This window comes from Wyeomyia smithii, chromosome 3, assembly GCF_029784165.1.
Source record: "Wyeomyia smithii strain HCP4-BCI-WySm-NY-G18 chromosome 3, ASM2978416v1, whole genome shotgun sequence".
NCBI lineage: Eukaryota > Metazoa > Arthropoda > Insecta > Diptera > Culicidae > Wyeomyia > Wyeomyia smithii.
This window is the reverse complement of record NC_073696.1, coordinates 98660661-98949018: the sequence shown is the minus strand read 5'-3', so window position 1 is coordinate 98949018 and position 288358 is coordinate 98660661. Positions and strand designations below refer to the sequence as shown.

At 38.6% G+C, this 288358-nt stretch overlaps 5 protein-coding genes across 8 annotated transcripts in view; 2 read left to right on the top strand and 3 right to left on the bottom strand.

The window, feature by feature from the left end:
- LOC129733203 (mucin-2) overlaps positions 1-117242 on the top strand; it is a 506006-nt gene extending 388764 nt beyond the window's left edge. Inside the window, exons 2-14 of one of the 2 annotated variants that reach the window (XM_055694856.1) lie at positions 74383-74927; positions 74995-75200; positions 75359-77668; positions 78026-78195; positions 88598-88806; positions 88867-88913; positions 89133-89330; positions 90229-93891; positions 102299-102394; positions 102463-102882; positions 102961-103253; positions 103317-103660; positions 115169-117242. In XM_055694856.1, the coding sequence (XP_055550831.1) occupies positions 74383-74927; positions 74995-75200; positions 75359-77668; positions 78026-78195; positions 88598-88806; positions 88867-88913; positions 89133-89330; positions 90229-93891; positions 102299-102394; positions 102463-102882; positions 102961-103253; positions 103317-103660; positions 115169-115339 (8672 nt within the window). In that variant the 3' untranslated portion in view covers positions 115340-117242. The remainder of the gene's footprint in view (positions 1-74382; positions 74928-74994; positions 75201-75358; positions 77669-78025; positions 78196-88597; positions 88807-88866; positions 88914-89132; positions 89331-90228; positions 93892-102298; positions 102395-102462; positions 102883-102960; positions 103254-103316; positions 103661-115168) is intronic. The other variant, XM_055694857.1, reaches the window with a different exon arrangement.
- Positions 117193-126411, bottom strand: LOC129733204 (ionotropic receptor 21a). The gene is made up of 4 exons (XM_055694858.1): positions 125064-126411; positions 124606-125009; positions 124207-124540; positions 117193-118640 (listed from the first exon to the last, which is right to left on the bottom strand). Exons 1-4 carry the CDS (start codon positions 126122-126124, stop codon positions 117656-117658), a joined length of 2784 nt encoding a protein of 927 aa, XP_055550833.1. The 5' UTR covers positions 126125-126411; the 3' UTR covers positions 117193-117655.
- A 9933-nt stretch (positions 126412-136344) lies between these two features.
- LOC129726917 (histone demethylase UTY) lies at positions 136345-274701 on the bottom strand. 2 transcript variants are annotated; one of them, XM_055684173.1, is made up of 13 exons: positions 274475-274701; positions 274143-274209; positions 273686-274073; positions 273517-273625; positions 152159-152334; positions 149285-149639; positions 148622-149225; positions 143758-144265; positions 142684-143513; positions 141913-142475; positions 141639-141848; positions 141323-141449; positions 136345-141075 (listed from the first exon to the last, which is right to left on the bottom strand). In XM_055684173.1, exons 1-13 carry the CDS (start codon positions 274534-274536, stop codon positions 140647-140649), a joined length of 4428 nt encoding a protein of 1475 aa, XP_055540148.1. In that variant the 5' UTR covers positions 274537-274701; the 3' UTR covers positions 136345-140646. The 2 variants fall into 2 exon arrangements, with proteins under 2 accessions (XP_055540148.1, XP_055540149.1); XM_055684174.1 differs by lacking the exons at positions 273517-273625; positions 273686-274073; positions 274143-274209; positions 274475-274701 and adding an exon at positions 218114-219340.
- Positions 274702-274869: 168 nt separating this feature from the next.
- On the top strand, positions 274870-276033 carry LOC129729786 (uncharacterized). 2 transcript variants are annotated; one of them, XM_055688608.1, is made up of 2 exons: positions 274870-275155; positions 275213-276033. In XM_055688608.1, the coding sequence occupies exons 1-2, from the start codon at positions 275005-275007 to the stop codon at positions 275803-275805; spliced, it is 744 nt and encodes a 247-aa protein (XP_055544583.1). In that variant the 5' UTR covers positions 274870-275004; the 3' UTR covers positions 275806-276033. The 2 variants fall into 2 exon arrangements, with proteins under 2 accessions (XP_055544583.1, XP_055544582.1); XM_055688607.1 differs by having other exon boundaries at positions 275210-276033.
- Positions 276034-276199: 166 nt separating this feature from the next.
- Positions 276200-277573, bottom strand: LOC129728049 (transcription factor A, mitochondrial). Its single transcript, XM_055686417.1, has 2 exons — positions 277389-277573; positions 276200-277333 (listed from the first exon to the last, which is right to left on the bottom strand). The coding sequence occupies exons 1-2, from the start codon at positions 277445-277447 to the stop codon at positions 276628-276630; spliced, it is 765 nt and encodes a 254-aa protein (XP_055542392.1). The 5' UTR covers positions 277448-277573; the 3' UTR covers positions 276200-276627.
- Positions 277574-288358: the final 10785 nt, after the last annotated feature.

Genomic DNA, 288358 nt, shown 5'->3' with positions numbered 1-288358 from the left:
ATAAACATCTCGTATATTTGATGCACTTGGCTTGTATACTCTCAATGTGCTCTTTGAAAATAAGTTTTTTATCATAAATTAGTCCCAAGTACTTAACCTTGTCGGACCAACTTAAGATAACTCCATTCATCTTGACAACGTGATTATTGTTTGGTTTGAGGAAAGAAGTTCTAGGCTTATGCGGATAAATTATCATTTGAGTTTTAGAAGCATTGGGAGAGATTTTCCACTTTTGCAAGTAGGAAGAAAAAATATCTAAACTTTTCTGCAATCGACTGCATATGACACGAAGGCTTTTTCCTTTTACGGAAATGCTTGTGTCATCGCAGAACAATGACTTTGTGCATCCTGGAGGAAAATCAGGAAGATCTGAAGTGAATATGTTATACAGGACTGGGCCCAAGACTGAACCTTGAGGCACACCTGCTCTGACAGGAAATCTATCAGATTTTGAATTCTGATAGACAACCTGCAGAGTTCGATCAGTAAGATAATTTTTTAAAATTTTGATTAGGAAAATTTGAAAATTGAAAGTTTGCAATTTCGCAACCAAACCTTTATGCCAAACACTGTCGAATGCTTTTTCTATGTCTAAAAGAGCAGCTCCAGTGGAATAACCTTCAGATTTGTTAGCTCGTATCATATTAGTAACTCTGAGCAATTGATGAGTTGTGGAATGCCCATGGCGAAATCCAAACTGTTCATTTGCAAAAATTGAATTTTCGTTGATGTGTGACATCATTCGGTTAAGAAACAGTTTACTTATTGAAGAAAGCAAACTGATTGGTCGGTAACTTGAAACTTCAGCTGGATTCTTATCCGGCTTTAAAATTGGAGTAATTTTTGCATTTGTCCATAATTTGGGAAAATATGCAATTTTGAAGCAGCAATTGAAAATTTTCACTAAAAATTCCATTGTGCTCTCAGGGAGATGTTTGATAAGTATATTAAAGATTCCATCGTCACCAGGTGCTTTCATATTTTTTAAATTTTTAATAATTGATTTAATCTCATTCAAGTTAGTTTCAATTATTTCTGCAGGTAAAAAATTCTGGGAAGAAATTAAATCAAATTGACGTGTGACTTCATTTTCAATTGGACTCACAAAATTCAAATTTGAGTTATGAACACTCTCAAACTGCTGAGCAAGTCTTTGAGCCTTTTGTTCATTGGATACAAGAAAACGTTCACCATCTTTTAAAACTGGAATAGGCTCTGAAGGTTTCTTAAGAATCTTCGATAGCTTCCAAAAGGGTTTTGAATATGGTTTCAATTTTTCAACTTTAGTCTCAAAATTTTGATTTCTCAGAAGAGTAAATCTATGTTTTATCTCTTTCTGTAAATCTTTATAAATAGATTTAAAAACAAGGTCACGAGAACGTTGATATTGACGTCTGCGGACATTTTTCAAACGAATTAGAAGTTGAAGATTTTCGTCAATTGTTGGTGAATCAAATTTCACTTGAGCCTTTGGAACAGAATAATTTCTGGCATCAACAATTGCACATTTTAATGCTTCCAAAGCGGAATCAATATTCACTTCGTTTTGCAAATCAAGCTCATTATTGAAATATCTCTCAATATGAGTTTTGTATCTTTCCCAATTAGCCTTGTAATAATTAAAAAAATTTCAACTTCTTTTCTGCTTCAACTCATCGTTCAAAAAACACATTACTTCTCTTACGGTAAAGCCTCTGAGTGGAACGCGTTGGGAAAGTCGAATTGATGCTGTCACTCCCTTGAGGTTTAATATAGGAGAAATTTATTATGCCCTATATGAAGCAATCGAGGATCTGAAGCAAGATGCGTTTGCAAGAATTACTGCAAAAAGCCTAGCAAAAAAAATTAAAAAAATCAAATTCTTATGCAGTTTAGTAGCTTGGCATTCAATTTTGTTCAAAATCAATTTAGTGAGTAAGTACCTTCAAAAAATAAATAGCAGTCTCGAAAACACTATAGACTTGATAGGCAGCGTTTAAAACTTTTTGAAAAATATGAGAAATGAAGGTTTGAATAGGGTCATTACTGATGCTAAAGAACGTGCCGACATTTTAGAAGAAAATCCGGAGTTTCAAACAGAAACACGAATTCGGCCGAGAATGATAAAGAAACAGTTTGCATACGAACAGTCAGATGAACCAATTACATCGAAAAAAACTCTTTTTCAAAGTGAATTTCTTCTATTCTGTATTGGATGTAGCTATTGCATCGTTCGATGATCGATTCCAGTTAATGAAAAATAGTACAGATCAGTTAGAGAAAAGTTGTCTACATTTACAGAAAATCCTCACACACAAGAAAGAGTGTGACATCGATGGTCATGAAATGCACCAAGAACTTGTTATTTTATCACCTATGTTGCCAGCTGAGACGACTCCAATGAATGCGTTAAACTACATCACAAAAAATCAACTGATTGATACTTTTTCAAATGTTTTTGTATCTTTGAAAATTTTACTCACTTTACCGATTAGTGTAACAAGTGGTGTTCTTTGAGCTTCTGGAAAAGACATACAATGAAAGCTCAGGAGACACATCCACAGTTCGATGAACACTACAGCGCGAGAAGTGTTGGGTCAACTGCGGCAGCTGCGTCCAATGAGTGGTTTGACGCTGAGTGCCAGCGAGTGACGGAGGAGAAGCACCGCGTCAGGGGTCCCAACATGTGACGGCTGTGACTCGTCAGAGCGTGGGTAGATATCGAGATGCTAGAGCCGCTGAAAAGAGACTCCATCGCCGGAAGAAACGACAGCATTGGGAGCGTCTTCTTTCCGAGGCGGAAGGTTGCTTCTCCAGGCACGATGCGAGGAGCTACAAGAAGGTCAACGGAATTAGGAATCGAAACGTGTCAGCTCCTGTCATGTGCAACGATAGGGAGGGGAACCTGATAACCGATAAAACAGAGGTGGCCAGGCGTTGGAAGGAACACTTCAGTGTGCTGTTGAACGGTGAGGGAAACAGTGGAGTCGAAAGGAGCAGGATGACTATTGAGGATGATGTTCAAGCTGTGGATCCACCATCCATGGACGAGGTGAAGAAAGCAGTGAAAGAGCTGAGAAACTGCAAGGCAGCTGGGAAGGCCGGCATTCCCACCGAACTCTTCAAAGTCGGGAGCGAACAGCTGTATCGTGCCATCCATCGGATCATGCTGAGAGTGTGGTCTGATGAAGAATTGCCCTCGGACTGGTTGGAGGGTCTCATATGCCCGATCTACAAAAAAGGTCATCGCCTGGACTGTAGCAATTAACGGGGCATAACTCTTCTCAATACCGTGTACAAAATTCTCTCCCGCATCCTGTTCCACAGACTGAGGCCGTTGCAGGAGACCTTTGTTGGCGAGTACCAATGCGGTTTTCGAGGGGGACGCTCCACGACGGACCAAATGTTTACCTTGCGACAAATCTTCGATAAATTTCGAGAATACAACTTGCAGACGCACCATCTGTTCATAGACTTCAGGGCAGCGTACGATTCAGTCAAGAGAAATGAGTTATGGCAGATTATGATTGAACATGGCTTCCCAACAAAGCTGATTAAGCTGATTCGTGCCACCCTTGAAGGTTCTACATCAAGCGTCAGGATAGCCGGTGAGGTATCGGACTAGTTCGTGACGTTAGATGGTTTGAAGCAGGGTGACGGGCTGTCGAACTTATTGTTCAACATCGCATTGGAAGGTGCTATATGGAGAGCTGGTGTGCAGAGAAGCGGCACCATCATTACGAAGTCGCACATGCTTCTCAGTTTTGCGGACGATATCGACATCATTGGTATCAACCGTAGAGCTGTGGAAGAGGCCTTCGGACCTCTCAGGAGGGAAGCTGCGAGATTAGGGCTCGTCATAAACTCTGCCAAAACGAAATACATGGTGGCTGACAGAGTGCGTGGTAGTCCGTCGGAGGTTGGTGCTGCGGTGGTACTAGATGGGGAAACATTTGAAGTAGTCGACGAATTTATTTACCTGGGAACATTAGTGACATGTGACAACGAGGTTAGCCGTGAGATAAAGAGGCGGATAGCAGCCGCAAACAGGGCCTTTTACGGATTACGTAACCAGCTAAGGTCCCGCAGTCTGCAAATCCGTACTAAACTTGCACGCTATTAAACACTGATTCTTCCGGGCTCTCTACGGCCATGAATCATGGACGCTGAGAGAGGCTGATCGGCGAGCTCTTGGTGTTTTTGAGCGTAGGATTTTGCGTTCAATCCTTGGCGGCAAACTAGAAAATGGTGTTTGGCGCAGACGCATGAACCATGAAGTGTACCAGGTGTACAAATCGGCGGATATAGTCGAGCGGATAAAACACGGCAGGCTTCAGTGGGCTGGGCATGTAGCGAGAATGCTGGATGAGCGTCAAGCGAAGGCTATATTTAGCAGGAATCCCGATAGAGGTCGTCGACTTCGAGGTAGACCCCGCACTCGTTGGATGTGTGCTGTCGACGAGGATGCACGCGAAATAGGTGTTAGGGGCGATTGGAGGATAGCAGCCCAAGACCGAGTGACATGGCGACGTATTCTGGATTCGGCACTGGTTTGATAATCGGTCTGTCGCCTTAAAAGTAAAGTAAAGTAAAGTAAGTAAGTAACAAGTGGCGAGAGAAGTTTCTCAAAATTAAAACTTATAAAGGTGAGGTATCGGACTAGCTCGTGACGTTAGATAGTTTGAAGCAGGGTGACGGGCTGTCGAACTTATTGTTCAACATCGCATTGGAAGGTGCTATATGGAGAGCTGGTGTGCAGAGAAGCGGCACCATCATTACGAAGTCGCACATGCTTCTCAGTTTTGCGGACGATATCGACATCATTGGTATCAACCGTAGAGCTGTGGAAGAGGCCTTCGGACCTTTTTTTATTCTCGCTTATTTTCCGTCGGTCTAGTTCCGCCACTGTTGTGGCCAATCACCGACGCCCAGGGAGGCGACTCCACACCCAGGACCCTAACTCACGACCCGTTTATTAACGGACCGGCGCCAACGGCTTTACTTCCTCATGCGATGGAAGGCGTGATCCCAGAGATTTTTCGCCTCAGAAAATTTCCCGGTGTCTGCTAGGATTGAATCTAGACCAGTTTGGGTTGGTTGTGAGTGGATCACGCCACCTCACAACCATCGACACCTATGTCGGCGGTGGGATTCGAACCCAGGCGTCGAGCGTGGTTGGCGGAGACGTTACCAACCACGCTAGGCCCCCGCTGGGCCTTCGGACCTCTCAGGAGGGAAGCTGCGAGATTAGGGCTCGTCATAAACTCTGCCAAAACGAAATACATGGTGGCTGACAGAGTGCGTGGTAGTCCGTCGGAGGTTGGTGCTGCGGTGGTGCTAGATGGGGAAACATTTGAAGTAGTCGACGAATTTATTTACCTGGGAACATTAGTGACATGTGACAACGAGGTTAGCCGTGAGATAAAGAGGCGGATAGCAGCCGCAAACAGGGCCTTTTACGGATTACGTAACCAGCTAAGGTCCCGCAGTCTGCAAATCCGTACTAAACTTGCACGCTATTAAACACTGATTCTTCCGGGCTCTCTACGGCCATGAATCATGGACGCTGAGAGAGGCTGATCGGCGAGCTCTTGGTGTTTTTGAGCGTAGGATTTTGCGTTCAATCCTTGGCGGCAAACTAGAAAATGGTGTTTGGCGCAGACGCATGAACCATGAAGTGTACCAGGTGTACAAATCGGCGGATATAGTCGAGCGGATAAAACACGGCAGGCTTCAGTGGGCTGGGCATGTAGCGAGAATGCTGGATGAGCGTCAAGCGAAGGCTATATTTAGCAGGAATCCCGATAGAGGTCGTCGACTTCGAGGTAGACCCCGCACTCGTTGGATGTGTGCTGTCGACGAGGATGCACGCGAAATAGGTGTTAGGGGCGATTGGAGGATAGCAGCCCAAGACCGAGTGACATGGCGACGTATTCTGGATTCGGCACTGGTTTGATAATCGGTCTGTCGCCTTAAAAGTAAAGTAAAGTAAAGTAAGTAAGTAACAAGTGGCGAGAGAAGTTTCTCAAAATTAAAACTTATAAAGACGTAACTACGATCGACCATGTCGCAAGAACGTTTGTGTGGCTTGGCGATACTATCGATAAAAAGACAGGTGCTTCAAGAAATTGATATGTCGGAAACGATAAAAAAATTGCAACATTGAAAGCATGAAAAGTTAATTTTTGAATTGTTAACACAACACATGCTGTCTAATAAAATTTTCGAGTCTATAGAAAATGCGTTTCATATAAAATAAAAACTTGAGGGGGGCGGCAAAATCAGTCTTCGCCTGCAGCTCAAATCAGCCTTCGTCCGCCCCTGTGGATCACTGGAAACTAGATCGACCAGCAGCAAGCAGAGCTGCGGCAAGTCGCAGAGCAGCTGGCGGCGATTTCAAATATATACTCGATTCTTTATTTGCATGTCCTGTGTAAAATTAAACCGTGTTATTTTAAGAAACCCTGTGAAATAAAACCGTGTTATTTCAGGAGAGCGTGCAAAAAAGGCACATAAAATAACCGTATAACAAGAGACCGTGTAAAAAACGATCGGTTGTAATATGTCTTTAAGGGTCTTGTTGCAATACCTACTTATTCGAAGGTAGCCTTCCATAGCAAAGGAAACCAGTTGACCAATGATAACACAGTGCAACAAAAATTGACTTTTTTATGCACATAATTTTTTGTGTATTTTGATGCAAAACCAAATTTCCCCAACTATGAACATATATCAACTTAAAGGGTAGCTAAGGCGCTATTTTGAATTTATGAAAAATTGGAAATTGTCGATGTTTTTTCGACGCCATTTTGTTTTAAAGCCAAATATCAAAATTCTAAGAGTTTATCCACGTAATAGCATCTCCATAACCCATATTTTTAAAAAAACAGATATAGGATCGGACAATAATTGAGCTCAAAACGGTGATTCTACGAAAACGGTTTTGGCATGGTTTTAGTATATTTTACAAAGCAAAATAATATCAAGTATGTCTGAGCATTAATGGTAATGCGCTAATATCTAACATGTCTGAGTTTTCACATACATTAAGTTAATCTAACGTGTGGCCCACTAAAAGAAGTTGTCCATCCAAGGCAGTTCTACTCTTACTCTCAGTAGTTATGCATCAAAGCTGGCATGCAGGAATTTAGTCTTCATTGTCTACCCGATCACTGTAGCAAGAGGATGGTTCACTGGAAACTAGATCGACCAGCAGCAAGCAGAGCCGCGGCAAGTCGCAGCGCAGCTAGCGGCGATTTCAAATACAGTAGGTTTCCGTTTTTGGCATGTTCCGTTTTTGGCATGCTCCGTTTTTGGCATGCTCCGTTTTTGGCACTCTCCGATTTTAGCAACAAAAGGGTTCCGTTTTAGGCAATTTTTTATAGTTCATAGTATACAATAATAATAATAAACTGATTCAACTGAATCTTAAAACAATGCTTTCTAACGAGCTCAACTACCAACACTATTGATATGCCGTAGACATATGCTTAGTTGCGTCAGGGGCTGTTCTGTAAACGATTTTGTAACGATGGAATTTCCCCGCTAGGTCTACTTGTCTACTTGTCTTCTTTTTTCTGTTTGTTTACACGCAAAGCATATGTTTTCCATAATGTATTTCAAATGAAACAAACGGAGCAGTTCCACAAAAAAAGTCCCAGTTTTAATATACAGGGTGCTAGGTAGCTCACTTAAAATCCTTTAAGGGGTGATAGAGGACCCTATTCGACGAAAAAAATCCTTCTACGCATATGGTCAAAATTCAACTACAGCAGAGTTATTCACTTTTTCCAGTTTTCGGTTATGTTTGCCTCCAACGAGATCTAGCACAAGAAGTATGATAGCTAGCTCAATTATGTTGGCGTCTTTGGGAAACTTAGAAAATTTCGTAATCAGTAGTGTCTTAAAAACTTCAAATTAGAGAAAAAAGAAGCACTTAGAAATGAACAAATGTGAAATCGGATGTTTTTTGAGAGCTGAAATGCAATTTTCTCTCTAAAATGAGTGATAAACATGGATTTTGTTGTTAACCAAATTAAACATTAAAGTTTACTCTACAAGTTGTTTCTTGACACCAAGCACCTAACTCTTTTAGTTTAGCTGCTATTTCACTTCAAAAGCAATAAGTTGCGCCTTCATGCAACGACGCATCTAAGTAAACACAGTGAAGCAGAGAATTGTGATTCTTACAACACTGAATGATGGATGGTTCACTGAAAACTAGATCGACCAGCAGCAAGCAGAGCTGCGGCAAGTCGCAGCGCAGCTAGCGGCGATTTCAAATATATACTCGATTCTTTGTTTGCACGTCCTGTGTAAAATTAAACCGTGTTATTTCAAGGAACCGTGTTGAATAAATCGTGCAAAAAGGCTCGTAAAAGTCCGAACAACAAGAGACCGTGCAAAAAACTAATCGGTTGTAATATGTTTTTATGGTTTTTGCTGCAACACCCACTCATTCGAAGGTAGTTTTCCTGGAAACCTCTGGGACGGTGATTTTTTTACAAATATTTAGTTCGTGACAAGGGGGAGGGGGGGGGGAGTTAATTTTTTCCAAGAGCTTGTGCCTTATAAGCGCTTGTGTCTTATAACAGCTTTAGTTTAGCTTTAGTGTGAAGTGTGAACTTGGCTGCTCCAGTCCACTTTTTCGCATTTCGCCGCCTGGTTGTGACGTTAGTCCTGCTCGTAGGTATTTTACACAATCACACGGGTTTTTATCATACAGGAGGCAATTTTATTTATCGTCACATCACTGTTTCGTTCAATCGAATTCGCAAGTTGAAATGTCTATTCGTGACAAAGGAAGCGGGCAGGACAAAGTTCCGTGCTAGGCCTTAATTATCGAATGGGCCGAATTCATCCTCCTTTATAGTAGGAATTATGCGCGTTGGTGCTGGAGTACCGTACTGCAGGAATTTTAGAATTGTCTAGAAACGATACTAGAGCTTGAACTTGAATGACCATCACCGGTAGCCCCTTCGTAAGTGACCAAAGTCGATCGAAATTGTGCAACGAATTTATTTATTTTTGCTCGGAATCAGCTATTCGATGTGCATCTTCAAAGGCCCTTGCATGCTGATCAGTACCGACGGTCCAGACGGCTACTAGAGGCCGTATATATTCCTGCACACTGCACAAGCCTCACGGGAACGCATAAAACTATATCCATTTAGAACTAGGAATAATAAAATCATCTGTATCTTGGTAACGGATTGACGTACAAATAAGGTTAATACATCAAAACAAAGGTAATTCACTGTACTTTGAGGGAAAAAATCAAACACCATCAAACACTGCCCACCCCGGAGTCAACTTCTACAGTTTTTGGCCAGGAAGCTATTCAAATTCCATTTTGACGTAAATTTCATCGTCGATGAACAGGCATCTTTGGTACCTACTTCGTCAAAGCCTGCTGGTACAATTTCCGAGCTCGAGTTTAGGTGACGAAACTCTGTTGCTTGCTGGCTCGATAAGAACGATCAACGAATTCTGCAAAAGGTACTGCGAGCAGCAGTGTATTTTTATGCGATTTCAGTATCTGATAGTGCAGGGTTTGCTCTGACGGTTCTCATCACCTTCCGGTTCAGCGGTTATATGCTCCAATACGAGGGACTCGATCCACGCGCTTTTGCTCCATGAAACGATTGAGCACATTTTTTCAACGTTTTTACGATTTTTATTGGGGACTGAATTTTTTCTCTCCATCTGGAATAACTTTTGACTCACTGCACGATTTATACCACGGGAGATGGGCGCCTAGGTAAACAAACTGCTGTGTGCTGTAAAAGATCACTTGTAGCGGTTGCTTTCCATGCCGCTGCAACACAATAAGTGATTCCGGATTCTAACTTTACAGAACTTTTTTTTGTGTTAGTATTCTATATACATGCTGAACTGTAATGTATTTAAAACCCAAACTCCTTCATATGTATCGTTCACAACATTTATAACTACATAATTCACACCATTAATCTAATTCTTATACTCAGAAACTACGAACTAACCTAGAAATCGCAAAACAAAAACCGACGCGATTAAGAGCTTGGTTTTTCCTTACACCGTGGTCCGAGCCTGTAGTGCTAGAATATTGGGAGTATGATCATATGATGAAATTTTTGGAATAGGTTTAAATTAATGTATCCAGCCAACTGTTCATTCCTTTGCATGTTACAATGAATTTTTTGATGCTATTGAAATGTTTGTTTTATTTTTAATTCTAAAAAACACATGCCTGTGATTAAGGACAACAACCACTTATTTTAGTTTCGTTCTGTAAAAGTACATGAATCGAATAGGGCATTAATCCGATAAAAGTAACGAATGAGTGTGAGATAGCCAGATTTGAACAAACATTTTGTGCTTGTATTTTTTTTTACTTTATTTTTGTTTCTGGTCGGAGGTCCGGTTCTCAAATATTGCGAGGTTAGTTTTTAAATAGTTTATGTGACACGGCACATAAATATTGCGAGGTTACACATGAACAGAATATAAGTTATCTTGATTTGTGACAATCAGCACTTGGCAATATAACTGATAGATTAATCAGTGCGTCTTGAACTGTCCTACAGATCAGACGTTTTTTTCGGTTGCTTGTGAACTGGTCTTTGACTGCCTATAGCTTCAAAGTTTGTGTTTTGTCAGTGTGTCTTTTAAAGACTACCTGAAAGTTATTTCCCATCAGTCTTTCTCAAGACTACCTACTTTTGAATTTAACATTTGTTTTAACTTTTTTCATATCACCTGAAATGGCTGGACGGAAAAAGAAACCTCGCATCGCTGCGGGGAGGAAAAGAAAGGCATCTCTTTCTGACACTTCGAGTGTCTGTAGTGACAATCCTTTTGATATTTTGCCTGAGCAAGAAGCTGGTGAAATGGAAGTTATTAATAATGAAACTATACGAAATGTCAATTCTTTAAAAAAGGAAAAAGTTCCACCTATTGTGGTAACTATTTCTTCTGAATTCAATATTTTCAAAAAGGAGCTTTCAACGTTTGTTTCTGACGTTAAAGTTACCTATCAAATTGGTCGTAGAGGCGAATGCCGCTTATTAGCCGACTCTATAAAGGGTCGTAATCGTCTTATTCAGTATTTAACTGAAAAGATGTATAAATTTTTTACATATGACACGAAGAGCGCCAAGCCGTTCAAGGTCGTATTGAAAGGTCTCACCAACGATCAAACCGTTGATGAGATCAAACTTACTCTAACAGAATTACTTGGCATAGCCCCTACCCAAGTAATTCTAATGAAACAAAAATCACGAGGCGATAACAGTCAGAGAACTGGAATTTCCCTTGTTAATTATTTAATTCATTTCAACCGCAATGAGGTTAACAACTTAATTTTTTTTGAAAAAGCACATGCTTTGTATAATGTGCGTGTAAAGTGGGAAAATTATAGGAAGTATGGCGGAGGTGAAAAGCATATCACCCAATGCCGTACTTGCCAACGTTATGGCCATGGTTCCAAATTCTGTAACATGGACCAAAAATGTCTTAATTGTGGAGACTCTTCTCACAAAAAGGACACATGTCATGTGAAAGAGAGTAAAAATTTTCGCTGTGCGAATTATAACGGCAACCATATGTCAAATTTTTATCAATGCCCAATCCGTTTAGCAATTGTAAAGGCAAGGCAAGGTAAACAAAATTCAATTTCTCAATTAAAACCAACTTCAAAACAAAATTCTCCAAGCGTACCAGTGACGCATAGTTTACCTGCTCCTTTGCATACCCGTTTAACTTATGCACAGGTTACAGGTAGTTCGAACATTATACCGCCTAGTGTTGGTAGTTCTAAAATGACCGTTAATATGGGTATGCAAAACACGCTGGAAAATAATTGTACATCTATTACTCCAGCTAATATTGCTGCCGAAAATATTTTTTCTAATGTCAACTGCCTGGGGCCTATTACGGCAGGTAAACTTTCTTTTCTGCAACAGGCAATGTTCGATCTCATGAAAGCCATGTTGCAAGCAAAATCAATGTTTGAAGCCATTCAAATAGGTACAAATTTTACAATTAAAATTGTTTCCAATTTAAAATTTAGCAATGATTTTAAATAAACCGGTCAAAATTTTAAATTGGAATGCTCGCTCATTGAAAGCCAATGAGAATGAGCTTTTTAATTTTTTAACAGTTAATAATGTGCATATTGCAATTATTACTGAAACATTTTTGAAACCTAACATGAAATTAAAATATGATCCCAATTACGTGGTTCATAGATATGATAGGATTCAGGGTTCCGGCAGTGGAGTTGCAATTGTTATTCATCGCCGAATCAAACATCGTGCTCTTCCCCATCTTGAGACGAAAGTTATTGAAACTTTGGGAATTGAAGTTCAAACTGAACTTGGGATTTTATTTATTGCCGCAGCATATTTACCATTTCAATGCACACGCGAGCACAAAAATTATTTTAAAGGTGATTTACAAAAACTAACCAGAAATCGTTCGAAATTTTTTATAATCGGCGATTTTAACGCTAAACATCGTTCATGGAATAATTCTCAAAGTAATTCCAATGGCAAAATTTTATTCAATGATTGTTCTTCAGGAATTTTGTGAATTTTGTGAGTCCAATTGAAAATGAAGTCACTCGTCAATTTGATTTAATTTCTTCCCAAAATTTTTTACCTGCAGAAATAAATGAAACTAACTTGAATGAGATTAAATCAATTATTAAAAATTTCAAAAATATGAAAGCACCTGGTGACGATGGAATCTTTAATATACTAATCAAACATCTCCCTGAGAGCACAATGGAATTTTTAGTGAAAATTTTCAATTGCTGCTTCAAAATTGCATATTTTCCCAAATTATGGAAAAATGCAAAAATTACTCCCATTTTAAAACCGGATAAGAATCCAGCTGAAGTTTCAAGTTACCGACCAATCAGTTTGCTTTCTTCAATAAGTAAACTGTTTGAGAGAATTATTCATAACCGAATGATGTCACACATCAACGAAAATTCAATTTTTGCAGTTTGGATTTCGCCATGGGCATTCCACAACTCATCAATTGCTCAGAGTTACTAATATGATTCGAGCTAACAAATCTGAAGGTTATTCCACTGGAGCTGCTCTTTTAGACATAGAAAAAGCATTCGACAGTGTTTGGCATAAAGGTTTGATTGCGAAATTGCAAACTTTTAATTTTCCAATTTTCCTAATCAAAATTTTGAAAAATTATCTTACTGATCGAACTCTGCAGGTTGTCTATCAGAATTCAAAATCTGATAGATTTCCTGTCAGAGCAGGTGTACCTCAAGGTTCAGTCTTGGGTCCAGTCCTGTACAACATATTCACTTCAGATCTTCCTGATTTTCCTCCAGGATGCACAAAGTCATTGTTCTGCGATGACACAAGCATTTCCGCAAAAGGAAAAAGTCTTCGTGTCATATGCAGTCGATTGCAGAAAAGTTTAGATATTTTTTCTTCCTACTTGCAAAAGAGGAAAATCTCTCCCAATGCTTCTAAAACTCAAATGATAATTTTTCCGCATAAGCCTAGGGCTTCTTACCTCAAGCCAAACAATAATCACGGTGTCAAGATGAATGGGGTTATTTTAAGTTGGTCTGACAAGGTTAAGTACTTGGGACTAATTTATGATAAAAAACTCATTTTCAAAGAGCACATTGAGAGTATACAAGCCAAGTGCATCAAATATACGAGATGTTTATATCCTCTCATTAACAGAAATTCTAAACTTTGTTTAAAGAACAAACTTTTGATTTACAAACAAATTTTTAGACCAGCAATGCTTTATGCTGTACCGATCTGGTCAAGTTGCTGTTCAACAAGGAAGAAAACGCTCCAAAGGATTCAGAATAAAATTCTGAAAATGATTTTGAAGCGTTCTCCTTGGTTTGGTACACTCGAATTACATAGACTCACTGGTGTTGAACCATTAGAAGCTATGTCAAATAAAATTATTAACAATTTTCGACAAAAATCGTTGCAATCCTCAATTGCTACGATAAGCTCTCTTTATAGCCAATAAGTTAGCAATTAAGCTAGTTGTAAGTTTACTTCCCCTTTTCTGACAAGTAGGTTTAAATCCCTACGAATGATAAGTCCTAATTGCGAAAGCAAACAAATCCTAACAATTAAAATTACAAATTTCTAACAGTGTTGAGAAGTCACCATTTGTGATTGGACTCACATACTCATTATTTACTAATATTTATCATAAATACTTAAGCTACTAACAAATCCCCCCCTTAAAAAAAAACCGATAGATTAATGTTCGCTTTGGTTTATAATAGCCGCATTCCCTGAGACTGCATGTGCCGATTTGAGCAAAAATCATGCACGTTAGCCCTTCGAAGTATCTTTACTTCTATATACGAGATACTAATTAACAAAATAAAAAATGACAGGAAATTAACAAATAAACAGATAAAGCTATGAAATTCTACTTAATAGTGTTTCGAATTAAACCAGAGAAATATTTCTGCTAATCGATCGGAACCTACACGGCAACGGTCGAAATGACATAAGATAACATACTTTCTCAATCGAACGCTCAACTCGCCCCGCGGTAATTAAAGCTCACCTGAACCCCATCTCGTTAGTCACGGAACAGAAATCTGACAGCGCCAGGCTCCAGCCAGCAGCATTATCGCTGAGATATTACTTCATTTCATCAATTATTAACTGGCCGTGGTCGCGTCAGCCCCGTGACCGTGTTGCCTCCCACCAGCGATAAGTATGACGTCAAATAATTCGCTTTTCTCCACGGCTGTCCGCGCAAAACCACGCGTTATGTCACACGCTCGCTGGCGGCCGGCTAGCCGAACCGGGACTAAAGCCAGCTGAATGGACATTCCTGACTGCACCGCAAGCCACCATTGTTCAGTCCTACTGCGTACGAGTTAATCTGATTTACTTCCACACTGCCTGCTCATGTGGGTCTGTGGCCGTACTCTGCATTCACAGTGCGTTGTTATCGCGATCGCCTCATTTGCATCTGGCAGGTCATCAAGAAAAAAAAAACGAAAAACTGATGCAATATGCCTACCTAGCGGAACAACGTCGCACTCAGTGTGTCACCAGCGACAATTCGATATTGAAGCGTTGTTTGTTTTCTTTCCACCCCCTCCCGGATAGAGTCATGTAGGCCTAGGCCTAGGTACGCACGGTGAACGCATGGTTTATGAATTGTGACTTTCCTTTTTTTTTTCTCTTTGTGGTCTTCATTAGGGCCCATTTGTTATTCGGGCCCGCACGTGATTATTTAATGCTTCCGAACAAAGCAGATTTAACCAACTCGAATTGTTTGTAATGTCACTTTAAGTGAGCATTCCAACTTTGATGGTCGTCAAAATTCCGAAGCGATTTAACCGGTGGCTCGGAGCGGTATGTTGAAAGTGAAGTTGATTAGTGTTATGAAAGCGTTTGGTTTTGTGATTTTTTGAGAGCACAAGCTTGATAATACATTATAACTCATTAGTACTGCTGACACGTTAAACGTTTGCAGAGCAACGGGTAGCGCTTGAGGTCACCACTCGAGCTCAGTTATCAGCGTTCTCCGATTGTATGGTATTTTGTTGCCCGTTTAAGGCTAGAGTGCCAATAGAATGTCCGACAGTCGACTAATTTCTCCTCAGTAATTCGCAAGCAAATTGTAGCCTAAGCACTGTAACACAAATTTGTCTCGTTAACACTCTAGGCTGTAGTGAATGGTGGCTGCGGGTATGTGACACCGGGTCACGCGTGGCACTTGTCTCGTTAATGGTCTGTAATTAGCTCCTATGTCAAGATTTATGTGGTCATTTGTGAAAAGCGCGGTCCTATAGCGTACCTTCCACTTGGAACGCTGTGCTTGGTTTTATACGGTATATATCACCAATCAGAGTTTTTTCTTACAATCTGAAGACATTCGCAGATTTGATAAATGAAATATACTGTGTTATTTTTCTCACCAACTTACAACATAAAAGGTATATGGAGCATTTCTTGGAGAAGACAGCGAAAAACGGTGATTACAATAGTCTGGATTATTAATAAACCCTCTATTACCAAACTATTTGTTAAACAGTCTACGGAAACAGGATTGTAACTTGGGATGATGCGCCAGTTGCAAAAAAAAATAAAATAAGCCTTTGAAGAGTTGAATAGCTACAATGTGCAGCTAAGAAAAACAGTCTCCAGTCGAACTTTTTAATGCTCAACTAAGACCATTGCTTGTATTTAGCGCCGTTTTTTCAGAGGACCTGAGTCATCTGACGAGTTTAGAAAAGTCAACTTGCAGACACATCATCAATTCATGAACTACAACGCGTCGTATGATTTAGTTATGTACAGCGAATAGATTAAAATTAACTAGCTAATAATAAATTACAAAATAAAACAATTTAAGAATCGATCAGATTAATATTATTAATTTTGTGTAGGGAGGTAATTTTATTAGTTCTTTTTTAGTTCAATTTTTCAATTTAAATGTCAAGCCTAACTAAAATCAAGCGTCGACAAATATATCGACGTTTGAAGCAGTAACACACTCGCGCAAATCAAACCATCCGATAAAAACTAATCATGCATGTCGTTCTTAAACCAAAAATGCATTCCATCGCTCCAATTTTTTAGTTTTCTGATGCTGTCGATTGTTAAAGCACTAAAGTCATAACATCTCAAGCGTGCACACTTCTTGTCCAATACCTTCTTAGATTTGACTCAAACTAGGAGGAATGGTTCATCTAGTTTAATGGAAACATATAAACCTAAAAGAAACGAGATGTCAAAAAAAGTTCTACGAATGGCAAAAATGCACATTTTGGTACACGCTCCCAAAATCCGGAACATTTCCGGTGGCCATTGGTCACGTCAAGTTTCTCAAGTAATACTAGAAAACCAGGATTGTTTTCAAGTGAAATGAAACCGGTTTCATCAAAATTGATTCATTTGTCGTGAAGTTCTGGCTTTTTAAAAATTGACAAAATTTTGCCTGTCTCAATCATTTTGTCTACCCCCTGTATATAAATATAAAATGATGAATCTTCTTCAAAAAATCTGTAAAAACATATCAAAAATAAGAAACTTAAGTTTTTTTTTATATTTGATTATGAATGCTATACTATGACCTTTTGAGTGCAGGAGGTAATTGGAGAGCGAGAATAGGAGCAAACAAAACAGACGAATTGTTTTCTTGCTACCATTAGCGATACCGCTCACCGTGCAACGGACGTGCTGTGTAAATAAACTGTTGTTCACTGTTTTAAAAGTTACAAAAACGTGACGAGATGATTTTGACACAAACAATTGATTTTAGAGCCATAGTGTCTCCAGGAAAGTTGTTCCATTAATTATTTTTCATTGTATAGAAGTTGCAATTTTGTGATTATTTTACCTAAAAGTGAAAAACTAATTTTATTTTTCCTATTCCTGCATATCAAGATCAAGATTTATTCGGCAAAGTTGTGGCACATTTTATAATAAATAACATTGCCAAAGACGGTATACCGTGGAATGTGGTGAAATTGATCAGTGAGGTGAAATTGATCACCTGAAAATTCGTGATAAAAAATACTAATCGAAAGATATTGCTCTTACAACACTAGGCAATGTTAACGTGTCCTTAAACGCAACTTTTGCATGATTCACATACTTGTCAAAGTTAACCCTTGCATGCCCGGTGCAGTTTTTCAAATTTTCGAAAAATTCTCCTAACTCAGTCAAAACTCAATTAAATTTGATCAAACAAGTTTCCAAATAAAAAAAAGTATTGAATTTACTTAAAGTAATCTTAGTTGAGGGTTAATTACGTTTAATTTGGAGAAGTGGGTTAAGTTTGATAAAAGCTCAAAAAATGTAATTTTCAACAATGATCATTCCATACCATTGATGAAATACTGATTAATTTGTAGGGAACCACAAAGATTTTAATTTCAAAGCTAGTTTTTGAGCTTTTGCAACAAACCGAATTGAAGTCGGTCTAACAACGATCAAATAAGACCAAATTTAGCAACAAGCAACTAGTTAACCAAAATAAACAAATTGTAACCTGAAATATTGTTATTTTCGTTTCCAAACTAGCTGTAAATGATATTTTTCAGTACAGAAATCATCATTTATCTTTAGCATATCAAAAAAAAAAGCCCACATTGCTAAAAGAATGTAGAATTTCAACGGTGATCAATTTCACCCCAATTAACCTCATAGTACCTTATAGAATTATCGAATTTATTTCATGAAGAAGACGATAGAAATTTCACCAATAGCCATAAAGGTTTACTGGAGCACACACCAGTACTTGTTTTGAAATTATACTATTTCGGGAAAAACGTACATGGAGCTAGTTAATTGGAAATTGTCATAAAAATTGATCAATTTCACCCCGTTCAATGGTACTTCTATCCACCTATATGAATGAAATGACGTTTTCTATATAGTGTCTCGTAGAATAAATTTTCAAAATATCTCTTTTACAATGTTAACACAGAATTACACCAAAGAAAGTGTTTCTATCTCTTTGAAAAAAAACCCACAAATATCTGCAGACAAAACCATTTCTATGAAAAAGTATAAATCAAAAATCAGTCAATCCAGATATGGGTGTGTTTGTGTGTGTGTGTGTGTGTGTGTGTGTGTGTGTGTGTGTGTGTGTGTTTGTGCGTGTATGTGTACATGTATGGATGTGTGAGTTTAAATATGCTAATGTAAAAATTTTCATAAATTATGGTACGACTGATCGTTTCTTACAGTATATATTTGGTCAGGAAATGCGCGAGCAATGTTTGAACAGAGAAGGGTCCTCCCTTTTTTTTTTTTTTTTTAAAGGTGGCGGGGAAATCTGCAAACAGACACCTGAGAAGAGAACTCAGGGTGTGGGGATGAGACTAGGGGAGAGATGCTGGGGTAGTTGCACTCGCCCAGACACCTACTGATCCCTGTCCCGACCCACTAAAACCCCTCCAGTCTCCAGCCCTGGTCTTCCCGGAACGACGGTTAAGTATTACGTCGGGGAGTGGCTTTTGTGCGTGATGCACCCTCTTTACTCTTATAACCTCCTAGCTAACTACCTGGAGACTGGTAATTAGCTACCACTGGCGTGTTGGTGGTTGACCCGCCACACACGTTGCAGCTCCAGAACAATCTGAGAGGCGGCCGCACAGACCGCGTTCCAGATGTCCGGGTCGTCGCACATCCTCCGGACTAGATTGTCCGGAGTAGTGCCAGGCCCGCTCACAGCCATCATGTTGCTCCTCGCTCTTGCGAAACGGGGGCATACGAAGAAGACATGCTCAGCAGTCTCCTCCTCCTCCACGCACTCGGGACACATGGGGGACACCGCGTGTCCGAACCTGTGCAGATATTGCCTGAAACAACCATGGCCTGACAGGATTTGTGTCAGGTGGAAGTTCACTTCACCATGTCGTCTCCCGACCCAGCCGGATATCTACGGTATGAGTCGGTGCGTCCATCTGCCCTTTGTGGAGTTGGACCATTCCCGCTGCCAGCGGAGCATCGAGAATGACCTTCTGGTACCTCGTATGCCCCTTGTGTCACGTTGGTCGAAACACTCTCTGTCCTCCTTGATGGCGATGCTGATAGGCATCATGCCAGACAAGACACAGATTGCATCGTATGACACCGTACGCTACGCACTCGCAACTCTCAGGCACATGAGCCTGTAGGTACTTTCCAGTTTACCACGGTAACTGTTAGTACCTAGCGCTCTGGACCACACTGGCCCACCATACCTAAGTATGGACGAAACCACGCTGGCAAGAAGTCTTCGCTTGCTGCCATAAACCGCTGAACTATTGGACATCATACGAGATAGTGCTGCAATAGCCGATGAGGCCCTCTTACAGGCATAGTCGACGTGACTCCCGAACGTGAGCTTGTCGTTCACCATAACCCCCAAGAGCCTCAGGGATCGCTTCGAGGTGATGGTGCAGTCTCCGACTCTGACCACCGCCTGTTGCTCCGATTTACGGTTGTTCACAACCGTGACCTCCGTCTTATGATGCGCGAGATCCAGTTTCCTGGAGCGCATCCAGTCCTCGACCTTGCGTATACAGTGCGCGGCCGTCAACTCGACCTCCTCGATAGACTCGCCGTAAACCTCCAGCGTTATGTCGTCTGCAAAGCCGACGATCACAACCCCTACAGGGAACTTGAGTTTCAACACTCCGTCATACATGACATTCCACAACACCGGGCCCAGGATAGAACCTTGCGGAACTCCTGCGGTAATTGGGACGCACTTCTGACCCTCCTCCGTGTCGTAAACAAGTACTCGATTCTGGAAATAATTTTCCAGAATCTTGTACAGCGACACCGGTACATGGATGCTCCTGAGCGCGAGCGCTATGGAGTCCCAACTGGCACTATTGAACGCATTCTTCACGTCGAGCGTGACGATTGCGCAGTAGCGTATTCCCCTTCTCTTGCGCTGGATTGCTACCTCCGCCGTCTTGATGACGGAAGAGATTGCGTCCAGCGTGGACCTGCCCTTCCGGAAGCCGAACTGGTTACTTGCCAGACCGTGTACACCCTCCGTGTACCTCACCAGTCTGTTGAGGATGATCCTCTCAAGCACCTTGCCCGCGGTGTCCAGCAGGCAGATAGGCCTATATGCCGATGGGTCCCCTGGCGGTTTCCCAGCCTTCGGCAATAAGACCAGTCTCTGCCGCTTCCACCTGTCCGGAAAGAGACAGTCATCCAGGCACCTCTGCATGACTGCCCTGAACAGCCCGGGGGCCGTTTTTATCGCCAGCCTGATCGCCAGGTTAGGGATACCATCCGGTCCCGGTGCCTTGCTCACCTTTAGGGATTTGGCGATCACGATGAGTTCCTCATTCGTAACCCTTGCCTCCTCCCCTGCCTCGACACGGCTGTCGTCGCTCACGGATTGGCTGCTCGGCAGGTTGGCCGACCATCTCTGGTCTATGTCTGAGATACTGGAACGTCGGACGTGAGACTCGACTGCCGGAGGCCAAGGACTTGGCTCGTGGCGTGGAAAGAGTCCCTCGATGATACGCTCCAGCATCGCTGGTGATCGCTCTGCAGGCGCCAGCGCGCCTTTAGTCTTGGCCATTACGATCCTGTAGGCGTCACCCCACGGATTTATATTGGCACTCACACATAGCCTATCGAAGCAGGCCCTCTTGCTGGCCTTTATCGCACTCTTTAGCATCGATCTTGCCGAACTGAATGCTGCGCGGCGCTCTGTCCTCTCTTCTTCGTTTCGCGCACGCTGCATTAGTGTAGCCATCGTCTACCCTCCAGTTCTTGATCAGTCCTGGGCTGGAGAACGTCACGTCGATGATCGACTCCGCACCATTTCTGCTAAATGTACTTTTGTTCCCAACGTTGGCCAGATCTAGGTTGAGCTTTGCAAAAGCCCCCAACAGGATCTGGCCCCTCTGGTTCGTGAAGCGACTTACCCACCCAACAGCCCAAGCGTTGAAGTCGCCCGCCACCACCAACGGCGTTAGGCCCGTTAGCTCCATGGATAGGAGGTCGACCATCTGGGTGAACCTTTCGGTAGACCAACGTGGCGGAGCATAGCAACTGCAGTAGAACACTCCGTTTACCTTAGCAACTACGTACCCTTCTTCTGAGGTTGAGACAACCTCCTGAACCTGGACTTATCCGCAACCCAATTACCGTTTCCGGAAGGGATGCGGTAGGGATCCGATATGACGGCGATGTCCGACAACGACTCAGTGGCTGCTTGGTGTAGCAGCTGCTGAGCCGCGAAGCAATGGTTCAGGTTCAGTTGCGTCACCCTTACGCCCGTGGTTTCGCAGCCGGCTTACCGGCTGGGCACCTGGGGCCTCCCATAAAGTGTTTGGCGTCCCGTTTCCCGGAACATACCATGCACTTGGGAGACTCCACACAGTCCTTTGCTTTATGGCCTGCACCTCCACATCGCCTGCACAGCTGGCTCCTATCGGGCCCCTTGCAGGTCCAGGACTTATGTCCGCCCTCAAAGCACCGGAAGCAAATGTCTGGTTGCTGTAGTATGCCCAGAGGACATACAGACCAGCCGACCTTCAACTTGCCCTCTTTCAGGGCCAGGTTAGCGTCCGCCGACGGTAGTCGGAAGGTAGCTATCTGGGTCCCCGCCGGACCTTTGCGGAGGCGGATTGACTCCTTAGCCACCTCCACCCCGCACTTCGCTTTTAGGGCTTGTGCAATGACGCACCCCTCAGTGATTTCGTCCAGGTTTTTAAGCTGGAGAGTCACTTCTGAGGTGAGTGCCCGCACTTGCACCTCCTTCCCTAGGACCTTTTCAGCTACCGTTTTGTAGGTAGCCCCCTTGTTCTTGGCGTCCTTCCGGAGCTCAAGTATCATCTCGCCAGTGCGAGATCGGCGGATACTCCGCACATCCGCCCCCAGATCCTTGAGCTGGGTTTCCCCCCTCATCTTCTTCAAGACTTCTGAGTACTTCGACCCATCCGTCTTGAGTGTGAGGGCATCACCCCTACTCCGCGCCTTTTTGACCTTTTTTGGTCCTCTGGCCGCTCCGCCATCATGTCGCGTCGCACCTTCTCGACGCTTCCTACCCTCTACGGTAGTCCAAGGGTTGCCCGTAGCCTCCACCTGTGCCTTTTCCGCGGTGGACCTTGAACCGGTTGGCGTGTGTTCCCGTGGGAGTAGCACGACCAATCGTTTCTTGGTGTTCCCGGGGGCCGTTTCCCCCGGGGACTGCCTCGTTCGCTTAGAGACCTGCCCCGTGGAGCAGACCGACGCGAACGAGGGGGCGTCTGTCTGCACCTCTTTAGATGCAGTCGCCCTCCCGGTCCTGGCCGCTTTCTCGGCCGCCTTCACCCGAGCTACGAGTTCTTCGTGCTCCTTTCTGGCCTCATCAATGGTGCTCCGAAGCAGGAGGAGGCTCTGCTTCAGGTCGCCAGCGATGTTTCGCCTGTTCGCCAAGAACTCGATTATGGCATCGAGTTGTTCAGACAGCGCCGCCACTCTTGGCCGCGTGTCCATACACCTTTCGACGGCCTTGACTAGCAAGGGACCGTCTACCGAGATGTCTGGTGTGGACACCGACGGATTCGCCGTTTTTCCACCTCCAGACTTCGCCGCATCCGTCTCCGCCTTCTTCTGCGGAGACCGCTGGATGCCACCTCGTGCGAAGGGATTTGGTAACCCCTCCGCACCCGTCTCTTTTGTTTTTGAGAAGGGTCCTCCCTTAACCTGAATCGAGTGTATTTCCTAACCTATTGCAATAAATACATTAACATATCAGCCTGTCGTAATTCTACGTTTACTTGCGGGCGTGTCTCATACACTTTTCCTTTTTAATTTTATTTTTACTTTTTTTTCTAATCTTATCTGTATGATATATCAATAGACATACTATTAATTCTATTTTTAAAAAATTTTATTAAGGAATCTAAAAAAAATCAATTTTGAGCGGCAGTGTTGCAAGATATGTTATTTTTGTATTTGAAGAATTTACTCGCGTTTTTTCGGCTAATGAGTATATTCTGATTTCTGGAGAAAATTCACGAATAAAAAAAAAAACCTTCTTTGCCATCTTGGGGTTCAGGTTTAATTTTAAATTGAATTCCAAATTAAAAAAGCTGTTTTTATTGACTCCCAAGCAATTGATAACACTTGTGATCGAAATTGATATATTTTCTGTAAACGTTGCTAATTTTTTTTCATTCGGAAAGTCCATAATAAACAGAGTTTCAGACGTATTAGCTAGAGCGTCTTACCCGGGACGTCCCGGGATGGATTTCCCGGGAAATAGTTATTCAAATCCCGGGAAGTATTTTCTTCAATAAGAAATATTGAAAAATCGATTTAAAATTACAGACTCTGTACACTTTGGTGCAATGGTGAATGAAATTGTATAGCCATGTGCTCAAGAATTACTTTTATTCCCCTCTAATATATTTTGATTCGTGTAAGAAATGCGATTTGCGCATTAGAAGACATTTAACGCACATTTATTTCATCATCATGCAACGATTCGAAAAATACTATTCTTCCAACGCACAAAGACTAGATTGGAGAAAGTAGAATATGAAAGAACTTTTACAAGTGATCGTAGTTTATAGTAAATGCGATTGAGGAAAAGAATATTCCATACCAACGCACACTCATTATTCATCAATTAATCATCACGCCACGATGCAAGGAGTAGGATAAATGCTTGTGCCAACGAAAAGAAACCATTGTTTAACACACATTAGACAAAATTGGGGAAAGTAAAAAATGAAAGGATTTGCACAAGTGATCGTAGTTCATAGGATTGAAGAATGGAATATGCCATACCAACGCACTCTCATTATTCATCATTTCATCATCACGCCACAACGCAAGGAGTAGGAGAAATGGTAGCACCAATGAAAAGAATCCATTCTTATACAACACATAGACTAGATTGGGGAAAGTATAATATGAAAGGATTTGCACAAGCGATCGTAGTTTATAATTTTTATTGCAGCTTCTTCAACTTCTAATTAGAGATTCCGCACTTGAATGAAAACAGTTAATAGTTTGTCACCGCCGTAAAAAACAAGTCGTGAAAAATCGTATTGAAAAAGGTTTGTCTGTCATCCAGCAGCAGTTTCAAATCTATTATTACAGTTAACTATTCATTATTGCAGAAATGGCAGGAGTCTGGCAATATTTCAAGAAGCTGCCCGGCGATAACGAAGCGCAATGCTTGAAATGTCCGCAGCAACTCTCGTGCAAGGGTTCATCTACCAGTGGCCTTTTACGACACTTGCAGAACAAACACAAAATCACCATAAAACGACTATCCTCTGAAGAAGCGGTAACTACACACCCAAATCCTCGTAAAGTGTCGAAGCTAAGTAGTCCTCCTGCAGGATCTTCGTTGATGCAGTTTGTGAAACAAAAATTACCAGCCAAACTAATGAACTTTATTAGATTTTTCGAGAATTGATCATCTTTTTATATTGTTTTAGGAATTCGATTCCTTTTCTTATTTTATGTGACAAAAATAAATTCTAAATTAAATAAATTGCAGTTATTTTACGTTTCTTTCAAAATTTCTTTTACATCCCGGGATTCCGGGATTTCCCGGGAAATCATATTAATATTCCCCGAATCCCGGGAAGCTAAGAACAGTCGGGAAATGGACGCTCTAGTATTAGCAAAATAGGAACAAAAATTTTAAACATGTCCAAAAAAATTTGACTTTATTTTTATAAAATGCTATGACTGGAGTTTTGCTCATAATATCTCTGAATAATTTGTGTTTTTTGTGTGGATTTTTTTTTTCAGAGATACGAAAAAATATTAAATTTGGAATCAGAATATACTTATATGTCGGAAAACGCAATTGATTTTTTTAATACAAAAATAACATATCTAACAACACTGCCGCTCAAAATTGATATTCGTTTTAAAATTCCTTGACTAATTTACTTGAAAATGAAATAATAGAATGTGCATTGATATATATTCGGAGATATAAAAAAATTTAGAGAAAAAAACAGCTTAAAGCCAGAAAATATTGACGTTTTTTAAATGTCATAACTAGAGCTTCACTCCTAATTTCTCTGTTATCAAATTATCAAATTTGAAATCATAATAGGGGAACTGCTCCATTATTCATCTCAGCCCACATATTCATCTCATACAACATGAAATACAATTGAAAACAGGAAAAAACACATATTTCCTAAATAAACCAATCTGCTAATCCATGGAATGGATTCTTCTTAGTTCACTTCAAATTTCTCATAAAGTAGAATCTTCAAAAACTCACTTGAAAGCTCTAAATTTGATATTACCATAAGCACTCGAAAACTCATTTAATTAAATCACCTACCTCAAAAAACATCCGAAACATCCGCGCATTGTTCTATAGGGCTACAACGGGACTCGTTTAGCAGCCAACCAAAGTTTTTTTATCACTAGCGGACTATTTATTTTAATCACTAAACAAAATCACTCACTAAGTCACTACACTAAGAATACTTTAATCTTTGAAATGTTCATCTTGAATTTCCAAAAACAAGCTAGTATTAGCAGAAATATATGAGATGAACTTCTACAATTCCTAAATTTCAACTGTATGTATTTTCATCTGTTTTTACAACGTTGAAGAAAATTGAAAGTTGCCAAATCAGTTTCTATTAATACGAAAAAATTATACTAAAAATGTTGAATTATTCCGACATAATTGACATAAATCGACAACACTGCAGTGGTTACCTAGGTTACCAATTTTGCACGTAAACAACTACAGCGGATATCTTGGTAACCTACGTTCATTCATGATAAAGTGATTCATCCATGCTTAACAGTGTGATGAATATGGGGGCGTCGTGAGATGAATAATTGAGCAGGGATTTAAGTTTTGAGATGGATATGAAAGCGTTGTGAAAAATGGTTTGTTTTACAAAATTCAGGATAAATCTAGCTAAGTTTACTAAATATATAATGCTGAACGATTCCATACGAGCACGTAAGCATATTTAGTTTATTTGTTCAATGATTTCGTGAAAATTTGGTATTTAACCCGTGCATTCTTCGTGAATATCGGCTTAATGAGATGAATAATGGAGCATTCCCCCTATATTCGGAGTGATTTGCCATTAGGGTGCAACTGGCATAAGATAAACATTGGGGTATATCAGTTTGGAAATTTGCAGCTACATTTTCAAATCGTAATTTCAGAGGAAGTGACTAACATTAACATTAATACCAAAAATCAACGTAAAATAAACCTGTCTTGTAGTTTCCTAACAATACTACATTAAATTTGTGCATTCATGGTTAAAATCTTCGCTTCTCGTCTAACCCTTATGAAATGAGCTTCAAGGCATTCTGACCACGAGATTCGCCCACTTTATTTCGCCATAAAGCGTTGTGACAACGAGATGTGCCCATTTTTATTTCGCCTTGTTTTTATTTTTCCTTCAGTTGCGCCTCTTTAAACGCGCCTGTATTTTGAAAACAATGTTGATTTGCCCTTTACTGTCGCCTGTTTACGAAATATTTTGCAAATAAGCCCGTTGCTTTAAAACAATGAAAAGGGCCTAGTTCCGAAGTATCTTTTGTTTTGGGTAAACTGTTCTGTCACCCTTCACTAAAAACTTGATTTAAATAATTTTATCGATTATTACAAAAGAAAGGATTCTTGCCATGAATTTTGTCAGTCTTCTCGAAACCAATGGTGTAATGAAACGATTTGTTTACATTTGCGCGCTAATCGCGGATCACTTCGGATATTCGTTGTACGATAAATGCTTCTAAATTTGTTAAATACAAAAGAATATATCTGGTAACACTGACTAATTTTCTTCAAAAACAAAGTGTCATTTTTTTTCTAGACATTATGTATTTGTAGCCCTAATTAAATAGACATAAGGGGTTTTGGTGACGTAATAACTTGAAAAAGGAGTGTGTCTCACGGAGCGAGAAGGGTCCAGTCGGCACTTAGGTTAAGATTTTACATAGTAAGCTTATATGAACAATTCCCCAAACTTTGAATAAATTACGTAACGCTTTTAGGGGGAAGGGGGGTATCTCTGAGCGTTACGATTTGTTATATAGGGGAGAGGGTGAGGTAAGATCGGCGTTACGTAACAAAAAATCTCTGGAGAGACTTTCCAAAAACGAGCATTTATATTAGACAAATTCTTCCACAGCGTTATGTAAGTTTTGTGGGGGGGTCGGCGTTGGCGTTACTTTTTGTTACGTATGGGGGATGAGGGTCCAAAAATTGTTTTTTTTGCGTTACGTAATTTATGAATGTCGACTTGACGCGTTTGTACTATTTTGGCATACTTCAGATTGAATTACCCTTTGCAATATTTGGTGATTAAAAGCAAAGCCTTGGTGCTACAATCCGATTCGGAACTCGACCTTCTGTTTATTATACACAGACTTCGCAGCCAACTGTTAAGTGTACAGAATAATTGCGGGGCTAACGCTACGATCCTACTGACACTAACAGTCTCTCCCGGCCGAGACTCGAACCTACGACCAGCATCGTATCTCGAGACCAACTGGGAGAGTTATTTGGTGGTTATTTTCTTTAAAAATGCAAAAATAAATTAAAAATATAAAAATTGAACTAAAAAAAAACTATTGAGTTTGATAAATTTCTCATAGAAGGTAATAATACTTGCAAAAAAATTCTACGCCCTAGCGAGCGGCCTTCCGGCAGTCAACCGGAATATTCGCCAAAACATTTGTGTAGCGTTTTTGAGTTCTCTCTTAATTTTATTTATCAATTTCTCATCAGTTTTCGCGACAAAATTGTTGAAGTAGATCTTACGTTTCAAGTTTGCCCAAATATTCTCGATGAGACGCAGCTGGGGAACATTGGGTGGGTTCGTCGACTTTAGTACCATATCGATATTCAGCCGCTCCGGCCAGTACACCGCGTTTTCACTTTTTTGGTATTTCTTGATGAACGATGCAACTTCCGGCAGGCACTTCGTAGCATAAATTTTCCCATTCACGGTCAGTCCGGAGTGAAAGAAGAGCGGCTTTAATATCCCCTTTCCGTTGATTGTCAGCCACAGCAGCACCTTCTTGGGGAAATTGGTGTGTGAAATGAAGTTTAACTCGGAGCTCACTTTCTTCGTAGGAGGAGAAAAATACGAAGTACCCTGCCAGTCGTTGCCATCCTGAATAAAATAAGTCTTGTCGTCCATCACCACCGCCACGTCGAGAATCGCCGGGATAATCGAGTTGATCATCTCATTCAGCCGCTGTCGCTGCGTCATTTCCTGCAGCTCCGAGATCTGTGGACGGAACTGCCGTTTCCTGACATGTATGTCCATGTTCGCCAGGAACTTTCTCACTGTTTGTCCGGTTGCACCGACCTCCCGGCCAAGCGCATGCAGCGATGTAGCTACTTTTTACTTGGTCTTCCTCTTAAGCATCCTTTCGAGCTTCTTGTCGCACAGGGTCTTCGGCCGGCCGGAATCGAGCTTTCTTTCGATGCTCTGATTGTTGTCCAATAGTGCCAAGATGTTTTTTTTTTCTTCACAGGATTTATTTGACACGGCACAAATACAATTAATGTTTAACGGCGCCAATTATAACTAGTGTCTTACTTTCTTAAGTAACTTAAAAACTAAAAGCAAATTTTTTATCCTCGCTGCCGACTACGAGCTGAAATTAAATCTAACTTAAAGCTTAAATGTTTTTCATTAAAAGCACTGGTTGTTGTTTAGTGTTTTTCGATTACATAGATAAGCATGCTCCGCTGGGTCAAGATATTATGGACTGGTTTATTGAAATACATCCTTCGGGCCCTGAGAGTATCTTCCGGGGACTAGTTGCTGGTTCCGAATCCGGGATCTAAACGTGTTCTTGTCGTTTGATTGAATGTAGGTAGGAATGGAATGGGACTAGACTGGGGCATGGATTGATTTTAGGAAAACGTATATAAGGGACATGTAGGGTAGGTCAAGGCTCGCCAAGACATCACGAACAGAAACAGGAACAGGAACATCGATCGGAGAGCCTCAATAGAACTGAGACTGTCCGTAAAGATGAAATAATGGTCCGTGGGCAATAGTGCCAAGATGTTGTAGATGTCGGAACGGGCATATCCGGCGTCCACAAGTGCCGTACGATGTCCGTTTTTGACGCGCCGGGGTAACGTTCTTTGAACGCGCACAATTCTGAACGGAGTAGCTCTACCTTTTCCGCCTTCACGGTTAGAGTTCGACTGATAGAGCTGTCAAATTTTTTCCTGCTGATCCATGGATTACTATGATTGATGCTGTATGAATAGTTTCGTTAGTGCGCGTGAAGGCAAACTTATTAAAAGTCGGTAATTTTTGTTTATTATTTTAATGCAAACGTTAAACAATTGTATATTTTCGAAGAAAAAACGCTGATTCACTGCACTGAAAATTGAAAACAATTAAGACACTTTGAACACTATCTATTAGAAAAAGTCAAGGAAAAAATACTAAAGCAAAATTTTGATTCAAATAATTATTAAGTGCATCGGAGAATGCTGTACATATATTTTGAACGACGGTGTTAAGATGAAACGTGTTCAATGTCACAATATATTGACGAGAATGAAAATAGACTTGCCAATAACAAAATCAAGCTAACAGCTTTTAACAATCAAATTTAAAAAAAAATCGGTTTAAATTCTTTTTTGACTTCTCTTAATAAAATAATAAAATTAGTAGTTGGTTTGAATGATCAAAATTAAAACATTGAAATTCAACTCCTCATAAAAGCAATCTAAAGCATACCAGAAACTGATAAAATACACTCAGTTATTTTTTGTTCAGGCTCGTTTGCTTGATGTGCATTATTTCGTTATGTGCATATCCACAAATAAACGGGCAACCATTTTAATCAACCATTGTTGATCTGGCTGAAACTCTGCCTAATAATTATTAATGGAAATATTTTTAAAGTTTGTTGACGAATTATATTTCCTTTATTTTTCCCCTAGTTTACATAACTACTATCATTATTTAACGAATAGCATGTAGGTTACGGGAGGATACCAGATGTTCAGAGTTGTCGGCAAAATGCAGATTTTTAGAGCCCGTGTGCGGATTTTTATTGGTTTGCGGATATTTGCAATTTTTTCATCATTTTTTCGAACTAATTTTTATTTTTAACAACGGCTTTTACCTGTTAACATTCAAGTTCATTAAGGCAGACAATGTGTGCAGCAGGGGAAGCGAAACATAAGCGAACTGGAAATATGATACAGGTTTGAAAAAATATACCGCATCCCGACGAGACATTTTTCATCACTCCTGTAGATTTTCGTCAGAGTCTTCTTACATTTGCGCAAACTTTCATAAAATGTGTGCAGAATTTTTACAGACTATTGTCTACGCGAGGGAATGTGTTTTAAAATCACAGAAAACATTTTTTTTTCTAATTTCAAGTAGAATTTTTCAGTTTTTTTAGCAGTTGCTAATATTTTTTAAAAACATCTGGCATTTCTGGTTACGAGAAAAAAACAGATATTTTAAAAAGTGAGTTTTTTGAGAGAACTATTAAAATTTTAATTGCATTTTTGTGTTTTCTAATTTTTTTGTTTTACAATGTATATTTTGTATAGTTTTGGACACATTCACTATCTACAATAATCAATGCTTGGGTTATCTTCTGCAACTTTTATAAAAAAGTATAAATAAGCAGTTCAAAGTATTTAATTTTATATACCAGTACAATATGAAAAAGTGAGAATGAAAATATGAATATAACTTTTGGTCTGATTGGCTATTGAACGCTAAAAAAGCCAATTTTAATGATCACTTCAAACAAACTTTTATTTACCTTAAACGCCGGCCAATAATAACAACCAAATTTGGACCAACCGATCCGGGTGTCCACCGCAAAATATCGTACACCATTACGGAAGCTGCCACATCTAGCGCCTAGCGTGCAAACTTTTTTTGCTCTCTCTCCTTCTGGGTAACACAATCGGTTAATAACCATAGCAAAATGACCAGCTTAGCCCCGACGTTTAGGAAACGAGGACCAATGTCGACCCGGTAGTAGTCGCGTGACGCTGAGCAGCCATACATAATCGGTTCACCATGGCCGAATGAAAGTTAAACTAGCGATGAAACCGAAGCCTTTTGTGTCACTCTGTTATGTCCGGATCGTTTGTGCGCCAGGCTGAGTGATTGTTACCTATCGTTTTGATCGTCGTATGGACTGTAGAGGTATGCAGTTAGTTAGCGCGTGCCCAATTGGCCCAGTGACAATAAGCGTCCAAGCAGGAAGAAAAGAAAACCGAAACCGCATGGACTTCGGTCAGCAAGTCAGGTCGGTTGACGAGGAACCAAACCTAGCAATCAGTAGGCGCATTTCGATTTTTGGTGTGCAATCATGCGGTAACTGTTAGCGGGCACTATGTTAGTACGCTAGTGACACGGCGCGACGGTGTTAACCAAACTGAGGCGGTGTGATCAATTGTTGAAAAATTGGAAACTGCTTTTGCTGTGGATGCGTGAAAGAAAGCCAAAATGGACTTTTAATGAGCGTTTAATATCCTTTATGCAATCGTTCGGGCTCATTAGGGCTTCCAGTTTTGGGGGCAGCACTATCGCAGAAGCAGGTGTTATGCCATATCTGCTAGGTGTACGATGTTTGTATTCATGGTGTCACCTTCAGTTAGATGAGAGTTAGTTAAGTTATAGTTTATTTTTAAACGATTCTTCAAAAATTGACCTAAGATTTTTTCGAACGATCGGTACAGCTGGGGACAAATAACCACGCTTCCCCATTTTCATTCACAATGGAGTTGTTCAGAAAAATACTGTTACCGTCTTTTTTTTTTCAAAATGCTACTTTTTTCCCACATGCAGTGAAAAAGTGAATGACCATGTGAGTCTGCGGAGTGCAAACAATATTCCCTAGAGTAGCAGTCACAAAAAAGTTTCTTCCTCAGTCCTGTACATCAATTATCAGTGAACTAATTTCTTCTGGTTTTGTTATTGAATTCCATTTAGTTGCAAAACCGCAACACCACTTACAAAACAGCAGTTTTCGAGCCTTACCATAAGCAACCATAGTTGTGGTAAATATTCGCCACCCAAGTGCCACTTGTCGCTGTCCCAAAAAAGCCTGACAAACTAAGTGCTCGATTCCCATTCAGCTGTTACTAATAGGCAATAACCAGCAAACAGTGGCCAAGCCAGTCAGTGGTCACACAACACCAGCGACAAACCTATAACTCAAGAAGCGTAAAATTACTGCGTCAACTCCAAATACGCTAGTTTGTCATTGTCACGCTGACGGCAACCGAGCTGACGGTATAAAAATTTAGACATCACACCAGACGCAGCTGGGCAATTGCAACTGCTACTGCACCGTACCAGATGCGTTTTTTGCCTCCCTGCACTGTCATCACAGCCGCTCGTCAGTTATCAACAGTGGGAGGAGTGGGAAGCCAGGAGAAATTAAATGTGACATACAGAGTATAGAGACAAAAAGCAGCGGACGTGATCCAGGTGATACGGGAACTTTTCCACAGGGGATGTAACACGATTAGATAATTTTTCCACCACGGACACCTGAATAGACGACTGTTTGCGGCCATATATCGTTCCGAAGGAATTACACCTCGTGGGTTGAAGGAATTCTGCTATCGCGGAAAAGAGATCACGTGTAACAGCATCCACAGACGACGACGACGACGAGACTGGTAAAAGAAAATTCCCATCGCTCTACAAGATGAATAGCGCGTAACTCGTGGGCAACTGTGTGAGAAGAATGATACATTAAATGAGCTCTGTCGGCCACATCGAGCAGAAGTAGAAGGCACTCATGGTGCGATTGTCACAGTTTTTACTCGAATCTTTTTGCAGAAATTCTCCTGGCCCACTGATTAAGCAATTTACTAGCGTACGTGAGCCAGGTTTATGACGGTCTGTTTCACTTTTTTTTCCAATCTACAAATCACACTCTCTTCCAATAGGGATTTGTTTGCCCCGCGACTGAACACTTTTACATAACTGACGGCGGCGACGCATGTGCGCCGTTTTAATCGGTTTCGTTTCCTACATACCTAAAGCCAAGCTCAGCAGGTCACTGCACAAGCAACCGGCGCGCGGCTCAATATCTAGTTTAATCAATCGAAAAGTTATAAACAATGGTCCTTTCTGTCTGAATTTCCTCAACGCAGCATTATTATATTACTTGCCTTTAGTCCGTGATTGCACTGTGCAAGAGAGCGTTTTGGATCACTAAACATTTAGTTTTATGTTGAACGCTAAAAGCACCACACTACGGTTGCAATAAAATGCAGTATCACCAGCACTAATATAACATATACTATTTCTATTCTTTGCAGGTACTTACCAGCATACATAACATCAATCGGTTAAAGATCAGCATATCACCTAACTAAGGGTTTGGCCCCCGGGTTAGTACTGGAAGAACGAGGTCTCCATTGCATGCACCGTTAAAGGGCACAGCAAAACGATGTTTAGCCTCTTGAAGGTAGGATTGAAAAACTGTCTGCATAGCTCTCGGTGTTAGTTTTCACATTCAAATCGAGTGCCAAATCGTGCGGGTTAACTACATTACAAGAACCACAAAAGGTTCTTGCAAGTATCCACAGGTCAATTCAGCAGTTGTTGAACAACGGTTAAAAAGTACGACCTTTATGCTGTGAAAAAAAAATCTGCTTCTAAAAGCCTCAAATGTGACTGCAGTCAACAAAAAACCGGCGCAATGAACGCCCTTTAGAAAGAGGAAAACCACGGCGATCGCCCTCGATTATAACTAGCATTTCAATATAGAGCTTAATGACAGCGTAAGAGACGAACCCCATCATTAGACAAAGCTAAAAACGCTGCGGTTTATCACTACAAAAACAAAATTGCACACTCTATCACTTCCATCTGTTACAACCCAGCCAAGCGTTCCTATTTAATGTGCAACACATTCACAACATGTCCCCACATCATTCAGTGCAAAAAAAAAATGCATTCTCAAGGTAAACCAGTCTAGAGATTCTGTATCACACATGTTTTGCGACTCGTACGCCCAACAGTAAATGTTGTGACCATAGGTAACCGGCGCACCTCGACTTTAAGGCAACCTGAGTAGTTAACCCACCAAGTTAAAGTCACCAGTTTGTTACACATTTAGTGGCTCGCCTGTATCTGCCGTGCACTGGTAACCTTACAGGTTGGGTGTCGAACTGAGATAAAAACGTTATTTATCGCTTCGATAGTGACCATGTCAAGTGTCACCCATGAGTGTGAGTGAGGTTTATTCGATTCGCGCGTTTCAGCCGTAAGCGATTTATTGTGAGGTGACAGTGTAAAGTGGGCTTTTGGGATTTGTTGATAAGAGAGAGGCGAGACATTACTGTACATGGGTAAAACGACAAAATTGAAGTAACCAACACAACAGGTCAGAAACAATCGAGTTGCGGATACGTCAGTGTTATTACTTACGCTTTTATTACATTCGATCCTAGTGTCGTACAGTCAATATATGTTTATAATTGGTTTCTTAATATATTGATCGCGAGTGATTAACGAACTTTTGCATATTAACGTTCGCCGATTGTGCATGAATTGCATTTACTGGAAGCTTTACCTACCTTGACAAAGGCCTTCCATTACCATGTGACACTTGAGACAAGAGTTATGCTGGATAATGTTTCAGTAATATATATTAAAATGTTGTTATTATCACCATGAAAAAAAAACTCAGAAATCAATTTTGAGGATAGAGGTTTTTATTGGGTATGGCGTACCTTTCGGGTATGGTGTACCCAAACTAACGCAGTAAAGTCTAGTTCGATCGAACTAAGATTTACTGCGTTATTGTTGGAGGTCGTTCATAAATCACATGGTTTTTATGTGGAAAACGAAAGGGAAGCGGATAAAAAAGCAATAAATATATTTCCATCAAGTTCAATTTTTTTGCTAAAAAATCATGCTGACATGTTTGATTTATCGGACAAAAGGTGTTTCAGCTAGTACCTATAAACAAATTTACGAAGCGACGCTAGGTGTTGTGAATTGGTAAATTAGCAGAAGAATGAGGTTGAAACAGACATAATTATTGCCATTAGTGGTGGGTCAACATTTCTAACGTTCATCTCATAAATTATGAGCATCTGGTAGACGGCTAAAAATCATGACTTCAATATATATAAAAAAATATCGATAAATAAAATTTCGTTGAGATGAGATGCCCTACAAATTTACAATAATGAGAATTGATTTTTTATGGCGAAAGTTAGGCGGCATCCATAAATTATGTAACGTTTATAGGGAGGAGGAGGGGTATCCTTGAGCAATACGATTTGTTACACAGGGAAGGGGGGGAGGTGATGTAAACGTTACGTAACGAAAAATTTCTGGAGAGATTCTCCGTAAACGAGCATTTTTATCAAGGAAATCCTTCTGCAGTGTTAAGTAATTTTTATCGGGGGTAGGTGTTGGCGTTACGATCCGTTACATATGGGGGGTGGGGTCCAAAAATCGGGTTTTTACGTTACGTAATTTATGGATGTCGCCTTAGTGGCTAAGAACACCAAAATTTATATGAATGGTTGAATAGCTATAATCTTTCATTTTCTTCCGGTTTGAGCTTTTGGAATGCACCTTTTTCCATTTTGTCATAATCAATTAAAGTTTGCAATCGAGGGACACTATTCCAATCACCCCGAACCTATTTTAAGCAGTTTTCATCTGTTTTGCAGGGGATTTTCTTCAGTACCCAAATGGCATCTGAATGGCGACAAATTAGGTTAATTTTTTTCATTGAAGTTTTGATGAACTGTTTGCAAGACAGCGAGATACTCAGAGTTTTTATTTCCGTCATTAGTATTGTCGATATTGGTCAAAATTCAAGGCTCGTTTTGTTGCACTGATTGAAAGCCGTTTTTACCATACAATCCATGTGAATTTTTTGTTAGGAAAAAAATTTCCCTGTGACAGTGATCATTTTGAAATGTTAACAATAGTTTTAGACAGGCTCCGTTTTGCTCTTCTTGATCTTGAAGAAAAAACAATTGTCTTGCCTCATAACAACTGTGAGCTAACATTCGATGTGCATCATAACATCTGATGTTGAGAGAGCGAAGGGCAGTAGTTTCTCTGGCGAATAAACGCTCTTAATTTTACAGAACAAAAGCTGAGTGAAACTGTTGTAATTAAGTCATCCACAAACGTAAGATAAGCGAAATGAATTGGTCTGTGAACATCTGTGAATTGCGTTACTGTTCACATTGCCCTGAGGTGCAACCAAAACAGTATAAAAACGAATGTTCTACAGAATACGCACCCATGACGAGTTTTGCATTTCCCTGTAACAATAAATTTAAAATCTTGACTTTAATTTGAACCTACATGTTTTATTGTTTGGCCTCACTTCTCACTTAGTAACTGGGAATCTAATAAAAACTGCTCCCTCTTAATCTGAGAGAGCAAACAATCGTTCACCCCTGCACGCGATGATTGTGAGTGAAAATAAACTCTGCGACTGTGATGCTCCACGACTGTAATGCTCTACGACTGAATGCGGTTATAGTTACTTACTCTGTGTGAGAAATAGTCTTTTTCCCTTAGGGGCTCGAAAGGTAGAGGAGGAAATGTGAGCAAAAATCAAAAGAATGAATGAAGTCTGGTTTTAGACAATTAAATCGCTTTCTTAAAAAGTACTTGTATTCAAATGGATCTTAAATAAAACGGCTGGTTTCAATATCATACAATTTTTGTTCCGATCATGATTCACCCAGTTCAGATTATGATACAAATTCTATGATCAGATAAAACGATATATTTGATAAAAAGGTCATTTGATGATATCAGTTGGTTATATAGACTCATGACTGTTGTTTCAAAAGGGCCTATCTAAAGAAGTGACTAATGGATAAAAAATTCTATATCAGAAAAACGGTTTGTTTGATTGAAATGAAGTCTTCAGGAAAGTTGTAGGTAATAAAATTGCGGTTCTAGAAAAAATATATACACGGTATTTTTTCTGGGCCAAAATTTTCCAAATTGTCACAAATTATCAATTATCTCAAAAAGCCTATTTCGAAAAAAAATAGTTTTTTTTTGCACATTACAGATGACAATACGTAATACTATCTGTCAAAATTTGGTGATGGTAAAATTAAAAACAAAAAAGTTATGAACGTTTTAGTATTTTGACATTTTCACTCTGATTTTGGTTCTATTTCACTCTAATCGAGCAAATAGACCCGAATTCAGCATGTGGTGATTTTCGAGAGCAAAAAATATTTTCATGGTGGTTCGACACCCTTCCCTCTTCTGAAAGGGAGGATTCTTATACAAATCAGACACAAATTTCTGCATAACTCGCGAGCTAATCAAGTGGAATTAAATTTGGCAAGTGGAGGTTTTCGAGGGTAAGAAATGTTTCTTTGATGGTGTGACAATCCTCCATACCATGGAAAAATGGAGGAGGTCTCCCATAAAAATTGAAAGGATAATTCAGACAATTTTTCCGGAAAACATCCTAAAACGATCAGGATGAAGCACAGGAACCGAAAATCGACTCCAGACGCCATTTTTAAATTCAAGATGGAAACTTTTGATTTCTGGGAAACAGCCATATTTGTCTGAACACCACACAATATGGGTCCAGAACCAGGATAACGCTCAGAGGCCAGAAACTGACTTCAAATCAAATGCCATTTTGAAATCCAAGATGGTGACTTCCGGTTGCTGTAAAACAGCCGAAAGTGACCAAACACCACCAAATATGGGTATTTCCGAAATTGAAATTATGCACTGAAGCCACAAACCGACCTCAGCTACCATTTTGAATTCTAAGATGACGACTTCCGGTTTTTGGAAAACTGCCAAAAATGACCGATTTCCACCCAATATGAATATTTCCAGAACCGGGAAAATACATAGCATTTTGAACTCAAAAACAACGACTTCCGGTTGCTGGAAAACAGTCAAGAAAGACTAAACACCTCCCAATATGAGTGTTTCCGGAAACAGATTGATGCTCAGAGGGCAGAAATTGACTGCACGTGGAGTTAAAAAAAAATTCAAGACGTTGTCTTCCGGTTTCTGGAAAACAGCTGAAAATCAATAAAATTTCGATAAAACTAATCATTTCAAACGGCTTGTTTCTTTTTTGAATTTGATCGTATCCAATATCCGATTGGTCATACATTAGCAGACTATAAACAAGTCGCAAGAAATCAATCAATTTGAAAAGTTGAAAATTATTTAAATTGGATAGAGATATGCCCGGCTGTATGCTGTATCCTGCACTTCTACTATTAGCAATACCGCTATTGAGGAGTGACATGTTTATTATTATTTAACCTGTGCTTGTGTGCAATGTAATTTTACCCTTCCATTTACACGCTTACTGTTCTACTATACCGAGCCTCATTCCTCCTGACAAATTACACCAATTACACTGTGCTACAGCGATTTAGAATTTCTGAAATGACCTAGTGTAGGTTGTAGGTCTTGTTGAGTGTAACATTCGCTCATACTAGAAATTTTCCAAACACCCTCAAAATCTGAAGTTATGGTCAAAATACGGGTTTTTGGACCTCAGCGAATATAATTTTTTTAACTCAGCCATTTGTTAACCGATTTTTAATATTTTAGCAGTTTTAGAAATAGGTAAAATAGAGCTTTCGGAATATATGTAGGTTTGTACTAATATCAGTGAAACATATTGAGTTATTTGAGTTAAAATCTAGATTTTTAGACATTTTACTGCATTTTTTCAACTTAATTCGAAATTTAATGTCTATTTTTGTAACAAAAACACTACAAATACACTAGAATTTTGGAAGTATATTCAATGACAAATCAAATGGAAGCAGTTTTGTGAAAATCGGTTGATATTTGGCTAAATTATATATATTTCACGAAAACCAGAATTTTTGGCTTTTATCGCACAATTGTTTTACGGAGCTACAAATGATAAAGAAAATGCAAGAACTTCTGATATGACTGACACAACCTACACTAGTACCTGATATGACTGACACAACCTACACTAGTACCTACTGCTCTTTTATTCATCTCATACAACATGAAAACACAATTTAAAACACGATAAAACGCATATTTGCTAACAAAACCAATCTGCTAATCCATGGAATATCGGCTTAATGAGATGAATATTGAAGCAGTTCCCCCAATTATAGTTTTTCAAATACCCCAAAAATTATGAATTTTGGTCAAAACCCTTAGCTCACATTTTTATGTTTATTTCGGTTATTTTTCAATAGATTTTTTGTATTTTGGCCGTTTTGAAAAGGCGAAAAATAGAAATTTCGAAACATATAAAAATGTCTAACGAATTAACCTATATGTGATGAAGAGTTTCAAATAAAATACGATGATTGATTTTTATTTCTCAAATTTTTCAAACTCTTTTCGCAATTTTTCGCAAAGTTTTGTATTGAACGAACTTGAATTGTTGTAAAATTTAGAACGTACATTTAGTGCCAAACGAAAACAAAAAGAGTTGTTTATGAAAATCTATTATAATTTGGCTGAGATTTGATTTGATGATTTTCACCATAATCGTAGATTTTAACAAATCATTTCTCAGACATATTGTAACAGATTTTCATTTACAACACCTATTTTTTCCGTTTGACACTAAATGTACATTCCAAATCCTACAGCAATTGAAGCTCCTTGGTAACAAAAATGTGTGAGAAATTGCGAAAAAATTATTTTTTTTTTAAATAATAAAAAGCATCTTATTTATATCAAAATTATTCATCACATGCAGGTCAACTCTATAGACAAATTTATATGTTTCGAAAGTTTTATTTTTCATCTTGCCAAAAGGGTCAAAATATAAAAAATCAGTTTAAAAATCACCGAATTGCACATTAAAATGTGAATTAAGGCCTAAAAACTGAGTTTTCACTATAACTTAAAATTTTTGGGGTAATTGTAAAGCTTCAAGTATACGCGCAAGTAAGACTTGACTAAAGCTACAAGCCACATAATAATTTTTGCAATTTTCCATCATTTGTAGCACCGTGAAATAATTGTGCGATAGAAGTCAAAAATTTAGGTTTCCAAAAAAATATATAACTTAGCCAAATATCAACCGATTTCCACAAAACTACTTTCATTTGATTCGGAATTGAATATGCTTTCAAAATTATACACTAATATTTATGGTATTTCTATTACAAAAATAGGCGGCTAATTTCAAATTAAGTTGAAAAACTGCGTGAAAAAGTCTGAAAAATTAGATTTTAAAATTAGAAATTAGCGCCTGAGAATACACCCATGCTTAAGGCCTTTTGACATCGAATGACCTGATTCTACTAAGATTCGAACCCACGGCCACCCGCTTGACGAAGCGGATTCTGTAACCTTGCGGCTATGCCGCTTCCTGGTTGAATTTTACTAATTGAATTTACAAATTATTCACTCTATACGACGAATTTTATCTATAATCAATGTAGAAAAAAAACGTCAAATTTTTGACGTAAGACTTTGTCTTTGTTTTCTATGCTAGACTAATTTTAAAATTGAAAAGAAACTGGCAAATGTTGCGTCAGATTTCAAACGATTATAGCAAGTAAACGACTTAATGCATCTTAGTCATTTATGTATCGAAAGGATATTGCCTTGCTTCCCGAGCACGGATAACAATAACATGGACGGAATAAATTCCACTGCCTACATATTCAGACTTAATAAAGTGTTTTGTTTCGTTTGTCTTTCTCGACACTGCGTGGCCACGCCTTCAACACAAAAATCTACGATTAACTCGATACAAAAGACTACGTATAGAAAATTCGTCTTCATTTTTGTTCGTCACTCTGTAGCGAGAGGAATATGGCTGATAGAGGTACGCGGCATTGAGAAACGAGAGCTGCGTACGAGTCAACCTTCAGGCACTGTGGAACACCTTACCTTTAATTTGCATACGACAGCAACAGGTACCATCGTATGCTGTAGGATATTTCGCTGGCACAACTACCGGAGGGCACAACGGAGAGCAAATTTATAATGTGCGACCAAGCAAAATATTCGATGCTACCGGTGGTGCGATCATCAGCGTTCTGTAGTACACATTTCTATTTGAAAATTATGCAATCAGTTCTTTTCAGAACTATGAATGCTTGAAGATAAGTTATGAGAATTTCCGCAAAATTGGGTGTTTTTCCGGTTCAATTGCTTCTTTGTACCCAGTCGAACACCGATATCGGTCCAATATCGATAACGCAGATTAGTTAATGTAGAACCAGGGTAATTTGCACATCAGAAAAGTACTAATTTTCTTCTGGTGCTCATGACAATAACTCAGTAGTATTGAATGTGTTTTGTTTCGTTTCTCTTTCTGGAATCTGCGTTGCTCCGCCTTCATTGCAAAAATCAGAGGCTCAGCTCGATAAAAAAGACTGCGTGTAGAAAATTCCAATCCATTCTTGCTCATAACACGATAGTATGTGAAGTTTTATACCTATGTTAGATACACGGTGTATAACAGGTGTGGTGAAATATGTTAAATAAGACTTAAGAACAATACCTAAGCAGGTATTACACGAAGCAAATATTTTGGTACGGATTTTATTTTGTGCAAATATAATTCGTACCAAAAATCGCGAGTATTCGCTTCGTCTAATACCTGCTTTATATTTTCCCTACGTCACCATTTCATACAACCCCTAGAGCTGTATACTTTGTAGTATTTTAAACCCGTGAATCAATTCGCCCTGGTAATAACAAAAATTTAATATTTCTAAAAAAGTGCGTAAAAATCATCTTCATACGTGTACTGAACCCAAAACAAACCATTCATAGTGGAAAGCTGGAATCGGTGATTCAAGGGTATTCTAGATTTCAAACTCAAGCGGCAGAATCAGCGGACTAGAACCAAGTCGTACAAAAGTGAATGAAATTATTTGAGCTAATCGGAAAATTGTTAGCGAATCTGAAGCGATTGTCTTCTGAAGTAAACTTGAAAATGTTGTGTTTTTTAAATCGTTTTCCAAGTAAATCATAATGAAAACGGTTTTTTGTTTCCTTCTATTGATAAACTTAATTTCAAATTTCATGTTAGCAAAAACTTATTTTTTCTATTTCCGGGTTCCGTTTCATTCCCGTTTCTGGGGAATATTGCACACCCAAGCTAAAAATTATTGTTTCTGTGAACTGGACAGAATGATAGATTGTTTCGGTAAACGTAATTTGTTTATGATATCATGCGACATCATTACATCAATGGTAAAAATGTGACATGAAAATAGTCTAAATTGTTCCGATCATGATACACCTCTTCTTACGGTTATTTTCTATGTAATTGTAGACAAACGTATAGAAAAATTTCTGTTTTCAATCTTTCAAGCTAAGTTTTCTCTCGCCAACATTGATTTCATCTGGGAAAAAGGTACTTTTCTGACACAATGCGAGGCTGTCTTCACGCTGAAAATTTTACGGCCGTCAGGCTTTGATTGCCAGCATTCTAAAAACAGTTTTACGTTATGAAATACGGCAAAGCTTTTCACTGGAAAATGTTACTGGCCTGCCACTACCATACAAAGGCATCTTATTACTAGTGGAAAAGGAGTCCCGCTGCGCCTACCACTGACGCTGCTTCCATCACCGCTGCTGATACTCGCTGCTATCCGCTGCCACTACTGCTGCTATCCGCTGCCACTGCTGCTGCTGCTAAGTTTGGATTGTTCTAATCGGCGAATGGCAGAATCAGGCTCTTATATAGGCCACTTTACCGGCAGAGATGCCAGAACTGTTTCGTGTAATTCCTATACTGACTTCCCCTGATTTCTGCTGAATTCTCCGTATATTTGTACATCCGTAATAAAAGACATCAGTAAATCTACGAACGATTCCGTAGATCTGGTTAGCCTGCTTCCCGGTTTACTAGGTACTAATTCTGTCGACGGTCGACCAGGAAAGCAAGCATTTAGCAACCAATCAGAGGTCGGATTCTGCGTTTTAACAAGGGTTGACAATTTTTTTAGTAGTCGTTGTAGTTCAAATAATCAAATTACGATTTTCTGCATTGGGGTGGATTCTCCAATCGATTGCTGCAAAAACAAGGGAAATCTTTTGGAAGCTAAACGCGTTAGGCGTCATCCATAAATTATGTAAGGACTTTATTCGAAATTTTCGATCCCCCTCCCCCCATAATAAGGCTTGGTAAGATTTTGAATTACGCCCCTCCCCCACGAATCTTACGTAAGTTTTCTGTTTAGAAAAATAATATTTTCGAAGGTTTAACATTTTTTTATATATAGCATATTTGTAGAGGATAAAAACAAAACAAGTTAATTCGGTTAATATCATATTAAATTGAATAAAATCCAAAATTAAGTAGAAATGAAGTAAAGTTCATAATCATTAAGTGGCGGTGAATTCACCGCTTTCTCAAGGTTCAACGCAAGCGATAAATAATTCAAACAATTTTAAATTTTAGTTTTGTAAAATTTTTTTGGGTTTTTTTAAATTTTTCAATCTTACGTAAGATTCTCTTGAATCCCCCCTCTTTCTTTGTATCTACGTGAAAATATGCATTCTAAAAAAATGTTTCAATTAGTTTGATCAAACTTGAAGTGATTAAACAGATTTGAAAAATTTAGATCCGAGGAGAATAAAAAATTCAATAAATCCTTGATTATGGTTCACAATAACACAAACCAGTTGTTAAAACAAATAAATGCAGAAATGTCGACTGTTTTTCCCTTTTTTACTTAGCCAGGATAATTCTATAATTTCCCACAAATGTTGTCAAAACAAGAGAAATAAGAATTATTTTTCTTGTGAGCAAATTTTGATCGTTTTTCTATTCAATATTTCTTCAATTTACGATGAATACTCAAAGAATATGGATATATTTCAAACTATTTTTTCGTGAATATTTCACTAAATTCTGCCTCTGTAATCCAATTTTCGCGCTCAATAATCTAACTACTATTATAACAAACCATCACGATGATGGCAACACCGGTTGATACTTGAAGTTGGACGGCGTCTGGAAGCATCCGGTTGATACTTTTTAAGTGCAATAATTTGGAGCCGTCCAATACATTGAAAATATGCTAGAGAATTATTTGCTTTATTGCCAACACGCATTCGTTATCCTGGTATTTTTATCAAAAGTTGCGCTAATTTCGCACGATATTGATGTGGTTTCGCACCATCAAACATTTATGTGTATAAATTGCAACCAATTTGCTTGAAATTAGTTGCAGTTTTAGCAGATACCCTGGCAAGTTATTCTAAGTTTTTCATTACAATGAAATTAAGTTTCACCAGCAACAATTTTGATTTTCTATCATTATTTTTTGCATTCTTGTGTCCGAAGACTTGAAATTCTTTAAACCACAATGCAGTACCCAACGACTTTGAAACTCGATTATTACCGATATTTCTCTTATTTGTTGAACGTTTTTGACCTCAACCAGTTCGGCAGTTTTAAAATCTTTCCAAAACCTGTTCTCAGTTGCGTTCCCACTTCATTCACCTAGATGTTACCGACAAAAAGGCGTCTAAATTCTTGTCCAGTTGAAGTGAAAAAAAATCCCTCGACCTGATATTCTACACTCAGTACAGTACACGCAACCACAGACTGCTGCGGTCGCGGCAGCCGGTTTGCAGAAAAGATCAGAATTTCTTAACCGTTGTCTGCCTACAGCTAGGACAGGTTTGCGGCGGTTAACAGAACCACTTATCCTGTAATGAATAATAAATCATGCGACTTGATTGATTTTATTAACAAGTTGGTCCATTTAAGGAATCTGGCCGCGTCATTGAATGTCTCCAGCGAATTATCAGAGCCAAATGATATCGGGTTGTTAAATTTACAAAATCCCGTTTTCATCATAGGTACCAGGCGGTAACTCACTGCACTAACTGTGCAGTAAGCAACTAACTTCATGTTCACCTTCGCGGTACAATCGAATTAACGGTACGGTTGTAATTACGCTAGCCAGTAACGTTTGCGAGCTAGGTATTTCGTGAAATAGTTTCACGTCGCGCGGGGTATCACTTGCAACAAAGTTAATCGCCGTAGTCACAGACGACGGCAATTAAATGTGCACAACTGGAACATATAAATGACTGTGGTATTAGATGTAAGTACTAGTCTTATTCCACCTGCCTCACCAGTGAACGATATAGTTTTTCTCACGATCGGTTTTGTGTAATTCAGTTCAGTGGTTTGTCATTTAGTGAACAAAAAACATTTGCCACTTTGGGTGCAGCCTGGCACCCTACGTAAGCTTAGGAATTCCAGACCATAATCAACATATTCTTCACCTATTATAGTGCAGTAAATGAGGGACACCAATTCACTCAACCCAGATTTTTTAAAGATTTGTACGCGAAGCCAGTTAATTACCGAGTTCCGCAAAGATTCACTATCATCGAAAAGTATGTTGCTAACTCCCAGGACAAGTTTTCGTCAAATTACAAAAAAGTCGATGTTAAAACCCATATTTGCACATTGTTTACAATCAGTGCATGATTTTCAAACACTGATATGTTTCAGCGCAAAAAAAACTCACGCTTTCTGGGAAGGTTGCCCAAGCATAGCGCTCTCGGTTGTTCCGAACTGCGCCGCGCTGTTTCGTTTCGAATGTAGTTCAGCCGGTCATTGCAAAATATTCTTTAACTCTGTGCCTACTTAACGGTCAGATAGGCCGTCACGGTTACGGTAGATCTCTTGTCGACCCCAGAAACAACCGGCACACGAGCGAACGAAGGGTGTGTTCCAGTGCCGCCGTTCGACAGCAACTTGCCCTGTCGATTGTTTCTTTGTCTTTGCAGGCACGTTCAGCTCCAACCAACACAAAGCAACATGGCTGTTACAATTGGTTCAGCAGCACCCGCGAGGATCATGTTCTTTGTGAAGTGTCCCTCGAGACTCGAGGGTTGAGTGCTGGTCGTAGAAATGAAACTACAACGGCTCGTTATGTAAATGTGCAATTGAGTCGCGGTTTCGCCGGACCCCGAAAGGTGATCGATATTGCACCGTTCCGATCGTTCGCGCCGCTCGTGCAGCATAAGTGGTCTCCCGGGAGGGCACAAGAATTTAAAGCCCACGGCTGTCACTCCGTTGTCCGCGGCTTGCATTATGAGGAAGACGCGGGGGCAGTTCAGAAATTTAAATTAAACTTTTTTAATTAGGACTCGTTCGGTCGGGTTACACAACGTCAATGATGGTGACCAACCGATCCGTACAAGGGACACGCGGCCGACTCTTGGTCGATGATTGTTGGGTATTCTGTGCAATGCAACCTCTCGGCTTCGATCACTGCCGCTGGATCACTCCCACAGTGACCCATGGTATACACATTTTTGCAGAAGGAGCAGCTGGAAAAAAAACGAAAGTTGGCCAATTAAACTGCACTGTACTGCCATTCCAGCCGAGCTGGTTCAAGGTCGAACGAGTTTATTGCCAATCATAAATGGTTCAAGGCGAATCGCCACCCACGTAGGGATGTCGGAGGAATCGATATTTCGTAATGATACGGACACGATTTTTAAATTTACGATCGTTAACATAATGGGTCGTAATAATATTTTACAAGACCGCGGGACTTTTTAGTGAGGAAACAGTCTCGCTCATGTTGAACGAAGAGAACAGAGAGCATGTTGTTAATTTATGCTTTGACTTCAAATTGTAGCACCTATAGAATAAAAAACGAACATGGACTATTCCTGAACGCTTGTATGTAACTTCTACGTTACACATTTCGACGTTACAACACATAAAATTTAAAAGAAGGAAAGAAAGTAAAATGAAACTAGTCACGCTGCATCGTAGTTAATAGCCTGCCTATCCCGCGGCTTGTTGCAGGAATTCATGTTGCTTCATTCAATCACACGCTGCATTCAAGTCTACAAAGGAGATGGTTTAGCTGAAAAATGATTTCTTCCCGTTTTTTCAAGAATTTATTTCAATTTTCTCCGTAATTGGATCTTTCATTTTTATTATTCCAATAAATATTATCCGGTCTGTAATATAGAAAAAGAAAAATAGAAAAGACAAGCCTTTTGGGTATATACTTTTAGGTAGATCCGTTGGATTGCATAAGTTCGCTCCCGACCTTCATCTCTTCTTCAGATATTTGGCTGCTTCCTGCAGCTAGTCCAGTCTTGGTGATCCCATAGCTTACTAACCGACTACAATTTCTTAGTTGTGTTCAGGGATTTTCAGACATGCGGATGCGGATATGTGATTAGGTACGCAGCGTTTATTCGCCAAAAAAACTGTCACTCTTCAGTCTCTCAACAGCAGATGGTATGATGCACGTTGAATCTGAACTCACCTCTGCACATAGGGCGGTCCCTATATAAAAGAGTGGCCAAAAATACCAGAATGCGACGAATTTCATATTCAGGATGTTTTGAGCACATGATTTTGTAGTATTTTATCTATATTTTCATAATTTTTGAATGAAATCTTGATACAAAAAAACGGTTCATGTTGAAAAATGCCTTAAAAGTTACCTATTCCAGAAACGGAGAAAAATAGTTTTTCTGAATATTTTGGAATATATAAAAACCTACTAAAGCTATCATGGTATGTCCACATATGATTGAAAGCTTATTAAATTCCAAAAACAGGATGGCAATGGATTTCAACCCTACAGAGTCAGTCGCAGACCGCATTGAAAATATGCGTAATTTTCCTAATTTTGACCATAAAAGACATAAAATGTAAGCACGTGTAAGCACAGCATTGAAAGTGTGTCTGAGAGCCCTAATTGTGCTCTTCAAGAATATGTGTTTAAAGTTTGCGGAAAATTTGCGGTTTGGTGGAAAAATATGATTAAAAATTTCCCATTTTTTGCAACTTTTGAATTTTCGAGTGATTTATTAACAAAGTTTTTCGTATATTATAGCAATTTGGTCCAAAACACACTAAAAAAATTATTAGATTAGTTGGTTTATTAGAATATACGTTGTATAAAACATATGTTAAAAGTTTGAGTAAAATTTACGTTTTTGTAGAAAAAGATAATTTAAAATTTTTAATTTTTAATGTAGTTTTTTGGAGTTTAATGGAGACTTATCAACGTATGTCATAGCAATTAGGTTCAAAAATATACTGGAAAAACTTAAAATTAGTATGATTATTCAGTTGTACACACTTAAGTAAAAAAAATATTTTTTTCATTTTGTTTGAAAATAAAAGGTTAATATCAGCGATAAATTGATTTTCGCGTGTATCTTTATTATTTTCAAACGACGTTTTTCTATCAACCCAAAGTTTATTTTTATGAAATTTATTTTGTTAACCCATTACAACATCGCTAAGAGACTTAGCGATTATTCACGTGAAATCATATTAAACCGTATAAAAAAATGAATTATTATCCCAAAAATGATTCCCAGTGTTTGTTTTATGAAAACACAGCCATGAAACACCACACGCAAACTTCTCTTACCAAACGCAAATATCACTTCCAGAGTTATGCAAATGGTTCGAGCTTGCATTTGAGCATTTACTCGTCAGCTACAGCCGAAGTAGAAGCTGTGTACCGAATATGTCGGCATACAGCATAAACAAATGGAGGGTCTCATGGTCGAACTTTGCAACATTGCAGTCAGGTTTTTCATACACCAAATTCCATTGAGTTAACCGTCAATCTCACAACTACTCCCACGCGTAAACCCGCAATCTCACACATATTGTTATGCTCTTGAATCATGCGGCTCATATGTTTTTTATGGCTAACTGATTCTAGTTCATACCTTTGAGTCGGTCTGATTGCTTGTGTATGTGGAGGAAACAAAGTTTCATGTGTGCTTTATAGTTCTGATGTTTTATTCAAGTGTTTTACGAAGAAGCGAGCAATGTCTTACGAGGAAGTTAATAAGATCGATTCAGTGAGTTTGTTCATACAACCTTAAACTGAAAATCTTATAAATGATTGCATATTGCATTGAATTGATCAAGCACCGTTTTAAAACAGTTTTTTACAAACAAGACCATTGAAAACTGTGGCCCTACATTCGAGATTTGCTAAATCGTTTCGTCTTCAGTAGTTTTGTTTGAATTGAATAGCAACTTTGCTGAAGAAACCATATCTCTTGGATGTTCCTATCAAAAGTTAGATTCGTGCGCCATCTCTGCGGACAAATCGCGAACTAACTCTCAAAACCATAAGAAGCGTTTTACTATTATGTACATCTTTGCTGAAAACAGTAATCGTTTATCTCGTTCCACTAACGAGTTATTTACGTTCATTCGAAAACACAAGACATTTGCCTTAGTTTACGTGGTTTATAGACACAGCCCCTTGTCAGTACAAAACTTTTCTTATGTGCAGTGGAAAACCGACAATTTGGCACAAAAAAATGAATTTTGGCCAGCAATTTGAATTTTCCGTCCATTGTGCTCTGTTGAGAGGGAAAGGGATTTCCTTCAAGATCAAGACAAGCAAAACGAAGCCTGATCAGTACAGATATATATGATCAAAAGGTGGAAAAACAGGTGGAAACGGAGACCAAAGTATATTGAAAATAGAAGATATGATAATAGAGGCACGATATATTTATTGTAATGGCAGCAAAAAATAGTTACCACAGAAAATTGAATGGTTTGACGAAACTATTTCACAGGGAGCTTCCATACAGTATTTCACGCATACATAGGAAATAGAGATTTAAAATAACAGAAGGTTTGAACGCAAAATCACGACCGCAAGGTGGACGTACAACCCCCTATTTGCTGCTGGTACCCGAGAATATTACCTCTTCAATTAAGTATTTAATTTGTCCCCAAAAGAACAGTTTGTTGTTTAATTTAATATCGGATCTGATGCTGATGGCATCTCTGTTATCCTCGACAGTGAGTGTAGGATATTCTTCTGATAGTTCACTCTGAAATTATGACGGCCAGCATTCCAAGAAGGATTGCGTGTTGCCAAACTATGGCTGAACTTTTCATTGAAGGAAGTGCCGCTACCGCACAAAGGCAACTTTTCACTGGAGAATGAAGTAGTGTCGCTGCAGCTACCGCTGACGCTGCTATCATTACCACTGCTGCTTTCCACTGCTGCTACTGCTGTTTCCCACTGCTAGTGGGAAGGACCATCCTAGTGGCCATCCACTATTAAAATAATTGGTTCGAACGGAAGCAGGTTCTTATGTCGAATTTGTTTTGTGATGTAGCTACACGAGGACCACACTTTTACCCGGTAGTTTTTTTTTTTCACCTTCCAGACTACATAAAAACTACACTTTTTCTGTACCGGATAACACCCGAAAACAACAGAGAGTAAACACGAACTACAAAAACAAATGCTGCCAAATGCCGTACGAAAAGAATAAATTTCGAGCTGAAAAGTGTACAGTCCGGGACGGTGCAGCATCGTCGCGAAGAAGAATTCGACCATCCTCAGTAGTACAGCTATTTGCATGATTAAGGATTGACAATTATCGAGGCCTAATTATGCGATTTAATGTCGTATGAAGGCAGATAACAGAGGATGCCGCACTAAGTTACGTAACATTTTGTAATGCTGCTGGTGAGAGGTCTTGCATATTGTTGCGGGATATGAAAAAAAACAGTTCGTGCTTAGACATGCAGATGAAGTCAAACTTACAACCGTTTCAATGAAAAAAAAATTGAATTCAGTTTAATGAATGAACGAAAAACATTGCCTCTTCAATTAAATATTTAATTTGTCCTCAAAAGTACAATTAGTTGTTTAATTTAATATCGGATATGATGGTGCCGCTACCGCATAAGCGCAAATTTTCATTGGAGGACGTGCTGCTGCACTTGTCGCTGAGGCTACTACCACTACCGCTGACCCTGCCACTGCTGCTATCCGCTGCCGCTACTGCTGCTACCAATTACTACTTAGGACCATTCTAATCGTCATTTTCTAGTAAAATTATTAGTTTGAGACAGGCTCTTATAAATGCAGAGCCCTGATGACAACAAAAAGTACCCAAAAAGTGATTTAATGACCACAATGAAACAAAATAAGCAATGGGAAAAAATCGAAAGAGAACATACAACTAATATATTAAGGGGTTGAAAACTGACAATGAAGACAATCGGAGGAAAATCTATTAAAAATAAAATGACAAAAGAGGCGCAAAGAGGAGGCGAGAGGTAGCCACAAACGATTCGTAAGGGCATCCTTAACGGTGCGCTTCTATACCCCGTTCGGCAGCGCTTTATCATCACTTCATACCGTACCGGTTGCTGCTAACCGCACTAGAGAAATAGTAGCTGGGCCTCCGGGAAGCATCGAGCTCTCAAATTTGGCAACCCGATAATAGCGCTGCTAAAGGTTTACGCTGGATGAAATGTCAAACTTAGACGACAGCAACGACCGGTGTTAAAACGGATGAGTGAGCAAAATAGCCGCGCTGTACACAGCCGCCCTAACAACTTAAATAGTAGCGCATTGTTAAGGATGCCCTTAGTGATAAGTTTGATGCAAATTTCTCTTTTGACGCAGAACTACGTCCCACATTATTAGAGCGGCAAATTTATTATATTAAAGTTGGCACATCTTTCTAATAGTAAATTAATGAAAAGATGAATTGAAAATCAATCATTTTTGGTTTAGTGTCACAGTACTCTGAGAACCGGATGCGTTTCATCAAGGTTTGACAATCTCAATAGTACAATAGTTCGCCTAATCAAATTACAATTTTCTGCGGATACTTAACTGATTTTCCAATCTGTTGTTATAAGACCGAAGGAAATCCGTTGAAAACTAACCGAGTAATAAGCATTCGAAAAAGGACAAATTTCGTCCCGTGTTCCGATTTTTAATTTTCATTTCACACTTCCATAGACCTTTCTTAGATACGTAGCTCTACGTCAAAATTCAAACTAGACTGAGTTAAGCGGCCAACTTCTCTGGAAAATCATTTTTTCCGGTCGGATTTGATCACCGGAAGGTATTTGAATCCGACCAAATAAATCACGCAGTGATCAGAGAATATTGGTATTTCTGGAAAATCATCTGCGCTAAGCCTCAGAAAAATGTTAACGAAAAAGTTCACAATCTTGAGTATAGCTAATGAACATAGAAAGTGGAAAATACTTCTTGCAAGCTCATATTTTAGAGAAAATCTAGATGAAATAAAATTGGAGTTTAGAAATCACAATACCCATTTTTCACTTATTTCTAGGTATGCCAATACTTTCTGGAGGTAACTATATCGAGAGTAAATTGAAGAACTGTGGCAAAACAAACAAAACACCATTTGATTTAAAAATCGGGTAGGAGAAAATGGCAGATAATTTACATAGTATATCTGTGTAAAAAACGATGATGTTCTTCCAAAAGTTCGGATATTTTAAAAAAGAAACACAAAAGAATATATTTTCTTGTACTTTTCTTTTAAAGTTCAATAACAAAAAAAAAACCTAAACAGTTTTGATTATCACCTTTATGCGCGATCAAATATCATAGAAATGCAAAATAATTTTATTAGGAATTTCAAATCATATAGTTTTGATGATTAAATTACTAAATGAACCCGTTTTGAGATGCTTTAGAATAAAGTTTGGAAAATTTGAAGTACGAAGGAAATCTGTTTAAAACTAACTGAGTGATAAGCATTTGAAATTGAACATAAATTTGTCCCCTGTACGATTTTAGATTTTCATTTTACACCCATACATACCTTCCAGGAAGACGTAGTTTTACGTCAAAAATATATGTATAGAAAATTTTTTTTCAGAGGAGTTTCAAACTGAAGAAATAATATATATGTATAAAGTTTCGTAATAATGCTTGTTTTAAAAAAATTTCTATATTATTTACAAAATGTTACCGTGAAAGTGATACACGCATTTGAGTACCTCCCGATGCAAATTGTGTTCTACCCTGTTAATCAGCTGTAATTTTTTCTATTGTCACAAATGTTTGAAGTTTTCACGTAACGTAGTTAAGTTACCGGTCGGCAAGAAAAACGGATCGTGAATTGAACATGAGTCATAACACTATGCATGAAATTATCAAAATGAACCTCGGATGCTGAGCTTTCAAGGCACAGAAGATTTAGAGGATTATTCCGCAAAAATATTGCCCCCACAGGGTTGCCGAATCTCGATTGCTACTGAAGACGCACGTTGCTCACAACATATTTCTTCAGATGAAAAATTATTACCTTTGGAGGCTGTTTCGAACAAACAGAATGATCAAAAGTGTGTCTTCGAGATATTCCAGCCAACAAGAAAGAAGTGCAACGATTCCAAAATGCTACAGTCGCAATGGGGATCAATATCCAACAGAGTAAAGTAGCCACTGCTATTTATCGTCAGAGACGTGAAAATTAACAAAGAGTACTTTCTACAACCCTCCCCAGCTGGTCTCGAGGTACGATGGTGGCCTAACAAGCCAGTTGTCGTATGCTCGAGTCTCGGCTCAGGAGAGACTGTTGTCCTGTACACTCAACAGTTGGCTGCGAAGTCTGTGTTTAGTAAACAGAAGGTCAAGTTCCGAATCGGAATGTGGCACCAAGGCTTTGCTTACTTTCTACAACACGTCATGAAAGACCATTTCCTGACATGTGCCAAGGAATTATTTGGAAACGAAAGTGTCTACTTTCAGCAGGATCCAGTGTCAACGAATAAGACATTTGTTGTTCAGAAGTGTTGCAAGGAAAATTTCCCTTTTAATGGCTCGCGTTCTCACCTGGTTAGAATCCATTGGACTTCAGCATTTATACATGCTAGGAAATCTGGATGAAGTAAAACAGATGACTTGGGACACTTTTAAGGAGTTTTTGATGAAGATTTGAGATGAAATGCAGATTGAAGTCGTGCGTGCAGCCTGTGATAATTTTAAAAAGTGTTTGCGGGCCGCAATCAAATGCAAAGGCGAAGATTTACACTGAACTAATCCTACTGTTACTTTACTACTCTACCATGTCAATAAAAAAGAATCAGAAAAAATACTCGTCTGTCGTACTTTTATGGCATAGGTGAAGTGTATCACTTTCACGGTGACACCCTATATTTTAAAGTTGTCTTCAAGAAATGCAATTGAAGATTTTGACAGATTTTTAATGAGATTGTCCAATCCGTCATTATGAGTCAAAGAATCGGTTTTTCAATCTTAAATAAGAAAAGTTCATCCTCATTTTTTGAACCCTCTAGTGCCCAAGTTATTTCCGGACTTCGAAAAAATCGCTGTGAAACTTTATACACATTTTTAAATATTGATTTAAGCTTTTTAGAGGTTAAACTGAAGAACGTCTAAGGGCAGCACTGGGCACTAGAGGGTTTATTCTGCTTTTTAATTCATACACGAAAATGTCCATATGTGTTTTCGAGAAGTTACTTTTTAAAAGAATAAAATACATAAAAAATTTAAAAAACAAATCTTGAGTGGAAATCAACATCATGTTGTAGTCTCGGTTAAAATCAAACTTCTAGTCGTTGTTTCGAATACAATTGAAAAGTCATTCGGAAATAATCAAAATTCTTTTTGAGCATTGGAAAATATACGTTTAATTAATCAATAATATTTGCATTAAAATGCTTTATTATATGGTTAATAGAGGCTCTTTCGATGTTAGTAGAGAAAAATGGCAACATTAAAATAAATGTTATGATGTTGGATTCATCAGGTTTAGGAATACAATTTCTATAATAACTCCAATTTTTTTCATATTTAAATTCAATTTGTATAATTTTTTTAAATAACTTCAGTGCTTACGCACACTAAATTAAACTTGAACTCACTTATTTCAATGCTATACCTAGAAATGGAAAATTTTCAGACACCATTATTTCACACGTGTGCAAATTACTGCAACAGACAACCCAGGCCACATTTTCAGTATATCAGATGCAACAATATATAAACAAAGCCCGCTTAGCGTGTCAACTAGATAGGTGACATTTGATAGCCATGACATGGATCATTTGCAGAGAAAATTGCCACTTTAAAAGTTATGTGCCTTTCAATTTCATTCGATACGCTTACAGAACGCTACAATTGTGCATTGATGAAATTAACGACATCGAATCAGCGAATGGCGTAAACCGTAAACAGCTCCCAGGTAAGGTTTTTAATTGCACAAAATACCTTTCCAGGCAGTCAATCTTATGTTTCTGCCATCGAGATAAATTAGACTACAACAGAATACGAACCCAGCGGCAAAAGATTGATACCAGCTGATAGCGCGAATAAATCTCCAAAGCATTCTTACGTCGGAGATGTAAAATCAAGCAAGAACATACATCCGCCGCGACAAGTCAGTTTCCGATTAACGAAGCTAGGGGCAACCATTTCCTACTTTTCGAAACTCGTTACCTAGCCAGAGGTTCCCATTTATTAGCCCGCAAGCCACTCGTGGGACGGCTTTTGGTTTCAACCAGCCTTTCTTGGTTGACATGACATTACAATTATACTTTGTTTTAACGCAACCGCATGTACGACTTATCGTCGCGTGTGACTCGTGAGTCCAACGCCCAGGTCCCACACCGACAACAACCCACACCCAGTATCTCCGTACCTCTGGCCGGGCCCAAATCGAACAAATTGATGACATCGAGGACGCTATAAACATAACTCTTCGGCACCTTCTGCCATCTTCGGTACGTCTTGGTGAAGTTGTGAGATGACCCACGCATGCAAAACACGCGCTGTTGTACACTCACTCCACAAGGCGGCTTCAACTGAAGCTAAGGACGTATGTACACAACGCCACTGACCGCTGCCGCTGACATCTGCTCCGTACGTTCAAGCTTGTTTTATGTCCTACGGCTGGATGCGAACCCACGAGATGAGGAAACGCAAGATACCAAGTGTCTTTGAACTTGAACTTTTTACTGGACCTATCCCACGGTGGATGGCGGAGCGCGACACCGATCAGGGTGGAAGTCATCGAACTTTCGATCCATGTTTAACTTCCCTGATACCGCTGAAACTAGAATGTACTGCTAGCAATGTGCGTTCGAGAAAAGTTGCTCCACCCTAACGAAGATAACTGTCTCAATTGCTTTTTCAAATATTTATTTTATTTTTACAACTTCTCCCTAAGGTCTTATTTTAGTGTTCCGCTTCGATCGTGGAATCATGACGGACAAACTATTCAATGGTATCCTATAAATTGTCTAGTGTTCTCCCTAACCGTTCTTCATCGCGCCGCCATACACTGTTCGTGGATCCCCGACACCAAAACCCATCGAAATCCTACACGACAGAAAACATTGACTCAACGCTGTTCTTTCTCGCTAGATCCTAGAGCAGCGCATAGGGATAGAAATTATTGCATCGCCATTGATGATGGGCGGTGAAAACAAATGGGCTCAATTAAGTTGTAAACTAAAAATGGGAACCCAATGAATCAAGATTTGCCGCGGTGCGCCTTGGGAGTTGTAGAATCAGAAACATTACTTTTGCGCCGCGATCGGATACAATGTTTGTTTCTAGGAATCTGCATACATGCGGTCCACGATTCAATAGCCATTCTTCTATTCCCCGAATGACACCGCAATTGCCAATCAACTGCAGGCTGTCGATGATGGTGGTATATTAACAATATTTGCGGAGGTTGTTCGATACCCGTTGCGATACCCAGGGAGGACAGAGGTTGGTTTGTTCCTTTGGCATATAGTCGTACGGCATAATCTCAGTGGAATTGTTTCATATAATTCTAACATGACTTCCGAAGTGGGCATGCAAATTAGATGACTCAAGTCTTGACGATTTGGTTCGTGCGATTTGAGCGTAACTTAAGTTTCACAAATAGAGGCAGAATGTGTCTGCTGCAATAGTTCTGCTTTTGATTCTACAAATACCAATTTTATTCCGAAATAATCTTCATCGGCTAACTATCAACACGACTGACTTTCTTATGAAGATTAGAATTTTCGAATAAGGCAAAGGTTTTTTCTCATTGAAATTTAGACATTTCAGCAGAATCTAGCCAATTTCGATCAAAATCAAATTTGAATATCATGTATAATTTACCTACTCCCTCAAAAAGCAAAGTCTTGGTGCTACATTCCGATTCGGAACTTTACCTTCTGTTCATTTATACACAGACCGACTATACTACTAAACCTACTCCTACTCCTCATGCACGCTTGATAAAAGTAACACTGCACACTAGGGTGCCAGCCGAAATGGTCATCTCGAATTTCAAAAAAAAACCTATACAAAATGTTCACCTGCTCGAAAAAACACCCTGTGAAAAATTTCAGCTCAATCGGACTTAAAATGGCGTGGCGCAAAGCGATTGAAGTTTGCCTTTTTTGAAAACCGAAAAATCACCCAAAGGGGGGGTACGTGAAATTTTGGTTTTCGAATTTTTTTTTTTTTGATGCCAAATGACTTAAAAATGCATGAAACGTCGAGAATTGGTGTCATCTGAATTTTTTTTTTTTTTTTGCAAAAATTTACTCTGGGTTTTTTTCAATTGTGGAAGGCGGAGTTCGAAATAATCAGAATTTATCTTTTGAAAATGATCAACAGTCTCTCGAAATAGCTTGTATACTGATATACATTATAACTAGCATCGAATACATTATGTTTCATTAGGGTGGTTCATTTATTCGGCATAGGGTGGTGCATAATATTTTGAAAAATGAGTATAAAATAATAAAAAAAGCACTTCGGTTCGTTTGATTGGTGTGACGTCTCCGACAAAGTTTTAGATAATAATACTGTCTTTCCAAAATAATTACACCTAAAAATTATTTGATTATTTAATTTAAGGAAAATTAAAAACTATTTATTCGGAAGGGCTCATTTTTTAAAAACTTGATTTTTTTAATAAAACACAAACAAAAGATTACCAAAACAATGAGACCAGCCCGATCATTTAAAAATCAAGAAAAATAAGTTATAATTTTTTGAAAAAAATTTTTTTAAAGGCTTTTTTTTTGGAAGGACAAAATATCTTCGTTCTTCCAAAAAAAATGGACCCTGTAAAAAAAAAATTAAAAAAAATATAACTTTTTTTCTGATTTCTCCAAGGCCGGTTGCGTTGTTCAGGTAAACTTTCGTAGTTTTTATACAAAAATCAGTTTTTTTAAATGGGCTGTTTTGGATAATTAACTTATAACTTTCTTTTATTTTTTTTTTTCAAAAAATTAATAATTTGTTTTTAGAGTGTATTTTTTTTTTTTTGAAAAACAAAACTATTATCTACAACTTTGCAAAATACGTCACACTGCGCAAACGAACCGTGTTGGCTCTAAAAACATTCGTAATCAATGACATGGAAGCATTCAACATTTTCCGCAAGACACAATCTTAATTTTGGTTGAGATAATTTTTTTTGCACAGAGTAGTTTTTTGATACATTTTGTAAATTTGTTTTGTGATATCTTGCTATTTTACATATAATTTTTCCAATTCAACATTGCCACCCTAACGACAATGATCTAACAAATATTATATTCTTAGGAATTTTTCTATTGGTATTCAGTGAAAAGTGATTTTTTTCATTTTATACTCATTTTTACACAATATTATGAACCACCCCATGTCAAATAAATGAACCACCCTAATGAAACATAATGTATCCGATGCTAGTTATAGTGTATATCATTATACAAGCTGATTCAAGAGACTAGTGATCAATTTCGAAAGATAAAATCTAAAAAGTTTGAAGTCCCAGAGAGCAGATTTTTGCAAAAAAAAAAATTTCAGATGACTGGTGGTTCTCGACGTTTCATGCAATTTTAAGTCATTTGGCATCAAAAAAAAAATTCGAAAAACGAAATTTCACGTATTTTGGGTGATTTTCCGATTTTTAAAAAGGCCAAACTTCAATCGCTTTGCGCCACCCCATTTTAAGTCCGACTGAGCTGAAATTTTGCACAGGGTGTTTTTTCGAGCAGGTGAACATTTTCTATAGGGATTTCTTTTGAAATTTTCTGGGCACATTTTTTCCATACGATGATTGGCGCCCTACTGCACACACCGAGTGTTTTTGAATTCATATGTTAATTTGCTGAGATTTAAAATTAAAAAAAAAACAAAACAGGCTGATTCATGCAGTCAAAACTTCTACGAAGATACTATGAACAAAAAATCATGATTTCAAGGTTAATTTTACACGAAATTATTTCGCTTCACGTGAGTGAGTTTGCAATAGCAGCAACTGCACCAGTGTTGCTAGAAATGTTTAATGTAGAGCCGTCCGTGAGACATTGAATCAGTTTAAAGCAAATTACTGGTTCTAGAAAAAAATTCTATCATGAATCAATATAGTTTTAATAATCAACTGGACGTCTCTGGAGAATGAGTTTTTAAAAAGTTGGTTTTCCCGTATAAAATTCTATAGGAACCTAAAAAATGTGGTTGTACCAATCGATCTAAACATTAACACAGTTTTCATAGGACCCACCACAAACTGACGTTTATTTTTTGTTACACCTTAATGGTCAGACCTCAAGTGCATTCGAACAGAGTTGGTATTACGAAGCAACAACATTTTTTACCCATATTTTAATAGTTATGGCCCCTTTTCGGATTACTTCATTCTATTTGCTTTGTAGCATGATGTTATGATGTTGAATTCCGTGTTGCAGTATCAACAGCACGAAAGCTTGCTGGTGCTACCCGAAGAAACGTCAAACTGCTTTAGAGTTTGCCAATGAACCGTCCTTCTTGAGCTGACTTAATTTTCCACAAGATGATTTTCATCAGCCGTTCTCGATCAAATCTTCTACAATTTAAGGGTTTTCTTTAGTAATCACAAAAGCAAGACAAAGCCTTGGTACTACATTCCGATTCGAAACTCGATCTTTCGTTTTTTTTTATTCACAGACTTCGCAGCCAACTGTTAAGTGTACAGGACAATTACGGGACTAGCGCTACGATCCTACTGACACCAACAGTCTCTCTCGAGCCGAGACTCGAACCTACGACAGCTGGCTTGTTAGGCCATCACCGTTCCTCAAGACAAGACAAGAGATTCTGTAATCAGTAATTAGTAATCACAACATAACTTTGAATAAACTTTTGACAACTGAATTGGAAAAGTTATATTGAGATGAAGAAGTTACAGCCTTTTCAAAGCTAATGCTTGATTTTTGCTTATGCAAATTGAGCTACCAACGATTTTCTTTTTAATTCACCCAGAGATGAAGAACATCGTAAAGAACAAATTGGCGTTCGTCTTTTTGATGTTTTTTTTGTTGATAATGACGGTCTTTGGGAGTGCCATGATTTTATCTCTAAGGTTACCTGAAAGCACACATGTGTCCACTCTTATCCACGGATGGAGGGAAGTAGTAATGATAATGTATTTTATTTTATCAACAGAAATTCTAGACTTTATCTCAAGAATAAACTGTTAATTTACAAACAAATATTTAGACCAGCAATGTTATACGCAGTCCCCATCTGGACAAGTTGTTATACAACCAGAAAGAAAATGCTTTAAAGGATTCAGAACAAACTTCTGAAAATGATATTGAAGCATCCTCGCTGGTTTAGCACGAATGAACTACACAGGCTTACTAATGTGGAAACATTAGAAAATATGTCAAACCAAATTATCAATAAGTTCCGACAAAAATCGTTGCAATCCTCAATTACAACGATTAGCTCACTTTATAGTCAGTAAGATAGGTGTAAGATTAGATTAAGGTTTATTTGGTTTACAATTTTCCTACAATTATATTCACTTAACTGCGGAAGAAATTACAATCTTTTAATGAAATATAAAGCCTTAAATATATGTAATAGTGTTGATATGTCACCGTTTGTGGCAGAGCACATAATAAAAATTCCGAATCAATATTAGCATTCTGCTTCAACATCTTTGCTTGCAGCTTCGTCGGTTTCAGCGTTTTAATCGGCAGTCCTTTGCACTTTCGTCTACAGTTCGAGATAAACCGAAAAACGCACGCCATCGTTCGCACGAGCACGGTCCATTTGGAAATGCGCCCCGCGTCTATGAGAATCGTCTGTACCTTCACATTGTGCAACAACAGATGAATGCGAAGCTCTTCCGTCGTATTTGAGGGGGGTAATTCTTTCTTCGGCCACTTCTTCTCATGTTCGTATAGAAAAGAGGGCCTACGAACCCACGCACTTCCAGGATGCATTTCTGAATCTTTGCCCCACTTCGTTAGCTGATCCGCTACGTTCATCCTGGTAGGCACCCAGCGCCAATCAGTCAATTTCGTTAGGCTGAGAATTTCGCCGATCCTGAATCCGACGAATTGTTTATATCGGCGTTGATCGGAGCGAATCCACGAGAGCACCACACTAGCATCCACCCAGAATACCACTCGGCCGACGACTAGGCTGTGGTTCTCGATAACAGTTCTCGACAGTCGTGCAGCAAGAACTGCTGCCAGGAGCTCAAGACGGGGAATGGATACCTGTTTCAGCGGGGCCACTTTAGAACGGCTCATAACCAGTGCGCACCGCACTTCACCTCTTACGACTGCCCGAAAGTATGCCACACATTCATATGCTTTCTCGCTTGCGTCTGCCATAATATGCAGCTCTAACTCCTGTATCTCTGCCGATTTAGCGTCTCCAAAATAACTCCGCGATATCTTGAAGGATTTGATGTTTCGCATCATACCGGTCAACCGACGCCATTTATCGAACGATTCCGCATCAATTTTCGTATCCCAGTCACAACCGGTACGCCAGAGATCTTGGATCAGCATCTTTCCGCGCACAGTTATTGGAGAGATGAGTCCCGTTGGATCAAATTGTGCCATTACGAAGCTAAGAACACTCCGTTTCGTTGGGCGTTCGTCGCCATCTAAAACTGACCGAAACGCTGCAGTAGACACGGGAGCGAAACAAAATGAATCCTAAACCGGCTCCCAAACAATACCCAGCACGCGCTCATACTCCGCACTCTTGTCCCGGTTGAAATGGACTGCATCATTCGTATTCCGCTCGCCCATCGCTTCGAGAAATTCATGGGAGCTCGAAACCCAGTTCCTGATATGGAAGCCTCCTTGAGAGTGAATATATTTCACTTCTTTGGCTCGCTGCATCGCTTCTTCTACTGTTTCCACGCTGTCTTAGTAATCATCTACGTAGTGCTTTTCGCTAACCGCAATCACCGCTTCAGGAAACTGTCCTGAAAACTGTTCCGCGTTCAAATTTTTAACATATTGCGCGGAGCAGGGCGAGCACGTGGATCCGAAGGTGGCCACGTCTATTACGTACACCTGGGGTGTTTCTGCTAAGTTGGACCTGAACAAGAAGCGTTGCGCGCCTGTTTGTCTTCAGATCGGATTCGAATCTGGTGGTACATTTCTTGGATATCTCCGCCAAACGCCAAACGTGTGCAAATTGAGGAACGTACTTGCGCTCGGCTTACGCTTTTCAGGGCCGTATACCGTCCATCCAATTCTCGATCGCACGGCAATCGGTTCGTTTTGCTTACCGACTCGTGACTCCAGCGGCGCAAACAAATGCAGGTTATCCAAACCGATAAGTATCGCTGCTTGTCCGGTTGGATGATCTTTTACCGGCAACCCTGCTAAGTGCGAATATTGCGTCGCAACATCAGCGAAACGCATATGCTGTTTCGGAAGCAAAAGTTCCGACACAGTGCGAACGTTCTCCAGCGGAATCTTTTCCTTTGAGCCTTTTACCGACAGCGTCAATTCAACTTTCCGGGAGTTATTTTCGAACCGATTGATGTTCCCAGTCCAAGTCACAATGAGTAGCTCTGTTTCTCCTTCCGCCTTCAGTCGGTCTGCCACAGCCTCGTTTACCAGGGTTGTAGATGAACCCTCGTCCAAAAATGCCAGTGTATCGTATCGCTTATTTCCCGCGTACAACGATATAGGTGCCATGCGAAAGATGACCGAACGATCTAGGCCTCCGTGAGTATTACACTCCACTCTCTGTAGCTGAACAGATTCCTCTACACGATGCAGAAGTGTGTGATGATTGCCTTTGCAATTCTTCACGGTACACCGTGCCTTCGACCCACATGCATTGTCGCCGTGCTTATTGAGACAGACACAGCACAGCTTCTGCTTTTCTACAGCTTTCAGCCGTTCTCCCACGTTCATCCTCTTGAAGTCCTCGCAGAACCTTATCAGATGATCTGTACGATTGCAGATCCAACAAGGTTTGTTAGTTTTACCTGTGAACGTTCGATCGTCGCACTTCGACGCAGAATCGTGTACGTGCAGAAATTCGTTCTTCCTGGCGGGTTTTACTCTCGAATGCCGTGCTGTGTCATTGAATAGGCCACTGCTTCAGACGCCACGTCTCCGATACCAGTGATGAAATCTGTAAACAGTCGCAGTGGTGTTCCCTTTCTACCTCGTTTGTACTCTACCCATTTCATTTGGTATTCTGGTTGCAGCTTCTCTACAAGTTGCTGCACTAACAAAGGATTCCGCAGGTGGTCACTAAGATGCGCCGCTTCCAAATGGTCACAGAGTTCTTTAACCGTTATGCCAAACCTGACAAAAGTTTTCAAATCCTCCGTCGTCGGTGGAGGTGCATTTTTGACCTTATTCAACAACGTTCTTAGCAGTTTTTCCGGCTGGCCAAATAACCTACGAAGGTCTCGAATAACTTCCTGCACAGAATCCGGAGCACTAACATGCTTCTGACAGCATTTAGCGCTTCTCCTCCCAAACTGTTTAGCAGACGATCTAAATTCTCGATGTTCGAATAGCCGCAAGCCCAGGTTGTCTTCTCAAAGCTGCTTATAAACAACGGCCATGTTTCTGGGTCTCCATTGAATTTGGGTAAGTGTCCTGATATCACCTTCCTGGTAGCAATCTGCTCCCGAGTCAGCCTGAAAGCTTGACTCTCAAATCCGCTTTGGCTTCGGTGAGATTCGCCTGCCGCCAGTGAATTTTTTCCAATGCTCTCACTCTTGCCTGAGTCCTGTCTTCCATCCCCGTCACTGTCGGAATCATCGTACTGACTCACTTCATCTTCAGCAACCGATAAAGATGGCCTTACTAACGGCTTTTCAACTTTTTCCTCGGCCCCGCGATTAGCTGTTCTATTTGTTACGGATTTTCTTTGACTATGTAGCCACGAAGTCACCTTGTTAGGTGTTTGTTCCGACGTACCGCCTACAGCACCCTCTTCGTTCATATATGACTTAACCTTTTGAAGACTGCTGTTCAGTTTACTTCGAATTTCATTCCGCTGCTTTAAAAATGCTTGTTCGTCTGCTAACTGCGCGTTCAACAGATCTTGTTCCTGCTTGAGCTTTTCTTCCTGCATCATACTTTGCACCTCGAGTTCCCTTTTTCGCATGTTACTTTCCATCTCCAACTGCTTTGCATTCCATTCCATCTCCTTACGTAGTCTACTTTCCCGAATCTCCATTTGCCTCGCAAAGGCTCTTTCACGCGCGAGTTGTTCTTCCTCAAACTGCTGATCAGTCAGTTCGGAAACAGACCCCCCTTCGCTTTTCGATCCGGCTCTAGTTTTAGACCGCGTCTTAGACGTTTTTGGAACGGTTAGTTGTTGATCGACTGGCCGATCACATCGCGAACATTCCCACTCAACTTCAACGACGCTCTCATCCACGCCCGCACAGGAAAAATGAGCCCATCGCTCGCAAGTTTTGCATTGAACCCAGTCAACATCGTCCGACTCGCATTTATTACAATATAAACATTCCGAATAGGACTCCTCGTCGTGGCCCCCAACAATCTTGGAATTGCGTGCAGTCATTCTGCGAAGAGCAAATCCAATCCGAACTAATTCTTTGATTTTGTTCGGACCGAAAAATGAAACCTCCTTGACAATCGACGTTTAACTAGCCGATCAAAGCTAAATTGTATTTATAATTTTAGCTACAATTTATCGAGACATTATAGTTAAATGGTTTTACTACTTACAATTAGTGTTTCGTGTATTTTTAACTCTTCCAAATACTCCTGATTTATGATTGTTTAATTTGATGTTAAATTGACCACCCTAACCAATATTTTATGTTATTTTAATATGTTGTATCTAGTAATTTCATTTGCGTTTACTCACGATTAGCGTTACACGTTTTCGTCCTACTGACTGTACTCGTGCTAACCTAATCTTCGATGTAGTTGTAGTTCGTACCTGGATAGTGTTCGATTATTTAGTACCTTAGTTTAAAATTTCAAACAATGCTTCTCTCGCAACTCACGGATTTTAAATGTGCTCTGTCCGAATATTCCACAGTCTTAATGTCTCTCGACTTTAATTCTCGAATCGTCTCAGACAGTCCTTCCGTCCACTAGAGCTGTATAATTTTACTAGAGATTTTACTAGACTAGAGCTGTATAATTATTTTTTTTTCGTGATCATAACTTTCCCTTACTTGTTTGTTGATTTTTAACTATTAACCGATAGGTGCCTGCCAGAAACAACCTGCACTGACTCCGCTTCCTTACTTTATTAGAATTTTTCCAACAAACACTTCGCTTTTCAACTGAATTTATCTTAACTTTATTAAACAATCTTTCGCTTTAACCTTTACTTTTTTTTCTCCTTCCTGTTATCTCTCTATGACAACTTCGATATTTATTTACTCTACTACCTTGACGTTCCTTCCTGTCACCTCGATCCCTGTGGTATTTTACGCATCGCTTGGTAGCAGGTTGGCAGTGTTCCCAACAAGCATACCGTAAGCCGGGGTGAGTTTGTGCCTTACAAACCCATTGTTTGTCAGCCATCCCATGGCGATCACAAGACCAATCTTTCTTGAATAAGTTTCCTCGAATACTTAACCAAGGAAGACTAGTCTGCTGACCCGGAAGAGGTGGCCGACAAGTCACGGATTGGATGGCTCAATCTCACCCCCCCACTAACACAATCTCATCCCGACTGACAGTATTCCTATTAACTTTTGAACAATTTTTACTGCTTTTTTAGTCACTTCCGTTTTTGAAACCACTTTTTGCAGGATTAAGTCAATTTTTGCTTTGGTTTATTTTTTGAATTATGACGTTTCGTTTGTTCTGTAGTTATGAACAGTGTTGTTAGTCTCGCTCGTAAGCAGCATACAACACCTCATGTGAGGTTCTCGGTGTCGTCGCTTTCACACAGTAGAGAATTCTCCATTCAAGCTATTTCTCGTTCTTTCCTGCTTTCTTTCTTACTCCCGAGATCATATGCACACACTCCCGTCTACTCTTCTCGTGTGTACTCGTGTATACCTACTCCCCAACTCGCGAGAACGACCAGCCGAAGACAGTTGATTCAAGATGCTTTACGATGGTTGCAGAGGGAAAAAAATGATAGGGTATCGCACTATGTCGGCAGCGGTTCGCTTCGGCTGGTTTTGCATTAGACTGCTGTAAAAAACTTACCGAAGCAGTCCGATACCCTAACGTTGCCCCACTGTCGGCTGTCGATGCATGTCGGGAAGAAAGCATTTTCGTTTTCGAGCACAGTTTTTCAAGCACTCCTCCTAGTCAAGCAATTTTAGTCGAGTACTCCTACTCACTAGCAGGAACTCGCGTACTCTTTTACGGTAGCTGAGAAGCAATACGAAAGAGTTTGTTCGTGTCGGTGCGTGCTTGCTGCCACTCAGGGGAATGCATGAAGAAGAAAGCGTATCTCCAAAGCGTGTGTGCAAAAGACTTGAGAAGCGTAGCATATGTCTCGTTCTCAAGCAGAAAGGAGAAAAAAGGTTTTGCTTCTCGCTCGATTTGCAACGCTGGTTATGAACGCTCTTGATTGTTCCCAGCTAAATTCGAAATCATGCACTATTTTGCGTAAATGCTGCAAAGTGTTCTAGCTGAATTCAGAGGTATTCTGGTTTCTTGAGTTAACAATTGAAATGCGTGTGATAAAATATATGAAAATTTTGAAAATAACGCTCAACTCCCATTTGTAAGTTGTATGCAAACATTATATCTTAGCTATTATTTTCTGTTTTTTGTCCCACCTGTCTTTTGAAAGTGATATTCATTATTTAAAAAAAATAACATTGAACCCGGTTCAAGGAAAGTTTATAATTGCGTTACTTTCCGATTTTTCGACGTAGAACTACGTTGTGTGGCAACATATGGTGCAAATTGAAAACTTGAAAACGTCGAGAGCGTCACGGAAATTGTCCACTTTCTAATGACTAAAATTCTGTCAGTTTTCAACGGATTTCCTTTAATCTTGCATTAATCGATTGGAAAACTAGAAAAACATTTAAAAAAAAAGGTGAAAAAATTTGTTTTTGTGATGCTTACTATTAAACTCTTAAGAGCCTTATTGAGCGCATATTTCGAGCAATCAGAACTAAAAACAAGTTCAAATATCAGGCGAAAGTCTCAGTCTCAGTCTAAATCACACTGAACAATCAGTTACTGCCTTTCATCCCAAACACAGCCGACACAAAAGTATACAAACGTCTTGACTACTTGTTAACGATTATGCGAAAAGTATTTTCTATGTCGTTTCCTAATCTACGAGGCTCCTCCTGCACTGATAGTATACCTAGTGATAAGAACCTAATAACTATCTAATCATTTCATTCATTTTTTTTTTAAACAGCCATGTTGTCGAATCTTGGATACTACTTTCCAACTATTTACGGTAAAAAGATACTCTATTTTTCGATGATTAAGTGGTTCTCTATTTACAGTTGTATTCCAGCAACCTTCAACAATACTTTCGAATGAATAATTTAGATAACGAGAGAGTTGAAAGAGAATTATTACCGAAAATTCCCAAACCTATCGCAAAGAATACATTGACATAAGCCAGGCTGTCGTAATTCTACGTTAACCTTGCGGTCATGTTCCATACACACATTTTAGTTTTTTTTTGTTTTCTCAACGTGTCTAAGTCATATAAAGTTAAGTTCAGCATTATTTCTAACGATGATTTCAGTATAAACTTTTGTATGATTTCTTTTTACCTCTAAGAGACGTTTTAAAATTTTTTGAGGTTAATTTGGAATAAACTTTTGATTGTAGTTTTCGCTCTTTTCTGACGTAAGGTAAACATAAACTCAATTTTCCGGATTTTCTTGTTTTCCTGTGAGTTTGTTGAACTGAAATTTGAATCATGCAATGGGTGACAACTAGAACTTTAGATTTATTTTCTACTGCTGACCAAAAAATAGATGTACTTAAAAAAAATGATTTATTTCCTATGATGATATGATGATTTCATTATAATGAAAAAAATTTACATTTGAGAAAGGTCCGTAATTGGCCTTCAGACGAAGCTTTGTTATGATGGCGAAACAAGAGCGTTGTACAGCCTTAACGTCGACTTTCCGAATGCATCTCTTAGTTCTACCAATCAACTGCTCGTTGCTCCCCAGTTATTTCTGTACACCAAGGAACTCAAAATCTCAAAGAAATCATCGATTGGGCGACACTGAGGAAGATTCGAAGGTTTGCGTATTCAGGATACAAATGGAGTCGAGTGGTTGTTCAGGAACGTTTGTGTTTTTACTTCAAAGCGATGATGTTTTATCTGGCCGAAAACACATAGCTGCATGGTGTTGTGAAGAAATGAATTTAAAATTTTTCGTTCTGGTACACAACTTGCTTGATCCACCGGACTTGATACATGGAATAGACAAGAAAAACGAAGTATTGTTTCCCATCACTCTGGCCGGTCTACCATTACTTTTCTGGTGAATCGTTATTAGGGTAAGCAGGAAATTATACACAGTTGAAATCTAACGATTTTCGCTTTTAAAATGGTTTACCGTGAACTTTTAACCAAAATTTTCGTGCAGTTCAGTTAAAATTTTTCGCAGTTTATTTGAAAACGAAAAATACAGGCATAAAGAGAGAAAAAGTTTTCATTTACATAATGTCAATTCTTTCTGAGCGTGTTTGTTGTTGTCATTAGAAGTGGATTTTGAAGTATATTGTTGTTGCTTTTCTGGCGTTCTGGAGTGTTTTCAGTCGAAGCCTAATTTATGAATCAAGTCGTGATTATATTGCTTTCGATTTCGTCTGGGTTATAAAAGCGTTTTCTTATGAATGAGATCTACAATTTTAGCTCTTTTTAACGTCCGAAATAATTTTTGTTTTTAGTCTCTTCCAATATCTCAACTATTTGCAGCTGAATTCGGAATAAATTGATGCTTTCCCCTTTTCATGCATTTTCAGGGCCTTGAGCTAGAATTTTTATGAGTTTCCTTTCGTTTTTCTGATCTAGGTTGTTTTGAGCTGCATTTAAAATTATTTTTGTTATACACAGTTACAGCAAAAGAGTTTTTTCAAGTATTTTAAAAATTCGAAGCAATTTTACTTTCAAATTCTGCCTTCCATCCTTTTTTTGTCTAAATTTGGTTCTTCTGTGTCGTCTAGTGTAATTTCAAGCCATTATAAGGTAAACTTCCCATTGCCTTATTTTTTGGTGTTTTGTTTGTTGTCCTCAAAGGCGTTTTTAGTTAGCGTGAACTGAATCTAGATTTTCTATTTTCTAGAAGCGGTTTTCAGGTATTTTAAGCTATAAGCTAGTTTTGTAAATTTGTTTTTTTTTTGTTTTTCTGTGTTTTGTTTATTTTCAACTCATTTGGGACTAGCGTTTTGTTAGTTCTGGTTTTCAGAAATAATTTTAAGTCAATTTATGTTAATTTTAAAGCTTCATTCAATTTTTCGTTGCGTTTTGAAGTGTTTTCAGACATTTAAAGGCTAATTTGCCTCGCCGTCTGCCATCTCAAAAAAAATTCATTAAAATTTTAGATGACCGAGAAAAATTGATCAAATACAACATCTTCAGCTTCCTGCAGCTTGAGGTAGTTTACAAATATAATCTTGTACAAACAACTCATCAGAACAATAGAATCTATTAAGGTTACGAGACAGAAACCTATTCAATCAGCACCGGACCTGTTAAGTACCCATTAGAATTGATAATCTAATGTAGGTGCGTTCTCAAGATCCGTTTCTTAATCCCCCCCAGATGGAAAGAAACCGTGGGTGGTACCCGGTACCCGTCTCGACCGGTAATTATAACCAACAATGTGCGACTCGATCGCATCTGGCGCGCAGAATTGGACCCCTCTTACGGTCTCGTTAATTTCGTGCATGGCGCGTCGCGTCGAGCGGTTGAGAGCAGGGATGCCACATATACAGATTTTTCTGTATTTTACAGATTTTTGAACTAAAAAAGCAATACACAAATCTGTATTACAGAATTACAGAATATTGTCAAAAATACAGATTTTGCAGAATTTTCTGTTATTCGAACTGAAATCAATTTCTTAAAATGTTAAATTCGATTCAACGATTTTTAAACTTTTGTGAAATAACCTGAAGCTGTTTATGTTGGTATCGTTACAAAAGAAGAGGGATGAGGCTTGGACGAAGGCGAAAAATGACGTTTCGAAATATTTGACTGTAACTGATCGACAGAACTTGGATAACGAATTATGCTCGCTAAGAACAAACTTTTGACCGGAAGATTCGTTGAAACAGATGATTTAACTTGGTCTGAGTAGTTGGACGCCACAATGCCGAATGTTAAGTTCATGTTTCCGTTACTGAGATCATTTGTGCGAATTTTTTTCCATAATTCCACATTCTTCAGCTCGGGTAGAATGCATTCAATATATATTCAATATATAATTGCAGCAAGTCTAAAGCCAGAAATCTCATGGCACCTACGCTTATGAGCTCAATTTTGAAAGCTAAAAGCTACGTTGCTAACCAAGCAGGAGCTACTAAAATCAAATTAACAAAAACATGCATGAACATCACGTAAAGAAAAATAGACAATATCGTATTCTGTTACTACATTTGTAAAAAATGGTGATTTGTTTCAATATATTCTTTAAGAAAGAAATTTTCATCCAAAATTCTTAGTTTGCTCGATACAGATTTTTTAGCCCGTGAATCAGATATACAGATATTTTCGAGCAAAAATACAGAATTAAATGTGGCAACCCTGGTTGAGAGACTGAAAGAATAACAGGGCTTAAGTTCTGATACTTGAACGCGCTGCGTCGAACCGGAGCAATAATGTCAATGATCTCATTCGGTTCCCATATCGTAATGAGAACATTCACAGCCCCATGGGTTTTCCTCCCACCGATTCTCTCTCTGTTTGACAATTGGTGTTTATTTTCGGCGAAACCACTTTTGGCGATCAACCAGATTGGCCACTCGTAAAGAAGAAATACATTTAGTTGAAGTGCGGCGTAGGATTAGCGCGATAGGTACCTAGTGTGGATTGAAACGTTTATTGCACTTGCGAATTTGGCGAATAGCGAAAAAAAACACAGCCGTTGACCTTCCATCTTTCCGCTTTTTAATCGCTAATGATGATCATAAACCAACTGACAGAGCTACTGACCATGGTGTATAGCCTGCCATTAAATTAAGAATGCTTAATTTGAATCGGTGAATACATGCCAAATCAAAAGTTGACATGTTGATGCTGCGAATCACTTCAAGGTGATTCGCTGTGGCAGCTACTGATGCCAAGTTTAGATGACAGTTCTAAAAGGTATGCTATTCACGTCGATGCATTAGTATTAGTGATCGTTATGAACTTTTCCCGATTTTGTATGAAATTTGAAATGATTTTGCATTTTAAACAAAGCTTATAAAACATACTTTCCTGAAAAGTTATAGAAATGATGTTGAAACATGTTTTATTTGTGGGGAATACATAAACATGCTGCGGTTTAGGTAAAATATGCTGTTTTTCATCAATTTACCGGTAACCTTTTCGCACTTTTCGTTTTTTTCTTGTGCTCCAATAGCGCTTCTAAATAAAGTCGCTTATGTTTCATACAGTAAAAAAAGCCATGAGCTATGACAATGACTAATATTATCCTCGAACTATTAGAAATATAGCATTTTTATATATTTTATTTCGACATATTGTCGCAGTTTTTCACACTAAATCTAAATTAATATCAATTATTAGTGTGTTTCAACTGGAGATTCAATCTCCAACTAAAAAAATCAGATATAAAACAACATAAAACGAGAAATTTCCAAAGATGTTCTGAATTCCATACAAAACGCGAAATTTTTCATAACGAGATTTGTTTGTGTGCGTGGACAGACAAAAATGTAGCATACCTTGTAGAACTGTCATCATACTTGGCTACTCATGGGTGTCTTTTGCAAAGATGATGCTGCTGCTGCAGCTTTAATTCGGAACGTGCAATTAGTCGCGCGAATTTAACATTACCTCCGACTGTGAATGTCACACGACTGGAAATTTGTTTCTCCAACTGTGAAACGTGGCAGGAACATCGTGTTTATACATTTTATGAATGTAACGTGAATTTTAAAATTTTTTGAAACATACATTTTTTGCCGGAAACTTGTATATTAATAAAATCTGGCATCTCTGCTTGACAGCTGCAAAATCGGCGACCATCTTTTTCAAAAGGATTAAATGTAGAAATAACAGGGAAAAAAAAAATTATGCTTTGAAACCAAGGGGATGGCAACATGCTATCTCTTTCTTTGTTGAATGTGTGAAGAGCCTCCCGACTAATGTGATAAGTATATGGAACTTTTGCTTGGCGCCTGCCTCGGGGCTTTATTTGATATGTTGCCTACCGTCAAACGGGTGGAGTTGAGATAGAACTGCCATCCCCTTGTTTGAAACAAACAAATCTAGAGAAACATTTCAAAAGGTCCTACCTGCTTTGATCGATTTTTTGATCGATCACCTTTATTTATTCATTACAACTTATTAAACACCTTTTATGACACGTTATTTGCACAAGCTGATAGCGGAGGGATCCCTCAAGCCTTCTGAACGAAAACCACGCTTGGGAGAGTCACTGAGGGACCATCCATTAATGATGTCACGCAAAATTTGGCAAAAATCAACTCCCCCCCTCCCCCTTGTCACAAACTGTCACAACTTTCTTGACCCCTACCCCTCAATTACGTCACGTTTTTGTATGATCTCCCCCTCCCCCCCGTTTCCTTGGTTATAATTGATTAAAAATTGAGAAATTTGTAAAAAAATGCATTCATTCTAATTTGGAACGATTTAACTAAAATAAAAACTGAAAGGAAAAGAAGAATATAAAGGATAACTAGAAAAGGCGCTCAGTCCTTAGTCCCAGGAGTTTGTTGATAGAGTCGCATATCGACGACATAGAAAACCGGAGCAGTAATTGCAATATCATTGCTTATTCCTAAAAGACCGTCTATATTCAGTTCCTCTTCCTAAAACGATTCGCAATCCAAATTTTCTCCATATGTTACAATAACCAGGCATTCTTATTCACGTTTTGTCACAATTTTTGTAGAATTGAGAGAGACTTAAAAATGAATAGAATTGCGCTGTCATTCATAAACAAACATGCACGGCAAAATAGAACTAACGAGCATTATGTTTTCTAAACTTAAAAAAAAATAATCTTTTTTATCTCAAGCGAACCTTCAGCAAAAAAAAAATGATTGTGAAACTATGAATGCATGATGGAATTATCATTAAGAGTTCTGAGTTGAACTCTGTGGTATGGCTATGTGTCTTTTTTTTTTTGAGTTAAAATGAGATGACTCACCCAAGTTAACCCCCCCTCCCCCATATGTCACAAAATGTCACAATAATCTAAACCCCCTCTCCCCCCTAAGTCCGTGACATCATTAATGAATCGTCCCTAAAGCTTAACTATCACCAAGATGAATCTAGAAATAGTCCCAAAAAGAAAAAAAAAATTATCGTAGTTCTACGTCTACCATGCGGTCTTTTCTTAGATACCACCACTTACTTTTTTGTTTTGGGAATGATCAAGATTTGACATCGAAACCAGCTGTCAAAGTGGAGGAGAGTGATGACCATACAAACGAAACATAGATATAGCAAGTTACTCTATGTGTGAAGAGACACTTTCTCTCAGTTACAAAAATATCTCCCAAAAGGCAATGTGTGTGGTTAATCAAGACGTGCTAGGGACGGGACACAACAATAAAGGGTGATACGATATTGATCCTAGGGGGAGTTATCTTTCCAGTAGATTAATGCTGGAGACATCGGAGATTGCGGGTTCGAATGTCATCTGTATCAGGATGAATTTTATTCATACATATACATATCTGGTCTGATCCAATCATGATTCATAATTCTAAATCGAATCCTATCCTATCTGATGTTATTAACCGAAATGTTGCTTTTTCTTACTTCCAGATAATGTACTTGCACAAACGAAACGTGTGTTCCGAACGGGAGCCGCACAGCCTCGAGCATTGGGCTCGAACCCAAAGTCCAGTCACTCCTCTTCGGTGGACTTCAACTGCCCGGAAGAATTCGGGTACTATCCACATCCCACCGACTGCTCACAGTACTATGTGTGTGTGTTCGGTGGAGCCCTACTGGAGAGCTGTACCGGTGGGTTGATGTACAGCCATGAGCTACAAACTTGCGATTGGCCACGCAACGTGGGATGTGACGCTACCGTCCAGCAAGCTCCTCCTACGCCATTGAGGACCACTGTCACACCCCGTGTACCACAGGTTCTCTCTAGAATTCGATTCTCCTCCAGTCCGGCTTCAGCACCATCTGCTCCATCGGGCCCGTCCGGACCGAGTGCTCCCTCGGGTCCGTCCGGTCCAGGACCATCGGGGCCTGCACGCATTCACTCACTACCACCACCACCGCCACCGGCAAATCCGAATCCGGTCATTACAACGCGCGGTCAACCCAAAAATTCCCCACAAGATGATATAGCCAAGGTATGTTCATGCTTTAGATATTTACCACATTTTATTGTGACAACTATTTCAATCGTTTTCATTATAGCTTTACGCTGAAGCTCACGACACACTTCCACCGATAGAAGAGGAAGAATCCGATCGCCAGCAGCGTGTCTACCGCGGACAGCCAAGCACTGTAACGCAGGTACAGCGTGACCGAGACGGTATCCTGCAGCAGCCTAGCGTGAATGCCATCCCAACGCAGGCCAAAGTAGGATCCTTCGCGTACAGCGCCCAGCCACAGCCGTTCAGGTAAGTTGAGCTTTGTTCAGCACCCTCGGATCACTAACTACCAGCAAAGGAATCTCGTACACATATTATCTACACACTATTCCAATCAAATTTTATGTTTCCGCTATACGTATTCAAATTCTTCAAACTCAACTTCCCTATTTCAAACTCGCACACAGTGACGAAGACCAACTGCAAGACCTAGACCCTGAAGTGAAACCTAAAGAAAACCAAATTCACGATCGAAAAAAACGGGACGTGGTAGACAGTACCAAAAGTGCCTCCGCCACCGATGGCATGCGCAATAGCACTAAAAATCACCAGGACGACCGTCCGGAATCGGCAATGCTTACGGATCAGCGTCTGCTCGAAGCGGCAGCTAGTGGGGAGGAGAGCGTACGAAGTGCCCGCCAACTAAGGCCATTGGGAAACTGGCAGTACAGATCGCTGGACACTTCGCTCTCCCGCCACAACAACTTCCCCCCGAGTAGCTACGATCCGTATGTATACTCCGCTGGTCCCACTTCGCCTACTTATCTCAAATCCGGAGCGCGATACTACCAGCCGCAACTCTATAACAAAAAAGTTATAACAAACAACTACAACGACTACCTCGAAGCGTACGTTAACGCCAAACAGCATGGCGGCAGCCAATATCTCAGGCCAGTAGAACCACAGAACTATAAAGCAGTTACCAAAATAACCCCTCAGGATACCCTGATACCGCTGTTGATCTCAAATCAATCGCCAAGACCTCAACAGTATCAAACCGCATTTACAGCTGCAGCATTTGTGAACAATCAGAATGGTAAAAAATACACAACTCCAGTTCCGGATGTCGACGACGGAACCATCCCGGACAACTTTGCCTATTTCCACTTCGGTAACCATTACTCGTCAACTCCACTATCGGTTAACAATCACGCCAAGAGTGCGGCCAAAAACAATCCAGTTCCACAGCAATCGCATAAAGTGGCACAGTCCACCCACCGAAGTCCATTCATTGCGTTTAGCTCCGTTGGAGGATTCTTCAACAATCAGCCAACGTCGAATCCCCTTAAAGAATCTTTCGTCGGGGTTTCAAAACATTCGAACAGTAACCAACAAATTCAAAAAGCCACACCGAAGATTCTCGTCGGTCCAAGCACCCCGGCGCCAGTCTACGAGAACGCCAACTCCATCACGCCGCTACATCGATTCCCGGCAACAACGCCGAAAACCACGGTCTCCGCATTGGAATATTATCCTCAAAATCTTTTCCTAAATAATGCAAATCTATATTCCGGTAATTCACCGGCCATAATTAGTTACAATGGCTACAACGATAAGCCGGTGCCAATATATGAAGCTTCCACGCTGAGACCGGCCGGATACTTCGTAACCAAGTCAACTAACGGCTTTCAGCCGATCACCGGCTCCACAACGCCGCGTTACTACCAGTCAGGTAGTCAAAATACTCCCGACTACACGCAGTTCTTCGAGAGCGTCAAAAATACTCACCTCAAGCAAAGCAACACCAAACATACAGATGGACTGCAAACCATCGGATCGCAGTACCCCAAAAATGGTACTACTAACCTACGACCGATACCTTCCGGTCAACAGTACAACAGACTCGTCCCCTATGGTCCTTCCACTGTGAAACCATTTCGCGATTCGAATGAGTACTACTATGAAGAAGAAAATGATAATCGGGGTCATAAATTTGTTAAAAATACTTTCAATAGTAACCGTAAGCCAACCTATCCCAAACGTCCCAGTGAAGAGGACGATGAAGAGTACTATGAAGAAGATGACGAGGATGACTATGAATACCGGTATCCAATCAATAAGTCCAAGTACACTCCGATGACGGAAACAATGGCTCCAAGACCTCTTGGAAACCTGACTACTCCCAAGCCTGGATCCTATGTATCCGGTCACGTCTACTATAAAAATCACAAATACGAAACAACCACGTGGCGTCCAAGTACCATCACTACCCATGCGCCAACAACGAGTGATATTCCGCCAATCATCACCTTCCCAGAAGATGTATTTCAGGGAATCAAACCATTCGGGGACATTCCCCGTTATCAGAACAAATCGACCGTGCGACCGTACAACGTTCGTACGCACGTTCGACCAACGGCAATACCAAATGCGAACCTCATAGACGAGACCACCTCGAAGGAACTACAACGCACGACTGTCAAATCGCACAGTTCCAAGAAGATAACCCCGCCAACAACAACAACAACGACGACAACGACGACTACTACCACCACCACGACTACCACCCCAACTCCGCCAATCCGTACGCGACCCACAACGACGACCTCGACGTATGAAACTACCCCCCGCAAGCGGTACACCGTACGACCGAACCGGGGCCAGCAACGCTGGCGTACTACTACTGAGACCCCCGAACAGCCTACCGCTAGCACCAGACCGAACAAGAACCAACTCCGTAACGATCGTTTGGAACTCGATGAACGGCTACCGAACAGGTACGAGTATAACACCTTTTCACCTTTGTATTATGGGATTTTTGATGTTGTTGTTTATTATAATTTAAATGTATTCAGAGTGCATCCCCCGTGGAGCCGGTTCAGGTGACCGTCGTTAAGTGTGTATCTTTCTTTTTTTTCCTAAAGATAAGGGTATGATACTAACTTCTACACCGTAGAATCAGAGTGAATCCATCTCCGGTTTCTATCTGATTCAGTTTGGTTCTCCTGTAAATACGTGCCACAAGCTGTTGTTTTTTTTTGTCTGAAAATCTTTCAATTTTATATGCCAAAACTGTACTACTCTCACTGCTTTATGGCACTCACACTAACCGGTCCCATTGCGTCTTCCGACAGGGTTGAAACATCCTCGCCAGCACCGAGCAGATACAATACCGACCAGCAGCAGAAAACTGTCCTCAGCCAGAGCAGCAAGAACTACTACAACACCAGCAACTACGATCCGTCGGCTTACGACAATTACTACGCCGTCTACGATGAGGATGTGGAACTGTACCGAGATGTTGGTAAGTACAAGGTGTTAGTTTTAATTAGGAAGGGTTACGCAAGACTAAGAGATGGCACAGTGCAACAAAAATTTACCTTTTCCCCTGTCTTGGCTTCTGTATACGTTTTTTCGAAATTTTTCCGAGTTTGTACCCATTTCACCTTAAGGGGCAACTATGGCGCCATTTTAAATTTTTGAGAAATCTAAAATTTTCTATGTTTTTTACGCCATTTCGGTTTTAAAGTCAAATATCAAAATACCTAGAGTATGTCCACATAATAGCGTTTTCTTACCAATCTTCAAAAAAAACAGATTTTGAATTAGACAAAACTAGCCTTAAAACGGTGATTCTACTTAAACAGTTTTGGCATTGTTTTTAATATATTTCACAAGGTTAAATAATATCAAGCATGTAGATTATCATTAGATCCGCAAATCTCTAAATGTGGTAGTCAAAATATATCTTAAATTGAGGAAAAAAGTCTCAGTAATCGATTGGTAGATGTCTGATCCACGTAAAACTTCAGCAACATGTCAAATTTACCTCAAATCCCCTTTAAATCTGCTTATGTAATATCAAACCAGGTTTTCTCCTGAAGAGGAGAGTGGGGAGATTTCAAAAATGTTTATTTTCAGCATATAGAAGAGAAAGGTAGATTGATAGAGAATACCAACGGAAAACGACTCTTCAAATTTCGTTTAGCAGTCACAAAAATTTCGTCTTCTCGAGAAAAAAACATGCAAAATTTCAACTCGATCGTGTCCTTGCCTCTCCCAGCTAAAACCAGATATAGTCAAAAGATGCCATTTCCGGACAGTCGATGCAACTTTCCGTTGCATAGTCTGAAATAGTATCATTTTCCAAAATTCTTTCACTAGTATTAAGTGCTGATACTAGACACCTTGTTTCCCGTGGGATCAACAACGACCTCCGCATGGCATCGAAATAGGTAGACAACAAACAAAAGAGTAGCAAAACACTTTTCTTCACTTGATAACTATAGGTCATAAGGACAAACCCAAGGATTGACAATCTGAAGAAGGACAGGGAGAAGACTACGTAAAAAATTGTATAATAAAATCAATCTGGAAGAGGTAACACTAACTTAGCCTTTGCAATCGGATCTCCAAAAGTCGTGCCTCAAGGCTGTCAATGTTTCGCGTTCCCAAAAAAAAGCATTATGTCGAATATTTTAGCCATCCATGAAATCTGGTGTTGTCTCGAAATTCTTTTTAATTAACTTTCAAACTAGAGGTAGCACCCAGGAAGTTGATTTTTCGAAATAAAAAACCGTATTTTTAAGGCAACACTAGATCTCGACGTTTCATGTATTTCTACGACATTTGGCTTTGAACAAATTTTCCATGTTGTGAACCTCATGAACTAAATGTTCTTTTTTCATTGGTCAAAAAACATACGCTTTGACCGCTATGATGAACGACTTCCCGAAGTCCGATTGAGCTGAAATTTAGCATGGGGACTTTTGTCGAGAAGGCGAAACTTTCGAGCCGAAATTCGATGGTCATTTCCTCTACATGCCAGCGGCACCCTAAAAAAACACTAATGCAGAATGGGAATATTTAGCCCTAACACGTTCCTGCGTGGTCGAAGCGTTAAGCAGGTATTAGACGAAACAAATATTTGCTATTTTTCAATACAGATTTAATTTTGTGCAAATAAAAATCGTACCAAAAATAGCAAATATTTGCTTCGTCTAATACCTGCTTTAGGCTTGAAAACCTCCAGGACTTTTCCTTGCAAAGTTATAGCATATTTTAACTAAATTTTTAAACTGTTATAAGGTCCATCCGTCCCAATCCACCCACTCTTAATTCTATACGTTGTTAAAGTTTTCGAAAAGTGCTGAAGATGTGTGGTCTTCAACAAAAACGTGTGTTTTGTATGCCAAAATGCTTCTTTAGAACAACGTTTACTTGTAAATTGTAACTTGAAAAAGTTAAGTACAATTAATAAACTCTTGAGTAACTTTCATGTAAAATACTCTGCAACTCTGTACCCAATGAAGAATGGAATTTTGTTTGTTCAGCAAAGTTTTATATTTTTGAACGTCCTAAAACTTTGCAAAAGAAACCATTCCTCTATCTCTTACCACAAAAAAGTTAGCATTGAGCTAATTTTCATTTGTTCAACAAAGTTTCATATTTTTCAACCCTCTAAAACTTTCCTGAATAAACCATTCCTCTATCTCTTAACTCAAAAGAGTTAGTTTTGTTTTATTTTTGGTATAGTAAAATTTTCATAATTATTGACAATTTGCGGTTATGCGGGTCATTCATACGAACAATTGTTCTGAAGACACTATCAAGCTAGGATGAAGGTGGAAGGCGCTATGGAATTAAGTTCCACTTTTTGTCTAATGAGACCACTGTGCACCGGTGGGTCGTGTGTCGTTGTAATATTTCTACAGAGAGATAATAAAATGGTGTGATATTTCTCACATGTAAGAACAATACGCTCAATAACTACACAACAGAGCTCTCTGCAGTGCTTTTACTGTGTGTCTCTTGAGTAAATTTCAAATGAGGGGAAAATAAAAGAGGGAAAAAAATAAATCCAGCCGCCCATCGCGAATGTTTGCTCTTCGAATTCTATCGATTTTATCTCAGCAGTGTGCACCGCGGCGTACCTACTTCTGTTCATTTTCTCCAGAGTGATTCACCACTCTTGCTTCGCTCAACTATGGTGTAAGCAGTGTGTCGGTTTTTCTGCGAGCAACAGAGACACAGCACAAAGCAGAAAGAATAGTATAGTAGAAAAAATTGCTAGACGCAGCACTCATTCTGGACAAGAAGTAAACGGTGAATATTCGCTTTGCTCTTCTCACAAATTGAGGAGATTATCAAGCATGCCCATAAAATGATTCTGGACCGACAAGTTTTATGGTTTAACCAATTTTTGTTCATTCATTCGCTTTTTCATTTTCTCCGATGCCACAGTGCTTAGAAACCCAGTAAGGTTTATCTTGTTGCTAGTACCCAGTTGCTGAAGCATCCTATATAACACATACCCAAACTTATTTGGCAGTGCAAGTAACAGATTCTAAAACATTCAAGGTTTTAAGTTGTAAAGTGGGCAATGTATGCGATTTTTTAGAGGATGCGAAAAATTAACACGGGCAGAAGGTGTGATTTAGACTTAGCAAAGCCCTCCACATTCCCATTAGTAGTTCTCAACGAGTTGATTCTAAAACAATAAATAAATGGTTAAAATCCTTTGATATCCAATGGCCTAATTCTAATAAGATTCGAACCCATGACCACCCCAGAGACTTTAAGATTTTTGAGAGATCGTTCACAGATCGTAATGATTTTAGTAATGGAGCAAAAATATTAGTACGCACTTTTTGCTATTATTCACCCGTGCTGTTTCTTCAGGTGAGTTACGAGTGAGCGAGTAAGCTTCGTAGGAATACAAATTTACTTTCCTTTGAATTTAGATAGATGGATTTTGCCTGCATTTTATCACTGATTTTGGAATTAACACGTTTCACTAAAAAAATGGTTGAAACGATAGATTTTTCGTTTTTTTTTTACTGAAACCGGCATCCTTGGCACTAATTTACACTTTTTATGATCACTCGCGAATGTTTCACGCAAATATTCGACTGAAAAGCAGTAATTAGTGCAGAGCACTGTTTCTCGAGAACTCTCAATGCAGTGTTGCCAAACTACTTGCGGTGTACAAGCGGGTTTAATGGTTTGAAGAGATGAGTGACGCCTGTTGCAAAGTGTTTCAATTCAAAGAAGCTTTTGATTTTTTTTTTTTTTGGACAGCCAATGCAGTCACAACTAGTCTCGAAGGATGATCGCACAAGCAAATAGTACAGTGATCGTCCGTGAAGTCCGCATGATAAATCCCATTGCGATTGAGATTTACTTTTTGAGTTACAGTTGCGAAAAGTGCAACTTATATCCAGGATGACTCCCAGATTCTTCACTGGAAACTGCATGCTCGAGTTGAGTGAAACAGATTTGGTAATTCCGTATAATTGGTGCGGTTTTACAAGTAAACGATATACAGGTTGCGCCAGGGAAAATGCGAAAATATGTGGTACTACTTTAAGTGATAATATCAGAATTTTCGAGTACATTTGAGCCGTTGAGAGCAAACCTAGTACATGTGCCATTAAGTGAATTTTTTAGGAGACGCGATAACACTCAAATAGTAAATTATTTTCAACATATTTTTCAACATAACTGCACTAAATCATTGCTGGAAAGGTTTCAAAAGACGGTACATGAAAGTATAACGAATTCTGGTTGAGAAACTTACACAATCTTCAATGAAAAAACATGTACCACTTTTGTTCTATAGGAAAAATAATGACAACCAGAAAACGTTGAGAGCAAAAGTGGCACATGTCCAGTGTGAGCATGAAGGATGCAGTATAGCTCTCTAAACTTAGGACATAGAACATTCATGTCTTCAACAGAGTTGTCCAAGTGATTGAGCACTATAGAATGATGATCTGTTTGTTAAGGAATTCTGTCTCTCCGTGGCGCTAGTGTATACGTATTTGGTAACAGCATACGAGTTGATACTGAAATAGGTAAAATGCTTTCTGTTACAAAATAGTCACGGGTACACTAGCGCCACGTAGTGAGAAAATTTCAAAGCAGTTAGATCTTCATCTGAAAGTACTAAATCACTTGACCAACTTTGCTGAAGACATGATTGTTTTAAATCCTAAGATATTCGACTTACAATTCATCTAACATGCACAGACTGGACATGTACCACTTTTGCTCTCAACGAAATGGTGATTATGTTAATTACCAAAAATTGTTTTGGCTATAACTTTGGTTTAGGTTTAAGTCTCGGTTTTTCTTGCTTATTCTAGCACATTATTGCGTTCTGCATCAATTTATGCAGAAAACCCAAAAAAATGGCACATGTACCACTTTTGATCTCAACGGCTCATTTATCTTTATTAGTTTTTTTTTATGTGGGATACGTTCCACTCAAGTATGTGTCATACTGCTAAAAGAGTAACGAAAATGGGCCCTATAGAAATGCATTACATGTTTTTATCCCAGAACGGGTTTCAAACTCCAATGTCTTGATCAAAAGATAAAGGTTACCCTAAGCTGATGACTGACAATTATATAAATGAAGAGTTTGATGAATGATAATCTACATGGTCCCTCGTCTACCATGCGGTCGTGTCTTGGATAACACCGTCTATTTTTTTTTTTTTAACAAATGTACTCGATGGTGTCCTTTATTTTTATCAATAACATCCTCAAGACAAGACCGGAAGAATAGCATGCCTCTCCGGGTATCCGAATAGCCCCAGCACTAGTTCCATAACAGGTTATAGAATGTAACAGGTTAAAAATATAAAAACGTATTAACCCTAAGAGAAGTTGGCGTTTACCCACTGATGCACTTGGTAAAATAATGCCAAAATAGGCGCCATTTTCAAACCGTTAGACACCACCAAGCCCAACATCACCCGGATATTTGATTTGGAACTTGAATATCACTCTCAGTGAAATAAACCGGTCTGTGCGGCTTTAGGACACCTAATGAAACATAACGGGCTGCGAAGAATCTTTGTACGGACCAATTTAATCACGTTTAGCGTACATGCAAACCGCGGACCTCCCCTTTCCGGATTCCGCTGTTTAGAACCATCCTGTAGAGACTTTTTGATGCGATAAAGTGTGTCCAAATGACATCCGATTACCCTGGAAACCTCCTTCGGCGTCTGCTGGGTGAACAGCAAACTCGTAATACCTTCTTTGACGTTCATTTACTCAAATTTGCAATAATAGAATTCCGATTTTCTGATTCAGCACCTGAAAATAAACATAACCAAATACGTTGTTAACAGAAATAAGTTATTGGTTACACAAATTTAGCTATTATTAATTTTCAAACATTTTCGCATATTTTCCTGCCGCACCCTGTATTACATTATCATTGGGCACTGATAGTCATGCGAATCATAAAAGAGATCGATCGTCCACTGAGGTTCCTTGCTGACCTCTATGTTTGTTAAATGATAGAAGGCCAAGGTTGCTGCCTTGGGGAACTCCAGATATATTTGTAAAGTAAGCGGATTTCGCCGCAGCAAGCTTAATGCAAAGGCAACGATTTACCAGGCGTGACTCTATTCAACGTTAGAAAAATTATGGGCTCCTAAACAGTTCAGTTTTGCAATCAGTATGCGATGGTCAACACGGTCGAAGGCGACCTCCAAATCAGTCCAGGAGAAAAACATCGGCAAATGTACTGCGGATAAGTTGCACATTACTTCGCATGTATATGACTTCTTCGTTGTTCAGGAAAACGGCAGTTGGTAGACCATTGTCCCTTTTTCCTGATTCACGAAAGATAATAAACGGCTATAATAAAAGAATAACATACAAATGAAAAACGCATATTTTCTATGAAAAATATTAATAACTTTGAGTAAAATTGAGATATTTACAATGTCAGCATTGCAAATTGTTCCTCTTAAAAAGTTTAAAAAGTCGTTCAAAGACAGTTTAGAGATGAAACTTGAAATAAAAAAGTAAGAGCGCAAAATGTGTTTTTTCAAAGATAGAGAACAACTTTTTTACAAAGTAACTTAAAATAAATGGAGCTATAACATTGTAGAACAAATTTTCTCCTATCTACAAAGATAAAAAAGTTAGATACTTGATTGCATCGAAAATGTTGGTCACCCTAATTTTTGATAATTTTTCAATAAGCGCTTTATCATATGTAACAGCTTTGTAGAAGAAAGAGACCCAAATTTCCCCCTAAATTTGATTTCTGGACCATTGTGCATTGACAACATGATGCCGAGCGTTGTCATGCAATAAAATCACTTTTTCGTGCCTCCGTTCGTATTGTAGTTGTTCGCATCAATTGAAGTCGATGCGTTCTCCAGTGATGGTTACATTCGGATTTAACAGCTCATACTAAATAACACCGACCTGGGCCCACCTTCGCTAACTTTCGCAGCGTGTGTATTCGACCGAGCCGACGACGTAAAAGCCCATGACTGTATTTTCTTTGAGTTGCTGTAATGCATTTAGCTTGCATCACCTGTAAACGATGTGATGAAGAAAACTCTCTCTCTCTTTTTTCGCTATAGCAGTTGTTCAAAGGCGAAAACATACCACAGCAAGCTGTTCCTGCGTTTGATATAGATCCTCCAATTCAGTGCAGCGCTACAAACCTTCACTGTCATGAAAGGATTTTCAGTTGAAATTGAAATCTTTGAATTTCAACTTTCAACGAACGAACTGAGAATGAGAGACATTCAGCTCTAATAAGTTGACAGTGATAGCAGCATTTCTGTGATTTCACACACGCTGTGTTGCTTTAGCGATGTTTAAGCGATTGAGAATGTAGATGCTTATATAGTTCATCGACTTCATGCAATGAATAGGCTCAAACCAAATAATTTCGATATTAAATAAGACATCTCATTTCTTTCAATGACCGGACTTTCATTGAAAATTGACACCGCTGACGCAGAAGGTCGCTCGAACTTGAGACAGTGAAAATGCGGTTTTTGTCACTTTCGTTTGCAATGTCGAAAAGCCCTGATTCAGCGTCTTCGAAGGTTTTCAGCCTTCACGTCAACAACAATCAAATTAAAGTCTTTAAAGCGACGTGAACAAAAACGGCAGGTTGTTTCGCTCAGGGAATTTGTGTAAAATTTACATAAGCTGCCGTTTTGTTTGAATGAAATAAGAAAAGTAACACTTCCCACAAATGGATATTATTTGGCACAAAATCAAACAAACATTGGGGCCATCCACATACCACGTGAACAGATATAAATAAATATGAGTTTGTTTTTTTGTAAGGACCGTGGAAATTACACAAACAACACCCCCCCCCCCCCCCAAGCTGTCCACGTGGTATGTGGATCGCCCATTTTAGATATGGGACGAATAGCTAAATTGCAAAACCTGCTATACACCGTAATTTTTTTCATAGGAACTTGAAGTTATTATAAAACTTTCATTAATAAAAGACAGCAAAACCTAAACGTTCCATTTTAGGACCGTCTGAAAAATGATAATGATGACCATTAGTGATTTTTTTCTAAATCGTTGATATATAAATATGAGTTTTAATTTTGGAACATTGGAACATCATCTGGTAGTTGTAGTGGGATCATTCATGGATAGAAAAACAAAAACCTCTAGTGCTTCTTGCGCCATTGTTGGTCACTCTCCCCCCTTTATTGCTTTTTGTGTGTTCGTACATAGTGAAAGCTTCATCCTATGATCTTTTTCTACAGTGGACTGTTCTTGCTTCGAGCAATAGTGCTTGTTTCTTTTATCTATTATACTGCCTAAAACCATTTATAGAAAAAAAACTATATCCATTAGCCTGTGCTTACATTTTATCATCCCATTACCGCGCTGTCATCCGCTGAGAGCAGAACATCAGAACTGAATCCAAGACACTCTTACACACGATAAACGAAATCCGGAAGACATTGTGGCGTGTTTCGTGTTTTTACATATGTATTTAAAACAGAAAAATAACAAAAAAATGCTTGTTCCCTCAAGCATGCTCAACTAATTGAACGCTGGGTTTCCCAAAGCATGTTCCAGTATAATTTTTCCTCTCGATAACGACAACTAAAGCAGTACCGTACCGTCCATCAGTTGATAACCAATACTAATAGGGAGTTTTAACCAAAATAGATGGCGGCGATCATAGACCGGAGGGCTTTTTGGTAGGAAATTTAAGGCGATAGTTGGATGCATTTTCTTACCGGAAATCCCACAAACATGATCGCCGCTGCTAGCTCTTTCCTCTCACAGAAACCTATATGTATGATGTCCAAACTTGTTTACAATTACCATTTCTAAAATTCCTACCGATGCTATCTATTCCAACAGATCATCACAATTGGATGAAAAAAGCAATAAATCGACTCCCAAATCAATTATATTAACACTCGCAGCACGCGCGGGTTCTTCCACCACATCTACGGAGAGTCCCCTCCTAGTATCCTTTTCTCCGTTTTCCTATACCACCGGCCGATCCGCCAGTACCGTCAGCTCAAACATCTTCCGACTCACGAAGAACAGCACGAGCACATCCTCAACGACGACTAGCACCACAGTGATGGTTACATTCGGATTTAACAGCTCATACTAAATAACACCGACCTGGGCCCACCTTCGCTAACTTTCGCAGCGTGTGTATTCGACCGAGCCGACGACGTAAAAGCCCATGACTGTATTTTCTTTGAGTTGCTGTAATGCATTTAGCTTGCATCACCTGTAAACGATGTGATGAAGAAAACTCTCTCTCTCTTTTTTCGCTATAGCAGTTGTTCAAAGGCGAAAACATACCACAGCAAGCTGTTCCTGCGTTTGATATAGATCCTCCAATTCAGTGCAGCGCTACAAACCTTCACTGTCATGAAAGGATTTTCAGTTGAAATTGAAATCTTTGAATTTCAACTTTCAACGAACGAACTGAGAATGAGAGACATTCAGCTCTAATAAGTTGACAGTGATAGCAGCATTTCTGTGATTTCACACACGCTGTGTTGCTTTAGCGATGTTTAAGCGATTGAGAATGTAGATGCTTATATAGTTCATCGACTTCATGCAATGAATAGGCTCAAACCAAATAATTTCGATATTAAATAAGACATCTCATTTCTTTCAATGACCGGACTTTCATTGAAAATTGACACCGCTGACGCAGAAGGTCGCTCGAACTTGAGACAGTGAAAATGCGGTTTTTGTCACTTTCGTTTGCAATGTCGAAAAGCCCTGATTCAGCGTCTTCGAAGGTTTTCAGCCTTCACGTCAACAACAATCAAATTAAAGTCTTTAAAGCGACGTGAACAAAAACGGCAGGTTGTTTCGCTCAGGGAATTTGTGTAAAATTTACATAAGCTGCCGTTTTGTTTGAATGAAATAAGAAAAGTAACACTTCCCACAAATGGATATTATTTGGCACAAAATCAAACAAACATTGGGGCCATCCACATACCACGTGAACAGATATAAATAAATATGAGTTTGTTTTTTTGTAAGGACCGTGGAAATTACACAAACAACACCCCCCCCCCCCCCAAGCTGTCCACGTGGTATGTGGATCGCCCATTTTAGATATGGGACGAATAGCTAAATTGCAAAACCTGCTATACACCGTAATTTTTTTCATAGGAACTTGAAGTTATTATAAAACTTTCATTAATAAAAGACAGCAAAACCTAAACGTTCCATTTTAGGACCGTCTGAAAAATGATAATGATGACCATTAGTGATTTTTTTCTAAATCGTTGATATATAAATATGAGTTTTAATTTTATCGTCAGAGCTCTATCTTGAACCATTGTCAAAATAAATAAGTTGAAAAATTGATTGCCTGGAAAAAATAAATCGTTCAATTATTAACCATTCATTCACTTCCACAGAATACCAACCGCAGTACAACCAAAACAACCAGCAGTCATCGCAACAACCGCAGAGGCCGACCGTATCGTCCACCTACCGTCCGACCGTGGTCACAACCGTCGCTCCAACTTCTCAGCGAGATCAGTCACTGTACGTCACTTCTCCCCGCACTACCTACCAACAGCGGCCATCCTATCAAGCCGATTATGATGATGCCCTCGTGTCACAGGTTGTACCCTCGCATAAAGTGTTTAAAATTCACCACTCTAATCTCTTCCCGTCCAAACAGCTCGAAGATGATCGTTATAATCAGAAACAAACACACACCCAGCTCAGGTATTTCCGATCAGTATTTCTTTTCTTATCAATCTTTATTTTCATCATTGTGGATTACGTTAAGTTTAAAAACCAAATGAAACCAAACATAAGATCTAACAGTTTATTTCCGCTATTTCCTCCCTTTCAAAATTATTCAAAACAAATGTCCCCAAAAATTCGGAACCAATCTGCAATCTGCTATTACTTGTCCCGCGGGCTGTCTCGAAACGTGTACAGAAACGATTTGAACTCTATTTCCGATCGTCCGATATTGGTATCTTCAACGATTCGTACCTTTAACAGTCCAAAATATCAGACAGCTTTTGTAACATCACCCGAACCGTTCTCACTTCCATCAACAACCACAACAAGAACCACTACAACAACCACGACCATCACTACAACACCCGCTCCGCTACAATACTATACCCCAAGGTACAGAAACAGTAATAAACAGGTCCAAAACGATCCGTTTGGTCCACTAAATCCTATTTCTTTAGAATGCCATCACAACAAATTAAATTTCAATAAAAAATTCATCACCTGGAAACCCCCCGTTTAACCAATTGGAACATCATCTGGTAGTTGTAGTGGGATCATTCATGGATAGAAAAACAAAAACCTCTAGTGCTTCTTGCGCCATTGTTGGTCACTCTCCCCCCTTTATTGCTTTTTGTGTGTTCGTACATAGTGAAAGCTTCATCCTATGATCTTTTTCTACAGTGGACTGTTCTTGCTTCGAGCAATAGTGCTTGTTTCTTTTATCTATTATACTGCCTAAAACCATTTATAGAAAAAAAACTATATCCATTAGCCTGTGCTTACATTTTATCATCCCATTACCGCGCTGTCATCCGCTGAGAGCAGAACATCAGAACTGAATCCAAGACACTCTTACACACGATAAACGAAATCCGGAAGACATTGTGGCGTGTTTCGTGTTTTTACATATGTATTTAAAACAGAAAAATAACAAAAAAATGCTTGTTCCCTCAAGCATGCTCAACTAATTGAACGCTGGGTTTCCCAAAGCATGTTCCAGTATAATTTTTCCTCTCGATAACGACAACTAAAGCAGTACCGTACCGTCCATCAGTTGATAACCAATACTAATAGGGAGTTTTAACCAAAATAGATGGCGGCGATCATAGACCGGAGGGCTTTTTGGTAGGAAATTTAAGGCGATAGTTGGATGCATTTTCTTACCGGAAATCCCACAAACATGATCGCCGCTGCTAGCTCTTTCCTCTCACAGAAACCTATATGTATGATGTCCAAACTTGTTTACAATTACCATTTCTAAAATTCCTACCGATGCTATCTATTCCAACAGATCATCACAATTGGATGAAAAAAGCAATAAATCGACTCCCAAATCAATTATATTAACACTCGCAGCACGCGCGGGTTCTTCCACCACATCTACGGAGAGTCCCCTCCTAGTATCCTTTTCTCCGTTTTCCTATACCACCGGCCGATCCGCCAGTACCGTCAGCTCAAACATCTTCCGACTCACGAAGAACAGCACGAGCACATCCTCAACGACGACTAGCACCACAACCGAATCCGACCCCTCCCTATCCCTTTCCTCGAGTAGTGAAACCTATGACAATGAACCCAACCGAGTCCCACCTAAAATCAAATTTCATCCCATTCCCGATGACAGTTACTATGATGACGATGAATATCCACTCAGTAAAACCAGGTATGAATACGACTCCCAAGACAACGACAGCAGCAACGATCAGTCGAGTAAGAAGTATATTACCCAGAAACTGCTCCCAATTAATTCACCATCCTCGAACTATGGTTTATCCGGTTCACGCGAAAATAGCCCATTTTCGTATGACCAACCAAAACCGTATTTCCCCCCGAACCACAAAAAGTTTTACCCATCGTCAACAAGTACCTCCACTACAACTACGAAAAAACCAACAACTACGACAAGTACCACCACCTCCACTACCACAACAACTACTACTAGTACCACTCCCAGTACCCCTGTAACGCAACGTCAAAAGATCCAAAGCTATATCGTGTCGGAAGTACAGCCGGAAAGCTTCAAACCGTCGACTAAAGTCCCTCCCCCATCAGAGAACGATAGTTATTCTAGTACCGGTCTACGGACACGTGGTCAAAATACCTTCCTCAAAGCCCTTGGTACCACGCTTTCCGCTACCCAACAGTCCACCATAGCAACCTCCACCAACGCTGGTCCCGCTTCAGCTTCTTCCTCTGTTGCACATACACGAGTAAGACCAACGGACCAATCGGACTCAGACGAAATCTTTCGACTGACTTTAAACACTAAGTTTGGTAACTCACGGCCTGAACTAACGAATCTTCCTACCGGCCGTCCGAGCTCTTCACAGCCCCCACGACACATTGTAAGACCCGAACAGATGGAATTGAATGACACGATTCGGCTAACGTTGAACGCAGCCATTGCACCATCTGCTTCTACGACAACCCGTGTTCCGTTTTCGCCCTCTTCACCACGATATGTCGTTTTCGATGAATCGATGCGCTCTAGCACCGCTCAACCTAAGTATCAACAGTTCAGTACGACTGCAGTGCCCTCTGTAAGCCAACCTACTCGGTATGAAATCAAACCTGAACAATTTCAGAACAATAAATCTATTCGATTAACCTTGAGTGCGGGTGTTGGCAGTAGGTCAACCGTATCGAAGGGTACTGTTGAGACCGTTGACCTCACCACGTCCGCACCAAGGTATATTCAATTTACCCAATCGGATGCACTTTTCACAACAACCCCAGAGCCTAGTACCACAACCCATAAGGTGCTACGACTTTCCCCAAGTTCTACTGCTTTTCCAACGCGATCACGATATTATCCAGACCGTGGTGAAACGAACCCGTCCGTCCGGTCTACCTCCAGACCACCAAAGGGTAGTTTTCAAGAAACCGAATCGACTGCCTCGAGTGAATGGTCTCCGTCCTATCCAGACAATGTTCTATCCAGTCCTCAAACGAACACACTTCAAGAGAATGAAGAGCAAGAGCTAGACGATTTACTGATTCCGTCGAAAGTTGAAGAGACTTACCGCAACCAACTAGAAGTCAAAACGCTTCCTCCAACTCGGTTTCCTCCCCGAACTACCCCACCTCCTTCCGCTGCGGAAGACAGTCGGAAAATTGCCGAAGCAGTGCAAAGTTTCACGAGCCGAGGGCTAGTATTCAAAGAAGCCCTCAATAAAACTCTCGAACCTACTAGCAATCCCCGTTTGGTGGTGTCTCCTTTCAAGAGCCTCGAAGTCCAGCGACAGGCCACCTCATCGGACAGACCGTTCGCATACTCCACGTCTCGAGTGATTGCCAACATATATAGAACAACGACTGAAGCACCAAGAGATTCTCCCTTCCGGAGTTACTTTCTAATAACTTCACCACCCAGACTGGCGAATATCGCCAAGTTTTCTAAACATCCCTCTTCCACTTCAACCGAAGCTTCTACTACTACAAGTACCACTACCACTACTGAACCTACAACAACGACTAGTACTAGTACTACTACAAGCACAACTCTCTCCACTACAACAACTACTACTACTCCTGTGTCTACTACTACCACCACCAGTACAACCCCTCTCGCCACAAGTATGGTATTTACTTCCCCTGCTCATTTCTCGTCTACGGAGGACATCACCTCTACCACTGTGCCAAAAACCACCGAAGTCTATCGGGGTCGATACCGTCCCGTTTTTAGTTTGGTAAAATCTCCGGAAACATCCGATGAGGTGACCACCCCACGATATCGTATTCGCAACCGTATTCCCACGAGGCGTACTTATACTCGCCTCAGGCCCACCGCCCTTACCGCCTCTAGCAGATCACACCTCACTAGCAAAGATATTAACAACAAACCGTTCACCAACACCGAAAGTACACTGCTTTCCGTTTCAACGGAGTATTCCGTCGATCGACGCGTTTCCTCCACGGTCAGTTCACATTTAAACCGAATCAGCACTACCGAACGTTCTCGCTACGACAATGAAGAATCGCCGGTGAAATCTTCACATTACAAGTCGCGTTTTAGTGACGATAGCGTTGAAGTATTCAAGAAAGTTACGGTCTCTCCGGAAAACGTTACTCTCCACACGAATAGTGAACCCGCCAAAGTGGTTGAAATAACCGACAAACCTGTCTACTACACTAGTTATCATTTGACCTCGACTGAAGAGAACTCTTCTGGACCTTCCCTCAACAGCAAGACTGAGACAACGACGAAGAAGTTCCGCGCGACTGTAGAGATGCCAGAAATGAATATTCCCACCGAAAAGGAGCTGCTGTCCTATCAGCAAGACGACAGTGCCAGTAACGAAGAAGAAGAAGACGAAGATGTACCAGACGAAGAGGATGAAGACCTACCGGAGGAGTACCTGGTGGATTACTCTTACCTCGAGGCGACCAGCGCTGCTCCGACTCCAACCACGACGACGACGTCCACCACGACGACCAGCAGTCGACCGGCGAGCCCATATAAACCGCTGTATCGGGCATCCAAGCGATTCACTACTACAACCACTACCACTGAACAGACCCCAGAACAGACATCACCATCACAGTACCACAATCAAGACACACGAACACACCGACACAATCTGACCACTTCGACAGCACCTGCTATCAGTACAACACGATCAAACCTAGCCTGGACAAGTTCATCAACCACCGATTCAGCCGCCTACTCTGACGAATCAGAAGAATCAGATCCATCGTCCAGCTCCGCAATTACCAATACAACCACAACCACCACCACCGCAACCACCACCACTACCATCAACACCACCTCTCGCTTACCCACAACATACTCCATAAACAAGCTCCCACCGCGCGTATCCAGGGTCAATAATGCCATAAAAACCACGATTGCGGCCGCACAGCTGCCACGCCGATTTAGCAAACCATCCGCTGGGAAAAGCATACAATGTACAGAAAACTCACTTTCTGCCAAGTGCAACGAAATCCCGTCGAGGTACTTGAACCAAGTCAAAAGTCTACCACCTACCTATACTAGTTATTATTTTCATAACCCACCATGCAAAAACGCAAAGCAAAACCGATTAAACAAAATAAAAAGCAGTTTCTCGCAAACCAACTGTGCCAACTGTCTAGTTTTGTTCTAATTAGTCTTAGTAATGTTGTTTTAATAACTGTTTAGTGCAAAAAGTTTACAACACACCGCAATTCACCTACCAAGCTGCCAAAAAATATTCAACACCACCACCACCACCACCTACCACCAATGTCACCATCACATCCACTTCCACCTACTTTTACTGTGTTACTATTTCTGTTCACCTCTAAATGTAGTTTAAATTTGGTCAGTCTACAAAAGCTCTAAGCAGGTTTTATAAGCGAAGTTCCTAACACCTTATTGTTTTTCTCTATGGTTGAGTAATTTTATGTAGTGTGCTCTGTTAACAACAAAAACAAACATCAGCATATCCAACGCATACTACTGAACAAGGATGAGCACAATTGTAGTGGTCTGGTGTTTTCTCTCGAATGTCCATCCGACAGATACTCTCCCGTAGACGAGGAGCTTCTAGGGTTGTACTGCTTGTGGAGATTGTTATAAGAAGTAGAATATTTCCGTTAACCGTATAAAAAAAATCATTCATATGTTGTTGGTATAAAATCTTCAGCTGGTTACATCAGGGATCACTAGATTAGACATGTAGGGCATAGTGTGAACCGTTCAGGCCGGGGGCCACGGTTGACCGTTTCGGGCCGGAGCCAAGACGAACTGGAGTAAATAACATTTGACACGACAGATGTTCCTGGGCTCTGCTTCATGCGCTTCGGTTTCCCATCGAATGCTTGTAGTTTTAGGTTGTTGAGGAGGAATGGTTGCGGTTGCGGTTAGTTAAGATTCGCAGGATTAGAGACTTTAGAATGAAGTTATTTTTCTTCTACTGCAATAACACAACTCCAGCCAAAAGATACGTGGGTTTGTAAGGTGGATGTTGCCTGAAAGCCGGGAGCATGCCGATGCGAGTATTTGCGCACTGAATGTTATTGGAGTATGAGAGAACATTTTAGAAGTAGTGAGCTTAAGATGAAACTGTATTGAAACCACAAACGGCCGTCGCGGAGCCACCACTTCGAATTTTTAGAAGCACAAAGCTCAGAAATAGATGATGCAATAGATGATGAAATACAGATCTTGGACAAGTAATTAACTAATTCTTTGCTGTGTTCGGTTTACCAATTACAATTACAATTGTATGTGGAACTTATATACAACAAATCCATTTGGTGGGTTTTTTTTGCTCCGAACATACTAAAAATCAGTTGTTCTTTATCGAAAAATGTTGGACCCGTATTTATTATTTTGATCTAAGGGCTATCCAAAATATTAATTATTTTACAAATTTTTGAAATCAAATTTTATAAATTTTTGAAAATTGGAAATTTAGAATAAGTTTGTTTCTGGACAACTCTAAGACGAAAATGTAAAAGTGTCACCTTGAAGGTTAAACAAAAAACTACGGCCCTATATTTTTTCGACAAAGAACAATTAGGGTACAACTATCTTGATGAACCACTTCCTTCAGTGGACCACCCTGATGAAAAACTATTTATTCTTTTTATATGAACAGGAATTAACGAATGTTCCTTGTAATCCTGATGCAGATTAGCTGAACAATAATGTTTTTCGATGGAACTTTTAGCGGACCATCTGCCAGATCGACTCAATTTATGCAAAAACTCGAAAAATTTTCAGAAAACATCCATCAGGAAACATCTTAACTAGCCAACTTGCATTAGAATCGTGAAAAACCATTTATAAATTCCGATATATGATAAAAGAAATCGAGTTAATTTGACGAGTGGTCTACTATAGGTCGGGGAAATAAAATGTTGAATATAGATTAAATCAACCTTTAGTGGACCCTTTTCCTATAGTGGACCACCCGCTTGGTTAACTTAATTTATGCGAGAACTCGAGGGTTTTGCAAAAAAAAACTTCCTATTCAGACAATCCCCTTCAGAATCAGGAGAAACATTTATAAATTCCGATTTAGGTTAAAACTACCTCGAATCGAATGGACCACGTCCTTCATTGGACCACCGGGTAGATTAACCCAATTTAAAAAAGTAAACAGTTTTTCGTCAGGGTGGTCCTCTGAAGGAAGTGGTCCATCCAAGAGAAATTCCCTATGTTAAGAGAAATTGAATTAATGTGACAAGTGGTCTCCTATAGGAGGTTTATTAACCCTATCATAACTTTCAGGTTATGCCGTAGAAACTAGATGAGGTAAATTATTCTATCGTGAACCGCTTTCTTACAGCGGACCACTCATCAGATTAACTCAATTTATGCGAATACTCAAGGGATCTTCAGAAAACTTCCATCAGAAAACATCCTATCCAGCCAATCTGCATCAGAATCAGGAGAAACATTTATAAATTCCGATTTAGGGTAAAACTACCTTGGGTGGACCACGACCTTAAGTGGACCACCGATCTGATTAACTCAATCAGGGTTTCGAAAACTTGGAAAAACCTGGAAAATCAGTGAATGTCAGGGAACTAATTTTTCACTCAGGTAAATCAGGGAATATCAGGGAAAACAGAAAAAGCGCGTTTCTTTTTTAAACGACTTTTTAGTGCAAAAATTGAGTTTTTCAGCATAAAAGGCTATTTTGGGACCTCTACTATTAGGTTCCATATCCGATTGAATACTTTTTTCACTGGGATTCTAGAGTCGCGTTAATCTACGTTGCACTTTTTTGTGCGGAATGCTGAAAAATATCAGAGAAATTGAAATGGTATTTCAGGGAGTATCCGGGAAAATCAAGGAATTTCATCTTGAAAATTTTTTCGGCACCCCGTTAATGTTTGAGGAAGCGCGAGGAATTTCCAAAAAAAACTTCCATCGGAAAACATCTTTTTCAGCTAATCTGAATCAGAATCACGAGAAACACTAATAAATTCCAATTTATATCAAGAGAATAAACAGTTTTTCGTCAGGTGATCCACTGAAGTAGGTGGTTCATTTAAGGTAATTCTACCCTATGTTAAGAGAAATTGAGTTAATCTGACAAGTGGTTCACTATAGAAAAGGGGTCTATAGTTTAAATTACCCTATCATAGCTTTGGGGTTATGTCGTGCAAACTAGGTAGAGTAAATTGTCCTATAGCGGACCCCTTTCCTTTAGTGGACCAATCGTCAGATTAACTCAATTTCTCATAACATAAATCGGAATTTAAAATGTTTCTCGTGATTCAGATGCAGATTGGCTGAATATGATGGTTCCCGATGAATGTTTTCTGAAAATCTCTGCAGTTTTCGCATTGATGGCGAGTGATCCACTATAGGAAAGGTGTCCACTATAGTTTAATTTACTCTACCTAGTTTCCACGACATAACCGTGAAGTTTCTGGCTCACCGGAAAGAAATCGCAACAAAGACTTGAAGATGACTTACTTGCGATATTAGGCCGAATGTTAAACCCATTATGAACCGACTCCGATCCTGAGTTTTCTCCAACGTAATTTTCATGACACGAACTTGTGAGGTTTTAATCAAGATCAAGACTTTTCTCGACTTTCCAAAACTGAGTTTTTTCATTATTCGTTTAACATTACAGTGGGCTCAGGCGTAAAAAAAATTCGGCAAAATGTAGGGTAGAACCACCTTGGATGGACCACTACCTTCAGTGGACCATCCTGACGAAAAACTGTTCATTCTCTTGATATAGGTAAATAAACACTAACAGATGTTACTTGTGATTCTAATGCAGATTAGCTTAATGAGATATTTCCCAAACAAAGTTTTCTGGAAATCCTCGAATTTTCGCATAAATCGAGTTAATCTGGCCGGTGGTCCCCTAAAGGACGTGGTCCATCGAAAGTAGTTTACCTCTAGATAAATGGTACGAAAGCAATGTCATCTGTTAGCTACTAGAATATATTAAAAAATATATTGATGAATGTATGAATGTATGGATGGGAAGAAGGCCGCTCTTGGATCAATTTTGGTGTTTCTTTCTGATAACGCTCGCTATTCGATTGTAATTTTTGCTTTACCAAAGGAACTTTTTTCCCATAGAGGACCACTCGCCAGATTAACTCAATTTATGAGAAAACTCGGGGGATTTGCAGAAAATTTTCAAAGGGAATCATCTTGTCCAGCCAATCTGTATCACAAACATTTATAAATTCCGATTTATGTTAAGAAAAATTGATTTAATCTGACAGGTGGTCCACTAAAGGTTGATTTAGCCTAATTTTGTTGCGTGAACTTGAAGTGAAATATTTCATCAGAGTATGACAGCATTTTACAAGGATGGAAATATAGTCTATCTGAGAGTGTGCGGCGTTCATTGATTGGAAGGGAAAATTGAAAAAGATTGATTGTAATTTTCGAACTATTTCTCTAATGAAAATAATTCTCATCGGCACTGATGAAATTCGATATAATTATACTAAACTTATTTGATACCGCGTACAAATAATCTTCCGAATCGAGTGAAAATAATCCGTGTTATTGTAAAAATATCCCGTTTAAAAAAACGCATAAAAACAACCCGCGTAAAAAGCGACCCCAGTCGTGTACTACAGAGTGGTAGTGTCACGATCGGAGCAGTTTGAAAATGAACCACGATCGGATCAAATTTCCATATGCAAGATTGATTCACAATTTAACGAAAAATCACTTCAAATATTTACCAGCATCATCGAACAACTTTTGTTGAGACTGTTCATAATGTTTCATTAAGATTTTTTCGATTGCTGGCATACCTTAGTTTCAAGTAGTAATAATGGAATCGAATATTCAAAGATTGCAGAATTTTTTTCCAGTAAAATGCTTTTATAACATTTGAATTTCATCTAGAAACACTTATTGTGCGAAATATTTACCTAAATGTTGCAATTAGTGGTGAAATGCGAGGGCCTGTTTTGTATCATGATCGAACCAACATTGAGTCATGGTCGGATCAGCTTACTTCTAAGACTTCACCACTTCTTTTTGCCTGTGCTTGATTTATATCAAGCTGGATTTTAATTCAATAAATGAGAAAGTTATTGTTAGAAAAACTTTTTTTCCCTAATAGTTTCCATTTCGGAGTGTTTCGAAGAGTTGTAGGCAACTAAATTGTCTATCTGGAAAAAAAAACATGAATTTAAAGGAATCTGGAGTAAAATGAAGAAATAATAACTTTTGGCAAAGCCGACGTACGATCATTCAAATATATAGTTTTCTCTGTTCATAGAATTTGAATCATGATCGGATTAGGGTGAATCATAATCGGACCAAAAAATGTATCATAATAGGACCACTGTACTTCTGAGACTTCAAACGATTTTCCGCTTCGCATGCTGGGCTTTACTTGCATGGCGTTTAATTTGGGCTTGACAAATTAGATCATTCGAACATTTTTCATATTATTTCGAAAACGTTATGAATTATATTCATGTTTCAAACACGGCACATTTGTTTATTTAATTTGTACACCTACATTCAAGTACAATTATGAGAAACGATCAATGACAAACCATGTTAAGTTGATATTCAGCCAATATCCACGATGAATAGCATAAATATATATTAATTCCACTCAAAATATAGAACGTTTATTAACATTTAACTAATTCGAGCCAAATTTTCTTACTAAATAGTTAAAATAGTGTATGTTGCTGAAATGTATGTATTTATGGAAAAACAATCGGTGTCCGTTCTGCTAAAGCACTCACAAGCTTCATTTTTCTTGGTTCATTTTCCGTTAATTTTGAACCGATCGTTCTCTTTAAAATGTTTATTTTCATAGCATTTCATCTGCTTGTTGAATATCTCACGAAAGTGCTGCTATGCAATTTCAATTCAGTGAAATTGACTATTTCTTCGCAAAAGCACTGTCTGTTATTTTTTCAAAACTGATTTGTTAGTCGTTATCGCATCTATTTGATGAAGTTGTTCAAAGGAATAAAAGCAATTATTTCATAATTCTGAAACTTCAACCAAAGTTTAGGGTACATTGAAGAAAGTTACCGGTGCAATTTCATAAATCTTTTCGTAGCAACCTTAGTTATATTCGAAGTGCTTCAATTTGCGAACTTTACGTCGTTTTTGAGAGTTTCATTCTATAGAAAAATATGCTTAATCATTTACATATATTCAATGAATTAAACGTGAAATCCTTCATTGGGCATATCAAGCATAAGCAAAATGAAGCGGTGATGTCTCAGAAGTAAGCTGGTCTGATAATGGTTTAATGCTGGTTCGATTATAATACAAAGCAGATCTTCGCGTTTCACCAATAGTTCAAGCTTAAAAGCATATATTTCATACAAAAAGTGTTTCTATATTGAATTTAAATGTCACATAAGCATATTACTATACAATATACTGCAATCTGTCAATATTTGATTCTAAAATCACTGCTTGAAAATAAGATAACAATGATAACAATTGTAAGGGCAAATGGTGCTCGAAAAGAGTTAATTTTTTAAAACTCTTAATAATAGAAATATTTAAGCAATCTGAATGAAACCTTCTGAACATCATCAAAAAAAGTTGTTCGATGATGCTGCTATATAATTGATACAGTTATTCATTCAATGGTCGAGAAATCTCGCATATAAAAAATGGTCCAATCTCAGTACATTATCTGACTGATCCGATCATGATACAACACCCTACTTTCAATCATTTAAAATGTATGAAGGTGACTCAATGTTGGAAACTGATTGTTCTCTGAACTGATGTTGTTTGCCGATGAGTTTTTTAAATTCAGTCAAATCAACAAAAGATGTTATCGAGTATTCTCACTGCCTTAAGCTTTTTTTAATATCTAGGTAGGAAAATAAGGCAGCTCAGTATAGCTGATGATTGCTTAAACTAATCTTCGTCGTATAGCTTATCGATTTTAACATTAGTTGTGTATGTCATCGCATCGTAAATTTATATCCAAACAAATACTCGATTGATCAGGGTAATGAATACTGTTAGCCAGAAAAGTGATACATTTGCTCGTCAACAAAATATCGGGGACATCCAGTTTTATCCATTCCTCTTCTCAGTAATTATTGTAAGCGCTCTTTCTAGTTGCGCACCTTTTTGCTAAAAGAACTATCAACAAACGTTTCAGTCATGGCTACTCAGTTACCCCCATATTTTAGGTCCAGTAGTGAGAATAGATAGGAACTAGGGCTGACCATCAATAACAGTTTTAGTGTTAAAAAGTTTTAATAACTTTTTACTGCGGTTACGTATGTATTAAACGTTCAGATTTGCAATTTGCACTTGTTTTACTCAATTGAAACATTTAAAAAAAACTTGACATAAAAATCAAGAAATCCAGGCACTTATCATAGGATAATGCTAATTACATATCATGAAGAAAACAATGAATGAATGCACCTAATGACGAAGACCCAACAGTACTAGAAACTGTAATCCTTGAGCAGTGTTCTAAGGAAGCTTACTACCCCGAGCACTATCTTTGTATTGCGCAAATAGAGATGCTGTTCCCCGGAAACAATACGCTTCTGTCCGCCCCTATGTAACTCTACTCTGAGTTACAATCCTGAGAACCATGTTTTACAAACAACAGAATGTCAACGTGTCTACTAAAACCAAACGCTTTATCAGTGCAAGCGATTAAATACCGGTACTTCTCGAGCATTCTGTCTCTCTTTATAAGTGTGCGGCTGGAATCACCAACTACTTAGTTGAAAACTCAAACCCGATCACCATCCTACACTGTATCCTACATTATCGTCCAACAAAATCACCCTCAATCACTACTCACACATACACCAGCATCATGAAAACATTCATAGACATTCCTTCCTATTCCTGCTTATCCTTACAAAAAAAAATCAATCCTTCTCTGGCCTTTCCAACCTCCTTCGCGTACAACCCTGCCCTCAGAAAGTGCACCGTAGAGTGATTAATCGTCTCTAATTTTCCGAAACGCTTTACTTAACCGCCGCTGTCCCTGGACAGCGGCCTTCTAACTATCCACAGCGTGTAGACTAATCGATTCGTCTCGTGGTGGTGAATCGAGCAAAACTAGGTTGCATTAGCTTCGCTTCACAGGTTCATCAACATCACTACTTTTCACCTTCGGTAGTGTGCTTCTATCCGGACGGAGCTTACCCTAACAACTACCACTCTCACAACGTTAACACAGCTTTTCCGCTGGATTAACGCTCTGTCTACTAAGCCGCTAGTCGTCGTTTCGTTAATCAATGTTTCTACGTAGTCGTAGCTCAGAGCGCAACTAATCTCATTCATAAGACATGAGCTTCTTACCAGTACCTTAGAGTTGCTTGGATTTTTTTGGAAATAACGTTCCAGCCAAACTAATTCACTTTTTTCTGATTTCTAATCCCTTTGCGGCGTCACGTGTTTAATGCTTCCGCAGAGGTGGCAATAGTAACCGTAATCGTGGACAACAGCAACCGCAGTATGTTACCGACGGTCAGTCGACTGTATCGGCAAACCGAGGAACTCATCCGCCGTAAGTTATCATTGTATACTATAGAACCCCTCGAAGAAATTAAGCCCTTTTATTTTTTCGCCTCTAAGACGCGCCCGCCCAACGCTGAAGCCTGCCCAAACGATCGTTTCCAAGGCGCAGGAATTCATCGACATCTATCGTCACCCGGCGATGCGTCCAGAGCCGCTGTATCCACAACCGACACCGGATAAGACGGCAGCCAAGTGCCGCAAGGACGTCTGCCAGCTGCCCGATTGCTACTGCGGTGGAAAGGATGTTCCCGGAGATTTACCGGTCGAATCAGTGCCGCAGATCGTGCTGTTAACCTTTGATGACTCCGTTAATGACCTGAACAAACAGCTGTACCAGGATCTGTTCGAACGAGGCCGCGTCAACCCGAACGGATGCCCAATCACCGCCACATTCTACGTTTCACACGAGTGGACCGATTACAGCCAAGTGCAAAATCTTTACGCCGATGGACACGAGATGGCATCCCACACGGTTTCGTAAGTTGTTTGTGTACTTGTGATGTTGTATAGCTTATTGTTATTCTTTTTTTTTTTTGCGTTATTTCCGAACCATAGTCACAGCTTCGGTGAGGCTTTCTCTTCGAAGAAGTGGGCCCGTGAAGTAGCTGGCCAGCGGGAGATTCTCTCTGCATATGGCGGCGTTAAACTGGAGGATGTCCGTGGAATGCGTGCTCCATTCCTGTCCATTGGTGGTAACAAGATGTTCAAAATGCTGTATGATTTCAACTTTACGTACGATTCGTCAATGCCGGTCTACGAGAACCGTCCACCCAGCTGGCCGTACACTTTGGATTACAAAATCTTCCACGACTGTATGATTCCACCCTGTCCGACCAAGAGTTATCCAGGTTGGTACCGATTACTTCTTTAAAGTGCGATTTAATGCTTGACTGGTCTTGCACGCGTTTCAGGTGTTTGGGAAGTCCCTATGGTGATGTGGCAGGATTTGAATGGAGGCCGCTGCTCGATGGGTGACGCCTGCTCGAACCCACCGGATGCCGAGAATGTGTACAAGATGATCATGAAGAACTTCGAGCGACACTACACGACCAACCGGGCACCATTCGGGCTGTACTATCATGCTGCCTGGTTCACGCAGCCGCACCATAAGGAGGGCTTCATACAGTTCCTGGACGCGATCAACTCGATGAAGGATGTGTACATCGTGACCAACTGGCAGGCCCTGCAGTGGGTACGCGACCCGACGCCCATGTCACGCATGAATTCGTTCCAGCCATTCCAGTGTAACTATTCCGTAAGTACTGCCATCATATCGAATTTATCTAAATTTTTAGGATTTTTTTCGGGTCTAGCTAAATAGCTCTTATAATTGCCTAAATTATTTAATAATTCATAAAAATTCGAGATGGGAGTTTCCCACCTCAGAAAATTTCCCAGAATTGACGCCCTAGTGTAGTACTGTGTATGCCCTAGTTGAAAGTATTGAAAAAGTTCTTCGCGTTTTGTAAATTTCAATTGTTCAATCGCGAAAAATTATTCACATTACACTACCTCAGAGCCCAAAATATTCGTTTTAAAGAGTAGCTGTCTAAGGTTGTCTTTTCGAGCAGTTTTTCGTCAAATAAAAGCCTCACGGGAGGCAATCAAAACAAAGTCAATAAACACGATACGCTCGCCTGGTGGCAGATGTCAAAGAAAGTATTTTCAGTCATTTAACGTCATGTAGCGAAACCATTTGACAGGTGAAACGAGTGGGTTTATTTTCGAGCAATTTGAAAAGTCGAACTTCGCCAGTCGAACTAATTGAGGGTGTTTTTGAGGACCGAAATTGGTAAACAATGATGATCAAGCTTGAAAACTAACACGGTCGTTTAGTTTTCGGCAAGATGAACACAGTTTTTGACTATAACATTACATGAAGTGAAAGGAAGAGATTTGTTCAATTCGAAAATGGGTAGCTCTGTACTATACTTCAATTTTTATTTATTTTTTTATTTATTTGCTCTGTTCACCAACAGGCAAGCAGGTGCCCCAATGGTGTAACTTGAAGCTATCAATAAAAATATCTTTAGAGAGTCAACACATATAACGAAAGGGGAATACAATAATATTACATTTGAACTAGTCAGATCCTAAAAAAAATGAACGATATCGCCGACGAAGAAGCGTTCGAGATAAATTAAAGTCAAATAGAGCGAATACTCTGTTGAATAATCTTTGTAGACCAACTATTGCGCCAAAACTACTGTAATTGATTGGTCGAGCAGGCAATCGTAGCATCGAATTGTTTCGCAGGGCACGAGTTTGCACGTTTATATTCAGTTATTCCAAGAGGCCAGGACAGTTTTTGCGGCCATGCAATGCTCTGGCCGTGACTCTACGGACAGACAGAGGCTTTAAACGTAATAATAAGCAGCGACTTTCATAGCTTGGTAGACGGAATCGATCCGTCCATGGCAGTTTACGAAGAGCAAATCTCAAAAAAGCCGTTGAACTAATTCTGTTTTTCCACGCCATTGTTGTAATTAGGGATGTAACGGATATCTCCATCCGCAAACGCGGAACATCCGCATGAAAATTGACATCCGCATCAACATCTGCATCCGTAATCACATATCCGCATCCGCATCATACCATGCGGATATTGAAAAAAAAATATCGCTTCATAAAATATTGCAGAAAAATTTTTCTTGGTGTATACACCGCTCGCTCAAATAACTTTTGCACTGGGGAGGGGCATGGTTATGTGAAATAAGCAAATTATAACACAAGGGATGCTACGGATATCGGACATCCCTGGTTGTGATGAGGAGTCCAGACAACCGAGCAGTACTCTAATATAAAACGAGATAATGCGCAATACAACGATTTGAGGCAAGAAATATCCGTAAATTCTTTGGCGATCCTGAAGATCAATCCCAGAACTCTAGAGGCTTTGTCGACAGTAAACGAAATGGGAGCCTTGAAAGTGAGCTAGGAGTCCAAAATTACCCAAAGTCTTTAAAGTATGCATCGAAAAAAAAACTCTGTCAATAATAGAAATATTTAGGACAAATTCTAAATCCCATCTTATTTCAATTTTTTCTGTTCTGATTTCCCTTTGTTGAAGATAATCAAAAATTGGCATATCCTTACCTACTTTTACCGATCATAGAGATCCTCTGCCTAATCCAGAATACGCCAACAAGATTTGGTTTTGGTTTGGTTTGGTTTTTTGTTTACCATCGATTATTGATCGCAGTATTCTATGCTCGAGCACCTCTCTTCACACGTTCACGATTCATTTCTGTAGAGCGCCACTAGGAGGATCAGCGTCCTGTTGAGCGCAAATTCCGCCGAATCTGTAGACTTTTGGACCTTTGCTGGCTACGCAATTTCGTGTACCGTTTGCAGCCGCAATCCGCCTCCTCACCACGCGACTCACATTGTTATAGACCGTTCCGATAATTATAAATACACTTACGATCAACCGTCATTTCAAATAACGTGCAGTATTCAACCAAACGTTAGATGCGTCCTGTTGTTCACATCCAAAAGAAACAGATGCTGTCATTTTTTCTAACATTTAGTGCGAAATTTTGAAAATGCGTGGCCTTTCTCCCGAGCAAAGAAAGCGAATTGTGCACAAATGGGGCACCGTGAGTGGTCTTTCTATAAGAAAATTAGCCAGAGAAGAAGGTATAAGTGTCGGAGCAGTTCAAACCGCATTGCGGAAGTATTGTGAAGAGTGCACATTTACTGATGCCCCAAGACGTGGTAGAAAACCCGGGCCTGTTGATCCCACAATGGACAAAAAGGTTAAGGAATACTACAAGCGGCATCCTTCAGTATCAGTACGAGATGTGGCGAGAAAGCTTGGAACCTCGGCAAGTAACGTTATGCGTGCCAAGGGAAAAATGGGTCTGCAGACCCGTCGGAAGCAGAAGCAGCCAAAACGAAATCCAAAACAAGCTGAATCTGTGAAACCGAGAGCTCGGAAGCTTTATGACAAACTTCTGACCAAAAAAATGGGGTGTGTTATCATGGATGACGAAACCTATATAAAACTGGACTATAAGACTCTGCCAGGACCGATATTTTATACATCACCGAAGGGAAAGGATGTCCCTGGACCAGTGAAAGCCATTTACACCGAAAAATTCGGCAAGAAGGTAATGGTTTGGCAGGCCATTTGTGAATGTGGGAAAATATCTCGTCCATTCATTACGAATGACACAATGAATGGTAAAATTTACGTGAGTGTTTGCAGAAAAGGTTGTTACCCATGGTTAAGCAGCATAACAATCCTCCAAACTTTTGGCTCGATCTTGCTTCCTGCCATTACTCTAAGGATGCACTAGGGTGATATAAAACAAATAATGTCACATGTGTCCCAAAAGAGATGAATCCTCCAAACTGCCCTGAAATTCGCCCTATTGAAACTTTTTGGGCTTTGACAAAGGCAAAGCTGAGGAAATATGTCAAACCAGCGGACAATGTTGAAAAATTTAAAAAATATTGGCTTAAAGTGGTAAAAATGGTCGGAGAACACACTGTGCAAAAGCTTATGAGTAGTGTTAAGAGAAAAGTTAGAGAACTCGCGTATCCTACGAAAAATAATCCCAACCCGAAAATCCTGTATTTTTTGTTCTATTCAAGAAAGAAGATGTATTTATAATTTTCGGAACAGTCTATATCACAAGTTGCGATTTTATTATGATTAACAAATTCATCAATTACTTTGAAAATATTCCCATTCACCACCAGCGCAGCACCAACGCCCACAGAACTACCTACCTTGCTCTCTGCCAACCGCCATGTACTTCGTTTGAGCAGTGTTTATGGTGAATTCAATGCTCGCAGCATTTCTTAGGCCCGAAAAGGCTTCCTTTACGATTAACACCGATAATGTCGATGTCGTCCACAAAGCCTAGAAGCATGTGAGACTTCGTGGTGCCGCTCCTGTGCATACCTGTCCTTCGTATAGCATCTTCGAGGACTATATTGAATAACAAGTGCAATGGCCCGTTCCCTCGCCCCAGACAATGAAACGTTATTAAAATTTCGCCCGCTGTCCTAACGTTTGATGTGAAACCGTCAAAACAAACTATGTTCATCCGTAAGACCACATTACAGAAGCTTCGACGAGCAACTCGTCTCATTTGAAATACACGGACGAGTCGATATGACTCGTCTTCTGTAACAGGGCCCATAATCTGCCACAACTCGTTCCGTTGCACTGAATCGTACGCCACCTTGAAGTCTTTAAACAGTCTATGATGTGCCTACAAGTTGTGTTCTCATCTTTAAACATCTGGCTCGTTGTAGATCGTCCCGATCGGAAACCGCACTGGTATGCGAGTACCCTCAGCCACTCGATCCCGACATTAAAAAATTCTGTCGGAAGGCCTTCCTTTCTAACGGCACCTGGCACCGAATTTTCTTAGTGAAGTCGTGTGACAACGGTTTGAAATGGTGAGATAGCAAACGGATGCAGAACTCCTGTAAAACCTGACAATCCTTCCATCCATTCCACAACCATTACCTGGTGGGAATCAGGCAGGAGAAGGATCAGGAAGGGGGGAACTAGTCTTAGGACTCGATGCCCTTTCCTGACTCACACCGGTCGAGAGCGTTATAGTTGCCCATAAGGCCTCACTGGACCTCACTGCTTCGGCATAAACCACCATGGAGCCACATAGACGACTACTCCACTATGGACAAGAATAGCAGCTGGGAGGGGGATCCATCCAAATTGAAATGAATTCTACAGAAGACGACGGTAGAGGTTGATGGGTCGTTTCACCCATTCGCCAGAGGCGGCATCGCACGGTCTTCACTGAGACCAGCAAACGCAAGAAATGTTGGTACGTCTAAAGCAACACCGAGCAGAGTTGGTGCAAATGCGGGTACGCCGAGGGTGACTTCAACGACGGCGATACAGAAAGAGCGTATCTCTTTCTTTTCTCTGAGCACTCGGAGCACCATGACATCAAATCACCATGCTAGTAACAACGGTAAAAAACAAGATGAATACGCTCCCGAGTATGGAAGCTCTGCACACTTAGATTTTATTGCCGAGAACTCAACAGCTGATAAATTCAGCGAAACGCTCTACAACTTTTCGGCACAATTTTCAAAAACTTCGGCAAACAAAATGTCAATACATGCTGGTAGATCGATATATTTGCTGAATGTTCGTCGAAATATATTGCTGACATTTGTTGAAAACTTCGCCGAGCTCGTTTAGCTGTTGGGAAGTTTGCCGAGATAAGTTAGGTGTGTGTCTGTCCAACTAGTGGAGGAACTCGAGTTCACGGACGAACATAGCAATAAATCTAAATACTTAATAGTACAGTTCGCTGAAATCTTGAGCAGACCCAAGGATGCGGAGAAGCTTGCGCAAGCAGCAGAGGAAGCGATTAAACAGCGTGATCTCGCTTATAAGCGAAAAAGCGCCACCGCTTCCAAATGCGTGCAAACGGACGTGCTAACCTTCGCAGAGGTTTGCTTAGCACAAACGACAAGGCAATCCCCGGCGGAGATGGTTGATGGAGCTAAGCCTAGAGGCTGGCTTGTCAACTGGGCCAACTCAATCCACGAAAGAGAAGGGTGGAACTACGGGTAACGATCCATAAACTACCGTAGTGAACAAAAAGCGGTAAAAACGCGGTGTGGAAAACGCCACAGTTGGAAGAGTAGGAATGACGCGCTCATTCTCAAGACTGATGGGTTTAGGTACGCTGAAGTCTTGAACACATGATAGACAATGTCTAGCTCAAAGACCTTGGCGCGGATGTTGGGACAATCCGTCGGTCTCGTACCAGTGAGATGATCTTGGAACTCCGCAAAAAAGCAAAGGGAAAGGGCTCTACCTATAAGAAGGTAGCCCAAAAGATGCTTGGCGAGGATGTGCAAGTTCGGGCGCTCACCCGTTACTCTCCAGCTTAAGAACCTGGACGAGATTATCGAAGGGTGCGACGTTCAATAAGCCTTCGACAAACATTGTGGAGTGGTGGTTACCACCGAAGCCATCCGCCTTTGTAAGGGCCCAGCAAAGCCCCAGGTAGCTACAGAGCAGCTTCCACTAGAGGAGGGCAACAAAGTATTGAAGATGGCCAGACTAAAGGTCGGCTGATCGGTTTGCCCCCCTGGATGCCCCCCTGATGTCTGCTTCAGGTGCTTTGAGAGCGGGCAGAGATCCTGGTCCAGCAAAGGACTCGACTGGTCTAAGCTTTGCAGAAGATGCGGAGGTGCAGGCCATGTAGCGAGAAGTTGCAAGGAGCGCAAATGGCTTGCCAGCGTGACTAAATTCATACTCAATAATGGAGGACCAGTACGGTATAAGTCGTTAGCTACTACCTGTTACAGAGGTGGACTGGAAAGCACCTACAGGCTCATATGCCCGAGAGTAGCGAGCGTATATCGCACGGTGTCATACGGAGCAGTATGCATTTTGGCTGACATGGTGCCTATAACCATCATCGTCAAAGAAGACGCAAAATGCTTCGATAGACGTGGCTTACGAGGTATACTGAACACAGAACGATCATCCTCGATGATCAGGTGGCAGAGGGATTGGTCCAACGCTACCGATGGTAGATGGTCGCATAGACCCATACCGGTAGCCGGATGGGTCGCGAGACGACATGGGGAAGTCAACGTCCATCTTACATAGATCCTGTCAGGCAATGGTTGCTCCAGGCAGTGGACATGCAGATTCGCTATGGTGTCTTAGTTCTCAGTTGCGGAAGAATTTACAGAGCACGTGTTCTTCATATGCCCACGTTGCGCGCAAGCGAGAAGCGATATGATTGCGGTGTGTAGACTGGACACCACCCAAAAAATTTGGTTAGTAGAATGCGCGCGGACGCAGCCATCTGGAGAGCGGTCCAGTGTTTCCCGAACAGTCTGAGCACTACCAGGCACTAATCGACGGGATGACCATCGAAGTGCCAAAGTAAGCTATCTTTTTGTCTCCTGGTAGTTAGCCAAATAAAAAAAGGGTGTATCAAGTACAAAAGCCGGTTCCCTGAAATAATACCAGGGTAGTTTCAGGGAGCATACAATACTAGGGCTGAAGTCTGTAGCAGGGCTCTTCATTTTCGAAACAAAACTATGAAACTGAATATTTCACGCTGTCATCTCGATTCAAACAGTTTCATTTTCATTTGATTCTTTTCGGCTACTGTCATCGAATTACTTCTTTCTCTCTTTCCCATCTGTTGGTTATCGGATCATTTCAGATGAAACTGGTGACTGTTTCTATTGACGGAGAGAGATACTCTTTTCACTAGCCCTAAATTTTGTGAACTGTTCGCACAGGGAGAAGAAGAAGAAGAAGAAGAAGAGATACTCTTTTCTTTCCTTTAGCGTCTTAATTCAAATTATCACCGCATCGCGTCGTTTGAAGATAGTTTTCTTATACTGCAAACCGCAGTTAGAACGGCAATGGCATCCAATAAACATGTCACGCAAGTTCCGAATAATATTTTGAAAATTTTTGACCCTGTTGATCACTGGTGTTGGCATACTCCGTTCAATATCGTTACGAATCCACCAACGAAAACAAACATATTGCGGTACCATTGTTTATTCGTAGACCTGACGAGGATGAAAAAGACGAATTTTTCGAATTTGATGAAGAAGACGAGCATGGTTTCGACGAGGAGGAAGTTCAGGAAAAGCAACCTTCAAAAGCTCCCGCCGTTGTGCCGCTGCAGGAGGAGCAACCTGCGCAAACTCTTGGTGCACAAGGTGGCTTGCGACGATCAGAGAGAGCGAACTGCGGTGTCCCACCGGAGCGATATACTGGTACGATTGGTCTGGCAGTTAACACGTGCGCAGAGCCAAGAACGTACAACGAAGCGATCACAAGCCCGGCCAGTGCAAAATTGAAAGCGGCCATGGATGAAGGAATGGCATCCCTACGTGACAACGGAACGTGGACCCTGGCCAAGTTACCCCAGAATCGCAATGTTGTTGGCTGTAAGTGGGTGTATAAGTGCAAAGAAGATGAGTCCGGGAAAATTGTGCGGTACTAGGCCAGATTGGTCGCGCAAGGCTTTTCCCAAAAGTTCGGTACTGACTACGATCAAGTGTTTGCGCCAGTTGTAAAGCAGATCACGTTCCGTACCGTGCTGACGATAGCAAGCAAACTAAAATTGATCGTGAAACACATCGATATTAAGACCGCATATTTGCATGGCATCCTGCAGGAGGAGATTTTTATGAGGCAGCCTCCGGGATACTCGAACGGCGATCCGAGTACCGTGTGCTCCTTGAAGCGAAGTCTGTACGGACTGAAGCAAGCAGCGCGGGTTTGGAACCAGTGGATTGATATGGTGTTAAAGCAAATGGGGTTCCACCCGTCATCGGCGGATCCGTGCCTCTACTTGCGGATTACGGACGGTGTGTACATGTACATATTGATCTACGTGGACGACATCGTTATTGCAAGCAGCACGATGCAAAAGTATATGCGATTGGTCGGTGCATTGAGCGAGAATTTCAAGATCACGGAACTGGGCGACTTGAAGTTTTTCCTGGGAATCCACGTTTGCCGGAAAGCTGATCGGTTCGTGTTGGATCAGAAGTCATGTGTGCTAAAGATCCTGTCGCGATTCAACATGGAAAACTGCAAGGCTTCTCGTGTCCCGATGATCACAGGTTTCGTACAACAAAAGGAGGAGGATAGCGACTCGTTGGCAGATGGACAACAGTACCAAAGTCTGATCGGTGCTTTGTTGTACATTGCTGTCAATACGCGCCCAGATATAGCCATCTCAACTTCCATTCTCGGGCGGCGTGTCACCAAACCAACATCGGCGGACTGGAACGAGGCGAAGTGGGTGCTTCGTTACTTGAAAGGTGGAATGCTTCGTTGACGCGGACTAGGCTGCAGAAGTCGACAACAGGAAGTCCAACACTGGCTACATTTTCAAGTACGGTGGCGGACTAGTTGGATGGGGAAGCAGAAAGCAGACGTGCGTATCTCTTTCCAGTACCGAGGCAGGGTATATCGCACTGGCAGAATGCTTGCAGGAGCTGCAGTGGCTGCGTCGATTGGTGGACGACCTGGGCGAGCATCTGATGTTACCTATTGTCGTCAATGAGGACAACCAGAGCTGCATTGCGCTTGCAGCATCAGACAAAACCACAAGGAGATCGAAGCATATCGACGCCAAGTACTGCTTTGTGAAGAATTTATTAGAGGCTGTTATCGTATCCATTCGGTACTGTCCCACGAGGCAGATGGAAGCCGACCTTCTCACCAAAGCTTTGGGTTCAGTGAAGCTGCGACAACTTCGAGAGGCAATCAGAATTCGACCACATGATGATGAGGAGGAGTGTTGACGGATCTAGGCAACCATCGCCTTGATGGAGTGCAACATCATAAATCTCTCAGCAATTGGTTGTTATGTATTTTGTATAGCAACCAAATGAAAAATTAAACTTTCTCTTTACTAGCTCAACCTCAAGCAAGAGTAGACGTCTTTTCCTTTGGTTCCCGAAGATTCCCTGCCTAACTGTAACATGAAGTACTGTATGGAAGCCCCCTGTCTCCGTCAACTCTTATTGTCATTTTTAATTGACGGTCGTCAGATGATAATGAAACTGTTAATCTTCACTTTCAATTAAAAATCATTTCTTTCCAAGCCCTTCGGCTTCCAAATCAATGCAAGAGCATTCGAGTAGTTTTCATTTGATGCAAAAAGTGCTCGAAAATGAAAGAAATGATTTTCAATTGAAAACGACGGGTCATTGCGTCACTATAACCTGATAATTTACAATGAAAAATGACTTTGTCAGGCTCTGGACTGGAGGTTTTAGTGGGTCGGGTCTAGCAGACTCAACCCCACTCTCTGAGTTATCTTCTAAGGCAGCGGTTCTCAACCTGGGGTACGCGTACCCCTAGGGATACGCGAAAGCCTTCAGGGGGTACGTGAAAGAAAAATCTTTAATGGCGGACAAAGCAATTTTTTACTTTTTTATTTCATTTGTTGTTCAAATTGGCTCTTAAAACATGACATGACAATCAAACAAACCATAGTTTAATTTGAAACCTGAATTAGACTATCACCACATGATTTACCACTACTCTCTCCCACTCTGCGAGAACATTCCAAGCCAGGGGGTACAACTGGTTTGGAAAATATCACCAAGGGGTACGCGGACAAAAAAAGGTTGAGAACCGCTGTTCTAAGGTGTCTGATAGCATATTTCTCACCACCTTGAAAAAAAGTGTTAACGTCAAAATTGTTCAGTACACAGTTTAGCTTCATCATGCAAAGACCGACTCACAAACGAACAACGATTGTAAATCGTGGAAACAGTTTATCAAACAAGACGTAACAAGACGAGAGAAAGATAGTTTTGATCGAAATTTGTGTGACGTGTTAGCATCCAGACCCGACTTACCGTACGCGTCGACAGGCAGACACAAAATGACAATATTCGCATTGTGAATGTGTTTTGATGTCATGCCTTAACAATTCTTATATTAAAGGTTTCTTTCAAAAAAGACTACTTTTGCAAGCAGTAAATTTTCATGATTAACAGTGTAATGAATATTGGGGCGTCGTGAGATGAATACCGTAAACTGGGGTGACTTTGATCACCGGGGAGACTTTGAGCACTGTACCTCTTTTTTGAAAATGTGGAAAAGCGCTCGTAGTGCTTGGGATTTGTCGTAATCTTCACTGATTGTGTGGATATACTATTCACGCATTTCCTGCTATTTGAAGAGTGTTTTTCATACTAAAATATGAATTGATAATAAAGTGTAATTTTGGCGATTTTTGTTGCATACAAAGAATCGGTTCAAGCATATTCAAAACAACAAGATGCAATACGTAAAATATTTTTATTTGGTTCCCAGATTAGTTCTTAAGACGAACAAGTATTATAACAATACATTTCATTGTTATTTTTGCATTTTTTTCCTCAAAGGCAATGTTGAATCCCAATAATCTCCACAGCGTATTACATATTTCTTCTTAACAAAAATCCAAGACGTGAAGTAACATGCAAATTTGGACAATTGCATAAGTCATATTCCTCGTGGACTAGTTTTTGATGATTTGAGACCACCTTCCCTCTCAGTGGATAATCATTCATATATATTCTAAAATTTTTGTATGAATCTTGAACATTCGCCAACATAAACTGTTCACGTAGGTATGTGAATGGCCCCCAAATTGCTTTCCATATTTATAAACTCGTTTAAGTCGTTTTAGGCTGTTTAATTTAGTGAAAGTAGCAAAGTGTTTTTTCCAAATTCATCAAAATAATGAAGTGATCAAAGTCACCCCGGAATGATGATTGGCGTAAAATTTCTAGAGCGTATTTGAAAACAGCGAAATTGCTGCTAAACTTTTGAAGTAGTGACTGAATCTTTCTCAATGCATGCCAGTACTTATTTTAAAAATATGAAACAATATTTTTTCAGTATATTCTGAAAATATTTAAGATACAATAAAAAAAGTGATCAAAGTCACCCCAGTTTACGGTAATTGAGCAGTGATTACAGTTTTGAGATGGATATGGAAGTGTTGGGAAAAATGGTTTTGTTTTACAAAAATTAGGATAAATCTAGCTAATTTTCCTAAATATACAATGCTTAACGATTCCATAAGAGTACGTAAGCATATTTAGTTTATTTGTTCAATGATTCCGTGAAAATTTGGTGTTTAATCCGTGCATTCTTCGTGAATATCGGCCTAATGAGATGAATAATGGAGCAGTTCCCCTAGATAAATTTAAAAAAAATATCTTAGATCAAACCAAAACTATTTTTTTTTTCTCATCTCAACCATTGCAGGACCGTCCGAAGCGTTGCAACAACCCGAAGGTGTGCAATCTGTGGCACAAGTCCGGTGTGCGATACATGCGCACATGCCAGCCCTGCCCGGAGATCTACCCCTGGACCGGCAAGACCGGCATTCGATCGTCTCGGATCGACAACGACATCGAGGTGGCCGACACGAACTAAGTCATACGACAGTCTGCAGATGACGGCATGACGACCCCCCGCGCAACACACGCACGGGGTTATGCGCCGATGGTACTCTATTGTGTTTCTGTATAGGGATTTTTTTATCGTATTCAATCGTTAGCGAGAGGAGAACAAATCAGTCAAGAAAATCAGTCATCCTGGAAAGGTCGAAAAAAGAAGACGAAAAACCGAGTGCAACCGAGTTCCCACACCGAGCGGAAAACAAATGAAAAAACAACAAAAGACTAGATGATTCTCTCCTTTTTGCCCGTTTTAGGTTAAAAGAAGAGTAATCCACCTCAGATCTTTTTGTGATTGGTTTTGGTTTTCCATTGAGAGAATTAGAAGCCTTGCAGAGAAACGGAAAATGTGGGATCTTCACGCAACGATGACGAAGAAAAAACTGTTCACGAATGCCTAACTGAGCTTACAACTACTATTAACTACGAGTAATGGAAGCTTCGCACTCACTTTTTCACCAACAACGCATACTTGGTAATTTATTACGATTAAAAGAATCATCGAGGAAGCTTTTCGGAAGCCTCCTATCTTCATCACCCCGGGAGTCGAATGAAGTTCTTTTGATATTACAATAACTGTTAGGCGCGTAAGATTTTTCTTTTCATTTTAAGTATATTTGCCTGTAAATACAACATTAGCTGCATCATTGATCGATTCTGCGGTGAACTTTCGGTGAAAACGGAATAATATTTGAAGAAAAAACAATACTCACTCAGTAGTTTAAAATTAGAAAGCAAATGTAACGATGTTAAGACAAACCAATTTGACCGAACTAAAACAAAAGCTTAAATGGTGAAACGTAGCACTGCCATATAAAACCAGCCGGTTTACCCTTTTTCGAACATACAAGCTGCACCAGACACTACCTGCTGTTTCGTTGCAAAGGAGTAATACTTAACGTTAAAATTCTGGAAGTCCTGGTTAGTTGAGTGTCCAAATCCATCGCGTTGTCAAAAACGAAAAAAAAAATGTTTTAAAAAAAATCACCCTAATCTTGTGTGTAAAAGCTAAATTTTTTTGATCACTGTTTCTAATTAGCCAAGAAAAGTGATGGATCGCATACCCAGCTAACCAGGTGAGAATCACCTTTCGAAAAACCATTCGCGGGCCAATACGTGCAAATCGAACAAAACATACAAGAAATGAGAAACGATCCAAGAATGACACTAAAATCGATAGTGATATATTTATAGCTAGTTAGACAATAAATTATAATTTGCTCCTGTGAGAATTGCTCTTTTCTCACCGGAGGACAATCTTTTGTACATAAGTAGACTTAAGGATTCTTTATTTTACCACACTTTGTTTTTTTTCTTTTGCCACATATACATAAAACCTATGCTAAATCAATTTCAACAGAGATTCACAAACTCATAGCATTACGAAAAGCTTTTACCATGGCTGCATCTTTTTAGGTATTTTGTGACCTTCCATAAACGGTACTAAAATAAGAACGCACCTGGTAAGCTTACTAACTTACATTCTCGACAATTTCATACGCACATGAAAGCTAGTGTGCACATACATAAGTGTAGTATCTTTAGCTGCGAACCCCATTTCTGTCTGCTTCGGATGATATAATTCTCGTACTCTGTTTGTAATAAAATACTTGTATAATAGTGATATTAAGTGGCAGGCGATGCAATGCGGCAATTGTAGTGATGTTGCTAAAAGTTCCGATAGAGACGATAATTGATTAAACATTAGGGGAGAAGTTTAAAATGATAGATGTATCTAGATAATGTGCCGCCTGATAGCTCGTGAAAAAGAGAAAATCGAGACAACTGTAAATCGTTAACATGTATTGGAAAACGTCGACTTAGAAAGTGAGTGTATCGGAAGTGATTGAATAAACATGACAATTTTTAATAAAAACTAATGAGATTGTTTTTTTTTTTCTTCTCTTGAATCATCACCAATGGACTAGTCTGAAAATGTACCATTTTTTTCATATGCGAGATTAGTTCAATATCTCATGAAAAGATTATCTTAGTAATCACCGTTATGATCAAGAAAACATAAATTTTCGAACTGTCTAAGAATATTAATCATTATTTTTTAGATTCATTGAAGAAACAATCCTACAATACAATTACAAATCGCGACACAAATACTATAATAGAAAAACCGTTTTGTTTTTTAAATGTGACACGAATGATTTCTTTAAATTAGAAAGATAGGCTTGTCTCGAAAGACGTTATTTGTGACAGATACATGCGATATTATCAGTGAAAATACGACAAAAAATAGATGCACTTTGAAAATAGTTGAAATTGGTCCATTCGTAATACCTTAATAGAAAACTGTATCGCCAAACTGTTCATCTCCGACCACTGCCTTCGTATCTTCGCTCTCCTCCTCCGCTTGCTGATTAACCTCGGCAACAACTTCAACCGACTGACGTTTCGAATGTTTCTCCAAGTGCTCGCCAGAATCGTGCGTAGAGTTAAGGTCGTCCAAGTACTTAAACAACCTGGTTACTTCATGCTCCACTACCGAGCTCAGGCTAGAGTGCGGTTTGAGGTGCTTCTTACTGCCAGCCGCGTAACGACGTGCTTCCTCGTCGGTCATCATCTTTCCGTCCATGTAAACTATGGTCGAATGTCTCCGATCTGGTCCATCGTACAGCTCCTGCAATGTACCCCTGCTGAAGTCATGTACGCTTCCCGATAAGGTCCGTTTGTGATGCGATGGCTGGCTGTTAAGCGAGTTTACACTTCCACTGTCTTCGGCCACCTGTGGAGTGACAGCCGGATTGGTAGAAACACTATCAATGTTTTCCACCAAATTGTACTCTTTACCAGGAGGTCTCAGCCGACGCCGCGTTGAATTTGGATTGGCTGACGATAAGTTGGAATCCGGTATCGAGCTGCCCAAGCTTCCACGACGATCCATTCGCGCTTGGATTATCTCCCGACACTTATTGGTGCATCCTCCGACCCACTCGGAGATCAACACCCCAACTCCGATCAAATAACCAACACCCATCAACAGAAACATACCTTCCGTATCGGCCAAGGTCAGTCCTTTTTCGCCAGCCGTGGAAACGCGTAGAATCTGCCCTACAGATGCCTGCCGAAACCGACCGTCCTTGGTCTTTTGCATGTCCCAGGAAATGTCCTTACGCAGTTTGGCCAGTATTCCCGCTTCCTGCATGTACAGGATCGCATTGTTGAACTTGTCCCTGTAGACCGAGTTCGGCGGAAACACGAACGACACCCCAAACAGGGAGAAGCATTCCTTGCTGACGTGTAACGTGTAGCGTCTACTGACGGATCTTGGGGAAAATAAGAGACAACAGTAGGTATTAAATCGTCTAAGGGTTTTTCGTAAGAAACATTGCTAAATTGTGTGTAAATTCGTTTATTGAGCTCTTCGAAAAACGTTCGAAATTTATGGTTAAATGACTGGGTAATCTAACGTTCGATTTGAAAACAATGAAAAGAAATATGTTCGATACTCTCGTCTCGTATGAATGTGATCCGAACAAAAACAAGAATAAGGGTAATCCTAGAACCGTCGTTGATACCGGCCTCCCTTGTTCTATGAACGTTTAATGGCTGTTTTGTCGGAATTAATTCACAGTGCAACAAAAATTGACTTTTTTTCTGCCGAATCTTAGTAGAATCAGGCCATTTGGTTGTCAAAGGACTTTAGCATGGGTTATTCTCAGGCTCCCCACCATATACCCTTCCTTCAATCTGAATTCTACAGTACTCCTGTTGACTCTCCTTCTTACAAAAATAAGTCCCTTTTATAATAAAACTTGTGTGAGTAACGTATCAAAGTTTTCTCAAGGGAATTGCAATTAGGCGATAATGTTAGAATGGACAGGGGCGCTCGGTTTAGTGGAGCAGTAAGCTTAAAACGGAAAGGTAAAACTTACTCACAAGCTCGGATATGAATGATAAGCGTATCACTTACATCAATAGTGATACTGCCAATAATATGAAGTGCGGAGTACAGGAAATACCTGGGCAATATCACAATATTAGATCTATCTGGTCGCAGTGATGGGTCCACACAGAAAAAAGAGGACTTCAACGACCATCGCGGCATTATGACGTATGATGAATAGCTTAGCGGTATACGGCAGCAAGCGCAAACTGCTAGCCAGCGTGACTACATGCATACTCAGGTATGGAGCACCAGTATGGTCAAAGGCGTTAGGTACTACCTGTTACAAGGGTAAAATGAAAAGCCTCCACAGGCTCATGTGCCTAAGGGTTGCGAGCGCGTTCTAGCTGTCATGGTCCAATAAGCATAATCGTCAAAGAAAATGCAAAATATTTCGACGTAAAAAGAACACCGAACGATCATCCTCGATGGTTAGATGACAGAAGGATTGGTCCAACTCTACCAAGGGTAGATGGACGCATAGACTCAATACGGCGGTAGCTGGATGGGTCGAGAAGCGACATGGGGAAGTCAACTTCCATCCAGGGATGGTATTCTACGCGATTTTTCGGGACTCGTATGTAATCTACGTAGAAAACTGTATTCTACGTTTTCTACGGTAGAAAACCTCTTGCAAGTAGAAAATTCTCAAACAATCAAAAATTCACAGTATGAGTCATAAATTGCCAGGCATCAAATGGTGAGTTCACAACCTGGAAGGAGCGTCAAACATAGCTTCGGCCCTCACAAGTTCCTATCTCACACCTCCACGAGTCATATGATTACACTAGACTGCCGGTTGAAACATGGATACAACTGGTTGGTGTTGCACACCCGCCGAAGTCGAACGCCACGACCAAAAATTGGGCAACTGCGGGACGCCTAGGCTGCACATGAATACGCGCAGCAGCTGGAGGCAGTGCTACCTACGGAAAAGCAGCTTGGCGCAGCTACCCTTGAAGATGGCTGGAAAAGTATCCGATCCGCCATAGGTAGCATTGCAGTAGCGCTACTAGGTACAAGGGCCCCGAATCATAGAAATGACTGGTTTGACGACGAATGCAAACGGTTAGTCGAGGAGAAGAATGCAGCACGGGCGAGAATGCTACAACACCGTACGAGAGCGAACGTGGAACGATACCGACAGGCACGGAACAGCCAAAACTCAGTCCTCCGAAGGAAGAAGCGCCAGCAAGAGGACCGAGATCGCGTAGCGATGGAAGAGCTGTACCAAGCTAACGACACTCGGAAGTTCTACGAGAAGCTGAACAGCTCCCGCAAAGGCTTTGTGCCGCAAGCCGATATGTGCAGGAGCTTGGACGGCAACCTCCTTACAGACGAGTGTGAGGTGATCGAAAGGTGGAGGCAGCACTTCGACGAGCATCTAAACGGCGATGCAGTAGAGCGCGAGGACGGTATGGCAATTGATCTTGGTGCCCAAGCAAGGTCTTCTGGAGGTGGAGGAGGAGATTGGTCGGCTAAAAAACAATGAAGCTGCTGGAGTGGACCAACTCCCCAGCGATCTATTGAAATACGGTGGAGAAACACTGGCTAGAGCCGAGCACTGGGTCATTGTCAAGGTTTGGGAGGAAGAACGAGTACCGGAGGAGTGGATGGAGGGTATTGTGTGTCCCATCTACAAAAAGGGCGACAAACTGGAGTGCTGCAATTACCGGGCAATCACTCTATTGAACGCCGCCTACAAGGTACTCTCCCAAATACTTTGCCGTCGAGTATCACCATTTGCGAAACAGTTCGTGGTGCACAACCAGGCGGGATTTATGGGTGCCCGCGCCACCACGGATCAGATATTCGCAGTTCGGCAGGTTATGCAGAAATGCCACGAATATAACGTGCCCACACATCATATGTTCATCGATTTTAAATCGGCGTACGACACAATCGATCGGGACAAGCTCTGGCAAATTATGCACGACTACGGATTTCCGGACAAACTGACGCGGTTGGTCAAAGCGACGATGGATCGAGTGATGTGTGTAGTTCGAGTTTCGGGAGCACTCCCGAGCCCCTTCGAAACCCGAAGAGGTCTAAGGGGCTGTTCAATAATTACGTAAGCAAATAGGGGGGAGGGGGGGTGCAGTTTTCTTACGCCATCTTACAGCGGAGGGAGGGGGGTGAATTGATTTTCTTACGTAAGTAAAACAATGTTAATGCAGCTGTTCAAATATCCATGTTCATGAAAGCGTGGACGGTAAAATTCATGGAAGGAAATTACGGAATTACTCGAATAAAGGACAGAAGAGGAAACGAAGTACTGTGCTTGCTTCATAATGGTACAACTAAAATAAAAAAACTTTATATGCTGGCAGTAAGATCTTACTAGGGGGGAGGGGGAGTATTAAAAAATCTTACGATGTCTTACAAGGGGGGGAGGGGGGTTTGATAAAGTGTAAAAATATGCTTACGTAATTATTGAATGGCCCCTAAGGCAAGGTGATGGTCTCTCGTGCTTACTGTTTAACATTGCCCTGGACGGTGTCATTAGAAGAGCGGGGATTAACACGAGTGGCACGATATTCCAAAAGTCGGTTCAACTGTTTGGTTTCGCCGACGATATTGACATTGTGGCTCGGACCTTTGTGAAGATGGCGGATACGTACATCGGACTAAAGGCTGAAGCCAAACGGATTGGACTGGTCATCAATGCATCGAAGACGAAGTACATGAAAGGAAGGGTTTCACAAGAGGACAGAGCTAACCTCCCACCTCGAGTTCAAATTGGTGGTGATGAAATCGAGATGGTTGATGAGTTCGTGTATCTGGGCTCACTGGTAACTGCCGACAACGATACCAGCAGAGAAATTCAACGGCGCATTATGGCAGGAAATCGTGCATACTTTGGTCTCCGGAGGACGCTCCGATCGTGTAGAATTCGTCGCCGCACCAAATTAACCATCTACAAGACGCTGATCAGACCGGTAGACCGGTGACTCCCGTGATAAGCACCCATTTTCAACTTTGTTAGACGATATCTTTTAACTCGCAAAAGCTCCTGGGATAAGTCTTTGTTTGTTTTCAAGGTTTACTTATTTACTAACATATTCTAAAAAATGTTGATGCGATGACTTGCGACCAACAGATTTGAAAGTTATGAAAATTGCGTGAAACGGTCATGTATGTATAGGGGTCATTCCATACGAAGTGTACATGCCACTTGGACACGACCACGAAAAAAGTTTTTACGAAAAAAGTTGTAAACTTCGTAATTAATTTTTTTATGAGTAATATGAGCCAATCTCGAGATAAAGCATTTTACGAAAAATTAATTACGAAATTCAAAACTATTTTCGTAAAAATGCTATATCTCGAGATTGGCTCATGGTACCCGGGGTGATAAGTGTTTCTTATGTAAAATTGTCCAAGAAATACGATGAAATCATCAAATTTAAAATAAAATTAGCTGCATTTACCGAAAATGCAAATTTAGTTTTAGAAAACAAAAATAATCTATCTGGCAACACTTCCGGTCAAAAATAATATTTTTTTCTGGATTCCTTGGTTTATTTTGTTCAAAACTCACTTATCACTATTTTTCGGGTGTCTTACGTCTATAAATTGTAAAAAAAAATTAAATACCAAGTTTACAACTTTTTTCGTAAAAATGTTATATCTCGAGATTGGCTCATGTGAAAGTAGTTGTTTCTTATGTGAAAGTAGTTGTTTCTTATGTGAAATTTTCCAAGGAACACGATGAAATTATCAAATTTAAAATAAAATTGGCTGCATTTGCCGAAAAATGTAAATTTAGTTTTCAAATACAAAAATAATTTATCTGGCAACACTTCCGGTCAAAACTTTATTTTTTCTGGATTCCTTGGTTTATTTTCTTCAAAAATCATCCATCAGTATTTCTCGGACATCTTACGTCCATGAATTGTAAGAAAACAAAAAAGAGATTTTGAACGAAAAATGCGTGACTTTGCAATTAACAGGGGGCTCCCACAGAGCGGGGGGGTATTCCAATTGACACCAAATTTGGGATTTTTCCAAAGTAACAGTAGATGAATAATTCTCCCAACTTTGAGCAACACCTGTGATGGTCGTGTCCAAGTTTGTGCCTTTTCGTGGTCACTTCGTATGGAATGACCCATATACATATTATACGGTCTCAACTACTTCCCCCTCCCCCTATGTAACAATAAGTAACGAAAACTAAACCCCCATCTCCTCCTTCATGCGGTAATCAAACGCGTTTGAGAAATGGGAACGAAGTCACTGAAAAGGGGAATGGGCTGAATTCCGAACAAGTCCATGTATAATTTCCACTTTTCATACAAAAATCTGTCAAAATTTGACCGCAGTACAGTCATGAATTATCTTAAGCAACTTGTTTTGATTTCAACAAAAAGAAAAACTAGTGTTTTTTTTGTAAGATTTGGACCACTGTGACCATTGTTTTGATCTTTTGTGGTAAAAAAAAAACTAGTGTTTAAAAAATGCTGAAAATATTTTTCTCCGCTAGCCTGTAGGAAAATGTCCCTTAGTGCATTAGCGCTCTACGGACATAATTGGTGGACGTAAAAGGAGGCCGATCAGTTAGCACTTGGGGTATTCAGACGTAAAATCCTGCGATCAATACTCGGTGGCAAACAAGAAGATAGAATGTGGCGCAAGCACATTGTGAAGACGTATTCTGGATTCACTATAGGATCTTTACGATCTGTCGCCATAAAAGTAAGTTAGGTATTAAAGCCTTTTTTTCTTAGACTTAGAGTATGTATACTATTGTCGAATACTAAACCCCATAAAATTACAAAATGACGATTGCCTAAATCTTACGAAACAGATACGCTCCGCGCAACAATTCATCCCAACAATCTTCCATAAATAAGCTTTTAAGTTTCGTGAGTTTTGACAACATACTTCTAATGTGTAACAAACCTGCAGTGTTTCCTTTACCCCAAATACACCAAAAGTTTACTTACTCATCAGAGAAGTTAGACTGTACGAGATATTCGAGCTCCGCCTTCGAGCCAATAAACGCATAGGATATAAAAAACGCATCCGTCACATTGCGGATCCCTTCTTTTAAACTGGACACGAACTCCAACTTTCTCAGCAATTTTTCCGTTGTCTTATCGCTGGAGTTGAGAAACCAACGTTCCCAACCGCCCCGATCCAGCGTGCCAATACGATAAAATCCAGCCCGTAGCTGACTGACGCTATCGACCGTATCCGGTTGTATCGGCATCGTAACGAAAGCAATGATCGATCCCGTGTAGCAGGAAGTTATGATGATCGTGAATACCCAGTATGCACCTGTGGAATGAAAATCAAAGGTGTCAAATCCGACCCACATGACGAAGGAGGAGAAGGCTACTCACCAATCAGTAACCTGGTTGACGTCTTTTTGGTATTACTCCAAGAATTCTCACCCGTGAAGGACAAACTGTTAGTGAAGGTGCCAAAGACGTACCAAAACATGTTTTCGATTTCACTCCAATTACCTATCAGATGTCTGAGACTTAATTTATCGGAAAAGGCCAGCGGAAAAATAGCTAGCAAATAGATAAGCGTCAGCGCCAACCATACTGGCCACTGAAACGGTCCCAGAATGGCACGATATCTTGGCAGAGACGAAGACATTAGTGTTACGAAGGCAGAACAATCCATTGAATGTGATACACTCATCTCGGTTTCGAAGTTTCGCTCACTTGTTACATACGTACCAGCAGCCCCGATATCTGCCTGACGACGTGTAATTTCGTCCGTTACTGCATCCCCCGATCTGAAATATAACCTCTAGAATTAGAACTTAGATACATCCAACCACCCGCTATACCCGAGGCTGAGTTTTGATGGTTCCTTAACGTCGTAGGTAAAATTCAGATAATTTCCCAAAGTGCGCAGCACACGCATCTCCAAACCTTCCCAACGAATGGCGATATTACCAACGCCATCGGTTGACAAAATTTTGAACACGAATGGAGGCTGATGGGCGGCAGAAACCGTGAAACGATGGCCGGAAAATCCTTTCCGAATCTTTTTCGGAAACAGTTCCACATTTGGTCGGGAAAATTTCCCATTCATCCAGGTTGTTAGCACTGTAGGTCGATTCGAACCCAACCCGTCAATATAAAGCTCGTGCGTGTATAGCACATAAGGAGACTCCTGGTTGGTGCTCTTAAAGGTAGAGTAAGATTCCCCAATAACCAACAGATTTAGTATATCCCGCGATTGTTTCGAAGAAAGAAAATCCTGCAACTTCCACTGGCTGGAGCGGGGAATCACAATAACGTAGTTTGTTAGCTGAGGTCCAATCACTTGCCTAGTCATCATGGCATCCGATAGAAAAAGAATATATCTACGGCATTTCGATGTTGACGCCTGCAGCATTTGCGGATTCTCCAAGGTGTAATTCGGTCCTATTTTACCACAGGTATAGGTCAAAGGAAAATCACTGAACAGCGATTCCATGATGTAGCTTTCCGTTTTTTCCACGAATCCATCAAAAAGAATTATCGGAATGCAAGCTGACAGGTACTTGGTCACTACCCGAATCAGAAGTTTCACCAAAGATTTCGCTTGGATATCACTGACGGTAACATGGGCAAAATTCTTAGCCCAAACCTGCTCCCGAGTTTTAGGATTTCCTCGAAAGGTCGGATCACTGAAGCGTTTATTTCTCTCGTACCGAGTTTCATTTTCCGTTTCGAATCCACCGAAAATATATTGTTCACTAGAAAGTTCAAAATATTTGTGTCTGTACTGCTCCACCGAAGGTCTTTTATAAGCTACTAAGGCTTCATGAATCCTATCAACACCGGCAGCATTTTCCTGCCAAGCTAGCAGAAGTTCCAGCCACACAAACAACAAGACACTAACCAGCAGCGTGGTCCGCATGCTTTTTCGCTCCCGCACTGGTTCACACTCTCGAACGAAAAGTTTCTATCGAATCCCGCGCATCCCTTTTATAGTCCATCGGCAGCAATGGCATGTCCTATATTTGTGCCCCAACGTAATCAGAAATTCATAGAAAATCTGTCACCTTTGAACCTGCCGCGCCTCCAGATATGAAGCATTCTACGGGCACGGTAAGTTATTTTGAAAATAATCGATTTAAGGTATCCTTCGAATGCATTCTGGTCAGGATAAAAATGTGTTTAAGTAGGTTTTTTTGGAAATTGTTGACTAAGTATATTGTCAAAACATGAAACTACAGTAAAACTAATAACTTTCGAACATCGCAAACGAACATTTTTGTGAGATAAAATAATTCTACATTCTAGATTACAAAGGACCTACTTATGCGTATCAAATCTTCATAAAAACACTTAAAAAGATCAACTTTTAGGCGAAGATGATTCTAAGTTTATCTGATAACTGATTCTTAAGATCAGAAAATGATTTTAAATTGAGCATAGAATAGGTTAAACACATTGCTAGAGGTTGGATAATGCAATGTGTGCAATGTGAAAACAGACTCAAATCTAGGCTTAAATTGGCAAAACGTGCTTTCAAATTTAAGAAAAAATTAAAAACGCAAAGCCAACAAAATGTTAGGAATAATTAAATTTGAAAAAAAGTTGCTTCGTTATAATGCCTCTGATGGACAAAAACGATTCACCGAAAATGATTCGTGGTAACACGAAATCAGTGAAATATGCCGTTGAAGATTAACCTAAGGGAATAATTCTCAAAAGTAGTTGGAACTCATCGTAGAACACTTATGAAAGTTAGAAAACGCCGAAAAAAAAGTTTTACTGCAAATCGTTATGTTTCCATGTAATTCCACTACTACTTCTGGAGTAGAATTAAAACGAAACATAACCTATTCTTAATATTCAATTCCATTCTACTTAGAAGCTCAATGAGAAATTTATTCGCCTTATAAAGCCTAAAAGGCTTGACTTAACTTGAAATTATTGAAAAAAAAACGTGCTCAATAAAGGCCTAGAACGCCTCACAAGGGTAACACAGGTCGCCGGAAAAAAGCGATCCTAAAGCTCAAACTGGAAGAAAAATGAAAAATTATACCTATCTAATCATTCCTGTGAATTTTGGTACCATTTCGAAAACGTGTCAAATGCTCCCACCCACTCAAACACGAACGATAACCGTGCGCCTCCTTTCACTGTTAAATGGGTGGAAACGCTTGGTTAACCAGTCGACAGCGTTCTAGGAAACGAGTGCATTGTAAAATTTAGATCTAGAGCTCGATAGTGATATTTTATTACAAAACTTACTTCTGCAAAATTGTGCAAAATGATGGAGTACAATCACAAATTAGGGTGCCTCAAATTTTCGGCGTAATCCAGCATCTAACTTTCTTATCTTTGCAGATAGAGTTGAACGATGTTTTACAATGTTGTAGCCTCGTCAATTTTACGCAATTTTGTGGAAAAAAGGTTTTTTCCATCTTTCAAAATAATTGGTTTAGAGCTATTTACACTGGCCGATAAACAAAAAAAATGATGTGTTCAAAATTCTGATCAAACTGAAAAAAAATGAAAAGTAATAGCTATTTAACCATTCCTGTGAATGTTGGTGCCCCTAGTCATTTCAAAAATACGTCGAAAGCTCCCACCTACTCCAACGAGAATGATAGCTGTGCGCCTCCTTTCATTGTTAAATCGGTGGAGACGCTTGGTAAAAATGTTGCTGGCCCGTTAATTCAAGGCAACTTTGTGAAAGGATTTTTTTTCTATCTTTCAAAACAACCGATTTAGAGTTACTTTATAGTTTATAAATCATAATAAGGTGACAATTAAACAGTTTTTGTCTTAATGAAATTTGAAGTACGAAAATGACATTGTTTGATTGAAAAAGGAAAAAACTTTTTCTTCTATCAATTTTGTCTCCCGTTTTTTGAAAATTTATATAAGAAAAACGATTCTAAAAACTGAAAAGGCCAATCAAAAAATAATGCTGAAACTTTTACCGCTTTGAAGCACTACTTCCTCAAATCCAATTGAGCTGAAATTTTGTAGGACATTTTTTGAGAAGACGAAACTTTTGAGCCCTACCGCTTAACGAATTTGGGGGGCAATTTTTCCCATATGTTTCATTGGCCGCAGCTCAAAAATTTGTAAGGCCCAGAAAATCGATTTTTTTCAAAAAAAAATCACATCGGTTGTACGCAAAACCACGACCGCAATGTTGACGTAGAGCTACATTAGGCTGTTTAATACATTACTTGTATTGAATATTTTAAAAATTTTGTGCAGATAAGAAGTCAAACTGCTACCGATGTCAAATATTGTAAATTTTGCTCCCATGAAACCTCGTTTCAAAATTCACGAGAAATCCAGAGTTATGAAGAGAAGAGCATTTACAGCACAAATTGAAATTTCTTCATAAAGTTAATAAAAATTAGCATTTAACTTGTATAGCCTGCCCATAATATATGCATAATAGACCCAAAAATGTTAAAGGGGGATTAGGTTGGAAATCTTAAACTTTAAAGTTTTCTTAAAATTAAAAATTTATATTCGACGCTAAATTTCATACGCATTTTGCTAAAAACTATGATTTTCTAATGTGCACGAAATCACTATAGGCTTTCAGGCGGACAAAAATCGAAAAAGAGACTGTCGCCGATCTATTTCTCTATATTATACAAACAGTAGACACTCTAACTAAGAAAAGTTTCAAATTTTAGGACTGTAGCAGGTACTTTACCTGAGATATCGAGATATAAAGATGAAAAATGGTAAAAAAATGCCCTTCTAAAAAATAACAGAATAATTATTGAACGTATTATATTTTTGTAAACGTTATTGATTAGGCTTTCAGAAAAATGTGAGGGTATGTGGTTCTATGGGCGAAAAAAAAGATAAAGCACAATAAAAAGAAGAAAATGAAAAAATCATCATTTTCAACTTTGTTGGACAGCATTTTTTTACTCCCAAGAGCCTCTGGGCTGAGTTCCTGTTTTTTTAGAGGTTCAGGTGTCTACTAACAACTTCAAAAGAGCCTAGCTGCGACCAAGCGTTTAAACCAAAAAATTTTTTCATAGGAAATATTCAAAATCTGAAGAAAAAAATCTTGATCATGTTAACATAATTGTTATTGAATGTATCATATTCTCATAAACGTAAGTGATAGGGCTTTCAGGAGAATGACTGGAAAAAGAGATAAGCAATAACAAAAAGAATAAAATGAGAAAAACATCATTATTCTCAACTTTGTTGGTCGGCATCTTTTTACTACCAGGATTTCCAAGGCTAGGTTCCTGTTTTTATTCAAGTTTCAGGTGTCTACTAACACCTTCAGCTGCGATTACTTGCGACCGAACGATTCAAACCGTTTGACAAAATGAAGAAAATGAGAAGATTCATTATTTGCAACTTTGTCGGTTGGTATCTTCCAACTCCCAAGATTTCCAAGGCTAAGATCCTGTATTTGTTCAAGTTTCAGGTATCTACTAACAATTTCAGAAGAGTTCAGCAGCTTACAACTATTGTAAGACTTGTTTTATATTAATATGAAAAAAACGTGGCATTTTCACAATAAAAATGAAAACTTTGGTATTCTATTTCATTCCTTCAAACCATCAGTAAATTAAATTTTATTATTTCTGTCACATAGTTGGAAATCCCTCAAATTTTAGACCATTGCTAAAAATGTTTAAATATTAGGGAAAAAGCCATGTCGCTTTTTTATTGTCACCCTATTTCAAGACTGGACACCCTAACAGGCAAATAAAAAAATACGGATATAACTTTTTTGGCAAGTGATCAATCTCTGCTTTTTGCAGCAAAATTGAGCACTTTAGAAAAAATGTTTTTTTCTGTTTATATAACTCTAGAATATATGATATATTTATAACTCTAGAACGCCTTGATCGATATTCACCAGACTTGACACAAATGTTTTTTTTTTTTTTTTTTTTTTTTTTTTTTAAGGGGGGATTTGTTAGTAGCTTAAGTATTTATGATAAATATTAGTAAATAATGAGTATGTATGTCCAATCACAAATGGTGACTTCTCAACACTGTTAGAAATTTGTAATTTTAATTGTTAGGATTTGTTTGCTTTCGCAATTAGGACTTATCATTCGTAGGGATTTAAACCTACTTGTCAAAAAAGGGGAAGTAAACTTACAACTAACTTAATTGCTAACTTATTGGCTATAAAGAGAGCTTATCGTAGCAATTGAGGATTGCAACGATTTTTGTCGAAAATTGTTAATAATTTTATTTGACATAGCTTCTAATGGTTCAACACCAGTAATTCTATGTAATTCGAGTGTACCAAACCAAGGAGGACGCTTCAAAATCATTTTCAGAATTTTATTCTGAATCCTTTGGAGCGTTTTCTTCCTTGTTGAACAGCAACTTGACCAGATCGGTACAGCATAAAGCATTGCTGGTCTAAAAATTTGTTTGTAAATCAAAAGTTTGTTCTTTAAACAAAGTTTAGAATTCCTGTTAATGAGAGGATATAAACATCTCGTATATTTGATGCACTTGGCTTGTATACTCTCAATGTTCTCTTTGAAAATAAGTTTTTTATCATAAATTAGTCCCAAGTACTTAACCTTGTCGGACCAACTTAAGATAACTCCATTCATCTTGACAACATGATTATTGTTTGGTTTGAGGAAAGAAGTTCTAGGCTTATGCGGAAAAATTATCATTTGAGTTTTAGAAGCATTGGGAGAGATTTTCCACTTTTGCAAGTAGGAAGAAAAAATATCTAAACTTTTCTGCAATCGACTGCATATGACACGAAGACTTTTTCCTTTTACGGAAATGCTTGTGTCATCGCAGAACAATGACTTTGTGCATCCTGGAGGCAAATCAGGAAGATCTGAAGTGAATATGTTGTACAGGACTGGACCCAAGACTGAACCTCGAGGTACACCTGCTCTGACAGGAAATCTATCAGATTTTGAATTCTGATAGACAACCTGCAGAGTTCGATCAGTAAAATAATTTTTTAAAATTTTGATTAGGAAAATTTGAAAATTAAAAGTTTGCAATTTCGCAATCAAACCTTTATGCCAAACACTGTCGAATGCTTTTTCTATGTCTAAAAGAGCAGCTCCAGTGGAATAACCTTCAGATTTGTTAGCTCGTATCATATTAGTAACTCTGAGCAATTGATGAGTTGTGGAATGCCCATGGCGAAATCCAAACTGTTCATTTGCAAAAACTGAATTTTCGTTGATACATCATTCTGTTAAGAATAATTCTCTCAAACAGTTTACTTATTGAAGAAAGCAAACTGATTGGTCGATAACTTGAAACTTCAGCTGGGTTCTTACCCGGTTTTAAAATGGGAGTAATTTTTGCATTTTTCCATAATTTGGGAAAATATGCAATTTTGAAGCAGCAATTGAAAATTTTCACTAAAAATTCCATTGTGCTCTCAGGGAGATGTTTGATTAGTATATTAAAGATTTAATCGTCACCAGGTGCTTTCATATTTTTGAAATTTTTAATAATTGATTTAATCTCATTCAAGTTAGTTTCAATTATTTCTGCAGGTAAAAAATTCTGGGAAGAAATTAAATCAAATTGACGTGTGACTTCATTTTCAATTGGACTCACAAAATTCAAATTTGAGTTATGAACACTCTCAAACTGCTGAGCAAGTCTTTGAGCCTTTTGTTCATTGGATACAAGAAAACGTTCACCATCTTTTAAAACTGGAATAGGCTTTGAAGGTTTCTTAAGAATCTTCGACAGCTTTCAAAATGGTTTTGAATATGGTTTCAATTTTTCAACTTTAGTCTCAAAATTTTGATTTCTCAGAAGAGTAAATCTATGTTTAATCTCTTTCTGTAAATTTTTATAAATAGTTTTAAAAACAGGGTCACGAGAACGTTGATATTGACGTCTGCGGACATTTTTCAAACGAATTAGAAGTTGAAGATTTTCGTCAATTATTGGTGAATCAAACTTCACTTGAGCCTTTGGAACAGAATAATTCCTGGCATCAACAATTGCACATTTTAATGCTTCCAAAGCGGAATCAATATTCACTTCGTTTTGCAAATCAAGCTCATTATTGAAATTTCTCTCAATATGAGTTTTGTATCTTTCCCAATCAGCCTTGTTATAATTAAAAACAGAGCTCATAGGGTTTAAAACTGATTCATGTGATAAAGAAAAAGTTATTGGAAGATGGTCAGAATCAAAGACAGCATGTGTGATCAAATCACTACATACATGACTTTGATCTGTTAGCATTAGCACCAAATCAATTGTTAAAGGGTTTCTTACAGAAGAAAAGCATGTAGGACTATTCGGAGACAAAATAAAATAGTATCCTGAAGAACAATCATTGAATAAAATTTTGCCATTGGAATTACTTTGAGAATTATTCCATGAACGATGTTTAGCGTTAAAATCGCCGATTATGAAAAATTTCGAACGATTTCTGGTGAGTTTTTGTAAATCACCTTTAAAATAAGCTCGCGTGTGCATTGAAATGGTAAATATGCTGCGGCAATAAATAAAATCCCAAGTTCAGTTTGAACTTCAATTCCCAAAGTTTCAATAACTTTCGTCTCAAGATGGGGAAGAGCACGATGTTTGATTCGGCGATGAATAACAATTGCAACTCCACCGCCGGAACCCTGAATCCTATCATATCTATGAACCACGTAATTGGGATCATATTTTAATTTTATGTTAGGTTTCAAAAATGTTTCAGTAATAATTGCAATATGCACATTATTTACTGTTAAAAAATTAAAAAGCTCATTCTCATTGGCCTTCAATGAGCGAGCATTCCAATTTAATATTTTAATTGTTTTCTTTAAAATCATTGCTAAATTTTAAATTAGAAACAATTTTAATAGTAAAATTTGTGCCTATTTGAATGGCTTCAAACATTGATTTTGCCTGCAACATGGCGTTCATAAGATCGAACATTGCCTGTTGCAAAAAAGAAAGTTTACCTGCCGTAATAGGCCCCAGGCAGTTGACATTAGAAAAAATATTTTCGGCAGCAATATTAGCTGGAGTAATAGGTGTACAATTATTTTCTAGCGTGTTTTGCTTACCCATATTAACGGTCATTTTCGAACTACCAACACTAGGCGGTATAATGTTCGAACTACCTGTAACCTGTGCATAAGTTAAACGGGTATGCAAAGGAGCAGGTAAACTATGCGTCACTGGTACGCTTGGAGAATTTTGTTTTGAAGTTGGTTTTAATTGAGAAATTGAATTTTGTTTACCTTGCCTTGCTTTAACAATTGCTGAACGGACTGGGCATTGATAAAAATTTGACATATGGTTGCCGTTACAATTCGCACAGCGAAAATTTTTACTCTCTTTCACAGGACATGTGTCCTTTTTGTGAGAAGAGTCTCCACAACTAAGACATTTTTGGTCCATGTTACAGAATTTGGAACTATGGCCATAACGTTGGCAAGTACGGCATTGGGTGATATGCTTTTCACCTCCGCCATACTTCCTATAAATTTCCCACTTTACACGCACATTAAACAAAGCATGTGCTTTTTCAAAAAAATTTAAGTTGTTAACCTCATTGCGGTTAAAATGAATTAAATAATTAACAAGGGAAATTCCAGTTCTCTGACTGTTTTCGCCTCGTGATTTTTGTTTCATTAGAATTACTTGGGTAGGGGCTATGCCAAGTAATTCTGTTAAAGTAAGTTTGATCTCATCAACGGTTTGATCGTTGGTGAGACCTTTCAATACGACCTTGAACTGCTTGGCGTTCTTGGTGTCATATGTAAAAAATTTGTACATCTTGTCAGTTAAATACTGAACAAGACGATCACGACCCTTTACTGAGTCGGCTAATAAGCGGCATTCACCTCTACGGCCAATTTGATAGGTAACTTTAACGTCAGAAACAAACGTTGAAAGTTCCTTTTTGAATATATTAAATTCAGAAGAAATAGTTACCACAATAGGTGGAACTTTCTCCTTTTTTAAAGATTTTATATTTTGTATAGTTTCATTATTGGTAACTTCCATTTCACCAGCTTCTTGCTCAGGCAAAATATCAAAAGGATTGTCACTACAGACACTCGAAGTGTCAGAAAGAGATGCCTCTCTTTTCCTCCCCGCAGCGATGCGAGGTTTTTTTTTTCCGTCCAGCCATTTCAGGTGATATGAAAAAAGTTAAAACAAATGTTAAATTCAAAAGTAGGTAGTCTTGAGAAAGACTGATGGGAAATAATTTTCAGGTAGTCTTTGAAAGACACACTGACAAAACACAAACTTTGAAGCTATAGGAAGTCAAAGACCAGTCCACAAGCAACCGAAAAAACGTCTGATCTGTAGGACAGTTCAAGACGCACTGACACAAATGTTTCTTACACACATTAGAGGTTTGCAGAAGCCTATTAGAAATGGTGGGGCAGTCACTGAAAGGGAGAAGGGCTGGATTCCGAATCCATGTTTTATTTCCTCTTTTTATTTCATAAAATACTCCCCTCTATAAAAATTTGACCGTAATGTAGTCACAAATGATCCTAAGTAACTTGTTTTGTTCATGACTAGTAAAAAAAATACCAGAAGTGTCGAAAAAATGATAATATGTTTGTCCGCCTGCTTTTATGAAAACGTTCCATAGTGCTTTGGCTCAACATGTTGAGTCAGCGGATACCGCGGAAAATTCAAATGAGATCGAACAAGAGCGTCTAAATTCGTTGCTAATTAGTCTGTGCAGAACCTCATGAACATTAGAGAAAAAGTTCGAGTACTCGCTTAAAAATGAGTCATTAAAAATCTTTCATGTTGATAAACAATATTGAGAAACAATGTATAAGTGGAAGAGTTGATATTACCTAATAAAAAATACTCATTTTTTATTTGTTAAATTCTTGTTGAGTGATTTATGTTTTTATAGTAACCACATTCATGAAATAAACTACTAATCACCATCACTAACAGTGCAGGTTTTCCTTGATTGCACACGAATAGAAATTGTGTATTGCTGCAATGATAGACCACCGGCGCTCCTCGCATAAACAAAAGTCAATCAATCTAGTTTCGCGATAACCCGTACAGTCGTAATCAGTGCTGAGAATATTCACTGTCATGATATTCATAAGCAGCGATTTTCAGCCGTCTTTATATTGATAATCATACTACCCATGCGACCGTTGATATTCATGATACCAAAAAACCGGTGAACACCGACAAGATAAACTGTAACACTCGTGTTGATATTTTGATCGTCAAAAATAAAAATCATCAAAATAGTGAAAATCAAAATTAACTTATTCGACCATTTATACTGTACTGGGCAGTGTACAGCTTTTGAACAGATTTGCACTACTTGGATTGATAATCACCGAAGCTTCTTTGAATATCATTACGAGGCCTTTGATATTCATTCCACTGTTCTGTCATTGAATATGAGAAACGATATTCGTGCATCGTCGCAATGAACATAGGTTACTGAGTTGCATCAGAGAATAAATGTGCTGACACTGACATTAATTCAATTCATCTACTCATGAATAAACATTGATATTCTAAGGCACTGGTCGTAATCAATCTAGTTTCGCGACAACCCATACAGTCGTGACAATATCTCAAACTAGTTGTTAGGCACGTTTTATGATTATTGATTATGCGGGTCTGTTTCACCTGTACTGTACGGTACTATTACCTTAACCACCATGTTTTCTTTCAGGACATCATTTTTATTAGGTTCTAACAGCAGGTTAACAAATTGATTAAGGAAGAAGGCTGCTTCAAATTTTTTGAGAAACTTTTACATTCGAGACATCAAATTAGTTCAAAGACGCAAACAATAATTTAATTGTGATTGGTTCATAGTTCGCGTAAATTTGTCCCTGAAACTTTTCACCAGTTTTTGCTGCTGAGCAATGAAATAATAACTAGCGTATTACAAAATTGTCCAATGTTTTATCTATACATCAACATGTTGGTTATTGTTATCCATCATAATTATGCTGTTGTTATCGTTTGATATCTGACGAAACATTAGCCAGTTTAAAATTTCACGAAATTTCACTATTTAATAATCACTCTCGATTCTAGTTAGTGGCGCTGGCGCTACGCACTCTCGGTCTCTCGAATTTCGAATTGTAAATCATGATTTCTGTACACACAGGACGCCTTTCTTTTATGCTCATTTCACATTGAAAACACCAGAACAGCTTATTTTTCATTCTTACTACAGTAGTGTATTGCCGATTTGATCCTCGAAACAAAACATTTACATTCGTCTCTCTTTTCGAATCATCTTCACTTCTAGAGTATGTATTCCTTGCAGAAAAAAATACAATAAGTTGATAATAGTCCAGCTTAGCAATTAAGTGTATCGTACAACTATCGTATTTTCTTGTTATTTTCAATCATTTGCTAAACACTCAAGAAATGGTGTCACTTTTACACAACTCGTCAACGTGTAGAGGCGTCTTTGACTTTTCGCTTTTGTTCGTAGCGCTCAGCGGTATTTGAAACAAAAAAACGAAATCGGGTCCACTATTACCTTCTGATGATACGGACTGCCTGTTTTTTTTTTTAAATCGCTCGACCCCAAACGTATGACATACGATAAATAATATTTCTTTAAATAAAATTATTACCTCTGCTCTGATCTCTTAAAAGCTACTGTAAAACTGTCACGATTGGTTAGTGAATTAACCAAACCAAAAACGGTGTAAAATTTTTTCTGGTTTCCTTTTCTTTTATAGTATATATGTATATAGATATATTTGTTTACTATACCACTATTTTACGGTCGGCCAAACGTCCAAAAGTGTGGTGCAACTTTCGGCTGCTGCGGATTGTGTATATACAGGTTTTATTAGGGTGATTACTTTTTGTCTGCTTTCCTGTTTCCTCTGAGGTAATTTTTTTATAATTGTTTCATTTTCTCTCCTTTCGCGTTTATCGAAATCCGAAAGATACAATTTGCTTTGTATTTACAATATGTAAAAACAACGAAACGAACGAATTGAAACAGTAATGTCACAACAGCAAACACACCGAGAACGGAGGGAAAAAATAGTATTGAACCTGTATTCCAACTTCCGGTATCTACCACTGTGAGAGTCTCGACAAACGTGCTTCTAATCGTAATCTCTAGTACTTTCGAGGGAGGTAATAACCGATTTTAGCATGTAAATGATTGATGATTGTTGATTTAGCTGTTAGCTCCTGTGTTTGGATTGATGACATGGTAGTCTAGTGTTTTGAGGTTTGAGGATGGCTTTTTCGTGAGGTTTTTTTAATCGCGTACCAACGTATTAGGTGTGTGAAATATCCTGCAATGTTTCCCTTAACGATACGTTGAAAGACATGTTTTTTTCTCTTATTACTCAAATGTTTTTAGCTTCGGTTCAATCTTGATTCTCATTTAATCAGGTTTAATTTTTTTTTTTTCAAAGGTTCCTTATCATCAAATGTCGATTAAGATTTAGATCCAATTGGTTTTCGTGATAATTATGAATAAGAATAAATTGGGTAATAATCAACTTTTTACAAGAGGTCCTACTTGTCTCATTTCTGTACAGCGTTACACCGTGTTCGGTATCCTTCTAATCATTCTCTCTCGAGCGTTCTCGTATAAGTTTGCTTTTTATTTTTTCATTATTTACTCATTCCGAGTACTCCAGCCTGCTTTCGGCACGGAATACAGAAATTAATTCAGTATTAACTGGCAGTGATATACTGGTCATTCCTTATTAACGAGAGTACATATCGTCAAACATGCTTTTTACAATTTACTTCGAGAGGGAAAGCTTTCTCCGTCCGTTTGCGCTTTTTTATTCAATTTTCGTACCAAGCGTAATTTTGAAACTGATAAAAATTTGGAAAGGGTTAAATTTTGAATTTTACTCGGCCAAAATGCCCTTAAATTACCACGAAAAAACATGACTTTCCTGAATCTCCTGCTGCTTCATGTTGTGCTCTACCGTACTATGCCGTTATATGAACAAATGAGGTTTTCGGTGAGTAGTTGCAATGAAATGCAGTGGAGTGTGAGAGGGAACTGTTTTTGATCTTGCCTAAACATATCTTTCTATCTGCTCATTGGTTGCTATACCTTCTCTCTCTCTCTCGGGAGACTAAAATTAGCTATACACACTAAATGACACACTTAAAAGCTAACCTTGTCCAGTCCTAGGCTCCGGCTAGCAGAGCACGCTTTCGCTATATGAAACACAATTGTCCTAACCGGTTCTGAACCTTGCAACTACATTGGCATGAAGATTAGGATTCCTCCTATCCCCGCGTTTGCCAACCCTCCTATCCACTTAGCGCTAATATAGCTTATAATTCACACTTAGACCACATGCGTAACCGGTTACGATGCGATATTAGATTTCCTTCTACTACTTAACTATACTTGTATTTCTCCTTCAACTAGTGTCCTATACTCTTTCATTCACTGATATACATACAAACACATACACACTTACGAATAATTTGCGCTCGGCGTAAACATAAATCTTAGCTCAAACTAAAGCACCTTATGGATTATCATCGAATCCCGAGACAGTTCGCACGTACGCACGCGACTGAATGCCCATATTCGCCTAGTTTCCGGAAGAATCGTACAACAATGCAAACATGAGTTAATGAAATGAATTGTTCTAACTAAAACATGCAAAATAACTGCCACACCGATATGCGAAGATGCGACGGCAACGTGGAATCGATGTTCAAACCTACCAAGTAATAGAGAATTTTAATAAAATCAGTCAATCGATCGTTTGTTTTGTTTTTTGTCTAAATAGTTTGCAATTTGCAGTATCCTAGTCCGGTGGGTGAACGGGAACAGTGAAAGTACGGTTCCACTTCGAGATCAGACACACGTCCTTTCCAACTTGATTTTAAAATTGTTCTGTTAGTGGTGGATTGGTGATCGCCCTTCCAGAAGAAATTATTTTAGACGGCAATGCAAAAAAGTTTAAAGATAGTGTACATAACTGAGTGTGTATTTGATGTGGGACTACGGTTGGTTTGTAAAAATGTGGTATCAATTCTTTTAAATATTTTTGTTTAAACTGCTTCTTTGATTCCTCAAGCTGTGCTCAAATAAGACAAAAAATGTCTTGTTAGTATGTACCTAGCATCATACAAGGTATAGAGAATACACATTTCGATTGATGCAAAAAAAAAAAACTAAGAACCCTTTTGATTTTAGCAGTAGTTCAAACCCTATGGTAACGTTTCATGTCACGCGAAGCAATTGGAATTTGTACCGTCAAAGTTAGAAGTAGTCCCACGTCGAAACATACTAGTTTCCACACTAAACTAATTTGCCTTAGAATCTGAAAAAAGTAAATCGACAAACAGCAACCAACGCATAACGCACATGTTTACACACATCTCATTACTCCGTTTAGTCGCAACGTAGCTTAGCGCGCCCGTCATTCCAACTCCATCCTAGACATGCTTTTGATGCTGAATGCTTTGTGTATGTTATGTTGTATGTAAATGTTAATCATGATTTTTCCCGTCTATAAAATGTAGCAGAGTATTTTCCTCTGTTTAGCTTTCTGAGATAGAAAAATATAATATTTTCGCAAACTGGTTTCATCAACGCCCTCCTCCCAGTTTTCGACTGTGCCTACTACGAGATAGTGTATGGTTTAATGAATGTTGTCACTTCAAAAATGTTAACTTACTATTTTTTTTTTTTTTATTTCCGATTTCCTAATTCTTTAAACGTTTTTCGTAAGTTTTCCTGAGTTTTTGCTTTGTTTTGCTCGCTGCTGATGCTGCTGTTTTTATCTGAGTGTAAAAAAACTAGTGGCTTTGTTGTTTTTTGTTACTTTGCATTGTTCGATTCTACGGTCGGGTTTGCTGTTTTGTGTTTTTTCTTGGTCGTATTTGGTAACGCATTTTAAGCAAACAAAAAGTGGATCATTTCATTTCCGGTCGGTAACGACAAACAGACCAACGGGCTTTACGCGAAATCGGTTTGGGAAACGTGTACCTTTTCATTCTTTTTTTTTGTGAAATCTTTGCACTCTCCTAACTCTGTTTAGGAAAATAAATTAAACTACTTAGATTTAAGGAAACTTGTTCGCTTCATCTGTAATCTTGTTCTATGTGAATTAAATATTTATCCTGTCGCGGCGCTTTATCGCGAGATAATGTACAGGCTAGTAAAGCAGTGATTGGTTGCATAAATAATTACGTGTATTTCATTCGAGATCAGCAGATCAAAGCCCCCGTCGTAATTCTAGTATATTAAACTTTCGACACTTGAATATGTACAATAGAGCAATATTCACAAATGAAAATGTTCGACTTTCTATCTCTTCACTTTTGGGATGGATCAGATAAGTCTTTTTCTTGTGAGGCACACCGCCTCAAAATTAAGTGTCAAAAAAAATTGAACTAAACTGAATCTTAAATAAACTCTTGAAACGTACAAACGAACAAACCTTGATCTTAGTCGTTATCTTCCATCATCACCTGCTGGTACATTTCCTCGACCTTTCACGAGAGCTGTATCGGGGTTACGATCGGCCCACCGCTACCTCCGTTACTACTACTGCTACTACTGCCCGAGGGTAAACTAGTCGGTACAGCGCCGATCGATGAGCTGGACGAAGACGAACTGATGGTGACGGTCGATGAGGATGCTGGGAGTGATTGCTGCTGCTGTTGCTGACCAGTGACCATAGACATCGAGATGGATTGCTGAGGGGATTGGGAAGGCGCTGGAACTGACGGCGGCTGGATGGACAGTGGAGGCGGCTGGTGGAGTACAAACGCGTCATAGACCTGCATCAGCTCAGCCAGTTTGTACTCTTCCAAACAGACAAAGCCTTGCAACGTTGGGGCTTGCTTTCGTGCACAGCCCATGCAGTGCACAACGTGGCGTTTTTCCTGCTCCCGAATGAACAGAATGTTGAACACTTCCACCTGAAAAGTAGAAAATTAGACCGATAAGCAATGATGATCCGTATTGGGTTCGCTATATCACAAATGTTTGGAATTCATGCAGCCAAATTCTGTCGGAAGCGACAGAACACGGAACGCCTCGAAAGCCATTTTCTCTGGCATCATCTTGTTAAAACGAAGGGGTGTCAGCAAAACCACCAAAGAAGAAGCAGTGACAGCCGAATACCCAAATAATGCCAATAGTTTAAAATATTGTAAGCAAACTTACTTCGCACTGGCCGCAATAATGGGATGCCTCATTCTTTCCTCGTCCGTGGAATCGAACTTCGATACCTTTCGATTTCACGTACTCTAGCACTTGCATGCAGTGCTTCATGGTTTGCATTAGGCAGGTTCTGTGAAATAAATAAAATAACACAAATGGTAAGCATCTCGCAATATTATGATTGGATTTCTACAACGTTAGGAACAATCAGTTACTCCGAAATCTACACGATTTGTTCGGTAGAACGAAAGTTAGTTTTATTTTAGGATTTTATTCATCATATAATCAAACTGGTTTATAAATCTAGAGCTAAACTTACCTCACTGCGTCGAACAGCTTCGTGTCAGAAACTTTGATATTGCGGGCCAGGTTCCAGCTGAGGTGTACCATCGGAACAATGCTCTTGTAGTTTTCCAGTTTGTTCCATTCGTACCGTTCGATTGCCAGCTGATATTGCCGCGCAGTTAGAGGTCCAACATTCCATGCAATATTGTTACACCATCCTATCGCTTGTACCCAGTGCACACATCTATTAGACCATATTTTGTTCAATAAGCAAGTAATCAAAAAAAATCGAACGAATATAAACTTACCCAGCATTAACCCACACCAAGTCGCCCGGTCGTTGTGTGAATCGATACACCGGAATATTCTCGGCATACAAATCTTCGAGCGCTGGCCACCAGGACCCGTGCAGATAGTTGATGTTATTCTTCTCGCACAGTGCCTGAATGCCCCCCCAGTAGGAATCGGGTGTCGCAAACCACTCGCAGTCCCCCGGTCCGATGTTGATGTTAATCGAGCAGAAGTTATTATTTTCCTGGTGACCCGGTGTTCGGCTGCCCGGCACTTTCATGTACAGCTGCACCGTGTTCATCCCCAAAATCATGTGACCCACGTGGGAAAGCATGTTGGCAGCCGAGACAACCCGAGCAAAAGGTGGCAACTTTTGCAGCTCCGTCAGCTGGGTTTTCCACTTTCGCTCATCCGACAGATCCACATTGGTGCCGAAACGCAACATCTTATTGCCGTTTTTGCAGCGCTTTCGCCTGCCGTTATTACCGCCCGAACCAGCCCCATTGCTGTTAGTTATCGAATCCTTCGAGTCCGAATCGGAGTTGGTAAGCGGAACGCCAGCCAATTTGTCACGTTCCTCCTGCAAGGAATAAGCATAAAAATTACACCGTCGTTGTCTTTCTCAAATGGAAATGACAATTTTTTTCTGTTTTCTTATAAGCCATCAGTGCTTGAATAAAGTGATTCTTCATGCAGATTTTGTTTTTTCAGTAGAACGAAAGTTATAAGCAAAACATCATTTGGAATATTTTCGAATAGGAGAACCAATCCCTTCAAACCAAACTTACCTTAATCTTATCGGAAAAACTCGACGCCTGATACTGGGCATACTTGGCGATAGTCGTGTGCGATCGATGCGAAATGCACGCCCATACCTTCGATTTCATCGACTGATCCCAGTTCTCGTCGGCCGACTGGTGCACCTGCGTTCGCACCTCTATACTATGATCGGGATTCGCCTCAACCAGAGTCTTGGTTGAAAACAGTCCCAAATCGAGCTTGAGGGCAGCTCCCAGCTGCCGCACAACCGCAATGGGATGCTTCAAGCAGAATTCTTGCAACTGCGGACTGTACGCGTGTTTTTTGTTTTCAAGAAAAACCGATGGCGTGGGAGGTTGCAGTTGTTCGCGGGTCAGTCGCTGTGGTGGGCATTCTGGAGGCGCGGGAGGAGGCGAGTCCATCACCATCGTCGAACAGATAGCGGGGACGTCTTTGAGATCGGACTTCTTGACCGCCTGCAGAAGTTCCTTGGCGGTCATTTCAATACTGAAGCCAGGCTTCAGTGCTGGCTCAGAAAGTTTTTCGATCTTTATGACAGGCTCTAATTTAATGTCGTGCTTCGCCAGCAGATGTCTCTTAGCTGCAGCAGCTGAGTTTGCCATCGCAGATGCCCCGCCACCAGCCATGGCTGAGGTAGATTCCGCCTTTATCGTGGGCGACTTTTCGCTGTCTGATCGACCGACACCTGAATCGCTAAGTGCAACAGCACTTTGGCCATGCTGGTCGATTTGTTTAATGTCCTTGATGTCCAAATCATCGGAAGCAAACTGTTTGAGGAGTGATTCGGCAAAGGTGGCAGTATCATCCTTGGACGAGAGTAAGGCTTGCAATTCTTGATCTGCAAAAGAAAATAGAACAAATTATAACAGCCGTCATGTCGTAGATATGAAATTGTAAATGTTGGATTTAAATTAGAATTCTTTGAAATTTTCAAAAAAACTAGTCATTCAAATCATTCAATTTTCATTGAATTTCACGTTGATTTTCCAATGCTTTTTGGAGTAAAATGTTCATTTACCAAGTGGTATGGATCATTTCACAACGAGAACATTGGTGAAAATTTACTGACTTGGATTTCTTACCTAGATCTGCTTGATTGGTTCCGCTTAACTGAGTGAACGCAGCCGCGTTCGCTTGGTTCTGGAAGCTTCCAACGCCGGCATATGTTCCAGCGGTGGTTTTAAAATTCTGTCCAGTTGCTGCGAAGCTTCCATTACCACCTAACAACTGTCCCGTTTGCTGAGGTTGAGTTTGCGATCCATAAGATGCGGCTGCTGCTATCTGCTGTCCTTGGAAGGCGGCTGCTCCGGCTTGTTGCTGAGCTTGCTGATTCCGTTGCTGTTGTTGTTGCAGACGAAGCTGCTGATGTTGCTGCATCAGTCGGTACTGATGGGCGTACTGCTGCAGCAAATTTTGCTGCTGAGCATTTAAAGTGGTTTGATTCTGCTGCAGGTATTGCAGCATATGCAATTGCTGCTGATTAAGGTAGAAATTCGGCACCTGGCCGGGGCGTACCACTTGACCATCTTCCTGTTTGAAACGTTTGTTGGCCGCCGCTGGGTTGTTACCTTGAAATTGGGCCTGGTTACCCTGAAAACAATATATAAAATAGTTCAGTTTCACGTGGTTGAGCAAAAAAAAGTATTTTATTTGTGTAGTCATGTAGTAGCAGCTACTATCTAGCTCCACCGTATAGTGAATAGGTGGTGTTAGCGAATTCTGCTCTTTTGCCAAATTGATGGCAATTTACTCTAGCACCACGCTTAGAAAAGGTCCCACAGAATGGAAGTAATCGATGGAACGCATTTTTTTTTTTCAACGGATGCGACACACTGGGTAGTGAACATTAATGAAATGAGAAGACGGGTTCAATGACCGCGCACACGCTTTCGGGTTGCCGAGAATTTGCGCTTCTCCTTTGCCTTTTATGTGGCTGGCAGACACAATTACTCGCAGTAACAGTCGCTTCGCTCACGCAAAGGGCTTTGACCTTCAAACGATGAGAACACGCGGTAGAAGTGAACATAACCTCATTTTTGTCGTGCAGACAGAGTGCCCCGCTGCAGAAAAAAAGCAGATTCAAGGCGTGCATTTTGATTTTGGGGTATCATTGAAAAATTGACAACTTTTAGTGTTTATAACTGAAAACTCTGTTTTATAATCAAGACAGACATAAAATGAAGGCAGACTAGCTTCAAGTACTTACATAATTGTAGGTGTTAAGTCCAATCCGAACACGTTGTAGTATCTATACAGTAAGTACGCTATGTACACGATTAGCCTTATATTTAATGTGCAAATTTAAGATCTATTTTACAAATTCACTAAAATTCTAATAGCACCAATGTATCGAATTTCAGAGCGTCCAGTCCTGACGACAATCAGAACAAAAATGAGGGCGGCTGGCAAAAGCGTAGACGAAAAAAAAAATTAAATAAACCGGCTGTGAGCGCGAGAGAGCACCAGAGAGGCACTGGCGTGACTGGTCGAAAAGTGAGAATAACCGCCTTGCCCGCTGTGTTGCCAGCGTTTTAGCAAACCGGCGTAAGCTAAAATCGCGATGGATGGCATGCATCGAACATTCGAATATTTGCTTCCTCCCAAAAAATAACTTTTTTTATGGAATTTAGATCGTGGTGAAATTTAACTCATAAAACCTAACATAGTTCTAGCACATCAACCTTGATATATGTGTCATTAAACGTTAGATGGCAATGTTTTAACTTGATATTCACATCGTTTGTCAAAGTATTGAATAAATGATATTTACACAATATCTTAATATTCATTCCGTCATTCATGTCATCGAAACAAATTTTCAAACATTTTATCTCTTTAACAAAATATAGGATATTGTTATCCATTATGTGGTTATTCTGTCATTAACGTTTGAAATTTGACGGAACATTTGCCAGTTTCATTTCCAATTTTACAGAATGTATACCAGTATAGAAAAAAGAACATAGTCCCACGTCAAAGTCCAGCAAGTTTCTTCTCTGAATTACAGTGCTTTCACGCTCGATTTTCTCACGTTTTTTTCGTTTTTATCACGCTTATTTTTTAAATAATTCTAAATCACGAATAATGTACTTGCAGTTGTAGAAAGTGTATTTGAAAAGCAATTTTCACTTGTGCCTTGTGTCCTTGCATATGTATAGTTTAATGTGTATGGGACGATCCATTAATGATGTCACGCAAAATTTGGAAAAAATTGACTCCCCTCCCCCTTGTCGCAAGCTGTCACAACTTCCTTCCTTGACCCCCCCCCTTAATTACGTCACGTTTTTATATCCCCTCCCCCTTCTTTGGTAATAATTGATTGAAAATCGAGAAATTTGTTAGAAATGCATTTTTTCCTAATAAGAACGATTCTACTGAAAGAAAAACTGAAACTAAAAGGAAAAGAAGATTATAGAAGATAACTAGAAAAGGCGTTTAGTTTTTAGTCCAAGGATGCTGCTGATGGAGTTGCATATCGACGACATAGAAATCCGAGACAGTAACTTCAGCATCATGGATAATTTTTGAAAGACCATCAATATTTAGTTCCTTTTCTTCAATCAATTCGCAATCCAAATTTTCTCCACATGTTACAATAGCCGAGCATTTTTATTCACGTTTTGTCACAACTTTTGTATTGATTGGATTGAGAGACACTAAAAATTAATGAAATTGCGCTGTCCATCATAAATGAACATGCACGGTAAAACAGAATTAACGAACATTATGTTTTTTTAGCGAGAAAAAAAATTGTCATTTATTTTATCTAAAACCAATCTTAAGCAAAAAAAGGGATCATAGAACTATAAATTAATGATGCAAATATCTTAAATAGTTCTTAGTTGATCTCTGTGGTTAGGTATGTGACTTTTTCATTTATTTATTTATTTATTTATTTTTGAGTTTAAATGTGATGTCACACTCAAGCTAACCCCCTCTCCCCCCCATAAACGCGTGACATCATTAATGAATGGTCCCTATAGTTTTATGAACTCAATTTGTTTGATCAATTTTCTGGATAGGACAACCAAGTGTAATATCTGTTACAATTTATTTGTGTCATATTTTTTTCACAACATTCATTTGGCACGGCACAATACAAATTAATGTTTTACGGAGCCAATTTAACGTGTCATAATTTTGAGAAAAATAAATCGTGAAATACACATTTCATTGATTTTGGAGCATAATTTACGTATTATTCGAACAGTTGCTATGCTAAAGAATGGACAGTACAAATCATATTGATATTACTCAAAATATCATAAATTTCAATTGATTTCGCTAAATTCACGGTTTCGATAAATTCACGGTGAAATATTTTTTTAACCGTGATAAATCGAAAAAGCACTATTCGCTTTCAAAAAAAAATCAGATATAGAAAGGTTAGATTTTTTCTCAGCACCATACTAGCGTAATCAACACGTGACCCTTATCACGTGAGCTTCTGCAGCAACCAAGATTACTGACACATCAAAATTGCATATCAGGTCGCATTCTGCTGTTGCTGCCTAAAGTCTCCGGGAGGCAATGATAAGATATATAACGAATTTATTCAAACTGGAAACCTCTGCTTGTTATGACTTAAAGGCACTAAAGTGCTGCACTTCGAGTATGAGCTTAGATTTCAGGATTTCTACGTTCCACGAGAAATACCAGAATACACAGCACTTTTAGTTCATATATATTATACAGAATCTGTGATCATTTTAACAGCTTCACATTTGAATTTGAAACAAGAAATTATTCATCCTTTTTTTCGCAAAATAGAACAATCTCTACTAAAGTCACATCCATTATCTCGCACAACAAACTTCAACCAGATATACACTGGACCAATTTTCATTAAAAGTAATTAATTATCACAACACCCTCACCGTTAATAGATATAGCCACAGGATACAACATCTAAACAGCACACAATAACTTTCGTTTTATGAATAAAGGATACGCAGCTGAAAACTGCCGCCCGGGTGCGGGTGGTAAAACAAGAAACACGGCAGCAGCAGTAAAACTCACGGGTTCAATAACCACATGGGATGTCAGCACGAAATAAAAAAAAGTGCGACTCGACTGCTTCTTATCCGCTCTCATCTCGTGAATCGTTCCAGTTTCTGCTCACCGAGGGCTTTGACCTTCAGAATGGCAGTCGGTGTCTGTGCTGGTATCAAGTCTACCAAGTCTATCAAGTCGCTGAGTGCGAATTAAAATGTTGTTATTTACTTACATTTTAATTTGAAGCGTTACCAAATATTCGTCATTTATGTACACTATTTACATTATTGGGAGCTTATTAACTATTGAATTGAAATATTACAAATACATCACTGTAATATTGCTACTAAATACTTTTTCAAAACAAACAAGACAAAACATCCGTCCGCACCGGTGATTTAAATGAAATGAACAAAGGCTGCTGGCAGATCTCCGTCGCGTGTGTTTCGCCGCGCTGCGATTCAGATTCTGATCTGAGAGAATGCGACAAATTGAAGCAAAGAGAGAGTGAGTGAATCAAGGAATGAAGTTATTGTTGCCAATCATTTTGAAGTTGACTGAAAATGCTTAGTGTTTTTCAACTCAAATACGTTATAAAAAAGCACGCAATGTTAATTCTTGTAATGTTGTCTAAATCTCAATTCAATACGATCGATACGTCAAATATGACGAGACACTGTTTCGAAACTTTTACTCTGTGCTGTGAATGAATGATTCATTCACAATTCATTTCAGTCAATGAATTTGTGCGCGGGTATGAAACAGCGAGCAGAGAAAATTTAACACCAGGCACAAGCTCCTCTAGCCTAAATAAACTTAAAACCCAACAACAAAATTTAACACTGTAACCGTACGCAGCAAATGATTTTATTCCATCTCGATCAAACTAAGCCGAAATGTTTCATCCATTCACAAACTTAAAGATGATACTTTAAACATTCGCAGACTGACCTGTACGTATCCTTTCTGATATTGCCGCTGCTGAGCCTGCGCTGCGGCCGTTTGCTGCTGTTGACGGGAGCTCATTTCGTTCGAGATTGGCAGATTCCACGCTTCCTCTATCGACGGTAGCTGCCGTCGTTTGGAGGTAATACTAGGCATAGGTGCGTGTGCCAGATGCTGTTGGAGAAACTTTATCCTCTGGGCGAGGTTTTGGGGCTTTACGAAACCTCCACCGGTGGCAATCGCAGAATCGGTAACGCTGGCTCCAGTGCGTGTCGCTGTTGTGACGGGGGTTGCTGTAGCTGCTGAACCGGATGAACCCGTGGAAGTTGTGTTTGTGTTGGGGGTGTTTCCTGTTGTTACTGCAGTTCCTGTTGCATTCGTTGCATTGGCACTGCTGGCAGTGGTTAAGGCTGACACTACGGTCGATTGCTGTCCGTCCGAATTCTTTGTGGCATTCAAATAGCAGGCATAAGCATCCCGCGGTTGATTGCAGCTTTCGTATAAAATACCTAGATTAGTCCAAGCTGCAGAATGAGATTTATCCAATTGCACAGCACATATGTAGGCTTGCAATGCGTCCATAGGCTGGTTCTGCTGCTGGTAGAGTACTCTAAAATAAATTAATTGTTAGTACTTTGTTGAATGGTGGTCAGTAATATTTGGTCTTACCCGATGGAGCACCATGTGTCCGCGTTTCCCTCGCTCTTCTCGACTGAGTTGCGGTAGGCAATGAAGGCGTCGTGCACCTTGTTGATTCCTGCGAAGCACCGTCCCAGCAGGTACAGTGTCTGGCCCGATTTTGGTTCCGCGTCGATCGATTTCTGGAGACACTGAATGGCAAAACGCTCCCGTTGTGCTTTATCGCCGAGCGTTTCAACACTGTGATAGAGCCATCCTAGCTGGCGGCAAATGTCAGCCTTTAGCGCAGATGTCAGCTGTTTGTCCCCAAGGAGCTGCTCGTAGGCTTCTTTTGCAGCTTTGAACTTGTTCTGAACCTCATACAAATGGGCGATGTGAAAGCGTACTGTGGAGAAATAGAGATATAAATATTTGTTTTGAATTAAGTACTTTTAATTTGGCTTCTAATCATTCCCGTCTCCATTTGAGTGAGAATAAAAATCAACTTAAACGTTAACCAAAAAGCAATCAACAAACTTAATAAATTCATTGACACCAACAGGCGACCGAAATCAGCGAAAATGCATCTTGTGCCGATCTTTCGGAAACTTTATATCCAATCTTCGGCAGTCTGTTTGCAATTCCAGACGCCTCGCGTGGATACGACTGCAATAATCGCAGTTTTATTCCTCCTTGTTTGTAAACGTTATTTTAGTCGTAATGTTCGGTTAACTGGTTTGTTTCCAGAGACTCGTTGCTGCATCTGAGTATGTAGTAATGATGCGTTTTAAAATTGATTATCATTAATGAACATCACGGCACTTTTCACAATACAGTAGAGACTTTTGACGAAAATTTGATTTCACTTACGTTAGCTACTTGCACAGAATCCTAGTTTTAGCGAGTCAATTTTTTACGTTCGCCCTCGAATAACAACCAAACATTTGATCCTACCTGTATTACATTCAAAGCCACACTGCCAGGATAATGAACGGAAAGGTAAGAACACATTTCGTCCCAGTCCTGGCAAAGCATATGATCGACTACGAATATCATAAAAAAGCAGAATAGAAGACTTCTACAATAGGAAGAAATGTTCCTTTTTCTCGTCCTCTCATCGACTACAGCCTGTTCCTACGAAGCATAAACCGCAGCCATCGAATGCTGACGAAGAAGCAAATGTTTGTCCTTTCACGCACCATCCGAAAAGTGTACACGGACGGTAATACACTAATCTTGCTTTGCATTCAACCGATGAGAGAAATTCAAAAACGAAAAGCTGGCAGACTGAAGGGTAATTTTCGGCATCAATCAAATTTGTACCAGCACTCGCATAAATAGTCCGGGGCAGGCATTGCACATCCGTGCTGCTCGGTCTTGGACCAGGTAGGAATCGCTTGATTGACGGTCGATTGCCGGATTGCAGCAATAATAATCCCTAGGCAGTATCGAAAGGAACTTTGTGACCTTTCCTTCCTTTTATGGGGAATATTTTACACAACATAATACGGGTAACGACTAAGGAACCGTACACTCGTCTTTCGGGATTCAATTAACGGCATAACAGGTAGAGAATTATTGAGTGATCTTAGCTGCTGCTATACCGTGCAACGGGTGATTCAGAAGTGTATTGAACCTAAGCCTGTTCGTTTGTGAATAGCATACGCAAGGCGAGACTTGATAAATAATCTAGTTTACGTTACCACCTGTCATAGACAGCGCAGCCTGAAACATTTCGTGAGAGGTCGGAGCATAATTTATCACTTGTGGTGGCATCAAACTGTTGGTCCTATCAGACCGCACCGCATAGTCCAATCTTCCTTGCTGGGTAGAGCATTCGATCGTTTAATTTTGGTCGACGGCGGCGACCCTGCCAGGAAGAAAACGCAACAGCTGTTTTCTCCTCTCGTTCGCCTTAAGTGCCTCTTGCAAGTTGTGTTTAATTTGCTGTACCATCCGATTCGACTGTGCGGTGTGGAACCACCAGTCCTGGGCCATCTTGTTCCGTTGTGATGCTGCTGCATGCCGGTATAAGCTCCGGACTGCCTGGCAAGCTAATTTTACAGCAAACAGATGACTTTGGAATGAAACCGAAAGGAACCATCGGAAAAACATCTTTCCGATAAGTGGTACATTCTGACGACAGCTGGCGCTGTTGAACCGTTCGAAAATGTCCATCGTTAATGATTATTTATTACAATATGTTTTGTAATAACTGTTAATAGGTACATAACGGGGGATTGTTCAGGTGTAAGCTGTCAAAATGGGTCATGAATTATGGGATAAGTACGGAGTACTCATTAACGTGTGAAACAGACATTCATTAGGAGCAAGTATACTATTATCATCCTTATTAGTACACACAGCAATCTTAATTATGCTGCGCGATTTAACAAGGGTTCGGAGGCTTTCTCGCAAAAAAATCTCTTTTGAAGTGCTCGCACACGACAAGCTAAATCAAACATCAGATTTATATCACAACAAGCGAGGATTTTTGTTAGAAACAAAAAACGTTTACCTATCTTATTTTTTTCTTCAAACGAGCGTATTACATTACATACAGATGTCATTAGAGCAATCTTTTGATATCAATTTTTAAAAAGGATTCTAAGCGTTTGATAATTGTTTGTTTACCGCACGCGACGTTTGCTTGCTGGTTTTACCTGAAAACCATTAGGCCTGATCTTCCCGATACAAATCTCAATCTCTTTTTTCATGCGGAATTGGACGATTAGATTTATGGTAAGTAAATTGATTTCAAGTTGGACATTTTAAAGCTAGAAGACCGCCTTACAAACAAGTAGATTTCTGTTAGATATCATTTTCATATTAGCAATAACACACGTTCATGTTTATTACCAAGGTCCACTACTCTATAACAGAAAAATTTTGCACTAAATAGTAGTAGCCTAACTCGATACTCACTTTCAAGCTTGCCGAAGGTACACGGCGACGAGTCCGAATAGGCGAGTTGCAGGTGCTTCAGCGATCGCTCGTAGTCTCCATTCACTTTGAGCATAAGCCCAAGACGCAGGTGAACTTCATTGGCACGCGTAAAGTCCGGACAGACGTACAGCAATTGTTGGAATGATTTTATCGACCTGGAAAAGAAAGAAATGGAAGAATGGTGAAACCGGTTGAAACAACGCGTACTACAACATTCGGGCTGGAAAGATCGTGTAAATTGGGTTTAAAACAAATGAGTCAGACAGAAGAAGAAAGTACCCGCCGTATCGAGTGGCTTTCGACCCCCGAATTCTGCTGACAGGCTGCACCCGGCTGCAACTTATTTTTTCGTTTACTTCTACGTTGGGCCAACCCGACAAAGCGCCGAATTGCAGGCGGGTCCGATGAGCACGCGGTTCACCATCAGCTGCGTATCTCTGTCAACCACCGTAGGGAGTTTGGGGTCTGATTGGTGCTTAATAAAAACACTCCATTTTTTGTGCACAATCGAAAGTAGACAAAGTTAGGTAGGGCTATTTATCACTATTATTGAGGCGTTGTGCCAAGCAAAAACTGTCACAGCTCGATTCAACGTGAAGCAGAGGTGTTCATTCAAGCCCATCCTCTCCGATTAATTCTCATGAATTGTAATTGATCATATTTGCAAAGGACTAGCAAATATGAAAAAAAATCTAAGAATAATCACATTTCAGTGCTGCTCAAGGGTAAAACTTCAACGAAGTTGAATATTCGCAATTGATAGGCTTTAATTTCCTCTTTTTTTGTCAGCCGCCATTTATGGCGAGTACTCCCTGCGGAGAAGAAACCCTTCCGTGGTGCTCTTTTCCGTAATCCCTGAAATCTACTGCGACGTACCACGCCAAACCAAACAGACCATCTGTCTGCTCGTTTCGTGTGCAGTTGTAGACGTTTCTTGCAGCTCCTCTTCCTCGTCCTTCCCCATGCATCAAACGCGGTTGCACTTGAAGATATTTCAAGATAAACGTCACTTGTGCGCCTCCGCCGCCAGTTTCGAGGGAAAGAGCACACAGGGACGATTAGTCCCTTTTTAAATCCCTCCCATGCACGGTGAGGAACAATGAAAGGATCAAAGTGGAAATGCCAAACAATTTCCACCTGCTGCTTGCCTGCCATGCTAGAGCTATGGTCGTCACGAAGTTTTTCTCGCTTTCAATACTTTTGTTGTTCGGCACTCGGGATGCTAATTATTCGTGGATATTAAATTAGGGCAATAACCGGCAAAACCAGTGCGGGAGAAACCCCTGTAAGTTTTAAAATCGCAACAGATGCCACAAGGTTTGATGCTAGGTTTAATCACTAAATGAATTTTAACCGCATTGATAGGCTGGACGAGTTTTGCAATTATACATCCACTTTGTAAGAATACTGTGCTGTACTTTGTAGTTCGGTATCAAGCTCCGGAAGGAATTTTTAACCAATTTCAGATTACTTTTCATGTATTTTGTAGCCAAAAAAGAAGCAAAGCCTTGGTGCTACACATTCCAAATCGGAACTCGACCTTTTGTTTATTATACACAGACTTCGCGGCCAACCGTTAAGTGTATAAACATTAGAGTGGTATTGACTGTATGTAAAAAAATTTCATCATTGAGTTGCCCAAAATTGAGCCCAAAAAAATGACCTGATTGAAATTTCAGCTCAATCGGACATGATTTAGAGATACATCAAAGCGCTCAAGTTGTAATTTTTTAACCCTCGAAAATCTACCTAATGATTAATCAAGTTCATCAACTATCCTAATGATTATTCAAGTTCAAGATGCCCAAAACAATTTACATGTAGTTTGGAGCGAGTTGTGAGGCATTTTGAAAGCCAGTTCCAAAATTTTAGAGTAACAGCAACGGGTCAAAATAGACTTAGTGTGCCAAAACAGTGGATCTTATTCCAGACCAAAACAATGGTTTAATTGATGTTCAAAATTAGGGTAAATGTGCCAAAACTTATGTTAATGTTCTGATTAGGAAACAAAAATATGTTATTTTATGAATTTTCGGCGCATTAGGAATAAACTAGCATTATGAAGACCAAAATTATAAAATGAATAAAATGTAGCAACGAGAAAGCACAAATTATCAAGGCGAAAAATTGGATTTCCTGTTTTGGTACTCATTTGACCACCACCATTTTCCCAGATCCTGCTGGCCTAACAAGCCAGGCTCGAGTCTCGGCTCGGGAGAGACTGTTCGTGTCAGTAGGATCGTAGCGCTAGCCCCGCAATTGTCCTGTACACTTAACAGTCGGCTGCGAAGTCGGTGTATAAATAAACAAAAGGTCAAATTCCGAATCGGAATGTAGAACCAAGGGTTTGCTTCGCTTTTTACCACCGCGACAGGCACAATATCGATAGTGTAAATGAAACTCATTGGGGTTTTGAAAAATATAGCATTGAGGAAGGGTTCGTGGAAATCCTGAGAATTAACATGAGGTCTCTGGACACCGAATGGCCCGGTTCTGTCAAGATATGAGCTACTTACGCCTGTGCACCTGTCAATGCGAACTCTGCAATTGTATAACAAACAAGCTCTCTAATTAGAATTGTTCTGTTCTTCGTCACCATTTCATACAACCTCTAAGGCTGCATACCTTGTACTATTTGTGAATCGCAGAGGCCTTTTTATGATTAAATCGTATAAATATTTCTTACAAAAACTGAAATGGATACACCCAATATGCAAACAATTCAACTACTATCGTGCTCATTCTTTTCATGTTATTTATGTTATGTGTTGCTGCAGTGCGTCTGTAGTAATTCATAAAAGACACCTCTTTCGACGGCGGATCGACGGCCGGTTCGGACTGCGGACACCTCGGCGGTTTGGGGCCATCTTGGATCCTTGCCCTCTACTATGCTTCTTCGCCGCCTTCGTTTTCAAAACAAATACTAGGGTCCCGTTGGCAATCGATTTTACGTATTTCGCTCAGCGGTAGGGCTTAAATATTCCATCTTTTCGAAAAATTCCCTATGTAAAAAAATTTAATTCAATAACGGTCAAAGTTTCATCTTTTGAGTTCCACTTTTTTGACGATGAAAAACTGCATACTTCAGGAAATGTACAAATCGAAACATTGTTTTTGATGCCATATACCTTAGGAATGTATAAAACGTCAAGATCTGGTGCTATCTCAAAATATTTTCCTTTTTTTTTTAATTTTGCGAACTTTTTTCGAGAAAATGTAATTTTGGAGCCCTCCTTTTCCTGGAACTATCTGTCTTTGTTTCTGCTTTTTGTAATTAAAAAAGTAATCAGTTTGTTTTCGGAAATTACTCAATTTTTTTCTATTGATTTAATGCTTTTTTATTTATGCATGCGAATCATTAAATCACGGTCTCAGTTTTTTTCTCCTATATGGCAACAATTGAATCCAAATTAAAAAAATCATCGCGTTTTTACTTTTTTGCAATTTTTCTTCTTTCCCGAATCTCAGGAGGTTAATACCTGTCGGGAAATGGGTGCTCTCGTCATTTGCGGGAAGCGTCACTTTTCATTCAAAGAATGCGGCTGAAGCGCATCGAGAGTTGAAAAAAGCTTACGGAAAGGCTGCTCTAAGTGGAACAACACGCCGTGATTGGTTCCGTCGCTTTCGCTGCATCTATATCATCGGGTGAGCCGAGAAACACGCTGCGTGGATTATGCTGTATATTCAGTGGGACCAGGTCACTGTTATCTTACATGTTGAAACCGAGCAAAACTTTCACTTTGAAACTGTATCGACTGTAATTTATGCAATTAGACCAAACACCTGAGAAGTCCTACCTCACCCGTCAGGGTCGTTGGCCGTATTCCCCAGATATTGCGCCGTGTGATTATTACCGTTTGCGGTGAAAAAATGGACTTTTTTCAGATGGTGATGAAAAAAAACTAAGACAGATAAATGAGTTGGATAATCTTGTTAGCTTCCTCGCAAAAAAATATTACATATTTGCGTGCGGTCGGCAGTTAACCGTAGGCATGTTTTTAAGCTCTTTCTTCGATTTTTTTCATTAATTCCTCCTCCGTTTTCTCGACAAAATTGTTGGAATAGATCTTGCGCTCCAAGTTTGCCCAGAAATTCTCGATGGGACGCAGTTGGGGGACGTTGGGCGGATTCGCCGACTTTGGTACTACATCGATATTCAGCCGCTCCATCTCCTCCAACGATCGCTTCGAGTAGTGGTCCGACGCCAATATGGTATTTCTTGATGAACGACGCAACTTCTGGCAGGCACTTCGTACTATAAATTTCCCCGTTCACGGCCAGCCCGGAACTTAATAAGAGCACACATCCCCTTCTCGCTGATTGTCAGCCACAGCAGCACCTTCTTGGGGAACTTGGTGTGTGAAATAAATCTCACCTCGGAGCTCACTTCCTTCATGGGAGAAGTGAAATACGAAGTTCCCTACGAGTCTTTGCCATCCAGGGTGAGATAGGTCTCGTCATCCATCACCACTGCCACGTCGCGATTAGCCGGGAAAATCGACTTAACCATCTTATGCAACCGCTGTCGCTGCGTCATTGCCTGCAGCTCCGACACCAGTGGACGGAACTGTCGCTTCCTGACATGAATGTCCATGTTCTCCAGATACTTTTTCACTGTTTTACCGCATGCACCAATCTCCCGGCCAAGTGCACGCAGCGATTTAGCCACTTTTCCCTCGGTCTTCCTCTTCAGCATCCTTTGAAGCTTTTTGTCGCTCAGGGTCGTTGGCCGTCCGTAACCGGGCTTTCTTTTCGATGCTCTGATCGTTGTCCAATAGTGTCAAGATGTTGTAGATGCCGGAACGGGCATACCCGGCGTCCACAAAGTGCCGCACGATGTCCGTTTTGACGCGACGGGGTTCCGTTCTTTGAACGCGCACACTCCTGAACGGAGTAGCTTCACGTTTTCCGCCATCACAGATAGAGTTTGACTGACAGAGCTGTCATTTTTTTTCTTGCTAACTCATGGGTTACTATGATTGATGCTGCATGAGTAGTTTCGTCAGTACGATTATAGGTAAGCCCATGTAAAATCGGCAATTTTTCTCCCCTTTTTTTACCGCAAACGTTACTCGTTCCGTTCGATGCCACATGATCCGGCTGTTCAACAGCTCTGCTCGTATGAGGACATCGTCTAGACGAATTTTTTCCTAAGTCTAAATTAGGGTTTGCAATCCCGGGAACGATTTCCCGGGAATAACCTTTTCCCGGGATTCCCGGATCCCGGGAATAGAAATATTGATTCCCGGGATCCCGGAAAGCCCGAGCTCCTTGAAAAATTTCCATACGATATTGCAATAAAATTAAATATCGTATCAAAACACGAAACTTACGTCGTAGAAGTGTAAAACAGCTTCAAAGTGTGCGTTATATGAAGCAAATATTAGCTTGAAATAACGATCAATATTTTTTGCATTTTTGCTTAAATTATTTGTCAAAAATATATGCTGTCTTATTTAGTAAACGAAAAATTAAGAAATATTTTCTTCGTCTTATGTCTTTTTTTCGCTAATGAGTTCACTACTAAGCGGATAGTAGCTTGATTTTTTCTTTGTTTATTGACAAAACACTTTGAAACCTGTAAATTGATAAAAAAAATTGATAAATCAATGCGACCAGAAATAAATAAATTAACAAAACTCAGTCAGTGTAACTTGGGTCGTGGCCGCGATTTCACATTAATTATGTAGGCATTCAAATGCTCTAAAACCTGCCTGCCAAACACTCAGCTTCATCTTCAACAAATTAAAAGTATTGGACTCTTCAGTTTCTAATGAAATGTAGCAAAAGCGGTGATTTAGAAGTTTTCTAGAAATCAGACACCAGCAGTGATCAGCGATCTTAAGCAAAGTTTTACAGAAGGGAATTACATTATTTGGGCTTGACGAAAAATTGTCAGCAGATCAAAGGCCAATCGCATAAAACCCTGAAACCTTCTTTTCTGCTATCATTTGCTACAAAAAATCGATCATGAATTTCTGGAGTAAACTTGAATAAGTTTTGTTTTTCAATCCGTTCTTCATGCGAATTGATGATGAAATTGTAAACGATTGTTTGATACCTTTTATTAACAAACTTTATTTGAAATCTCATTTTTGCTGAATTTTTTTTTTCATTCCCGGTTCCCGGAAATTCCCGGGAAATGAGATTTTTCATTCCCGTTTCCCGGGAAATCCATTCCCGGGAATATTGCAAACCCTAGTCTAAATCACATCCTCAGCCCGTGTAATGAACACATCCTCGAAAAAATTCATAGGACAACAAATGTAATTAGTTCTTGAAGAACCATGGTACGGGGTGAATTTGATAAATTTTTATAACAATTTCCAAATAACTAGCTTCATGTACATTTTTCCCGACATAGTATAATTTTAAAACAAGTACTGGTATGTGCTCCAGTAAACCTCTATGGGGCCATCCACATATCACGTGGACAGATTTTTAACGATTTTGACTTTTTGGAATATTTAAAGTATTTTTGTTTATTGGCCACAGATTTAGCAGCCACCTGTTTAGTGCACGGGGCGATTGCAAGGCTAGCGCTACGATCTTGCAGACAGTAACAGTCTCTCTCGAGCCGAGACACGAACCTACGAGGACTGACTAGTAAGGCCAGCGTCGTACCCTAAGATCAGTTGCAAAACAAAAAGCATATAAGAAGTCGTATGCTGCAACAAATAAAATAAATAAAATGTTTTCTTGAAAAACCTCGCAAACGATTATGCTGTTTTCTAAGAACATTTCTGATTGTATTTACATCAAAAATTGTTTTTTTTACAGTCAAATTGTGTAATTCACAGAAAAATACGAATTTGAAATATGTACAAAAATAATAATGTTTGCTCTATTTTGTGGCAAGTTTGTAATGTTTTTTCAATTAACTGCTCCGCATAGCAAGTTCGTCCCTAACCCAAAATTTCACCAGCATTGAGTTTCTAAGCGGAAATGGTAGCTAGTTTCGTTAGAGTTCGCCAAATATTTCTTCAAAAAGACTAGCTGAAATAAAAATCTATTTGAAAAACTGGAGAATCAGAACTGTGTGCCACTTATTTTAGCTTGAGGATAACTTCAAATAACTACTGATAACTAGTAATGTTAGTGAAATTGTACAGTGGAACTTATTTTGCATTGCTCTTAGAAAATGAAACAGTTTATATTGTACATATGAGAATTTATGATTGATTCTCTCACTAAAACCGTTTTCTCGATAAACTGGCAACTTCCATTCCCAGACTCCGGACCGGTTTTTGACCCCGGTTCCAATTCGCGCTCGAAGTCCCACAGAGTCCATTCAATTTTTATAGATAACACCAGATTTCGACGTTTTATGCTATTCTAAGACATTTGGTGTCAACATTTATTTCATTTGAAAAGCAGGGCTGATAAAAGTAGTCAGCTGGTCAGCGGGGCAAAAAAGTAAGTTTAGTGATTTTTTGGTTAAAACTTGCAGTCCTGCACTTCCAACTTCTCCATCATTTGTAATTGCATCATACACATTACTTTGAAAAAATCTTGGTAACAAAAATGTAGCAATTAAATAAAAAAATTCCCGACTTTTTCCCGCATTTTCCCCGATGTAATTCAATTCCCGACTTTTTCCCGCATTTCCCGTTTTCCCGATTGAGTGGCCACCCTGTAAATTTGCTCTTATTTGATCGTCGTTAGACCGATTTCAATTCGGTTTGTTGCAAAAGCCCAAAAAACCTGCTCTGAAATTAAAATCTTTGTGATTTCCTGCGAATTCATTAGTATTTCTTTAATGGTATGGAATGATCATTGTTGAAAATTACATTAGTAACCAACTTTTTGCCATTGTTGTATAATAAACCCATAACACCTGATCGAAACACTCAAGGGTTGTTTCATTTTCCAGCAAAAGCCAATTAAAATCCATCACTTTCTCCTACTGAGCGTCGATAACTCGAACCATGTGGCCAGTACAAATGTTGCACTGCGCAACAGGCTAGCGTAAATAGAACAGGGCATTGAAAATCGAAATAAAAAAAAAGAAACAACAGGAACGCTCTCACTAGTACGGGATATGCCCGTCAGAAGCTCGAACTAAAAAATATACACTAACCAAGCCTACCCCATAGTCAGAGTGTTACCTTTCTTGTGTATTTCGCGCGAGGCCATGTGCATGACGGCCCAAACACGCAGTCAATCAGTAGGATGCAACGCAGGGATGCCACTTGTTACGGCGATGACTTTCGATTTCGAGGAGCATTTTGCATGCAGTACTTTTCTGTTTCGCAAGGTATTCGATTGCAGTCCATGGAATCGTGAGTGAATAAACCTCTTTAATGCTACTAATTGATTAGAATAACAAGCATATTAGAACCAGCTAGAAAAAAACAATGTGGGATTTCTAGTAAAAATTTAATGAGTGAAATCCAACTCAAAATGCAACCAAGTAACTGAGTGTACAGGAAATTATTTTAGAATTCAAATTCATTTCGCTAAATCTTCCGTAGGGCAGGTCTCTGAACCAGCAAACCGCAGCCTCAGTAGTGGAAGCCCTGTCAAGCTTCTGATTTATATTCATATGGTGCAATAGATGCGAATCCCCATTCAAAGCAGCGGCGACACTAACACCAGTTTAGCTTATCACTATATATAATAGTTTACAAGAGAAGTAAAAAAGTAAGTGAAAAATTTCCCAAATATTGAGCGGGTAGAAGAACATGAGTGGTGTCCATGAGAACCGAAGGCGAGGTAATCAACATCGAGCAAATAAGCCGCAGTTGGAACCGTTCCACGAAAACTAATACCACATAGTCCAGAGTTTTCCCCCCGAAGGCGTAGTGTCAACAAGGGAAAGCTGGAGCCTGAAACCCTCTTCCGGAATAGTTCAGCGCCCTTCAACGATATGTACGAGAGCATACCATAGGCGCACACAAACATGTATTTCGTTTCTCGAAATTCTGCTGCCCCAACAATATGATCTCCAGTCGGCTTTGTATTGGTAACATTTTTCCACTCCTCCAACATGCGTACTTTCCAACAAGCCCATCGTATTCAGGACGGTATTGATTTTCCTGGATTCTATCCCATAGTGGCGGCTGGGTTTGATCTGAGTTCGCTGAAATTCACTGATACATAGAAAACTCTCGGATATTGCGAAAGCGAGAGTGCGAAACGAATAGCCTTCTACGGTTCAGTGTTCCCCCGCCACCTCCCACTAGAGGGAGAATGGGGATGAAAAAGCTTCCGGGACACTTTGCCGTTGAGTTTTCACTGCCAACATCGTACCTAGGTGGTCATTCACTTTACTCCTACCACATTTTATTACTTCAGATGAGGCAAAGTGCTTGCTCTGAAACGTGATTTTTCCTATGAAATGGAATAATTTTTGTTCGCTAAATAAATGACAATTCCATTTGTCCGAACAGTTAACGTTTGCATTGAACTCTATGGCTAACAAGTACATCACCGTCTATGAAGTCATCGGATTTGCACACCAGTATGTCAGGGTCACCCATTCAACGCTCAGCAAGCTCCCCTCCCCAACATTGCAGTTCGCTTGCACCCTAGAGGTGCACCCTTTTCAGATCGTGTTCCATGATTATATTTGCACAATCAGCAGCCACACACTGGAAACTGGTTATAATCTCTTTTAGAAATATGACGTTTACCAACCTATCGGCAGTGGTAGCCCCTCTTTGGATTCTATGAAAAATGATAATTTAGTCAAAGCTTGGACGCATTCGGCGATAGCGAACTTCAAGGTGAGCTATGGGCAGACAGAAAGTGTACATTTTTACTGCTTATTCATTGTGATAAAATGTCTAAAGGTTTGTAAGCGAGGTGCTTATACTACATCTGTACATTTTGTTGAAATTTCTCCATTACCTTAAGTTTTTTTTATTCGTTAAAATGTTGCGTAACTAAACTGTGAATCTTTCTTAGGGTAGCTGAAACCATACAAAATTCACAAACACCAAATTTGACGTCGAGAACTGATTTTTTATAAGAGTCGGGTCGTTTTTCGATCACTCTGGGCACATTAGGGTGTGACCTTTTTTGACAACATGGTAGAACAAATGTCGACGAATGAAAACATCATTCTCCCTGTTTTTGGTTTTAAACAAAACTATAATAGCGAAGTTTGAAAAATCTTCGTGTAACTTCAAATTAAACCTAAAACAACATACAACCACTTTAAGCAAGGTAAATTAAAAACAGCGAGACATGATTGATGCCGATGCTCATTAATTATGTCGTAGATAATCAGAAAAATTAATAACTCTTGAAGATTCGGCACGAGCTTGCTGCACTAACTCACTGATGGCCTTGGCTCGTCGTGTGCGCGTATCGGAAACGAGAGCTTAAAACATCTGCTACTGCAGATACGCGCCGCTCGGTGTAAAATATCCGAACGCCCAATATCGTAACCTTCGAAATTAATCATCCAAACACGCTTATGCGTGAGCTTTTCGTCGATCGCTACGCTAACTTATTAAAAAAAGGCGGATTCATTCAACTCGCGCTTTTGGAGAAATATGTATTCTACTAATGGAGTAGAAATCAAGTTCACAGCTTTACTCGCCAGTATCATCATCATCATCGTCATGGCGGCCGGATTCCTTCGGCCTCCACACAAACACACGGCGTGGGATGTAAATATTCTTCGTTGCACTCTACGCCGTACTTGAAGGTAGTTCTGTGGACAAGTGGGAGGTTGATTTGGTTGCGTAAACTTACCTAGAAATAGAGTGAGAAAGAGAAAAACAGAATTATTTACGGAAAATTTGGTTTAAGAGAAACAAGCAAATGAACTGTGTTTTGACAGACGGCTGTTGTTCTGTACATTTTCCGGTCCAACTTCAATAGAAACCTGACCTGGAAACAAGACGAGAGCCCTTCATCGATTCTTCTTCGACTATATTTCTATTTTTTCATTTCACAAGTTTTGTATTAGCTCGAAAATAGAACCTTTTTTTCGGTCGTGGCATTTGATTCGGAACAAAAATCAGAGAACAAATATGAGGAATAGGCCAATTGTTCTCATTTAGAAGTTTGCACTTCCGGTGCTGGAGCAGTGGAATTATACACTCATACTACTGTGCGTGTTGCAGGAAATGGTCGCGAAAAGGGATTAATCCAAGAAGGATGACAGAAATTTTTATCCTACGTGCGTAAAGCATGAGATGCAAGGCGAATAAAGCACAGTCACCATGCCAGAAGACAATCCCTTTTGTGAGAGGGTGACGATTGTGGGAAAAAAAATCACACGTGTTAGCAAACGGAACGGAAGCCGGATTGCCACCGGCGGCGGAATCAGTGATGACGGCAACAACGCGGCAACTGTTTCTGGATGGATGGACGGTGCCACTGGGAAGGAGGAGTCATTCAACCCAACGTTGATGGAACGAGGGTGACGAAGCGTGCAGACACGCATTGAACGCACTAAAACTTCTGGTAAATATGAAGGGATTACGCGGTAGTCGGACAGCTGTCTCTAATTGAAATTCTAATTGCGCAGCAAATAAAGTTGGCTGAGAAGCAAAAAAAAAGCGATATCATAAATTTTACTGACAAGTTGAATGTAACAGAAAAGAGTGCTCTAGGGTACAGAGAAAGATAGTTATACGCCCAGGATCAGCAAAGCCAATTATCAAACATATTGACAGCTTTTGTGTGGCTCGAATCCTAGTAAAGTTCGTCATGTTGTAAATTAGAAAGAGAGTAACCGCTTCATAATTATTTTTGAGCAAATAAGATCATTCTTGTCGATGAATAGTAACATTGCTTAAAGATGATTCGGAAGAAATTTCACAGCAGCATAGATTTTAGTTCGTTTGTTGGAAATCTTCAGAAATTACTACAGTGTTATGAGAGATTTTCGTAGCCTGCTGGATATTTTCTGGGTTATGATTGATCACATTAAGATCAGTATTTGAGCTTCAAAACCACTATAGTTTCTTTCGAATCAACTCCATTGATATAAGTAAAATGAATGCGTGAAAAATATTTCTGCGCAAATGGTATTTCATATTCCAACTGGAAAGATATAAAAGATTTAAATGTTGTGCTGTTGGTGCTTTTATTTACAGGAGCATTTCATTTAGAAATGACCACTAAATATTTATCCACAAACTCACTAGGATAGGTGACCAGCAATGACCAGGTTCAATGGTTGCAATCGTACTTAAGTGATATAAGCCTTAGCATCAAACTTGGATCCTACACATTCCGACGATTTACAAACATTTTCAGTGCTCCCCAAGGAAGTAATCATAGACCGCTCCTTGTCATTTTGTTTATTGATGATGTCGCAACCTGTCTTGGAAGAGGATGTAAGCTGTTCTTGGCTGATGATCTGAAGATTTTAATGGTCGTTGACAAATTTCCCGACTACCAAAAGCTGCAATAACTGTTGAATATTTCTGAGGATTTTTGTCAAAAAAAAAAACCTTATGACTATCAGTATCCAGAAATGATGGAAAATTCGTCTTAAACAGAACGAAACAACTGTGTTGTTCAGGGAAAGGCAACAGACGATTTTCCAGGTACTCCTGCACATGAATTTCCTGGAAACTTTTCGCGATGAAAATGTTGCTCTTCAAACTACAGGAACAAATGGTCTGCCACACGAGATATTTCTTTGCAAATTTCGACAGCTTAAAATGTTGAAAATCTCTGCCACCTTTCATTCAGTTGCCGTATAATATTCCTGCCTAGGAAGCTGTTTAAAGTCTGCCTTGACATAAGTTTCATCATCCTGTCAAACTTCGTCAGCGTCTCCACGTACAGCTTACACGATCGTCGCCTGGCCGACTTGTTTTGCTTATCGTCACCACCATTTTGTAAGTCGACAGTTCAGCTTGTTTTTTAGCTCGATTTACAGTTGTGGACGACACTCCCAGCTTGCTTGCGTTTTCGTTCGTTCGTTCTCCAAACACTTTTATTACGTTGGTGACGGTTGATTTGGCCACATTCAACTATTTTGTTAACTTGGTGTGTGAGTAACGTTTGCATTAAAAAATAGACAAAAATTGCCGATTTTTTATGGATTTGCCTACACATGCAGTAACGAAACTACCTATGCAGTATGAATCATAGTAACCCATGAGCCAACAGAAAAAAAAATTTGACTCTATCAGTCGAACTCTAAGCAAACTACTCCGTTAAGAAATGTGCGCGTTCAAAGAAGGGTACCACGCCGCATCGAAAACGGACATCGTGCATCTTTCGGCATCTACAACATCTTGACACTATTGGACAACAACAAGAGCATCGAAAGCTCGGTTCTGGATGGCCGACGACCCTGAGCGCCAAGAAGCTCTAAAAGATGCTGAAGAAGAAGACCGGGGAAAAGGCGCCCAGATTCTCGCAATGGCGTAGAATTTAATTATCTTACCCTCCGAAAAAACTAAATTTTTTTTCAAGTTCGGATTTTCGCGATACGCGAGCAAAATTGTAATGTGTTGCTTCTTTTGCTTCAATGGCATTTTTACAGCTGAAGAGCAAATGTCAAAACCAAACATAGAGCATGATACTATACCTCTTCAAAATGAGGTTTCATTGTTACACGATGAAAATAATACGGCAAATTGAAGTTGACCAATTTTTGATAGTAACACCCTTTATTCAAAGCCATCACCATCTTGGCTATGATTACACTAGTGAACTAGGACTCAAACTAGAAAGATGTGAAAGATTATAGCTTTCTAATCATTCCTGTGAGTCATGCATCATATTTTCCCAAGGCTGGAGAACGTGACAGGACGAGACCTAAAGCATACAGACTAATCAATCTAGTTTCGGTCATTTTGAAAATGTTGAGAAAAGATCATTGATCTGCATATCAAATTATCATATTTGAACAATAGACCATTAAACAAATTTTTGAAACTAATTGCCTACCAATCTGGTAAATCAATTGAAACAGAGGTTTTCAATCTAAACAAGTTTTTTGATGTTGAAGAAATCTCACTGGTAGCTTTTCTTGATTTTGAGGGAGCATTTGAAAAAAAAGAATGCTATGCAAAATCGTGGTTGCGACATTTCAACACACCCTTCCTCCCCTTCGTGGACAACTGTCCATATAAATTCTAAAAAATTAAGTTGGGAGAAACACAGTTGGTGCTATCTAAGTGAACTAAGTACCTAGGTGTTATGCTTGACCAAAAGCTCAACTGGAACGACCATCTAGAGTATGCAATCTAAGAAGCAGCAATACATTTGGTATATCCACTGGATATACTCGGCAATAGTAAGACCCAGAGTAACATATGCTTCGTTAGTGTGAAGCCAAAAACGATACAAATATCAGCTTAGGAAAAACTAGATCTACTACAACGTCTAGAATGCCTATCAAAAACTTGAGCGATGGCCGGTGCACCATCTAAAACACCAGAGGTTCATTTATATCTTGTACCCTTGCATCAATATGTACGGCTTGAAGGTGAATTCGAAGGTGCTCTCAGCCTTAAACGTGTTAAAACTTTTCAGGAACGGGTTCATAAGGGACATTCACGGATCTTCAAAGATCTCCGAAGATATCCAGTAACCATATATGAAAACTAAATGGAATCTGATTGAATCCAATCGCAGTGAATAGGAAGAAGGAGGTCCTAAAACATCTTTAGGATTATTCTTATTTTATACAGATGACCCTAAAATGGGTACAGGCGATGGGGTTGCAGGACCAGGAATCAATACATCAATTTCAATGGGACAGTGGCCTACAGTTTTTTACGCTGAAATAAATGCTATTTTAACATGCACGAATATTTGTTAAGCTAGGCATATAGATATGCCAATATCTGTACTTTCTCAGATAGTCAAGCAGTCCTCAATGCTTCAAAAGTTTATGAAGTTAGTATAAGATTGCATTCTATCCCTACGACATCTGACTGTAAAAACTACGTTAATTTATGGATGCCTGGTCACTGTGGTATAGAAGGAAATAAAAAAAAAAAAACAATCTCTCAGTAAGAATTGGTTCAAAACCATTCTGTAGGTTATCTACATCCTGTTTGTAGTCAGTGCTCAAATACTGGAAAACAACGATGGTTGATGTCAACTGGAGAGTTTCTTCCAAAGCCTCGAAGTGTCACACCTAACGAGATATGGTCTACTGAACTAATGAAGGTAAGGAACTTAATTGAAGAAGTAAGACCTTTTTGGGGTAAAATGCAAAATCCTTGGGCGACTATCACTGATACCCATTATGATGGAACGAACTGACAGTGCATATAAAGTTACGCAGAGTATACCACAATTTATGTATCTAACTAATGGTAGCAGTGGTCTTATGCTCCTACAAGAAAAAAAAAACATCTGCTAGCTGTAGAAATCATACATATCTTCCGAATTGGTAAATTCCTTTTTTCGATAGAAAAAAAATACCCGTTCGTTTGTCATTTTTTCAAAGTCTAGACACGCCTGTGAGTAGGAAAAGTAAACCGATGTATGTACAAAGCGCAAAATTATGTATTATTAGTAATCAATACAACGTTCATTAAATTCCTTCCATCCAAATTCAAGCTACACTACCTGGAAATTAAATATTGAAGACAGATTTCCGCAAACACCATAGTCATGCCTTCTGTTTTCTCACGATCATCTTTGCACCGTCATGAAGGTCAGACTCGCATCGTCTTGACTTGACAGACAGTGCAATACGTCAGGGCAGACACAGCGTGAACACTCGAAATGGTGTCACGGTGAATGCGTTCCATATTTTAAAAGCATGGAGAAAGCAACGTGTAATAAACCACTTTATTCGTAATTAACACTGATCCGATATATAGTTTAGACAGATGAATAGAAACGGATTAAATCATTTGGAAAAGATTTTTTAAAAGGTTTTTCCAATCCTTTCGAAGAATTCCTGTCAATATTACCTACATCGAACAATCCTCTTGATGACGTACTGTTTTAAAAATATATACCACTCCGCTTTGTGGCTGCAGTAGCGTCTAGAAAAATGACCCCTCAAGAGTGCAATTTCCCACGAATGCGAGTAGTCGAACAAAAAAAAGTATAACAGACCGAGGGACTTCTAACTCTAGCTACCGCTATAGCTTCCGCTCTGCACACACGTGTGTATACAGACTTCCCCCACGAAAACGTATTGGTCTGGGCCGCTGGCAAAAATCTGCCCGATACGAACTCCGGCTCCGGATCGCTTTCGGATGCAATGACCATAAATAAACATCAACGCGAGACAGGACATACACACGTACGCGTGGCGTGCACAGAAAGTGAATCCCGTTTGACTGTAAACACTCAGGATATTCTCGCTTTACGGTGCGACATCATTCACTTGTTGGTTACTAGTGTAGTGGTAACAGACAGCCTGCAAATGGAGAGGGCCTGTCCAGCACCATCCTGTCTGTCATTCATTATGCAATCAATAAAATATGCGGGTCTTCCCGGAGGGCAGCCACGTTCGTAGACGGGTGGAACCAACGCCGCCAGCAGTACCGCCACACCGCAGGTACGGGTCGAGGGTGGAAAATTCTATTTAATTATACGATGGTGTTGGTTTCCCACCGAACCATAGATTTGCCAACACGCACGAACATGCATTTTAAAGCAATCGAAAAAAGGAAACTCACAGCAATAATTTAAAAATTCACCCCTTTCTTCACCGGTTGGCACACAGTCCGGAAATTCAATTATGGCCACCAAAGACCATCATTTAATTAGGTGCGCGTAAATTTGTACCATTTATGAAGAATTGCCCGCTTCGTTAACACCTCGTTCAGGTGTGTACCTTGACCTATTCGGCCGGGAACGCTAACCGTAAGCAGTAGAATCCAGATAAATGGCCTGTAAAAAAATATATAGCACGGAATTAATGTCTTAAGCATTATGGTGCAGCAATGCGAAGGTGCATAAATAGGCATGCCGGTGAATGCAGCAAAAAAGCGCACACAAGGACATTGACTCTATGTTTCATGCGAAGAGATTGCTGATTTTATCGCCAGCAAATTGCCGTTTCATGCCGCAGCTCAATTAGAAAGTGAACTACCAAAACAAAACGGTACGCCCCGAACGCAACGCAGAAGGTGCTACTTTTCGTAAGTACCTGCAATTGTCCCCGCATCGGAAGTGGTCAATTTATTGCTTGTGAGATTTTCGCACTGTTCGATTGCAGGGGACGCAAAAATTTGCACAACTGAAATTAACAGATAAGGAGGCGACAGATTGTGATTGACCGGTAGATAATAACGTAGATGGTTTGGAAGATGCAAGTATGTTGATTATATCAATTGATACTCGGCTGCATACTGCAGCTCTACAATAGACGAAATTTACTCGTATGTTAACTCGTTTAGTATTAGAACTTATAATCGGAAACTGTGGAATCTTCTGATTGATCATTAGATCAATGCGAGCATCGCCACTCTAGCAATTTCTTTATTATTATATTGTGAAAAACTCTGCAAAAAAAAGTTTAGTGAGCATAGAATCTCAACAAACATTTATCAGTCAAATCCAGCGATTTGTATTCATCCCATTTACCCCTTGTAATAAAGTGGAAAACGTGCAAAGTTCGAAAACTAACCAACGTAAATTTCCACGAAAACTAGCTTTAAATATGTCGCCAGCCAGCAATGCTCTTTCCGGGAGATCTCCTGCGCTGGACGATGATTTAATTTTATTACTTCCTCTTCCTTCCTATCTGGAGGCTCCTCTTTGTGTATGCTGATGCATGTACTTTTTCGACCACCACCCACAGACCATCCTCTCAGCATTGGGCGACGTCAGTTGTATCCCGGAAACATAACCTTATCTTAACCAGCCATCGATAGAATGGCCACCAGACAGATACTGATTCGAATTTCCTCAGGAACTTCCTGTTTATTGTTTTTAGAAATAAGTCAAAAATGTTTAACACAAGTCGCGTACAATTAAAAACAACATTGTTCATACAAACTGCAATTCTACCAACATACCAACTCGGACAGATCACGGTCACTCTAACGGCTGTGTAGCAACCGCACCGAAACGGAACCCGTCGTCCATCGTTCGGTTCATTTGTGTTGATCACATTTACCTTCAGCGACCGCAAGTAACGATTGCGGAGCAAGTGGGGTGGGCATATTAAATAACAACATTAGGGTCATACACGTGAAGAAGATGATATGAGAACGGCAGCAAACCCACAGTCACACAAACCACGAGACCAAACTTTGACTACGTGCAGTCATTCGTCGTCTCAATGGCTACAGTACACACCGACAAGGGCTTGGTTCCGGGGTGGCTGTATTGGTTTCGGTACACATCACTACTACACGAAACGTGCGATGCTTGCTGGTGTTGGTCGCGGAGCACGTTCACAGAATGATACTAGCTCGAGAGCTCGTGCATACGTCAATCGTGAATAGTGAGGGTGAGAAAAGGCGGTTTGTGTTCTCTCTCTTCTTCGTATGGTATGCCACCCAGCACGTGATTGTGTGTTAGTCCGTCCTTCCCAACCACCACCCATTTCCAACCCACCCAACATAAAAAAAAACAGAGCACCCAACACACTTTGTTACAATACAATACACATACACAGCTGTGGGGTAAGTAGGGCGGGCGGAACGAGAGTGCGAAAAATTTATGACTGAAAGTTTTCGATAAAAATAGTTTTCTACTGCCCCGGCCTTCGCCTGCTCTCAATTGCAGTGGTATTTTAAGTATGTTTTCTCGCCCCGTGTGAACGATGGATCCGAGCTGGAGAAGGCATCGAAGAGGAATTAATTCTTTTGCTCGAATCCTTTGCGCACCCCGTCCTTGCAGGGAATGAGGACCACATCCTTCGAACAAGATACCGGAAATCCTTTCTTTTGTTAGATGAGTGCAGTCGAGTTGCTGCCCTACTTTCCAACAAGCGGTTCTACTCGAAATGCATGGATGAGGAGGCGGATAGGGGGTTTAGATGTAGAGATCATCTACGGTTTGATGAAAGCACGAAGCACGTTGATACGCTTTCTCGGCTGTCCAACCCGGCACGAATGTTGCAGTGTCTCTTTAAAAATGTCCCCTCTGCTTGCTGCCCCGCCAGTCCGATTTGAGGACGCATTAGAAGACACTCCGAACGTCCCATGAAGAAGGTAATAAAAACATAACTCTTCTTGGCTTAGCTTCGTTCGGTGGTGGTGGAGTTGCTCTCTTTCGCCGGAAGAGGAACGGCGTCGTTCGGCAGCGCGGCAGTGTTATTATTTTGCATGTAAATAACGGTGCCCTAGTTTTCGCTGATTGGCTTCTGTTTTTTCGCTGCACTAAAGTGCTTCCCGCTTCGGTACTGGAGTTGGCTCCGGCAAGAGGCGATATTCGTCGTTTGTTATCATTCGGAGCGGTAAATTGGCGGGATTTTATTTAATCGATGTAGTTTTGTGGAAATAATATAACAAGATATATTTTCTACGGACAAATTTATGTCCTATGCGGAAACCATTTTCTCAATTAATTTTCTTAACCCAATAACAAGTTTTGATTTTGAAATCATTGAAAGTTAATCTTAATTTTGCCCTCAGTTCCAGCAGGCATTACTTCGAGTTCGTTATTAAAGAGCATGTATTCACTGTGCAGTATGACTAAATGATCATTAGTGACTGAAAAATTCCGCATATCCAGAAATTGTTGACAAGAGACCAAATCAGAAGTAGCTCGTGGCTTTTTAACCTACCCGTGAAACTACAAATTCTAGAAATCATAATTTGGGGAAGTTATAAAAATAATGTTTGCGAAAAAAAATGCAGGTAATTCTCTTTACAACTATAAAAGTTAAAAAAACAGCTTTTAATTAGTCATTACACTACAGTGCTGTTTCGATTTGATCACGGCGAACATAAAAATCTTGTTCATGTAACGGCACAGTAGATTGGGTGAAATGATGAAAATCATATTTTCCGATGAATTTCAATTTTATCGAACAAAAAATCGTACACTTCATTTATTTTTAACCTGACGTGTGTAATGCACAGGTTGCACCTATAGACGATTTACCCCTATGATTGATTAGATATCAGAGAGCCATGTTCGTATGTCTGTGAAATAATTTCTCTCAGGAAGTTCGGTTACATAGGGGTATAAAATGAAAATCTAAAAACGGAAAAGGGTAAAATATATCCAATTTCAAATGCTAATTAGTCGGATTTCGACCTCCGATTTTGACCCTTGATGCTATTGCTTTTCCCAGCACAGTCGACAGAATTATATACCTGGTAAGCCGGGCATGCACTCTTTAAGCTATTTAAGAGCCTGTCTCTGCTCAAAGCATTCATTTTACTAGTAGATATCCACTAGGATGGTCCGCAATCAGATTCGATCTGCATCATAACCGATATTAAACTAAACAAACTGCCCTTTTGAGGACAAATTAAATGCTTAAATGAAGAATTAATATTTCAGATACTAGTAGCGGTAGCATAGCAGGTAGCATTTAACATAATGTAGTGCATTATTAGAGCATTATTGAGCTCTTTAGAAAAGTAAATGCAAAAAAGTAGGTTTTCCCATATAAATTTTCATACAAATTTAAAATGCAATACGCCAAGCGGAGACAAAAATAATCGACTTCAGGTAAGTTTAGGGTTGTTTGGGGCCTCAAAAGGAACCAAAAAAACTTGGTTCTGGAAAATCGATCACTTCGCCACACCCTAGTGGTTATAGCGGCGTCAACGGTAGGTACAGCGGCACTTCATTTAGTAATATCAGCAAGGTTGACGTAGAACTACATAAGGTTGTTTCTTACATTACTTTAGTTGTTGCATTCGAGATTGATCAATAACAATAACTTTTATTCAAGATGGCATCTGGGATCGATTTATGGTCATTTTTAAATTTAAGATGTTGACTCCTGTTTCCTGTAAAATAGCCAAAGATGGCCAAAAATCAGCTTATATGAGTATTGCGGGAACCGGGATAATATTAATCAACTTTAAATCGACCCCAGTTGCCAACACATATATCATATTTACAATAATAAATCAATGGAAGTGTTGCAACGAACAACGTCAACTCGTGGCATTGCACACAACTTTTCTGTTTTTTAAGTTAAAAAAGTTTGTTGAATACGGTATGATCCAATTTATGTTTTATTGAGCCAAATACAAATTTTATTAACACTAGATTTATAGGGAAAAGGAAGAAGGGAAATTTAACAAGTAACAATAATTTTTGTTGAACTTTTTTCTATGATCAACAATCGGAGATTGCGGGTTCGTGTCCCGTCTGGACGAATTAATTTTTTTCTAAGTCTAAATCACACCCTCGCATCCTCGAAAAAATCGCATAGTCAGGTTTTTTTTACGTGGATTTTTGAATTAACGCGGTTTTTTACGCGGATTTTTGAATTAACGCGGTTTAATTTACGCGTATTTTTGAACTAACGCGGTTTATTTTTATGCGATACCGCGCTAATTGCAAAAAAATTTCACGAATTTCCGAAGTAAGTAACGTGGTTTTTTTTACGCGGATTTTTGAATTAACGCGGTTTTTTTACGAGGTACGTATCCCCCGCGTGAAAAAAACCTGACTGTACATTACCTACTTTATAACTTAAAATTTAAGAAATTTCATATCAGGTAAAACGGGTTTCACGCCAATTTCACGGAGAAAAATTTCATATCCAAATCCTACACCAAAGAGAAGCATATTTAAGGCTTAAGTCAATAGACTTAAAAATATTATCTCAATTTTCGATTGTTTTGTAACTTTACATAACCATTTGAATCAACAAGCGGCAAAGAGCCAGAGAGCCATAGTGTCTTCAGCAAAGTTGTTTTATTAATTTTTCTCCATTTTAAAGAAGTGGCAATTTTGTGATTATTCCACCTAAAAGTGAGAAACGAATTCTACTTTGTAAATTTTTGCAAATAAATTTTCACATTCGATAAAGTTGTTGTAGAAACATTTTTGGAGAAGACACCATATTTCTACCTGCCTATTTTAAAAGACTTTTACGGAGTTTTCTGGAGAATAATAACCCATTATTAATAATAATTTTCTTCAATGTAACATGTTATAGTGAATTTGTACAATTAACAAACCAATTCTACATTAAAGTATGAATTAAACATGTTTCAGTTCAAATATAGCCTTTTTTGTAGATATTTGTTAGTAAGTTAGTGTATCGATTATACGCACCCCCGATTTTAAGACTTCAACTTTACGTACATTTTACCTCGATTTTATGCACACTGGTTTCAAACACATATTCAATTAAAATGTTTTTTGTTCAAATTGCGCATATTTCAGGGCTAAACAATGTTACAGCATTCAAAAATAAGGGACTGTTCATATACCACGTGACCCTTAAGAGAGGAAAGGGTTGTAGGAAAATTTCCACATTCCATTTAATTTTTCGAGAATTTATATAAACGTTTGTCCACGGAGGGAAATAGGGTTGTTTCAAATCACCCAAAATATGTTTACGAGGTATAAAAAGCTGATGGCAATTGCATAGAAAAATCCTTATTTTGAAAATTTTTCTCAACTGACATTTTTGATCTGAATGAAATTTTGCACAGATGTGTGATGTCCACGGTCCAAACAAATTTTTGACGTGGGACTACGTCTTTGTTTACTATACTGGGAAGCATTCTGTAAAATTGGAAATGAAACTGGCAAATGTTGCGTCAGATTAAAACGATAATAAAAGCATAACCACATGATGGATAACAATAATCAATATGTTGTTGGATAGATAAAATGTATAACAATTTTGTAATATGCTAGTTATCACTCTAATGTCATTGCTAAGCGGTAAAATTGATAAAAAGTTTCAATGACAAATTTACGTGAATAATGAATTAATTACATGCGAGCATTCCTAGCACAGACGACGTGAATGCACACCATCCGTTTCCTGTGATATTCTCTGTATCAATATCGAAATAAAAATTGACAGAGTCTCCCCGTTCCAATAGCTCTATTTATTTTTGCTTCCATGAGCTTAGACTTAGACTAAAAAACCGCAGGTCTCTTATCGTCCATGATTGCAGCGGTACTCCTCTATTCGTACATTTCAGCGGTACGCTTCTATTCGTACTGCAGCATTCGTATTGCACTTTTGTGCGTACATTTCTTTTCGTGTGCAATCGAGAAAAAATTGCAATGCTGCTGTTGATGGTGATAGAAAGTTTATCTCATAAATATGATTACCATAAATTACTCAACAAGAATTGTAAATTTTTGCAACGGATATTTATTTAATTTTATCTTCGATATTCACTAAATAATCGTGACCGGATAGTATCGAAAGAGTAATTCCCAAATATACACATTTATAGAAAAGTAAGAGCCTGCGAATGTGAATTTGTGAATTTTTGGTTTAATTACTAAGATTCATTCAGAATCTCTTTTTACATTTAAAAATTGTTAGATAATATATTATTATTCTAAGCTTTACCATAATAAACGTATATTAGCTATCTTCGTAATACAGTTATAGGCAAATTAAAAAAATTGTCAAGCAAAAAACAAAAATGGAATTGTTGATTGCTACGATATTTTGCTGGAACTTGTTAATAATTTTGTTAAACAAATCTTCTTATGTTTGCCAATTATAGAACCTTTGTTCTATAAACGTTATTCTTTCGAGTGTTGGTGAACATATTTCAAAAATTGAATTCCAGGGGAGGCTGAAAATAAAAATACGTACAGTCGCTGAGCAAACACATTGATTCTGTCTGCAGACTCTGTATATTTTATAACAAAAAATCCCCTAATTACAGTGTTTGGTCCCACGTCACCATTTCATACAACCCTAGGGCTGTATACCTTGTAATATTTACTACGGTTCTGATTTTTGATTTTCGTCACTTTCGTTCCCCTTTCCGATCCGGGCGGGTACAAGGTTCTGCGAGTCGGAAAGGAGCCATCCAACTGACCCATGATGAAGCTCCGATGGATAACCAGGGCCCTGGGTTGTATACTTCCGGCCCAATATTAACGTATTTTAGAATTTACAGTTATTCAAAATCGTTAAAAATCTGTCTACGTGGAATGTGGATGGCCTCTAAGGCGAAAAAAAGGAAAAGAAACCGGCACATTAAACATATAAATTATATAGCTCGAAAAACTCCACTCTCTAAAAACGGAAATTTTCCTACGGAAACTACATATTGTTAGCTTAACAATGATAGTCAACTAAACTTGGAGATATAAACATGAATCAAAGTTCAAGCAAGATAAAAGGACTATTTTCATTGGAAGTCGGCGTTAGTATGGACAAAATAAAAAGGGTGGGCCACACTCATACAGACATAAACCCATAATTATTGTTTTAAGTGATTCCTTTCCAGATGTTCTGAGTGCGTAACGCAAATAGTTACCTTCCTCAACTTCCCTCGCTCTGTCACTCTTTTTTTATATTTAAAGTTTTTTTTTGTATTGGTTTTCATACTTTCCCCCCCCCCCCCCCTCGAGAATAACGTATTTGGATAATTAGATGTTCCCTTACATGTTTATATGCAAATTTTTAATTAGGAAAATTTATTTTGAGTTATCGAAAATAGTAAAAATCTTGCTTCGGTTTTACGCTTACGGTTTTTCGATTTTACACACATTTCAAAAACGAGAATGTGCGTGCAAACGAGGTATACTTGTATATTCATAAAAATCTTCAATAACCAAAGAATTATAGGAGAAAAAAATAACCTTTCTTGGACGAAATTGTGAGTATTATTATAGCAAACAACATTGTAGAACATTTAAAAATTGTAGATAATCACTATAAAAAGTTATATTGATAAAACTGATTTCTAAGGCCGTTCTATAAACTACTCCACAAAAATCCAAATCAAAAAGGCAGATTGAAGTATGGTGTCTTCGACAAATTTGTTTCTTATTAAATGTGCCAGAGCTTAGTTTGCCGAACAAAACGGATTTTTATATGCAGAAATGAGAATTCATTTTTAGTTGGATTAATCACAAAACTGCAAGTAATATGAAATGGGAAAAAATTACTAAAACAGCCTTTAGGAATGTTGTTTTACTTATATTTACAAAAATAAAAAATTTTTTTTGGCAGCATTAAAAATCGTAGAAAATCATTTAAAAAAACTATATTAAAAAAAATATTTTAAGGGGCACTCTATAGAAAACTACACAAAAAAAAAACAAAATTCTCTCCTCATTTTAAAGTGGATTAACCACAAAACTATTAAACTATAACAAACAATAAACTATAACAAACAATAAACTATAACAAACAATAAACTATAACAAACAATCTATTATAAAATGGAGAAGATTCAATAGAACAACTTTGCTGAACACACTACGGCTCTAAAATCTTTATTTTTTTGGTCAAAAGCTCTGAAGGAAGTGCGCAATGGGTGAACTGATTTATGTTCTCTTAGTTGCATTTAAAAAAAATGTCAATAAGAGAATCTTTATGATTTTTGTTGGTCAAAAACTTTGCTTGAAAATTGATATTCAACATGTGAAACACATTTTTCTTTGGTCTAAGATTCAAGAAAATATCACTTTGAAAATATAACGATTATTTCCCGTACAACCATACAGCCATATCTGGATGTAACGAAGCTCATTTTTTTCATGTATGGATGTTACGTTGTATCGAAGCAGAAAAAAAATTGAATAAATCTGTTTTCATAATTTTGAATTGAATAAAAGCTCACAAAAACAATCATATTTGTGCGCATGGTTTTACTATGTCGCGAGGCATTATATTTTTGTTTATCCCACAGGTCTACAGTTTCGTGTGTTAACTCCACCAAACTGGATAAAAAATATGTGATATTTTTACTCAATTTAATTTTGAACTTAAGATTACTCAAGATCTGTCCGGGCTTGACTCAGTATCATCTTCAATTTGAATGAAAGATATTTTTTCAGAGACTGTTTAAATTACACTTTGCAAAAAAGCACAAAAAATACGATTCTTTTTAGGATTGAGGAATAGTATTTGTTGGGGCTTGCCAATTTGCTGGCTAGGACTCGGAGGATTTTCTTCCGTATACAGAGACACGGCCCAGAAAGGCTTCAGACTGGTCTTTCACACAAGCGGTTTAAACACCACGGAATAATATGGCCTTCTTCCCGCTGAATTCAGATTGGCGATATCAAGTAAGAGGAAACGCACAGGCCTTGTAGAGTTTTTTCTTTTCTGCAGGAATAAAATAAAAACACTAGAACTTACGTCATTTGTAGGCCAACCTACTTGTTAAAAAAGGGAAATAAACTCGATACATGAGAACAGATTCTTCCTTAAGCCTAGTGATTTAAACCCAACTGTTGAATCAGTTTTGAAATAAAACCGTTCTAAAATGTTTCTAATAAGTTTTTTAAATGTATAAAATTAAACATTGCAATAATTACACATATACATAAAAATTCAACCATTCCTCGACCTTTCACGCACCACGTGCAACATTCTAAAAGAAATAACCGTTAAAAGTCCCGCGATTTCAGTTTCGCGCTTTTCTAGCGCCGCACAAGCAACCGATGCTAACGTTTTTCAACTGTTGCTTGCTTATTTCCATGTAGAATATCTAAGCAGAACCCCTTTCTATTTTTTTGTCAATTTTTTTATCGTTACTCTCGGTCCCGTCAACATCGTCACACTCAAAAAAAAATATCAATCCTGTATGTATCAACAGTCGGAATCCCTTTAAAATTTAAACCCGAAATCAGGAACCCTCGCAACCAGACTATAAATTATTTACCGTCAGCCGTCTAGCTCTCATCCAACGCGACAAGCAAAAGTAACGTCACCAATGCGCAACGATAGAACTTCTCTTCTGTTCTGAAATTCCCTCCACCCTATCGATTTCAGCGCTGTTGCCAAAGGGTTACTTCTGCAGGAAAGACCATTCTTTACACCTGGTGAACGGCGGAAGCAAATCGTTATTCTTTGGTAAACATAGCGTCGAATTGATGTCGGAATCGGTATATATCCAGAAGCAGTGGGAATTTATATCACCCAGTGAAACCTGGTCGACGAAACGCACCACGGTGTATAATTTACAAGAAAACTCAATAAATTACACTTCTGCGGTTTTCGAGCGGCAGTGCAATAGTTTTTTACTTCTGCAATTGTCGCTGGGTGCCAATTTCAGGCGTACAGTAGCAACATTGTTGTATTGGTTGATATTTGCGGTTAACTTTTCTGCTCTTTCCACAACTAATTATAAGCTGTGGGTACAATTCTTCGGAAATATTTCATTTCCTCCAATTAGAGCTAGTTGTTTGTGCATAAATGTGGTTCGTGTTATGGAGAACATTGGGTCGTAATAAAATTTTACCTGTGATGCAACTTTCTATCGGTTCAACAAAATTGGAATGCTCACCTGCAAAATATAAAAAAAATCATGATTAGAAAAGCAATAATATGTGGAAACTTTTAAATAAAAAAAATATTCTCTGCAGCTTTGAAAAAAACTGAAAACCTAATAAAACGGCGAGTGTCACGTAGCACAAGGTACCGTCTGCTACCAGCCCTCCCTCTCGATTCCATGAATAAACTCCCCTCACTCTCCTCCTTAACCTACTGCTTCCAAGCAAACGAGAATGAAAACACGCCGAACGTAGATCACAGTTTCTCAACCCAGATCCCATCGCATCGGGGTAGCGCAGCGCATGTGTATGTATGTGGCATAACAATAACCGGGAAGATAAACCAGCACCGGGCCAAACAGGCTAGCTAGGGCAAAGCAAGGGATTGAAAATAGGCGCAGCATACGAGGGCGCGGCAAGAAAGGTACTCCGACCGGGCAGCTGATGGAGAAGCGCGAGAATCATAGATCCACAGTTCCAGGCAACCGGCGACGACGACGTCGAGCAGCGCACAGTTGAGAGGCCAATGCCCGAGCCAACTCCCCCCGAAACTCACGTACACCAGCAGTGCGACCCCACATACAAATGGCCACTTACAGCGCGCAGCACCTACCCAAGGCTGGACCCCGGGAAGGGTAGGCAGCGAAGTGACGGTGCGGTATCAGTCAGACCAGACCATCAGAGCGGCCGAATCGAGCAAAACATCCAGAAGAAGAGAGACGAACGAGAGAATAACGATAATAAAAAAATAACGTAAACTAAAGGCCCGCTACGAAATAGGAAAGAAAAAAAGTGTTTACTTATGTGGATGCTTCCGGAGGGTTATAGCAGGTTTGTCAGCAGGTCAACGCGGTTAGGCTGGCTGGTGGGAAGGACGCCTTTCGTCCAGTTACCACCGAAGAATGAATGAAACCTTTTGAAAAGTTTGTACGGGGGTCTCGAGGCTGCGGAAGCCTCCACCAGTCCAAACGATAATCACTAAAACCGCTGACGTTTTCGTTGGTATTTGCATTTTTTTGGTAACACGAAAGTGTTTTTTCAAAGTCCCCATTCCAAAGATTTTCATATTGCTATCATAAAGTATGCAAAGCCAAAAATTTACTAAGATGAATAATACTACTATTCGCCTTAGTTCATTTTACAAACTCTTTTGAAGATTGTCATCAAACTTCGCTCTCTTTGCAGTCTTGTTGATACAGGTGAACTTATAAAGCAGATTTTTTAAAACTTCGAACCTGTATACATTCGAATGATAATAACCTATAAGAGGTAATTTTTTCATAATAGTTTACCATAGCAAAAACCCTGAATAATTATTTATTTATATTCCTCACGAAACCTACAACTAAAAGTTTCATACATAAATAATTCATCTCAGTAAATCACCCGTGTTATGTTTCAGGATGACTGGCCACAATGAAACTTAGCTGTTTGAGTATTTTCTAAAGGAAACTGTTATAATGTTGGTAATAGGGTCTACACATCGAGCTCGTATACAAATATTTAGTCGTAAATTGTAAGATAAGTAACCTTGATATACAATATATAAAAAAAAATTATAATATACCCCTTAAATTACACAAATTTGACTTGTTTAAGAAAAGCTAGTAACTTTTTAAATAATTTCGTTATATAAACTCCTATAAACCTAAAAAAAGTTTAAGTTTTTACTGCAAGAAAACTAGAGCCGAAGACGTTCTATACCCTACATAAAAAGCCTCAAATAAATACTTAGTTCGGGACTTCACAGCTAGTGGCGCTGCAAAATCAAACTTTCCAATCTTACACTTTAGAGAGATGGATCTTCAAAGTTGATAAGTAGATTATATTGTCATAAACAACTTTACTGAAGAATTCTTTTTTTTTTTTTTTTTTTTGAGATATACCGTTTCATATCAGACTAGTCCTAAAAATTGGATTATATTCAAACTAATTTTATTCAACCAAATTTAGCCTTAAGAAGGCAACAATGGGCAGCATACATTAATACATCATCGGAGCCCATCACTCTGTAGAAGACACAAAAAACAGACAGTATTTTTTTCAAAAAATGAGCTCAAAATCATGAACTTTTTTCATTTACTCATCAAATACTGATTTTATTGCCATTGATGATAAATATCAAACGAAATTTGATATATGAAAATTCCTCACTAATTTAAATCATTTAGACACAAAAGTATCCCTTTTTAAAGACCTCGTGTCACCAGTGGGAAGGTTTCAGCGAGAATGGTTCATGTGAAAAACTTATCACCTGCTTCAATTGAAAGCAAGTGATCTTCTCTAGAACGAACGTTTTGTTAACTTTCTACAAATGGGAATCAATATAATAATGCCTTTTTTCCGTTTTTTTTTTTTTCGAAGGCAGGACAGCTTGGATATTCGGAAGAACATCACTCTGGGTAAATAGTAAGGCCCTGGATAGAAGCTCGTACAGTTTCTCGTCATTGCCAATTGCCACTTGCAGGATAATTTTTGTTTTGTTATCTCTAGCAGCGTTCCTTGCCAATTCCAACACTTCCTCAGAAAGGTACATTTACATATTTACGAATACTGGCTGTGGCGTTAGCAGCCTTAGGACTGGCTGTGCGTCTTCTTCTACGTTATCCACCCACGTGGTAGGAGGGCAAATACGAGGAACACGAAGAATAAATGTGAACTGATCCGTTTATTGAATTTACACCCGAATCGTACGAAGGTCAGTGGACGAATGAATGATGATGTGATGAAATAAACCCGCTCGATTGTTTTAAATACCTACGGAGAGGACTAACGCGACAAGTGGGCGGGGCCACGCACACGGTATTATGGAAGAAATTAAAAATAGGTTCGGCTGCGCTGCGCGTTACTTTTTTACTTTTTTGCCGAAAGTTGCGGGCGAAGTGCATTGGTTTTATAGGTGGGGAAAATTGTTCAATATAGTGAGCGGATCAGAGCGGTTCCACTCGTTAATATGAACTAGTTGTTTTTAACCACTTGTTCTTTTGGTTTCAGACTTTTTTCTATCAGCTTAGTATGTTTATTAGAGAGCTATGTGAAAGCTTTAGGCTAATGTTGTACAGAAGGCGATGCGACACGCTGAGCGTCATTTTTCATGCAGGGATTTTTTGTGTATGGACCTCACTACGACCAGCAGTTATTTTTATCTTTTTTGGCATTGTCTGGACGTTTTTGCTGTTCGAATAATTTTGTTTTATCTTTCTGCAGTGTTACTTATTGAGTAGTAACCTGCTTCGTGTCATAGCGCTTTTGTATTCTTCTTCAGACTTAGCGTAGGTTACTTATTCATCATCGACCTTATTATAATCTTCTTCGTCTTCTGAATATGGATGCAGACAATCCGGTCGCGAACTGATCAGAAGAGTTAGTGCTTTTATAGAACGAAATCTGTTGACAGCTCTCAAAGGACTTAGTTCAGTGGAAGAACAAGTTCTTTTGAGAGCGATAAAAAGATTTCGTTCTTTCAAAGAACATATTCTTCTGTTTAGTTTGCGAGCGGATTGCCTGCATCTATATTAGGGTGGCAATGATGATCGACTTTCCGAATTTCACTTAGAAGTAGGGCTCAAAAGTTTCGTCTTTTCAAAAAAAACTTGGGAACACGTACCTCAAAGCGGTCAAAGTTTCATACGCACAGGTAGTAGTACATTAATTGTCGATACCGAAAAAAAATTTTTTTGTGCCAAATGTCTTAGAAATGCATGAAATGCGAGATCTGGTGTTTTTAAAAATAATCGAACTTGAAAATTTTTGAACTGAGAATCTTCCTTATCTCAAGGCAAGGCACCGTCCGCTACGAAATGCTGCAATCAAATAAGCGTGTGTTGCAGCAAAAACCATACAAATATAAAATTTTCGCCTGCTGCGCTGCAGCAAGTCCGCTTGCTACTGATCGATCCGGTTTTCAGTAACTCATCTTTTTGACTAAAATGCAGCATGCTTTTATTTTTACTATGATTAAAACGTCAATTACAGGTCGGACTCGATTATCCGGAGACTCGATTACCCGGAAACTCGATTATCCGGAATTTTAGGCTCTATTATCCGGATTTTTTTTTTTTTTTTGTGTCCGTTTCCAATTTTTATTCCGAAATTTTGCCTTTACCATCCCTTCTGGCATATTTGTTACCATTTAAATCACTTCTGGCGTGTTTGGGACATGTTTGAATTAACTGAAAATAATCAATGTCCAATTTTTTTTTTTTTGTTTCTCAAGGTTTTACCCCTTTTCGCCTCAGAAATAACTTCTGGTTACGCCACTGCATCATACAAGTAAAATGAAAAAAAAATGAATATTTATTTTATGTTCGTTAATCGCAAAATTTCAGTATTTTTTGAGTGATTCGATTATCCGGAATGAAATTTTTTTTGATGTTCCGGATAATCGAGTCCGACCTGTACTATGATTTACTATGATTAAAACGTCAATTATTTTCAGAAACTGGAGAAATTTGTTCTCTATCCAACGACATATCAATGACTAAAATCCGTTCAGTGGTAACAAAGTTGTGAGCATTTGAAATCTTTCATTCTGCCGTTCCACTCTATTTTCGATATTTCGGAATGGAACTCAAATAAAGTAAGACGTATTTCTAAAGGCCACAAAGAGCCAAAAAAATGAAAATGAAATTAAGCTCAGCATCGCCGAAAAACCCTTCTTAGGGCCAGCAAAGGCCAAACAAGATAATTATCTCTAACTAAGCTCAATGACCGCAATCCTTTTCCCAAAGACCAGAAAAGGCCAAAAAAATGATCCCAAATTAAGCTAAGAATCGCAGAAAATCCCTTCCATAGGTCAGAAAAGGTTAAGAAAGAAAATGGTCTCAAATTAAGCTCAGAATGGCCGAAAACTCCTTCCATAGGCCAGAAAGGGCCAAAAACAAAAATGATCTCAAATAAAGCTCATTATCGTCGAAAACCCCTTCTAAAGGCCAGAAAAAGCCAAAAAAGACAAGGTTCCCATGCTCAAAATAACCGAAAACCCATTCTTAAGGCCAAAAAAGAAAATTATCCCAAAATAAGCTCAGAATCGCCGAAAACCCCTTCCATAGGCTAGAAAAGGCCAAAAGAAATGAATCGTCAAAAGCTGCTTCTAAAGGCTAGAAAAGGCCATAAAAGAAAACGATTCCAAATTTAGTTCAGAATAGCCGAAATCCCCTTTCAAAGGCCAGAAAAGGCCAAAACGAAAATGATCCCAAATTAAGCTCAGAATCGCCGAGAACCCCTCTGAATGCCAGAAAAGGCCAAACAAGATAACGATCCAAAATTAAGTTATTGTCATTGGAATTAGTAAAATCAAAACATATTGAAAAACTTATCTTGCATCAACTCACAATGATTTTTCGGTTCTAGACTAGCTTCTAGACTTTGCTAAAGCACTTTTTCTAAAATTCACTATAATACTATTGGAAAAACCATAACTTAACATTCATTTGAGAAACTTGAAATCATTATCAAAATTTGAAGATTTGAAAATTTGACGAGTATCAATAAAAATTTTTGAACTAATGTTAGTCAAAAAAAATAGGATTAATTAGGATGTAAGTCAGGGAAAAACGGCCTTTCTCAATGATCACGTCAATTTTCGAAAGCAATAAAAGCATTGATAAACTCCACTCAAGAATTGATTAACGGAAACTCGCCTCGACGTTAAGTTCAATGAAACTTTGTGACTACACAAACTATATCGGATCACCAAGAAAAAAAAAAATTAGATTTAATTTGAAAAATGGAAATTTCTTTCTTCTACCTAGAAAAGGTTGAGAAAATCTTAATTCAAAGGTAGACAAAATCAGCAGCTGATAAAATCGAAACAACACTGTCTCATTTTTAAATACCAAAAATTATGGTGTTGTATTATATATTTTACTTCATACAATTGTTCGGTTGAAAACATCCACTTGCCAGAAACACTTTATACCAAATCGTACACAGTGCACCATGATTCCTTTTTCTCACCTGGCAGTTTCTTCTTCTAAACCGATTGCACGTTATAACCCCGATCCGAGGAGAGTACCCGGTGCATCTAAAACCAGGTGACGGAACGGAGGAGGGTCGAAGCAAAACAACAAACGAGATCCGGTTCTTTGTGCAAGTCTTTTGCGTTCACCCGCTGTCGCCGTCGCCATCATCAGGACTCTGTATCTGTGTGGAATGGTGTATAATGCTCATAGTACGAGTGCATATTTCTCCTGCGCAAAACAATGCAGCATGTCTTCCTCCCGCATTCACCTGAACCTGAACCTGCATGGCCACGGATGGCTGCCTCTTTTTGGGAAAGATCATCATCCGTACTTCCTCAGTCTTGCATAGCGAGATCAGCAGCATCATGACCAGCGGCAGTCAATTTTACTGCCGCGGGTTGGCGAATCTCTTTTGTTGAGGCAAGTGTAAGCTGCTGGTTGAAAACATTTCAGAGGAAAATGATGCAAAATGGGGTCAGTCTTTTTTTTAGATTGAATTATTCATCAATAAAAAAACTCAATGTTTACAAAACAAAAGTTGAAGCTCCTGCATATATGTAAATGATGTCACGTTAGAATGGATTAGAAACTAAATTTTGATTCAAACTTCCAAGTTCCAAGGCAATTGCGAACCTTGCAACTGGAATCACTGATTCTTACCTGCTGCAGCGGCAGGCAATAGGAATCACGTTACGATGATTGCATCTCGAGGCGACCGTAAACAAAAAGATGTTCTTTTCTTTTCTCTAATGATGTGGAAGTTGCTTTTCGCGGTGCACGCGAGAGGTAAGGCCCGGTTGGGAGTACTGGAAAGCAAGAGGTCCGAAGCAGGTTTTTAGTCTGGTACGGTGGGGATTTATGTTGCAATATTTGTTCGCTTCATCTGGTGTGCATAACGCTTGCGACAGTACTCGATGGTGTGACGATTTTTTAAGACTTGACGAAGCCTAGGGCCAAATCGACAAGTGAGAGGGAAGGTAGTTGTTTGTTTTACATGTTATTGTATGTTGTATCCGTCCGTATGACATCCGATGAGTTGGGGATTTGTTATGTAAATAAGTAACACAGTTACATCATTCAATTAGTCCATATATTGCTTGTGGTCAGTGCCATCCAAGTTTATATGATGCTAATGGGTTTATTTACCCAGAGTCATCAACACTCCGATTTTGTGTGTATTGTTGAAAGCCTTCATTCTTTTTTTTTTAAAGAAACAATTTAACTTCAGTTCGAATGCGCTCATTTTGTGATTGAACAAGGATAAGGAGAAACGAACGAAAATAAATCAAGTTAACGACTCGCCAAGGTTAGTACGAGACAACGGCTGTCAATCCCACCGACGCGACGATCTTCGCGTGTCATCATAAAACGATCGAAAGGAATGTCGCAGCTAAAAGAACAGTTTGTTGTGTTCGTGTGTGTAGTTGCATGCTGCTTTCGGGTGTCTCGACAGGTTCAATTTGAATTCATTTTCTTGTAACTTGGAATTTTATGTTAATTATGTAAACCTATGAACATCCAGCTAGTCTTGAGGTACATACTGGTCTTACAAGCCAGTCGTCGGTTTTTAAATCCTAACTAGGAAGAGACTGTTAGTGTCAGTAAGATCGTATCAATAGCTCCGCAATTGAATTATCTCTACATGCCATGTCCGTTCCTGAAAACTCGGTCCGAACTATATATTTTTAAACGAAAGGCGTGATAAAATACTTTGAACTTTTCAAAAACAATAGCAATTTTTTGCCCCAGGACTCTGCGAAAGGACCTATTTCAAAATTCACTATTTTACTATTGAAAAAATGAGAATTGAATATTTGTTTAGGAAACTTGAAATTATTTTCAAGATTTGAATATTTCAAAAAACAAGTGAGTGTTCATTACATACATTATCAATATGTAGTTTTGCACTGATTAAGATCATGTGTTTCGCTCTTAACTCAGAAAAAATAAAGGTGTTCCCTTTCTTATTGATCCCGTCGGTTTTCGAAAGCATTAAACAGCTAAAAGTAGGGAAAAACGCCACTCTCAAACTGATTAACGGAAACTCACCTCCACGTTAGGTTTAATGTTAATATCACATGGTACATCATTCATAAGCACCCAGCAATGTCACCCTGAACGAACAGCTGATTCGTCCTCCGGCAGGGGACAGGCACATTTCAGCCAGTCCGTACCACTGCAACCTTGAACCCGGTTACAACAAAGTTGTAACCAAAAGAGATATGCACAAAAACAACTAGTCAGTGATCCGGTTTGGGGCTGCACCGCCACTTTTGCACAACATGAATAACCGAAAAATTACGCATCGGCCATTGGTGCTGCCACTACTACCACCAATACTACTACTACTACTACTACTACTGCTACTGTCAATATGACTGAATGCACCGCAAACGCGGACCCGAAGTAGACCAATTCATTACGCATAAAAACACTTTCCAAGCCGGATATCACAAGTGTCTGCAGAGAAATGCCGGAGCGTGGTGCTGCAAGCCGCCGCACCTCGTACGCAGTGGGTCACGAAAGTTGTTTTCGTGTTTATTGTCGAATGTTGAAGAGTTCACTCAACTCTCGAACACAACTATATTGAAACGTGAGCTGAGCTAGTCACCACTCTGCGAGCCATCCTACCGTCTGACCGGTTGTGGAGCGACGAAGAGAATCAAGTTTTCGAGTAAAATGTGCCTCCTCTTCTGAGGTAGACCTCTGAACAACGGGGGGGGGGGGGGGTCCAAGTGTACATGCATTGTCGAAGAAAGATGGTATCGACTCGCTAGGTGGAGTGCCCCCACAATACCAGCACAGGAGGATGGCCAGTCAAAAGATACGGAGCAAAACAACCACCATCTCAGACGAGCACGTACCGAATTTCGCGACGTTCGGCTGTAAACAACTTTTTTTTTGACTAAATCGTGACGTGTGACGCAGGTTCGTCGCACCGTCGCGGGGCCGTCTATGGCACTTTGTTCGACGAAACGACCGTTGTCATCTTTAATGGCACACATTTCCGAATGACTGGAATGCGCTGCAAAGGTGTATAGTGAGTAGAAAAAAAAACACCAAAATCGAATGTCTACTCATACCTAGTTAAAGAGAAACCTGTTATAGAATAGACATAAAAACAGAAAAAAACCGTTGGTTCTAATTCGTCATCCATTCTTTCAGGAATCGTACGTTGCTTTTTAGATTAGGGAAGATATAACTTGTTTAATTTTGATCGGTGGCACATTTCATGCAAGTCAAGTTGGGTCGTATTTTTGGATCCGGTTCTTTATCAAAGCTTCGTCATTCTTGCTTTACTCACTGCCAAAATCACGCCAGAGGTAATAACTTCCCAACCGTACTGTTCTGTGTGCTGTGTGATGACCAGCCTGCACTATACATGGCACGTAATAGCCGTCCCACATCATGTCCTTAGAAACTCGATGGAATCGTCGATGGACAGATTGTAGGTACTTACAGCCAGCACAACAGCCAATCATCATTGTCGGCAATGCCGGCCAGCCCAACATGGGCAAAGTAGGGTTATTTATTACCACATAGCGCGACGTTGATGGCTTCGATCCGAATCCGCCCTCGGTCCGGGTTAAGAGATTCGATCGATGGCAGTTTTGATTGAGGGCCACAGCGATAGTAGCACGAAGCGTCTCACCGAGTGCAAAGTTTTATGTTTTAGTCGCCGACCAGAGCGGAATTCTAAGTGGCTACTTTGCCTGTCTGCTGGGGAAACCATCGTGAAGCGGTTGTCGTCGTTGTTACCACTAACTACCACCGCAGGAATTCGCGCTGGTTGTCATGCATCGAATGCATCTAGATGTAATTTGCGATGCAAGTTGCGTACCACGTTCGGTGAAAATTTCAATCAGCGGCAGTCGTTTAGTGTCGCGTTACCAGGGCATTCCCTCTGCTGTGCGATTCCGGTATACCGAAGATTCGTGCAAATTTGCGCATGTGTCAACCGTACCGACTGTCAAATCGTTGGTTGCTTATCGTACAGTACAGCGAGAGTGAAGGAAATGGGCGCCGCTGTGCTATACATGAAATGAATTTGGACGGTATAGTAACTGTTACTAAGGATATTGCTTCTGATTATTTTAGGTGAAAATGAGTCCACATTGATTTATTTAGTTATATATATTTTGGAAACCCTCATTTTAATCAATTGCATGAAGTTGTTTTCGGGTAAAGTTTACTCACTTGTCCTTGAGTTAAATCACTTGTTTGAACATCAAATCTATCATTCGCTACCAAAAAGAACCAAATAGATTGATAGAGTGTGGCAATACATGGAATTCAAGCGTTTGATATCACCCAATGGATTTCACGATACCTAACTTTGTTTTCTGGCAAATCGTGTTTGAAAAGCATTTAAAAGTAGGTACCTACCTAAGTTTAGAGAGTAAATGCCTGAACCAAATGTTCAAACCGTAAAAGTGCTTCTTACCGTAAAAGCTCAATCAGTCATGGTAGTAGTGGCAGAAAGCCGTCGACACATGAAATTTCTGAAAGATCGGAAGGATATCCAAGGGTAGAATTTCACGAGGGAGAGAACTATCTGAAAACAGTAGTAAATGATGTCAGGAACTGATTTATGCTCGTTCTCCTACATAAAAAAGACCTTAGTTCTAGGACCCTTCTCTTGAGACTTTGAATAATTTAATCTAATAACTTCGCAGGTAGCAGTTGTAATTTCACAAATTCCATTGTCATCCATTATCAAATTTATAACAGCCATTTATTCAGAACGACTACGGACGACTAATTCGAAGCGACGTCAACTCGATTGTTCAAAAAGTTATTTACAGTAACACCTCAGCTTCGGTCCTGAAGTACGTTGCGTTATTAGTTGCCACACGGAAAACAGGTTGAATGTTTTGTACACTATACTATTCTAACTCGATACTACAAAGTGATTCGCAGCGCCTTAAACAAACGTTTAAAACTGCGAAAACGAGTGAATTCTGGAATTCACAAAAAAAAAATTCGAAACCTCCGTAATAAACAAACTCGATTTGTACAAAGTTCACCATGATGTCTCATAAATACTTTCGAAACTAAAGAACCGCGCGACTTTCACCTGCGAATCAAAATGAAAATAGTGGAAAAGGGGGTAAGGTAAAATTGTTAAATAGTCTAAAACCTAGTTTTGGTGACTGAATCGACATACAATCATTTAAAAACAAAAAGCCGTTGCAGAAGTATTTAATGCAAAAACTGAGCTGAGAAATGAATTGAGAAATTTATAGAATTACTTCAATAAACTAAGAACAGACAAATTTTCATCAATAATGCAGCACTGCCATTGATTTTCAACCAACTTCAGGTACTGGATATTCACCAGGGTTTAAAAAATTTAGACACCTCAAAGGGTCCTGGATCAAACGGAATTACTCCAGCATTTATGAAGAGTCTTGCAAAATAACTTACATGTCTTTTGTTTTGGTTGTTCAATGTGTCACTGGAAACTAGAATTTTGCCAAAAATATCATAAAAGCACATTTTTGGTGTCTATTTTAAAATTTAGACGGAAATCTGACATACTTGACTATCGTGGAATCGCTTTTATCTCTTGCATTCCCAATCTTTTTGAAGGAACTGTTACCGAAAAATATTTCTTCAAATAAAAAAAAATCGAATAACAAACAATCCGATTTTGACGTAGGGCTATGTCTAATAAGCTACATAGGGATGTAGAATGGAGATCTAAAAACGAAAAATATGTCCAATTACTAATAAGGTTAGTTTTTAATGGATTTTCTTCGTCCTAGCAGCTATCCACTGGAAGATTATCTATGCAATATGCATTCTCCCAAATGTAGAAAATTTTATTTCGATTTTTAAAGTATTGAAATATTGAAAATGGTCGAGCCTTGTTGAAAAGCAGATTTCGCACCTAGTACACCACGAATGCACTCTTTGGGCTGTATAGGAACCTGCTTCTGCTCAAACCAATCAGTTTACTAGTGGATGGCCACTAGGACGGTCGAAACTTAGCAACAGTGGAACCGGGTAGCAATAGTAGCGAAAGCGGATACCAGCGGTATTGGTAGTTTGCACTACTTCTTCCTCTAGTAAAAAGCTGCCTTTTTGTGGTTGTGGTAGCATCAGCGGTAGGTACATTGGCAAGCACTCTCTCTAATTAAAAGCTCGGCTGTATTGTGACAACACATAAATGGAGGTGTTGGCAATCAAATTATCGACCGTCAAATTTTTAGTGTGAAAGCAGCTTTCCACTGTGTTATCAGAAGAGCGCCTGATTCCTACTGTAGGTGATATCACAGATATACAGTCAGCATCATATCCGATATTGAATTAAACAACAAATTGTCCTTTTGAGGACAAATTAAATACTTAATTTAAGGTGTAATTATTTTCTCGGTCATCATTACACTTCATTCATAATTTAACAGTAGCGACAATATTCATATAAACTGGTATTTGGCTTTATTTGGCTATTTACCACCAGGAGCGTTATTTACACAGAGTCATTTTTAGTATTGGATAAAAGTTCTAATAATTGATCACTCTCGACCACAACAATGCAAGTAATGTAACAAGCTTCGTAGCCGCAAGGTTACAGAGTCCGCTTTGATAAGCTTAGTAGAAGTAGTAGAATCAGGCCATTTAGTTGTTAATCTCAGGCTCTTCACTACATACCTTTCCTTCAAGCTGAATTTTATAGTACCCCCATTGACTTCTTCCTAACAAATATAGGTCCCTCTTATAAAAAACCTTGTGTGAGTAACGTATAAGAGTTCTCTTCAGGGAATTGTAATTATTGCGCGATCTTGGCCGGAAGAATGAGGTTTCGATAAGATTCCTTTCTCATGAGGATATATAAGTCCTATAATAAAACTGACCAGAGGTAAACCATTAAGAGCCTCTTCAGAGAATTGTGATTGTGACGCGGTGTTGGTAGAAGAAACAGGCTTTCGATAAGACTACTTCCTGTTGACATAATAAGTCCTTCTTATAATAAAACTCGTGGTCCCCGTGGTTCTGTGATTAGCGATGTCGGTCGGCTAGCTCTCCCACACGGTTGTGATACCAGGTTCGATTTCCGATAAGGCCGAGGATCTTTTCGAGCTGGAAATTTTCTCGACTCAGCACTAGGGCACGGTGTATCGTTGTACTTATCCTACAACATGCAAAATGTGCCGAAAACAATATCTATAACGAATTCTCTCAACTAATCTAGTTGATCGAGACCGCATCAGCCCCCCAGGCTAGCGTGCGATATTGTCTTCTTTTTTAATAAAACTGACCAGAGTAACAATAATTCTTCCGAGGTTTCGGTAAGATTCCTTCCCTTTGACATAATAAGTCCCTCTTAGAATAAACCTGACCCAAGAGGAACGTTAGGTGCGGTCTCTATCCAGGAAATTGTAATGTGGTGATATTGATAAAATTGAAAGAGGCTCAGTATAGTAGAGCAGTAGTGTAGCAGCTTTAACCGGAGGGGTAAAACCTCTCACACAAGCACTGATATAACTGAAAAGCGTATCATTTAGTTTAATAATGACGCTGCCAATAATATTAAGTACAGAAAACACCTGGACAATATCATAAAAGATCAAATGTCTTTGTTCACACAACATTTATTTGACAAACAAATTTTGTCAAATGCCACTCAACTTCCACAACTCTACATGAACTTGTAGAATAATCACTGAATAACGGATGACAACTAAAAATTGGGATTTTTTTAGAGGCTCAACAAATACGGTAGCAGAGAATAAAGAGTATGTATATGAAAGCTTTCTCTCTCTCTCCTCTTTATGCCAGGATTTTTTGTTTTGTTTATGCATGCTCAGTTCTGTTCAAAATGGCGTCGAAACAAGGAGCATTTCGCAAGCACATTGTACAATTATGACAAAAAGTTCATGGTATACCATTTTAAAAGCAAAAATCTTCCGGTTTTTATTGAGTATGGTTTCCTGCAAACCTCAACTATAATCCGCCAGGAAGGTAATCGAAGACCGGCCATATTAGTGGACAGAACAGGACTGTTTCTGTTTTGTCTAAATCATGGTTCAAACTTATCAATTAAAATGTATACTAGAACGTATGTTTGAACAAAATTATAATTCCATTTCTTCCAAACCTCCCTACCGATGAAAAGTATGTGTTTTGGCCAGATAAAATATCACCACATTACGTTAAAGCACACAAATGTTCCTGAGCAACCACTCGACTTCTTATTGCACCCAAAATTCGCAACCCAACGAATCTACCTCGATGTCGTCCAGTCGAAGATTTCTTTGTGATTTTGAGTTCCTTAGGTGCAAAAATAACTGGGGATCAACGAATTGCGAACAGTTGATTGGTGAAATCAAGAAATGCATCCTAGATGCGGACTCGAAGGCCGTACAACGGTCTTGTTCCAGCATCATAACTGAGCTTCGTCAGGAGGCTGATATCGACCTTTTCTCAAATGTTTAATATTTTTTGTCAGTTCACAATGAATGTATCTTCATGAGAAAAAAAACAGTTTTTCTTTAAGTTCATTCACCTTTTTTTGACAACAGTAGAAAAAAATACCAAATTTTTAGTTGTTACCCGTGACAAAGGATAATGGGAACCACGTTGAAGCTCTTTACGGAAACTTCAGCAAGGCATTTAACCGTTATGACGTGCTACTTTTAAAACTGCAGAAACTTGAAACTAGCAGGCAAAAAATAATAAAATTTGATGGAAAAGACCCAAATCTTAATTTAAGTTACTTCAGGTGTACCCCAAGGCTTCCATTCAGGAGCGCTTCTTTTTATTTTGTATGTAAATGACATTTCCTTCGTCCTCAAAAATCTGAATGTATTAATATATGCCGACGACACAAGGCTGTATTTGGATATAGAGAACCTAGAGATTTGGGAATAATCTTAGATCCTTAACTCAAAATCATTGACCACTAGGGTAACGGGGGTATTCTGGCCCACATGCATATTTTGGCCCACCCGGTAACATTTTACGCATTTTATCTGATAAATTCAATGAATATTAGAAAACTATGCATGCAACATTGAATAACACACCTAAGAATCATACTACACTATAATTTTCGGCGAAAAACTGGCTGTAGGTAGTGTTATTTTGGAATTAGTTCATACAAATTCTAAGTCATGGCTGCATCAACCCAAAGTCAAGAGGAAGTGAGAATATACAAGTCAACGTCCGGAAGCTATTGTAGCAAATATGTATGCTTATGAAACAATTCGTTGTTGTAGTAACATCGATAAAATGTCATAGAACCAGTTTGTATACTCTAATATGTTGGAAAAAGTTGAAAAAGTGGTTAAACGCATGGCCGAAATATGTTTGCCTCTTTCTGAAGCAAACATATTTTGGCCATGCCAAGTTTTGACATCTTCCTTGATTACCGTTCGGCCGTTGCACGTGAACAAAAAAGCAGCTTGTGACAATTTACAGATAATTCCTTCTTAATTTATCACATTTAACGATATGAATTTGGATGATAATGCCTGTCAAACCGCTATAAGCCGAATCATTTCATTTTTAGATGCCTGAAATTTACAAAAAATCACAGCAGAAGGATGTTCACCTCAAACTCACTATTTTTGCTCTAAAAATACCGATGATGATATTAAATATAATTAGTCCGAACTATTTCCATATACGTCTGTAGATATAAAGGTGGGCCAAAGCAAAAATTTGGTGGACCAAAATATGTTTTTAGTACTTCGTAGAAATTTTGATATTTCTAGGATATTTTTCAATATATTGCATTGTTGAACGGTGTATATTAAAATAGACACTTAGCTTTTTAACAATGGTATAATAGAGTAGGTATTTATTTTGAAAAATTGTGTTTGTTTTTAATGAACTGTGCGAACACTTCCCAAAGCTGGCCAAAATACCCCCGTTACCCTATAACAAATCCAGCTAATCTGCATCAGATTCACGAGAAACACTTGTAAATTTCCATTAATAAACAGTTTTTCGTCAAAGTGATCCACTGAAGAAAATGGTCCGTCCAAGTTCTAACTTATAAGCTCTTCGTAAGCTAGGCTGGGCCTAACATCGTCTTCCATCATATGAAGCTCACTGCACGTTGATTTACATTCAAACATTAGAAGAGTACGCAATGTCTTCATTTTTAAACGATATCGTTTCACTGCGAGTTGACTCAGTAGAACTACATTCTAAATTAAACTTACATGCGCCAGCTCGGCGACCTCGAAGCCTTAGTTTGGGCAACAAATGGACCAATAAATAGCAGGATGGATTCCTATAATAAACACTGCGAAGTCATTGATTTTACAATGCCTCGGCATAAATTAAAACAGTTTTTTTAGTCCCGTTTCTTGGTTTTGTTGTTACTTATCGTAAAAAATTTACTGACTGCTCTGAGAAAAAAACAAGTCCTAAATCTGCTAATTCTAGCGGTGTAATTAATTAATAGTGAAAATGAAAGGCAGACCCTTAGATAAGCTTGGTTTTTAATTTTAGGAAAAACAAGTTTTTCTGTCGTTTAAACTAAGAGACTTTCCCAGCAGTGGCTTAACTAATTTGAACACGCGTTGCAAAAAAGTGTGTTTAGAAAGTAAAATTAATTTGCGACGTTGTACTATGAATCTACTCATAGCAAAACGAATACGTTTCAAACCTTCAGTGCAACTAAAAAATGCAACTAAAAATGACCAAATCTTTTCAACCGTTGGCTAGCAAAACCTATATAAATAACTAACTTTGAAAGAATGTTTTTAAGGAAATGACTTATAGTTTTTCTATTTTTTTATAATTAATGGAAATTGAGTCAGCAAATAGTCATACTCAGAAGCATCCCATTTTCAAATTCATATCCGTTGTAAAATATCTGTCATGATTAAACTGAACTCACGTGTATAATATTTTCGCCTTCATTAATGAATTAACAACTCTAACACACATCAGATACAAAATCAGCCACGCAAGTTTGTGATTTGAATTACTAATTATACTTTGTGCAGACTTTATGATCAGTCAAAAATATCAGGATTATAACAAATCTTGATATTTTGTTACGACCTTTTTGTATCAACTTGTGTTCTGAACTTGGTCTCGTTAATAGTTAAAATATCAAAATTACTTACTGATTATTACAAATTATAGCAAGTTTCGTAAGGTTTTCGGTTTCATTTACAGTAAAAATACACTTACTACTATCTCAGTTGAAAACACTAAAACGTCTAGACTAGAAAAGATAAGAACCCAAGAACCAGGTTCTGTTATGATGAGTTATGATGGGCTTTCAACCAAATAATGATGCTGATGATGCAACGAGTTATGCGTGATGACCATAAATCATAACTTATGCTCTGTTAACAAAACTGTGCGCGTTCGGAAACCATCCTTAATAAAATAAATCAGTTCAACGAACTGCTAAATATGCAAATTATATCATCAAGTGGTTGTTTGTCAATGTGTCGACTTTCGGAATTCATTCGAAATTCAGAGAACGAATGCTTTGTGTCCGTATCAGTAGAATCCTAGCATTAGCGCTGAAGTTGCCCTCTATTGAACCACACTAACGATTCAACCAGGAAATATTAGGCTTCAAAGAGGAATTACGCTGCCACTACACTCATCGTATGTAAATCGCTAGGAAATTCCACATGCGATAATTCCAGCGGAAGGCGGCAAAGAAGTAGTACATCCCGACACATCATACGGATTGACAGGAAAAATAAATAAACCACAGCAGAAAGTGCCTAGCACAAAATAAACACGATTTACTGTAGTAGTGACGACGATTGTACAACAGCCTCAAAAAAATATGAATAATGAATGAGACGGATGACGCCGTCGTCTGACTACGAAATGCAGTAGTAGGTACCTTCCATAACTGCCTGCCAACCACTCCCTGCCATTTTTACGAGAACGGTCGCCCACGTCCAAGTAGCGTCATCCGGTCCACAAATATGTGGCACAGATGTTGTCTAAGCATATGATCGTTCCATCCTCTTCACATTACACGTTCCGTTCTGACTCATTAGCGTGTATGTACGGCCCATAACAGCCAAAACTATTCCGCGATTTCATGCATGTAATCAATGTTTTCCCAAGAAATCCTCTAGCAATTCCAGGAAGGCGTTCATGAATGAGTGTGTTGGTTAGTATTGATTGTAATGTGCAATGGTGTATTCCCACTTTGAAGGCGATACCAGTGACGTCTTCGGGAAGCGTCCGAGTCGGACTAGTCTATGAAATCATCGTTTGCTTACTCAAACAAAAAAAATCAGAACGATTATCACGTTCCAGTGTTACGTAAATTCCCCATACGTCGATGATTCGTTCGTAGTAAAGTTCAGCCATAGCAATGTGAAGCGCGATCGTAAACGAGAACCGTAAATGACCGGATGCGTGGTTAGTGGGAACTAACACCAGCAGCAAGTGATATGATTGCCCACTGAAGCGCGCAAGTGTTGGTGTAGATGATCAAATATAAACGCCTTCGTAGGGCAAGGGACACGTGACGTGATGTTGTTCATTGCTGAAGGTGCTGCTGTTGCTATTTTGCTGCTGATGACGGATCACGGCACAGCACAGGATCGGTCAGCTAAATATATCCCACAGCAGCTTCACACACTCACGCTTCCTCCGGAACGATTATTCCTCCTGCTCTCGGGCTGCTGCAAATTGCTACTCGACCGTATCTTTCTATATTTCGATACGTACCTACAGACACCGCATCGCATCCCATCCCTGTGGAGGGAGCAAAGCGTGCGCACACAAAAGTAACGAAGACTCTCGGAGATTCATTGACCTCTACGACGAAGCGCGATGACCCACAAGGTTGGCTGGCCCACTACTCTTATGACAGATAAAGTTCGTGCATTTGAAAGCATATTTGAGAAATTTGATACGAATGCTATGAGGCTTCAAAATAAGAAGCAATTCCACCAAATTTTTGATATTACCTTCGTGTGTCATTATTCCAAAATATACCGAAAAAAAACTTCAACATCAAAGGGAAAGTTCTAAAGTGCATACGACTCAAAACAAGGGGCGGAATGACGAAAAGAAAACAAAATTAGAGGAACCGGTTACATCGCCGTCATCGTTTACCTCTCTTAGCAATCGTTTGATGGAACCGCACTTCCGCTAATTCATCCACTGCGTATGCGGGTAATATTTTGCTAACCAAATTAACATGCTAGTGGCCGCTGTTGATGTCGAAATTCCCGGTCCGTATGTACGATGCAACTACAGTTAGCTCTCGAATGCTTTATAGACCTTACCGCCCTATTCACCATGGTGACCACCGTTACGGTGAATTGCTTCCGATGTTGATCATTGTGTTGCAATGCTGCCACAGTGGAATAATATACAAACGCCTGAAGCCGTCTTCCTTTGCAGTATGCGGTTACGTACAGCATGCTGGGGGCTGTTCAACCAGCAGCTAGGCCAATGCAATAGGCTGAAAGACTGTGCTCTAATCGATGATCGCAAAGGCAGCATATAGCTCCTCAACAGTCTACCCACGAGTACCAGAAATTTAAATCCGTGCAGTAAAAGAAGCGGTTAAGCAGTTTTAATTAGGGTTTCCTCCACACGAATTACTCCTGAGACGATTCTTTTTACGTATGACGGGTATGCAGATCACATGCAGCGTAGAGGTAAAACCACGCATCAGTGTGTGATTATCTTTCTCATTTGATGGTATTAAAACTATGCCTTCCTCAAAAACCCAAATTAATCCACCTAGCGGTCAGACTCATCTCTGAGAAACAGACATCTCTGAGAAACATGAGTGAGATTAAATAGTCTCCAGAACACGTTTCTTTCCATAACTTCTGAACCACATGTTCAATCTTCATAAAATTCAAAAGTTAAGGGTTTTTAAGATAGCCCGTTCATTTGAAACTAATTTTTATCAAATCAGATGTGTTGTTTCTGAGATATTGATGTTTCGTGATTTTTACACTTTGATGAATAACCTCTAAACTAGAAATCAGATTACAATAAAATTCAATAGGGTCTTAAAGAGCAACTAGACCTTTCATTTGCAATTAATTTCATTGAAATCTGTTCGGTCAGACCATCTCTGAGAATAGTGAGTGCGAAAAAAGGTGCACATACACACGTACACACCCACACACAAACATATACACCTATACATGCTTATATGCAGAAAATGCTCGATTCGTCTAACTGAGTCGAGTAGTATATAACATTCGGCCATTTGGATCACTTTTCTACCTTTTAATTAGCCAGTGATCGTTAGAAGGAAGTCAATATGTTAACCTTCATTATGTGATTTCACATTTTCATGAACAACGGACTAAGTTACAATCCGATTGCAATGAAATTCAATAGCAACCTATGGGGCAACTAGACCTTTCATTTGACACTAATTTTGTGAAAATCGGTTCAGCCATCTCTGAGAAAAATGGGTGAGTTTAAACAATCTCAGGATAACTTTTCTTTACATAACTTTTGAACCATATGTTCAATCATTACGAAATTCGAAAGTTAAGGGTTCTGGAGACAGCCCGATCATTTGAAACCAATTTTATTAAAATCGGTTGTGTGGTTTCTGAGATATTGATGTTTCGTGATTTTTACATTTTGATACATAACCTCTAAACTAAAAATCCGATTACAATGAAATTCAATAGCAACCTATGGCGCAACTAGACCTTTCATTTGCAATTAATTTTATGAAAATCGGTCCAGCCATCTCTAAGAAAAGTGAGTGAGAAAAAAAAGTTGCACATACATATACGCACACACACACATACACACATACATACATACATACAGAAAATGCTCAGTTCATCGAAAGGGGTCGAGTGGTATATGACATTCGGCCATTGGGACCACTTTTATACCTTTGGTTTTTCCAGTGATTGCTATACCTTTCTAGGAGAAAGGCAAAAAAATGTTCTGGGCAATCTTAGGCAAACGAAAAATATTTATTGCTATACGGAATTCGCAAACCTTTACCTTTTCAAGTTATTTCGGGGCGAGAACATGACTCTTCCTTGATGAGGACAGCAAAAAAACGAACCAATCTATGCAACCGGTCTACCGCGTGCCGTCATACCAGTTTTTATTAAAGTTCAATATTGATTGTAGCAACAAACATACACAGCGTGCACAATGGTTTATGCAACGGTGAATTTGCATGAAGCGGCACATAAACATATCTGCATACCGCGGTGCACCACCAGCCATTCCAGCCCATCGTCAACAGGAGAAAAAAAAACGCCGCGGATTGCTATGCAGGCGAGCACGTGCCAAATTTATGCATTTCGTACGTCGCAGTATTCTACGGGTGTGCACTCTAAATGCTCCGACGACGGAACCACTTGAAACTGAAGGGTCTTTCCGGGACGTATAATTTACCCTGCTGGCTGGACTCTTTGAATGCGACCGGACAGGATATGAGGGTATCGCATTGAACTTCTCCGCCTCACGCCTGCCTGTTAACGCATTCGGAATTAATTTGGATTGCAGATGTCAAAGGTAATCGAAACTCTGGTTAATTTATCTCCGACATTTTTTTACCATAATGACAGTATTTTACCATAATGAAAGCACTGGTCAACGCAGGTTTTTGCCCTAGAGCTCAAACTAGAGAAGAATGAATTATTATAGCTTTTCAGCAATTTTTAGGGATGTTTGATGTCCCTAGCGAGCTTGGAAGTGTGCTCGCCGGGTTTGTCGCTTTTACGTTTGATTACGGGAAAACTATATTTAGGTTTCTGCAGACCTTACGCACTTGCGAGCTGGCTAAGGGCACATAAAATTCACTGGAACGGTAAAAAGTTATAATCTTTCATTTGTTTTCAGCTCGAGCTCTAAGTCAGCAGAAGCGAGAAAAAACTTCTTGAGCTCAAACTTGAAAAATATAAAAGATTACACAGTGCAACATTTTTTTTGCCTTGGCTCCTATGTATGATTTTTTGATGAAGTTTGATGCGAAAATAAATTTCCCTGAGTTTGAACATATTTCAACTTAAGGGGCAACAATGGTGCCAATTTGAATTTTTGAGAAACCGGTAATTTTTGTGATTTTTCGACGCCATTTTGTTTTGAGGCCATATAACAAAATTCGAAGAGTTTGTCCACATATTAGCATCCTTTTACCCATCTTTTGAAAAAAGAACAGATCTTAAATCGGACAAAAACTGAGCTCAAAACGGTGATTCTACGAAACCGGTTTTGGCATAGTTTTAGTATATTTCACGAAGCAAAATAATATCGATTATTTCTGAGTATCATTGGTTTTTCGCTAATATCTTAAAGTGGAAGTCAAATTATATTTTATTTTGAGTAAAAAAGTCTCAGAAATCGAAAGGTAGGTGTTAAAAAACTAAAATCTTCAATAATATTCTCGTTCAGGTTCTAAAGCACTGTTCTCTTTTGTCAACCAGTGTTGTTATTTTTACTTTAATTGAAATGCAACTTTAATTGGAAAAAAAAACTGGTCATACCGTACAAACTATATGACATTGTTTCCGATCAATGCCAATTTGACGATTATTGAGTCCGTGAGGACGTAAAGAATGAACCAGAAACAGCAATTCTTCGCAAATGTTTATTCAGCACCAAGGGTTTTTCTATGTTATTTTCTATAGCTCTAAGAGTCTACAAATAATAAAGCTTTCAGAACGCAAGCAGAAAAGTACTAAAATCAACTATAATATGTTCCTCCAACACTGGCATTGCTCGATTGTTTGAAATCTAAACATATAAAAATGCAATTCTGTCTGTCTGTATGCCTGAGCCATATATACTTTAGGGCCAGGAGAGGTGATTAGGATGGTTCGAGACCTTGTATAGGAGCTCCTCTCCTGGAAGAGAGGGCTCCTAAACAAATAGAACACGAATTTCTGCACAACTCGAGAACTGATCAAGCAAACCAAATTTAGCATATGAGGGTTTTTGAGAGCAAGAAATATTCTCCAAACAAAAATAAAAACACAAATTTCTGCATAACTACAAAATATAAGAAATTATCAAGCAAATGAATCCTAATTTGGCATGTGGGGGCTTTTGCGAACAATAAATAATTTTATGGTAGTTCGATACTTCTACCTTTTATGGAAGGGAGGGCTCTCATAAAACTCAAACACAAACTTCTGCATAACTCTAAAACTAAACAAACAAATGGAACCAAGTTTGGTATGTGAAGGTTTTTAGGGACAAGAAATATTTCTATGATGGTTCGATACCGATACGATACTTTTTCTGGGAGGGAGAGCTCCCATACAAATGCAACACAAATCTCTGCATAACTTAGACAAACAATGAAGTAAATGAAACCAAATTTGGCATGGTCTGGAAGAGAGGGGGAGGGTCCCATGCAGATGAAACACGAATTTTTGCATAACTCGAGAACTAATCAAGTATATGGAGCCAAATTTGGAAGTCTTTGGAAGCAATAAACATTTAGATGGTGGTTCAACACCCCTTCCTCTTCTGGAAGGGAGGGCTAATCAAGCAAACGGAACTAAATTCGGCATGTGGAGGTTTTTGGGGAAAAGAAATGTTTCTTTGGTGGTTTGACCTACTTTAGGATCGAGGGGAACACAAATGAAACAGATAATCGGACTAGGGTAACGGGGGTATTTTGGCCCACATGCATATTTTGGCCCACCCGGTATCATTTTACGCATTTTATCTGATAAATTCAATGAATATTAGAAAACTATGCATGCAACATTGAATAACACACCTAAGAATCATACTACATCATAATTTTCGGCGAAAAACTGGCTGTAGGTAGTGTTATTTTGGAATTAGTTCATACATATTCAAAGTCATGGCTGAGTCAACCCAAAGTCAAGAGGAAGTGGTAATATACAAGTCAACGCCCGGAAGCTATTATATCAAATATGTATGCTTTTGAAAAAATTCGTTGTTGTAGTAACATCAATGAAATGTCATAGAAATAGTTTGTATACTCTAACATGTTGGAAAAAGTTGAAAAAGTGGTTGAACGAATGGCTGAAATATGTTTGCCTTTTTCTGAAGCGAACGTATTTTGGCCATGCCAAGTTTTGACATCTCCCTTGATTACCGTTCGGCCGTTGCACGTGAACAAAGAAGCAGCTTGTGACAATTTACAGGTATTTCCTTCTTAATTTATCACATTCAACGATATAAAATTAGATGAGAATGCCTGTCAAACCGCTATAAGCCAAATCATTTCATTTTTAGATGCCTAAAATTTACAAAAATTCACAGCAGAAGGATGTTCTCCTCAAACCCACTATTTTTGCTCTAAAAATACCGATGATGATCCTAAATATAATTAGGCCGAACTATTTCCATACACGTCTGTAGATATAAAGGTGGGCCAAAGTAAAAATTTGGTGGACCAAAACATGTTTTTAGTACTTCGTAGAAATTTTGATATTTCTAGGATAATTTTCAATATATTGCATTGTTGAACTGCGTATATTAAAATAGACACTTAGCTTTTAACAATGGTATAATAGAGTAGGTATTTATGTTGAAAAATTGTGTTTGTTTTTAATGAACTGTGCGAACACTTCCCAAAGCTAGCCAAAATACCCCCGTTACCCTAATTGTTCCGAAAAATAGTCTAAAATTATCGAGATGATAGAAAGAAACCAAAAATCGACTCCAGACGCCATTTTTAATGACAATCATACAGATCGAAGAAAAATCTTGAAAACGAAATAATTGAAGCAAGAATGGTTGTAAAACGTAATATCTACCCTAGTGGTCCGATTCAGATTCTTTAGAGACTTTTGGCAATTGTAGCTCAAAAGATGCATGCGAAGGAAACGTTTTTCATCGAATTACATACCTGTAAAGAGATAAAAAAGAAAAAAAAAACGTTACTGATAATATAGGTGTTGTATTTTCTCATTGAACGTCTTCAGTATTTAGGTATAATTGATAGCATATAAGCGATACTATTTTTTAGTGACCCTTCGTTCATTTCCACGCCAAACAGCACTGTTGAGCCCCCTGGGAATGAACACTCAAGTCTTAACCATTCAAAACATGTACAACAAAAGGGAAAATGCTAATGCTATACTAGTTTTATACTAGTAAAGAATTAATTTAAAATGTTTGACTCAAAAAGAGAGAGGAAAAAAATTAACTATTTGTGCTTCTAAAGGATTTTATATCATTTTAAAAAACGCCTGAATTAAGACTATTGATTAGCAGCCGTAAAGTAGAAAGAGAAGACAAAGAATAGCCGCTGTATCAAATTAATAGTTGCGAGCTGTTTAGTTTTGATTTTAAAGGACAAGCTGTTGGTTATTTGTTGAAGAGCTGTCTGTAGACTATTGTATTCCGTAGTTCTTATTGAAGGAATCCTGACAAAACGTTTTTTTGGGACAACCTACATAGCATGGCTCTCGTTTGCGGTGTCTGTTCAACAAAATCAGCTATCAGCATTTTGGTTGAAGTAAGGAGTGAGTTGACCCTCCCAGCTGGTCTCGAGGTACGATGCTGGCCTAACAAGCCAGTCGTCGTAGGTTCGAGTCTCGGCTCGGGAGAGACTGTTAGTGTCAGTAGGATCGTAGCGCTAGCCCCGCAATAATCTTGTACACTTAACAGTTGGTTGCAAAGTCTGTGTATAATAAACAGAAGGTCGAGTTCCGATACGGAATGTAGCATCAAGGCTTTGCTTTTCAGGAGTGAGTTACCGCTCTTCAAAAAAAAAAAACCTTAGATCACTCATTTACTTTGAAAACAAACTCTTTAGATCTGGCCATGATTGGATTGCCTACCACTAATCTGAACCAAATCATGAATGTTGATTTTTTGGTTTTCTGCAAATTCAAAGACAGTAGATCAATCAAAAAGTACTCCATTAACAATTGTAAATCTGATTACATGTTAACAATAAAATCATTTGTATTGATAAAATAGTAGAACATCACCGTATCATCAACAAATTATCTATGAGTCACCACCAGGTTGATTCTACAGGAATCATTGATATAGAGCAGGAAAAGTAAAGGGACATTGTTACTTCCCTGTGGAACTCCAGTACTTGTGTCTCTTCTGGAGCTTATTTTTCTATTGTAAGAGACGTATTCGGTTCTATTACAGTGGTCGGCAAAAGCTGAAAAAAAGGCCCCAAAGCTCAAGCAAGTTGTTCCAAAAAGATTATAGCTTTATAACCAGGCCCGGAATTGAGGGGGGCCAAGGAGGCCAAGGGGGCAAATGCCCCGGGCCTTCCGAAGTCCTGGGGCGACCTTTTTTTGCTCTTCACCTTCCAGAACCTTACCTTTAACGATAACGTTTAAGGAAGGAGGGCCTCACAGACAAATTTGCACCGGGCCCTAAATCCGGCCCTGTTTATAACCATTCCTGTGAATTTTAGTGCCCCTAATAAATACGAAAATGCATCAAAAGTTCACAGAATAATTGCTTGACGGGTTTGTCGCTTTCGCGTTTACTTACGAGTAACGAACAATGCTGTTTACCTATCTCCCAATACTACATTTAATTTTTTATCAATATTTTTTAATCCCGAAATATGTGTCCAACGCTTTTATATATCAAAGAATAGCATTCCCACATTTTTTCTGCATCATTTTTTTCTAATATCTTGTCAACAAGCCCCGCTTCGCCCATTGTTGTGCCACTCGTAACGGAGCCTATCGAAAATATCATGTTTTGTCAGTCTTATGTACGGAAAAAAAGAAGAGAATTTACTTGCACTTGGTAATTAAACTTGTTTCTAATATTGCATAATTGATTATAATAAGTGATTTCGCAAATAGGTTCAGAGGATTTGCGTTTTTTTTTGTAATTTTTTATTATTGCGGTTCACGGAAACTCAAGTTCAAGAATACTAATTCAAAAATATTAATTTTCCCACACAGGATGTCTAGTCAACTTTAAAAATTAAAATCTCCGATTTTTACAGGTCTTTCCAGAAGGGGTATTTTTTCTAGTACAATTTTTCTTCCAAAGTCCTCAGTAGGTCCATGTGATACAGCTTTTTGTAGTTCTGAAAACGACTGTCACTAAAATAAGATTTGTTGTTTCAAATAAAGTTTGGAAATACCAGGAACGACCCGAATCAAGTTTAAATCAATTCATTTGTAAAGATTAGTAAACGACCTTGCATTTTGGACTTTTTGATACCGTTTTAAAATGTCATAAAGATCATGTTGTAATTTTGAAATGCAATCGAGTAATTTTAAAATACAATTTAGTGTTTTTTGGAAAATGTACATATTTTTCATTGCTAGAAATCGTAACATATTCCATGGCCTAGAAATCTTTGCAGAATACTGTGCCTTTTTTTCGCGGCAAAAACTATTTTCCGATTTCAGTTCATTTCATAACATGTTTTAAACGATCAGTTAACAAGATCTAATAGACAGTGATAAAGTGTATAGAGTTTTTGATCGATTTCAAGTGTTTTTTCAAAGAGATTTACTCTTTTAATATGTGACTAAATCTGTACGCTGATATCATTTTATAAACATTTTTTTTTAATTCGGTAAAGTTGTTCATCATTTTGTCTTCATTTTTTTAATTCAACATTTAGAAATCTTTAGAATTATTTCTTTTGTTTCACCCGATGAAGTTCGTTCTCCGCTTCTCTACTTTTTCTTTTGTCCTGAATGCACTTTGAACTATTATGCTTACGCAAAACAAACGTATAAAATTAGGAGCAATAAATCCGAAAAAAATTAGTAAAACCTTGATTTTTCCTGGTTCATATAAAATCAAATACCCTTAGGCGCTAGCCATTGTTCACAGAACCATCTACGATTTTTACAGGTGAACTGTCTTTGCTGTAAAAATAATGGAAGTTTTAAAACATGATTTTTTGCTTTTTTAAAGTAGCATTCAATGGAAGCATCTTCTATTTACAATTTAAAAATAGTTTCTAAAATTTGATATAGAGTGTTTAAATCCAATGTATGAATAAACTTGCATTTCTAGTTTTCAAATTATATTTTTCAATCGGATTTGATTTTTTTTTTTCAAATTTTGATTTTTTTCAACACCGAATAAAAACTAGCTTTTGAAGAAAGAAATCACATTCATTCAGATTTCGGTAGTTCGGGATAGAAATCCCACTTTTTCTATAAATACAAGCGGGGTTTTCATCAGTTATTGCTACTGAAAAGGGTTATTATAAAATATATTGACTTCCGCAATGCCATGTAATTGGTGGATGCAAAGTTAGCTCCAAGTAACAAAAACCGTAATATTGAAATAACAACCATACACATTTTTTAGCTCTAGGAATCCTAACTTCCCAAGAAACCCTTCTCCCTTGTCTAATCGCGAGTGCGAACAGGTTCCGAGTAACTGATAAGCGACTAGCTTATCTATAATTAGCTATGACCGAGACGCACCGCTCCATGTTTGAAGCTTTCTTCGAGTGCCTCTTTACGTTACTCCAATCGATCGGTACGTGCCGCGTATGCTGTGTACGCTATAGTGTGGCACATTATCAATCGACCGTGCCTGTGACCTCAAAACTGATAATGTAAAACGTGCAGCTTGTCGGAACCACAGCAGTAACCTACATCGCTAGTATGCCGATATTTTTGAAGATGCTAGTTTCTCTATCTATCAATCGCTATCCTTGAGTTTCGAACAAAGATTTTCGCCCTGTGCAAAGAAATCCTTTGTACTATCGTTTTCTTTGTCTGTGCGGCGTCCTTTGCTCGCACTAATTGGAAACAAACACTGTTTCCGTTTAACGCTGCCGGGTTTGATCCAGTTCGCAATAACCTCGATCCAAATCACGCTCTAGAACAATAACGATGGCAACTTGGGACTGTAGAAAAAAAGGAAAACCAAGCGAACCCTGGTAACTTGTATCTATCTGTTGCTATGTAAGCTTTTGCGCCTCCGTCTGGAACCGACAACTTTAGATTCAACGTTTGAATCGTCAACTGCTACTACTACCTACTGTTGTAACAGAAAAAAATTAGCTTTGTGCCATGGCCGCCGCGTTCGCTTGCAGATGGCAGTTGCAGCATTGAACTGCACTGCTGCGGTCAGGGCGGAACTAGTCACAAACTGAATGTCAGACTGACCACGGACAGCGATTCAAACTAATTTATCGGGTTATTTTTCAAAGTCTAACACGTAAAATATGAAGTTTCAAATTTCGCGCGAGACTCCGAGTTGCTTAGAAATCCGACTCTGACTTTGTCTACTGTTTTGCCGCCCGTTGAATAAAGTACGCTAGAGTTTGAACAGTCGTGTTGCTCGTCAACTCGGCTATCTAATGCTGTACACAACTAACAACTATAATAGTCTCCTCGAAAATTGCACTGCTGGGGCTGCGTCTAGTGATGGGGTAGAGGGGGGCTTCGGCTAAGAGCACTGCATTATATGAAGTGCGGTTTGAATGTACCGGGAAATTGTACAGTCACGATTTACGTGAATTGGTCTTGGATCGACTCGACAGCAACGACGACACTGGCGGCGGGGTATCAATAGAACTCCCCATGGCCGTCGCAGTCGTCGTCGTCGTTCATGGCGGTAAACCGGGTAGTGGGGAGCGTGGTCTAACAAAAACAAACAGCCAAGTTTGTAATAAATATTTGACCTATATTTTGCGCCCTCGAAGCGTTTGTTTTTGTACAGCACAACTGCATCCACCACTCGGTTATGGTGGTGTGATATGCGAGAAATGAACGGCTCAAGAGAAAAGTATATGAGAGTATTGCATTGTGCGCTGTGTACATGCAACTGATGAAGGAAGAAAAGAAAGATTTCATGTGTATTGGCGTACCGATGACGGCCAGACTCCACCAGACCCTCCGCGTTGCGTTTTTTGTCTCGTAACTTGTGTGGCGAAACGTTGATGTACACCCTTCATGTGAGTGGAAAGAAGGTGTCTTGGCTTTCCCACTGTAGCACCGTAGATCGTACTTTCTCGCAGCGAAGGCGTTTGCCTTTATTCTTCTATCGCGGTTCCTCACGGAGCTGTGCTTGTCCTATATATGCAAATCGTCTAACCGTTGTTGTTGCGAGACCCACCGTAGAAAGCACTTGGTGGTATGGCAGGGACAGGGGCGCGTTCTGCTGGAGTAGTTTATATTCGAAGCACTTTTCTTAGAATGCACTTGTTTTTACACAACCCGTGGAATGCAAATGAACCAGACAAGACAAGGTAATCGTCGACAATTCCCTGAAGCGAAGCGAATTCCCTCCGCTGGAAATGTATCGAGTGAGTGATTTTCCGGCACGAGTGAAAATCACACAGAATGTAGGTGCGGAAATGATCACTTCGAAAATATCAATGCAGGTGAAGTTACAAGACGCGAATTACAAGTGTTTAAGGGGCTATAAAAACTTTTTTAACAGAAAAAACGATTCGGCGATCTGTATTCTAAAATTCCCACAACTCACCCAATGCGATCCGTTACTTCATGTACGGCCAATGATATGAAAGGCCCTTCATAGCAATTTTTATTTCCGGGCGATTTTTATTTCGGCTGAAGCAAGTTGTGTACATGTATATTATTTTTTGATTAAAATAAATTTATTTCTAAGTATAATCAGATGCTTCAACACAGTAATGTAAACCCTTAGTTAGAGGTACCTTTTAGCGATATCCACTTGAATATTGTGTCGTTATCAAATAGGATTTAAACTTATGAGGAGAGCAATTTAATCAAAAATGGCAACCAGAAACTTTACAAGATGTTTCTATGGAAGATTAGTATTTTTTCCACGACTTGAGCCGATACAAGTTTCATTTTCATTTTATGCCCCCCCATCAAAAATGTTGAAAATTGGAAGGGGAAGAAAAAAGGTTCAAGCCGTTTTGTTAATGTTATTGACTTTTCAACAGCGTATATGCCTAATTTAGCAAAAAAAAAGTCAAGTGACAGTGAAAGTGTCATCAAAAGGCAAGCCAAATGATTAATAATGATTAGTTACAAACGTCGTAACTTGCACACAATTTTTATGGAAGCTATTCCTTGTTTTTTCTCTCAGTGTAATTCATTTTTTTACCCTCCCCTTAGCTAACTTTGAAAACCGTGGACATAAAAACTATTCAAAATTTGTATCAGCCTAATTTTTGAAAAAAATGTATGTAAAATGATTTTAGAGATTACATAAATCTTTAGAATCCTAGCGATTTGTTTGAACAGTGCGCAATGGTCCAAAAACCATTTTAGAGAAAAACTTTCTTCTACAAAATTGTTTCATATGATAAAGCGCTCATTGAAAAATTATCATAAATTAGGATGACCAACATTTTCGATGCAATCAAGTATCTAACTTTTTTGTCTTTGTAGATAGAAGAAAAATTTGTTCTACAATGTTATAGCTCCATTAATTTTAAGTAACTTTGTAAAAAAAGTTTTTCTCTATCTTTGCAAAATACCGGTTCATATTGAAAAAACACACTTCACGCTCTAACTTTTTTATTTCAAGTTTTATCTCAAAACTGTCTTTGAACGACTTTTAGAGCTTTTTAAGAGAAACAATTTGCAAAGCTGACATCGTAAATATCTCAATTTTACTCAAAGTTATTAATATTTTTCATCAAAAAAATCTCTTGGTCTCATTTTGAAGGGCATACTTGACTCTATAAATGAGGAACTTCTAGAAATATGTTATTTTTTAAATTTGAGTAAATTCAACAAGACGAAAATTTCAATAATTTTATACATTATGCATATAAAAGCACCCAGATTTAGTTTTTGGTATTTTTTCTTATAACTAGAAGTAATTACCTTTAATTTGACCCAAAAAACTCGAAAATCGATTATCGATTTTCAATCTTTTTGGATCAAATTAAAGGTAATCATTCCTAGTTATGAGAAAAAATACCAAAAAATAAATCTGGGCGTTTTTATATGCATAATGTATGAAATTATTGAAATTTTGTCTTGTTTTTAAATTGAATTTACTTAAATTTAAAAAATAACATATTTCTAAAAGTTCCTCCATTTATAGAGTATGGTATTGTATGCCCTTCAAAATGAGACCAAGAAATATTTTTTATGTTTGCCCCAAAAAGAATGACATACAAACGAAAAACGCATATTTTTTGATGAAAAAAATTAATAACTTTGAGTAAAATTGAGATATTTACGATGGCAGCATTGCAAATTGTTTCTCTTAAAAAGCTCTAAAAGTCGTTCAAAGACAGTTTTGAGATAAAACTTGAAATAAAAAAGTTAGAGTGTAAAATGTGTTTTTTCAATATAAATCGGTTGTTTTCAAAGATAGAGAAAAACTTTCTTTTACAAAGTTACTTAAAATTAATGGATCTATAACAAAATTTTTCTTCTATCTACAAAGATAAAAAAGTTAGATACTTGATTTTATCGAAAAAGTTGGTCACCCTAATTTTTGATAATTTTTCAATGAGCGCTTTAACATATCTAACAACTTTGTAGAAGAAAGTTTTTCTCTAAAATGTTGCTATAGAGATCTAGACCCAAATTTTCCCCTAAATTTGGTTTCTGGACCATTGTGCAGTGTGGCGTCTCCGGCAAATTTGTTGATAATAATTTTGTCTTTTCGAAAAAATCAACACCTCAAAAAAAATTTAGACGAAAAATTAAAAAATAAGTGAAGATTAATTGGGTATTTTTAAGAATTTTTCAAACATCTATTTAAAAAAAAAGTTAGCGAGATTGGATTTTTTTAATGAAAACAGGTTAGGCTGTCCGATCATGAAGAAGTAAGAAACAAAATAGTTAACATTTCCTAAAAAAAAATAAAACCAGAATAGTTTGGATAATTGGTATAACGTCTTCAACAAAATTGCAGACTGAAATTTTGTCCGTTTAAAAATATACACTGTATGACAAAAAAAATCAGGGAAAAAGGCAAAAATATTATGAAAATTGAAAATTTTGAATAACCCTTTTCTCTACAGTTTGACTTTTCTGAAAAAACTACACAATTTTAGCTAAGTAGGTATTGATAGTCGTTTAATATATAAAAATTGAAAAAGTAGAATAAAAAAATGCATTTTTTAATTGTATAATTTTAGGAAAGGACAAAACTACTATCAACAACTTTGCCGAAGACCCTATACCAATCAAACAGACCGTTTTGGCTTTGAAAATATTTTTATCATTATTAGGCACTCGGCTCAGTTAGTTTTGTTTATGTCAGCCCAAATTTTTGTTCGTGCTAACGGGAGTGGCAACCTTAAGAGAATTTTCATTTCTGAGCCAAGTGCTTAATCAATCAACAAAACGGTTTGTTGGGTTGGGTATAATATCTTCAGCAAAGTTGTAGATATTAATCTTGTCTTTAAAAAAATTATGCACTTTTCTACCCGAATTTTATTTTCAATTCTACCATTTTAGTTTTTATTTTTCCCATAACAACAAATAACAACCAAAGTTCAGCCAACAATGTGTTGTATTAACAGAAAAAACTCAGTTTTTTGAAAAACGGTTTTTCAAGAAATTTATAATTATATTTTTGCGGTGTTTTCTTGAAGAAAATGTTTTTGTCTTAGAGTCTATATTTTCTCTGCACTAATCAAATTACTATCTACAACTTTGCCGAAGTGATCATATCAAACAAACAAACCATTCTTATTTTTTTTTTCTTTTTTTCTTTTTTTTCGAATAGTTAAACTCTTTTATTTCTTTTTCGTCCATGATCGGACAGAAATCATTGGCTAGCTAACCTCATCTAGTTTTCATAAAAAAAATTAATTAAAAAAAATGAGATTTTTGATAAATAGTTCTTGAAAAAAATTTTTACGATGTATTTTTTTTTCGAAAAGACAAAACTACTAACAACTTTATCGAAGATATTTTTTAATTGCTTATGAGTTAATACCATTCAAACTAGTTTTCTCAGTTCGATGCAAGTGTTAGATTGAAAAAAAAAATAATAAGGGAAAAAATTACTGCAAACTTTTAAAATAAGCTTCACCTTCGAGACATCAAATGGTAGCAAACATAAGTCGATCTATTTGACATCACAAGGCGCTTGGTGTCTTCTTTGGACGTCCCAGTTTATTATACAGTAAGGTCATTTTTCTACACGGCGATTTCCCTAAAAACACGGGTTTACCTACGTTTTTTTTTTGTTCACACAACATTTATTTGACACGGCATAATACCTCTACCTACTTTTGTCAAATATGTAATGCGTTTTTACGATGATTTTTCAGAAAACGCGTTTTTATACGTTTTTTTTTCGTGTAAAAAAAATACTTATACTATTATAAAATACTAATACTGTTGACGTTTTCTAATAGGTTTTTTTTTCCGTGGTTCAGAAGCTTCATCTCCTCGAAATAAGTCTCTGTGGCGAATTTCAGCTCAATCGGACTTCGGGATGTGGAGCGTTTTCTTTTCAAGGCTAAGTTAATCTTTCAGACCTTTGCCAGGGACTTGTTATACATAGTTCCCCTTGCGTAGTAAATAACGACCGCCCGGATTTAAGTCTGTTGCTAGATTGTTTTTATTCAATAAGTTCAATTGAAACCTTAGCTACTGAAACCCCGGAAAATTTATCGCTATTCTGTTTTTTTAGTGCTTACTTATTTTGCCGCCATGAGGTCGTCGTTTTTTCTCCTACAGAAAACAAGGTGTCTAGTATCAACACTTTGTCAGGGGCCGTTCCTAAACCACGTGGTCATGTTTTGATCACTTTTTATACCCCTCCCCCCTCCGTGGTCTTTCGTGGTCTTTTGGACAACCCCCCCTCCCCTTGCGACTTGAACTACGTGGTCTTTCCAATTGTCAAGTGCCAGAAATTCACACAAATTTTAATATTTTTATTATTAAACTTTCAGTACATTTTATATTTCTAAAATGCAAAAGCTTGATTCTTGACTTGGTAGCAACAATCAATTATAAGTCAGGAAAAAAGACCACGTGGTCATTTCGTAAACCCCCCCCCCTCCACCACCGTGCGTGGTTTTTCGTGGTCTTTTGACAAACCCCCCGTCACCCTAGTTATGACCACGTAGCTTAGGAACGGCCCCTCATGGCCGATAGTCATAAATTTTGGGTACTCTCTCATTCTGCCTCTCTCCTCGGCATTTTTCAGCAGAACTTAACCAAAAAATTGACTGATGAATAAAATATTCTACTTTAGAGTAACGGTTTGTTTGCTTGGAATAGTGTCTTCTGAAAAGTTATAGGCAAAAAACTGTTGTTCTGGAAAAAATATATACACTGTAAATTTTGTGTTCTGTGCCAAATTTTACAGATTGTCACAAAATATTAAAACGTACCTTTTTGAATATCTATTTTTCACACATTGAAGATAACAAGGTTAACTACAATCTATCAAAATATAGTAATAGTAAAATAAGAATCAAAAAAGGTAGAATTTGAAAAAATATTTTTTTTTTTGTTTGAGCCAAATACGGTTTGTTTGATTTATGTCGTATCTTGAGCAAAGTTGTATATAGTATTTTTGTCGTTCCAGAGGAAAAATACACTTCAAGAAAAACAAATTTTCTTACACATTATGAGCTAAACAGTGATGCCTGTTTCAACACGCTAGAACAAAATTTAAAATTTTGAAACATTTTTTGAAAAAAAATTAATGTATTTCACAGTGTATTTTTTTCGGAAGGACAAAATTATTATCCACTACTTTACTGAAGACACTACACTGATCAAACAAACCGTTTGGACGCAAAAAATAATTTAAAGCGTGTGAAAGGAAGAGTAAAATCATATTACACACAAGCACGGATAAAAAATAAGCACGTCGCTCCTCAATAGCGGTATTGCTAATAACAGGATGTCTAGTCAACTCCGAAAATAAAATTCTCTAATTCTTTTAGGTTTTTCCAGAAGATTTATGCTTTTTCCAGATTTTTTTTAAACTCCAAAACATTAATTTATGTGATATAGCTTTTTGGAGATTTGAAAAAGATTGTCACAAAGATAAAAATACATTGATGCTATTCAAAAAAAAAAATCAGATATATTAGAAGTAACTTAAAACAATACATTCGTGAAGGTTAGGGATTACCTGAAATAAATTTGCAAACTAGCCCTGATTTCATATAGAATGTACTTGCGCAATTTTTCTTCTCTAAGAAACTTTAACAAAAAATCATGAAAAGAAAAAAACTGATCGACAGTCAATTTCATTTAAAATGCTTATCGCAATATGTAATAAAAAAAATTATCACTAAAAATCATGAAATACTTCGTGGCCTATCAGTTAATCTCGATGTACGAAGCAAACTGTCGTATGATCGTATCTTGACTGAAAGAATAATTGGGATATGAACACTAACTAACCGTTGCGTTGGCTGCAAAATCGATATAGAATAGTTTTACATATGAGATTCGCCTTTTTGTGCAGCATTGATTTGAATTTCACACCATTTCATAACTTTTCCTAAACGATTATAAAAAAAGTGATAGGATTTTTTATGCATAGAGCTTTTTAATCGATGGTAATGAAAGGTATTTTAGAAGATTTTTTTCACTATTGCAATTTTTCGCTACTACATTTTTCTTTTCCACCACGAAGATTGTCGTTCTGCACTTTTTCGTTAGTCATCGAATCGTATATCGTGAGTAGGCTGACCAGATTTTCTCGGGGGAAATATGGAATTAATAGGTTCTAAACACGGGACATTTGGGAAGATTGATTTATAAAAATGTTTACTGCACTATGTAATACATACAAACAATTATGCATTGCTTCTTGAATCTGCCTCATTCTTTTTTTTTTTTTCATTCTGACTCATACTGTACTAATAAAAGAGTGTGATTTTTGAAAATGAAGTCAAAAAAATTTGTCACTAGGGATCGTAATTTTACCTATCATTTGATCTCAATTTGTAATTGCGGCTGCTGAAACACCAAATTTTCCGTGATTGTTATAAAAACTCCCAGACTATTCCAGCTTTTCCAGACAAAATCAAATTTCCTGATAAATCCAGGTTTTCCAGGCGCTAGACACCTTGTAGAAGAGCGGGATACAGCAGACACCCGGGCATATCTCACAATAGATCAACAATTCTGGTCACAGTAAGAAAGTCCATACAGGAAAAAAAACATCATAATAATAGCAAAAGAGTCTGGTCACAATCACATACGATTTGTTCATGAAATATAGCAATTTGAAGTTTCAACACTATTTTACTTCTCAATACGAAAATCTCGTTTTTTTACGTAACTGTATCTAGTACTTGAATAATAACATACTCCAATCATGATACTATTCATTCAAAGACCAAAATTTTTTTTCTATACTCATAGACCGTAATAAATTGTAAATGAGAACCATTATGTAACAATAATATAGCATATTTATACCCAGTATTGCTTCACCTCTACTTTTATTTAGTGTCAAATTTTCACTCATTATTACACATTTCTGATAATGCCTGGTTATAAACATTTGAAAAACGGATGGAAAAAATCTTTGATTCACAAATTAATTTTATAACATAATAATCATTATGCAATGAAGCAGCCATGTGTAAAATTGACAGTACAACAATATGGTTGATAAAATTAATTTTTATTCAATTTTATTCTTAGAATAGCTATTATGAGACAAAAAATAATTGAACATCATTGAAAAATTGTGTACTAAGATCATAATCAAATTTAAACCTAAATTTGAAACATGGTACAAACACAAAACTAAACTCATTTACCAATTGTCAAATGAAAAGATAACGAAAAACATCAACCGATACATAGAATGTAAATCATAAACCAGAGAGATTCAACTGGCATCTAAGCAAAAACAAAAAAAAAAACACCACAAAAAAGGGGAACAATTTACACTCGCACACATTCCAAGCGGCAACACACTAATCAAGTCACACGTCATCAGCAAACGAGGCTGGGCTGTTTGCTGCTGCTGCTACCATGAGAGCGTATAAGTTCATTTATATTACACTTCCTATTCCAACCAAGCGACGACGTCACACGGCGCCCCGGTTAGGGTAGGCCATCATTATCAACAGTACGGCCTCATGTACATACAAGTATAAAGTTTTTATTACCATGACACATTTCTGTCGACGTTGTCATCACCCGGGGCGCGTGGAAGCAAAAATGCAACACTTTGAGGGGCCACTTGGCCCGCGCTACTGCTGTCACCAGAAGGGATAATCTCGCAGTCGCAAATTCGACCAAACGAGGGAAAAAAATTAAGCTTAGAGAAGCCACGGCCTGTTTTTTTTGTGTGTGATCCTAAAATGGATCTCCACATAGGTGGGCCTGTCTCACGCGACGATAGTCTATATCTAGCTTAGCAGCTAAGCTGCTCTAAGCAGCAGCAGGACGACGGTCGAAATGTAGAACAACGAAAAAGGGTTTATTCGACAAAAAAGTATCAAATTAGAAACGAGAATCTGTGAACAAGAAGTAAAGAACGAAACTCATTTCCAAACGGCAGCAAGCAAACACGCAGACACCGATAGCAAGAAGCAGGTCGAGCGAAAAAAGAACTGTAAAACTGCAACTATAACGCTGTGCGTTGCAGTTTGTTGTTTGGTCAGTCAGGGTTTTAGCTTGCTGCTGAAGAATTAGTGCCAAGAGTAAACAAAAAACACATACGTGTCAGAGCTAAGCTGTGAATAGTTTATGTTGAAACAACAAGTCGCAAGGTTGAACATCCGAATAAATGTGGGTCGAAAACGTAGCTAACCGCCCGAAGGCGGTTTGGTCATGCAATTTTGGTAATCCGATCAGATATATAGATATGAACAAGCAATAGTTAAAAATTAGAACACATTGGAAATGTGTATCACAGGGACAATAAAGTACAATGAAGTGAACAGTTAGACATAACGCCAAGTCTCAGATCGTACCTTGTAAAATTCGTTGAATTGAAGCTCGGGATTCGTTTTTTGCTGTTGAAAAACTAGTGTTCAATTTCTCTATAGTAAAATGGCAGCTTTTCGTGCTAGTTCTCACTATTGGTTTCACGGAGCATTCACCGAAACCGGCTTTTGAATGCTAGTTGGTACTGGCAGTAAATATTTAATACCTCTCACCCACAACAACGAAATCATCTCTGTGAATCTTCTGCTGCTTCGCGATTAGATTCTCACTAACTTCCGGTACAACCCTGGGCTCGGGTCACTCTCCTTTTCTCTTTCGAGCACATGCACTTTTATTCCATTCTCCGATGATTCGGTTTCGCTGTATGACGGTGAGTCTGATGCTTCTAGCGATGGCTGGCTGGCTGGCTAGCTGGCAAGCTGTACCAATGCGTTGTTGGATGGCCGTGTAGAACGAACACGAATTCACTTTTAGAGAAGACACACTGAAGAACCGTATTCACGCACACTCACGCTGGTTGAAAATGGCAGTGTAGTTGAACAACATTCGCAATCAATAATACTCGAAAATTTCTATTCTATTTTACACGGAGAATTTACTCTACGATCAGAAATATTTTCCTGGTTGAAGCAGCTTCTTCTTTCACCGTCTAGTTATATCTGGGTTTGGCTTAAATACTCAATGAACACACTTTGCTGGTTACCTGTTATGAGAATTGTCGCTAGGCAGTGTACGTGAGCCAAAAATCACCTTTTCAGCACATTAACATATATGTAATAACCTAAAGAACACTGAAATTTCACAGATTTTCTCCTTTCTTCCTCTTCATCACACAACGATACATTCACTTTAAGCTAAGCTCTATGCTCTTCTTGATTTCCCATGATTTCCACTAATGCTTCACGTCCCCCTTCAATTTCAACTTCACACGGCCGCACACTGCTTCCCACTCGCGAGAGCCACAGTCGAAAAAACTATCTGAATATATACTTATATTGTGAACCACACAAACTGCTCTGTTGGCTTAGATTTAGATAAACAACTGTGAGAAAAAGCTGATATCTTTTCACCGTTTTTCCTTCTGCTCGTTTCCTCTCATCAATGTACAGGGAAAAAATATCTTCGTCAAACGCACCACATGAACAATCCAATCCTAGAATCGCTGCTGCTGCTGCTGGTAGTGAGAGTCTCTTATCCGAATCTCTCGCTCGAATGGGGAAGAGAACGCACGCCGTCCGTCCATCCGCGTTGGCCGACCGTCGAAAACTGAACAACGAGAACGGTATTTGATAGCGCTAAAGCAGCACTCGAGTCTGTACTGTACTACAACACAGCATAAAGCATACCACCATAATACACACAAACGTGCACCCAGCAAAGAAAAAAAATACGCACACACGCTTACACTATTTCTCGCAGCAACAACAACAACCAACAACAAAAAAAACGTAGCATACCCAAAACAATACAGCCACACCAAATCGGTCAACATATTTGCTGCTGAGTGCAGTTGAAGAACTTGTGACGATTATGGCTTATTACGGCATCAATGCACACAATTCACACACAAACGCGTGCCGTGCTAGCGCACCCATACTGCAACGGATGGTGAACCGTGTGGGTTAGAGGGAAACCAACCTCCCAGTGACCACCCATCGTCACCCCATTCACCCCGACCAACGAAACAACCAAACCAGCAGCTTGTCAGCCAGCTACTCATCATGCGACACCCACCCAACAACGGCGGCACGTAGCAGCAGCAGCAGTAATAATAATAGCACAACACACCATCCATGTAGCAGCAGCGAAAGCAAACCAAAGCAAAGTCTCGTGTTTCCAGCGGATCTCGTCGTCCCGGCTTTCACAATATGCACACTAGCACATGGGTAGGGAGAGGGTTCGACAATATCGCGGGATGGTTGTTTTTATGTACATTTTTCATCTTGCTGGGCTGCTAGCTAGCTAGCTATGCTATATGCTTCTACGATTCCCGTATCTAGGAAGGTAAAGCTGTAGCCGTTCCCCAGTGGATCGGGTGCCGAACGCCGCCGGGGAGTGGTGATAAAGCTCCCGACAAGTGGTGCCAGTTGGTGGTTCGGCGCTGCCACCGCACGCGCCCCTTTCGGTGCTTTCGGTGAAAATCAGCACTCGATTGTCGGCGCTTATACAACATTTGCATTAGAGGCACACGTACAAATTCCGCCGGTGACATAAGAGAAGGATTTACCGCATAAAAAGACAAAGATCGAAGCGGTTTAATCCACTGATCATTCCATAAATTTCCAGGTTAGTTTTTTCTTTTTGTGTTATTTTAAACCTATTGTACTATTAGGAATTTCTTGTTTTAATTAATACGTTTTCTGCCTTTCTCTTAGAAAGGTATAGCAATCACTGGAAAAACCGAAGGTATAAAAGTGGTCCCAATGGCCGAATGTCATATACCACTCGACTTCTTTTTCTCAGAGATGGCTGAACCGATTTTCATAAAATTAATTGCAAATGAAAGGTCTAGTTGCGCCATAGGTTGCTATTGAATTTCATTGTAATCGGATTTTTAGTTTAGAGGTTATGTATCAAAATGTAAAAATCACGAAACATCAATATCTCAAGAACCACACAACCGATTTCAATAAAACTGGTTTCAAATGATCGGGCTGTCTCCAAAACCCTTAACTTTTGAATTTCGTTATGATTGAACATATGGTTCAAAAGTTATGTAAAGAAAAGTTATCCTGAGGTTGTTTAAACTCACTCATTTTTCCTCAGTGATGGCTGAACCGATTTTCACAAAATTAGTGTCAAATGAAAGGTCTAGTTGCCCCATAGGTTGCTATTGAATTTCATTACAATCGGATTGTAACTGTGTCTGTTGTGCATAAAAATGTGAAATCACATAATGAAAGTAAACATAATGACTTTCTCCTAACGATCACTGGCTAATTAAAAGGTGGAAAAATGATTTAAATGGCCGAATGTCATATACTACTCAACTCAGTTCGACGAATCGAGCATTTTCTGCATATATGCATGTGTAGATGTATATGTTTGTGTGTGGGTGTGTACGTGTGTATGTGCACCTTTCTTTCGCACTCACTTTTCTCAGAGATGGTCTGACCGATTCTTTTTATCTTGGTGTCAAATGAAGGGTCTATTTGCAGCTTAGGTTGCTATTGAATTTCATTGTAATCAAACTTTCAGTTTTGGCGCTGCGTCAGAATGTGAAAATCGCTCAAAATATGTGGCCTCAACATCATTTAAATTTGATATTGTACTTTTTCAATGTTTGCGGCCTTGCTCGGGATTGAAGTTGAAATTAAAAGTCATTTCTATCATTTCACTTTTTGCCTTTCTCCTAGAAAGGTATAGCAATCACTGCCAAAACTAAAGGTATAAAAGTGCTCAAAAGGGCCGAATGTCGTATACCACTCGACTCAGTTCGACGAGCTGAGCATTTTCTGTATGTGTGTGTGTGTGTGTGTGTGTAACGCTCTCCCAATCTCACTCGATTTTCTCAGAGATGGCTGGGTCGATTTCAATGAAATCAATTGCAAATGAAAGGTCTAGTTGCCCTATAAGACCCTATTGAATTTTTTTGGAAACTGATTTCTAGTTTAGAGGTTATGTATCAAAATGTAAAAATCACGAAACATCAATATCTAAGAAACTACACAACCGATTTGAACAAAATTGGTTTCAAATGAACGGGCTACCTAAAAACCCTCAACTTTTGAATTTTATGAAGATTGAACATATGGTTCAGAAGTTACAGAAAGAAACGTGTTCTGGAGACTGTTTAATCTCACTCATGTTTCTCAGAGATGGGTGGACCGATTTTTATAAAATCAGTGTCATATGGAAAGTCTTGTTGCCCCATAAGACCCTAATGATTTTTTTTGCGAACGGATTATTACTTTTCCTGTTATGTTTAAAAATGTGAAATCCAGCTATGAAAAGAAACATATTCCGATGACTACTTGGGCTCACTCACTTTTCTCAGAGATGGTTGACTCGATTTCCACAGATTTAGTATCAAATGAAAGGTCTAGCTGCCTCATAACACCCTATTAAAATTTTGCTGTAATCGGAATGTAACTTCGTCTGTAATGTATCGAAATGTGAAAATCACTAAACTTCATTATCATAGAAACTACACCACAGATTTGAACAATATTGATATCGAATGAACGGGATAGTTAAGGGTTAACTGATGAATTATGATTGAACACGTGGTTTGGCTTTGGCTGCCCCATACGTTCCCTTTTCATTTGATTGTAATCAAACTTAAGCAACCGTTATGTTTTAATTTGTAAAACAACGAAAGTCTATTATCTCAAGTATTACGCGACTTATTTGAACATTACTAGTGTCATACGAACGAGTCATCTCTCAAACTTACAAATAACAAACTTCATAAAAATTTGATATACTGTTCAAAAGTTTTGTAAAGAAAAGAAATTCAAAGACTATTCAACACTATAGCTGCTTTGATCAATATATATGGCCTCAACATGATTTAAATGTGGTATCGTACTATTTGAACGTTCCCGGTATCGCTCGTGATTAAATTGTTCGAAATTAAGAGTCATTTCTCATATTTCGCTATTTCTGAAGCACTAACATTACGTCAAATTTCATATTTTATACTTTAATTACAACATCAATATTTTAGAACCCAAAGAGTGAATATACCTTTTTTGGATTTAAGCATTCATGTAAATCTATTTTTACAAATAATAAGTTTGAATAAGAAAGGCTGAGTCTGACCGCTAGGTGGATTAATTTAGGTTTTTAAACCTATTTTCAAACTTGTTTTTTCTTTGCATTAAATTTGAAAATTCCCTACCCAGACATCGATAGCAAAACATAAACAAAGCCCAGATGCTACATTCCAATTCAGAATTTGGCCTTCTGTTTATTCGACACACACACTTCGCAGCCAACTGTTAGTTGTACAGGACAATTGCGGGGCCATCGCTGCGATCCTACTGATATTAATAGTCTGTCAAGCAGAGACACGAACATGCGACAACTGGCTTGTTAGACCAGCACCATAACTCGAAAGAATTTAACAAATATCAAAACAAAGTTCATTAAAGAGCAATGAGCTTACTTGGCGTATATGCTACTGCTTGTTAGACAAAAAGGGCTGTTTATAATATTGCCTATCAAAACAAAATTTATATAATAGTATGTTAAAAGAATGAAATGGTTTCAATCATATACGGTGGAAAGGCTACTTTTTCGTATCATCATATTATCAATACGATGCCTAGGGCATTTTATTTTCATAAAAGACGACTTACATGACAGATCTCATTTTAAGATTTTAAAAATAAAATCACTAGTAGATGTTGTCGACTTACGAAAATTTTCAAGGTCAACTAGGGGAACTGCTCCATTATTAATCTCAGCCCCAGGCCCGGATTTAAGGGGGGGGGGGGGGCAAAGGGGGCAAATGCCCCGGGCCACCTGATTCAAGCCCCCCCCCCCCCCTAGTCCTGGGGCGACCTTTTTTTTGCTCATAACCTTCCGCAACGTTACCTCTAAATGTTTAAGGAAAAGAGGGCCTCACAAACAAATTTGCCCCAGGCCCATAAGTGCCTAAATCCGGCCCTGCTCAGCCCATACATTCATCTCATAGAACATGAAAACACAATCAGGACAGGAAATCAAACAGCAAAAAACGCATATTTTCTTCTCAAACCAATCTGCTAATCCATGAAATGGATTCTTCTTAGTTAACTTTTAATTCCTCATAAAGTATCATCCTCAAGAGCTCACCTAAAAGCACTAAATTTGATATTATAGTCGGACATCTGCACTCAAAAACTCATTTAGTTCAATCACCTACCTCAGAAAACAAAATCCGCGCATTAGTCTATACAGCTACAACGGGACTCGTTCAGCAGCCAACCAACGTTTTTTTCATCACTAGCGGACCACTTTTTATTTTTTATTCACTAAACAAAATCACTCACTACACTACGCATACTTTAATCTTTGAAATGTTCACCTCAAATTTCTTAAAACAAGCTTGAATTAGCAGAATTATGTGAGATGAATTTCTACAAATCCTAAATTTCAACTGTATGCATTTTCATCTGTTTTCACTGCGTTGAAGCAAATCGAAAGTTGCCAAATCAGTTTCTGTTAATACGAAAAAAATATACTGCAAATCCGACATAATTGACATAAATCTACAGCACTGTAGTGGTTACCTAGGTTACCAATTTTGCACGTAAAGAACTACAGCGGATATCTAGGTAACCTACTACGACGGGCTGCGGGTACGTTCATTCATGATAATGTGATTCATTCATGATTAACAGTGTGATGAATATGGGGTCGTCGTGAGATGAATAATTGAACAGTGATTCAAGTTTTGAGATGGATATGGAAGCGTTGTGAAAAATGGTTTGTTTTACAAACGTAAGCATATTTAGTTTATTTGTTCAATGATTTCGTGAAAATTTGGTGTTTAATCCGTGCATTCTTCGTGAATATCGGCTTAATGAGATGAATAATGGAGCAGTTCCCCTATTTTTATACGATTGACTCATGTTCCTAACGCAAACAACAAAAAGGTAGACGAAATTATTTAAAGCGTTCTATGATTGCTCTTCTATCAAATGGTTGACGGTCGGCATTTCTCAGACGCCATCGATGTGCGGTCCTTTCAAGACCCAAACGTCGACTAAGATCACCATCTCGTGATAGGAACGACTCGCGGTCGGTTGGCCAACGTATAGTCGAGCACTGCGAGGAGTATACGTAGGTTGGACATTCAGAAATTGTCAGCTAACAGAGTTGCTAATGAGTACACTCGAAAAGTTGATGAGCGGATTGATGAACCGGTTGGATGCCTGAACGAACAGCGAAGGCACATCCACGATAGGTCAGTGCGAGAGGTGTTGAGCATGACCGCAAGATCCACACAGAGCACCACTCCATATCAAGAGGTGACGGACGAAGAAATCGCTCCCGTACTCGCATGATAGTGGTAGCGAATCGTGTGACACACCAAATGAGGGAGAGTTATCAAGGCCGAAAAGAGACTCCATTAACGTAAGAAACGCGAGCACAGCGATCGAATTCAAACGGATACGGAAGAATGATCTTCCATGTACGACATAAAAAGTTTTCATAAAGTGGAAAACGGAATCTAGAACCGGACTGAGCCAATCCATGCCATGTACAATGACAGGGAGGACCGGGTTGTTGAACGGCGAAGAGGATAGATCCGTCAACAGAAACGGGAGAGAACTGTATGAGTGCAATCCGTCAGCTCATCTTAAAAGTATGGGCCAAGGACAAACTCCCAGATGCATTTGCCAAGTCTTTAAAAAGGGCCAATGGCTCGATTACCTTAATCACCGAGGCATAACACTCGTCAATTCTGCTTATAAGATTTTCTCCCACGTCCTGTTTCATAGACTGAGGCCATTGCAGGAAATTTTTTTTTTATTTTTTTTTTTTTTAGAGTACCAATGCAGCTTACGAGAAGGGCGTCCTACAACGAACCAAATGTTTACCTTGCGTCAAATTCTTGATATGTTCAGAGAAACAAACCCGCAGACACATCATCTGTTTATAGATTTTAAGGCAGCATACGATTTAGTTAAGCGTAACAAACGCGACCTATTGCAGTTTACGTAGACAGCTGAGATCCCGCAGCATGCATGTGCGCACGAGATTTGCGCTGTACAGGACACTGATTCTCCCGGTGGCACTCTACGGCCATGAGTGTTGGTCGATGAAGGAGACCAACCGGCGGGCACTTGGAGTCTTCGAGCGTAGGATCCTGTGTTCAATACCCGGCGGAAAACTGAAGAATGGAGTGTTATGTAGGCGCACCAAGCTGATAAAATACGGCAGGCTACAGTGGGCTGGCCACGTGACATGAGTGTCAGAGGAGCTACAAGTGAAGATAATATTCATCACAGAGCCCGACTGAGGTCTTGTTGGATGTGTGATGTGGATGAGGACGCTCGATTAGAGGGTGTTAGAGGCAGTTGGAAAAGACTAGCCTAAGATCTAGTAAAGTGGAGTCGTATTCTGGATTCGGCAGTGGGGCGTTAACGACCTGTCACCATAAAGTAAGTGAAGAAGATTGGGTTCTACAGTAATTTGTCAATTCCAAATAATTCAAAATTACTATTAGAATCACATTGCATCATTAGAACTTGATTATTCTTGAAAATTGGAATTTGAAAAATTGTGTAGAATATAACTTTTAAGTGAAAATTGTCTTACATTTCTCCATCCGGTATGTTGTCAAGTTTCTCCAAAAAATGAATTTAAAGAGAAAATTGAACCTTTCTTTCGTTTTAATATAATTTTTTTTACTCCATGAAAATCTGTATAGAAAATAACCGCCGTAATTCAAAAATCCGCGTAGAAAAACCGCGTAATTTAAAAATCTGCAGAAAGTAAACCACCAAGAGAGGCTTTAGAAAAAAACCCGAGACGCAGAGGATTTTTTTGATATTTTACTCAATAAATACTCAGACGTTTTTGGTTCTCAACCCGCGTTAATTCGAAAATCCGCGTGAAAAAAGTCCACGTACTGAAACGTGACTGTATATAAAAAAAACTTAGCAAACTTCTGATCAAAATCATACACTGCTTATTTTTAAAGTATGTCCAAAATGTCCCTTTTCTAGAGAATGTTCTGTCCCAAAATCTATAAGCTTTTCTGGATATTCTGGTGAAATGCCTTTGAAATGGCCATGAAAACAATTAAATAAAACAAAGTCAAATGTCATCCAATATGGGTATTTTCAGAGCCGGAATGACGCCCAGAGACCGCAGACTCACTAATGCCATGTTGAATTTCAAAATGGCGCCTTTCTGGTTTCTAGGAAACCACCTAAAATGACCGAATTCCACCTAATATGCGTATTTCCGTAATCGGGATGATGCCCAGGTATCGGAAATTAACTCCAGACGCCATTTCTGAATTTAATATGGCGATCTCCGGTTTCCGGGAAATAGTCTCAGTTGACCGAAATCCACCTCATATGAATACTTTTGAAAATTGGGATGATGCCCATAGACCTTAAAACAACTGAACGATGGAAACGGAAGTCAAGCAAGTCTTAAAGTATAAAAATGTCGTCTAGAGTCAATTTTCGGTCTCAGGACATCATATCGTTTCCGAAAGTACTAATGTTGAGTGCTATTCGACCATTTCAGGCTATTTTATAATAGAAACCGAAAGTCATCGTTCTTTAATCCAAAATCCAAATACAAATGGCCCTGGAAGTAGTTTTATGAACTTGGTACCAATAGTTGTGAGATTCTTCTTAAGCACTCATCAATTTTTTCAGTTTCGAAACATATGCTCGAAAAACCTGATTTTCGGAAAGGAGAAAGATAATTCTTTTGGGACATAACTGATTTGCAAGTAGATAAGTTACTGAATCTTTTGGTGCAAAAACAATCGAAATCCGATAAAAATTGCAAACGTTACAAGAATTTTTTAAAAGATGGTCATGTGGAAGGTTTCGTATCCGAAATTCTTATAACACGATTCTCATTCTCATTTAAGAATCCTAGTCCCATTTTCAGAATTTCTCATCGAGGATAGCTCACGATATTCCAATGTTAGGAATCCTAGGGAGTCTATGCGAATCTTGTTCGTCCGGATATATACGAATTTATTCTAACCGGGACGTCAGTCATTTAGTTTTGCTGAAACGGAATCTTTCCCAATAAGACATTTTCATTTGTTAACCATCAGACAGACGTGTTTGGTATTACTTTCAGGCATTGATTTTTCTACTTGCAAAACTGAATTTACAATTTACACATTTACATGAATCAGAAAGTATTACACTTTAAGAAAGAGATAACTCAGTTGAAACCTATACGTCCTCAATCAGAAACCACCGTCTTCTTAGAAACGCAAATCCGAGTTAGCATTTCAAAATCTTAACGTGAAGAATCACAGTATTTTCCATGAATCATGTACCCTAATTCGAGTACAAATCGAATCGTTTACAGTGTATGCGAAACTGGAAGATTTTTCAAAGTGAAACCTAAAGATTCCTACATTTGGGAAGGTTTTCCATATGCGACTCGAACATATTCTGTTAGTATCGAAGAAAAGATTCCTCCCACAATTCCGTAACCAGGTAATAGGAATCCTGAGAATTCTCACTCAGGATTTTCTGTGTGTTGGTTAGAGTGAAGACGCTTTTTGCGACAACTTGACCAGATGTTGGCAGCACACTCTAAGAATCTAATGGAACCTTGTGTGTAGTGTCTAGTTTTAATTTTCATAATGTTGATAATTATCTGTTTTGACAAGAACCATGGTCCTCTCGAGCCTTGATAAAGAATATAGATTATTCGAAACGTCGGTATAAGAGAAAAATATAGTTTTCTTTCCACATTTTGAAGACTTCGAAGCCGAAAGAAACTCCTCTCATCTAAATGTAATAAACAAAATTGAATCTGAAAACCTAACCTGAGAAAAATTAATTTTCAAAATATAAAGTACCTAATTTTCAAAAAACCGATCATCGCAGAATTTTTGTTTCAAAATAAGCTTTCAGATAGACAATTTAGTTGCCTACAACCCTCCTGAACAAATTCGAGTGGGCACGCCCATGCGTCTCATCGGCGTTCGGTAACAACAAGAGTTCGGGAATTTCCACAGCCTTCATTTGACAATATTAGATGCCTAAAACTCTTCTGACCAAATCAAAATGAGCATTCTTAAAGAAGAAAAGTTTTTCCAACAGAAACTCTTCCGTGTCCAATACTATTTCACATTGAAAATGTTTTATAGTTTTGAAACATCGTTTCATAGAATTTCCGAAAGTTCTCCCTTGACAACTTTCTCGAACTCATGACATTACAGTACGCCCATGAGACGCAAGGCCGTTCAGAAGTAAAAAACGTTTAAAATGCTCACGTCCAGCAAGTTTATGTTAAATTACCTTTTTTTCAACAGTGTCTTTGATTTGTTCAGAAAAGTATTACGCAACTAACAAAATATTGTTAAAAAACTTTTTGATCCTTAACAGTGTCCATTTTGATTTGTTCCCTCACAGTTTTAGGCAACTAAATTGTCTGGCGTTTTGAACTAAAAAAATAGATGTTCAATATGCTTAAAAAATTTTGTATTTTTGGATTGGATTCAAAATTATTTATAGTTTTTTTTTTCAACATTTTAAATAAAATTTCAGACAATTCCCTAGAAGCCAACCATTGACAACTTATCTCTATCTCTCGTCATTATTTAGATATTATATCGATTTATCAAAAAACGGTTTAGAAACTTCAGACCTTTTCAAATGTTAGTATAGATAAATTTAAAGAAAAGTACACTGTTTAGGGCAGCCACAAAGTTTGATAGAGTTCTGAAATGGTGCTGCCAGCCTCTCACCAGAGTTAACATGAAATACGTCTGAAGCAAAAAAAGGAGATGTTCTGTGCATCGTTTTCAATAGTTAATGTTGTTTAAACTTGTTTGCTTGGAGTCGTTCTCGAATTATTTTCATAATATTTCAATATTACAAAATTTCAAACAATAAATTACGTTAGAAAAACAGTCAGCAGTTTTTCTACAAAAATAAATCATAAAACACAAGTTTTGGCAAACAATGCCTACCCCAAAATTCATTTTGTCTTCATTATGTCCTTAAATTAAACCGAAGGTTACTTATAGAAAAAATACTGTCCAAAAAAACTGATCTTTTCAGTCCATGTAATATTTTTTAAGATTTAAGAAATCAAGCAGTCAATTTCGAAGTTACACCTTCGATCAGTCCAGCAACACTGGTTCCGACCGAGTAGATATTTTCAACCAAAGGAGCGAAAGTTTCCTTCCTCATTCTTCGTGCGGGTCATAGCCCAACTTGCGAATACATAGGATCTGTTCTCTTTTACCGCACATGTCCGTGTGTAAGCTAAGCGACACGAAAAGGACACGCTACATGGCGCTAACAGCATGGCGCAAAAGAGCATTGAGGAGCGATAATGCTCTTCGATGTCAGCAAAAGTATCATCACGATACGAAGTCCAGCTGCGGGGTGTGGATGATACAAAAATCGGTGACTGTTCACGGATTGTTACACGCTTGTGCACCATGAACCGGCTGCAGCTTAGTTCTTGATTGGATATCCTGACCGTAAGGAATTGGCGGAAATTTCGTGCAAGGTTACTAACCCCTGCGCATAGTGTTTGCGCGTTAAATAGTAATAAGCTCTGAATGTTCACTACAAGGGAAGTTTTGTCAGAGATTACAAAAAAATTGCTGAAAATCATCCGCTTGTGTTAACCTAACGTGATTAGATATTCACATAAAAAAACTCAACACAACATCGCACGTGTTTCCATCCATCGTTCAAATAAACACGGATGAGCCTGGAGAACACACCAAACGAAAATAGGAAGTCGTATAAACTGCTGTTGATGGCGACGGTAACTTCTCCGAAGGCAACAAAGAGGAGCGAAAATGGGAACGTTCGGGAAAACACATAAGTAAAAAGTATTTATTTTTCCAGTCAGGCCGCATCGTGTTGTATCACGTGTCTCCCACCACCCACCAACCAGCGGCAGCAATTGCCGGGGTACATAGAATAGTGGAACCTTTTCCATCGTTTACTGTCGGGAAGTTCGTTGCCTGTCCGGCGACACCGGATTGGAAAGATTTTTTTTTTGAGCACTGTGTATATTTATATGTACCGGTTAAGAGTAATGTAAACGAACTGCGTACGAATAAAGTAACAACAGCGCAGACAACAAACTTTCACGTTAAAGAGAAAAACCGGGAGGTTTCCTCCAGCGCACCATCAGCAGTTTGACTCGATGCTCGATGCTTGTAACCGATGGGGAGGGAAAATACATATTTTTAGCGTATGCCACACAACTGCAAGCAACGAGGTGTACACTACGTACATCCAGGAATTCGCGCCGTCGCTGGTGCTAACGAAATTCCGCCGGACGGAGTGAGTGCTCCTGACAGATACATAGGAAAATGAATCTTCATTATTCATAAACCCGTGGTTTCTTTGTCTTGGCTTGTTGTTTTCGGCTGACGGCGGTTGGCACTGCGATGGGGAGCCACGGATGTGCCGTGTCAGTGCAATGTGTAGAGCTATAAAACACACGACAATCGCCAGGTTGAAAAAAAAGAAACGCCGGGGAAATCAATTGAACCGAGGAAGAACTTGTATGCGAAATTAGTCGAATAATTTTTGACGCTTTGGCGAATTCAAAACGGAACATAAATCACAAAAAATAACAAAAAAAAAACACAGGACCTAGCAGCGAATCCTATAAGAACCTGAATGAAAAAATATTTAATCAACCATCACCATCTGTTTAACGTACAAGGTGGTTTTGCTCGTTCTACCCGGCATATTATTGCCGATCCGTCAATGCACCGATGGATGGATGTAGTGCATGGCGTGCACCTTGCAATCACAATCCCTCACGCTTGAAGTCCATAAGCCAGTGTAGTGGCGGCAAATCTGTTGCTTCTGTATTTTTTATTACCCTGCACCCAGTGCCGAGCATAGCATATTGCCACATGGACATGATGCATCAGCATTAGCGCAACCGGCCCTAGTACTCGTGTCGTTCGTGTCATGTTAAGTCTTATTATGCAACTTTTTACCTTCAGAATAATGAGAAGGATAATCTGGAAATTCGCGTTAGGAACGTGACCAGAACCATTCTTTGTGGATGGTTCAAGGCAAATTGAGCACTCTAGCAGTCAGTTAAAATGAATTTAAACTAGCAAGGGGAGACTCGAACGTAAATCTACGCAATTGTCATCCAGAACCGGTTGGTATGCCGCCTCTCGATATAGCGCGAGAATCCGTTAGAATGGGTAAAGCAACGTCCATTTGCAGCAAGCTAGTAATTACGAATCAATTCAGGGTAATAAATAATCTCCTCACGCCACAACGTCAGACGCACCAGACCATTAGCTGCGAACCTGTAAGGGTAACGACGATAGTATTTTTTGTTTTGTTTTCCAGGGAGCCAAATTCGCCAGACATCCCTGCCTAAATTGTTTCGCCCCGGCATACTGTCCAACGGGAGGCACTCCGCGTGGCCCCGATCATCGTTCGTTTATATATCGGCAATTATCCATGCATAATGCGAAAAAGCAACAACAGCAGCTCGGGACTATAATTTAGCACCCACCGAAGAGTCGCGGAGTTAGGCGAATCTTTCGAGGCCCTGTCTGCACCAACCGAGCAGTCTACAGATGTGTGCGCGATTCAAGCCCAAAAAATTAGATTTATCATAAGCCGCGCAACGTGGATGAGATACGAACCGGGACAAGGCGAAAAACAAGAGCGCAACACCAAGGTCAATGTAACTCACAAGGTCAGAAGTTGCCGATCATTGCAAAACACACACGCATCCTTGCTCGCATATGCAACTTTTTCCTGTTCTTTCTCCTATCTGCCTGTCCAAATTTGACCAAACAAGGAGCAGTCTGACGGGGACCCAGACGATAAACATCGTGGTGTTTTCTTCCATTTGGACAGCAGTGGTCATTAAAGCAGCATTTATAATACGGTATACAACCCTTATAATAACGCAAACTGCAGCAAACCAGAACTGCAGTATAAAAAACTGGGACCAATAGCGGCAAATTCGATCAAAAAGAGCAGACCTGAATAAACATTTACAGAAGGAACTAAACCAAAGTCGGCACGGGGGAAGGGGGGGCATAAATTAGTGAGGGACACAAATGTCCCAACACCTGAGGAAACTGCTTCCACCGGAAAACTTTAAATGGATGCATGAGTATTCGGTTTTCTTTCTTTTCAAACTTAGTCAGTCATTTATTTCTAAATTACAGTGCTGGTGCTTGATCTTCTTCTCACACGGTTTTGTTGCGCTTTGATAATATAGACATTCTGTATTTGATAACATAATATTGTCCAATTCACATCATTTCTATTATTTTAAATTCATAATTTAAAAACTACAAATGTCTCTGACGAACGTTCTGCATGCTTACATTTTGAGCTTAAGTGTAGTTAGTTTTTTCATGACATTCGAGAACGTTTCTCTATGACAGTAGTGGTGTTGGCAAAATAAAGGCAGCCCTCAGAGAAAATGTTTTGCGACTATAACGCTGCCCTTTTTGCCATTTGCGCTGCCCTCTTTCCCGTTTGGCTGCCCTCTTTGCTCTTTACCGTTCACTTTATTCCTATCTTGACGATGGCATATATGGATGTATATAATATTCGTCATGCGAAACACACATCCTTCAGTACACAGTCGCTCTATTGCCGAGTTTGCTTTTCTTTGCACGATGGCTGTCGGTAAGGTGCCGAGCAGTCTGTATTTTACTCCTTACGCATATTCTTGAAACAGTTTTATAACAGTCATCACACGGCATTCGTCCAAGACAAAGGAAAAAAGGGGAAAAATGTCTCCGGTGGATTTGGGCTGTCACCGGAACGAGCTGCATGTGTAGTGCTGACACGAGCGTCTAATATAAAAAAAACCTTCTTTTTTCTTCTACATTAGCTATTCCGAAGACATCCTCAAAATGATGCCGAATCGACATACGAAATACATTCTTCGTTTCCTCTTGTGATCCTTTGTACCCAATACGTTCTCAATGCGATAACCCGACTGCTAACGCGAGTAATTTTCGCAAACACACAGCAACAGAAAAAGTATTCTGAGAAGACGGTAAAAAGGCTGTACTTTTAGAATTACTGTTTGTATCATCAATGTTATCACTCGGCTCAGGAATTATTCCCGAAATTAGATTTTCGTTAACACGAAGAACTTTGTACTGACATATAAATCAAGTTTTCTGAGACGAGTGCCTATTGATGATAAAAAAATATTCCTAAAACCGGATATGGACTAATTTAAACGATGAAGTGTTTTCAGCAAGGTTGCAGATAATAAATTCGCCCCGCTATACACTGTTAACAAAACTTTAAATCAAGATATTTTTGTTGAAAATTTTAACTTTTTACATTTTTCTTTCTCCAAGTTCGAACAACCTATCAGCTAACTATCGGAATATATATAGTTTGCTTGTCTTTCAGTCACGCGCACGACAAACAAAAGTTACTCAAATTGCCTTTTTTCCCAAGCAAACTCTGAAGCTGAGGTACACTAAAGTTTGTTATTTTTTTGTGGGTAGCAACCCAAACACTCCTGTTCTGACTACAAGTTACCTTTTCTTTTAGTTCTCCACTCACTTCCTCTCGCCTGGTATGAAGCCAGTCGTAAGGAAATCAAAGCTAACTGCGTCCTAACTAATATTCGGCACACGTGTTAAATTAGCACATGGCTATAGGTTCTGATGCAGGTGCATCGACAAAAACCGCCAAAAGCGTAATATTGGGCGGAAGGCAATTTTGAGATGTAAAAAAAGACATAGTATCACATATATCAAGCATGTAAATAAAATCTAAAGTTAGCCAAACCACTGTCAGTTGATTATGAACGTAACTTAATAATGACCTGTCCAATAAGTTCTGTAATGTCATGGCATTGCCATCAAAATTAGGTTGTCAAGTGATGGAATAAGGCAGTACCCGTTGTAATTCATCGATGATAGACTATGAAAAAGTCAAGAACATGATGGGGATTATAAAGCTTTTTGCTCGAGAAAATGAGCAGTTTGGATTTTTTTTCAAGTGTGTAGCAATTTTTATATGCATTGAAATTGTAATTTTTCGATAGTACATTTATTTGATTGCAGAAAGGTATTTGTTTATTAAAAAATCAATTACGACCGAAGACGTTAATAATGAACATTTATAAAAATTGAAAATAACCGGCTGTAACTCGGCAAAGCCATTTTATGCAAAACACCATATCGAGTTTCAAGTTTAGCTTATGGCACCGTGACGAAATCTGCACTTGAAATCTATCCAACTTTCTTCCTATTACTCAAAGCTCTAACAAACTTTACAAAAATGTTCTCAAGAAGTTGTGCTTAAATATAGAGCAATATCATTTTGTTTTTCAAATTCTTAAAAATAGCAAAGACATTTAACCTACGCAAGACATGCTGCACATATTGTACCCCAAAATTATTCTTTAAGTATACTTCGACGGTCAAGATGTACGGGGAAAGCGATAATTATTTTGCTGATACGTGAAAATTTTAGCTGTTTCAAAAAAATCTACAGTATAAGGTAAACCCATTCCCGACGGATGACATTCAAACTTTGATTCAAGCTCAACAATTATATTTGAAATTTTTTACGATGAAACTATTCATGGTTAGAAAACAGATCTTTAATATGCAATACAGTTTGTGTCAGTTGTGTATATAGTTGATGAATAATAAGAGTTTGTAAATCAGGCAGGGATCGGGTTAAGCTATTGGTCATTATTTTTAAACATTATGTAGAATCTGATCGACTGTTTCGATTTCGATTTAAGATATTTCGGAGTATCAACATAGCATTTCAAAGCTTCAAAAATTAAACATAGGATTTTCTACTATCCTGCAAATGCGCTACAGTAAGCCAACTTTTTGCCTTTCTCCTAGAAAGGTATAGCAACCACTGGAAAAACCAAAGGTATAAAAGTGGTCCCAATGGCCGAATGTCATATACCACTCGACCCCTTTCGACGAACTGAGCATTTTCTGTATGTATGTATGTATGTGTGTAGGTGTGTGTGTGTGTATGTGTGTGCAACTTTTTTTTCTCACTCACTTTTCTTAGAGATGGCTGGACCGATTTTCATAAAATTAATTGCAAATGAAAGGTCTAGTTGCGCCATAGGTTGCTATTGAACTTCATTGTAATCGGATTTTTAGTTTAGAGGTTATGTATCAAAATGTAAAAATCACGAAACATCAATATCTCAGAAACCACACAACCGATTTTAATAAAATTGGTTTCAAATGATCGGGCTGTCTCCAGAACCCTTAACTTTTGAATTTCGTAATGATTGAACATATGGTTCAAAAGTTATGTAAAGAAAAGTTTTCCTGAGGTTGTTTAAACTCACTCATTTTTCTCAGAGATGGCTGAACCGATTTTCACAAAATTATTGTCAAATGAAAGGACCCATAGGTTGCTATTGAATTTCATTGCAATCGGATTGTAACTTTGTCCGTTGTTCATGAAAATGTGAAATCACATAATGAAAGTTAACATATTGACTTCCTCCTAACGATCACTGGCTAATTAAAAGGTAGAAAAGTGATCCAAATGGCCGAATGTCATATACTACTCGACTCAGTTAGACGAATCGAGCATTTTCTGCATATAAGCATGTATAGGTGTATATGTTTGTGTGTGGGTGTGTACGTGTGTATGTGCACCTTTTTTCGCACTCACTATTCTCAGAGATGGTCTGACCGAACAGATTTCAATGAAATTAATTGCAAATGAAAGGTCTAGTTGCCCTATAAGACCCTATTGAATTTTATTGTAATCTGATTTCTAGTTTAGAGGTTATGTATCAAAGTGTAAAAATCACGAAACATCAATATCTCAGAAACCACACATCTGATTTGATTAAAATTAGTTTCAAATGAACGGGCTACCATAAAAACCCTTAACTTTTGAATTTTATGAAGATTGAACATGTGGTTCAGGAGTTATGGAAAGAAACGTGTTCTGGAGACTATTTAATCTCACTCATGTTTCTCAGAGATGGCTGGCCCGATTTTTATAAAATTAGTGTCATATGAAAGGTCTTGTTGCCCCATAAGACCCCAATGATTTTTTTTTTTTTTTCAAACGGATTATTACTTTGCCTGTTATGATTAAAAATGTGAAATCCAGCTATGAAAAGAAACATATTCCAAGACAACTTACTTGGACTCACTCATATTTCTCAGAGATGGTTGTTCCGATTTCCACAGAATTAGTATCAAATGAAAGGTCTACCTACCTCATAACTCTTTATTGAATTTTGCAGTAATCGGACTGTAACTTCGTCTGTAATGTATCGAAATGTGAAAATCACGAAACTTCATTATCTTAGAAACTACACAACCGATTTGAACAATATTGATATCAGATAAACGGGCTAGTTAAGGGTTAACTGATGAATTATGATTGAACACGTGGTTTCAAAGTTTGGCTGCCCCATACGTTACCTTTTCATTTGATTGTAATCAAGCTTAAGCGAGCGTTATGTTTTAATTTGTAAAACAACGAAAGTCTATTATCTCAAGTACTACACGACTTATTTGAACATAACTAGTGTCATACAAATGAGTCATCTCTCAAACTTACAAATAACAAACTTCATAACAATTTGATATGCTGTTTAAAAGTTTTAGAAAGAACAGAAGTTCAAAGACTGTTCAACACTTTACCTGCTTCGATCAATATATATGGCCTCAACATGATTTAAAAGTGGTATCGTACTATCTGAACGTTCCCGGCATCGCTCGTGATTAAATTGTTCGAAATTAAGAGTCATTGCTTTTATTTCGCTATTTCTTAAGTACTAACATTACGTCAAATTTCATATTTTATACTTTAATTACAACATCAATATTTAAGAACCCAAAGAGTGGATAAACATTTATTGGATTTAAGCATTCATGTAAATCTATTTTTACAAATAATAAGTTTGAATGAGAAAGGCTGAGTCTGACCGCTAGGTGGATTAATTTAGGTTTTTATTTTTTAAATAATATTTGTTTGTTTATGTAGAAGAAGACGAAAACAAAGCAGTAGAAAAAGGTGGTGGTGATAAGATGAGGATTGTTATATTGTTACGCAACATTAGGAAAGGTTTCTGTGATAGAACGCAGATGACAAATGTTTGATGCACGTCATTCATCATGTGCGAAGTTATATTGGGGTATTAGAGAGTAATCTGAACTACCCATCAATGATTAAAAGAGGACAGTACTTAGTTATTGCAAGCTTCGCTATTGTTAATAACAAATTGCAGAGACAAACTTTTGCATGTGTGAATACTTTTTTGAGCAATCCAGTATTTTTTTCATGAGCAATGGTCTTTATTTTTATTTTTTTCACATTCATTTTTATTTATTTGGTAAGTTTAGTTTAAATATAACATATGTAACATCAAACAATTGAGAATATCAACTATTATTTAAGTTATGAAATTTAAAAAAATATTAAATCTTTAAAAAACAATTTTTTGAAAATAATCAAATAATGGAGAAAAAGTTTTTAGATATTGAAGAAAACAGTTGTGCAGTGGATCCGTATAAGAAGCGAAATGCAGATTCGTTTTCGAGTAAGCAATCAATCCACACGTCCATGATCTACTGAACGAAGGATTTATCGCAGTTTAGATAATTATTCAAGTTTTAAACCAGCGCTGGCCATCTTCATCGAATTATCGTTAGTGTCATAGTTACATATTGCACTTCAACTCGATATTTCAAAAAAAAAAAAATCATTTAAATACCAATTTTTAATAGCCAAAAATGCATTTGACAGTGGCTAGCCACTACGGGCCAACTAGTTAGCTAATATTGTGTAGTGTTCCGATTTTTAGAAACAGGGCGTTTTAAAATATTAAATTATTTTTTTTGTTTTTCTTATAAACTTTTTTCTTGAAATTTCTTACGATGTATAACAAACCTGTCTATTTTTTTAAGCTTCAACTTTTTTAGTTTTTATTTCTCCATGATCAAAAGACCATTAATCTTTAGCTAACCCACTGTAAATTTTATGACACTTCAAAATTTTCAACTATTTTCAAAAAATGAGCTTTTTGAGACATTCAATCTGTATTTATTTTCCAAAAAACAAAAAAAAAGTGTATTTTTTGGGAAGGACATACAACTATTTACAACTTTACCTAAGACACCAGACCAGTCAAAGAAACCGTTCTGGCTCTAAAAATATTTTATACCATCAATACCATTTATACACAAGCCCTTTCCATGAATTAGTCATAATTTAAAATATCTAATACCACAAAATGACATCTTTAGCCTGTTGGAACATCTGTTCAAAGTTTCAGCTAAATAAAAAATAGTCGATTAAGATAATTACCATATGTTGCTTGGAGTTGCACATTTATAAATAAATAAATACAAATACAAAAAAAGTATAAAAATAGGAAATTATGCGAAAATTCAAAATTTCGGAAATGACGATTTCATGGATCAGTTTAATTCAGAACGGTTCTTCTAAAAGTTACGAATTTAAGAGAGATCGTAAGACTTTGCTCTTTGCTGTACATATGAGTAATACATTTTAAGGAAACTGCAACAGTTTCGAATAATTTATCGAACCAAAAATTTTAAATGCTTGATACTGAACGTTTTATTGATAGACATCGTTTTTGTAATTTTTAAATGATTATAATCAATTTGTTGTTGTTTTCAAAACTATACCAAAAATAGTAGAGTCTAAGCAAATTTTTCAATATTCTTTGCCTCCATTGCTAGTGAGCATAATATTGTAGCGAAATGTAAAATGGGAAATTGATAAAACATGTAACTTTTTTAAATAATGTAGTATCCCTATAGAAGACACCAACCAGTGTCGAAACGTTGGACAAAATCTAATAGTTTGTTTTAAAATTGCAAGTCCGAAATTCGTAATTCACAATCTTACTAAAATTTGCACTGCGAACGCTGTTTTATACCATAACTGCATAAATCCAACTGCTAAGACTCGCGCTAAGAAGTTCCCTTCATGCCAATGAGGTATAGGACTGTACGGGTTGCTGGTACTGTCGCACAGTGGCGGGTCCACGAACAAAAGTCGGACAAAACCCAAAATGTTCATTTAATATGCAGAAAAATCCATATTAGGTTGATTTTTGGATGCAAAACTCAATTTTGGAATTAAAAGTTCAAAAATTTAGAAAAATATCACCCTAAAGTGTAATTAAAACTTTCCTATGACTAATGTTACGTGTTAAAACACTAGTTTTCATGTTTATCATTATTAATTTATATTCCCATTTTTTGTTAAGTTTGAGGGCTCAGCAGTCCTCAGCGAAACTGAGAATAATTTATACAATATGAAATAATGAATGATAATTAAAAAATTTCGAAATAATAATTAAAAATTTTGATTATAATTTGAATAAGTACAGCGTTTGTACAGTCAGTTTCTGACGAAGCAAATATAAGGAACCAGTATTAACTGTCAAAATTGGAACCAGTTTATTGTGTGCCAAATTTTGTAGTTGAAAAACTGCGATCGTGTAGTAATGAGATAGATATCATTTTTGTCTCAATTAATACGGCGCATTAATCTGTGAAACAAATGGTTTTTGAGATAATTGGTATTATTTTCAAAAGAACGATTGTAATGATTTTATGTTTACGTTGAATTAAAATACGTTAGTGAAAAACAAAAAAAAATAATCATATAATAAAAATGTCGTGTGTAATTAGCTATTCTTCAAAAAATCAATTGCCTGTTCTGTCTTTTTTCCACGCTATAATATTTTAGGAGAAATGTGCATCCGAAACCGAAAAGAGTATAATATATGTTGGAATATGCAAAATGGTCCTATTAAAAACTACAGTCTAAACAAAAGTTCGTCGTTCAACATGATCAAAATAGGGCTTACCAGTTTTATGAGTTTTCACTCCATCAGAATAGTAAAAATATAGTGCCTATATGCATTAGTGCATATTGTGACTTGTCGCCATCCTATTATTGAAAACAGATGTGCAAATTTATCCGACAAAATGCAGATTTTTAGAGTCCGTGTGCAGACTTTTATTGATTTCCCGATATTTGTAGATTTTTTTTAGATAATTAAAAGAAGAATTAAAATTTATTATTGAAATTCAAACATGGTTTCTATTCAATGTTCAAATTTCAATATTAAATTTAAATTCTTAACATTGAATTTAACTTTAATATTAATTTTTCGTAGTAGAATTAGATGGAAACCTTACCTCCTTTCAATATTTAAAAACAGATCGATCTTCTCAACAGCATAAAACAGCGAATTCAGAAATATTTTTTTGTCAAACTTGGTCTACATATCGACAAACCGCGCGCTGGCTTCGGCAATAGCAATAACGATGGTACAGAAAGACATTTTTCCCGATGCAGGATTTTCTCCGGAAATAACACGAGTCGATTTAAATCAAATCCAGCGATTTCGAACGTTGCTAGCAGCGATTTCGACTGATGAAAGAATTGATGCATCAAAACACAAGTCCTACGCTACAGAAAACGCTCATTATTATGTAAAATTAAGTAGATGGCATACCATGTCAACAACGGTACACAAATTACTAATTCATGGATGTGAAATATGAACGATTACTTCACACCCATGAATTCCATCTTCGATCTCCATTTGAAAACTTTCGGAAGAAGCCCAAGAAAGCATGAAAAAAGAAATCCGGAAAACACGAGAAAATAATGCCTGGAAAAGATTACGTGAGAGAACTATCGTTGACATGTTTCGTGAGCTGCTAATTGCATCAGATCCGGTAGTTTCGAGTTTTAGACACAACAAGCTTAAATCTAAGAGCGTTTTCACATAAGATGTGGAAAATTTATTAATTTTCAGTTATGATGATACTGACGATCAGAGTAAAATGTTAAAACCTAATGCATTGGTTTAAAAAATAAATATTCATGTAAATTTAAAAGAATTATATGTGTTATTTAAGCTTGTTCCAAAATCTGAACGTAAGCCGATGATGCTTTTCTAGAACAATTGAATGAAACTACTAACTACTCCTGTAGAACATAGCCATTTTCACAAATCACCATGCGCCTTCATCCAAACTGTTTTATTTTCAAAGCGAGGCAGAAAGGGGCAAAATGGGACCTTAATATTCGAAATGCAGAAATGCATACTATTAGACCTGTGTGAACCGATAGGTCAGTTCGTACAGCATACATTTGCGCGAAAAAAACAATGTTTTTTTAGACCACTTTACAGGTATTTCCAAAAGTTATGATGAATCATAAAAAAAACATTCAACACGAAAAACAAATCTGATCATTTATCTTCAAAATGCAACCTATCGCATTGAATTCGGATAAAAATTGAGTGAGTATTTGCAAGCTAAAGTAAACCCCAATATGTGATTCAAGAGCGAAAAAATCATTAAAATAACACGACTCAACAACGTTTAAAGTGCTCTCAAAAACTCAAATTTGATCCAATTTTTTCGATATTCAGAAACATGTTTTTCAATACAGTAGAAATTTAAAAAATTTCAACAATTAGAACTTGAGTTTTGTCCGGCTTTTTGGCCACTGTGTGTCGGTGTGATTCCGGCGGTCGCACTTTGACCGTAAATTAAACGATATTAAAATTGAAAGAAAGTAGATTCCAACTGTTTTGGCGCTGAAATGCCGTTAAAAAAAGAATCGTACTCGGTAAAAAAAACTTTCCTGAGTATTTTTCAGTTTTCCCTGATATTTCCTGATCGAAAATGGAATCCCTGACATTCCCTGATTTTCACAGGATCTCGCCATTCTGCGTTTAATACCATCGAATTACTAACTGTACCTTTTTGACGTCTGCGTTAGGGAAATGAGCCAATCATTTGAAGAATATGAAATAATAATCACATCATAAAAATTGTGAACATTTTGCCATCCAACAACACATTGATAATTACATTCTGAGCATTCGTATGGAAACTATTAGAGTTTGAAATATTCTTCTTTCATTGTTACAATGACATAGTAATGAAAGAAATTGATAAGTGTGATTAGCATTACGTTTATATCAATTCAGTTCTTCTACAGAAAAATCTTGAAAATGAAAGTTTTGAAGTTTTGATTCTCAACATCCAACATTTATTATTTACAGTAGTTCGGAAACGATTGTACGTAGAGTAACTCATGAAAATTTACTGAAATTTATCAGTTATAAAATATAAATGACACTTTATCTATTCTCAGTAATTTGTGAAAGATCGAAAAATTTCACAAAAAAAAACGTGATAAATTAAAAGTAAAAAAAAATTCGTACATTTGGACGTTTTCTATCACGAATAATGCCAGTAAAACTTTCAAAAATATCTTGTAGACTTTGAAAACAAGAATTCAGGGAAAATTATTAACACTCGTGAATCTTTTAATAATATCTTACCCAGCGTGGTACGGTTTACTCGACTAATATTTGGTGACTTACCTGAAATAAAAAAAAGAAAACAGAAAACAACTGATTAGAATATTCTCATAAATCATGATCATGATCATGATAAATTATAATTGAAGATTTCGATAGTTAAATAGTATAATCAAAAATTGCACCCGACGTTCATGCCCTAACAAGACCACGCTTTTTCGATCGGTTGAACAAACATTGCACATAAACAATGAACTGTCAAGAGCTTTAAGCATACAAGTTGGTAAAATGAAACTGTTAATAAATTTCAACTTCATTTCACGTCAACCTGACTGATGATGGATTGATACTACATACGCCTCTTACTTCCGCAGTATTCAAAGACCCGCAGTAACTTCGTATGCTCATGGCCACTTGGTGCAGTCTGGCAACGAACTCATAAAACTGTCAGGCTCGGCAAAAGGATAGCGGAAGGTAAAAGCCCCGACATCAAAGGCAATAACCTTCGTTAAAGTTGTCCTGTCAGCAACGCGGTTCTCCCGACTAATCAAATAAAATTTCGTTTTCTTCCTTGGTGAGGAGCACGAGCTGGCCTGGCTGTTTCCCACAGTGACAGGGAACGGAAGCTTCAGTGCACTGCTGGTAAAGTGAAACATTGACAAAAATTGAAACGAGCAAGAATACAACAAAAAAAAAAACTACTCGCCTGTATCCCCCCGAAAGGAAACGCCCAAACCATACATTATATTTATTTTCAAATTTCCTCTGCGCACTCGAACTTTTCCATTTTCCACTTACTCGGCGCTCTTACTTGGTGAGGCGAGAAAGAATGATTCGTTTATCTTGGGAAAATATCGACGGCGACAGCCAGTGGAAAGCAAGTTAGTTTCCGATTCTGCACCCGGTCGAGCAACTGTGTATGTGTGTGCTTTTCGGCAGACAAACGGCAAGGAACTTGACGATACATAAGCGGCTTCCTTATGTACTGTGGATTCACCGTTCCTGCGCCCCAAAGGCTCCCGAAGGTTGAAGCCCGCGCGGGAGATGGGAAAATCTAAATAGCATGGAAATCGCGCTCGAGGAAAGTGAGTATCGAGCTTGATACACGGGGGGACGCTAGTTTCTGCGGTACGGTGTGGAAGCTTTTCATTCAAGATTTATTTCCCTTCCCGTGTGTCCGTTGGGCTTGATTGAAACATTTAAACGTTCGAGCTTGGAGCGGCACGCTACGGGTGAGCACTTTGAAACAGTCGTAAACATGAGGATTATAGGAATTTGATGCGGTAAAATGTTGATTTTGAACACAAAGATTGTAAAAATTCGTCATGGCACCGTGAATAATTCACTTGTAATGTAACAAATTTAAAATTACTAATTATTTACGATTCCGGTATCTCAAATACACAAACTGGAGATTGCACTTTCCACGATATTCTAGAAATGCTCAAAAATCAAAACGCTGAAAAAGCACCATGTCGATCATGACTATTTTTAAAGAAATTGAATTCTTACTGGAATGATTCGCTGATATTTTTTTTACCTACAATTAATATTCTTTATTTAGCTCATTTTTTCCAAAATGTTTAGTTAATGAACTTGTTATTGAACTTTATTTCATTTTTACTGATATTTTTTTGTGAGTTTCCAATTGAATCTATATTGGAACAAAGAATTTTACCCCAAAACTGGTACAAGTTGTTCGATGAGAATACAGAAAAAAGGGAATATAAATTGTTAAATTCAAGCCCTACGCCTTGACTTCAAGTCTCTCGTTCCCTATTTTTTCAATTGCTTCATTAGTTTTATAGTGCACCGATGAAACGTTTATAAACGCCCACTTGTAGAGTTCCTTTACCTTAGGCTGTCTTGTGCATCAGGGCAAAAGCAGGACAAGCATAAGCACGACAAAAGCGACAACCAATTACATACGTTTAGTTTTGATTTTATTCAACTCCACTTAGTTCATCCTGCACGGGTAAAAACGTTTATTTTGTAACAATGAAAATATCTTAAATGCATACTTTCACAAATTCGGTTTGTTTTGAGGTAATGATTTTGCTTGCAAGCGAACATAGGTTGCGTGTTAACTAGTCGTTAATTTCACGTGTATCGTACAGTTTTGTTAGAGCGTGTTTATGAAATATGTGCGTTACGTCGAATCACTAAATTCAAAGCACCAGCCAAGAAGCGGTGCGCAAGAAGCACAGTGGGAGGAGGGAAATGCAGAGGTACCACCCAAAGAGCCTATCGTGGTTGATTCTGCAATACAGTGAGACCACTGTACGGGTGAATTTTGCTAACAGCCTATCTGTGTTAATATTCGTGGGCCCAACAGGCACAACAGCTGCAGTTGCAGCTGGATCAAATGCCGAGGTTGTGAGTCAGAACATGAATGAATTATGAATAAGGTCTCTACTAGTTAGGATTTTTTTTTTTAGATGTAAACCGCATCACACAGCTACTTAATGTCTATCAAAATACATGGCATGTTGTGCCACGCTTCACCGTCTGTAACAAAATAGTAGAATATTTCTTTAGTACTTTTTCAATAGGGGAACTGCTCCATTATTCATTCCGTTAAGTTGATATTCACGAATTCACGAATGCACGGATTAAACACCAAATTTTCACGAAATCATTGAACAAACAAACTAAATATGGTTACGTGCTCTTATGGAATCGTGCAGCATTGTATATTTATTAAAATTCTAGATTTATCCTGAATTTTGTAAAACAATCCGTTTTTCACAACGCTTCTATATCCATCTCAAAACTTGAATCACTGCTCTATTATTCATCTCACGACGCCCACACACTGTTAATCATGAATGAATTACATTATCATGAATGAGCGTAGCCGCAGCCCGTCGTAGTAGGTTACCTAGATATCCGCTGTAGTTGTTTACGTGTAAAATTGGTATCCTAGGTAACCACTACAGTGCTGTAGATTTATGTCAATTATGCCGGAATAATTCAACATTTTCAGTATGATTTTTTCGTAATAACAGAAACTGATTTGGCAACTTTTGATTTTCTTCAACGCGGTGAAAACAGATGAAAATACATACAGTTGAAATTTAGGAATTGTAGAAATTCATCTCATATATTTCTGCTAATTCAAGCTTGTTTTAGGAAATTTGAGGTGAACATTTCAAAGATTAAAGTGTTCTTAGTGTAAAGAGTGATTTTGTTTAGTGATTAAAATAAAAAGTGGTCCGCTAGTGACAAAAAAACTTTGGTTGGCTGCTAAACGAGTTCTGTTGTAGCCGCATAGAACAATGCGCGGATTTTGTTTTCTGAGGTAGGTGATTGAATTAAATGAGTTTTCAAATGCAGATGCCCGACTATAATATCAAATTTAATGTTTTTAAGTGAGTTTTTGAGGATTATACTTTATGAGGAATCTGAAGTGAACTAAGAAGAATCCATGGATTAGCAGATTAGTTTAAGGAGAAAATATGCGTTTTTTTGTTTTCGATTGTGTTTTCATGTTGTATGAAATATATATATGCACTGAGATGAATGATGGAGCAGTTCCCCTATAGTATGAAGCTTTTACCCAGTCAAAACCAATAATTACACCGAAATATTAAAGTCCCAGCACTGCTCTCAATACTGATTGTAAAATATGTAAAATTCAGAAATCATTCAAAATCTTTTGACAAATTGAGAAAAAAAACTCAATTCCCAACGATTTTCCTTCATTCTTAAAGCAATGGATTGCGAAAAATTGTGATTTTGTTATGCCAACTATTGCATCATTGAAAAATGTAGAGCCTTGTTAAACGCATATTTCGACCAATCAGAGCTGAAAGCTAGGCCAAATATCAGGCGAAACTCTCAGTATTCATCTAGATCAAACTAAACAACTTGTTGTTTTGCTCGCCCGAGTGCACAAGAACCCACCGGAAGTGAAACTTTTAGAAATCACGTATAAAAGATAGCATGCAGAAAGTTTAGTCTATCCGATCACTGTTGCAAGAGGATTATTAACCGAGAACTGAATCGACCAGCGATTTCAAATATCTCGCAGTCTTTCATAGCGGACGGACCAACAGAGGAAACCGACAGACCACACACTGGTGATTGTATTTCACCTTCCACAACGCTGAATTTCGGATTACTCGGATTTTTAATTGGATTTTTAATTGAAGTAGTGAAAATTAGTTTTCCACATTCGAATACTATAGTAATTTACTATTAACGAACAAAGTGCTAGGAACTGTTAACGTCATAGTAAGAAAATACTTCGTGATTGGTTCAGTATCTTCAGAAAATGAATAACGAGCAAACTGTCACAAAATTGGTAAAGCGTCGTTTTTATTCAAAACTTCACAACTCATGATTCATCAACAGCATGATATCAACAAAAACGGGTTTGTAAATTTAGAACTTCCAATTCTTATTGATCTGGTCAAACTGATCATTTGAAGAGTAGTAAATAAGATAAAAAAGGCAGCTAGAGGTGTTAACCAAAAGTAATTTTTTTCCTGTAATGAGTCCACTGATGCGACCAGAAACTTTTTGATCTTTTGTGATAACGCCCGGGTGTTTTCTGTATTCCGCACTTCTATTATTAGCATTATCACTATTGAGAGCAAGTGACATGATTATTATAATTCGTGCTTGTGTGTATGTTTTTTCACCCTTCTCTTTTACGCTTACTACTCCGAGCCTCGCTGCCTCCGGCCAATATTATCGCCAATTACAATTCTCTGGGAACAGGAAGGACTTTGACATGGATTTATTCTCAGGCTCCCCTCTACATACCCTTCCCTCAAACTGATGTCTACAGTACCCCTGTTGACTTTCCTACCAAAAATAATTAAGTCCCTTCTATAATAAAACTGATCTGAGTAACGTATACTAGTTCAGGGAAGTGTAATTATTGCGCGATATTGGCTGAAGGAACCAGGTTTCGATGAGAATCCTTCCTCTTGATAAAATTTTCAAGGTCTACCTATAATAAAACTGACCAAAGATTTTGCATCAAGAGCTTCTTCAGAGAGTCTCTCTCCAGGGAATTGTAATTAGCGATAGCATAACCTTTGATGACGCTCCTATGTTAAATATTAAACATCGAGTTCAGCAAAGTCGTACAGTCTTTGAAGACAGACCACGATCAATTGAAATTATATTTCATAATTGTCGATTAAAAAAATAGATATATCGAAAAGGTAGGTCGCGTAAGGATGTCTCCAGGGTGTATTTGACCATGTTTCGCTGCATCAAAATCAGTGTGGGACGATTTTCTTTATCTTCGAAGAGAAAAAGCAACCAATGACGAGTGCTATGTAAGCTTACTAGAGCGTGGTGAAATAAAAAAAAACGACCGAACTTAGCGAAAGCGAATTAGGTAATCCATCAATTCTTGTTAGTAGGTAATACAATCCATTCTCTTTGCTGCCAAAGAATTAATTATGGTATACACGGTGCCCCGCTGGACCATTATTATAAAAAAAAATTGTCTATCAAATTCAAGTATAGGGGACAATTCTTGAGGTCATTTTACACCTCTGGTTAAGTTTTCAAAAAATCCACCGACTTGGTCTCGAGAAATCTCAATTTTAGTGTGTTAGTTAATAAATTTCAAAATAATTCTTATTCGATTCAAGCAATTTCATCGAAATTTATCCGAAAACTTGCCTAAATCATTTTATACAAAAATATACTTGTTGGTGTTGTTACAATTATGGTAATTCACCACTGATTTAACTCTCTAAATTGACTTAAGTATGTTATTTGTATGGCTTAGTAGCTCTAGTTTAATTTAAATTTTACTCTCCGTGAAGTGAATTTGGAAAAATGAATCATTGTGTTTTATTACAAATCCACACACAAACGCTCATAAACACAAATAAATATTCACACACGTATACATATAAACACACAAATTTTGAAAATAATGTATTATATTTTCTCTATTAGAAATACAAGCGCTGCTAAATGTTTGGCTTCTACTACTTTATCAAATTTTTAATTATTAGTGCGATTTCCAGGTTCTGGATAGTGAAAGAACAGTGTATAATAAATGGTTTTCTTTTTGTCTCGAGCATGGGTTCAAAGAGACAATTTCTGATTTTGCCAGCAGCTGAGAAAAGCTACAACTTCCGTTCTTTTTAAAATACCACATCACTAACCCTAGAAAGATAGTGTGCGTCAATTTGACTCCTCGCTTTAGTGACACTTCGTTTTCAAATAGTTCGGATATGTTCACGTTTTTCAAAAAACTGAATTCTGGTATTTGTTATGTGTTACCACCATAATGATCACTCAATATTAAATTTTAATATCCGGAATCCGCGTACAAAAAACCGCGTAAATTCCGGAATCCGCGTAAAAAAACCAACGTTATTCTGCATTCCGAGTGAAGGGAAACCGAAATCCGCGCAAAAAAAAATACCGCGTAAATTCCGGAATCCGCATAAAAAAACCGCGTAAATTCCGGAATCCGCGTAAGAAAACCGCGTAAATTCCGGAATCCGCGTAAAAAAAACGCGTAAATTTCGGAATCCGCGTAAAAAAGCCGCACATGTGTGCCTTTCTTGCATGGTTAACGTGAATGTACTTTTTTGTTGATTCGACTTTCTTGTTCTGAAATAAATACAACAATACACACTAAAAGAAACTTTTTTGTTCTGAAACATTCGAGAAATATTAAAAATGCGTAACTACCAATTGGTTTTACTTCGGGCGAAATGTAATTGTTTAAAAAAATCGTATTATTCGATACACAAGCTAGGAAAAGGAGGCTAAATCCTCTAATTGTATATATATATATATTTTTTTAAATCACTCTTTCTAATTAGGAAAATATAATACATAATTTTCAAAATTTGTGTGTAATATATATGTATACGTGTGTGAATATTTGTGTGTGCATGTGAGTGCGTGTTTGTGTGTGTTTGTGTGTGGGTTCGTATAAAACACAACAAGTTTAAATTATTTTTTTTTCCATTCAATTCACAGAACGTAACATTTAAATTAAACTAGAGCCACTAAGCCATACAAATAACACACTTAAGTCAATTAGGAGAGTTAAGTCAGTGGTGAATTATCATAATTGTAGCAACACCAACAAATATATTTTGGTATAAAATGATTTGGGCAAGTTTCTGGATGAATTTCGATGATATTGCATTAATCGAATATGGATTATTTTGAAATTTATTAACTAACACCCTAAATTCGAGATTTCTCGAGATCCGGTCGGTAGATTTTTTTAAAATTTTAACCAGAGGTGTAAAACGACCTCAAGAATGGACCCTCATACTTGGATTTGATGGACAATCTTTTTTATAATAATGGCCCAGCGGGGCACCGCTTATATTTACCGTACTTTTCTATAAACTTCTGTTTGCTGGTGGAGAACCACAAATAACTAAAAATGCGTATTTTCATAGAAAAATGAAATTTTCCAAATTTAAATTTCAAATATCTCAAAAACGGATGCATTTAGAGACTTCACTATCAAGAGCTTTATGATTTGGAGTTACTATTTAAATCATACTGCATTGTTGCATTGATACTGTCTACACGGACCTAAAAGCTGCTTTTGATTGTGTTGATCATGAATTACGTTGTGCCAAATAAGACAGGCTTGGAACTACAACTGGATTGGTAAAATGGCTCAGTTCTTATCTACGCAACCGACAGATCGCGGTTAAGTTGGAAACGTCGAAATCTGCTTGGTTTAGCAACAATTCTGGTGTTCCGCGGGGCAGTATTTTTGGTCCGCAGCTTTTCTCTTGGTACATTAATGATGTAACTAAAGTTCTACCACCTACTAAAATATTTCAACTTGTTGAGAATTCTGATGATTTTCGTACACTTTAAACGTTACTCGATTCTTTCAACGACTGGTGCCAACGCAACTATATGATACAGAGCATTCCCAAATGTACCGTGATAAGCTTCCAGCGCAAAAAAACAACTGTTGCTTTTTGACTATCGTATCGCTGGCACTGATTTGGGTGTTTTGTTGGACACTAGTATGTCATTTAGACAGCATTATTCTACGATCATCAACCAATCGTCAACTTGGCTTAAAATTTAGGATTGGAAAGGAGTTCCACGATCCTGGTACTTTGCGCACACTCTACTGCCCTCTGGTATGCTCAATTTTAGAAACTGCCTGCGTTGTTTGGCACCCGTATTACGATTCTTGGATACAGCGAATCGAGCGCATTCAAAAGCGATTACTGCAGACAAACGCACCCCGTACGAACTATGGCCAGCATGAACCTGTTCGTCGGATAGCCCTGGTTTATAATCGACTAAATGATAATTTTAATTTCTACTATAGTTAATTAATGTGTATTGTTTGTTTTGACTTTATTTATGTTATCTGTACCGGACCTTTGTATCTCCGTATATGTTTTTGTTTTTTAAAAAGATGCTGGGTTTTTATGCCGCCTTGACACTCGCCTACCAATGTCTTTCAAGGTGGCTTTTCCCAGCCCATATACACTTACTTATTCATTAAGGCTGCTAGCCGGATGGATTTAATTCAATAAATAATAATATAAAAAAATAATAATAAATCATTGGAATTTGATTTTTTTCTATATACATTATTTTGAAAAATGACAAAATTGATATTTTTTCCACCGTGTTACTTACATTTGTTTTCTACAATTCTCTCTCAGTAAATTTTATTGTACAATCCAAGGTCTCAGTACTACAATACTTTGGATGCTTTGAAAAGATAACCTATGAAAAATTGCATACATACGTCCTTTTAGAAAATTAGTCTTGAGTCTAAAACATTCCTCCATTTGTGAAAAATACGCAGTTTACTAAACCAAATACGTGTTTCATTAAAATCAAAAACGGTCGTTATTCGATCATAGGTCTTTCGGCAATGAAACGCTCATATACATGTCTAAGAGGAAGGTTAAATGATCAGATTTCGAAGCATGTTCCTTGTTTATTGAACGTCATCGTGAAAGCTTTTAACCAAACGGTCACTTTTCTAAAAACTAATCTAATCGAAGGGTTTGAGATTGCACAGGTCAACTCTCAGTCCCGCCAGCACATAACCTACGATAGTGGACGGCTCCATGCAAAAAAATTCGACAGCCTCGCACGTCACGTCTCAAAATTGTGCTGTTTCAGCTGTGATTTGCATTTCCATTTATAAAAGTCAACGACTATTTACTTTGCGGTGGACCTAGTAAGTGCACTATTCTATCGTAACGACGACGACGCTATACCCGAATCAACAACGAGGACTTTGAACCGCCATACCGTCATCTGCCACTACCGGGCAATTCTCCGTCTGGCTTGTTAATTCTCTCGCATATCCTTGCCCGGTTCGTTCTATACAAAAAAGAGTACAACGCATACCAGACAGCAGAACCGATGCTGTAAAAACATAGCAGCGTGGCGGCAGAACCGAACCCGGAGAAAGGGATTCCAGTCAAAACAAAACATTTTCGCAATGTAATCGACACAGAATATTCTCATCGGTTGGCTAGAAAACCCCTTCTATTGTTAAGGCAAAAATCTCACACCTTCCAATAACTACACACATCAAATTGAACTGTCGAGTCGATGTCCTTTCTTGCCGAAAGGGTCGGTGCATTGAACGCCGATATCCACTGGTGAAGATAGGGGTTTCCGTACACATCTGCGGCTTATCGTGCACATGTTCAGTGGTAAGGCGTGACACGGTGGGAGCCAGACGAGAAACGAACGTAAACGTTCAGTCCCCACCGAATGCAGCATTGTGCTAACAACAGTAACGTCATCGCCAGACAGGAAGCGAATCTTTCGTCTTCCGTTCAAGAGCCAATTCATTTGCTAGTCCATTGGAATAACACCGCAGTGTGACGGTTGAACCACAGAAACTTTTCCCGGTTGGAAAAATGCATTTCCGGAAAACATGCCACGATCTACCGAAGGAAGGTACTTTCAGTTTTGCATAAAAATCAGTACGCTAGTTTTTCGATAGTATCTTGGCTGCCCCACAACCCAGTGGAGTATGTTCATACTATGAAGGCGGATTTGTTTTTTTTTCCTCTGTCTTTCCTGCATTTGCTAACAGTCGACACCGCAGCAGTCAGTACCGTTTCCTCCAGGCAAGTAACGGCATCAAGCCATCGCAGCGAGCAATTCAACAGCGAACAGACAGCAGCAATGTGGCTGCAGCCATTTCGAAGTTAGAATTTTGCACGTAGGCCACTTTCCTCTCTCCCTTTCAAATCAAACTGACCACGGAACATAGCAACCAGACCTCCATCACTATCAACAACGAACGAGCACAAGCACATGCACCGGGCGTTAGTCTAATCAAATATCGTCAGTTCAACTTATCCGTTCCATCACATTTCTTATCGAATGTGCTTTGGAGCTACACAATGTTAGGGGGTTTGGCAGTCTAAATACCATTTTTTTTTGTAATGTTACGTTTAGTTGGGATCTCGAAATAGAAGAACGACTTACAATTATTTTTTCAATTCAATCTTATATGTAATTAGATACAAGCGCATCGGAACACAAAACAAACATTAAAATGATATAAATTCCACCTGATCCCTCATCTGCCCGCATATCCGTGTTTTTATTGGCTCGTTGTCCGGTGTTTCCCTCTATCTTTTCTTCTTCCTAGGTCATGAACACTGTATCAGAAAACTGTCCGTACAGCTTTTTCTTGAATATTACAACATAGAAAAAAACATAAAAATCGATTCACTCTAGCGATAACTTTAGGTTGTATGCAAGAAAAACTGTTCAAGAACGAGCTGTTGGGTACTAAAGCTCGATTCATTTTTCGTAGTTGAAGCTGATCGGAAGCAGTATTAAAAGGTGTTGAGAGCAATTAGCACGCTAAGAAATTCAATACGTCAAAGCACCGTCAGAAAGATTCATCCTCGAGAATTTCGATCTTTCTGTGAGTGTTCGACATCGGACCGGGTAGGGTCCGGTTAGTCAGCCTATAGGATAGAGAGAAGACGTAGAACTCACCGTTATGGTAACTGTCACACCAAAACGGCGGGTTACCCCGCCAAAATAAGCTTCGCGATGTTATTTTGCGTGACTTTTTCAATATTATACACAGTAAAAAAAATTTACATTACTTTAAATGCACATAAATGGAGCATTGGAAACCACGTAATATTCCGTGTGGCATTATATTCACATGCAAAGTAAATGAATATATTGTGAATTTGCATGCATATTTATATTCGAAGCTTTAAGTTTATATCAATTAACGTACAAATTTACATGTCTTAAAACGATTCTGTATTGTACATTATTTACGGTGTGGAATTGTATATGTTTTTCACTTTATGTGCTAGAAATCGTTATGTGCTTTCATTTGTATTAGTTGTAAATTTCATTTTTTGGTACTGTGTATGTTTAGGGACCCAAACACATCTCACGTAACAGGAATGAAACCGTATGACAGTAAAGCGTATATCAAACATGTTTAAATTTGATATGTGTTAGAGTCACATTCCGATTCGGAACTTGACCTTCTGTTTACTATACACAGACTTCGCAGCCAACCGTTAAGTGGACAATTGCGGGGCTAGCGCTACGATCTTACTGACACTAACAGTCTCTCCCGAGTCAAGACTCGAACCTACGATGAATGACTTGTTAGGCCAGCATCGTACCTCGAGAGCTGGGATTCGAAAAACATTAACAATTCTTTTTTTAAATTGTACTTGCATACAAGTTGTTCCGTAAACTAGCAAGTCCCTTTTTTCATCGTAACTTGATTGCAATACTTTGCGTCAAAACTTTCGAAACTTTAAAGGCCTTCCAGCCGTTTTGGTGTGAGCTTAATGGAAGTGAGTGTCATGGCGTCTCTCTTTTCTATAGGCTGACTAGTCCGGTGAAAGTCCGGTCCGGTCCGGTCCGAAGTCCGATCGGACCGGAACCTTCTAAGTCCGATTTTTTTCCGGACCGGACCGGAACGAAGCCATCCGGACTTCGGAACGGACCGGGTAATGCTTTCCGGACCCCGGACATTTTCGGTGAAAAAAAAAATTATTTAATTTAGGTCATAGAACGCAGCAAGTTTTTCATCCTTTTTGATTTTCTTCGCTGCTTTTATTAAAAGTCAACCCATATAGCCTTGCTCGCCTTTCTAACCTGTAATATATGCTTTAATTGATCACATGGTTCTTATTAAATTAGAAAGACATTGATTGTTACATTTTTTCTGCTATTTCAATTTTGCTCCTGCTATCACTTCGAAACTAGTGAACAACTGATAGACTCGCACAACTTGTTCTGAGTTTGTGCTTAATTCAAGGTGGTCAGCGAAACGGGAAAACCTTGAAAACCGGGGAAAAGTCGGGAATTCGAAACTGAACCGGGAAAACCGGGAAATTTATCATGTCCATTGTTAACATTATTTTTAATTTACACATGCTTGGGATCTGTTGTATTAGGTCAACGCACTATACATTTTCTGCCATCTCACAAACACTGGAAGGCTCGAGGAACCATTTAGTTGGTCTCGAGGTAAGGTGCTGGAGTAACAAGCCAGTCGGCATTCGTTAGAATCTCGGCTAAGAGAGACGACCGTTAGAGTCAATAGGATCCTAGCGTGTTACAGATCACTGCTTCTAGCTGCTTTTTATTCCCAGCTTTGGGTCGTTACTTTGGTCTCCTGTAGAAAATTCAATCGGGTGGACTTTCAACCCACCTATACCGTTGGTCACTGAGCGAAATTCACAGATTATACACTAATACTGAGCGGAAACAAGTCAAAAGGACTCACAATTAATTTAACAAAGAACAGGTTGAAAATTACGAGACCATACAAAATTTTTATTAAAATTGCTTTCCGCGGGAAGGGAGAGTTAGTAGGGATTTATTTTTACTTGCGCATATCTTTTTTCACGATGAGACGTCCGTCGGGCACTCCGCTCGGTGGGGGTGTAGATGTTGATTGGGTGGCTTGGCTGCGTTGCTGTTTTAGAGTTGCGGTGATTTCGCTGGTCGGATCCGGTCTTCTGGCCAACTGGGCGTTGTAGTATCGGACAAGGCGGCCTCGGTGGTTATCGGTGAGGCGTCACAAGGGTAGCAACGGCTTGTCGATCGCTGGATTATCGGCTGGCGGGTAACCCGGAGGGTGTCACTGTTGCACTATGGATGACTTCAACTGGCTTTAACTCGCCTTTCACCACGGCCGCGGTTTTCAACGACGCGCCAAAACTTAGCGTACAAAATGGTTTTCCAATTTGGCCACAAAAGGTGTCACTTAGGGCGTTATTCCGCCAAAACTTCGAAACTGGATATTCAACGCGCGACTACACTCCTCCGGGTTTGATTTTTGATTATACAAAAATTCTCCCGCATATTTGCTATCCGACCTTTTTATTTACAACCTGTCCGCTTTCCATCGTAGACCCTCTCTGCCGCGTAGCGCACTACCCCGTTGTTTGTACCCGACGACTCAAAGCTTTTATAAACTTATCGTTTAGTTTGGTGCCAGGGTTTCATTTATCATTATTTGATTTTTTTTTAGAACAATTTATTGACTTGACCTAATCTACGACTTGTTTTCTCCTAAATTTAAATTTTATATGCATGCAAAATACAACAAAATAGTTTAAATAAATAATTCATATAAACAAACAATAGAAATAATTTATATACAAAAACTAAGCAAAATGACACCAAACGAGGCTATTAAACAAAAATTAAACAAAACTCAAACATAACAATGGAGTATGTAAATGCAAAATTTTTGCTTAGACATTTACTGACAATTATTTATACGCGTAAACAAACAACAGGCATCGTCAAACACAAATTGTGGACCTGGCACTGCGGTTTGCTGACACTAAAAAAAAATTCAATATAAATAGGAGTAAAGATCAAGCTGGCTCAGCGACCAAAGGATTTTATTGTGACCGTCAAAGAGTTTGGTCACAAGCTCTAGTCCCGCAATTGTTCTGTACACTAACAGTTGGCTGCGATTGTTTTTCTCTAATTTGTCTCCCTTCTCATTCGCACTGATTAGGGCTTCAACAGTAAGTGGCGATCAAACATCAAAACAACCACTACTTTACAGGATCAACGTCTAATGTCATTTATGGCTGAGTTTGTTTCAAAGTTATGTACCGAATTCTTCACAATTGATGTAAAAATACTCTTTAAAAAGAAACAAGATTTGAATCTTGGGTTACAAATCGCCAACAAAAACCTACAAAGCCCAGGGAAGGTAAAAACTTCAAATTACTAAAAAATATTTTGAAGGCCAGAGAAGTCAAGAATGATTCCAATAAAATTTTATATGTTAACTTGAAATAGGCAAAAACTAAACTATGATAGAAAAATATTTTAAAACCTGAAACAAGTAATGCCTCCACCAACCACGCTGGATCTGGGTCGCTCGAATCCCAACGCCATAGCTGTCGATGGTTGTGTGGTGACGTTATTCACTCACAATCAACCAAAACTGATCTAGATTCAATCCTCCGGAGATTTTCTGAGGCGAAAAATCTCTGGGTTCTTCTATCGCATGGGAAAGTGAAGCCGTTGGTACCGGTCCGTTAATCAACGGATCGTTAATTAAGATTCTAGTTGAAGTCGCCTCCCCGGGTATCGGTGATTGAAATAATAGTGGCAAAAATAGACCATCAGAAAATAAGCAGAAACAAAAAAAATCGTAACCTAACCCGTTCCCGGCGTATGATGCCATATGGCATTACCTGACATTCAAACTATGATTTGAGTTTAACATTTATACTTGAAAATTTACACGAGGAAACTATTCAGCATCGTTAGAGTATAGATTGATGCTTAATATGCAATACAGTTTATGTTGATTATGCATATAGTTGATTAGTAATAAGAGTTTAAAGTTCATTGTTTGAGGTAAAAACTGATTTTTCTCCACCGGTAATCAATTAAGCTTAAATCCGCTTGAGAAAATGTTTTGAGGTCAAAAATTTCAGAAATTGATTTTAAAGAGTTTGCGTTTCAAAAACCAGATGCAACGAAAATAATTTAAAATTCAATTCAAAGTTTATTGAATAGTATTCTAAAGGCTTAAAATGCAGAGCCTGTCTTTGTTTTTTCTCAAATTGCTTGCATACTCCTCTAAAATCAGAAAGATATATTTTTCAAATAAAAAAGGCAAAACTATAAGGGCCATTGCGGAAATCATTCGCCTAAAAAAACCTGGAACAATACCACGTAAGGATAACAATGGTATCAAATTAGTCCTTTCTATATTGTCAAGACAATAACTGAGCCTCAAGAGATCCTTAAGAAAACGGAAAAAATATTTTGAACGACAGAAATACACACATGTGTTCATAATTCAGCTCACAATTGCCATGAAACATTTACAGAGACTATAAAAAGATAAAAGATATGTTCAAATGTTTCTAAAGTTCTCGATAAAAGTCAGCAATCAGATTTTAATTTAAAGCCAGAAATGCACCATATATATGAAAAGAATTCAATGATATTATAAAAGTAATAAATTCAATTTTTTTAAATAGATTTTTGTTGAAAATTCTGAAATCTAGAACGCGGAATGAGAAAACACAAACCAATCTTCTTATTTAGTTCAAAAAGGCAAAAATTGTTTCTAAGTAGCAATAAAATTAAATTGATTTAAATCTAGAATTTCAAATAGATTTTTGTTGAAAATTCTGAAATTTAGAACGCGGATCCAGAAAAAAACAAAACAATCTTCTTATTTAGTTCAAAAAGGCAAAAATTGTTTCTGAGTAGCAATAAAATTAAATTGATTTAAATCTAGAATTTCAAATAGATTTTTGTTGAAAATTCTGAAATTTAGAGCGCGGATTCAGAAAAAAAAACAAAACAATCTTCTTATTTAGTTCAAAAAGGCAAAAATTGTTTCTAAGTAGCAATAAAATTGTATTGAAGCCTGAAAGAAACTAATAATATCAATTTAAAATCAATTTCAAAACTGAAGTGTGTGAGCACTAGGAAATGGGTAATAATAAGGTTGAAAATGTAAAAAAATATTCTTTATATTTATATTTATTCTTAAACAAATTTAGAATTGCCAGAATCGGCTATCATTGCAGATTCAGGCAAGGCGAAAAACTATCTCGATTCGAGGTCAAAAAAATATGTTCTAATTATTTCAAATACTCTGAGAAATAACTAGAATGTTTCCTCTCATCAACTAAAAATGACTATGAACAAGTTATCAGGAAACAAGAAAAGAATAATAAAAAAATTTTAAAGTCAATTCAATAAAAAAATTTAAAGTCAATTCAATTTAAAATTAGGTTTTGAAAGAGAAAATGAACTCAGAATTGGGAATTTAGCTAAAAAAATTGCTAAATTTTAATCTGACGAGAAATCAGAAGAAGAAACTCTAGAAAAGATTCCAAATTGAATTTAAAAAAAATCCACAAACATATTTGAAATTCAATTTAGAATTAGTGGAAAATGAATTTTTATATTTTATTTTTAAATAAGCACTTTGAATAAGCCCAAAATCCGTAACAAAGCTTAAAAACAATTAATGAAATTTCACAAGGCTTGATGATAGAAAATGATTTCAAAGATTTGTCGTTTCCGAAGCTCAACAGCAGCCAAAACAACTTTAAACTAAAGTCCAAATTTGTAAAAATATATATTAAAGTTTTGAAAAAGCAGAAACCAGTCCTACAAAACGCAGAAAATCTCAACCGGAGAGTGCAGAAAGTTACATATATTGCTTTAGTTAAACAGTTTAATTAAACCAGTAATTATTTACGTAAGTCTAAAATGACAGAAAATTGTTCTAAAAAACGGTTCAAAATAAATAAAAAAATTATGTGAAAATATTCTGAAACTTGAAGCACAAATTGATTCTAAATTATATCCTGATTTTAGCTGAGTGAAATAATGAAAATCTCAGCCAAGAAAAGTCCAAACAATCAACAGTAAATACATGTTGGCCGAAGAAGTTAACCCTTTTTCAAGGTTTGAAATAAAATAATGATATTAAAAACAAGATTCTCTCACAAAATTATTTTGTCAATAAATAAACGTGGTTGAACTTATAGATTTATGCGTTTTAAAACCGGATAAAACATCAATTTCTAACCGGGAAAAAACCGGGAATTTGAAATTGGAAATCTCCTGGCCACCTGATAATTGAATGTCATCAGCTAAATTGGTGGAAAGTGAGTTACAATATACATAATTTTTGTTTCATTTATGGTATTGTTTATTTTCTTTTCATCATTCAGGACAATTCTGAAAGATTTCCGAATCTGTTAATGTCTGTTATGTTAATGCAGGGCTGAAAGTGGTCAAACTGGTCAGAAAAAGTGACTTTAGTGACCAAAACTTTGAAAAAAGTGACCAAAAAGTGACTCCAAAGCTTGAAAAAAGTTACCAAGAAGTGACTTGGAAACTTGAAAAAAAGTGACCAGGCTTTTTCTGATTGTCTTGCATAAATCATTCAAAAGGGAGCAGTTTTTTTGTCCAAAAATCATGTGGGATTTTTCAAGAAATTAAAATAAATATTTGCATAACAGAACATTACGCTACAATACGAAAAACGTTGATAAACCGATAAAGCTAAGAGCGGTGATGACAATTCAACAATTCAGGAGGCCTTTCAGTATAAAAAAGCAGAGATAAAAACACTATAAAGCATTTCCAATTTAAAACAAAGAGAATCGAATCCAACACAGAGGAAAAAGCTGTTTTTGCTCTCCCAATTAAAAATTCAAAAAATATCCGCTAAAGCGTAGTTTTATACTGTTTTCCGATGAGTTACTCATTATTCCATGAGAAAAAAATATTTTTCCTTAACTAATGAACACCTTCCAGATTTTCTAATGTTTTCTAAAGACCCTAACCCTGTAAAACATTGAATAGGGAAATTGCAAAGCTAACACTTGCATAAACTTGCACTTACAAACAACTCTTCATGATGCAGCCGATCGATTACAGTGCCAATTGAATGTATAGGAAAGAATTGAGCTTCGATTTTTTTCATCGGTCAAAAAAAAATAAACCTTTGCTCACTACGAGCGCGAAAAAAATCTAATTGAGCTGAATTTTGCATCCAAAGGTGAGAACACGAAACTTTTAGCCCAACCGCTAAACGAAATTCGAAGGACTATATTTTTTTCAGGCATTCCATTGGCCTCAGCTAAAAAGTTCCCAGAAAGTCGATTTTTTTCAAAAAAAAAAACTGAGACGGTTTAATAAATTTATTATTTTAATGCAAAACATTTAGCATAAAAAAATATATTTCGACGCTTTCATAAAAAATTTTTACTTCGAAAAGTCGATTTTCGTCTCTGTTTGTTTTTGAAATAAATTGACTTGGTACCTAGAAAATTATCGAGCTTGGAGAGTGAATGGAGGATTTGATTGCAATTGCTGAGATATTCATGACAATCAGTGGCAAAACGCTGGGTAACACCCGAGCGGAAAATTTGCAAGTCAACACCCTCCATCCATGTTGCAGTAAAATCATCTTGTAACCAGTAATTGTATTTTATTATTTTTTCAAATGAAATAATAACAGCATTTAAAGCAAAGCAAAGCCTTGGTGCTACATTCCGTATCGGAACTCGACCTTCTGTTTATTTTACATAGACATCGCAGCCAACTGGTTTAGTGTACAGGACGATTGCGGGGCTAGCGCTACGACACTAATATTCTCACCCGAACCGGGATTCGAACCTGCGACGACTGGCTTGTTAGGCCAGCATCGTATCTCAAGAACAGCTCATGGTTTAGCCGATTTTAACACGTCTTAGCTTAGCAACAGCAAATTGTCCGTTAACATCATCAAAATCAGTAGCGTAAGCACGGTCGTTTTTAATTGACAATTGGTAATTGATAGCACTGCACTGGTCGACAGAAGCAAAGAAAAATTTCTCTAAACTTTAACTGGAAAAATTATAACTCTTTCAACTGTTCTACAGAGGAGTAACCCGAGTGAAATTTGGGTAATATTTGATTATGAAGCGAAAATAAATTTGATTTCATTTAATCATTGTTGAGCTGGAACTCTGTTTGGAGTATGAGGCAGAGACCCATCAGGTATTTTTTTCTTTTTACCATGTACATACGCGTAAGCTCTTAACGTCAAAATTTGTTAAAAAAAGCGCTTTTCAAACGGGTCGCAAATGTCAATCCGGACGTTTGCGGATGAGATATTAACAAGAATATGCTCGTGATGATATGAACTTTCATTCCCCCGAAGATTATATGATAGGATTCCACGGAATTTTTACCTTCCAAATACAGAAAAATCACTAATTTCGAAAAGTTTCTAAGAGTAGTTATAGTTTTTTAGTGCCGAAATTTCTACCAACCGGTTTACTGGAATTGAACATAGAGAACTCATTTACTGCAAAATATTGATCAAATGTCATTTTTTGACGCTTGGCACAAGTTGTTAGATGATTCGATTCCCAAAAAAAAAGCTTGAAAATTTGTCAATGTTTACACTGCCGTTCTACGTATATTTGTCCCATGTTTCAAATCACGCAAACGAGAAAAACGATGTTAAAGTTTTACAATATTTTTACGCATTGTGTCAATGTGACAAATGCAATTGTACGTTTCTAACCAGTTTTAACTTGCAATAGACTGTTTTCAATAAATCTAGTTGAAGGTTTTTAGATTTAACACTCTTTTCCATAAAAATACCCACTGGGACAATAATGCCGAGAAATTTGCCTTCCAATAGGTAATTTCTACGCATATCAGTCCCACCACGTGCATTCGATGTTTCCCAATACAAAGTTCGTACTTGGAATACTTGGCTGTTTTTTTTAGTTTTTAAATAGTTTATTTGACACGGCACGATACAATTTATGTTTAACTGAGCCAAGTACATTTTTTTTTAATTCTAAATTAGCAGGGGAAAGAGGGAGGCCTTTTTTTTATTCTCGCAGCCGACTACGAGCTAGTGGGGATTTAATGTGAGAGGAGGGGTGTTACAATTTTGTTTTTAACTATACAGAATGTATTCATTTGTACGTGGCTAACCAGTGATGTTCTATTTGAGCAGTTTTGGTCTGAGGTGTCTTCGTACAACGTCAAATCAACGCTACCACAACCTTCACACGAACAAAAACCTGTTGAAGGAGATTCTGATGAAGGAATGGCAGAATATTTGCTCCGAAAAACTCAAACTGAGTACCAGAATCGGGAAACCTTTAAAAAGCGCAAAAAATAGGAATTGTTGATCAAATTGTGGGAATTTAACAAATGGTTACATATAGAAAAATAGCTCCAACAATCGTTATAAATATTATTTATTCAAAAAATCATTACGCAATTCCAGCGTCCCCGAGATTTCTTAGTACCTACCTACTAATAAATTTCCGCTCGTAAAAGCAATCTAGAGAATGCACTCTCCATGTTCAGACTTCCACTGTACAACACGGGGTCACTCAGTGCATGAGTCATTCGAGTGAAGAAGGAAAGCACAAACTAGCCGACTGGATTGCTCTGATAAAAGCCATTTACAGGTGGATGCTGCGTCGCTTCCAGCGACTTATGGGACAGTGACAGTGTTTACCCCGCTTCTTGGAGATGTCAATGAACCTGAGCTGAAATTCGTGTGGAAACAAGTTAGCGCTCGCTAGGAGGAGATGCATTTTGACTGTAACAGCAACCATAAATAATGGACACAGAAATCCGTTTTGACTAGCACGGAAGATTTTCTAACTTTTTTCTTAGAGAAATACATCCATTCTCTTCGCATAAATTTCAATAAATTTCATAAATCTCAGTCGCAAAACAAATAATATTGTGACTGCTAAAAATAATGTTTTCTCGAAAATATCGTTTACAGTTTGAGATGTCTTAGTTGAAAATGAAAAGTGGTAATGAAATCACATCCTAATCTACCTTAACGACAAACACATAACTTATAAAAAGCAAAGCCTTGGTGCTACATTCCGATTCGGAACTTGACCTTCTGTTTATTTATACACAGACTTCGCAGCCAACTGTTAAGTGTACAGGACAATTGCGGGGCTAGTGCTACGATCCTACTGACACTACAGTCTCTCCTGAGTCGAGACCCGAACCTACGACGATTAGCTTGTTGAGCCAGCATCGTACCTCGAGAGCATCTGGAAGACATAACTTATATAGGGAAACTGCTCCATTATTCATCTCATTAAGCTGATATCCACGAAGAATGCACGGATTGACTACCAAATTTTCACGAAATCATTGAACAAATTAACAAAATACGCTCACGTGCTCTTATAAAACCGCCCAGTATTGTATATTCAGTAAACTTAGCTAGATTCATCCTGAATTTTATAAAACAAACCTTTTTTCACAACGCTTCCACATCCATCTTAAAACCTAAATCACTGCTCAATTATTCATCTCACGACGCCCCCATATTCATCACACTGTTGACCATGGATGAATCACATTATCATGAATGAACGTAACCGCAGACCGTCGTAGTAGGTTACTTAAGTTTCCGCTCTAGTTGTTTGCGTGCAAAATTGGTAACCTAGGTAACCACTGCAGTGCTGTCGATTTATGTCGATTATGTCGGGATAATTCAACATTTTCAGTATGATTTTTTGCGTATTAACAGAAACTGATTTGGCAACTTTTGATTTTCTTCAACGCAGTAAAAACAGATGAAAATACATACAGCCCGTTGTAGCCGTATAGAGCAATGCGCGGATTTTGTTATCTGAGGTAGGTGATTGAAATAAATGAGTTTTCAAGTGCAGATGCCCGACTATGATATCAAATTTAGAGCTTTCAAATGAGTTTTTGAGCATTCTACTCTAGCAATCTCCGATGTCTCCGTCCGGCATGGTATTTTGTCAATTAAACTACTGGGAGAGGTAGTTTTTTCTAAGACCAATATCGATCTCCCTACTCTATTGCTCTATGCTCTTTTGCTTTCTAAGTCTAAATCACACCCTCAATTCGTGTTATTAGCATCCTCGAAAAAATCAAATACATTGCCTACATTATAACTTCAAATATAATTCATAGGACAACAAAAATGTAATTAGTTCATGAAATGGTGTCTTCAGTAAAATCGTAGATAGTAATTTTGTCTTTGTCTTTGTCTTTAATTTTAATTTTTTTTTTTTGAGGGGCATATTTTTTATTTATTTTTTTTTAAGGACAAAAATGTAATCTACAACTTTGCCGAAGACACTATGTCAATCAAACATACTGTTTTGGCAGTAGAATTTATTTCAATAGAGCACTCTTTGGGGAACTAAAATATTTTTACAGTAAAAATGGTTCGTTTGATTGGCATAGTCTCTTTGACAAAGTTGTAGATAATAATTTTGTCCTTTCATAAAAAGACGTACCCTGTGAAAAAAAAATTAATTTTTTTTCAACGCATTATGCCTTTTTTCCTGATTTCTCCATGATCGGACCTGTTTCATTGTTCGTAGTTTTTATGAAAAAAAAACAGATTTTTAAAATATGAGCTTTCTCAGATTAGTTTTTAATTTTTCTTTTAACTTTGAAAGAAAAAATTTTTAGAGTGTATATTTTTTTTTCTAAATGACAAAATAATTATCTACATCTTTGCCGAAGACGTCGCACCGATCAAACTTAATTCAAAATCAAATTTAATTTTATTTTTTGCTTCAAGATTAAAAGGAGCTGTCATTGGCATTAGTCCTGCGGCTCATCTAACCCGCAGAGTCGAAAAAAATACGAAAAACGAAACATAACGCCCTCCAGCGATCATTGAGTTTTGTTCGAGTTGCTCGAAACGAAATGCGCAATGTCACCCCTGGCACGCAAATTTAAACAGCACTTGAAGTCTCACAAGTAAAAGCTGAAGCATTAAAACATGTCAGCCCGACTAAAGGTAAGGCATATCTCCCGGAGCTGTAGTGTAGCAGAAAACATAAAGTTTAATTTTCAAGCAAATTATACATTCTTACCGTTTCTTCACTTGATACAGCTGCTTATAGTTTCACTTGAGATATACAAATGCAAATACCAGTTAAAAACTTTATAAACTAGTGAACAAACCTTGCGCAGATAAAGGGAGTGAGTAGCCTCAAGGTTACAGAGTGCGCTTTCGAAACATTCTCGTGGCAAATGTCTGATCGCATTGCCTGCCCAATTATATGCTGTTTTTTATGATTTTCTCAGTTTTTGGGCAATTTTTGCTACACATAAAAAATTCTGTTTAATTATATTGAAATCTTGTCGACGTGTATACTTTTCAAAGAATCGCGTTTGCCTTTTCAAAGGTATTCGGAATTGCTAATAGAAATCGATATGGATACTTAGATGGTTCGGGTGGTAGATGATTTTTGCGCGCGTCATTCGCAGAGGATCGCGGTGTTTGAATCGTTCGCTCAGGGTAGCGAAAAAAATTTCAAGATAAAATTCCCCGATTTTTCATGTAATGTATAATTTTTTTTCTGATATTCTTTAGCTTTCAGCACAAAACCGTTAATGAAAGCCACTTCGAAATCCTTGTGAAAAAATAATCGATTGAATATGAAACCAAGCAGTGGAAGTCCTGCATTAGGGGTCGTTCAATATTTACGTAAGCAAATAGGGGGGGAGGGGGTGTATGCCATTTTCTTACGCTATCTTACAGGGGAGGGAGGGGGAGAATTGATTATCTTACGTAAGAAAAATATTGCGTGGACGGTAAAATTCATGGAAGGAAATTACGGAATTACTCGAACAAAGGATAGAAGAGGAAATGAAGTACTGTGCTTGCTTCATAATGATAAAACTAAAATAAAAAAAAAACTATCCATGCTGGCAGTAAGATCTTACTATGGGGGAGGGGGGGTATCAAAAAAACTTACGACGTCTTACAATGGGGATAGGGGGGTTGAAAAAGTGGAAAAATATGCTTACGTATTTATTGAACGGCTCCTTACCCTTTTAGTTATACTGGAAATCCGGTTCCGGCATATTGAAAATCAGATCGGCATATTGAAAAGAGCTAACTACTTCGACCCTTATCTGTTTGCTGTTGATTTTTCGACTTTTCATGGCTGAGGAATGCAACTCGGCCCATTGAGTAAATCCTGAACGAGGTCTAATACAAAGGGCACACTTGGGGTTTTTTGAAACGTGTAGCGTGCAGAAAATATCATTCTCTCAAAATTTTCATTATTTCACCCAGCCTTACGATATAATTTAAATTCAATGTGAGCTTCATGCTTCAGAATATTTTCACAAGAGTTTTAATTTTATTCCAAACCGTTCAATTTTCTGTCATTTGAGACTTACATAAATTAATTACTGGTTTAATAAAACTGTTCAACGAAAGCGATATTTGTAACTTTCTGCACTCTCTGGTTGAGTTTTTCGACGTTTTGTAGAGCTGGTTTTTGCTTTTTCAAAACTTTAATACATACATTTTCATAAATTTGGAATTTAAATTCAAAATTGTTTGGCTGCTGCTGAGCTTCGGAAACGACAAATCTTTGCAATAATTTTCTATTATTTCAAGCCTTGAGATATCTCATCAATTATTTCAAGCTTTATTACGGATTTTGGCCTTATTCAAAGTGTTTATTTAAAAATAAAATATAAAAATTCATTTTCCACTAATTCTAAATTGAATTTTAAATATAATTGTGGATTTTATTGAATCCAATTTGGAATCTATTCTAGGGTTTGTTTTTCTAATTTCTGGTCAGACTGAAATTCAGCAACTTTTCAACTAAATACCCCTTTTTGACATCATTATAACTTTTTTATAGTCATTTTTAGTGAATGAGAGGAAACATTCTAGTTATTTTTCAGAGTTTTCAAAATAATTTGAGCACATTTTTTTACCCTGAACCGAGATAATTTTTCGCCTTGTCTGAATCTGTAATAATAGCCGTTTTTTGGAAATTTTAAATTTGTTTGAGAACCAACTTTTTCCTTTTTTTAACTTTATTATCACCCATTTTCGGGTGTTCACCGACCTTGCTAGATTCAGTTTAAAAATTGATTTATATTTGTGTTGTTTGTTTCATTCGGGCTTTAATACAATTTTATTGTTGCTTAGAAACAATATTTGCCTTTTCGAGCTAAACAAGAAGCTTGTTTTGTGTTTTCTGACTCCGCCTTCTAAATTTCAGAATTTTCAACAAAAATCTTTATCAAAAATTGAATTTTTTTAGTAGAGAAAAATCAGTTTTTACATTAAACAATGAACTCCAAACTCTTATTACTAACCAACTATATGCATAATTAACACTAAATGTATTGCATATTAAACATCAATCTATTCTCTAACGATGCTGACTAGCTTCGTCGTGCAAATTTTCGCTTATTTTCCGGTCTATTCCCGCCACTATTGTGTCAATCGCCAACACCCGGGAATGCGACTTCAACTAGGGTCCTAACTAACGACCCGTTGGTTAACGGACCGGCGCCAACGGCTTCACTTTCCCATGCTATAAAAGAACCCAAAGATTTTTCTCCTCAGAAAATCTCCGGAGGATTAAATCTAGATCAGTTTTGGTTGATTGTGAGTGGATCACGTCATCACACAACCATCGACACTTATGGTGTTGGGATTCGAACCCAGATCCAGCGTCGTTGGTGGAGGAGTTAATTGTTTTAGGCTTTAGATATTTTTTATCATAGTTTAGTTATTGCCTATTTCAAGTTAACATATAAAGCCTGATTGGAACCGTTCTTGACTTCTCTGACCTTCAAAATATTTTTTTAGTAATTTGAAGTTTCAACATTCCCTGGGCTTTGTAAGTTTTTGTTGGCGATTTGTAACCTAAAATTCGAATCTTGTTTCATCAAATAAGTTATTATCATTATTATCAATTTTAACAAAAAATATGAATAATTTGGTACATAACTTTGAAACATACTCAGACATAAATAACATCAAACGCTGATCCTGTAAAGTGGTGATTGTTTTGATGTTTGATCGGCACTTACTATTGAAGTCCTAATCAGTGTGAATGAGAAGGAAGACAACTTAGAAAAAAAAATGGCAGCCAACTGTTAGTGTACAGAACAATTGCGGGGCTAGCACTAGGATCCTATTGACTATAACGGTCGTCTTTTTTAGCCGAGAATCTAACATATGACGACTGGCTTGTTACTCCAGCATCTTACCCTGAGACCAACTAAATAGTTCCTTGTGTCTTCCAGTGTTTGTGAGATGGCAGAAAATGTGTAGCGCGTTGAAATAATACAACAGATCCCACGAATGTAGTAAATGAAAAATAATGTTCAAAATAAACATGATAAATTTCCCGGTTTAGTATTGAAATTCCCGGGTTTTTCCCGGTTTTCCAGGTTCATTTTCGAATTCCCGTTTTTTTTTCCGGTTTTCCAGGTTTTCCCGGTTCGCTGGCCACCCTGTAATAAGTTATCTTCGCGCGCAATATTGTACGACCTTTCTATCGCAGTCGTGGAGATGCAGAGGTAAACTCGGACTACAATAACAACGACTGTGACACCTCACAATCTCCTTCTTTACCCTAACGACCGTACGGGCGTGGTCGGCGCCGTTATGGATCTATACAAAGCGGAAGTTACGGAATTGTTGTACATTGGAGATGGTAAACTAATCCCATGTTGCCATATACGTGGTTTTCCGTGCAACTTCACTTGCTCAGATCCATCACGGAGGAGCAACTACGAGATGTGCGGTCAAGTTCAAGGTCACAGAGTCCGCTTTCGTTAGTGGAATCAGACCGTTCGCTGTCAGAGAGAAACTTTCACGCACAGGTTCATTCTCAGACTCCCTCCCATCCCATCCCTCCTTTTTCTGTCACGCTAAATTGCAGAAAAAAAAGGTAAATGAATGTCCATCCCTCCATCATAATTGCCAATATTTGGCAGGGTACCTAACAAGGCTCGGTAAAGAAGAGCAGTAGAGTCCGTATATTAGCGTGTAGAGGAAAGGGTAAATGTATAAAAATCCGTAACTGACCACGGTGACAAACAAAAACCTGCCTTTCCGTTTTGCCTTTCTCCTAGAAAGGTATAGCAATCACTGGAAAAACCAAAGGTATAAAAGTGGTCTCAATGGCCGAATGTCATATACCACTCGACCCCTTTCGACGAACTGAGCATTTTCTGTATGTATGTATGTATGTGTGTGTGTGTGTGTGTGTGTGTGTATGTGTAACTTTTTGTTTCTCACTCACTTTTCTCAGAGATGGCTGGACCGACTTTCATGAAATTAATTGCAAATGAAAGGTCTAGTTGCGCCATAGGTTGCTATTGAATTTCATTGTAATCGGATTTTTAGTTTAGAGGTTATGTATCAAAATGTAAAAATCACGAAACATTAATATCTCAGAAACCACATAACCGATTTTAATAAAACTGGTTTCAAATGATCGGGCTGTCTCCAAAACCCTTAACTTTTAAATTTCGTAATGATTGAACATATGGTTCAAAAGTTATGTAAAGAAAAGTTATCCTGAGGTTGTTTAAACTCACTCATTTTTCTCAAAGATGGCTGAACCGATTTTCACAAAATAATTGTCAAATGAAAGGTCAAGTTGCCCCATAGGTTGCTATTGAATTCCATTGTAATCGGATTGTAACTTTGTCCGTTGTTCATAAAAATGTGAAATCACATAATGAAAGTAAACATGTTGACTTTCTCCGAACGATCACTGGCTAATTAAAAGGTAGAAAAGTGATCCAAATGGCCGAATGTCATATACTACTCGAGTCAGTTCGACGGATCGAGCATTTTCTGCATGTATGCATGTATAGGTGTATATGTTTGTGTGTACTCACACACGTATGTACGTGTGTATGTGCACCTGTTTCTGACTTCTGACCGATAGAGATGGTCGGGTTTGATGTTTTTCAAACCCGTACCCGACCCGAACCCGATTTTTTTTTCGGTCGAAACCCGAGCCCGACCCAGACCGAAACTTTTTTTTTCGTTCAAACCCGAACCCAACCCGAACCCGAAAATTTTATTTCCATGAAACCCGCACCCGACCCGAACCCGAAATTGTGAAACCCGAACCCGAGATTTCATAGATTTTATAGTCGAGTTTCGGGGTTTCATACCCAAACCCGACCTAAACCCGGCATTTTCAAACCCGAAGCCGACCCAAACCCGAAAGTTTTTTTTTACCAAACCAGAACCCGACCCGTACCCGACACTATCAAAAAAATTCAAACCCGAAACCCGACCATCTACTGACCGATTCTTTCTATCTTGGTGTCAAATGAAGGGTCTATTTGAAACCTGCTATTGAATTTCATTGTATTCAAACTTTTAGTTTTGGCGCTGCGTCAAAATGTGAAAATCGCTCTCATACTTCAGAAGCTATGAAAATAGTTGAATTCAAATTAATGGGCTTTTAAACCACCCAAAGAGTGGATATACCTTCATTGAATTGTATTTGACAATTCAAGGATGTTTTCCTTGAACCGGAAGCTGCAAAATCGGGTTTCAAAGTGAAATATGGAGTTTACTCCCGGCTTGCGGGCCCCGGATAATGTTCCTAAAAAACATTGGGTAATGTTTGTCCCTTTAAGGTTGTTTTCCAGAAATCGGAAGCTACTATGTATCTAGAAATTTAAAATGGCGTTCTAAGTTGACTTCTGGTCTCTAGGTGTAACGCTTCCACAATACTCATAATGGATGATATTTGGTCATCTTAAGTTGTTTTCCAGAAACTGAAAGTCGGTATCTTCGCGGATTTTTCGCGTGATGTACTTGAAACATATTTATTTCATAATATTTGCATATGTATGTTTTAATGTATGCTCATATGTGTGTGAATGTTTGATATAGTTGTGCTGTTGGCTATCCGAAATTCCTTATTTAGAGTGAAAAATGAAACCAGCGGAAACTTTCAAGGAGTATTTTTTTCTATTAAATCGTGTAAATCTATTTCAACATATAATAAGTTTGAATGAGAAAGGTTGGGTCTCACCGCTAGGTGGATTAATTTGGGTTTTTTCTCTGTGTGGACTCATCACTGCGATCATAGACATTTGATCAATTGTGATATCGCCTAGGAGTTTTCTGTACTTCGCTATTCGTATTATTGGCTGGCAGTACCACTATTGAATAAATGATACACTTTTTATTTTATATCCGTGGTTGTGTGTGAGGTTTTACCCTTCCGTTTTAAGCTTACTGCTCTACTATACCCAAGCCTCTTTCAATCCTACCAATATCACCAAATTAAAATTCCCTGGAGATAGAGCTCACCTAACGTTCCTCTTTGGCCAGGTTTATTCAAGAAGGACTTATTATGCCAAGAAAAAGGGATCTTATGGAAACCTCGTTCCTCCTACCAACACCGCGTCACAATCACAATTCCCTGAAGAGGCTCATAATGCTTTACATCTGGTCAGTTTTATTATATGTATATGTAGGACTTATATTTTATCAAGAGGAAGCAGTCTTATCGAAACCTCCTTTCCTTCCTCCAGCCAATATCACACCGCAATTACAATTCCCTGAACTATTATACGTTACTCAGACCAGTTTTATTATAAGAGAGACTTATTTTTTGTTAGGAGAAAAGTCCACAGGGGTACTATGAAATTTAGCTTGAAAGAAGGGTAAGTAGTGGAGAGAGCGTGAGAATTAACCTATGTTAAAATCCTTTGAAAACCTAATAGCCTGATTCTACTAAGATTCCAACCCACGACCACCCGCTTGTCAAAGCAGACTCTGGTGCTTATTACGAGAGTCACTTCACGGTGAAATATATTTCACTCTCACGCTCACTTCACTTTTTGAGACCTATTCCCGATTCCACCTCAAGTGAGGCGACAAAAATTACCTCCGTGAAGTGAGATTGACAGTGAAGTGAAATTGAGAATAGGACAAGTGAAATGTTTCCAAATCGGCACACCGATTTCGAGCTCATTTGTTCAATTTCTTCAGAACTGGCTCCCGTTTTCCACTATTATCATTCATTGGAGCATATAATAATCACGAAAATCAATTACATACTTCGTGACCTTTCAATCGTTCTCGAGAGATGAAGCTATATCTGTGTCCAACAAACGTAAATTTATATTCAAATTTGTATTTCAAAACAATTGATTTTAATATTTTTTTGGCTTTAACTATCTACGATTTGTAATCAACTCAACTGTGGTTTGGTACCATCAGTTTTCTATTAGGAGTCACCTTGATACAAATTAGTGATAAGCGGTGAAGTTACATGTACCCTTATTTTCAGTTTCCTAATTGAAATTCATTCTTTAAGCTGATTTTTTCTCTCAACCAAATTCGTTTTCCAAAAGTTGAATTGAATAGCGAGAGCAATTATTTTAAAATGCCTATTTAGCATTAAAAAAGACTTAAAATAAAATCCTTTACCCAGGTTTTGAACAGGACTTAAGATAAACTGAATTTCGAGATAGCTCTAACTTTTCCATGCGCTAGATATCGTGTTTTTAATTTATATTAAGAAATTTGACATTGGAAGTAGTAGCCAGTTACTCATGTTAAAAAAAAATCATTCAAAGCCTAGCATTATTCAGCAGCTGGAACTTTCCTCTATAAAACATTTTAGAATGTAGAACTACTCACCATCGAAATGCGTTGTAATGAAAATACACCAACCCCAGGCCGTACAAAAACGCCGGATCCTTCCAATAATCACTTTTTAACGCGTAGAACTTTTGGTATGCGGACAAAGCTGAAAGTACAAACATTCGTCCAGTATTAACTCTCACTAAAACCCAAAACCGACGCCTACCTTTTTCATAATCCTCAAGCAACAGGTGGAAGTGGCCCAGTTTGCAGTATGTCTTCGGATCAATGTTGATATCTTTCACCGGCTGAACCGAGCCATCTGCTGGTGCCGAAGGTTTACCATTCGTGTCTAGCTTTGTGACAGCCTCGACATCGATGGCTTCCTTCTTCACCGCATCCGATGGATGGGTGCCGTGATCCCCGCTGGACATTATATCGGCGGGAGGATTTTCATCCGCTCTGATATCGTCAGCAGACAGCTCATCTTCGGATTTGATTTTGACCTTTCCGGTAGATATCAGCTTGGGCGAGCCGTCGCTGGAAAGTAAACCATCGGATTGTTCCTTTTGGTTCTGAGCCTGTATCAACATTCGCTCCAGATATTTGACGGCCTAGCGGAGAGAGGGAAGCAGCTGAATTAGCTTATTTATTTTTTAATTTAATTCGGACGTTCCAGTTACCTTTAGCACCAAAACTTTCTTCTTGTCATTTTCTGGAGCGGACAGCTTCAAGAATCCGTACTGGCGACTAAAATATCGATATTGAGAATGTTGTTAACAATAAACGTTATGTTGACAGATGCTATATAAAAGGGGTTTTTAATATAATATTTTAATTATTTGTCGTTAGCAAGCAGCCTCCTGTTATAATAAAGCATCCGGCTTGAATTGTTGTATTTATCGCTTGGTCTCTTGAATTCACGATATGTCAGTGGAAAGGTCAACATACAAGCTCCGGTGGAGAAAGCGAGACGGAGCGATAAATGCCAGAATGGCCGAATGAACAAACGAACCTGTCGAGCAGAGCCAGCGCTTGCAGTTCCTGGGTGGAAATATTGATTTCATCCAAAATCATTTCTTGCTGCAAATTTCGAACGCGTCGCGACCAAAGCTAGCACATTATCCGTACCGAAAAACTGGAAAATATACGGATTTTAAAATAGATTCCCGAAACAAATGCACAACAATTTGCGAGAACAAATCCCAATACGTGTTGGAGGAAAAACACTCGACTTGAGAAAACTAATCAGTCGGCTGTCATGCTGCTCACGCACACACTCAAACGACAGAATTTCGCGCAGTACAGCAGTACTGTCAGAAAAGTGAGCAATCAAACTGTTATAAAATGAATGATTTCGAGTTGTATAGTATCTTACCAGCCGTGGACCCCTCTACTAATATCGAGCAGATTGCGCACACGATCTGCCAGCTGTCAAAGTTAATAATCGTCTGATTATCGAAATCCCATATTTGTACAGAAAAACAACAGAAATAAGTGGTAGTAAGCAAAACTGGACAAAACGGCAGATTATAGAGTCTTATAATGGATTCAACAGTTCCGGAACCATCGAAACAACTCACGACGGCCGATGCACTAGCAGCTCGACGGGAAGCTCGCCGAAAACGAATTTTGGAAAATTCGAACAATCGCTTGACCAAAATCACCGGAAGGGAACATAACGAACCACCCGCTGGTAAGTTAAAGCTCCAATACGCCTTCAATCATGATAACGATCTTATGTCTCCAGAAGATTTCAGTGTAAATCCTCCGGAAACTATCTATCCGGATCCAGAAGATGAGCGTGATGTGTACCAGCAGCCGGAGCTAAACACGATTTTCTCCGGAGCAGCTAACCTACCCGCAAACGGAGATATATTCCAAGAGTTCTCCACAATTTTTGGCACTGCTGCGGCTAACGGTAGGACAGGTGCTCCCCCACCTCCCGTTCCAGATAGTACCCTAGTTAAGATTCTTCGTACAAAAATCCACATTGCGCTAATGGGAATTATGGTGTACCTGCTTTTTGCCACCGAAAGGCAGCATCTGATCGGCGGCAATGTGTTCATCCTGCTGTTGGGCTGGGAAGTGTTGGAAGTGTTCCTGCTGAAAACTTACCAACCCAAAGGTTCGTTCCTAGATGTCATATTCCTTCTAGGAGGAATATCAAACAAATACTCGCAAATGATAGTCAAATTTGCACAAACACTCAACAAAGTACTGAAGGACGTGGCGTTCTTCGTGTTCTTTTTTGTTGTGACCCACTTGGTGTGGAGTGTGCTCGTACTGGGAATCGAGGTGAACTTCGTGTTAAATTATGACAGCCTTGAATCATCGGTATCATAGGGCCAAGGGTAAGATAATTCCGCTAGTTGTCGTCTTAACTTTCATGAAAAAAAATGAACCAATTAGTTCATCCAAGGCTTTTTTTTGTTTTGAAACCGGTTTCGAAAACATCTAACAAAATGATAACACTAAAAAACCTCAAACCCTCTACTGATTTCTTTCAAATCTGCCCTTACGTTCGTTTTAGTTGTATCATTATTATGGGATAAAAACGTAACATAAATTGAACATTGTACAATTATTACAATCCGAAAAGCTCATGAGGGATTTCGTGTTTGCTGACATTGGATCTAAAAACTCAAAAACCTTTCGCGTTAAAACTATGGCATCTATAAAATTGTTGTAACTTGTAACAACTTCTTCAAACCAAACCTGAGTAATTGCAACACTGGAATAGCGTAATACTACTTTTATTTTTATGGCAAACTTATTCTTATACAAATAGGTATTCTATTTTGCAACCGGTTAATATTTTCGGTCAGCTTCCACTCCGAACTCGCATCAACTGTATAACCATAGTACTAGTAAAACACGTACCTCGTCCTGCAGCTGCGACCAGTGTCAGAACTTGAAAATTGACTTCAACTTGTTCACGATACCGTTCCTTGTCTGGTTTTGATTTACCTCCCTAACCGGTTGCTCTTGTTGAATTGTAGAATTTTTGGATGAACTATTTACTCCCGTATCCCTATCCTCCTGTTCTGCATTGATCTGCTCCTGGTTGGCGGCAGAACTGACGTCAGATGCGTGTGCTGTTTTGGTTGGTGTTGATGATTTCAAAAGGATGTTTTCATTCGCTTCTGGATAGGGACACCCGGATTCCTATTGGCGAGTGACTTTCTTGGTTTCTTTCTTCTCCGTAATGATAACATTCTTACGACGGATAACGTCCATATTGTTCTCCGCAGACATTTTCTCCTCCCACTGCTTGACTTCGTTATGATACTTTGCCAACCCATCTGCGGCCCGACGATTGTACGGTTCTTTTTCGGCTTCGCTCATTTTAGCCCAGCGCTCTCCCATACTTTTGAGGTAAGCAGAGTTTTCCTCCCTGTTAAGATTTTTCGGTCTCTGTTCCAAAACATACAGCAGAAACCCGTTCAGAGGACGTTTAGGTTTCCCAAGTTCCTTAATCCTCTTGCGTTGTTCTCGTCTGCTTTTTTCCTCTAATTTTTTCAGTCGATCTTGGCGAATGTCATCCTTTTGCTGGTCCGTTAGTTGATTGAGATATTTAGCGTTCTGTTGCAACCAAACGGCTTGTTCTTCCTTAAAAGCTTCTGCTAACTTTGATTTCTCAGCCGTGTCCAACTGATTCCATTGAACCGCGGCAAGCTTCGTAATTTCCCGGGGTGTTGCTACCGGATTCTTGGCCATCAGGGAGGTCCGAACACTTTGCGCATATTTTATGAAAGGATTACAAGGTCGTTTGGGCCTTTCCGGGAGTGTTGATTCCTTCGATGCTGGACACAGCAGATTGGTAGAAATTTGAATACCGCATCTCTGCTGATAATGAAGGGAAGCCACTGGTCTGTAGGGCATGCGTTTTTTAAAGACAGTCAAACAAAACACAAGATGAAACTTACCGTTTGGTAACAAATAATGTTGATGAAAGGAAAGACCTTCCTAAACCGAATGCTTGCATGGTTGTTCCTTGGATAGATTATATTGAATTTTGAAACGATAATGCTAAATAAATCTAACAAATTTTGTAAATTGAGAACGCAGTTTGTTTGTTTGACGTTTTATATATTGTTTACCTATTTTGCGCGTGATTTATGAATCGAGGGGTGGCTCAATCAGTTCTATTACTTTTCCTGTATTCGGGGGTAGTTTAAAATAAGTTTTATACTGACCCCTTTCAGTCAGCATCCCGCATAATCAATAACCATTAACGGATGATAATCCATATGATTTAGGTGTGCAAATTACAAGTGTTTACAATCCGGTAGCCGAAAAAAATGTAGAACAGATTAATGGGAAGTGGCTGGAACTCAAAAAGTGTAGTTTCAAATCGTGTGTATACAATATTGTATTTGTTTTAAGGAAAGACATTAGATGTAGTTTTAGACTATATGTTTTGCTCAATGCCCTACTGGCGAACAAGATAAAGATAAGTATTCAAGATTTAGTATGAATAAATTTCTTTACTTACTAAAACTCATCGAGCTTATAATTTATCTTTTGGAAGAAAACTACCGAATGCACAGCGAAACTATTCTCTGCGATTGGATTCCACTAAATAAACGGCTCTTTACTGTGCCGAACATTCAGCTTATATAACCGAAAGGTCGTTAAACTGGTTTGCCGCTTCTCGGCAGGATTTGCCGAGAGCACAGTCAACTGTGTACCGCGATTCTCGGCATAAAATGATATCTGTCAAATAGTGGTTTTCCGAGATTCTCGGCAAGAGAGATTCAGCCAAGATGGTTGCCGACCACTTCGGAGATTCGGCGAAATTTTTTAAGTGTGATAGTCACTGTATGTTTTACTAATCTGGCGGAGTGGATTTGGGAACCAATTTAAACTGTTATAACGGGAACCAGTCAAAGGAAATTCCATACGAGTGGTTCCCGTTATGACAGTATAAATTGGTTCCCTAATTATATAGTCAAGGGGCAATAAAGGCCGTATTACATCTCTTTAACCAAGCATCAAATATTTGTCATTTTTAGACAGATAGAAATTTGGTCAAAGGTAATTGTTTGTCACTCTCCAATTTTTTGATGTGGCAAACAACAATCACGATGTCGAATAAGTTTGACCATTATTTTTTTTCTTCATCTAAAGTTTGACCACAGACTAACAGACGTAACACTGGAACCTAGCTCCATCGCCCCTGTTGCATCCAACACTTCTCGTTTAGTGTATCACCACATCGAAATGCGAAACGGTGGTAACAAGTATACTGCTATAAAAGGTGGGAATAAACGAAGAGCAGGTCTCTTTCCACGCTCGTGAAAAGTAACACGGCGAATGCATTAGTTTTAATTCAATTTCATAAGTTGCATGGAAACGTCAAAAAATGAATACCGCATTTGGTGATTCTGTGTAATTTTTACACTGATTTTAGATTAATCTAGAATAACTCATTTTTGAATTTACCACTATAACTCAATTTTGAGTACTAAGCATGAAAAAACGACGCCATTTTTTGACACGAGTGAAAAGGCGGCACCATGATTCAACATTTGTGCGCCATTATTTAGCCTTTGCGGCCGTGTTATCTGTTCTTGTGGCTGTTTGAGTGATTCCAAAAAATGAGAAAATCGCTGAGAAGGTGGTCACGGACATTTTAAAAAGCTTTAAGGTACACATATAAACTTTTTTCATTATTCATTCTAAGGAACCAAAAGTTTTTAGGTTGTTCGTGTCATCAGGAAATTCAATAAATGGATAATTTTGTACACATAAACTGATATTTTTTAAGAACTAAATGAGTTTTATTAAACACAAAAAATGAGTTCAATTGGATACATCATTCTGAATAATAAATACACAGTATTTGCCCATACTATGGTTACACAATTTTGAATAACAACAGAGTTACTCAATTTTCGTGTTGTTCCACTTTTTATGGAATTGAATTGTTTTCTAATCATTTTTGAATTCATTTTAGGGAGCTTCAACATTGACGTTTGGATTGCTGCTCGACATAACCGAAAGTTCCGTTCTGCTTTTTAGTGTCGGTTAACAAAAAGTTGTGAGTAATAAGGTTCGCTTCGGTCCGCTTCCGCTTCGGTAATTAAATAATACACGTTTTGTAAAAGTGGCGACGAAGATAACGGGAAAAGTTAGTGCGCATAAGAAAAAAGTGTGCTTTAACAGCAATTTAATCCGCGAGTGCGAATAATTAGAAGAAAAAAAAGCCATATCGTGAGTAAGAATTGCTATCGCGCCGACGCTACCATCCGACAGAAATTCTTTTGTCTTGGCTTAGAAGATCAACGACGCAGAATTAAGTGCTAAGTGTTTGCTGGCAGAAATTTGTGAATACAACAGTGAGTTTTTGCAGCTGTGTAAGAATTAGTCCAAATTACTGTCTGGTCCAAATTACTGTCTCGAGCAGTTTACACGGAAAAAAGTGAATTTTTGTTTTAATCACGACCATTTTTTACGGCGTTAGTTGCTTCTAGGGTACCGAGCATATAGTGGCCCTTTTAGTTTTTTTTAAATTAATGCAAAAATAAAAAGTGATTTAACAGAAGAGAAAAAGAAGAAGAAGATAGCGAAATTAGTTTTTTTAAATAAATTTATTAAAAGTTTTTTTTTTTCTATCAAAATTAGCTGTGAAGTGTTGTAGGAAGCTGGGAAAAGTGTTCGGAAATTTTGAATATTCTGAAGGATTCGTCGTAAGCAGTGCAGGGTGCGCTGTAAAGGAATAAAGTCGCTCATTTTTGGCGGCAATTGTTCAATTGGATTACTAGGTGAGTCGTCTTTTGTTCCTTTTTCTATAGTTCTTTTGTTCTATTGAAATATTTTTTCTTTGTGCGGTCCATTGTTCAGAAAAAAAATTACAAAATGGCGAATTTAAACATGGCTACCATGATTGAACCATACCGTAGAGGTTCATCTTTCGCAAATTGGATCGAACGGCTTGGCTATTTTTTCGAAATGAACACCGTTGCAGAGCAAGCTAAGAAGGCTCATTTTATAACCCTGAGTGGTTCAACGGTCTTCTCAGAATTAAAACTACTATTTCCTACTACAAATTTATCAGATGTTCCCTATGATACGATGATTGATAGGTTAAAACTGCGCTCCGATAAAACCGAATCAGAGTTAATACAGCGTTATAAATTTAATAATCGTGTACAAAACCCCGGCGAGTCAGCCGAAGATTTTGTTCTGGGAGTGAAACTCCAGGCAGAATTCTGTAATTTTGGTACATTCAAAGAACCTGCGATCCGTGAACGCATTGTTGCGGGTTTGCAAAATGTCGATCTACAAAAGACATTATTGAAGGAGCATAATTTGACCTTGGCATCGGCAGAAAAGATTATTACAACTTGGGAAATGGCGGGAATTAGTGCAAAAGCTTTAGGATTTGGTTCTAATACAGAACAAATAGCTTCGTTAAATCAAAATGGCGGATCCAATTCTTTCTCTACTTTTTATGATTCTCGTCCAAGGCATTTCCAAAATAAAACCCCTGTGAAAAGTCGTTTAGGGTTCAAGCCTTATAATAACCATAACCAAGCTAGGGGTAGTAGTTCAACGAGCAGACATGTTCATTTCAAGCCAGCTGGTTGGCGGAAACAAGATGAACAGCGGGTCGAAAATCGTTTTTGTGATTTCTGCGGAAAAAGGGGGCATTTAAAACGCAAATGCTTCCAACTGAAAAATTCTAGAAAAAATGTAGTACATTCACTGGATGAACAGCAACCGGGACCGAGTGGATTAAACTCAATCCATACGGAAGAAGCGGGACCAAGCGGTTTGAATGCAGGTAGTATGGAGCCAGGACCGACCAGTTTGAGCAGATATTTTGCTCGCATGTGGACACAGGACTCGGACAGCGATGATGCTGAAGACAGCTCAGGTGAATTACAGTGCATGTTAGTCTCTTCTTTAAATAACATTAGTAATCCTTGTTTAATTGATTTGGAAGTGGAAAACAAAGTTCTAAAAATGGAAATAGACTGTGGATCTTCTGTTTCAGTTGTTGGGAAAAAAAATTATATTTATCTAAATTCAAAAATTTATTAACAAAGTCTACCAAAAAATTGAGATTAAGGGAGAAAGTTTTAAATTATCTTGACAAATTAGAAAATGAAAAAGTTATTACTCCTATTAAAACAAGCGAGTGGGCGTCTCCAGTAATAGCCATTATGAAAAAGAATAACGACATAAGACTGGTTATAGATTGCAAAGTGTCAATCAATAAATGCATTATTTCCAATACTTATCCTTTACCGGTGGCTCAAGATATATTTGCTAGACTTTCTGGCTGCAACATATTTTCTGCTTTGGACCTAGAAGGGGCTTATACACAGTTAAAACTTTCGGAAAGATCCAGGAAAATTATGGTGATAAATACCATAAAGGGTTTATATACATACAATAGATTACCACAGGGAGCCTCTTTCTTCTAGTGCGGCCATATTTCAACAAGTAATGGATCAAATTTTAGTAGGGATTGAAAACGTGTCGTGTTACTTTCCTGTAGGAGCCTATGACCATTGCTACCATTAGTTAGATATATTGTGGTATCGTGTTACTTAGATGATGTTCTGATTGCTGGAGTGGATAAAGCAGATTGTATCAAGAAACTTAATTTGGTTTTAGAAAGGTTGGAAAGAGCAAACATAAAAATCAACTTTGATAAATGCAAATTTTTTGTAACAGAACTGGACTTTCTTGGACACATTATTAGCGAAAGAGGGCTTTCTCCTTGCCCAAATGAAATTTCTACAATCCAGAAGGCCAAAGCACCTAGCAATGTAACTGAACTAAAATCATTTTTAGGATTGATCAATTTTTTTAACAAATTCATTCCAAATTTATCATCAAAATTGTATCACTTGTACAATCTTTTGAAAAAAGGCGTAAAATTTGAATGGAGTAAAGATTGTATGCAGACTTTTGAAAAAAGTAAAAGTGCTTTGATGGCAACGGATTGGAGTTTTATAACCCTCAAAAACCTTTGGTTGTTGTATCTGATGCTTCTGGATACGGCCTTGGGGGGGTAATTTCACATATAGTGGACGGTTTAGAAAAGCCTATTTATTTTACATCATTTTCACTGAATAGTGCTTAAAAATCTTACCCAATTTTACATTTGGAGGCTTTAGCTTTGGTTTGTACTATAAAGAAAATTCACAAATATCTTTATGGACAAAAATTTTGTGTATTTACGGATCACGAACCACTTGTAGGGATTTTCGGTAAAGTAGGGAAAAACTCTATTTTTGTGACAAGGCTGCAGCGCTACGTTTTAGAATTATCGATCTATGATTTCGATATACATTACAGGCCATCTGGTAAAATGGGCAACGCTGATTTTTGTTCGCGTTTTCCCCTAAACCAGATGGTACCCAAAGAACTTGACAAAGATATAATACAGAGTATAAATTTTAGTAAAGATTTTCCAATAGATTTCGCCAAAGTTGCCAATGAGACAAGGAATGATAAATTTCTACAAAATATAATTGTATTCATGCGGAATGGTTGGCCAGACAAAATTGACAAGCGTTTTGTAAACGTGTTTTCAAATCAACATGATTTAGAAATTTTAGACGATTGCTTGTTATTTCAAGACAGAATTATAATACCTCAAGTTTTACAAGACAAACTACTCAAACTTTTACATGCCAACCACGCAGGTATAGTTAAAATGAAACAACTGGCCAGGCGAACAGTATATTGGTTCGGAATTAATAGGGACATCGAGCGCTATGTAGCTGGTTGTGATGCTTGTAATGGCATGACCGCAATAAAAAAACCGAAAATCACTTCTAAGTGGATACCTACTACAAAACCTTTTAGTAGGATCCATATAGATTTTTTTCATTTTGCCCATCAGATCTATCTATTGATTGTAGATAGCTATTCTAAATGAGTTGAAGTTGAAAGGATGAAAAATGGTACAGACAGTAACAAAGTATTAAGGTAACGTTTTTTGTACGATTCGGTTTACCAGATGTTTTAGTTTTGGACGGGGGTCCACCTTACAATTCTTTTTCATTTATTAATTTTCTTGAAAAACAAGGCATTAAAGTTTTAAAAAGTCCACCGTACAACCCTGCTAGTAATGGCCAGGCGGAAAGGCTGGTGAGGACTGTAAAAGAAGTTTTAAAAGATTTTTGCTTGAACAAGAAATTAAAGAATTGGATATTGAGGATCAAATAAACTTATTTCTTATTACCTATAGAAATTTTTGTGCGACGACAGAAGGTCATTTTCCTTCTGAGAGAATTTTTAACTATGTACCTAAAACACTAATTGATCTAATAAACCCTAAGAAACAATATAAAAATAACTTAATGGTTCCATCTACTAATAATGATACTACAATTAAAACCAATGAATAGTGGTTGTCCTCCGAAGGTGTTGTCTGACCTTTGGACAGTCTGATTGAGGGTGAGGAAGTGTGGTACAAAAACCACAACCCCCACAATCAGGCTAGATGGGTAAAAGCCAATTTCATTAGAAAGTTTTCTCTAAATACATTCCAGATATATGTTGGAAACGTAGAGGTTTTTGCCCACCGAAGTCAACTGCGAATTTCTAATAAGGACAACAGAGCTGTTCGGCCTAACGTGGTATGTTCTGCGAAGGTACCGAATCAAAACCCAGTTTGGTGCAGGGATGAAGCCGAGGAGGACTTTCACGGATTTCCGGCGAACGAGACACGGCGAGGCAAGAAGCGAAAAAAAATGGAAGATGGCGATTTATCTGAATTGGAACTGCGAAGATCTAAAAGAAGCAGATCGAACAAATTTAGTGAAGACTTTGTGTATTATAATTAATACTCTCGAATTTATTATAAAAAAAATATTTTCAAATTAATATTGTAAAATTTAAATTCGATTGATTACTGTCAGTCATCTGAATCTAATTATTAATCTGAAAAAGTAAAACATAATAACAATGTAAGTTATTTATTACTGTCAGTAATATAGATTTTAAAATCTTATCGAAGGGGGAAGAGTTGTTGCATCCAACACTTCTCGTTCAGTGTATCACCACATCGAAATGCGTAACGGTGGTAAAAAGTATACTGCTATAAAAGGTGGGAATAAACGAAGAGCAAGTCTCTTTCATCTGGTTACCTTCAACATTGACGTTTGGATTGCTGCTCGACATAACCGAAAGTTCCGTTCTGTTTTTTAGTGTCGGTTAACAAAAAGTTGTAAGTAATAAGTTTCGCTTCGGTCCGCTTCCGCTCGGTAATTAAATAATACACGTTTCGTAAAAGCCCCAAAAAACGTTCATTTCAAATTTCCAATTGAATAACAGTCATCGCGCGAAAACGACGTCTGGGGCGCTGTCATGCAATCTCATACATATTTTGTAGTTCCCCATTTGACACACGCAGTAACGCTGGCACTGATGTCGAAACACATGGCGCAGTGCGAACACGACAGCAGATGGTGCTAGTGTTACTAACGTAAAGTACTGGAATCATCCAAACGATGATTTTATTGAAAATTTGTTCGACGTGTTATGTCTGTTAGTCTGTATTTTGACCATTATGTCAAAAGGTCAAATATTTGACCATTGGTAAAACAGGCTTAAGAATTTGCGTTTTGCAGACAAATCTGCACATCTGGTATTGATAGTTGTCGCGTGCTGTGCTACCATGGAACAGCAGATAAGGTGTATGCACAGACTAACAGACGTAACACTGGAACCTAGCTCCATCGCCACAAAAAACGATCATTTCAAATTTCCAATCGAATAACAATCATCACGCAATAACGCCGTCTGGGGCGCTGTCATGCAGTCTCATACATATTTTGTGGTTCCCCATTTGACACATGCAGCAACGCTGGCGCTGATGTCGAAATATATGACGCAGCGCGAACACGACAGCAGATGGTGCTAGTGTTACTAACGTAAAGTACTGGAATCATCCGAACGATGAATTTATTGAAAATTTGTTCGAAGTGTTATGTCCGTTAGTCTGTGGTGTATGATTGCTAGAAATGTAAAAAGTTCATCTTTTGCGGATTATGTCTTGTAGGTGTCACAAAAGTTAATCGGAACCACATTTTTCTTAGATTTTTTTATAGAGTTGTACGTTTATTTGTTTGTGGTGATAGCTCAGTAATCTCTTGTGCCGAAATTTCAGTTAGATGTGAGCTGAAAGAGAGGCGCCAGAATTTTGTTTTCGTCTACCTCATTTTCGTTTTTGTACAAGAAAAATATCTCACAACCGTTTTAATCAAGTCATATAAAAATAAATATCGAATAAATTTACATCGACGACGATACTCTCCATATTTCCAATGACATTCCTGGTCTGGTTTACGATGACATTCGTGAGAATGAAAACAAAGCCAGCTGGCGTCTCTCTCTCCAGGTGTGAGCGCTCAGTGTGCCGTTCTCAGCAAGAAATTACCGAGACTCAGCAGTCAATTTTAAGTGTGTATCGATCGATAACGACGCCGGCACTGTTTTTACGGTCGGGTTAAGGAAGAAAGCAGAAAATGTTTAAATCGTTGTTAAAAGAAACTGAGTTCACCTATGCATCTTTAATTACTGTTACAAAGAGGAAAGATTTTTTCTCAATTAGGCTAGAGGGAAGGATCTAAGCGCGTGAATATCTGATCATGTAGAGTAAATCGAACAAAAATATGTTTCGTTTTTTGTATTTTTTAGACTTTGTGGGTTATATGAGCCGAAGAGCAAATGACAATGACAGCTTCTTTCGAGCTCGAAACAAAACTGGCAATGTGTAACGTGCTCAAAAACAGCAAAAATTGTTTGAATAGAGCTGCACAATGTCATTCCAGATTTTAAGTTGTGGTGATCCCCATTTCTGTTGTCAACATTTCAATAAAGGGATATATCATATAGAAAAATATGTTATTGGAAGGTTCCTGAGCAACCGCTCTTTAAGTTTCTTTATTATTAAACGCCGTCTGGGGTGCTGTCATGCCACGGCTTACAAAAACAAGGCTAGTTCTTTAGAGTATAAACAGAAACAGCTATGACGACATCCGATCGTCAATGTAAATAATGTAGTAGGCTCATGTGTATGCAACTGACAACAGTTGAGAGATTTTAATTGTGCTACAAGTTGTTGAAGTTGTTGAAACTGAAAATGGTAAAGTGTAGTGTTCGCGGTTGTAATAATTATGAGGATGATAAAATAGGACCAAAGAAGAGGTTTTTCCGCTTTCCGAAACAGGAAGAATTATGTGCATTGTGGATGAAAGTATGTGGAAAAGAAGAGGAAACGAACATAAAAGCTGCCAAAATATGCTCTGATCATTTCCTAGAGGAGGATTATCGACTGAAGGATATTCTGCTACAGACGGAACTGTGCAAGCGCATGCTTAAAGCACAGACTAACAGACATAACACGTCGAACAAATTTTCAATTAAATCATCGTTTGAATAATTCCAGTACTTTACGTTAGTAACACTAGCACCATCTGCTGTCGTGTTCGCGCCTCGTCATGTATCTCGACATCAGCGCCAGCGTTACTGCATGTGTCAAATGGGGAACTACAAAATCGTATGAGATTGCATGACAGCGCCCCAGACGACTTTTTCGCGCGATGACTGTTATTCGATTAAAAATTTGAAATGAACGTTTTTTGTGGCGATGGAGCTAGGTTCCAGTGTTACGTCTGTTAGTCTGTGCTTAAAAACAGTGCATTCCCCAGTCAGTTTTCACTCGTCAATGTAGAGAAAAACATAATCACAGAAGCAGAACGAAAGGAGCTTGTGCAGCACGCTGTTTCCGAATATGATCGGTAGGAAAATTTAATTTTATCAGTCTTGACTTTTACCAACACATGGGATTTTTTAGATGCTTTTCAACGAAAGATGCCATTATTCAAACCGATGTTCTACCCGAGTAACTAACTGGAAATTTAGACTTGTAACACGTAGCCATATTATCATCTTTTCTGGAATTTTTAGAGAGCTTTCATATCGTAGAGAAATTGCCTCTCTTAGAAGAGACCTTCGACAAGAACGGATGAAGAACCAGCGGTACGCGATACTGTTGAAAAAAGACAGGGAGTTGTGCCGAGGTGTGAATCACTGTTTTTCCGAAGGTCAATTGCGAAGACTGCGAAATCCTCTGAAAAGGGTTAAATGGAATGCTGAGGACATATCTGCCGCTATTTCCTTGTACTCATCTGGGTCGAAGGCATATCGACTTCTTCGTTCGAAAGGATTTCCTCTAGGGATCATTCAAATAATACATAACGCTCTAGGGGGTAGGGGGGTATTCAGCGGAGCGTTATATTGCATGTGGCAAACATGTAAAATTGCGTTACATGGGGGTGGGTGGGTATTGAAAATTGCCAAATTCCGCGTTATGTAATATTTGAATGGTTCCCTACCAGCTATGTCAACACTGCGAAAATGGGCGGGAAATATCAGTTTGAAGGAAGGAATTTTAATGCCGGTGTTGAAATCAGCTGATTATACTGAAAAAGAACGAACCTGTGTCTTATCGTTTGATGAGATGAAAGTGAGATCCGTCTACGAGTACAACCGACGTACTGATAAGGTGTTGAAACCATCTAGGTATGTGCAAGTGGCAATGATTAGAGGATTGTACAAGACTTGGAAGCAAGTCATATATTATGACTTCGACAGCGCCATGACATCAACAGTTGTTCAAGAAATCGTTGCAGCGTTGAACGACATTAATTTCAAAGTTGTTGCTATGGTTTGTGATATGGGTCCAACCAACATGGGATTATGGAAAGCGCTAAACATAAGTGTTGAGAAGCCGTATTTTCATACCAACACCGGTCAAAAGGTCTTTGTTTTTGCCGATACACCTCACCTGATAAAACTTTTACGGAATCATTTTTTGGACAGTGGTTTTATGCTCGAAGGCCACTTGATCAACTCAAGACCTATT

Excerpts from the sequence above, each read along its gene's own strand:
- LOC129733204 (XM_055694858.1), bottom strand. The coding sequence starts at position 126,124 with ATGCGGACCACGCTGCTGGTTAGTGTCTTGTTGTTTGTGTGGCTGGAA. Across the intron at positions 125,010-125,063 it reads CCATCAAAACTCAGCCTCGG|ATCGGGGGATGCAGTAACGG; the intron begins GTATAGCGGGTG and ends GTTATATTTCAG. Across the intron at positions 124,541-124,605 it reads GTCAACCAGGTTACTGATTG|GTGCATACTGGGTATTCACG; the intron begins GTGAGTAGCCTT and ends TTCATTCCACAG.
- LOC129726917 (XM_055684173.1), bottom strand. The coding sequence starts at position 274,536 with ATGATTTTGGATGAAATCAATATTTCCACCCAGGAACTGCAAGCGCTG. Across the intron at positions 273,626-273,685 it reads GCTTGAGGATTATGAAAAAG|CTTTGTCCGCATACCAAAAG; the intron begins GTAGGCGTCGGT and ends TTGTACTTTCAG. Across the intron at positions 152,335-273,516 it reads CATTACAACGCATTTCGATG|GTCGATAAAATCATTCCAAC; the intron begins GTGAGTAGTTCT and ends TTTCTTTTCCAG.
- LOC129729786 (XM_055688607.1), top strand. The coding sequence starts at position 275,005 with ATGGATTCAACAGTTCCGGAACCATCGAAACAACTCACGACGGCCGAT. Across the intron at positions 275,156-275,209 it reads ACATAACGAACCACCCGCTG|AAGATTTCAGTGTAAATCCT; the intron begins GTAAGTTAAAGC and ends TTATGTCTCCAG.
- LOC129728049 (XM_055686417.1), bottom strand. The coding sequence starts at position 277,447 with ATGCAAGCATTCGGTTTAGGAAGGTCTTTCCTTTCATCAACATTATTT. Across the intron at positions 277,334-277,388 it reads ACATTATTTGTTACCAAACG|ACCAGTGGCTTCCCTTCATT; the intron begins GTAAGTTTCATC and ends CATGCCCTACAG.